The sequence below is a fragment of the Sturnira hondurensis genome, unplaced genomic scaffold (assembly GCF_014824575.4).
Source record: "Sturnira hondurensis isolate 20B ecotype Veracruz unplaced genomic scaffold, ASM1482457v3 Scaffold0004136, whole genome shotgun sequence".
NCBI classification, from domain to species: Eukaryota; Metazoa; Chordata; class Mammalia; order Chiroptera; family Phyllostomidae; genus Sturnira; species Sturnira hondurensis.
This window is the reverse complement of record NW_028076767.1, coordinates 37905865-38194222: the sequence shown is the minus strand read 5'-3', so window position 1 is coordinate 38194222 and position 288358 is coordinate 37905865. Positions and strand designations below refer to the sequence as shown.

Below are 288358 nucleotides of genomic sequence, written 5' to 3'. Positions count from 1 at the left end.
TTCATACTGGTAAGTATCCTTTGGAATTATTTGAATTTTCATATAATGTACATGGATTTTAAAATATTTTTAAAATTATTAACACATTTATGATTCAATGTGTTCTACTATCTCTTTTAACAGATTTCACATGGCAATGTAGAAAGGTAAAGATTGATCTCTAATAATAACTTACTTCAGTGGATATGCTAAGTCCATGATAGGATTTCTTTAAAGGCCCAAGAAGATCTGAGTCTGAATCCTACTTCTACTACTTCTTAGCACCGAACCCTGGGTAACTCATTAACTAAATCAAACAATTTTTTACTAAACTTTCAATTATCATTACCCCCCAAATGCACATGATATACAGGTATTCAATAATAAATATAAATATATGTATAAATATATTATTCTCAAAAGAAAACTTTATCCATGTACTGATGTTTTAATAATACAACATAAATATTCAACATTAATAATCATTAAGAATTCAAATCAAAACCATGATGAGATACCACTCCACACCTGTTAGGATGGCTACTATCAAAAGCAGAAACAGAGCCCTGACTGGTGTGGTTCAGTTGGTTGGGCATCATCCAGCGAAGTAAACGGTCGCCAGTGTGATTCCCAGTCAGGGCACATGCCTAGGCTGCAGGTTTGGTCACCCAGGTGGGACATGTGTGAGAGGCAACTGACCAATGTTTCACTCTCACATCAATGTTTCTCCCCCTCTCTCCCTCCCTTCCTATCTCTCTAAAAATAAATAAAATCTTTTAAAAAAATAAAAAATAACAAGTGTTGTCAAGGAGGTAGAGAAATTTAAACTTTTGTGTATTGCTGCTGGGAACATAAAATGGTGCAGCCAAAGTAGAAAATAGTATAGCTGTTTATCAAGATCTAACATATAATAATCACATGCAGCAATTCCACTTCTGGGTATGGGATGTCTACCCAAAGGAAATGAAAGCAGGGATATGAACAGACATTTGCATGCCCATGTTCATATAGTATTCACATTAGCCAAAAAAGTCCATTGACATGGAAATATATAAACAAAATGTGATGTACACACACAATGAATTTGTATGTATGCATGTACATGCTGTATACATACAAAGGACCTTAAAATCAACCCTTTGTGTGTACCTCAAATACCCAGCTTGGGTGATAGGGGAGGCTGTGCCACCAGAACCTACAGGACACCTACTACACTAGGCCACACTACTAAGATAGGGAATCATAGCAACTCTACCTAATACATAGAAACAAGCACAGGGAGGCTGCCAAAATGTGGAGACAAAGAAACATGGCCCAAACAAAAGAATAGAACATAACTCCAGAAAAAGAACTACACAAAATAGAGATAAGCAATCTATCAGATGCAGAGTTCAAAACACTGGTTATTAGGATGCTCAAGGAACTTGGTAAGGAACTTAGGACAGCAACAGCATTAAAAAGATCCAGTCAGAAACGAAGGACACACTAATTGAAACAAAGAACAATTTACAGGGAAACAACAGTAGAGTGGATGAAGTCAAGAATCAAATCAATGATTTGGAACATAAAGAAGCAAAATACAACCAATCAGAACAAGAAGAAAAAAGAATTAAAAAAATAAGGAAAGTATAAGCAGCCTTTGGGACAGCTTCAAGAGGTCCAACATTCACATCAGAGGGGTGCCAGAAGGAGAAGAAAAAGAGCAAGAAATTGGAAATCTCTTTGAAAATATAATGAAAGAAAACTTCCCTAATTTGGTGAAGGAAATAGACGGGCATGCAGGAAGCACAGAGAGTTCCAAACAAGATGAATGCAAAGAGGCCCATTCCAAGACACATCATAATTAAAATGGCAAAGGTTAAAGATAACAAAAGAATTTTAAATGTAGCAAGAGAAAAGAAGTTACTTACCTACAGGGGAGTTTCCATAGACTGTCCACTGATTTCTCCAAAGAAACTTTGCAGACTAGAAGGGAATGGCAAGAAATATTCAATCATGAAAAGCTGTTACCTACAGCCAAGATTGCTTTATTCAGCAAAGCTATCATTCAGAATCAAAGAGCAGATAAAGAGCTTCCCAGACAACAAAAAACTAAAGGAGTTCATCATCACCAAACCATTATTCTATGAAATTTTAAAGGGACTTATTTAAGAAAAAGGAGAAGATCAAAACTACAAAGAATACAATGGTAAAAATACATATCTAGCAGCAATTGAATCTAAAAAACAAACTAAGTAAACAAGAAGAACAAAGATAGAATCATGGATACAGAGAGCATTTTGATGGTTGCCAGGTGGGAGGAGGTGTGGAGGAATGGGTGAAGAGGTGAGGGGATTAAGAAGTACAAATAGGTAGTGACAGCATAGCCATGGGGGTGTAAAGTATAAGAAAGGCAGTAGCCAAGGAGCTTATACACATGACCGATGGACATGAACTGGGGGGAATCGCCTGAGGGAGAGGGGAGTGTTGGGGTTGAGGGAAACAAAGGGGGGAAGTCAGGACAACTGGAATAGCATAATCAATACACTTTTTAAAAAATATATAATTGGCATATAACATCATATAAGTTTAAGTTGTGCATGTTGATTTAATACACTTACTATATACAGGGTCTGGCAGAAGTAACACCTGCTTGAGTTTGGTTGTAGGGTAATAATATGGGTGTAATAGTTTATAGTTTTAATTTGAACATTTCACCTAAAATGTCATATGGCGTGCTTAAGTGTGATATTATTACGTTACAGAATTACAAGCTTATAATTTTGTAATCAAATAGGGACATTATTTGCATCAGATCCTGTATTAGAAAATTATTACTACCCCAGAATTAGCCAAAACCTCTACCCAATCACATAATTACAATTTTATTGTATTGATAACAGCTAAGATGTACTCTCTTAGCAACTTTTAAGTATATAATCCAGTATGACTAGTGATAGTCACCATGCTGCACATTCGATCCCCTGAATTTGTTACTCTGTTAACTGGAAATTTGTCTCCTTCGACCAGTAACTCCACATTACCCCACCCCTCTCCAGACACTGGTAACTTGCATTCGGCTTTTTTATATTCCCCTTATAAGTGATATTACATAATATTTGTCTTTCTCTGTCAGACATTTCACTCAGCACACTGTCCTCAAGATTCATCCAAGGTCTTGCAAACAGCAAGATTTCCTTCTTTCTCATGGTTGGATAATAGTTATATTTATATATGTGTGTATGTTAGATACAGATATAAATATAAATGTATATGTGTATAGACACACACACAGGTGTGAGGTGATATCTCACTGTAGTTTTGATTTGCATTTCCTTGATGATTAATGATGCAAACACCTTTTCATTTGTATATCTTTGGAAAAATGTCTACTCTTCTGTCTATTTTTTATAAGGTTGTTTGTTTTTTCACTAATCAATTGCAGGTCTTTATATATTTTGGATATTAGCCTCCTACAGATATATGATATGAAGATATTTTCTCCTATTCTATAGACTGCCTTTTCATTTTGTTGAGTGTTTGTTTTGCTGTACAGAAGCTTTTGAGTTTGATGTAGTCCCACTTATTCATTTTTGTTCTCATTGCTTGTGCTTCTGGTGTCATATCTAGAAAATCATTGCCAAGACCAATGTCAAGGAGTTTTTTTCCTATGTTCTCTTCTAAATGTTTTGGTTTCAGGTCTTATGTTTAAGTCTCTAATCCATTTCAAGTTAACTTTGGGGAATGGTGTAAGATAGGGGCTCGATTTTGTTCTGCTACATATTGTTCTTCTTTCATCAGAACTAACAAATAATAATATCATATTCCCAAATAAGTCATAAGTGTTACTTAAATGATCTGACTTAGGGAAATTTTATTTCTAATTCTTAAATACGTTAAAGCCAAGCCTTCTACACAGCTTTTAATCTTTGACAACAACCAGTAATATTTAGAGTATATATTTTTAATGTTTTAAATCATTGCTATTAAGCAATAAAATCCTCAAAATATTGGCTGCTAGGGAAACAGTACTAGGTTGTAACTAGTCTACAGATTAGGACTTCGGGAGTTGACTGCTCTTGTAATGAGGTAATAAAATAATAAAATGACACTTTAGAGGAAATACTACCTTAATAATTAAAGAGCCATATTAATACAAACAATAAATGCAAGGTTAAAACTGATTTATTCAGCATTTTATCGATTGAAAATCCAATTGCAATACTTGCATTTCAGTTAAGGCACTAAACAGCCTGCCTGGAACTAGCACAGATAGTCCCCAAAACATTGACCTCATTTCAGACACCAGTTCCAAGTCCAGAGTCCCCAGGTCACCTGAACATCTGACCTACTGGCTATAAATTTGAGGGTTCCCTGGACCCCCTCAAGTTCAATAATGTACTAAAACAATTCACAGAACTCAGGAAAGCATTTTTTATCATTACAGTTTTATTATAAAGAATAGAAATCAGGACTAGCTCAATGAAGATCTCTTCATAGACAATGATGATTGAATCATTAGCCCTGTGACAGAACTCAATCTCCAATTCCTACTTCCTGTTCCTGGAGGTCTGACTGATATTGCCTCACCCAAAGCCCTCATTCTCTAATCACATGGCTGGTCTTTCCAGTTTGGCCAGCCTCAATCCTGAAATTCTCTGGGAGCCTAACAAAAATCATTGTATTAGCATAATCTCAGGCCCCGATCCTAAGGGCAGCATTGAATAGCAAAGACAATCCTGAAACTCAGGAAGTCCCAAGGCTTTAGAGAACCTGGGAAAAAGAGGAGACAAATTCAGTGTTACAGAATACCTACTAACCAGCATTTTTGCACATACTAAATACAGTAATATTGTGTTAATAACAACTATGTTGACGTTTCAAAAGATGCTAAATAAAGTACCTTTGATTTGACAAAGATTAAACTTCACTCTATTTTGTTTTAACATAAGTATTTTTATAAATTATCTATGTATTTCTTTTGTATATATGTATGGTCCTTTATTATGAGTGTCCCTTGAATAAAGACATGTTAAGGTCCTAACCCCTAATACCTAAGAATGTGGCTTTGTTTGGAAATAGAATCACTGCAGATATGACTAGTTAAGTTGAAGTGAGGCCATGCTGGAGCTGAATGGTCCCCCAACCCAATACGACTGGTATCCTTAAGAGACACATATGTGAGAACAGACACACAGGAATTGTGTGACACCAGAGGAAGAGGTTAGAAACATGAAGCTGTAGGGCAAAAACACCAAGATCATTGGCAGACCACCAGAGGCTAAGAAGAAGCGAGGAAGGGCTGCCCTGCAGGTTTCAGAGTGAGTATGGTTCTGCCAGCACCTTGATTTTGCACTTCCAGACTCCAGAACTGTGAAAACAAACATTTCTGCTGTTTTAAGGCACCCAATTTACAGTGCATTGTTATAGCAAACCTAGGAAACTAACGTCGTCCTCAAATGCTAAGATCTATTAGTCGTGCTCTAATAGATCTTAGCAAATATGTGTATATTCCCTATACCCACCCCATCTGGTTTGCTTGGCAACGCAAAAGAAGTCTGGGGACCAAGAGCTTTGCCAGCTCTTCATCCTATTGAACTGTATCACTTTCAAGTCTTCAGGACAATGAAAAGCATCTTATTTTCACCAAAACAAAAAACAAAAAAATCTGACAACCTGTGCAGGTGGTAATTTTGTTTTAAGCAAACCCACAAACTCCCTTTCCCCAAAACACCAGATAACAAAGACGTCACTATATCTTACCTATCTGTAGTGTAAGTGCCTGACAATTAGCACTTTGGATTGTAGTGAAGTGCCTGACATCATGTTTGTGACTGGGAGGCTTCTATTTAACAACATCCATCTGGAAAAAACACACTGCCAGCTGCAGGACTAGATGAAGAGCCAGGCTGCTCCACCCATGAAGTTCCTTTTGTTTGTTTGCTTATGTTTTAAATTCACCAGTAGAAAGTGAACAAGGGAAATCCAAGGCACCCTACCCTGGACACCAATAAAAGCAGACCCTCAGGCCCGTGCTTGCTGAATTGGTAGACTTCTCTCGGTCTCTGCTTATGCCCACCCCTACAAGGGACCTAGCTCTGTGGCCCCAGGCAAGCAATTTGTGTGCCTTCCAGGACATGTGAATAATAAACCTTGTCTTTTGAAAGTTCCCTGGTGGCTGTTGCTGAGATGCAACTTTTGACCATAATAACCAGAAGGGCCAGTCCAGCCACAAACTCCAGCCACAACGTTGGCCTCTTCAGGGGAAAAGCCTGTGGGGCTCAGCACAGGTAGTACCAACCCAGTGAGTGCTCCGGCCATTTTGAGCTGATAGCATCCCTGTGGAGAGCCTAAGACCAACCTAAACCATTTGCCTTACTAGAAACTTGAATGCAGTTTAAAATAAGCAGGATCCTGCTTTTGATAAAGTGCAAGATGTTATACGTTCACTCAAAATAAAACAAGGTCCCAACTCCCCTCATTAAAGCCATTCTCCTAAAACATGGTCTGCAAAGATCAATCAAATAAGGCTCGTTACAACTGATACAAGCAACATAAAATCCATTACAAAATTTAAAAATAATAAATTGGAGTCATATATGAAAGGACTTAGAGCTGCCAATAATCTATATTTAAAACTTCTTCAAACACCAAAGCCAGACAAAGACATCACAAGAAAACTACAAACCAATATCTCATAACTATAGATGCAAAAATCTTCAACACAATACTAGCAAACTAAATTCAGCAACAGATTAAAAGATCTACACACCATGACCGAGTGGGATTTATTCTAGGAATTCAAGGACAGTTCAACTTAAGAAAATCAATCCATGTAATACACCACATTAACAGAACAAAAGAAAATAATACATGGTTATCTCAATAGATGCAGAAAAAGCATTGTCTTTTCCAGCCATTTTTAATTCCAACCCTAAAATGCTTTCTCACTTTAGCAGCCATCTACCCACTTTCCACCAACAAGGAAATCATTGGGGATGCTGTTACAATATACTACTACAAATTAAAAGCTACCATTGTAACATTAAAATGTGGTTTGATTTTTTAAATTTAGCTTATTCTTTTCCAAGATTAATATGCTACATAAAATGAAATATCGCATATATGCAAAAACCTATGCCACAAAGGATTACTAATTTCTCTGATCAAGGTGACCAGTTACCCAAACACAGACATACCTTATGATATAAATCAATATTTCAGTAATACAAACACAGGACTTCAGTTTTCGTGCTGCAAATTAGGAAATTATTATAAATCCAAATTTTAGTTTGTTCTTCACTAGGAAGTTTCCAGTTCTCTCCCACAACTGTCTAGTTTTTTACCTTTGTTTTTGTTTGCATAGAATAAGAAAATTCTGGTACTTGTTCTGTTTTTTAGCCAAAAGGCACCAGAGATTTGGATCAATCTCGTGTTTTCCCCCTTTTTCCACTGTAGGGCACTGAGCACATTTTAAAAATAAAGATCATTTCGCCTGCCTTGGCATCTCCCATGTAGTTCTACAATGAAACAGTAAACCACAGATTAAAGAAAATATCATATTTGCAAAACTGAAAACAAAGCAATTCTATTACTTTGGAGTGAATAGTAACAATATTAAACAAAAACATAATTTAAAGCACACTTGCTTTCATGTCTAAATGCTCAAAAACAAACATATTATCCAATTTTATAAAGATTTAATAATCTCAATTATTGTGCTTATTTTAAATTTCTAGCCACAGAGATTTCAGAAACTGCTGTTGGTATAAGCCTGGTTCTACTTCAACCTTCAAACAATCCTGGTCATTTATCTAGGCAAATCATGTTGCATTTTTTCTTTTCACTCCCCAAAAGCGCATCTGCAAAATATGATGTGAAGCACATAGGTCTAATTTGATATCCCCTTACTTAAAAATAAGGATAGGAAAAAATGAAAATGTGCTTAAATATATTTATTATGTGCACTTTATGCTTGCAATAATATACAGAACTGTAAAATTAAAAATCATACAGAAAAGAATCATATATTGAGGCTTTAGCAAGTGATATATAACACATAATTTTTCATTTATTCTCATTCTCAACTATAAATAAATCTACCAGATTAGATCCAGCATAATTTAAAAGCAATCAAATAACACTATTGTGCTCAGTCAGCATTAGCACCCATTTAATACTAGTGTAGTGGACAATATATGGTTCTAAATAGGAAAGATTTTGTTATATGGTGATAGTTATACACAATAACATTTGTACAAAGATATTTTGGCTAAGACTACCAAAAAATTCTGTCACATAACTAAGTAAATGCCTCTTCCATATAAACTCATATAAAAATTAAAATAATTTCATCTTATTAAAAAATGTCATTGGAAATGCTAATGAATGTAGCATCTGGGTGTTGTTTGTCTGCTCCTGTGTTCTTTGAGGAATGGGTGCCTGGGACGGGTGGGGATGGATTTAAATACAAGTGCTACTGTTATAGAAACCATGAAATACCCAATTCTTTGACAGTACAGTTCTGAGCACCTTTTTGCCTTTATAACCACTGAGAATAGAAAAACTTTATGCTATTCTGACAATACTGAAAAATACAATGTTGTTTGACTAAATTAGTTATTATGCAGATAGAGGCTAGTACTTTATGCACAGCAACCTGCAAAATTGGTGTCTTCCTAATTTCTTTAAATCTGTGTGGAGACCCACAACAGTGTTAACAATCCACCTAAAGGGAAGACAAGTTTCCTCTGGGCAGTATCCAAAATAACTGAAATGTTAATCAGTACTTTAGATCTAATGAAAAGCAGAGTTTAAAAAAACGCACTTTATCCAAAAGAGACGCTTACTCTAAAATTCCAAACTTGACTCAAAAGACTACATTCGATTTCTACCTACATGAGTTCTACCAATTCTCTGCCTACACACAGAAGTCACTGAGTCTTCGGACCAGAGCCATGGCAGGAAACCTAGTCACCAAAACAAAGTCAGGTCTTGGAGTCAAATACAGTCACTGCAACCATAAAATCTGTATCGTATAAAAACAAAATGTTATCTCAGTGCTAGCTAAAGAAACTTCATTTCAAATTTTCATATAAAAGAGTAAAATTGGATTGATTTTTTATACCCATGTAATGTTACTGGTAATTCAGGAAACTAGGCATCTTTTTAAAAAACCAAAGCTTCCTTCACTCACATAGAGTCTCCATGCAGGTTGCTCCTGAGAAAACTGCCACTACCACCATTCAGACCACCAGAGTGGATCACAATGAAAACACCTCCCGCTGCCACCTTCAGTCAGCACTGTGCGTGTGCCTGTGCCCTGGCGTCCAAGTGCAGCGAAGCCCATAGACGCAGCAGCAGCGATGAGGAAGGGGCGGGGAGATTAAGAAGGATACCAAGAAAATTAATTTTGTCCTATGATCGTTTGGCGCTCTACCAGTATCTAATACTTAAGAAGAAATATCTCACTGAGATAGGCAAAGGTGTGCCATCTGGTATGAGAATGTGAACTCATCCAGTAATGAGGAAATTCTCACACGCAATAGCCAGGATAAGAGTAGCAAACACTTGTGCACGCTTACAGGGTGCCTGGCACAGTCTAAGTTCTTGATACATGCATGACTAGTGCACTGAATCCTAACACCAGCTCTGTGAGATACATACTAATATCTCTAGTTTTACAGATAAAAAATGAGGCACACTTGTTTCAAGTTGCAAGTGGATGAAAAGTGAGATGGTGAAAGGTGAGAGGAAGAGCAATGTTAAAACTATAACCCTAGAATTTTAACGATTCCTTTGAAAGAGTGATTTAGGCAACCTTGTGTTGAACACCATGTCTGACGCACTGCAGATGCTAACTGGATGAGAGTGCTTAGAGAGGATACAAAATAGTACTTTTTAATATTGGCGCATACCCTTGTCATTTCTCATTTTCCCCATAAACAGAGGAATGTAGTGCGAACAACCAAGGCACCAGTAAAGTTTTCTAAATGTAAAAACCCCACAAAACTGAGGTGTTGAAAGAGGGTGGGGAAGCTCACCAGAATATTTTAAATGGGATTCTGTATATTGTAGTGGAATAAGTACTGAAGGGGGCGGGGCATCCCTACCATGTGATCCTGAGTGAATCACTTCATGTTTATGAACCCTCCCCTCTTCTAATAGGCTGCTATTGAACCGCTGAGCTGGAACAAGAATCCAGCTTTCCAAACTCCCAATCTGGACTTCCCCATACCATTACCTCCATGTCAAACTAACTTTCACCAATTTGTCCCATCCTGAAATCTGAAAGTTACACTAGAAAGTCTTCTTTTGCACTTACCAACACCTGGGTCCCACCAGGCTGGGGCTGGTGCTGGGGCTGGTGCTGGGATAAGCCCCTCATGAGCAGGACGGGTAAGACAGTTGGATATTCCTGTCTGGGTGGGCACAGGCCCAAACAGCATCTGCCCATCACCAGTGCTCAGATCTCCTAACTGGTTGGCCCACTCCCTCCCAGCCAGTCCCACACCTACCACAGGGCCAGCAGCTCTGTGCTCTGTCTTTCCAGGGAACCCTTGGCAGTCAACCTGGGCGGCTGCGCGCCCAAGTCCGAGTCCCAGTTTGGAGGTTAGTGGACCCACACCACAGGGTCTTAAAGGCCCGAGGCAGACCCTGCCAGGCATGAGCTGTCAGGACACCAGGCAATGGCAGGCTGGGTTCCATCCCCACTGCTGACTGGCCCAGATCCTGTGGGATCGCTACTCGTGAAAGCTTAAAGCTTTGCACTTGCTGTACAGTTAATGGCCGAGTCTATAGGTGACAAAGTAAATGTCCTTCAAGCATCACCATCCCAAGCCAGGTTTTTTTCCCTTTCCTTTCACGCTTATCTAACCAGAGTTAAATTATCTACATGTATTTATAGTATGTACCAGTTCTTGCTTCAAGAAGGAGCTCAACATTTTATAAATGGTCCCTTAGCCTTTGATCGCAGATCAAAACACACAGGGAAAAAAAAGGAGTAAAACAAGAGCTTGCTATGGGCAAGCACTGCAAAGCGACACTGAACACACAGTCCCAATTTTCTGAGTTACAGTCCTGGAGAGGTAATATTGAAATACAGTATAAATGAGCTACACAAAAATACAGTAATACAAGAACTGACAGCAAGTTGGCAACCTGCCTGCTAATTGCCAAAAGGGTGGAATGGAGCATGAATAGAAACAGAGAGAATGAGCTCTGAAGGAGCACGGGAAGAAGGGATGGAGGGAAGGACTGAGAAAGCCACAGGAAGATGAGTGAGCTGAAGGCAGATGGGTGAGAAGGTCAAGCTGCGGGTAGGGAAACATGACAAGGGAAATCGGCTCACCTACGGTCACGTAATCACTCAGTGAGCCGGGCGCAGTAAGGCTGCGGCCGAGAAATAGGAATATTAAAAATATTTTTAAGTGTTCAACCATCGAGAAATTTGAGAAAGTGACAGTGAAAATTTTGTGAATTAGGAAGTGGAAGGTTTGCCCAACATTTTTTTTTCCTCTAGAGCTCAGTCCAAAATAGGTCACTGCCATGATGAAATGTTCTTCATGTGCACCGTCTATGAAAATAACTTTTGAGCACTGAAAATGTGGCTAATGTGATTGCGTAACTGAATTTTTAATTATTTTAATTAGAGTTAACCTTAATTACTTTAAATTTAATTGAAATAACCACAATACTCAATGGTTGACTGAAACCGTTCTAAGTGGTACGTAGGTGTGAGTTTTGTCCTGAGATCTACACATTTAAAAGATGTCTTCCAACTGATTCAAAGGTCTACTAGAAAGAGAAACAAAAATCAAGAGTTAAATATTATTCTCAAACTCAAACAAAGATGCAAAATCGAGTAAGCAGAGACTATCGTTTTTTGAGTGCTTACCATAGGCCAGAGTAGGCACTTGTAGATGGGAAATGAAGCCCCTGGACCAGATTCATACAGAACAATATGGAAGTTTCTAATTGATCACCAATAAATATTAGTGATAAAATCTACTAATGATTGGCAAATAAGGCAAAACATTTTTACTTAATTAAATATAAGGTGTGAAAACTAATACTAATAACTAGTAGGCTTCATTGCAATTACATCATATTTCAACAAAATTTGAATAACAATGATAAGGATTTACTGTTTTCTTCTTGGATTTCAAAAATAAGTCACCTCTTATTTAAATATCACCTCTTTTTTAAGATAATGAAAATTTTGGGAGAAAAATTTCAAGGAAATCTGAATTTTGTGTAAAATATGTGTTTGTCATTCTACTAATTGTACTTTATATACTACAAGTTTTAAAGACTTGAAACAATTTAATCCACAAATACCCAGCACATTTTTTCTCTCATATAAGACCAATTAATAATCATTTTTTTAAAATATATTTTATTGATTATGCTATTACAGCATCCCATTTTTTTCTCCCCTTTACTCCCCCTGTCTTCTATTCCCTGTCCCACCAGCATTTCCCCACCTTACTTCACATCCATGGGTCATGCATATAAGTTCTTAGGCTTCTCCATTTCCCATACTATTCTTAACCTCCCCTGTCTATTTTGTAACTACCATTTATGCTTCTTATTCCCTGTACCTTCCCCCCCCCCGCCGCCAACCTCCCCGCACCCATACCCGCTGCTAACCCTCCATGTGATCTCCATTTCTGTGATTCTGTTTCTGTTCTAGTTTGCTTAGTTCATTTTTGTAGGTTCAGTTGTTGATAGTTGTGAGTTTGTTGTCATTTTACTGTTCATAGGTTTGATCTTCTTTTTCTTAGGTAAGTCCCTTTAACATTTCATATAATAAGAGCTTGCTGATGATGAACTCCTTTAACTAACCTTACCTGGGAATCACTTTATCTGCCCTTCCATTCTAAATTATAGCTTTGCTGGCTAGACTAATCTTAGATATAGATCCTTACCTTTCATGACTTGGAAGACCTCTTTCCAGCCCCTTCTTGCCTGTAGGGTCTCTTTTGAGAAATCAGCTGACAGTCTTATGGGAACTCTTCTTGGGTAACTGTCTCCTTTTCTCTCGTTTTTAAGATTCTCTCCTTATCTTTGATCTTGGGTGATGTAATTATGATGTGCCTTGGTGTATTCCTTCTTGGGTCCAAATTCTTTGGGACTCTCTCAGCTTCCTGGACTTCCTGGAAGTCTATTTCCTTCACCAAATTAGAGAAGTTCTCCTTCATTATGTTTTCAAATAAGTTTTCAATTTCTTGCTCTTCTTCTCCTCCTGGCACCCCTATGATTCAGATGATGGAAAGTTTAAAGTTGTCCTGGAGGTTCCTAAGCCTCTCCTCAATTTTCCTGAATTCTTGTTTCTTCATTCTGTTCTGGTTAAATGCTTATTTCTTCCTCTGGTCCAAGCCATAGATTTGAGTCCCAGTTTCCTTCCTGTCACTGTTGGTTCCCTATACATTTTCCTTTATTTCACTTTCCATAACCTTCACTTTTTCCTCTATTTTGCAGCCATACTTAATCATTTCTGTGAGCATCCTGATTACCAGTATTTTGAACTATGCATCTGATAGGTTAGCTATCTCTTAACCACTTATTTGTATTTTTCTCTGGAGCTTTTATCTGGAGTTTTTCATCTGGGCCATATTTTTTTGTCTCTGTGCACCTATTAGTAAGGGGCAGAGCCTCAGGTATTTTCTAGGGTGGGGCAACCCACATCACTGTGTTGTGGAACTGTATGTGGGGGAGGGGTCCAAAAGGGAACAATACTGCCTACTTAGTTCTCTGCCAGCTTTCGGTCACTTCCTCTGCTACCCACAAGCAAATTAGGACCTTCTGGTGCTGATTTCCAGGTGTGTGGGCTTGAGTACATTCTAGGACCCTGTGAGTCTTTCCAACAAACTGTCCTATGAGGCTGGGAGTTCCTCCTCCTGCTGCAACCCCCACAGGTTTTTTCAGTAAGAGATTTGAGGCTTTATTTCCCCTCGCTGGAACCCTGAGTTGCTCTGTCTGTCTTGCTCCCCAGTTGTTCCTCCCAGTTTATCTGCCTGCAATATGAGACCACCCACTCCACTAGCCACCACCTTGCCACGAGTCCTCTCACTCCAGCTTCTCATCTCCGTCCCTCCTACAGGTCTGGATGAATGTTTTTTCTTTAACTCCTTGGTTGTCAGACTTCCATACAGTTCGATTTTCTGGCAGTTCTGGTTGTTTTTGTTTCTAAATTTGTTGTCCTTTTGGTTGTGCAAGGAGGCACAGTGTGTCTACCTACACCTCCATCTTGGCCAGAAGTCTTAATAATCATTCTTTCAAGCCTCAGTATTTCATCTGTTTCAATTACATGTAATTCTTGTTCAAATATGATTTATATGATTTGAAACAAGATAGCTGTCATTACTGACTGATGAAAATGTTCTAAAATTGATTGTGGTCATGGTTGCACAAGTCTGAACATACTAAAAATATTTAATGGAACACTTTAAATGGGAAAATTGTATGATATATGAATTCTATATAAATAGGACTGTATTTACAACAAACTCATGCCAATGAAGAAAATATAGTAATTTATAAGTGCATTTCTTATTTTCCTTAAATATGTGCTATTTCGCATGTTTGGGTGGTAATGAAATTTTGCTATCTTAGCATTTCCCAATATTTCTATCCCTGGTTTTATTTTATGTAATCTTTAATTCTTTTTTTTATTCATTTAATTATTTTTTAAGTACAGTATTCTGTCTATTACTCCCATCCGATCCCACTCCCCGTGCTCCCCCCTCCCTCCCATTTCCACCCTTCTCAGTTGTTGTCCATGTATCCTTTATATATGTTCCTCTAAATCCCTCCCCTATTTCCCCTGAAATCCCCTCCCTTCTGGTCACTGTCAGCCTGTTCTCTATTTGTGTCTTTGGTTATATTTTGCTTGCTTGTTTGTTTTGTTGTTTAGCTTCCTGTTAAAGATGAGATCATATGGTATTTGTCCTTCAACACCTGGCTTATTTCACTCAGCATAATGCTTTCCAGGTCCATCCATGCTGTTGTAAAAGGTAGGAGCTCCTTCTTTCTTTCTGTGGCATAGAATTCCATTGTGTATATGTACCATAGTTTTTTGATCCATTCATTTGCTGATGGGCACCTAGTTTGCTTCCAACTCTTGGCTATTGTAAATTGTGCTGCTATGAACATTGGGGTACATATGTTCTTTGGGATTGGTGTTTTAGGGTTCTTAGGATACAATCCTAGCAGTGGAATTGCTGGGTCAAAGGGCAAGTCCAATTTTAGTTTTCTGAGAAAATTCCATACTGTTTTCCATAATGGTTGTACCAGTCTGCAATCCCACCAACATTGGACTAGAGTCCCCTTTTCCGCACACCGTCTCCAACATTTGTTGTTTATTGCTTTGTTTATGATAGCCATTCTCACCGGTGTAAAGTGGTATCTCATTGTGCTTTTAATTTGCATCTCTCTGATAGCAAGCGATACTGAGCATCTCTTCATGTGTCTCTGGATCCTCTGTATGTCCTCCTTGGAGAAGTGTCTGTTCAAGTCCTCTTTGCCCATTTTTTAATTGGGTTAGTTGTCTTCTTAGAGTGAAGTCGTGTGAGTTCTTTGTATATTTTGGAGATTAAACCTTTGTCTGAGGTATCATTGGCAAATATGTTTTCCCCTACAGTTGGTTGTCTTTTTATTTTAATGCTGTTTTCTTTTTAAATTATTTCTTTAAGGTAAAAAGGTAACTTCTCTGAATCAGCCCAATATTTTCAGGATACCAACAAGTAATCTTGTTTTGCAGAGCAGAAATTGTCCAGTAAGTGGTTAATTATATATATTTTCCACTAGATGGCACTCGGGTGCAAATAGTATTGCTAGAATCTTCACACTTCCTCACTTCAATAAACTTGTTACCACATTGTTTTCATTTTCCTTGATTGGTCTGGATAAGATGAAGACAAGTGGAAAGTTAAGATAAAATCTTTCCTTGACTTGCTAAGCTCCAGGGTAAACAAAGCCCTCCTTTTGTAAGTATGGAATGAAATGCAAAGAGAAACTCACAATCTTCTGCTAAATTCAGGGTGAGAACTCAGAATCCTTGTCTTATAGTTGCCATCACAAACCAATCAATATTTAGAGTTGGGGAGTGAACACTTTGGTCAAAGAGAGAAAATTAATCTCCATTGTGCCATTGTACATATAGTATTTCATTTGACCTCTAAACTATTAGTCCCCTATATATTACCTCATATAATCCTCACTATACACACTGCATGAGGGAAGCAGAGTAACCATTTTGTTTAATACTATGTCGCTTCAGGATAGCGTAGTGTCCAACACACAGTAGGCATTCAAAAACATTAGTTTTAGATGAGTGAATGAATTAATTAATTAAGCTCGACAACTACCCCATTTAATAGATAATATTATTTCTACTTCAGAGTGAGGAAATGAAGTTGGAAATAGGAAGTTGTCCAAGCTCACAGAATCCAGTGGTAAACCTGTTGAACACCATCTGACATTGCTTTTCATTATATATTTACATGTAAGATTTCTACAATAGAAGAAAAGCTCTTTGACGGCAGGAATCACATTGTCTTTCCTGTTCCACATTGTGTGTCTAGCTTCTTGCTCAGAGCCTGGCACACAGTTGATGCACATTAAATATTATTTCTCGGTTTGAGTTCATAGCAATCCAAGTTTTAGCAGCCAGGGCTTGAACATTCAAGGAGCTTGGCTCCTGGATCACTTTCTGTTTTACTCCTTTCACTTCATTCCAACACCAGTGCTATATCCAGGCCTTATTTCGGGATTTTTGCTAATTTTCTGATGACCTCTCCTCAAATTCCAATAATGAGAAGCCTTTAAAGTCAGTAAGCACTTCCTAATTTACTTGCACCTTATGGATTTCTCCTAGTTTCACAGCTGAGTAATCTACCTTTTCTGTCCTTAGACCTCCAGGGGTGCTTGTGGAGTTGAGCAGATCAGAAGGGGTTGGCTCTGGTTTTAGCTCTGTTACCATTGGCTATTCCACATGCTTCAATTTCCTCAACAAATGAAAGCTGGAATTCCGCCTTAATTCTATCTTACGGTGGTCCTCCGTTGAGCCTATGACCAAGATGGCAAGTTTTGGATAAAAATCCTTGGCCTCTGAGAGTGGGGTAACGCCAGAGCTGGAAAAGCCTGTGCACAGAAGAGGCTGTTCTGACCATAGGGTGTGAGGATTGCACACCTGATGTTTGGGCCTCAAGCTCCAGGGGAATGAAGGCCCGGCCTGGGTTAGGCTCCCCCGTGCCGTCAGGGGGCGCTGCAGGCTGCAGCCCAGAAGTCGGGATCCTGCATCGCCGGATCGCGCTAGACTCTTTCGTCTTCCGGAAGCGGAGCGTCGGACCTGCAACGGCTGTAGGTGTACGACCGCGGCGGAAGCGAGGAGGGCTGGAGGGGGCCGGGGCCTGGCTCCGCGTCTGGGTGCACCACCATGGATGAAGCAGGCAGCTGTACCAGCGGCGGAGGCTTTCGCCCGGGCGTGGACAGCCTGGACGAGCCGCCCAACAGCCGCATCTTCTTGGTGATCAGCAAGTACACTCCCGAGTCGGTACTGAGGGAGCGCTTCTCACCGTTCGGCGAGATCCAGGATATCTGGGTGGTGCGGGACAAGCACACGAAGGAATCCAAGGGCATCGCTTTCGTCAAGTTTGCGCGTAGCTCGCAGGCCTGTAGGGCTATGGAGGAGATGCATGGCCGGTGCCTCGGCCCCAACGACACCAAGCCTATCAAGGTGCGGGTGCCCGGGTCGGGTACCCGCAGGAGCAGTGTCTGGGGGTGGGGATGGGTGTCTCGGGCCTCCCTTCCTCCACAGCTCCGCCAGGGTCAGGCAGTGATAGTGTGCCTGGTGCCGGGAGCAGACTAGGCAGCCCCTGGCAGTCTGGGGGCGAGAGGAGGGGAGGGTGGCCTGGGAACGGGTTTTCAGAACCCGCCTGTGAGCCTGCACCTCCGTGCAAGGTTTGGAGGGGTGTGGAAGGAATATCCGCCCCGGGTCAGCCAGGCGGCAGCTGCAGCGACTGTTGGGAAGCACTGCTGTGGCCAGGCCAGCCCCACCCCGACTTCCACTATTCTAGACCTTTGCGTTCCTTGCCCAGCTCTGGCCCTGGCCTGCTGGAGCACTTCTTTGACCCGCCTCTCAGAATAAACCCCTCCCTGCCGCCCCGTTCTACTATCTGAAAAAGAGACCATGCTTCCCACAATGAGGTATGGGGTTTAACAACTTAATAAAGTACATTAAAGTACTGTGGCCCTCTTGCGTTGGGCATTTTCCCACTACCTGACAAGTGTATATGATACTTAAATGCAGGTGTTTAAATTGCTAGTGTTACATATTCATTACATCTTTACAATTTTGAAAAGTTTTAAATACTCCCTATTTATAAAGGTATTAATAGCGTATGTTTTGTTACTGCTACTTTTCTTCAAAAGCAGACCAAAGTAAACTTCTTTGAGAAGAACCAAGTAATTGTGATGGTAGTGTAGTTGTACTTAAATCCTTCTTTTGTATACTTACTTCACCCTGGTGGTATTTATTTATATTGTCTCTACTCTTACCTGTACAATTAAGATAATTGACACGTGGCAGAAAGGGTAATTTTGAGGGTTATATGAGTTAATCTATGCGCTTACTACAGTGCCTGGTACAAGGTAAGGCCTCAGTATATCCTGAGATGTCATTCATTCCTTACTTGCTGTGAACTCAACTCAGCCTAATCCCGAGAATCTAGGAGTTGCTTAAACTCTACCCTTCACCTTTGTTGCGGAGATAGTTGCTCTATAAGTAATTTTGTTGTAGCTTTCCATAAAATTCCCTTTCCCCGCAAATTTTTTTCACTTTTTCCCCATTTACTACAGAAAACTGAGAAGAATATTATAAATAAAGGCTTATATAAATGAAAGACTCAGAGACACTTCAGTCTCTGCAGGTCTTTCGTGTACATCCACATGCAAAGGAGAAGGAGCCTGGGACTGCACCAACAGGACAGTAGACAGTAGACATTCTTTCTCCTCCCACCTCTCCAACCCTTTGAAATGATGATAGCAGCTCATCAGCAAAACTCATTGTCAGGCCACAGCACATACTAGGTCAAGGGTTTGCCCACTTGTTTTCTACAGGGCCAGACGGTAAATAATTTAGGCGTTGTGAGCTGCATGCAGTTTCTGTGATATACTCTTTGTTTCAATGGCCCTTTAAAAATGTAAAAACAATTCTTAGGTCAGAGGCAGTAGAAAAACAGAAAGCTACAGGTTGCTGACTCCTGCACTATATGGATAATTTTCATCTCCTTCCAATTATGATTTTGGTGGAAGGGGTTTTTATACTTCTGAGAGTCACTTAATCACAGATTGGAACCAAAAATGTGCTGCACTTTTGAAACATGTAGCCCCCCCCCGCCCCCCCCGCCCCCCGTTCCTTCATTGTATTTATGCAAGAGAAGTAAACTTCCCAACATGGGAATATTTCTTCCCTTTTAGCCACAGAGAATCTAAATTATTTCCAAAGACAATTAAAGTTTAAAATCTGTCTTTTGCATTTTTGCCCGCTGATTTTCAGCCAGAGGGTGGTTTTTACTCTCCCTGTATCCAGCTAGACAGGGAAAGTTCGTTCTTCAGCAGCCGCGGCTTCAGCTGTCTTCCTCTGCGATGTCATCTGGTGTTTGTTTCTCAGCAGTCCCAGTTACATTAATTCAGCATTAATTTTTCTCATGTACTTTGCTTTTCCAAAGTCCAAAAAAATCTACCTACAAAACAAATAAAAAATTACAGCACCAGGCCTACAGCCAGAAAAGATTGTCCAAGTAAAAGTCGTTTTTGTGACCAGCTACATTATCTAGAGGAAAGGGGTAAAAGATTCCTAGAGAATAGAAGAGAAAAATCTTGGGTTTTAGCTTTGTAAGAATGTCAGTTAGAGCCCATAGTCTGTGAACATAAAATCTTAGGATAAATCATCCATTGGGTTATTAATTATATATGTGGTCTACTTAGATACTGTCTCCTTTGTCAGATATTTGAAACATTCTAGTCTAAAATTTAGAAATTTGTGATCTGACCGCAGCTTCAATCTCAAATCTTACCTGGGATTTCTTCCCCCGCCCCGTCTTCCCATATACTTAAAGGTTCCCCATTGACTATTCATTAGTGATCTATCCACTAGATTAACTTTACGGTGGGCCATTTCTGCCTTATTCAGTGTTACTAATATTTCATGTAGTGCTTGACATATAGTGAGCATAAAGTGTGGATTTATTGAAACTGGAAGTAGACTGTGCCTAGGGACATAGCTCTAGCTGTGTTGTGTAAGCAAGGTTCTGTACTTCTGTGACTGCCGTTTTTCCAAGCAAAGATAATTAATAACCTTTTTCAGTATTCCTAAAATCTCATGGCTTTATCAGTTCTGAGTTCTTTATTTGCTGGCTCTTAACCTACATTTCCATTTCCGTAAGTCCAGGCTTTGTCATTCTTGGATGGCATACAGCAAATAATATCCACCCTCTCCCTTTAAACAAGAGATCCTCAAAAGCCCTTGTGTGCTCATTTATATTAATTGTATTACTTTTATTCAAGTTATAAAAAATAAAACTAGAGCCCTGGCTGGTGTAGCTCAGTGGATTGAGTGCAGGCCTGCAACTCAGAAGATCTCGGTTTGATTCACAGTCAGGGCACATGACTGGGCTGCAGGCCAGTTCCCTGCAGTCCAACTCCCAGCAGGGGACACACGAAAGGCAACCATACATCGATGTTTCTCTCCCTCTCTCCTTCCCTTCCCCTCTAAAGATAAATAAATAAAATCTTTAAAAATAATAATAATAATAAAAAATAAAATAAATCTAGCCATTAAAATTATGCTTATAGCTCTATAAACAGATCCACAATCCTATTTAGAGATTTTAACATTCCAAAACCAAAACAACTTTACAAATTAAATAAAAGCAATGCACAATTTAATGTTATTAATGTCATAGATGATGATGTATCAATAAAACTAAATTGCCTATAGTAGAAAAAGAGCCTCAAGTCATTCTGTGCATTTTCTTGATAACCTATGTCATTTGCTTGGTCACTGAGATGATCCACAGTATAGTTATATTACCTCTTTTTAAAAAAGATTAATAATAGAAAGTTTTAAAATATATGACCATCAAGAATTAAACCCAACTATGTCAAATACCACATTAAACAAATGTACTAAACACTCCAAGTAAAAGGCAGAGATTATCAGGATTTGAAAAAGAATGAACTACAAAACAAACAAGCAAGCAAAATATAACCAAAGACACTGAAATAGAGAACAGGCTGACAGTGACCAGAGGGGAGAGGGAGGGAATTTCAGGGGAAATAGGGGAGGGATTTAAAGGAACATATATAAAGGATACATGGACAACAACTGAGAAGGGTGGAAATGGGAGGGAGGGGGAGCATGGGGGTAGAATGGGATGGGAGTAATAGAAAACTGTACTTGAAAAATAATTAAATAAAAAATTTGGGGAAAAAAAGAATGAACTAAGTGCTATTTACAAGAGACTATAGGAAAATACAAAGTAGTTGAAACTAAAAGGAACAGCGAGTGTGGTATCGGGTAAAATGGTCTTCAATAGGAGAGGAATGTTAACAGTTATAAAAAACACTAGTCAAAAAGTACGTAATGTGTTCAGTAGCTTCAAAATGCATGAAACATTATTGATAGAACTAAAAGAAGATAAATTCACAATCAGATTTTTATACATTCTTCGTAGTATCTGATAGAATACATGAGATTAGTAGATAGGTAACATTATAATAACTATCAATAGACTATAAATTGACATTTACTGAATACTACCCAACAACTTCAGAATATATATTCTTTTTCAGTGCACTCACTATTGCTTTTGGCAAACCACAGTCTGCAAGTAAAAATATATTTGGAAAAAAACAGTGTAGATATCAGCATTAGCTCATATAAAAAGTCATTGAAATAAAGATTGCTTAAAAACATATTTTATGTGACCTTTTTACATTTCATTTAACCTAACATGAACCTCATACTAGTAATGAATTAAGTATATTTACAGAATAGGAAAACAACTGATTTTTTCACAATATTTTATGGTTTTGTTTGTTTCTTAGGTTTTTATTGCTCAGTCCAGGTCATCTGGAAGTCACCGAGATGTTGAAGATGAAGAACTTACAAGAATCTTTGTTATGATACCAAAGTCCTACACAGAAGAAGATCTACGAGAAAAATTTAAGGTACTTAACATTTTCTAATCAGCTAGCATCTGTGATAACTCAGAATCCTAAATTGGTTGTACAGTTACCAAATCTGAAGTGTTGTGTGAGTTAGATCATTAGATTGGTGGTGGGGGATTAAATAACTTTTTAAGTTAGTCTCCTTCCATCTGGTGTTTAAGTATTAAGCCTATAATAAATTAATTTTAACCTAAAGAATATATATAAAAACTAGAAAATATTAATAGTAATGTTCCCCCACCCCTACCTGAGTTCACAGCAAATAAACTATAAAGCATATAATAAGCAAGATTGAGAAACAAGTAGTAGAAAGTAATTTTCAAACTTCCTCTGTCCTATTCCAATTGAGAGCTAAATAAAATACTTCAGACATGACAAATACTAGAAATATATATTCCATACTTCCTCTAATAGTAAGAATAGGTTTTTACCTTATATATTTATAAATTATCTTTTCTGAGTGAACAGGACATTTTTTATCTAAATAGTAATTAAGTTGCTAATTGGTTACACGAGACTTTTATGAAATAAATAATAAATATTAAGAATTTACATCCCATATTTCTTCCAACATTTAAAAAATAAACATCACATATTTCTCATATTGAGTACTAACTTTCTGAGCCAACCATGTGTTTTAGAGATATCCTTTGGGAGTCTCTCCTTCAAAAGAATATACAATCATTTATGCACCTGTTAGAAGGTAGACAAATAATTACAGCCAGGGTTTATGAGTGTTTAGTATGTCCCAGACCCTGTACAAATACCTTAGTGTATCAGTTTATTTGACCTTTTCCATCAACCCTGTGAGGTAGGCACAGCTTTGCCCCATTGAACAGTTAAAGAGACAAGCACAGAGAGGGTAACTAAAGCATCCAGTGAGTAAGTGGCAGAGCCAAGATTTGAATCTAGAAGGTTCAATTCCAGAGCCTCTGTGCTTAACCACTGATGAGCAAGGCTTTGGAGCTCTTCAGACCATGTACAAGTGATTTCTCTGAGGCCCAGCTTCCTTGTCTGTGAGTTAAACACTGCAATGTATATATGTGTATGTGTATGTGTATATATTTTTTCTTGACAGGTTGTTGTAACAATAAGATAGTATATGCAAAGCAAATGATCACTAAATATTTCCATTATTTTGATTATGTTATTATTTATTTATATCACTATTATGGTTATTTTTCTAGTTCCTCATTAGTTTGTGACAATGTGATTCTATTATTAAAAGTGGTTGTAAATTCTAATTTCCTTTTGGCAAATGGGAAGTAGAAATAATTTTTAAGTTAGTTCTGAAGTGATCTGTTCAGTTATTGATTTTGACTCCTGTAAGATCGTTTCTTCTAACCCTCCCAGGTGTACGGAGATATCGAGTACTGCAGCATTATTAAGAATAAGGTCACTGGAGAGAGTAAAGGTCTGGGCTATGTTCGCTACTTAAAGCCGTCACAAGCTGCCCAAGCAATAGAAAACTGTGATCGAAGTAAGTGTGCATTTGTTTAACATTGTTAAACACTTAAAAAAATTTTCTCATCATTTTCAGTAGCTGAATCTAATGGCTGGTTTTGGCTAACAACCTTACTGGCTAATTTAATCTTAGCAATGGGTGTTTAAATATATATAGCCCTCAAATGCAGATTATTTGGGTGGATAATTAAGCTTTTGTTGAGGCACCATCTTGGAAGAATTATGAGCAACTGTAATAACTTAGTGTTGTTGCCATATTTTGGTTATTATTTCTATAGATTTTTAAGTACATACTTTAGAATAGTAGGTATTTAGAAATTGACCTACCCTTTCAGATTTTTAAAAATGTATTCTTTATACTTCAAAATCTCTTAATAAGTTTTCTTTAATATCTGTTCATATTTCGCCGAAACCCTAAATGGAATTTAGTTTACTAACAAACATATAGGTTAAGGATAGGATTTATAAGGTTTGGTAACGTAGGTAAGTAAATATACATTGGATTAATTTCAAACTAGAGTGACATTAATTAGACATTGTGCTGATGCTGGTATAATCATGGAGAATAAGCCAAAGAGAATTTTCCTTATTGTCATACTTCTAGATATATCAACCTTTAGAAATGAGGTCTACAGTAATTAAATTAGTGGATTTCAGGATATTATGAAAATCTATATATACTAAGAAGAATTATTGTTAACTAGTGAATTCTTAGATAACGCTAAGGTACACACCAAAATTTTCTGTTAGAGCCTTCTAAATTTCTCTCAGCCAGCATTAATTACCTTTGGTATACCCACTAATAGGTTAAGGCATACAAAAGAATATAAAGCAGTCTTGCCATTTAAGAAATGTATAGCTGGGTCAGCTTTAGCTCAATCAAGCAGTTACTTAGTCATGGCAGACCCTAGAAACGTATAACTATATTGTATAGCCAAGATCTAATAAGCAGAAAATACTTAAAAGAGTAATGCAATTTTTAAAAGTTTCTTTGAAAGCAGAGTATGTCTTCCTTATATTTCTGTCAATCCATGTAGCTAGTACAGTAATTGAACCCTCAATAAAAATTTACTGGCCCTGGCTGGTGTGGCTCAGTGGCTTGAGTGGCGGCCTGCAGACTGAAAGGTTGCCAGCTCGATCCCCTGTTGGGGCACATACCTGGGTTGCACACCAGGTCACCAGCTGGGGATGTGTGAGAGGCAACTAACTGATGTTTCTCTCACACATGAGTGTCGCTCTCCCTTTCTCTCTCCCTTCCCCTCTCTCCAAATGTAAATAAATAAAATCTTTTTAAAAATTGATTGAGAACTTATTCCAAGATACTGCTATTGATAGTAACCTCAATAAAAATCTTCCAAATGAAAAAATAATTCAAAAGTGTATGGTATAGCCTATCAGTGGTGAAAAGGAAGTGCACTGAATGAGCATGGGAATGCATCAGAGGCAGGAGTTAATCTGGTGTAGAGTAGGCAGGACAGACGGTGAGAGCAGCATTAGCAAAGGCACGGAGCTAGATAGAAACGTGTCTTTGCTTAGTACGGTGACAGGCAGCTGTCTGAATAAAGCATAATATTCCTGCTGCAATATCACAGGACAGATAACTAGATACACTGGAACCGTGTATGAGAGGTTATAAAGAGTTCAGGTTTGGTTCACAATTAGATTCCCTTGTATATTGTTTTAAAAAGAGAAAAATGATAAAAAAAACTATTTTAGTATAGGTGAGCTAACCACCGTATCAAGGATGGATTTCCAGGAATGAGTTCAGATGGGCTACTTTTATCCCTCTTGGAGCCTTAGAATAAAACATGAACTTTTTTCCTTGAAACATACCCATATGCACAGATATGCATAAATATTTTGTTTAAAGTTTCAGAGGGTTTTCGGAACCTTCCCACCTTTTGAAACTAATTCTTGGACTCCCTATTTAAAATCCTCAGTCCACAGGCAGAGACTAGTTGAAGAGTTCTTGTAATTAATTGAAGAGAATCTAAATAAAAAACAGAAGCAGAGAAGTTAAAGTGAAACATAACATAGTCTAAGTGTATTTCAAAGAAAGAATCTTGATGGCTGTTGGAATGTGAAGAGGCCTTACAGAATTTTGAGGTTGAGGTGCCTGGGAGGATGAGGATGTCCTCTGCAGGAGGGGGAGATTAGAAATAATAGCATAGAATTGTTGCTTTTTTAGGTTGACATTGACCGTAATTTGAGATTCCTACTGTTTCTTATTTGACCTTTTTTTTTTTATCTTTCAAAAAGCAGAAAAGTAGACCTGGTGGCAATGGCCACTGTGTAGATTTTGTTTTAGACAATTGTGTTTCTAAAGCTCAGTCAAGCACTAGGAATCAGGTGTATGTGCAAGTATGTCAGATTTGCTGTGAAGCTTGAAATTCATGGATTCTCTTTTCAGGTTTTAGGGCAATCTTGGCTGAACCCAAAAATAAAGCATCTGAATCCTCAGAACAAGATTATTATAATAATATGAGGCAGGAGACTTTAGGACATGAACCTAGAGTAAATATGTTTCCGTTTGGTAAGTGGGCGACCTTTGCTTTATAGTGTAAGCAGTGTATACAATCTGAATGGAGTTTTTTAAAATACTCATTTATTAGCAGTCTATAACTATCTCTTAGTGAATAAAAGTCATACTGTAGAGTATTTTTTAAGTTTGTCATGACTTCTTATGTCCTTTATACTTAACACTTATTTTAATTACTTCCACGTATAGTTTTATACAGTTATGCTCTTTCTAAATATTAATCTATGTCACTGCCACTTCTTTGGGTGAGCTTCTGCCTCTACACAGCTGACCACAAAAATGTGAAAGACATACACAGGTAACTCCTCAATATCGAACCCTAAAGTTCTGTCCGTAAGCTACGGTTGCTTTAAAATTAGAGCCAGAGAAAGGAGAATGACAAAAGGAGAAGCTAGAAAAGGGGGAAATGAGTGATGAAAGTGGGGGCTCTGAGCGTTACTTGGCACAGACGTTCTTTAGGTGAAACACTTGCCAGATCTGGCAGTTTTGCATGTTAAACATTTTCCTCTGAAGTTAGACTATACATTTGTGCTAATATTTCTGTGCTGAAGCCTGGGCAGTAGGGAAGTTCTTTTCATTGGTGTCTTTCAAGAGTGCTGGTGACCAAGAGCATTCTACAGAATACAGTGCCTTTGTTCAGTGTAATGGACTCAATCAAAGTTCATTCTGTTTAGTGCCGAAAATGTTAAATGAATTCCTGGATGGATAGAAACTTAAAGATTTACTTTTTTCTCTGTTGTTCAAGAGCAACCATCTGAATTTTCGAATTTTGACAAGAATGACAACAGAGGCCAGGAAGCCATCTCCAAACGCCTGTCGGTGGTGTCCAGGGTGCCTTTCACCGAAGAGCAGCTTTTCAGCATTTTTGATATAGTACCGGGGTTGGAGTACTGTGAAGTTCAACGAGATCCTTATTCAAATTATGGTATAGTCATGTCCATGTTATTTTTAAGTATGTGTTTTGTTAAAATGGCTTTTCTCCAATGACACTTTATATGTTAGATACTGTTTGTACAACAATTTTCCTTTTTTATCCATGTTAAAGTTCTAAATACAGTGATACCTTAATAAGCCCTTCAGAATATGTCTTCTTTATACTGAGTTATTTATTTTTTTTAATATTTTAACTCCCACACAATAGAGCATTTTCTGTTTCCAGTTGTACAACAAAAATACCTCAGAATAGGGTCTCTCTCTCTCCCCCTCCCCCTCTCCCCCTCTCTCCCTCCTCTTGGTTAGTGGTAGGCAAAGTTATAACACCCATAAAATTGCATCCTCATCCCTAAGTATCTTTTTCTTAAACTTTATACCTTGAAATAAAAACTCCTTTTCTTCATTTCAAGTACCTATTTCCAACTTCTTAATAGAAGCAAGGCTCTAATATTAGCCATTTGAACTTTCAACTAGGTAATTGATTAAACCTATTATCTAGTGTCGCTTAATCTATCTTTGTATTTGTTAAACCTTTTGCTTTTTAAAGGCTTTTTTTTAAAAAAGGGAGGTATTAACCTTAAACTATCCTGTTCATATTTTTACCAAAATCCGACTTACACTTTGCTCAGTAGGTACACAGCTGTTACACACATAAGAGAACTTTGTTTCCTGACACATTTGATTCTGTATTTACTGGCTGTATGATATTTGGGTATTTCTACATTGTTTCATTTTTGTGGCAACAAAGGTTTTTCAGTATTCAGTCTACTTTAAGTTTAACTCCTGTATATTCTCTACCTTTGTTTTAGGTCATGGTGTGGTTCAGTATTTTAATGTAGCATCAGCTATTTATGCCAAATACAAGTTACATGGATTTCAGTACCCTCCTGGGAATCGGATAGGTGTTTCCTTCATTGATGATGGGAGTAATGCAACAGAGTAAGTAGCGTTCCAGAAGTGTCTGAGCCAGGCTTTAGGTGTACATGATTGTGACTTGAAGAATAAAAGTATAAAACGACCTCTCAGATGAGGAGGCCACACAAAACACGTTCCTGTTAAGAGACTGAGTATTTCTGGTTTTCTGTAAATTATCAGTTATTATCTCTAGTCTCCTTAGAAAAATGGCGACACAGATGGTAGCTGCCCAGCTTGCATCGATGGTGTGGAATAATCCAAGTCAGCAGCAGTTTCTGGTAAGTAGGTAAGAATTTAACCTTCATGATACATCCATAGGGTATAAGCTAATGTGGCCTTTATTACCTGTGTGAGAAACTTTTCTGAGCTGTAGTGAAAGACCGCATAGGTGCCATGAGACACATCTCTTCAGAAATTGGCTAAACATCCCTAAAGTGCAGTTTTTCTTTTTCTCATTTTGTTCCTAACTCTTCAACAGCAATTTGGAGGAAGTTCTGGATCACAGTTGCCTCAAATCCAGACAGATATTGTGCTTCCACCATGCAAAAAAAAGGCCCCTCCTGAAACTCCTGTGAAAGAAAGACTGTTTATCGTGTTTAATCCTCATCCTTTACCTTTAGATGTTCTAGAGGATATATTCTGGTAAGATTTCAAACCCACAAAGGTACATTTTATAATACAACTGCATTATATTATACCAGTAATTTAAGCACTCTCACCATCTGGAAACTTCTTAAATCCAGTACCTATCAGATAGGGATAATTTGTTCTGTGGATTAAAAAAACTCTTTATTCATATCACCTTTTAAACTATGTGCTCATTTTCATCCCTGTCATTCATACATCGTAAGTTTCCACACAGAATTGATTTCCTATTATTTTGTTTTGAAGGCACTGAATACCCTTAGTATTGTTTTGAAAAGTTGCATGCATAGAGTGGACAAGTGATTTGTTTCTTGATAGAAGATATATTTACATATACTTGTCTAAAGTCTTTTCACATATCTTTTTCATTGTAGTTGTAATACAGATCAATGAACAGGGGTCACTAAGCCTCTTCTATTTTGTCAGCACTCTGATAGATCCTTAAAGATTTTATAATTACTCATTGAGTGCACAATTACTTGATTGTGTGGAAAAATATGTAATTGTAAAAAGAGGGGAGGCTCCTGTTTCTTTTTTAAATTATATTTTATTGATTATGCTATTACAGTTGTCCCAATTTTTCTCCCTTTGCCTCCCTCTGCCAAGCATTCCCTACTGCCTCAGTTGGTCCCCACCCACACTGTTGTTCATGTCCATGGGTCATGCATGTAAGTTCTTTGGCTACTCTATCACCTATACCGTCCTGTTCATCTCCATGAATATTCTGTGACTACCTATTTGTGCTGCTTAATTCCCTCACCTCTTCACCCATTCCTCTACACACACCTCCCATCTGGCAACCATCAAAACCTCTCTGTGTCCATGATTCTGTCTCTGTCCTTCTTGTGTGCTTAGTTTGTTTTTAGATTCAGTTGTTGGTGAGTATGTATTTATTGCCATTTTATTGTTCACAGTTTTAACCTTTTAAAATTAGTTCCTTTAACATTTCATATAATAATGATTTGGTGATGATGAACTCCTTTAGTTTTTTTCTTGGCTGGAAAGTTCTTTATCTGTCCTTCTATCCTAAATTATAGCTTTGCTGGGTAGAGCAATCTTTTTTTTTGTAGATTTTATTTATTTATTTGTTTTTAGAGAAAGGGGAAGGGAAGGAGAAATACAGGGAGAGAAATATCAATGTGTGGGTTGCCTCTCAGGTGGCCCCCACTGGGGACCTGGCCCACAGCCCAGGCATGTGACCTGACTAGGAATCAAACTGACCCTTTGGTTCCCAGGCCTGCACTCAATCCACTGAGCTACACCAGCCAGGGTTCGGGTAGAGCAATCTTGGCTGTAGGTCCTCGCTTTTCATGACTTTGAATATTTCTTGCCAATCCCTTCTAGCCTACAAAGTTTCTTTTGAGAAATCAGCTGACAGTCTTATGGGAACTCACCTGTAGGGAACTAACTGCTTTTCTCTTACTGCTTTGAAGATTTTTTCTTTATCTTTAACCTTTGGCATTTTAATTATGATGTGTCTTGACGTGGACCTCTTTATATCATCTTGTTTTGGACTCTGTGTGTTTTCTGGATGCATGTCTATTCCCTTTACCAAATTAGGGCAGTTTTCTTCAATTATTTTTCCTATAGGTTTTCTATTTTTCTAGTAAGTTTCCTATTTCTCTTCTCCTTCCAGTATACCTATGATTTGAATATTGGTACATTAGAAGTTGTCCCAGAGGCTGCTTAGACTATGCTCATTTTTCTGGATTCTTTTTTCTTCACGTTGTTCTGATTGGTTGTTTTTCCTTCCTTATGTTCCAAATCATTGATTTGATTCTCGGCTTCATCTACTGTACTGTTATTTCCCTGTAAATTGTTCTCTATTTTAATTAGTGTATACTTTGTTTCTGGCTGGATCTTTTTTCATGCTGCTGAGGTCCTCACTAAGTTCCTTGAGCATCCTTATAACCAGTGTTTTCAACTCTGCATCTGATAGTTTGTTTATCTCCATTTTGTTTAGTGCTTTTTCTGGAGTTTTGTTCTGTTCTTTCATTTGGGCCATGTTTCTTCATCTCCACATTTTGGCAGCCTCACTGTGTCTATTTCTATGTATTAGAGTTGCTATGACCCTCTGTCTTGGTAGCATGACCTAAAGTAGTAGGTGTCCAATAGGGTCCAGGGCACAGCTTCTCCTAAGCTGGAATCGTGAGATGCTCCCTTCATGTAGGCTGAGTATACCATCCTCTTATAGTTAAACCTGATTTGCTGTTGGCAGGTCAATGGGAGGGATTTACCCAGGCCAGTCAGCTCTAAGGACTAGCTATGACAACTTCCCACCAGCCTCCATCCTCTGTGGAAGATCAGGGGTGCAGGGACAGGGTGGTGGTGCTCCAGGTTAGTCTGTAGCTGTCCACTGGGAGTGCTGGCCCTGGGCTTCCCAGGTGGTACAGGCCAAGGTGAGCCTTCACCTCTGTTCTGTCCCAGGGCCATCCTGCACGAGCTATAAAAGCAATCTTGAGATGTCTCCTACTTGTGCTGGGCTTAGAGATTCCCAGGGGAAGCCAAGCTGTGAATCTAGGCTGGCTGCTGCTAGTGCCAGGCCTGGGGCCACTTAGCAAGAGGTATAGCGGCTATGGGCTCACTGAGGCTGGCTCTTGCTTGTTTGGTTGGCTTTAGGAAGTTGTGAGGCATGAACCAAGACCAGCCATTCATATGGAAAAGCCCCTGTTAATTGCTTGGGTCAGTCCGCAAGTTGGGTGGAACAGAATCGCTTCAGGATATCTCTGTAGTAGGAAAACAGTGTTAGCCAAATTGATGGAATCTCAGATATGGCACCCACCTGCCTGCTCTGTGGCTCTGTGGGAGGAGGGCTAGAAGAGGGACAGTGGCCTCTGCTTGCCTTCCTGTCTGAGAGAAAGCTGTTATCAAGCTGCTGCCCCTGTGCTGGAGCTCAGGAGGACTGAGCCTGAGCAAATCTATGTGTGGCTTCTTTAAGGGGAACTGCAGTTTCCTGAAGTTTCTTCCACTGACTCAGTCCCCACTAGTTTTTTCAGCCAGAAGTTATGGAAACAATCTGCCTGGCACTAGGTCCCTGGGTTGGGGTCCGGGTGCAGGGCTGGGAGTCCATGCTGCTGAGATAGCCCTTCGGAATTTTTACTTACCACACATGGGTGTGGGACTAGCCCATTCCACATGTCTGCCCGCCCCCATCCATCCACAGTCTGGATGGATCTGTTTTTTTTTAATTCTGTACTTGTCAGTGTTCCATTCGACTCGATTTCTGTCGGTTCTGAGTGATGGTTCTATATTTCAGTTGTAATTTTGTGTGGTTGTTTAGAATGCAAGCTGTGCTTACCTATGTTACCATCTTGACCACAAGTACTGTTTGGTTTTTATTATAACTCCTTCCATAACTTTTTCTTTTTCCCATTTGCTTTTCAACATTGTTAGTGAATTGAAAAGATAGGTAGGATTCTTATTAAAGAGCTGCACAAGCTCTGGCTGGTGTGGCTTAGTGGATTGGGCATTGTCTCACAAACAGAAAGGTTGCTGGTTCAAGTCCCAGGCAGGGAACGTGCCTGGGTAGCCCAGTTGGGTGTGTGCAAGGGGCTACTGATCGGTGTTTCCTTCTCTCTCACTTTCTTCCCCTCTCTCTAAAAATAAAGAAATAAAGAAAATTAAAGAGCTACTCAAAATATCAGGTATGTGGTTCAAGTATTTTGACTTTTATTTAACTGATCGATGTAGCTTGTTTCTTGAACCTGTCCTCTGTTCAAGGTAGACACTGTGCTAAATGCTAGAGAGATCATATAAACAAAATATTCTATGATAAACAAGGCACAATAGTTGTTGTCTTCTTAGAGATAACCTATTTTAGGAGACAGAGGAGTCAATAGGAAATTACAGCCTTATGAGATCAGTGCCATGAAAGGAATGACAGGCCGTGAAGTACGTAAGAGGGGCAGCTACCTTGGAAGACTCCTTGAAAGAAGCAAGGTATCATGGAGACCTGTAGGATAAAGATAGTTTAATCTGGGAAGAAAGTTGAGGGTATGGGCGGTTATTCCTGCCAGAGAGAATGTGAAAGGAGGTCATTAGAATATGGAATTTGAGACTGTGAGGGAAGACAAAGCTGGAGAGAACAGGGCCCCGTCCAGAAAGGCTTGCAGGGTTTCTCAGAGAGTTTGTCGTAACCTGGAGGCAGTGAGGAGCTGCCGAAGGGATTTTTAAGGAGGAAATGATATTTAGAAAGATTACTCTAGACAGGGTGAGGAATGGGGTGAAGAGGGCCCAAGGGTCGGGAAGCTAGTGAAGAAGATATCCTCTAAGGAAGAGATAATGATGGTCTTTGAGAGGAAAGAAACTGAAAGAATGAGGAGAAACTGACTGAGAGGGAGATTGCATGGGAGGTAGGAAATGGGGAGACGGGTGAAAAGGGGGTTCAGAATGGACCCCGACTTTAAGGCCCGAGCAGCAATATTTATTAACATCAGTTGATTTTTTTTTTTTACTTTGTTTCAGTCGTTTTGGTAACCTGATTGAAGTTTACCTTGTATCAGGAAAAAATGTGGGGTATGCCAAGTATGCAGATAGAATAAGTGCTAATGATGCAATTAATACTTTACATGGAAAGATCCTGAATGGAGTCAGACTTAAAGTTATGCTGGCAGATTCCCCGAGAGAAGAATCTAACAAACGACAGAGAACTTACTGATTTTTGAGGTAAGTCCTCTTTAATTGGAATTATAAAACACATGGGTTAAATAGTATAGCAAGAGGAGTGTGTATAATAGGTACTTTAATTAGGAGTTACTTTTTTTTCTAGTGATTCAGAAGCTGTCAGTTAAAAGCACTGTGACTTATGACTTCATTGATAAAACCACAGTTCAGGTTAATTTTACAAAATATTTTTTAAACTTAAACTTTTTAAACTTAAAATGGTTTTGATGTTTACTAGAAGAATGTTTTTGCCCTTCTATAAAATAAAATCAGATCTCAATTTGGAAAATTAATTACTTTTTGGTTTGTGGATGTCTTAGACAAAAGAATTGGACTTTTTACTATATATTTTAATAAACTTAAAGTTGAAATACTTTTAAAAATGTTTAACTTGAAGACTTAATGCCTTGAGTTATGAATTGAGGTAATTTATAACAGTCTTTATAAAGAACGTTTTGACTTCTCACTCATAAGATGCCTTAGACTCAATATCAAATAATAGACATTTGAATTTAAAAGTTGCTGTTTTTCTGGACTTATATCTGTGAATTGTGCTTTAGAACTACACATTCAGAAAATACTCTCATGTGCATATATGTATTAAAGAAACTAACTCTGACAATTTTCCAGGAACTCTTGTTTATTATGAATAATGATATATGCAGCCATATAAATTCCTTTTCTTTTATTAGTTTTTAAAAATCAAACTTAGACTCTTTTTCTATGACAGTTCATATCTTCATAGTTTGGGGAGACATTCCTACAAATTTAGAAATCTTTGATTCTTTTACATTTTTATTCTGTAAAGAAATTCTGAGTTTCAGGAGAAGCTGAGTGTCTCCCTGTTCCCACACAGACCGGCTTCCTGAGTCCGCCGCTGGTCAGCTGGCAGCTGGCGAGCACTTTAGATTCAGTTTGAAGTTACTGGCTTGCATGCAGTAACTTCCCTTTTCTTTTCACTTCAGGTTTTCTTTCTGACCGATCATGAGAACTGGCATGTATCAGAATGAATGGTCTCAAGCCTTACTGCTGATAACCCTTCCTAGTTAGGCCTTCCTGAAAGGCAGTTGACAGTAGAAAGTGTCCATTGGGCCCACTGTTAGTAATCCTAATTTAGAAATGTTTTCAATTTTTTTTTAAATTACAAAACCACTCCCATTGTTCCATACAATGTAGAAATATTAAATTGCCAGTGAAAAAGAATCAGCAAGTCTTTCTCATAACAAAGTGTTTTTTTGTGTTTACAAATAAAATGTCAAGAACGGAATTATGTTTAGACAAGCTATCTTCTAAAATAGCACAAAAATATGGTTATTCATATCTGTGAATATTTTAACATATAGGTAACAATCCTTTTATTCAAAGGATATCGTCATCAGAAACTTCTGAGTATCAAATAATGTATAAATTAATCTTGTGGTTAAGCCCTTCCCAATGATTATTTATATAGCATGGAGAATATTGGACAAAATCAGGAGGTCTGGGTTCAGATTCCACTCTGACACTTAGCTGACTGTGATTGGGCCAATCTCCACTTTCCTGAGGCCGACGTTTTTTATGGAGTTATTGAGAGAAAATGAGTCAGCAAAATTCCTTATAAAATGTTTAAAAAATGTTTTTCAAGTGTGAGCCGAACCGTTGCACTGGTGACTGAAGTGAAACCTTTGAGATGTCATCTCTAAATGATCAGAAACTAAAGGTGTGGTGATGCAAAACTACCTTGTGGTCCACGGTGCTCTGAGAACAAAACTTTGTAGTGCCGCGTGCTCCCCTGTCAGAGGGGCCTGCGCCCACCCAGTCCCCGAACTAGAGGAAGTGGGTGTTCTTCAGGGTGACTAGTCACAGAGTATACATCTGTCACTGTTTTCCTCAGTGAGCTATTTATTTGTACACATCTAGGCAAGGAAGAGGAGGGTTAGATTAGTGAAATTCAGGAGGGCACAAACTGCTCAGGAAGGCTAGTTCCTTTTGTCTGGGTGGACTAAGCCGAGGTTCAAGTGAGCCACGCCGAGGAAATAGGAGAAGCAGCTGGTCTAAGAATATGACTTTTAAAGTAGTTGAATGCTATTTTGGGATGAGGCTGATGTACAAAATATGTTATTTCTATTTGAGGAAAATAAAAATTTTAGTATGTGAGAGCATTCTGATTCTATATTAATTTACAGCATCACCCCCCCCCCAACCCCACTCCCCCAGAAATTCAGTATGTGCTTGCATCGTCCTTCCAGGTAAGTTCGGTTTTGCTTATTTGGGGGCATCTGTGACTAAGTAAGCAGATGACATTGGTTATATTGAAATAAGGAGCAGTTCCTAACATTTTAGGAGTACTGTATACAACAGCTATTTCCTTTCAGGTGATGATTTTCATACTTGTGTTGTGCTCTTTCTGCAGAACAAAGACTAAATAATGACATAATCCTCAGCTGACTGACTGAAAATGTGACTGGACGCACTCCCTGTGGACAGTTGACAGCTTTTTTTTCATATATCTGATAGTCTGTGCACAACATTGTTTGTCTGGGGAGCAGGGATTGTTGACATGTATTTTTAATCCACACATTGATGCTAAAACTAATATAGTAGTTGTTTCTAAGAGCAATATGTTGTTATGTATAGCAGAAATAAAGTTTTCTTTGCTTAACTAAATCATGCCTTATTTATGTGAAAGGTGAGAATGAAAAATTTAACAGATAGTGTTTAGAATCTGACTAAATGACATATTTCATTGATTCTGAGATGCACATTTTTCCACTGCTGAAATTGGAAACATCTTGATTATCGATTGTGTACGAAGTGTAATTGACAGCCTTTTTCTTCTTTCATAGTGGAACATAAAGATGCTTCTTTCAGTCAGCTGCATCTTAGGTTCAATAAAGTATGGTAATTGTTACTCAGTCTGCACGTGAAGATTGGCTACTTACACTTACTCTAAGGCAAGAGTCAAGCACATATAATTAGAAATATTTTTTACTGTATTTTTATAGTTAAACCAAAATTTTTGGTAATTTTATAAAGATGTTTTAAGATTATAGAGCAACAGTGATAAAGAAAAAATTAAACTGTTGATGATGCGGGGTTTTTTGATGGTAAACTTAACTGTTACTGGCTTTCGAGAGACACTTTCCCTTTATAAATACAGAATGTAATAGCCACTAAAAAATACGACATATAAGCAATTTTTGGAACAGACTGCGATAGGAAGAATAGTCATTTCAGAAAATAAAAATTAGGAACCTCCTCTGCTTATATTTCGAAAATGCAAGAAAATTTTTTTAGCAGTTCCTACAGTGAATTCTGTGTATCAGAGAAGTTGTATCTAACTTCTGAACTCAGCCCCTTTAAAAAAAGACATTGTAAATGGTATGCAGTTTTTAAATCATCACTAAATTATCTCCTCATTATGCTTCTAACATCCTCAATTACACTAAAACTAGTGAGAGATTAAATTCACTGAACATAATAGTGTTTCATTATTGGGCCTCTCTACTAAAAAATTAAAATTCTCCTTTTGAATCAGTAATTTTAGTAAATTTAGATAAGAAAATTTTGTCTTATCTTCCCAGGCAAGACTTGCTGTATAAAAGTTGAACCCCGTATCTTTCTGTGAGCCAAAGGGCGTATTTTTTAAAAGAAACCAAATGCTCTCTTATAAATGAAAAACCTAAGTGAGAAGAGTTGAGGATTAATTACTGGTAGATAGATTTACTCACCTGAAACTCATTTGCTGCATACACAGTTCCATTCTTACATATTGGGATTAAATTGTGTTACAGGCTATCCGGCTCTACCACTCAAGTAATGCTTGAATTTCCACTCCCCGCCCCCCCCGCCACCCGCCCAGATATTCCTGCAGGTGGTTAATCTAAACGGGGCAAAACCAGGGCGCTCCCTGCCTCCTGCCTGAGACCATTACCTCTTTGATTCACGCTTAAAATTGACATAAAATATGATTCCCTCTAAGTTTCGCCTCTTAGTCTTTAAGTTTTTACTGAGCCATGTAGAGAGGCTGAATCTTTCTCTTAATAGCCATCAATCATATTCCCTTCCGCCCTCGAAATTTTCTGTTCATCTTAAATAATCCCAGTTTCCCCGTCCTGCATTTAAGGCCAGGTAACCAGTTCCAGCAGTTTGTCTCCGTCAGGTGCCTCATCTAGGTTTATTTCCTTAAGTCTTTCACATAAATTCTTAAAAGAGGTGTATGTCATCAGCTAAATGTTTTCTTCTCAAATGAATTTGGCTGTAAGGACATAATACATAAATATTTACTCTATATGTCAGTTACCAAAATGCTCACATAGGGGTTTTCATGTAAAGTGCTAACATAGCAGAGTTTTTATGAAGTACGTCTTCAATTTAGAAAGAAAGCTAAACAAGACAAGTTAATTTCTCTTTTAAATAGGTGGTTCAAATAATAACATTTTAAATAAATCGTGTTCAGAACTCTCCTCTGAGTTCATTAAGTTGGATCTTTTACAGTAGTTTACAGATGCTGAAAGCAGCCATCAAATTTGCTGCTCCTAACACATCATGTCCCGAACTGTGTTCTTATTTATTTATTTGAAATAAGTAAATAAATTTATTTATTTGAAATAAAAACTAGTGACAATGAGAGAAGTCAATAAGTCTTCTTTAGGAAAGAAATTTTCATAGTCAAGTATATTTAGAAAATGTTCAGTTATTTTTAGCTCCACAAGTTTTTGGCCATGAAACTTCTCAGAGCCTTTCATACGCTATTGAACACCATCGCTGTTATCTCCAAAAAAGAACTATTTGCACTTTCATAGTTTGCTTTATGCACTGTGAACTGTATTTTCAGAGGTACACTATTAATAAGGCACTGATATTCCAAAAAATACATTTTAAGAAAAATTCTTTAAAAATACATACTGCTTTCATTCATTTGGTATGTTGTGGTTTTATATACGTTTTTTTAAACTTTTATTTCACCCTAGATAAAATGTTAGTGCAAAATATTAAGGAAATTTTTACTCTGAAATTTTAGTTTTCTCTGATTTTTGTTCTTTTTTTTACTGGGAACCTACCAAATATTAAGGAACCAAAAGAAAATAGAGATTTTATCAGTTGTGTAATAACCATTGCCACTCAAGAACTGGAGAGCAGTGGTTCTTAAATCGTAGTGTCCACAAGGATCACCTCAGCTTAAAACACAGCTACATTGATGCAGGTGTGGGGTGGGTTCTTCAGCAAGCTCCCTGGCGATTCTGGTAAGGTAGTCAGTGGCATCGACTTTGCAGTATATGGCCTAACGGGATTCCACATTTGGACCTTAGCATAGACTGTTATAAGACATTGAGAAGTTTCCAAGTCTTTTAACCTTGGGCATGTCTACAACTAAACATCTGTTTCTCCTCAGTTTAAAATGGGTGCATATGAATTGCAATAAGAAATTGGAAAACACAAGCAGTCTCACAAGTAGCAAAATGTCAGGCCAACTTTTTCATGTTAGCAACTATTTTTTGATTGTTTGTAAAGAATGATAATTATTTGCTTTGTGCCATTCAAAGCTCTACTTAATTTTATTTTTTTATTTACACTTATTTTGAAGTGAATCATGTTAATAAATTATCAGATTTTGGCTCTAAACTACATAGGTGTATGTCATTCTTTTTAAATGACAAACATGAATGTAATGTCAATATCATCAGTGTCTAAAAAACTGAAATAGAATAATTACAAGGGTACAGAAATATATACATATATGTGAGTATTCTTGCAATTAAAGTGAATGCTCTTTTAAAATGAATGCTTTTTTGGTATACCCCCAAACTGGTTGATTATAGGTGCACATTAACTTTTAGTAACTTCTTTATCAATGTACAAAACTAAAAATCAGTGAGGGCAAGAATGAATAAAATATTTGTATAGCCTTTTCACACAGAATGTACACAAGTTTTATTTCTTCCATATGTGGATGGTAATCACTATTAAAAATGATAGCAATTATTTCGACACTTTTTCAGTGAAGAGAAAACATAAAGGTCATCTTACATAAGAGCTCCCATTTCAATATCTGATTCTAATGAATGGATTGCATTATTTCCTTTTCTAGAAACAGTAACTCAAGAACACATGGATCCTGGGAACTGAAGGTATGGTATTGCTAGGGGATCAGATAGAAATATTTAGTTAAAATATGAAGTTGGCAGTTCATTCGTTACAATGACTATGTTGAATTTATTTAAGATAAAAAGACTTTTCCTCAGGAGAATATGCAGGTCTCACTCTACTGTGAGAAAGTCACCAGGTACTATGAAAATCCATTTCAGTGATTATTACAGGAAAAGGAAGTCCTGTAACTGCCATATGTGAATTGCAGCCAATGTCTAGACATCAAGGTCCACATGAGCTCGCTGATGTGCAAGCTGACCAAGGCTGCAGCCACTGAGGCAGCTGAGAGACTGCCTTTCTGACCTTAATGCTGCAGAAGTGGTAAAAGGAAGCCTCACAAGATTATTTGGAAAATTATTTGTATTTGAGATACAAAAACCAAACTGAAAAGGCATGTACTGTTTTCCGCAGAAATTGGGAAAATTATTGAGCACAGTAGGATGACCAAAGGGCTGCTCAGAGATGCTTGTATGGATCTACACTGTGAATTTTCCTGCCTCTATTTCTAGTTCTGATTTTGGAGATAAATGATGTTACCACTGATTTTCTTACTCATTATTATCATTTTCCAACATTAATAATATGTATGTTACAGCATTCTTTAGCACAATTTTTAGGGGGTTTTGTTTGTTCAATCTGTTACTCTTTGTTTTTTTAATGCTAAAAGAAGAGAATTAAAGTCATCTACTTTAAAATAATGAAGGTCATCTAATTTATTGGAAAATGTGATATATAAAATTACATAACTTTTCATCAGCAAAGTTTGTTGTATTGGATTCTGAAGATAGTTTCTTTGTATCATTGATCCATTGGCACGACTTTCTTCCTATTCCATATTGGTACATTACTAACTCAAGAAATCTAAGTGCCAGTGTGTCATTTGGTGGAAGGTAGAGAAGGAGGTCACAGCTGGTTTGCTGACTGACTTTAGGAAGAATCTACAGTAGTTGCTGAGAAAACTGGGACTGGCTGACCTGCTTTGGCAGTGTCAAAACTGGACCAAGAATAGCAAAAAAAGAAAAAAAGAAGAAGAAGAAGAGAGAGAGAGTATATACTTAGATAGATAGCATCCATATTTACTCTGCTACCACAGACTCCTACCAAGGCACCATCTCTACTCAATCCTTTTACTACAAACTCTTAACAGAGTTTATTTGCTACCATTTTAACTCTAAATCTGGGATTTATAGGCACTGTAGTACACCCATGAAAACATACAACTAAATATCATTCATAGAAACTTGGGTAAGAATAGTGAAAACTATAAGGAATTTTTACTAAATACAACAGTAATGGCTAGATTTTCTTTTAAGTGGCTGACTCAAATTTCACGTTGAAGCAACTATTTGGTAAAGCTAGGTGCTGCCTTAGCTTCCCATCTTCTGACTCCTTGGACAGCCACTGAGAGTCCCACCAGAAGAGGCTTCATTCTCCGTCTGATTGGTGGCACTTATGCTGGACTATCTTTTCTTTAACAGTGAATACCACAGTTGGTATTCACCGAGGCAGAGGGTCATCAAAGGGGCCACCTCTGACCAGAAGAGTAGTGCTGAATGACAAAGGCAGAGTAAGTGACCAGAAAAGATCTTTTGGCTCCTTCCCGTTGGCAATTTAGAATGCTTAGAGCAGGAGTTAAAATGAAAACATTAGGTATTTTTTCCAACCTCTGTCCTAAGAACTTTGATCTTATTGCGAGGAAATTCTTCTACCCTAAGCCTAGATCTGAGGGACCTCCTTGGGTTTCCTGGAGGAACGAAATGAGTCTAACATTTCTAACCATCTGCTGGGTATTACATCAGCACTGGAGTGGACTGCTAAAGAGCTAAAAGCAGTCCTCAGTTACAGAGCCTGCCAATTTCGTAATTGTCCTAGCTAGATCTATTCTCACTGAGAGATGAGCAACTAAATGGATAAACAATTTGACAAGAGATTTGAATGAGCACTTCACAAAAAAAAGCCAAGAAGGGATCACAGGTCAGTTTTTTGCAGGTGGGGGATCAATTGTAGTAGGGCTCAGAGGAAGGGGGCATTGAGTTAAATTACTCATCCTTTGAAAAGAAATTAAGACTTCTGTTACTTTGACAGTTAATTAAGTTTGAGTCTTCTTAAAATTTGTTAAATGTTCAGTCTCATTATCAAGAAAATTCACATTACAACTAAAGTAAGTGTTGAGATACTCTTAACACTGGTAAGAACAGCAAAAATAAAAATATTGGCAATACCAAGAGCTAGTGTGTTGTGGGACAGCAGGCACTCTCACGAACTGGTGAAGGTCTCAACCACTTTGGAAATGTTTGACAAATACCTACTAACACTGAAACATGTCTCCCCAAAACTGAGTGATTTCACTTCTAAGCATATATCAACAGAGATAAGAACACAAGTACCCTCCAAAATACATACAAGGTTGTTCTTAGCATTATTTATAATTGCCTCAAAGTGGAAACAACCCATTAACAGAATACATATAAGATACAAGAAATATCTGTAAAATAAGGAAACTCTTCTTTGAGCTAACTCTTGCCACATGTAACAATTTGGATGAATCTTGTAAATGATGTTGACAAAGGAAACCAGCCAACAAAAGAAAATAGACATTTAGGCAGAAGGCAGTGGGCGGGGACCACAAAAAAGGCTTATGGTGTGTGCTGGTAATCATTCTTGACCAGCATAGTGACAACTGTTAACTTTTGGACCTGCACTTTTTATGGTTTGTGCATTTTTTGTATTTATCTTGTAGTGCTTCGGTTATGTTTTTGTTTCCTAATGAGTTAAGCAAAATCCACACAAGGCGGGACCAACAACTCTGCAGTGTGAGAAGAGCAATCTCCTGAGGCATTTAAAGGCCCTTCAGGAACCAGATCAGAGCTGCCTTCATCAGTGCCTTTGCCTTATTGCTCTGCATAAACTTTCCTTTCAGGGAGTCTGCAGCTTAAACCATAGTAAACCAAAACTGCCAGGGTAAAAGTTAAAAAGCACCCTTAGATGAATATAACTTAAGAGAAAAGGTACAGATTTAAAAGGCTGATTACAAAGATCTTTTGCATAAAAGGTGTTCCCAAACAAGATAACAAAGCAAAGAAAGGTTACTAGAAGAAACCTCAATCTGAAAAAAGGCTTGACTCTGAAGATCCTTTTCACATTAAATGCCTGCTGGATTGGAGCAGTACCTATCCCCAGTGTTTTGTAGTTCACGATTCCTCCACTCATCCGGATGTGAAGGTCACAAACGTTCTGTGACATGAAACATACTCATTTCCTCTTCATAGGAAAAATTACTTGAATGTAATCACTGTACTAGCAAATGAAATCAAAATTAAGAATAACCCTGGCTGGTGTGGCTCAGTGGATTGAGTGCCTGCCTGTGAAACAAAGGGTCAGTTTGATCAAAGGATTGAGTTGCTGGATTGATTCCCAGTCAGGGCACGTGCCTGGGTTGTGGGCCAGGTCCCCAGTAGGGAGCACTCAAGAGGCAACCACACCTTGATGTTTCTCTCCCTCTTCCCCTCTTTCTAAAAATAAAATCTTTTTTGAAAGAAAGAGGTCAGTTGGTAAGTATTGAATCCGTGAAGCTGCCAAGAAGGAATGGCAATTTTGGGGGGGCAGTCAGGTGAGGAATAAAATCCTTTTGTGAAGAAAAGCGAAAACTTTTTTTTGTTTTGAAAATTAAATGTGAGCTTAAGAATCTTCACATCTGTTAAGAACATTAGTAAAATTAATAGCAGTGTGTCTTGTCCAAATCCTTAAAAAAGACAAATGAAATACTTTGACTAAAAAAAAGCACTTAAGACCAAAACTGTTTAAATTCTAAAAACAAAATNGGGGGGGCAGTCAGGTGAGGAATAAAATCCTTTTGTGAAGAAAAGCGAAAACTTTTTTTTGTTTTGAAAATTAAATGTGAGCTTAAGAATCTTCACATCTGTTAAGAACAGTAGTAAAATTAATAGCAGTGTGTCTTGTCCAAATCCTTAAAAAAGACAAATGAAATACTTTGACTAAAAAAAAGCACTTAAGACCAAAACTGTTTAAATTCTAAAAACAAAATGGAATGATTCCTTCTTCCAAGAGATCTTTAAGTCAAATTCTATCATGAAATATAAAAGGTATCTCAGAACATGATTTGAGTGAGACAGTATGTGCACCTTCTCTAATAAAATTACCATCAGTTGGTTAGAGCATTGTCCCATGCACCAAGGTTGCAGTTCAGTCCCTGGTCAGGGGACACACAAATATCCACAAATGAGTGCATGAGTAAGTGGAACAATTCTGTTCTCACCCCCTTCCTCCTCCTCCTCCTCCTCTCTCTCTCCAATCAATCAATCGATAAAACACAGTAGTGAAGACAAGAAGCCCTAACAATTACATTTAGGATAATACAGGAGTACAAAAGTTTTTCATATAGTGTAGAGATTGTGGTGGGAGACAACACACGTTCTGTGGACTTACCACAGCACAAATCAAACGGAAGGGAGAAATTACCCTAAAAGTGGGAAAAACTGCATATAGAAAAAGAGGATATAACTTATCTAATGGAATAGTTTATAAGTCAGTCAGATGGCAATATTGAATGACAGGCCACATAGAGGACCCAGAACTGTTCTGTACATCAGATGATTTAGACTATTTACCTCTGTGTTAAAAGCAAAACAAAAACCCTCACACCTGCCCTTTCCAGACTCTGCCCTATCCTTACCCTCAGGCCGAAATCCCTTGGACCCCTTGCATTTCCCAGAGAGCAGTGGGTCCGCATTTGGTGCCCACATGTTGAGCAGCAGCATGTGGCGTGGCCAGGGGCTGGAAACAAGCCTTGCAACCTGACAGTCCCCTGGAGGGCATTTGAAAGGACAGAAGTACAGGTCTACTCTTTGGCCACAAGACACCAAATAGAGGAGGTAAAAGCATCAGTCCCCTGGAAAATAACTTTAAATCCCTCTTAAACATCTGTGTTGTCAACAGAAATGTAGGTGATGATATGTTTGAAGCTGCGCTGAAATGAAAGTTGATAGCCATTATTTCATAAAGAGGAAAAGTGAATTAAATATGCTGCAACACTAGAACCAAAATTAACAAAAATTAATTAGAAATAAATTAGAAACGTAAAAAAGACAACCTCTTGGTAAACGCATTTTTTAAAAAATCAAAATCAGAAATAATGCAGGTCATGAAAAAAACAGGATCTTTTAAAAATAAATGCTGCCCTGGCCAAGAGGCTCTGTTGAAGTGTCGTCCTCTACACCAGAAAGTGGTGGGTTCTATTCCAGGTCAGGGCACCTACCTAGGTTGTGGATTCAATCCTGTTTGGGGGTGCAAAAGGGAAGCAAATGATCAAACAATCGACATTTCTCTCCCTATCTGAAGTCAATCAATATATCCTCAGGTGTGGAGTACAAATAAAATAGATGTCCTCAATTATATTTTAAACATTTGTTAAATGTTCAGTACACGTATTTAGGGAATTCTCTGCACAAGAATTTAAAACCTGAGCAGGTCAGTAACCACAGAAAAATTCAGGTAGTTGTCAGTGAACTGTATCTCCTCAGAAGGTCCATTCTTGATACATTCTTTCAGACTGAGAAGTACATTATCCCTGTGGTATATAATTTTTGTGTGTGCAGACAGGAAAAGGTGAATAGGCTTCATTTTGGATACCTGACGTTAAAAATTAAAGGCAGAAATGAATGCTGTAGATTTTTAGTCACCCATGAATATGGGTGCAAACAAATCTAAATCAAATATTAGAAAGTACAAAGCATGTGTCCAAAAACAATTCGTTGCCTAGTAGGGCTTGTCCTTTGATGAAAGGGTAGTTCACACTAAGAGAAACTTACTATAATACGTATCTTAATAAGACCATAATGAGATCTGTTTGCCCAATTGGTACTAGTCCATTCTCATAATCATGCAAATGGTGTACACTGTTCAGATTATGCATGGTTTACTTGAATCAATAACTTTCTGGAGGGGTGGGATTGGTCCAATTTACAATGAATATATATGACATGAGAGAGGCATGGAATGGATATTGGCCTAGCAACAAAAATGTCTAAAACTGCTTCTTAGAAAAGAGCTAAATTTGTTGAGCCCTTATTATATGCCAGGTACTGGGCTTAATGGTTTATATGCATCTCAAACCTATGAAGTAAGTACTGCCATTCCTATTTTGTAGAAAGGAAGCTAAAGTTCATTCAGAGAGATGGAGTAACTTTCATCACATCCCACTGGCCAAAGCAAGCCCTATGGTTGAACCCCAAAGTCAAAGGGCAGAAACATTTAGTCTTTTGTGGAAATAGAATACAGGTACTGGGAGGAGAGAGAAATTTTATTATTTTTTAAATATATTTTATTTATTGCCCTGGCTGGTGTAGCTCAGTGGATTGAGCTTGGGCCCACGAACCACACTATTGTGGTTCGATTCCCAGTCAGGGCACATGCCTGGGTTGCAGGCCAGTTCCCAGCAGGGGACTCACGAGAGGCAACCATACATTGATATTTCTCTCCTCCCCCCCCCCTTCTAAAGATAAATAAAAAAAACATTTTAAAATAATAAAATAAAATATATTTTATTGATTATGCCATTACAGGTGTCCCATTTCCCCCCTGCACACCCCTCCACCTGGTAGCCCCCTTCCACCCACATTCCCCCCCTTTAGTTCATGTCCATGTGTCATAAGTTCTTTAGTACTACATTTTCCATACTATTGTTTCCCTCCCCCTGTCTATTTTCTACCTACTATCTATGCTATTTATTCTCTGTACCTTTTTCCCCTCTCTCCTCCTCCCACTCCCCTGTTGCTAACCCTCCATGTGATCTCCATTTCTGTGGTTCTGTCCTGTTCTAGTTGTTTGCTTAGTGTTTTTGTTTTTGTTTTAGGTGTGTTTGTTAATAATTGTGAGTTTGCTGTCAATTTACTGTACATGCTTTTTATCTTCTTTTTCTTAGATAAGTCCCTTTAACATTTCATATAATAAGGGCTTGCCGATGATGAACTCCTTTAACTTGACCTTAATCTGGAAAGCACTTTATCTGCCCTTCCATTCTAAATGAAAGCTTTGCCGTGTAGAGCAATCTTGGATGTAGGTCCTTGCCTTTCATGACTTGGAAGACTTCTTTCCAGCCCCTTCTTGCCTTCTTTTGAGAAATCAGCTGGCAGTCTTAGGGGCACTCCTTTGTAGGTAACTGTTTCCCTTTCTCTTGCTTTTAAGATTCTCTCCTTATCTTTCATCTTGGGTAATGTAATTATGATGTGCCTTGGTGTGTTCCTCCTTGGGTCCAACTTCTTTGGGACTCTCTGAGCTTCCTGGACTTCCTGGAAGTCTATTTCCTTTGCCAGATTGGGGGAGTTAGGAAAGAAGTTAGACCAGGAATTTATTATATCCTCCATGATTTTTTACTTTTTATTATATAAAATGTATTATGGAACTTTCAAATTCATAATATACATAGGACAGTGTAATGACCTCCTCCATGGCAACATGTGGGGTGTTGGTGTCAGGCTGAGCTTCTGTCCTGTCTCAGGAAGCCTGCCGCTCCTATACAGCTGCAGTGCCAAGCGGGAGTCAGCAGCAGCTTCTTAAAACTTTCCTGTGAAGCAGTGGGGGTACACAAGGATCAGCAGCCCAGCTCCTAGTTTTAGTGAAACTGTCTCTGATCTCCATCTGGATGGGAGGAGCTTTATTCCCCAAAAGGATATGGACTCTCAATTGCTTCTACCTACGTCTCCACCCAGGGTCCAGCGGGGGCATGGCTCCAGCTCCTCCTTTCTTCGTTGTATTTATTTTTTGTTCCTGCCTCACAGAATGCTTATGTTGCTGAACCAAGTTACTTTTTTAATCTGTGTATTTTTTTCTTTCATATATTATGTATCACAGCCATGGCTATGGAACGGGGGGGATACCTAGAACCTTGGACTTTCAATAACATTGCCACCCAAAGTCCTAGAATCTGAAATGAAGATTCTCTTCATTTTTCTGTGATGGTTTTTAAAAGTAAAATATCTTTAACACTTCTTGGCACTTATGCATGCCAAGTTTAGTATATTACAAAAAATAAGCAGTTTCTTAATGAACAGACATAAATATTCAAATTCGGTATTTGTTAAATGATCTAGCAAATTACTACATAAAAGGAAAATAAAAATATTCTTTATCCTTGCCAGTAAATCTGATCATCAAGATAAACTACTTTTAAATATGTATGTTAAATATTAGTGTATTTTATCACAGCCCAGTGATCCCATTCTCTTCTGTATGCCTTATCTAGATTTTTATGTTTTTGTTTGGTTTACTTTTTATTGTATAAATTTTACTATGGAAAATTTTAAATATAATATGCAGATTAGTGTAGTAACCTCAATGCACCCATGACTGTGCTCTGTAATTATTAATCATAGTAAATCTTGTTTCGTTTACACCAGGGGCTGGGAAAGTGTGGCCGTGGTCCGTGGGCCAGATCCAGCCCACTGCCTGTTTCTGTAAATGAATCTTCATGGGCGCACAGCCTTGCTCTTTGTCTGCATGATGCCCATGCCTGCTGCCGTGCTGCAGTAGTGGAGCTGAGTAGCAACAACTGAGACTGTGTGTCTTGCCAAGCCTAAAATACTATTTAGCAATGGACAAAAATAGTTTGCTGATCCCTGAGCTATATTCTCACCCACTTCCGTCGGCAAAAATATTTTTCATATTTAATTGTTACATACTTCAGTATGTGTTCTAAAAGATAAGGACTCTAAAATTAAAGGGTACCATTCTTACACACACACACACAAAGCAGAAATTTGTTACTTTTGTCTCCTACAAAACTCCCACCGAATGACACGTGGGAATTCCTTAATGCTGCTTTTTCTTCCTGACTCATCATTCAGGTCCATCCATAGTCTAACAAACCAGTTGCCTACCTTTGAAAGACCTGCAGGCTTTTCTTTATTTTCATTGGTATTTCCTTATCAGTCATTTTAACATCTCAACAGATTCTTTATCTCTGAATGACTCTAAAGAAGAAATATTCTGAATTGCACAAAGTATGTGAGAAAGTTAGTAAGCAATAATTGCGCAGATTTTAGCAAAATCACAATTTGAGATGTAGTAAAGGTCCTATAGAAAAATATGGAATATAAAAGCAGTCTTTCATTTTTAAAATATATTTTATTGATTATGCTGTTACAGTTGTCCCATTTTCCCTTTATTTATTCCCCTCTGTCCTGCACACCTCCTCCCACCTGAATTCCCCCACTTTAGTTCATGTCCATGGGTTATACATACAAGTTATTTGGCTTCTACATTTCCTATACTATTTTTAACTTCCCCCTGCCTATCTTCTACCTACCATTTATGCTACTTATTCTCTGTATCTTTTCCCCTTCCCTCCCCCTCCCACGCTGATAACCCTCCACGTGATTTCCATTTCTGTGGTTCTGTTCCTGTTCTGGTTGTTTGCTTAGTTTGTTTTTGTTTTTGTTTTAAGTGCAGGTGTTAATAACCATGAGTTTGTTGTCACTTTGCTATTCTTATTTTTAAACATCTTTTACTTAGATAAGTCCCTTTAACATTTCCTATAATAAAAGCTTGGTGATGATGAACTCCTTTAACTTGACTTTATCTGCCCTTCTATTCTAAGTGATAGCTTTGATGGATAGAGCAATCTTGGATATAGGTCCCTACCTTTCATGACGTGGAATACTTCCTTCCAGGCCCTTCTTGCCTGCAAGGTTTCTTTTGAGAAATCAGCTGACAGTCTTATGGGCACTTCTTTGTAGGAAAATGTCTCCTCTTCTCTTGCTGCTTTTAAGATTCTCTCCTTATCTTTTATCTTGGCTAATATAATTATGATGTGCCTTGATGCGTTCCTCCTTGGGCCCAACTTCTTTGGGACTCTCTGAGCTTCCTGGAGTTTCCTTTGATGGATTGGGATAGTTCTTCATTATTTGTTCAAATAAGTTTTCAATTTCTTGCTGTTCCTCTTCTCCTTTTGGCACCGATATGATTCGGATGTTGGAACGTTTAAAGATGTCCTGGAGGTTCACAAGCCTCTCCTCATTTCTTTGAATTCTTGTTTCTTTATTCTGTTCAGGTTGAATATTTCTTTCTTCTTTCTGGTCTAAACCATTAATTTGAGTCCCAGTTTCCTTCCTGTAACTGCTGTTTCCTTGTACATTTTCCTTTATTTCACTTAGCATAACCTTCATTTTTCATCTAATTTGTGATTGTATTCAACCAAATCTGTGAGCATCCTAATTACCAGCATTTTTAACTGTGCATCTGATAGGTTGGCTATTTCTTTGTTGCTTAGTTGTATTTTTTCTGGAGGTTTGAACTGTTCTTTCATTTGGGCCTTTTTTTTTTGTCTCAGTGCACCTGTTTCATAGTGAGGGGTGGAGTCTTAGGTGTTCACCTGGGCAGGACAACCTCTGTCATTGGGTCTTGGAGCTGTATGTAGGGGAGGGGTCTGAGAGGGAACAGCGCTGCTTGCTCAGCTCTCCACCAGCTTTTGGTCACTTCCTCTACTACCCACAAGCAAACTGGGCCCTTCTGGTGCTGATTCCCAGGTGGGTGGGCTTGTGTATGTTCTAGGACCCTGTGGGCCTCTCCAACGAACTCTCCCATGAGGCTAGGAGTTTCTCCCACTGCTGCCTCAACCCCCACAGGTATTTTCAGGTGGTTTTTTGAGGCTTTCTCTCCCAAGCTGTGACCCTGGGTTGTGCAGTCTGTCTCGCTCCCCAGTTGTTCCTCCCAGTTTATCTGTGTGCAAATGTGGGACCACCTGGTCCACCAGCCACCTCCTTGCCTTGTTCTTACTACCCTGGCTGCCTGTCTCTGCCTCTCCTATAGTTCTGGATGAATGTGTCTTTAACTCCTTGGTTGTCGGACTTCCATACAGTTGATTTTCTGGCAGTTCTGATTCTTTTTTGTTTTTTAATTTTTTGTTGTCCTTTCAGTTGTGCAAGGAGGCACAGTGTGTCTACCTATGCCTCCATCTTGGCCACACACAGTCTTGCATTTTTTAAAAGGCTAATAATGTTAAAGATTTTTTTTGCCATGCTAGTTTTTTTTTGTGAAAACCAAGGAGTTTATTTATAGAGGTTTTAAAAGTTAAGTGATTCTTAACATTTTTAAATAACATTCGATAGCTCTTTATAATTTACCTGACAACTTTATAGGAGCTGTCTCATTTAACATTTACGGCAATCTAATGAGGTAGACATTATTTTCATACTAAATGATTCCACTGATACACAAACCCATGTTATCTGCTTAAAGTCCAACCATGCTACTGAACTGGCGGTCACAAGTCTTGCCACAGGGCTGTTTTGAACAGGTTCTTTCACCTAACAGGCCTTGGTTACATAAATATAAACTGTTACACAAAGTTTTATCAACTACATTACTTCCAAGGTATCCTAAAGATACACATCAACACAGTGCAGATACTAGAATAAAGTCTTATGAAATCTGTACATTTGGAACCTAGGATTTCGAGCACAGAGTGTTCTACCCTAGGAATTCAAAGAGCAAGAAACAATCCATTATGTAACTTTCATGAACTCCTTTTTAGCACTTTTTCCTACATCCTTTAGAGGTAGCCATAAATAGAGGTTAGGAGAAATGTCTGATTCCAGAGTTCAGGCAGAGAAAGTACAAACTAAACCTGCAACATCTTCTTGTGCTAGGAAGTAGAAACAAAAGTTCTTTGTACTCTTTTTGCAAGTTGCCAGTGTGTTTGACACTGATTCAAAATGAAAAGATTTTTCACAAAAATGCAAAAGCAAATGCACATTAAGCTGTAGCAGACTCTCACAGACACATCACATGGTGCCATTTTCCTTGGTCGCAAATAGAGAGTACGAAAATTTCTTGCCCATCTTTCTACATGACAAAAACTAGTATCAAAGTCAGTTGCCTATAAAAGCTTTAATAATAGTAAGTTTTATTGTCCTTTTGGGAAGGGTGAGCAATTTGAAAGATAAAACAATAATCTTCATCTATTCAGCAAATGTTTGTTGAGTGACTGCACACACCAGGCTTTGTGGTGGGTGCTAGTTCCTTCTCGTGGTACACTATCCAAGGCCCCCTTTGGGACTAAGGCCTTGTCCCCCTCCTAGCAGTGCAGAGGACAGACAAGATCGTCCTCAGCCATCAGCCTCCTTCAGGAATTGCCTCAGCTGAAGCACAAATGCTCCCTTCCAAGGGAAAGCTGCAACCAATCACTGGTCAAGGAGAGGTAGAAAAGCCTGGCCCTCTTGCCCCAATTCAAGGCTTTCTAAAGGGTCACCCTGTCTTCTTCAGAGTACTCTACAGCTGAGGATGCAACACAGCTCAGCTTCTTCCTCTGCCAGTTCGTTTCCCTTCCCTTGCCTTCCTTTTCGTAAGTGATGATCCTTAGAACACTCTTCGTGAGCCTCCTGCCCACTAACCTGACTCTGACTCAGAGTCTGCTTCTCCAGGAAGCCAGACCGTGCCATCTTCTTTCAATGATTTCACCCTGGAGCCAAGAAGGATCATCACTTTTCAACTTTTTGGCTATTGAACAGGGCTATAATTTATAACATCAAAATTGTATGACCTTGCCTCTTGCCCGCTCCACTTGGTATTTATCAATTTGCATGAAATACGGAGACTAAGAGAATGGAACAGAAAGAACATAGGCAGAATCCAGAGTCTGTCTTGGGAAGGCAAGACTGAGACATAGGGCGGGCTTGTCTTTGCCTCCACCTCCTTTTTATTTCCTCTTCTCTCTTTCAACCCAAACCTCCCAGTGATCCCTTGGGTCCCGTGTATTCATATTGCATGCCTCCTTGTTTCTTAAAAGAGTAACATTCTCACTGAAGTGTTAGGACTCAATGTGTCATTCTCTTTAAAGAGTTCGCAGTAGGAAGAATCTGTTGTTTTTGGAGGCTTACAATAGCTCAGAGCACTCCTGCAGAATGATGGAAAGAAGGCGATGAATCTGTGGCATTAGTAAGATGGATGTTTTTGGTACCTTACTGGACCATCCATAAGGCAGTTCTCTTCCCATTTATACATTGACTGAAGTTCTCTTAAAATAAACCTTGGGAAATACCTTAGGAAAACTAATTTTTGGAACCCCCCCTATTTGAAAAATTGTTATAAATCATGCCAGGCATTAACAGATTAAGTAATTTTTGAGGAAACAGTGAGATTTAATTCTCAGTGACGTAAATTAGCTCTATTTCACTTGTTAACATCTATTTTTAGTACACATGGGCAATACAGTCAATATTTAGTTAAGAAAACAATAATCTATCACTAGGAGTGTGAAGTTTAAAATTCTGACAAATTAGGTAGTCTTGGATATCACTAAATATTTTTAAAGTGTTCCAGTTATGAACATGTGATACGCTATTTGTTCTACAAAACAAATACCCTTATTTTTATTACTTGTTAATGCAATAAAATATTTTAATGTTGCAACTTAATGTCTCAAGATCTTATCTGAACAGACACATTAAGTTTGTTAATTTGTGTCTGCCTAATTATCTCTTTTCTGTTTTAACGATGCCCATTATTGGTCATTTTTTCAATCATTCCATACATGTCCTTATTTGGGGGAATATGTAAAACTTGTAGCTAATGGCTCCCCCATGATAACCAGTGTCCTGCCTGGTTTTTTAGTTTGTTTAATTTTTACTGAATTTATTGGGGTGACATTTCTTAATAAAATTATGCAAGTTTCACATGTACACGCATATAATACGTCATCTGTATATTGTGCCATGTGTCCATCACCACAAATCAAGTCTCCTTCCATCTCCATTTATGCCCCCACTACCTCCTTTAACCCCACCCCCACCCCTTTCTCTCTGACAGTCACCGCCCTGTTGTCTGTGTCTGTGAGCTTGGTTTTTTCTTAATCTCTTCCGCTTTTTCACTCAGCCCCCTCAACCTTCCTCCCCTCTGACAGCTGTCAGTCTGTTCTATCTATCTTAGTCTGTTTCTATTTTGCTAGTTTATTTTGTTCATTGGATCCCACATATATGTGAAATCATATGGTACTTGTTATTCTTTGACTGGCTTATTTCTTTTAGCATAATACTCTCCAGGTCCATTCATGCTGTCTAAAGATGGGATTTCCTTGTTTTTAATGGCTGAATAGTATTCCATTGCATAAATGTACCACAACTTTTCTATTTACTCATCAATTGATGGGCACTTGGGCTGCTTCCAAATCTTGGCCATTGTAAATAACACTGCAATGAACATAGGGGTGCATATATTCTTTCAAACAAAATACATGGACAAACAAGATTGAAACAGACTCAACTGAAATAGATGCAGAGAACAGAGTGACAGTTGCCAGAGGGGAAGGGATTTGGGGGACTGGGTGGAAAAGGTGAAGGGATTAAGAAGTATGAATAGGTAGTTACAAAACAGTCACAAGATGTAAAGTACAGCATAGGGAACACAGTCAATGATATAGTTATAACTGTGTATGCTGCCAGGTGGGCCCTAGAAATATCAGGGGGAACACTTTGTAAAGTATATGATTATCTCCCCACTATGCTGTATACCTGAAACTAATACAAAATAATATCAAATGTAAACTGTAATTGAAAAATAAAATATGAAAAAAAGTGTGCCTCTTTGTTGTGGATCGCTCTGCCTGGTTTCAGGAATTGTAACTCTCTACCCCCCTGTGGCTAAGGATCAGTCAGTGACCTCTGGAATACGAGCTGTAGGAGATAAGGCTTGTCTCTGGTGGCAACTTCTGCCTCAGTTTCCTCCCTGCCCCCAAAGCATGGTCGGAAGTCCTTGACGGGTAAGACCCCTCAGAGGAGGGGCAACCTAGGCCAGACATGATCACTTGAGATGCCATCATGGAAAGACCTGGGGGGCTGCAACAAAGAACAATGAACTCTCGCCCCCCAGCTATGAGATAGTCTCCATGCCCTGTGGGAGAAGCGCTTCCTGGCTCTAATCCCCTTAAGCCTGAATACCTGATGGGGAGGGGTGCAGCTCCTTGCCTTGCTAGAGCGTGTCCTGGGGAAAAATCTGGCATCACAGAGACTTCCTGATAAACTTGTGAAATCTGCTCTGCTAAGAGTGCTTTCATTCATCTGTTAAGGGTTCAAGCAGGAAACTCTAAAACTCTCTTCCTGACAGACTACGACTCAGACTCAGACTCAGACTAAGCCCTCAGATTTCTTTGAAATGTTATCTACTGTTTGATCCTTGCCACCCTGCATTCCTATGTGTTACAACCCAATAAAAGCTCTGGAGGAGGGGCCTCAATGCCTTTTTCCCCTGAGAAACTGGCCACTGCTCAAGGCCTTTTTTCTCTGGGAGACTGGCCACCTCTCTTCCCAAAGTAGATCACATCATGTCTCAGTTGTGTTTACTCTCATCCGTGGCACATAGGGGGACTTGCAAGGAAAGTTGCCCCCACACCTGTTTCCATACTCTTATCAACATCAAATTTTGTATTTTTTCATGATCTTTGGTGAATGACAGAATGAAAGAAAGAAAACAGTATCTCATTTTTCCTAATTAAAAACTATTTACCATATTGTCTAATTATGCAAATCAATAATGTTCATTACAAAAAATAGTTTCTCAAAGATGATAAAGGTAACCTTAACACCAAGAGCAACAGATAACCAGTATTAACACATTCTTTGTATATACAAACATTTTCTGTTATGGCTTTTACTTTTGATGTTGTGTTTATATTAGATAGATTTTTACCTATATATTCTTCCAATGATTCTAAGAATGTGCTTAATTTTTAATTTTCTAATTGTGAAAAAATACACTTACATGAAATGTACATCTTACCCATTTTTAAATTCACAGTTAAGCATGTTTAGGTGTATTCACATCATCATGCTCGCAGTCTCCAGAACCTTTCTGTCTTGCAAACCTGAAACCATAGCCATTGGACAACTCCCCGTGCCCTCTCCCCCGGCCCCTGGCAGCTGCCTTCTACTTTGTGTTTCTCTGAACTTGACTACCATAAATTCTTCACATGTGTGGAATAACATGGTATTTGTTCTTTTGTTCCTGCTTTATTTCACTTAACACAACGTGTTCTAGTTCATCTGTATTTTATTGTGTGTCAGAATTTGTATCCATTTTATGGCTAAATAATATTCCACTGCATATATATATATATATGATATATATATATCATATTTTGTTTATTCATTCATCTCTCAGTGGATTCTCCAGAAGTGGAATTTCTTAATCACGTAGTAATTCTATTTTTAATTTTTTGAGGAACTCTATATACCACAATTTGTTTATTTATTCATCTATCAGTAGACGCTAGGCTTACTTCCACCACTTAGCTATTATGAACAGTGCCGCTATGAACATGGGTGTACAATGTCCCCGCTCATGTCCCTGCTTTTACTTCCTTATACCCATAAGTGGGATTGCTGATTGATATGGTAATTCTATATAATTTTTTTGAGGAACTGCAATACTTTTTTCCATAGTGGCCGTACCATTTCACATTCCCACAAACAGTGTACAAGAGCAAGAGTTCCAATTTTTACACGTCCTCACATACACTTGTTATTTTATGTTTTTTTTTAAATATAGTAGCCATTCTGAAGGCTGAGGTGACCATTTAAATATCTTCTCCCTTTCTCATTCTCTTCCTCTCTTTTTCTCTTTGTATATTAGATGTGCTTCTTTCTGGTTGTTAGCTTTATAATTTTGGGCTAGAAACATGTCCTCCGCTGGGTCCAAGCTCATCGTCATAACTTAGCAACCACACAGAAATAGAAATCCTTCCCTCTTAGCTCCAACTTGAAAAATCTCAGGGAAGGACACTGATTGGTATATATAAACCATAGACTCATTCTTTGGACGATTCACAATAGCCAAAAAGGTATAAAATGATGAACTCTTCTTGAGTCATATGAATATCTTTCTGGGAGGTGGGGGTTATTCCATAATAGAATGGTACCTCTCAGTCAGACCATGGAGAGCATGAACAATTCCCCTAAACCCGTGGAGGTCTGAGTAGGACAAGTATGGCCTTGTGAAGAATCATTGTGAGCTAGGTAGCTAACCCAATGTGTGTGTCTACCACACAAGTCTTACTATGTGTGTCTACTACACAGTTGAAACCTTGATGGCTAGAGTTTGAGTTCTTCAATCTCTACTGGCTTATTTTTCTCCTCTTTCCCACAAAGGATGTAAAGGAGAAGTGGACTACTCTGATGAATAGTTTCCTTCACGCCAACCAGCCAACTTCTTTTAGACCCATGGTTTAAAGACAAGGCCCATCACTATTTGGTGAGAAGTGTACTCTATTTTAAGAGAGTTTTTAACTAGAAATTGTGTATTCACTTGCAACATTTCAAAATTCACATATTTATACTCCTGTGCATGTACTTTTCAATTCTATCTTCTCTGAGAAGGTCAAATATTATATACCATCTGTTTCTGTGAACAGAAAGTACATTTGCTGATGAACAGAGCTTTTGTAACTAAGAAAATAAGACTCTTTTTTTTAAAGTATCATAATTTAAAAACCCCATGGTGGAAAACCAAATTATATAGTTTATTAATAAGTGAAGTAGTGATTCATCTATTGCTATTGCCATATAAAAGTTACATTTAAATGTAATACATACATATGTTTTACTTCCTTGAAAAAGAATAAAGCCAAAATTAATTTTATGACAAGGAAATTTCCATTATCTTATTCATCACTTAAATGATGTAGTATTCATCTAAGTATAAGAAACAAACTTCTTTAATATTTTTTAAAATATATTAAATTATTTAACCCCTGATTCTAAGACCCTAGACCTCCAAAGTCATGAAATAGTGATGGTGATTAATCTAAATTAATGGATGGAAAAAGAGGAACAGAAAACATCTGCTCCAATGTCTCACAAAGTGCTGATCATGGAAAAGAAGCTCAGATTGTCCTGATGTCCCCATTCGGTTCTGGCTCAATTTGGTTACAGTGTTATTAGGAATTGTACTACCTCTAAGTATTAGGCAAAATTAACATGAGATTTTTAGATGAACAATGTATTAAACTATAGAATAATATAGCAATATAACAATGATTTCCCAGATAAAAGACAAATAATCAATTTAGGGGCAGAAACAGTACAGTCATCAATATTTATTATTTATTTCATTATAAATACATTATAAATGGCCATTGAAATCATACATTTCATATGAATCCATATACGAATTCCATATAGATCATTTATAACTGTATATGCTTTGCTTAAGATGTCATGTTAGCCACTGATTGGACTTCTCTCTAGTGAAATTGCATTGAAATATCTGAAATAATGTGTAGTAAAAGAGTTGCTTAGTGATGGGGCGGCCAGCTTTGAGCATTTGTTTTGTTGTTGTTGAAAATATGTTCATTGTGTTATGATTTATACTTCTGTGTTTCAAATTATAAACTACTAAAACAAAATATGTCAGCAGCTACAACAAAACTAGAAACGAAAATGAAAGGAGGTGAGAAACGATTGATTTATACTTTTCCTTTGCAACTGTCTGTTCCTCAGAGAACTGGGACTTTTGCATCTTATTCATCTCAGTGTGATCAGGACCTGATACATCCCCTGATACATCCCCCCTTATAAAGGCCTTCAGGAAATGTGTGTCAAATAAAAGGAATAACAAAAAGACCAAGGGTCGGGGATGGAGCGAGGAAAAAAAGAAAAGAGGGAAAGGAAGGGAGAAAGGAAGTTTTAACTTTTTTAAAAAACTTTCATTGTGGGTCAAATGTCACTTGAATAGAGGAGAACATCAGAGTTTCTGAGGCCAGTGGCAGGAAAAGGGGAATTCTAGAAGACTAGAAATGCCGGAAGGCACCACGTGTCTGCTACTGGGACCGTCTGTGCTCTGAATCCCCACTGAAAACAACAGTCTAAGGAACTACTAACAGGACAGTATGAGGAATCTAAACTTGTCTGCAACTTGGTCTTTCTGTGAAATGACTCCTTTATAGGTTGGATTCTTACCAACCTTGAAGGTCAGAAAGGTGAGAGAATGGAGGCCATTCAATCTCTGTTCCTCCCCCAGTCATCTCCAAATTTAATTATTTACTTGCCAAATGCCTATCAAATCTGTCCCTTCCTTTAATTTTAATCTTGGGTCTTTGGTGTTAAAACAGGGCATATATCCTGATAACCTTGCTAAATATCCAGATTTATACATACTCCTCAAGTATAACTGAACAATTTAAGTGCTGCTATCAGACTCTTAATAAACGCAGGGTGAAGGTTATTGCTCACCTCTTGGCATTAATGCTACTATTGAAATAAATTTCATTCTACATTTCATTCCATCATTACTGTGATAACACTACCATGTACATCCTGAATCTGTGTACATGATGGGAAATGCCATCCTTGTTAAGATGCATAGAATCTCTTCTCATTAATTGCCTGACTAGTACTGCAACTAGCCAAATAGCAAAGGTCAGAAAGTTTTTTAATACACTGTGTTGGAAAGGATTAGGAAAATTGACACTCAACTTTTGTGAGTATGAATTAGTACAGACACTTTAGAAGATGATTTGGAAATATTTATCAAAATTTTAAAAGCATACACCCACGGATTTAGCAATTCCACTTCTGGGGATTTATTTTATAGACACACTTGCATATCTGTGAAATACTTATGTTTTAGGATATACATTATATTAGCCAAATATTATAAACAAACTAAGTAGCCATTGTAAGGGAATTATGGTAATTAATTTTATAATATGCCAATTTGGCTGGGCCATGGTGCCCAGATATTTGGTCAAACCTTCCTGATATTTTCCATGAGGGTTTTTCGATGAGATTCGCTTTAAATCAGTGGACTTTGGGTAAAGCAGATTTTCCTCGATACGTGGTGGGTCTCATCCAGTAATTGAAGACCTGAATAGAACCAAGATTAACATCCTTCAAACAAGAAGGAATTCTCATGACTTTTGGACTTGAAAAGCAACGTTGGCTTTTCCTTGGTCTCCAGCCTGGTAGCCTTTGACATGAACGAAAGCATCCGTTCTTTCCCAGGTCTCCTGCCTTCCAGCCTACACTGCAGTTGTTGGACTTTCCAGACTCCATAGTAATTAATCACACCAGCCAATTCCTTAAAATAAATCTCTTTCTCAATATATCTATCCACCTATTGTTTCTGTGTCTGTGGAGAACCTTACTGAGGCAGGAACCGGTTAAATAAAGTATGGTGCATCCATCCAATGGAATACTATGCAAGCATTAAAAAGGAATACAGTGTTTCTATAGGCCTTAATACAGAATATTGTTCAAGAGGTATTCTTCACTTTTAAAAAGCCTCAGTATGAAACATGTATATAGTGACATATAGTTTCTACCCATATATTAGCTTCCCTAAATATTGAAAAGCTCTTTAAAAACATAAGAAACTGGCACTGACTGGTGTGGCTCCGTTGATTGGGCATTTCCTCAGAGGCACGAGGTTGCCAGTGTGACCCCCAGTCAGGGCACAGGCCTGGCTTGAGGCCTGGTTCCTGGATTGGGCGTGTATGAGAAGCAAACAATCATCCCTTCCCTTTTCTTTAAAAGTATATTTTTTTAAATCTTTAAAGAAGAAAAAGCTACAAGAAACCAATACCAGTGTTTCCTCTGGGGAGGGGAACTAGGCTTATGGCAGCAGAAAAGAGAAAGAAATTTATTTTTTACTCCATATTTTTTACCTTTTGGACATTATAAAGTGCTTATATTAACTATTAAAAATAACTGATTATTTTAAAATGTTCTTACTTTAAGCCAAATGTATTTTTTACTGACTATTCTTTGCTACATAGTTTTTGAGAGGTTTGAGAGGAAGTAGTATTTTAGATCATTTAAAAATAAAAATTTCATTGGTCTGAGTCTGAGTTATTATGTGTTACGGTGTACAATAATTTCATATTCTGCATTTGAAAGAGCATTGCATTCACTTTAATTTCAATTTATTAAATTGGTATATGCACTCACAATCTTATAAACAAAGGCATATTTATATGTAACTTAAATATTTGTAGTTTAAAGTTTGGGTCATTTAAACTCGAGCAGCAGTTACAGTATATTTCACAAATCTTTTTTTTAACATGACATAAATTTACCATTTTAACCACTTTTCAGTGTGCAGTTCAGAGCTGGTAAGTAGATACACATCATGGTACAGGCATCGCCAGCATCCATCCCCAGAGCTGTTTTCACCTTGAAAAACTATTTCACAGCTCTTAATGTTTACTTCATTTTCCGTAATTATTACTATAAATGCAACATTTATTTTATTTCTTTTATCTTTAAAAATGCTTAGTAGAACTTTTAAATGGTAACAATAGCTAACAGACAGTATCAGATATTAAGAAGTTACTAAGAGAGTAGATTAAAAGTTCTTTCTTATAAAAACATACACACACACACAAATCATGTGGACTGATGGATGTATTAACTAAACTTATTGTGGCAATCATTTCACAACAGATACATATATCAAATTGTTACATTGTACTTCTGGCCAAAATAGAGGCACAGGAAGGTAAACTTTACTTCTTCATACAACCAAAAAAAGGACAACAACAAATTTAGAAGCAAAAAACAACCAGAACCACCAGAAAATCGAACTGTATGCAAGTCTGACAACCAAGAAGTTAAAGAAGAAATATTCATCCAGACCGGTAGGAGGGGCAGAGGCAGGCAGCTGGGGTGGAGAGAACACAGGAGGTGGCTGGTGGGCTGGGTGGTCCCAAATTCACATGGGGATAAACCGGGAGGAATAACTGAGGAACAAGACAAACCGCACAACCAGGGGTTCCAGTACGGAGAAGTGAAGCCTCAAAAACCTCTGGCTGTAAAAATCTGTGGGGTTTGCAGTGGTGGGAGAAACTTCCAGTCTCACAGGAGAGTCCATTGGAGAGACCCACAGCGTCCCAGAATGTACACAAAACCACCCACCCAGGAACGAGCACCTGAAAGGGCACAATCTGCTTGTGGGAAGCAGAGGAAGTGATAGAAGGCTGTGCTAGAGCCGAGCCAGCAGCATTGTTCCCTCTCAGACCCCTCTCGCACATACAGGACACAACACAGCACAGTGGGCTGCCCCACCCTGACAAATACTAGGACTCTGCCCCTTACAGCGTAACAGGTGCACCCAGACAAAGAAGTATGATCCAGATGAAAGAACAGATCAAACTCCAGAAAAAGAACATTGGAGTTCAAAACATTGGTAATCAATATGTTCACAGAAATGGTTGAGTACAGATACAAAATAGAAGAAGAAGTGAAGGCTATGCAAAATGAAATAAAAAATATACAGTGAAGGGAAGAAAATTGAGACTCAAATCAATGATTTGGAACAGAAGGAAGATATAAGCATTCAACTTGAATAGAATGTAGAAATAGGCATTCAAAAAAAAATGAGGAGAGGCTGAGGAACCTCCAGGACAACTTTAAACACTCCAACATCTGAATCATAAGGGTGCCAAAAGGAGAAGAGGAAGAGCAAGAAATTGAAAGCTTATTTGAAAACATAATGAAGAAGAACTATCCCAATCTGGCAAAGGAAATAGACTTCCAGGAAGTCCAGGAAGCTCAGAGAGTCCCAAAGAAATTGGACCCAAGGAGGAACACACCAAGACACATCATAATTAAATTACTCAAAATTAAAGATAAGGAATCTTAAAAGCAGTAAGAGAAAAAGAGAACGTTACCTACAAAGGAGTTCCCATAAGATTATCAGCTGATTTCTCAAAAGAAATCTTACAGACAAGAAGGGGCTAGAAAGAAGTATTCAAAGTCATGAATGGCCAGGACCTACATCTATAATTACTTTATCCAGCAAAGCTATCATTTAGAATAGAAGGGCAGATAAAGTCAAGTTAAAGGAGTTCGCCATCATCAAGCCCTTATTCTATGAAATGTTAAAGGGACTTATGTAAGAAAAAGAAGATTAAACCTATGAACAGTAAAATGACAACAAACTCACAACTATCAACAACTGAAACTAATAAAGAAAAAAACAAAAACAAATTAAGCAAACAACTAGAACTGGAAACAGAATCATAACAATGAAGATCACATGGAGTGTTAGCAGGGAAGGAGAGGGGGAATATGGGGGAAAAGGTACAGGGAATAAGAAGCATAAATTGGTAGGTACAAAATAGACAGGGGGGTGTGAAGAATAGTTTAGGAAAGGGAGAAGCCAAAGAACTTATATGCATGACCCATGGACATGAACTAAGTCAGGGGGCAATGCTGGTGGGAAGGTGGTGCTGGGCGGAGGGGGATAGGATAAAGTGGAGAAAAAAATGGGACAACTGTAATAGCATAATCAATAAAATATACTTTAAAAATGGTCACATTGTACACTGACAATGTGATATGTCAGTAATGTTATATGTAATGTAATATGACAATATCATGTTATATCTCAATAAAGCTGGTGAGGGGCAGAAAGAACTTTTAATATTCATCCCAACTCTAACAATACTTGCTAGAATCAGATACCTCAATGAAATCTATCAAAACATGCTACCATGTTCTTCCCACACACAAATGATACCTGTCATCTCTCCTCAGTGTATTACTATAATTCAGTCAAGTTGGTTTCGGATCATAAAGGTTCTATTTTTTACCTAACTTAAACAGTTATTGAGTTTTAATCTAGTGAAGAGTAATTCATTCTGAAGAAGCAAGTCCCAATATATCCCAGGCACTCAAAGCAACTTGTTAAAAAATGTTTCTCTAAAGTATATTTCTAAAAGCAGTCATGAAATCCTGTGTTTAAAAGTCATGAATCCATAGCCAATACAATCACCGTTATTGTAAAAGCCATCTGAGATAAAAGGAATAAGTGGTAGCTTAGTTAGGCTTTTAAAAAATATTTTAAAGCATTTGAGAAGAATGAGAGTATTTGAAACATATGAATATCCTGTTAATGAGTAAGGCAATTGGGATCCAATAATTTCCAATGAACCCAGTGAGGTATACAAAAAAGTTACTGATCTTGTACATAAATTTGAGCGTGTAGATATTTAGCATTCCATATGTAACAATATATATCAGAAAAATATACTTATGCCCAGATGAATTAATGTCCCCTTCTTAAAAAACTCATCTGGATAAATTTATGTGTCAAAATAAAGAGTAACAGAGGGAAGGCAAGAAAATGTAAGAGCCAACAGTGTTTTATGGTTTATCAGATTTTGAGGTATCATTACTTCACTTTAACTGTTACTAGAAAAAAAATAACTAGTACTATGTTACCCTTGCTAGTTTTTCTTTAAACATCTTTGTTTAGTGACCACTATTCTACTTATTATTATCTCATTGTGTGAGAGAATATTAACAGCATATACTAATGTCAGGAAGTAAAATATGCAATTCTTCTTTAGTTGAGTGGACATCTGATTATTGCCTACCCACTATCAATGCCTCCTCTCCCTTCTAATAGCATTTAGGTTTTCTTTGGGGGAAATTACCCCAGGATCTCACTCCTGACTGCAGGTACGGGTCCCGTTGGCTGATTACAACCATATAACTCTATTTCTTTGCCACTCTGAGTGGTTTAGGGAGAGTGATGTATGTTCAATGCAATCTACCAATTTGATAACCAATGCTTTTCTTGTATTCTCTAATTGCTTGTAAGATTTTCTTGGATTTTCCAAATATAGTCATATTATCTACAAATTATGATAACTTTACTCCATCTTATCTTTTTTCTAATTGCATTTGTTAGTTCCTCTAAAACCGTGTTAAGAAATTATCAGGTTTAACTTCTAGTCCATCCTGGTCTTGTTCCCGACTGTAATGAGATGCTTCTAGTTTTTATCCATCCAGCAGGATGCTACCTTTAGGGTTTAGGTAACTCTATCTTATGTCAAAGAAATTTTCTTCCATTTCTATTTTGTTAAAAGATTTATTTTTAAAAATATTTTATTTATTTATATTTAGAGGGGAAGGGAAGGAGACGGGGAGAGAAATATCAATGTATGGTTGCTTCTCATGTGTCCCCTGCCGGGAAATGGCCTGCAACCCAGGCATGTGCCCTGACTGGGAATTGAACTGCGATTGTGTGGTTCACAGGCCCATGCTCAATTCGCTGAGCTACACCAGCTAGGGCAAAAGATTTATTTTTTAAAACCGGTAATTGATATTTAACATTATGAAATGCCTTTGTGGTACATGTAAAAATTATGTTATAATTTTCTCCTTAGATCTATGAATATAATAAATTACTCTATTTTAGATTTCTTAATAGTAAATTATCTTTGCATTTTAAAAATACAAAGATTTTCGAATCTACTTGCAATTATTTAAAGGGAATTTTGCAGTTATAGTAATAACTGAGATTAGTTTGTGTAGCTTTTTTAAATGCAGTCATTGGGTTTCCTTAAAATAACTTAATGGGTTTTCTTCTTTTAATATGCTCTGAGACACCTTAAATACCATTGGAATTATCTGTCTCCCTATGATAACTCTAGGCCTGATGCTTTTTGTCAAGAGAAGGAGAAAGAGGATTAGGTTTTTCACTACCATTTTATTTTACTTTATTTTGGCAATTGGTATGCTGGAGATTCTGTCTCTTTTGGAGTCATTTTGGCAAATTATCAGTATATTTGCCTACTTATAGCACACCTAAATAATATCGTGAATTAGGTAGTCTATTGTTAAAACAGGGAACATAACTTTTTCTCAAGTGTCCATTTACCTATTTATCATCCCTATTTTCAACTTTATCTTTATACATAGTAAGTTATTGATGGTAGAATTAAGCACACCCATGATTCTTTTGATTTCTTCTGCGTAAGTGATTATTTCTCCTTTTTAGTTTCTTATTCTGTATATTAGTGTTTTCTCTGTTTTTGTTGTTAAAATTACTTAACAGTGTATAATATATTGTTATTGTTTTTCTTTTAGAAGTTTTTGCAGCCCTGGCTGGTGTGGCTTAGTGAATTGAGCACTAGCCTGTGTGAACCAAAGGGTCACGGGTTTGATTACCAGTCAGGACACATGGGGCCAGATTCCCCAGTAGGGGGTGCAGGAGAGGCAACCACATGTTGATGTTTCCCTCTCTTCCTCCCTTCCCTTCTCTAAAAAGAAAGAAATAAAATATTTAAAAAATTTTTTAAATGTTTTTACATATATTTATCAGTTTCACTACTTTTACATTTTCTAAATTATTAATTTCTGTTTTATCTTTTCTTATTTTTCCTTAAGATTAATTTGTAGTTTATTTTTAACATATTAATTTATGTATTTTTCTTTTTTATTAATGGAATAGCTTTATGTCTACGAAGTTACCAGGCATTGCTTTACCTGTGTCTCATTGGTCCTGACACGTATATATTTTTGGTATTTCCTATATAGTCTCTAATTTTAGTTTGAACTTTACCTTTTGCCCAGGGGTTAAGAGAGCTCCTGCTTTTCAAATTCCTAGGTAGTAGTGGTGGAAGCTTTGTGTAATCTGCTTATGCTACTAATTTCACTGCATTGTGATCAAAGAATGTTATTCGCCTGTTCCTTTCTGCAATTTGTTGAGGTTTTTAAAAATAGCTTAATACATGGTCAATTTTTATAAATTTTTATGATATATTATACTTTAAGATACTTTTATGATATACTTTTATGATATAATATACTTTAAGATATATTCTCTGTCTTAACAAGGACTAGCTCAGTCATGACGCTATTTAGGTGTGCTGTAATTTTACTTTTTTTTGTCTTCTTGATCTGCTGTGGACTAAAGTAATTAATCTCCCACCACTGATACATTTACATTTCTTTGTACATCACTTTCTATTTTTGCTTTGTCAATGTCAATGCTATTTTATTTGATAACAAACATAAATTATTCATACTTTCTTAGTGAGTTGTACCCTTAAATGTTATAAAGGGCCCATATTTTTTCATTTAATAGTTTTTGGCCTGAATCCAATCTTGACTGATGTAAGATCACAATCGCTGCTTATTTTTTAAAAATTTGCATTTGGTTAATTTACTTTGGCCCATCCTTTTTTTTCTTTAAACTCTTATTGGGTATGTTGTTTTATGTATATCTCTCCAATTCAGCACCGAATTTCCTTTGTGATACAATTGAAATACACTTTTCTTTGAATAAGTGACTTTGGTCTGTTTATATTCATTGACTTGACAGAGATATTTGGTGTCTGTTTTTCATACTTTTGTAATTGTTTTATATATTTTTAAATATGTGACTAGTAGTCAGTTTCCTTTGATTTTTTTCCTTGTGCATTTATGCAGCTAGAAAGACTTGTATTGTTCTAGTTGTGTTTACAATTGCAACTTTACCTACTGCTACAATCCTCTACTACTTTCCTACCATAGCCTTGATTAAATTAATGTATTTCTTTCCCACTTCCTACTTCTTCTCTACCACATTGTATTTATCCACTGACTTTCAGCTGTTAAAGATAAGGCAATCAGCATAGCTATGTGCCATTTACTTTCTCCAGCCCAATCCCATCACCCCTTGCAAGTCCTGTTAGCTTTTCATTTTTACATTGTCAGGCATGTAAGATTTACATTTCATTCTGTTACTCTAATCCCCATACTGTTTTGCTCTTAGGCAAATATATCCATGGCTCTCCGCCGGTCCTCCGTAGCAGTTTCTCAGTTGGCTCTAATATTTGCCATCTGATAAAATCATTAAGCAGGGCTCAGGGAACAATGTGCAGGCTCAGAACTTTGCTTTAAGCTTCTACACTTGAGCAACAAGTGTATATCTTCTGTGGATCACACCTTTTTTCCTTGAAGATTTTCTAGCATTGAATATTACCATGGAGAAGTCTGAAGATAGGTTAATTTTTTTCTTTATCTTTGAAATTCAACATGTTTAATAAGCTAAGTCTATTCTGAGTGAGTTTCTCCTTGAATATATTGGGTTCTTTCAAGTTATAGGCTTAAGTATTCCTTTATTTTAGGAAAGTTTTCTATAACTAGATCTTTAAATATTATTTCATTACTTTAGTTTGTTCTCCTCACACTTCAGTTATGTGGCTGGCTTTCCTTTGCTTGCTTTTTAAATCTGTCATTGCTTTCTAATTCTCTAACATTTTCCTTCATCTTCATTTCATTTTGCTCTCTTCCTCATGACCACCCCGTACATTTTTTCTGTTATTTTGGCAGGACCTGCTTGCCCATGTGTTCCTTCCCATTTTGCTTTCATTTCTGTGATGGTTACATTTTCTCTTCCACTCTTTCGTGCGCACTCTCAGCTCACATCTTGTTTCTTCCTGTTGTGCTAACATATGTTCCACGACCTCATATCTCTGCTTTATGGCTCTTCCCTCATGGGGCAGATTTGTTCATTCTGATTTTAAGATTCATGATGGAATGCTTGATCGTAATTTTCAGCTGCTCTCTGGAAATATTTTTCTGGTTAAGGTGCTTTATCAACCCTGTGTTTTTTCTTCTTTTTCTTTATGTAGCATCTTTGCATGGATATTGTGCACATTCTTTTTTGATTACTTTTATCTGAAGCAGCTGAACATTTCCTACCCACTACTTGCAAGAGTTTCATTTGGTGGAACAACCAGGGCCAGTTACTGGCTAACTGAATTTTTTTCTTCCTTTTCTTGATTGCAGTTTGCACTCAACACTATTTTGCATTAGTTTTATGTGTTGAATTTGTTTTTATAATCTTGATTTTATGTAATTTTGTTTAGCCTTTACTTCTCCTCAGCCATTGGAAACAGACAGGGAATCCTCCCAATGCATTTTTCTTTTCCTACTCTGCCGCAGAGACAGACTGGTTCCCGTAAATGGAGTGCGTCTACCTATTTCCTCACCTAGACCCTCCTCCCCTGCTTTTCAGAAGGAAAGGATTTTGGTCGCTGTTAACCATTTATCTCCTGTGTCCTTGATAACCTTGTTGCTGCCGGACTTTGGTCAGTCACAAAGGATTTTGGTTCTGGAAACAAAGAATTACCTTTCATCTTCAAGAAATGTTCTTTGCTGTCTCTAAGATTTACACCCGGGGGCCCTCGCTCGTTTTCACTGGGTGCGGTCCTGCGCGACCGTCCTGCCTTGGAGGAACCTTCCCACTTGTTCCACTTGGTGTCGTTTGGGGGTTTAGCCATTTCCTTAGTTTAATAAAGTAGATAACTTGTTAGTTTCCTTCCTTCCTTCCTCTCTTCTCTTCTTTCTTTTCTCTTTCATCCTTTATTTCTTTCATAGTTCTTGTTGTTTTTGAATGATTTCCAGTGAAAGAGCAGAGAAATGCCAACTTCACACTGACATCTTAGATGTATTTTAAAGGTAAAAATGACAGGACTTGATGATTGACACGTGAGAAGTGAGATTTATGACTTGAGCAATAGGTAGAATGTGGTATCAGTCACCAAAATAGGAAACCCTAGAGGTTTCATGAGATAAAAAGCATTGAGTTCAGTCTTACACGTGTTAAGTTTGAAATGGCCTATAAAATATTTAAATGGAGATGCGAGGTCGGAAGTTGGAAAACAATAGCTCAGAGAAGAGGTTTGCACTGGAGACTTACCTAGAGAAGTATCCAGGGCCTTGGATGAAACCCCCAAATTTAGAAGCTGGTAGATGTGGAACCACGAAGTGGTGAGTCAGTGAGATAGAAGAAACTCATGAGAGTGTGATCTCCCAAAAATCAAGAAAGAGAATTGACTGCTTTAAGGAAGAATTAGTGAACTCGTGAAATACAGATAAAAGGTAAAGTAAGATGTAGACAGAATGCTGTGCATTGAATTTGGCCATGTGAAAGTCACTAAAAACAATCTATGGTACCTGGTGAGAACAGTTTTGGTGAACCGTAAGACCGAAGCCAGACTGAAGAGTCCTGTGGCGGGAATAGGAAATGAGAAAGTAGAGATATTTTGCTGTGAAAGCAAACAGAAATGTATAGTAGTTGGAGATATGATAATAAGGAAGGCTTTTTAGAATGGACACCTCCAGAGCATGTTTGTATATTATTGGGAATGATCCCAGAGGAAGGACATGGTTGATAAGTCAGGAGAGAGAGGGGATAACTCAAGGAGCGAAGTCCTGGAGGTGGCTAGAGCAGCTGGGACCTAGGACATGTGCTGGACCTCTGGAAGGAGAGGGGATCCAGGTCTGTATAGGTAAAGGTGGAAAGCCAGAAGTTCCTGTCGGATGGCTTCTATATTTTCAACAAAGAATGAAGCAAAATTGTCAGCTGAGAGTTTTGAGGTGCTATGAGGTAGCAGATAGAGAATGGAGAAGAAAGCATGAAACGGTATTTTTGAGAGCCTAAAACAAAGCTACAGGAAAAGTAATATGATGGCTTGCACATAGGACACTTTTGAGGACTAAAATCCCAAAAGTAGAGAGAGGCCAAAGGGTAATTTTCTCCATCAACGTTCAGGCTCAGGGCAAGAAAAGGTGAGGTAGTTGGGTTCTTACTGTGTTGGGACTTGGCCAATCAGAGAAATCAGTACAGGAATCAACAATATATTCTTGGAGAATTTCAATGGTGGATCTGGAAATAGAAACTGGACACAAAGGGGCATGAAGAGCAAGGGGGCATTCAGGGGTGGTAAGAATATGCTGGGATGGATGTAACTGGTAGACTGTTAGTGTATTGGCTTTGTCGGCTAGGTGTTCTTTTGTCAGTAGGTGCACATTTATATTTTTCTCATCTTAATAAAACTCTGCTGATCTCAGTGGCACTGAATTTGTATTTTCACTTCCCCATAGGCCTAAAAAAGTTTTGCTGAATTCTACTTATAATTGAGGGTGGAGGACTGGAAGATGCATGAGCATTCAAGACATAAAACATGCAATGTCATGGGGGGGCTTCAAAATTGGTTGTGTGCTTGTGTGCCTGTGTATAATTCTTGATTTCATTATTTAAGAAAGGAAAAAATGTACCACCCTGCTCCTTACATTGAATCAAGTTCTGAGTCCTTCATCAAGAGCAATCTACTTCTGGAGGAGACTTGTGCCTGACCAAAGTCCTGCAGCAACAGGGTTATCAAGGGCACGGGAGATAAATGGTTAACGGCGACCAAAATACGACTGGTGATAGCCAGCCCGCAAAGAAACCAATTTCCAAAATGGAAACCTTTGGAAGGATGAATAAATTAACCAAATCTTATATATATGAACTATATGATATAGAGAATATATATTTAAAACTAACAGAAATTAAAATAAATAAAATAATTAGAGCCAAGTAGCATTAAATATAAGTCTATCTGCTTTCTAAGATTTCTTTATATTTTCATTTGCTTTACTTGTACCTTTAGTTTTGTTTTTACCATCCTAGAACACTCTCTCTGATGTCACAGGCAGTTGACCTTCTAATAACATGGGCTTAATGGTGCCAACCCCTGAGCAAAAAGTCTCTGTGTAATTTTTGACTCCCCCAAAGCTCAGCCGTCCCTTGGTGTTCATGGCGGGTTGGTTTCGGGACCCCTCGAAGACGCCAGAATCCACAGATGCTCAAGTCCCCCGTAGATTATGCATACAGTCGGCCCTCCACATCCTCCGACTTCCAACCATGGTGGAAACAGTAGAACTGTTCACTGACAACAGTTTGCGGTAAGTGTACCTGCACAGTCCAAGCCTGTGTCGTTCAAAGGTCAACTATACTATTTTTTCACTATCTGCAATTTTACTATGGAATTCAGAAAAATCATCTGGAGCCAAGTATAAAAGGCATGTACTGGATTCTGATATTAATTTATCATTTCTTCTCCCTAAAGAATTGGCAAAATCTCTTAGCTCATTGTGGCTACAGTGGTAATGTCTGTTTTGGTCTAGACCCTGTCTCTTTTTCCTGGTTCTGCCAATTCTCTCTTCTTTGTTCCACCTAAACTGGTCTGCACTGGGACCCTCCTTCATACATCAGATTGTTTATTCTTCCTCTCAATTTATGCGCCTTAGGATTAAACTTCACTACACACTTTTTTCCTACCCACTGATTGTTAAGTAGGTGGTGTTTCCTTCCAAAATATTGAAAATGTCCTAAAACTTATCATGCACTAGGTGAAAAAAAAAGCTTCCCTTTCTATCTGTGAGCCCTGTCACTTTTGTCTTGCTCCCGAGTATTTCACGTCGTACCCAGACTATGGTAATGTGAAAAACACTTTCACTCCTATTCTGCTTTAGGGGAGAGGCTGTCTTCTGGGTCAGCGTTGTCCCATAGAACCTGCGGGGGTGATGGAAATGTCTCCTCCATGCGGTCCAATAGTGTGCCCCCGAGCCCCATGTGGCTGCTGAGCGTTGGAATGTGGCTAGCAGAACTGCAGGACTCAGTTTTAAATTTTATTTAATATGAAGTGCTATCAATTATAATTTAAATAGTCACGCATGTAACTAGTGGCTATTGTATTGGTCAATGCTGTTCTAAATTGAATTCCACTTTAAAAGCAGATCCTGATGGGTCAAAACAGATCATTACACCCCCATCATCATAATACTAAACATTCTCCCTGGCTACCTTGATTCCCAGAATTTCTTTTCCAACTATTTTAAGCCAATGCTCACATGGGCTACACTAATGTGATGATGATTTCTGCACATGGTCCTGTGGTCCATACACCCACATGGGCAGCTGATAATGGATGAGTTCGTTGCCCTGCATTTGGGGAAGGGAGGAAGGTCTCTTCCGACTTTGCAGAGAGCCGATCACTGAAGTTTATCCACTTATCAATCAACAAAATCCTCACAATTAGTTTTATAAAAGAATTTTCTTCCCAGCTGAAAGACAGGGCTTCTGTGAGAGGTCAAAAGGATCTGTGACCATGGATCTGGGCACATAATGGCTGTCCACAGGATGGAAGGAGAGGGACGGTTATGGGGTTTCTGGGGAGTTGGGAAGATGGAATGGTGGGCAGAAGCCCCTGGCCAGGGCAGAGGCAGGAAGCTTTGGGGGAAAGAGATGGTGTGAGCTACCGGGGAAATTTTAACTTGTGGGTCTTGTCACGTAGTTAACTCAGAACCAGAAGCCTTATTCTAAAAGTGATTTGTATTTTTCTACAATTATGTTAATATACTTTGACCTTACTGTTCAGTAAAGGTAATTTGAAAATGGCAGTGTGGCAGTTCTGCTAAACAGAAGCAAAGAAGAGTACTTAATGTCTGGGCCTGGGAATCAGGCACAGACAGGTCGAGGGAATGGAAATGAGAAAACCTGAGGAAAGTGAGACAGATACAGAACGCTTTCTTATCTTCACACTTATTTCTGCACCTCACCTTCAGTAAAAGCTTGGAGGGTATGATGTATTGTTTTACTCATCTGCATTCATTTATTCTCCAAATGTCAAAAGCTCACATCTCTAGAGGAAAATTGGTCTCCATCTGTTTAGTTTGCGAATTAGGTTTTGAAAAAAACCCCTAAAATTTATATGTTATGAACTACTTTTGGCAATTTTCGCTCGGTATCTCATGTTAAAGAATTTGACTATCACTGTTTATTACTTTCTCCAAATCAATTTAAAGCAATAATTTTGTTGTTTTGGAGGTTGAGACTTGAATATTTTTATATATAAAGGGGCAAATATTTTTATACTTCTATAAAGACGGAATGGAGTCTAATAACAAAGTAGGAAGATTGTGAGACTTTATGCTTATGTCCCTTCCCAGGGAACGCTGACATGAAAATAGCAAAGGTAAGTGTGAACAGGAACCGTTCTCGTGTTGGATGAGAGAGCCGCTGGCTGCTCCGGGCCTTTGCTTTAGAGGCCCGTCTGGCCCTCCTCCACGGTGCACCTCCCCTTCAGGCAAGGAGTGTGTGGGACCCACGTGGCATGCCCCCCAGCACCTCTGCCCTCTTCCCTACCACAATCCGCAGCAGCAGGATGCTGGTGCCAAGCGGCAGCGTTTGAGGGGGGGAAGACAGAACATAAAGGGGGGACTGGATGTCTCCCTGAGTGAGCGCAAAGGCGCTGCTAGGGTGGGTGAGAGCTGGAAGTGGGAGGGAAGCAGGGCCACAACTTTCCGTGCAGCCAAGTCTCCTTAGCACTACGAGGGGGTTGGAAATTCCGAATACTTTCCAGGTTGTTACAAAGATACGGTTGTCAAATAGGACATATTTTAGTAAGCTTTTTGTTTGATTTACAACTTTTGAATATGGTATGTGGGCTTCCATTCACATTGCTGCCCAGGTCTCTAGGGCAGTGGACCTTGTCCAGGGAATGGAAGAGTGCTCGCGGCTGAGAACAGAGTTCTAGAACTTCCATTCATCAAGGTGACTATGAGCAGGTCACAACCTCTCAGTGCCTTGATTTCCTTCTAGGTCAAATGAAAATCTCTCCTGTGTATTTCACAAGGTGTCCACATGATAAAATGAGAAAACGAACTTGACATGTTACATCAAAAATAATGCCACATGTAATGTGTGTAGCAAGGCACACTGCTGCGGTGTTTGGTATTACCCATACATGTAACATTAGTGCATGACCTCTGTTTTCCATAGTGTATGTCAGGCAAGACACATTACATCACATGAACTGCTTTGTTATTATGGTGCAATGTTAAAAGTCTTATCAACTTAAACCTATCTTGACACCAGCTCTGAGAGTATAAGCCAAAGGTAGCATAATGCTTTTGAGTATCATTTAATCTAGCATTTGCCAACTTCCCACACAGGTCATGTTATGTGTGAGACAGAGATTCTGTTTAGGGGCAGGACTTCACGTGTGTGTAGGTTATCAGGCCTCACCCTGAGGAGTCCCAGGCCTCCCAGTGGTTGTCTGTGGACAGGTTCATTTAAGGTACATGTATTGGACCCAACTTTATCACTGAATAAATGATTAATTGAATCAAATATATATTAATTGTTATTCAAATATATATTAACCAGCCATGGTATACACGGCTTTGGACAAAGAGCTGCCCTCATGGAGCTTTTAATCAAGTGGAAGGAGCAAGGCAAATCTAAAACTACCGACGAGAACAGGAAAACACGGGAGAAACGAGAGAAGCAGCTCTGTGGGGATTAGTGGTCACGTCGAACCTGGCAGGGAAAAGCAAACGTTGCATAAAGGTCATGTGGTTCATGCTTCGTCTCCAAGGACAGGTGGGCCTTGGGGAGGCAGAGGTCACCCTCGAACACTTGTCCGGCGTTCTCTGCAGGAGGGACTGTGCATGTTACTGTGACAGGCCCGCAGAGCAGCCTCGCTGGGTTCAGGACATTTCTTCACCTCCCTTGTGATGGAAGAGCTTGGGCTTAGACAGGGGGCCAGAAACCCAGTCGGAGTCAAATGGATAGAAAAGTTTGGTCCTGGCTTATAATCTCAGCCATTCTAACCTCCCCAGGTTAGTGGTTGTTTTCTTGCTGCTTTAATTATTTTTGGGGGGGCCATTCAGCTACAGTATTGCTTATCTAAAGTTTTTGAATAAACCTTCTTTTTAAAATATTCATAAATTAATTGAATTTTAAAAATAAACTTTACATCGCAACTGTATCACAAGCTACAAACTGAAAATAACTCTAAAAATAAATGCAATCAAAACCAACAAACATGAAATGTCATAAACTTCTGAAAACATAACAATAAGGTTAAAGGCTCTGAACCTGGTTCTGCTTGCTCTTTGTTAAAATGGGAAATTTGCAAGTGGGGAGAGAGATATTAAAAACATATGGACACCAGACTGAGGCTTCTTGAGGTCCACCAAAAAGAGAGAGAGAGAGAGAGATGAAAAGGCTTTCTAACTCTGTGATTCAATGTCTTTAAAACACATGTCTGGAAACCACCTAAGCATCCAGACACATCTTTGCTACATTCCTCATTCCTTATCGTTGTAGAGGGTCTAGAAACAAACCCGGGGAAATGACCTCCCATGGAACTGAAAGGAAGGTATTGGCTGCCTCCGGTCAGCAGCACCCACCGCTATGCTGGTCATCCTCAGGAAACTTTCGATGCCCTTAGCATCCTTGTCTATCAGGAAGGTTGGGTTCTTGCTCCCTTAACTCCTCTGGAGGGGAAGGAGGCCTGAAGTAATAACAAAGGCCCCTTAAGGATCTAGTCCTACAAAAGTTTGGGCTGAGTAAGTATATTCTGGCTCTGAGGTTGCTTACATGATAGTCTTTTTTTTTTTAAATTAGACCCTGGGATATGAAGTAAAGGGGAATTCACTTTGGTAATTTTATTCAACAATATTGGGGGAAAACTTCATTTTAAATTTTTGGGCACCTGAGGGAAATGTCATGTATGTGCCCAAACATTTCACTTTTCCATGTGGACTAATCTTGTGTTGGAGTATATGTGTTTCTGTGTGTTTTATAAAGCCCAAAGAATGGGCACTGCTGTGTTGCTGGGCAGATTAAAGGCACTAACACTTGTAACGGTCACTCTCAGGTATTAGGATCTTTGGCAGTGATCAGCATTCCCCCTATCCCTAGAGGCGGTAACATTTCCTCGCTGCAATCTCGCTGAATGAGTAGTACAGTGAAAGTAAGTCTCAGTCATAACTCTTACCACTTCTTACCATCTCTCCCTACCTCCTGGCTGGATCCTCTATTGTGCATCAGAAGGATGGCGCAGCTTCCTCCCTGCTGTGCCCCTCAGGTGCCCCAAAATTTAAAATGAAGTTTGCCCCCAATGTTGTTGAATAAAATTGTTGATGTTCATCTTCTCCCTCTTACAGCCTATTCTTCACACACACACACACACACACACACACACACACACAGAGTAGCTTTTTAAAAGCATAAGTCAGCCCTGGCTGGTGTGGCTCAGTGGGTTGAACACCAACAACCTGTGAACTGAAAGGTCACCAGTTTGATTCCCAGTCGGGGCACATGCCTGGGTTGCAGGTCCCCAGTTGGAGGCATGTGAGAGGCAACTGATCAATGTATCTCTCGAACACTGATGTTTCTCTCTCTTTCTTCCTCCCTTCCCTCTCTCTAAAAATAAATAAATAAAATCTTAAAGTATGTATATAAAGTAAAAACATAAATCAAATTATTTCACTCTACTGCATGAACCTGTGATATATACCCATCTCACTCAGAACAAAATTCAAAGCTGTGCTCATTGTGTTCCGGATGCTCCAGACCCTGAGCCCTTTCTGCACCACACTGGACATCCTTCTTCCATGGGCTTTACAGTGCCTGGTCTCTGTGACGGGAGGGGAACCTCCCATTTCCATTTATCTGGTTGAATAACTTCCTCATCTCCTTCAAGCCTTTGCTCACATGTCTTCTTTTCAGTGAGGCCCAGATTGACCACCTTATTTAATATTGCAACCTAACAACCCACTTCCATCTCTCTTAATGTGCTCTTAAAAGTTCCCATATATGACTTCCTAATGCACTATGTAACTTATTTGTCCGTTACATCTATTTGCTCATTGTCTTTCTCTTCATGCTGGAATGTAAGCTCTATGAGGGCAGGCTCTACATTTTGCTCATTCGTATCTCAAGCACCCAGAATAATGCCTAACACACAGCAGAAACTCAATAAATATTTATTGAATTCAGTGAATGAAACCACCCCCGCCCTGCAACTTCTTACAACCTATATGCTAAACCACATTCCAGGTCTAGAACCTTTTAGACACTCTGAATGACAGCTTTACTCTGAAGTGAGCATAATAATATTCTCTGGACTGGATCATCTGGGCAGATCATGATAGCATGGGAATGAAGGACAAAGGACTAAATGAAGTTTGGGACATGGAGATTGGGCTTTTGAGTTTTGCCAGATGCCCACCCAGGTGTTCTTGGTGCAAATATTCTTGCTAAGAAAAGTTTTGACAATACATGTGATTATCAAGGTCCCTCACCCGAGAACACTAGCTAATATTGTGCCCTTCCTGAGAGAACTCATTGTTTCCAAGAGTTTGCCTTTTGGTTTTTCTCTTTGAGATTGTAAAAATGGTAAATTGGTTAAAAAAAACCCCATAAACTGACCAACAAACAAAACAGAAAAAATGAACTACTTTACAAAGAGTAAATTACAAAGGAATGCTCAATTTATGTTCAAGTTCAGATTTGCAACAAAATGGGAAACTCAGGATGCATTTCATAGCTAGGGGAAGATACTAGTTAAAACTGTCCAACTGAGATTTGATTTATTGTTTTCCATTTAAATGATATCTTAACAAAGATAAGAATAAGCCATTGTGATGATATGGTAGTGATTAACCAAAGTAGGTTCATTTAGTAATAATAAAAATAGTTTTAAGACTGAACACTCTCAATGAACAAATACAAAGCAGCACGAATATTTGTGTTGCTTGGTTATAACCTGGCTAGAGTACTTCCTCAGAGGCTCTTGGCCTCGCTTTTCTCCAGGTCTCTGAGCTACGGTGCCCTGCCTCAACTGCCCCCAAGTGACTGACTGAGGACAGGCCTCCTGAACAGATAAGCCGCAAGCTTAAGCCCCTGGCAGAGAGAATTCAATCATAGAAACAGAACCACTATGAGTTATGTCGAATAAGGAATTTATTATAGAAATTAGACCTCCCCAGTTGTGGGCAGTGAGGATCTGAAAAGAGGTTGTGGAAGGGTCGGAGAGCAGCCCTGACATAAAGGAGTTCAAGCTCACAGGGAAGTCTGGAAGCTAGGCATGCCCAGCCGGTGTGGGAAGGCTGGTGTGGGAGTCCTACACCTTCTGGGTGTGCAGTCTCTGTGACCACCACCTCCATGGGTCTGTGAGGTCTGTTAACCTGGCTGTGGTCACGGTTACTCGGCAGACAGAACGCAGAGCAAACAAGAACTCCCCTGCCTCTGGACATTTTTCTCTGGCCGCCTCTAACCAATGAAGATTTTAGAGTTTAATGACTGCTACTTTTGTTGAAATAAAACTAAAATTTCACATAACTTCAGTTCCTTCTATCTTAACAAACACACGCCTGTAATATTGGATAGGAGATTCTGGGAGACATAGTTTCCACTATAGCCAGGTTGCCTATAAAATGACCCAGCATGATTACCGTCCAAGGACTGCAGAGCACAGGGTTCGCTGCTCTAGTTACCAGAGGGGCCAGATCCCTCCACCTGGAGTTCATTTTGACCAGTGGGAGATAGGAGACGAAGGGAGCTGGCAACCAAATTTCTTCTTTGGTCCATGCTGTAATAGACTGTTCCTGAGCTCAGTTTTTTTTAATAAAGCCTGTCTATCAACACTTCACATGGCCAAGTAGATGACAGTCTTTTCAGGCTCATGAAGCGTAGACCAGGTTGGTAGTATTGCACCACATACAGCCATATCTCAGTACTTGTCAGCTTCAGAACTCATCAAACCCTGTATTCATTGCATTTCGATGAGACAAAAATGTTTCAGCACTCAGTGCTTGCTTGGGGCTTGGAATACTTGCTAGAATTTGTCTGACAGCTGTCAGTCTGTTCTCTGTATTTGTGAATGTTTCTATTTTGTTTGTTTACTTTGTTCATTAGATTCCACATAAAAGTAAAATCTTATGGCACGGTCCATTTACACAGTGAAATACTGCTTGGCCATAAAAATAAGGAAATCCTAACTTTTGCAGCAGCATGGATGGATGGAGAGTATTACGCTAAGTGAAATAAATCAGTCAGAGAATGACAAATACTACTTCATCTTTCAGTGAAGCATCAGCATTTCGGCCTTCCTGAGAAACTCCAGCTAATGTTGTATGCAATGAAATGCAACAAAAGTGAAGTGTGAGAGCTGTATGAAAAGCAATGATGGTGGGGATTATGATTCATGTGAGGCTCAGCTCATTTGCTTGTTATGAAATTGTAGCATTAATCGTATTTTGAGAATATCATTATCTTCCTTCACTGAAAAAGTCCATGAACAAGTATTTCTCTGAGACAAATAAAAGGAATGGATTGAGGAGCAGAGAAATTTTTAGCCAACATGTGAGTTATGACCTAAACTCTCAACAAAAATATACACTTAATGAGCCCTGGCCAGTGTGGCTCACTTGGTTAGGTGTCCAAACGAGCAAAGCAAAAGGTCACAGTTCAATTCCTGATGAGGGTACCAGGGTGTGTGCAAGAAGCAGCTGATCAGTGTTTCGCTTCTTCCCTTTCTCTCTCCCTTCCCCCTCTCTAAAAGTAAATAGATAAAATATTTATTTTAAAAAAACATCACTCTTTGGCAACTTCTGAGTAATAACACTGCCATAGCTCAAAAAGCAGTGAAAAGATCATCATTCATGTTTACATACGTATGCCAATCTCGGTTTTCAAAATTCTGTGATTCACAGAGTGGAGAAACTGCCTTGATATGCAATGTCTCCTGTCTTTAATCCATTTCCCCAAAGCCAATGTATCTTATTTGCTCATTAATCAATGAGACAAGTAGTAGACTTCTGCCGTGATATTTAAAACATTTTTTAAAAATAATAAAAGAGATAATATGGAATAGAGTGGAAAATGTGCAAGCATTCTTCCGATAACACATGAGATTTAGGTCTTGATCGTTTGTCTCCCCTCCCAAGAGTTCGCAGTTTTTGGTGTGTTTTTTTCCCCTATTGGAGGTTTTGTGAAAAATTTTGAGAAGTACTCTAGGTTAAAGATTCTGTGTGCTCTCTCTCTCATCTCTTTTCACACTACATGGGGTTTTGCTTTTCTTTTTAGAAAGAAATCAATCTCAGTAGAGTTCCATTCCTGGAACCCAGGCGGAAGGAGTAAAAGGTGGGGATGATCAAATGAAAGTCAGCACCCAGGTGGCGAGCTTGAGAAGGCTGTCAGTCACAGGGAAGGAGTTAAGGTAAAAACTGCGATGTGTCAAAGGGCCCAGCATCTATTATTTTATGCCAAGGCAATGTAAAAACATTGTTAGTTAAGGTGGAAGAAGCTAATTCAAAAGGTAGGATTGGAGTTTCAAGAGAAATTGTATGTGAGAAAAAGTGCATACAATTGACTATGTTTTACAGCAAACATTGAGATGATACCATCACAGTTGCCTCAGTGGGTAACACTATCCTCAGTTTTTGAAGGCATCCTTCCCCAACTCATCCAATTCGGACCCTTCGAGAGCCCACAAAGCACTCCAGTGCGTTTCTGAAACAGTTCCTGTCACAGTGTGTTCTCTGAATTTTCTTCCCCTGAAGGTGGAAGGTGTTGAGATATTTCTGAGATTTTTTCTCATCCTTTCATAGCAAAAACGTCTGTGCAAATATTTAACTTACCTCATTCTTTTCCAGCAAAATTGCCTTCAGCCTAATCTGCCCCCCTGCACAGGCTGGGGTCGGTTGAAGGCTGTGTGGGATGGGTTGTAGTGAGCTGGGTATTTAAGCAACCGAGTCGTTCTTCCCCAGGTGTGTCCCGGCCTGAGAAGTTTTTGCTCCCGAGTGTGAGGGACGGCGGGGAGCAGGTACACAGACCAGCGGGTTTACTGACCACCCCGAACGATGGCCTTAGTCAGGGGCTTGGCAGCGCCTCTGGGGAGGCCGCCGAGCTGCTGTTCCCCTCCGAATCCGCTTTCTCATGGTGCTCGCAGGGGCCATTCCAGGCCACCCGTTGCGAACGCCGGCCAGTCCACCTCCGCCCGACTGGGAGGGCGGGGACGCTTCCCGGGCGCTCAGGCCCCGGGAAGCGCGGTCTCCACGGCGGTGACCTCGAGTCAGAGGTTCCCAAGGGGGCCGGCCTCGGGGTAAGCCCAGGCACGGGGAACCAGCGCGTCGGAGGTCCGGAGCGCCTCTCCCGCGGCTCTCCCGGCGGCGTAGTAAGGGGTGCCGGGGGGCGCAGGAGCGCTGCGGGAGAGCCTGCCGCCTGCGGTTCCACTCCCGCCCGGCCAGCCAGCCGGGGGCGGAGAACCCGGAGCGCCGCCCCGCCAGCGCGCCCCGCCCGTGGGAGAGGAGGGGCTGCGGCGCGGCGGGCCACTGGAGGCGCAGCGCCGCCGCCGCCGCTGTCGGTGCTGGAGACCGCGGCTGTGCTCCCCATCCAGCCGGCGCGCCTGTCCGCCCGCCGGGCCGTCTCCCGCCGCCGCTGCCGCAGGATCGGCGGCGCCACCGCTCGCCTCCAGGTAGATGCTCTAGCTGCTTGGGTTACCCGGGGAGCGGATGTGACGGTGCCCGCGCCGGGGCTGGGGGCATTGTGCGTCCGGAGGGCCGAGGACTTAGAGGGGCGCGCGGGTGGGCAGCTCGGTTTTGGGCCCCAGAAGCATCGCAGTCCTCTGGGGGCTCGCCCGCCCGCACAAGCCCGGCGGCCGGGAGTCGGGGGCGGCGGTGCTGTCCAGCCTGGCGGCCGAGAAGGGAGGGGGCGTCTGGGTCACGGTCCCTACTCGCCGCCCTCCCCCCCAACCTCGTTGTCGGGGAATTCCGGCCGCGTGGCTCTGGAACCCGCAAATCCCCTCAAATCCCCGCGCCGGCTCCCCCAGGCTGCTGGGGGATGAAGCTGGGGCAGGTCTGATGTAATTGTCAGCGGAGAACGGAGCCCGCGCGGATGAGAGCGCCCGCACCGGCTCCAGCTAACGCCTACGCCGCACCTTTCAGGGAATCCGGGGAGCCGGGAGGAGCGGCCCGGGAAGTTGAGCCTTGGGTTTTATTGTGCGCGTGCACTGCGGACCGTCCTCACGGGGCACCCCTGCCCACCAGCTGCCGGCGCCCCTGCAGCCTTCTCTGCAGCCCTCTTCCACCCCTCGGGCAGGCCGAGTCTGCTTTCCCTGGTTCAGACCGGGACAGCGTTTGCATTGCAGTGGAGACGTGCTTCCCCTGCAACCAGCCGGGAACTGCCCGCAGATTGGGTCACCCGGGTATCTGGGGGAGGAAGGGATGGGAGACCTGGGGTGGGGGGGAAGCCGGGAAGAAGTAATGACAGCAGCAGATTTTGTTTTTTAAAGCCTCTACTGTCTATAGACACATCTGCATGATACCCTTTAAGCTTTTTTTTTTTTTGAAAGTTATGACCTATACTTATTTTGTGGCAATTCTGTTATATACGTGACGGTAGCTTAAACAGAGAGACCTAAAGCTGGGGAAAGCATTACATAATGGACATGAAGCAAATGACAGGAAACTCAGTGAACGTACTGGGTTGCAGGATTATTTCTTTCTCCCGGACGCAAAAGTCCTATAGGCTTTTTCTCTATTACAATTTCCATTTTTCAGTCGCTGGACTAGTTTTAAGAAATTGTATGTCGTATTCAGTTGTGACATTTTTCCAAATAAAATACTTTCTGGTGAACGTCTTTTCTTAAATTTAAAAATTGCAGGCTAATGGATGGTAATATCACACAGCTAATTAAATGTGGTCTTTCTTCAAAGGTAGAATTTTAGAGTATCTCATCTCAATATCCTTAACTTTGTTTTCCTCTTGGCTGTAACCTTCCCCCACTTTGTTTTTGGAAGCCTTTCTACAGTTTTGGGCACTGCAAGCTCCTAGTGTTGATATTCCTATTTAATGTTACAGCATTGCAGATACAAAGACTAATAATAAATGAAACAGAAGACCTAGCAGTAACTCAGAGCGAGCAGAGTTCCCAAGGTCGAAGGGAAGATGCAGCGCAATTTGACTAGAATCACCTACAGAGACTCTGCATAGCCCTCCTTGGATTATAAGGAAGGCCCTGATTGGTGGGATAGAATTCTTGTTGTTCTTTTACCCCAAGTTCTACATGTTTCTCCCTAAAAATGATTTTTGTCTCTCAAAGTAAAGAGAAAATGGCTTGAAATTAAAAGCTTTGCTTTTTGAAAGTCTAAAAACTGTTTTTGCACTTATTTTTAGTTTTGATGAGATAACTCAATGGTACATTCAGTGAATGCATTCCTTTTGGGGTATCTGTTTCAGATGTCACCTACTTGGAGTGTACGACTGTGTTGGGCTCCCACAGGATCACGTAGAATAAGTTTTCTTGTCCCTACATTGCTTTAACTGTCTGTTAACTTTACTCCAAGAAGGAAAGTGAAGTACTTCCAGGGTAAAATGTTTGCATTTGGAGATCTGTACTGCTACACTGCAGAAATAGAGTTAAGTTAATGTATAAGTAAATACAAGTTTTATGCAGCTTTATTGATGAAACTGTTAAATGAGGGAGAAGATTTAAATTTTGTTAGAAGTCCTAAATTAGGTAGGTTTCGGTGATCATTCAGTGGGTTAGTGCTTATGGAGCACCACTGTTCAAGACACTGGTCTAGGCGTGTGGCAGGTACAAATCAGAATAAAAATGCCCCTGCCCTCCAGAGTTTGTCATCTGGTTTGGGAGGATAAAACACGACTTCTCAAAATGATGGGTTTATTTTACTCCTTTTAAAGTTGGTTTTATATCTTGAAAAAGTGATCTTATCCTATCTGTTGACTGTGTGACTTGTCCCCCCTTCAACATGGTGTTATTAAAGAGTCATGCCTTATGTGTCTCTACCACATGTATTTCTCTGTTCTCCTACCGATAGCCTTTTTGTTGTTGTCGAAAACTATTGCAGAGTGCTGCTTTGATCAATCCTGTGTCCTGGGGCCCAAGTGCAAGTATTTCTCTTGGCTGAATACCTGGGTAGGGAATTTTTGATAGGTGAGGTGTATGAATATATTCAACTTACTAGATCTTACCAAATTATTCTTCAAAATTGTTAATTTACATGAGCCAGGGAAACAAGCAAACACAAATTATAAAAATACAACCAAGTATTTATATGTGTGTTGAAGTAAGAGATGTTTAAGTAAGAGAATAATGAACTTAAAACATAGAACACCAGTTATCTTTTAGGATGGCCAGAAGGATATCATGTGGAAGAACACATAGGTGAATGTAAGTTAGTGGTAATGATATAGTACTCAGGTTTGGTGGTAAGTTTGTAGCTAATCATCTTGTTAAAAAAAAAAGAGGGTCATGCGTGGATCAGTGATGACTTTAAAGTTCTTTGAAAAACGAAAATATGGACAGTACAGAGTCATCATAAGGCTAGCATGTACCTAAAGATCCACACAGTGACAGCTGAGGGCTGGGAAGCGGTTCCCATGTACAGGCCTGTGTTGCCAGAGTTCATGGTAGAGCCCTGCAGGAAGGATGAGCAGGCCTTGCTGACAAGAGGAAGGCCATCCCAGACCCAGGAAATGATAGGGACAGAAGTGGAGGAAGCCTTGTGAAACTGTCCAACAGTGAGGCCTGCAGGGGGTTCATGAAAACAGCCAGGAAACTGATGGATTTGAGGGGTCGGAGCTGGGGAGAGAGGTCCAAGGCAGGGTCCCTACTTAGGAGGCTGCTGATTGAGATGAGAGTTTTCCATTTTAAGAAAACTAGAAAGGGAATTTCTTCTGATAGAGCCAGTATCTCAGAAAATCTGTATAGTGTGATGACAAAAGGCAGAGCTGGAAAGGAGGCTAACCCAAGTAGCTTAATATCCAGGACTATCTGAAGGATAACTGAGTGAGAGTGTTAAGTATTTAGCTCTTAAACTGGAAATAAGTTTAAGTAACTTTAATAAGTAAAAACCACTTAAGTAAAATATTGGCAGATTGTCATGTCTGTTTGTTTCACCAGTGTTATGAGACTGAGCACAAAGAATTCATGATTAAGACACAAAATTATCTTTTTTAAAGATATGATGGGTTTTGTTTCTTTAAGAAAATCTATATGTCAATTTATGAAGTATATGAAGAAAATTCCCAAACACTGGAAATACTCATATTTGCTTGATGTGCTGATGCTTGAATGACTTTTTAATAGATTCGTAAGATGTTAGAGCTGAAAGGGGCTTAAAAAATCTATTCCAACCTCACCCATATTCCAGGTGGAAAAACTGAGGGCCAGAGTCTTCTTCAGTGAGGCGGTAGCCCCACGTGTGAATACTCATATAGCTGGGCGCTGATATGCCAAATAATTTACTTTTGTTGCTGGTAACCGAAAAGAAAGCTCTTCCCTACATTTCGTGTAGGTGAATGAGAAAAATGACCGCATAGCAACCTCTTCAGTGGGATTTTAACCCTCTTTTCTTCTTGAGTGAAGGTGTGAAAAGTGAAATCATATGTATACCTTTCAATTTTCATAGGTTTTTAGAAAAATACCTTTGTTTTTGAGGATGTGTTGAGAGCAATAAACACTGCAAATATCAGTGTTTAAAATTTTCTGGTGTTTGCTCCTTTGGTATCCAGAGCTTTCATTTTTAATCAATGAACAGGATAGAGAAAAATTAAATTATCTTGTGCTATATACTTTTCTCTTTCTTTGTTATTCTTTTTTCCAAATACTAATATGAGAGAAAATTAAAGTGTAGAGGGAATTGAGTCAGAAATAGAACATTAACTTTTGCTTTTTTATCTTGCGTCTTAGGAAAGCAGTTGTCATTGTAGCTCTTGAGACAGACCTATTCACCTTTTGAAAAGAGTGTGGAAACAGAAGGGAGAACAACAGCGCTATATTTTTAGAATCTCTTTTTCAAAAATCAAACCTAAAATAAGCCTGGCCTCAATTTCCAGCAGTGGCTTTATTTCCCATCTCCTAAACCAGTGCTTAAGTTTTGTCAAGAATTTGAAGATGTTACCTTGACATTTTTGTACATAATACAATGTTGTCACAAGTAACAAACTTATCAGCTACTAAAGTTTGAAGAATAAAATATCTAAAAGAACATTAAAATAAATAGTTGTTAAAAAGCCACTTCTGAAGATAAAGTTTAAAGTCTGATTTTATTTTTAATTAAGGTAACATTTTTGTTTTCTGTTTATCTGGAGCAGCTAGGCAAGTTTTTGCATATTCGCACATCATAGGCATCAATCTGAACACTTTTTGTTTTATCATTTCCTTGGAATAGAAAAAGTAGCACAGTTTGAATGGCATGTTGATTATGAAAAGACATTAAATTCCTTTTGATCTCAGTAAACTTCAAACTGAAGCAAGAACTATAAAAAGAGTGTGATCTCCAAGGTAGGCCAAGCAAATGCAGGGTTCATGTGAAACTCCATGAAGAAAAGCAAGGGAGAAATAGAGAAGAAATTCCATGAGAACTCAGGATAATGGAGTAGGGAGGTCAGGGTAGGAAGTAGGTTGTCTTCTAGCCTCATTTCAAAAAGTGCCAACAGAGGAAATAAAAGTATATATCTGAGGGCTTATGGAGATATTAGAGAAGAGGTCTGTCTCTACACTTGAAAATATTTGATAAATCTTAAAGAGTAAGGAAGGCATAAATACTGATACATAAAACTCCACTTAAGAAGAGGTAGTATGTGTAACAAGCAGAAGATAAACATCACCACACCAGCAAAAAGCATTTATAACATGACATACGCAAGGAATGACTAATATCCGAAGAACTCCTAAGTGTCAGTAAGAAAAAGGACTGCTGATCTCAGAGGAAAAGGGCAAAGGCAAGGAACAGACAGTTCACAGGAAAGAAATTACAAATGCTCAACTCAGGATAGGAGAAACATCATTTTGAACTATTTAGTCTACTCAGTTGGCAAAGATCTTGATGTTTGTTAATACCTTATGGTGGTGAGGTTTGGGGGGAAATTGGCAAGCTCATACATTGTTGGAAGGGGTACAAAGTGGTCTAGCATCTATGTAGCAGTTTTGAAAGATTGCCAGAAGTAAAAATTTACCTGCCTTCTCATCTCAGGAAATCTAAGGCATTTTTCTACAGTTAGACTTGTATGTTGCAAAATGAATCTTCACAGACATCCATTGCAGCACTATCTGTAATGACAGAAGTTTTACAGCTAAATATCCATCAATATGGGATTGCTTAAACAAATTACAAGCAGAAAAAAAAAAACTAGGTAGCTGTTGAAAAGAATGAGATCATTCTATATTTGCAGATAGGGAAAGATCTCTAAGATATGAGGAAACAGGTGGAGTTGCAGAGTAGTCTGTGGCCACTGAGGTTTGATATGAGTTTGTAAGTATGTGTTTATTCTTGTAACTTTTAAGATCATCTCTGGAAGGTGACCCAAGAAACCGATGATAATGATTGCTTTAGGGGAAGAGAGCTGGGTGGTTGGGCTGGAGAGGGAAGAATATTTACTTAGCATACTCTTTACCACTGTTTTGCTGGTTTAAATGTGTCAGCTTATCTGTCAAACCAAGATAAATTTTAATCTTCTTCAGGCTGGCTTGTACTGGTCAAGAATGCTGAGTAATTGTAACCAATAATATTCCTTTGCAACTTTAGGGCCATGGTAGTTGCCAAAAGACTCACCCTCACCACTACCCTGACCGGGTAAAGTTCAAGGAAGAGGGAAAGTGGAAGTGGTTGGTTGGCGGAGTTGGCACACCTTGCTTCTCTGCAGTTACTCTGCCCTTGTCACTGTGCCCCCAGTTGACTCATCTTACGGGGAGGGAGACCCAGGGGACGTTGATTAGCACCCACCTGGGTGGACACGAGAGTTCAGGGAGAACAGACTTTGAAGAAAGTGGTGTCAGAAGCCTGAGGCTGGGAGAGCACAGAAATGGAGATGGTGTTGATTGCTACTCCGACTCCGTCAGATGCAGCTTACAGTGATAAAATGGAGAAAACTGTTATTTTATGGTGACAGCCTTGAGATCCTTTGCTACCCCTGAGTTTTGGTATGGTATCTAGGACTCTGCATATTTAAAAAGTGGCCTTGGTTTTGGGAGTCCGTTCTGGGAATCACTGATGTTTCCGCTCTCCTTTTGGGGGTGATGTGATCATCCCCATTCATCCCTTGATATAGCCATTCCCTGGAATATTTTTATGATTACTTCTAAAACCTTTTATGGTCTGCTCTTAAACACATGCTTTTCATAAGCACGATTGTTTCATTGTGCCTCTGTCCTCCTAGAGCCCACAAAGGGGTACTGAATATTAAGGTACAGACTAGTAAGACAGCCCCAGCCTGGTAGCTCAGTTGGAGGGTTGTTCGGATAGGCCAAGGTTGCAGGTTTGACCTCCAGTCAGGGCACAGACAGAAAGCAACCAATGACTGCACAAGTAAGTGGAGCAACAAATGCTTCGTGTTCTCTCTCTCTCTCTCCTTTAGCACCACCTCACCTCTTGCCTCGTCAACCGCCCTGGCAGTCACCATCCCTAACTCCTCTGCCGCTTCTCCTTATTCCCTGCCCCACTGTGCGTCTTCCTCCAGCTGCCTCCTGTGTATTTTGCTCTTCCAAACAGAGGGGAGCTCCTTTTTTAAGGCCAAGCCATGTTACTACTCCTTTCTGTCTTTTTTTTTTTTTACCTTGTTGTTTTGTTTTTCTTGCTTTTGTTTTTCTAATTTTTTTCTGTCTCCTGTTTTATTTTTTGTTCTTTTTTTAATTTTAATTTTAATTTTCTTCCTTTTTTCCTTTCTGTCTTTAAAGCTCCTTAAGAGTCTGCTGTGTTGGATGTCAGGTTGCTTCTCTCAGAGCACACGTCCCTGCTGGGCAAGGCATCATTTTTCTGGCGTTTTCAAGGAAAGCAATATTGCCCAGAGGTGACACTTCCCCTCAGTAAACATGACCCTTGTCCCCCTTAATGTCAAAGCTTTTTTAAAAATGGAAATCTCTCTAGAATGTTGTATAGATTTCACTTTATTTTATTTTATTTTTTAAAAATGTATTGTAATGATTATGCTATTGCAGTCGTCCCAGTTTTCGTCTTTGTCCCCGCCCAACCTAGTGCCCCCCATCCCCCCCTGCAATTTCCCCCACTTTAGTATATGTCTGTGGGTCATGCATATAAGTTCTTTGGCTTCTCCATTTCCTGTACCGTTCTTAACCTCCCCCTGTCTATTCTGTACCTACCAATTTGTACTGTTAATCCCTGCACCTTTTCCTCCATTCCTCCCTCCCAGCTGTTAACCCTTCAAATGATCTTCATATCTATAAGTCTGTTTCTGTTCAGTTTGAGGTTTAGGTTTGTTGACAGTTGTGGATTTATTGCCATTTTAATGTTCATAGCTTTGATTTTTTTCTTAAATAAGTCTCTTTAACATTTCATGTAATAATGGCTTGGAAAAGAGGGACTCCTTTAGCTTTATCTTGTCTGGGAAGCACTTTATCTGCCCTTCCATTCTAAATGAAAACTTTGCTGGATAGAGTAATCTTGGATGTAGATCCTTGCTTTTCCTCACTTTGAATACTTATTGCCAATCTCTTCTAGCCTGCAAAGTTTCTTTTGAGAAATCAGTTGACAATCTTATGGGAACTCCTTTGTAGGACACTCTCTACTTTTCTCTTGCTGTTTTTAAGATTCTCTCTTTATCTTGCACCTTGGACATTTTCATTATGATGTGTCTTCGTGTGGTCCTCTTTGGGTCCAACTTGTTTAGGCTTCTCTGTGCTTCTGGATGGACTTGTATGTCTGTTTCCTTCACTAAATTAGGAAAATTTTCTTTCATTATTTTTTCAAATACGTTTACAATTTCTTGCTCTTTCTCTTCTCCTTTCAGCACACCTATGATCCAAATATTGGTACATTTGAAGTTGTCCTAGAGATTCCTTAGTAGCCTCATTTTTTTTGGATTTTTTTTCTTCTTGCTGTTCTGATTGAATATTTTTTCTTCCTTGTCTTCCAAATCATTGATTTGATTTTCAGCTTTATCTACTCCACTGTTGTTTACCTGTAATTTTTTTCTTTATTTTACTTAGTGTAACCTTTATCTGCCTGGGTCTTTTTTATGCTGTTGAAGTACCCACTGAGTTCCTGGAGCATCCTGATCACCCGTGTTTTGAACTCTGCATCTGGTAGTTTGCTTATCTCCATTATGTATAGTTCTTTTTCTGGAGTTTTGTTCAGTTTTTTCATTTGGGCCATATTTCTATGTCACCTCATTTTGGCAGCCTCCCTGTGTTTGTTTCTATGTACTAGGTACAGCTGATTTGACTCCCTGTCTTAATAGTGTGGTGTTTATGTAGGAAAGCACACCTAAAAGTTGGATGCCTTAGGTAAAGACCAGGACGGGGCAAGCCCTGTGAACCAGGTTCATGTGGTGTGATGTGGCCACTCTGGCTGTGTGTGGGGGAGGGCTCTGAAAAGGGACAGTGGCTGCTGCCTGGCCTCTGGAGTTTTTCCCAGGGGGAGCTGTCCCCTGGCACTGACCCGGATGCCGGACACTGCAGTTCCTCCCTGTATGCCACCGGTGCCCTTCCAGCTGCTGCCCAGGTGTTATAGCTGAGAGGGAGTGAATCTACGTAAGTCCTAAGACCATTGTGAGCCATTTAAGAGGAGATGCTTGAGAATCCAAAAGTTTGTTCCTCTGCCCCAACCCCTATTGGATTTTAGAGCCAAAGTTATGGGGACTTATCTTCTTGGCACTGGAACCCTGGGCTGGGTGATCTGGTGAGGGGCTGGGACCCCTCACTCCCTAGATGCCCCCCCCCCATACGTAGCCACCACACGTGGTCGCGCAACCCTATTCCACATCTCCCTGTCTCTGCATCTCTGTTCCTCCTACCTGTATGAATGAACGTGACTTCTAATTCCTTGGTTTCGGACTTCTGTATCGCTTGATTTTCTGCCTATTCTGGGTGATAGTAACTCTGTAGTTTAGTTGTAATCTTTGCTGTGATTGTGCAAGCAGGCGAGCCGTGTTTATGTACTCCTCCTTCAGAATAGACTTCAGTTTAAACAATTGCACAGAGACCCCAACACCAGAGAGCCCCTGGAGTGTTGCTTCTGACTCAGTCTAAGAATTTCTGCTAGTGTTTGTGCCTTCCAGAAAGATGGCTTGGCTAAGGGGCAGCACTCACTGCTTCTTTACCAAATAACCTCAGAATCCTTCTCTTTTAACTCTAACTGACTTGTTTTTCTTTCTTTCTTTCTTTCTTTTTTTAAAAGATATTATTTATCTTTAGAGGGGGAGGGAAGGAGAGAGGGAGAGAAATATCAATGTATGGTTGCCTCTGGTGTGTCCCCTGCCGGGAACTAGCCTGCAACTCAGGCATGTGCCCTGACTGGGAATTGAACTGCGATCGTCTGGTTCGCAGGCCCGCGCTTAATCCACTGAGCTACACCAGCCAGGACTGACTTGTTTTTCTTGAAGGTCTTTTGCTTTCTAGTTCCATTAGTTATCAGGCTTCTACTCCCCACAAGATAAGCCTTCTCTCCTGACACATAGAAAATGTTTGTTCAAAAAGTAATTTTATTTCAGCCGCATCTTTGAAGTAGTAAGGAATTCTTCCCCCTCTCATTTTGCTGAAGCTGTTTTTCTTTTGCTCAAAGGTTCATTTTCCAGACTGTGCCGGATAGTGAAGATGGTACAAAGTCTCACTCAAGTGCGAGATAAATCTGGTATTAGACTTTGCTATTCGATTATAGGAGGGTTTGTAGTTGCTCCGAGTATTGGAAGTGCGTTATTATTCTGATACTCTTTAATCCTGTTGTTGGTCTAAGGCTCATTCATTTATTGGACAAAATATTTCTTGGGCATCTACTACATACTCTGTGCTTTGAAGTCAGAACAGGACTTTGCTGTGCTAGAACTGACATTCGCATGAACAGAGACAATCAGTAACGCACACTGCTGTTTCAGATACTATGGAGAACTACGATAACAGTGAAAGTGCCTGATGGGGCAAGAGCAGTTGCTGGCCGGGGGCATATTAGTTTCCTAGCTGCTGTAATGAGTACCAAGAACTGGGTGGCATAAAATGGTAGAAATGTGTTCTCCACAGAGCTGGAGGCCAGAAATCCAAAATCGGGTGGGTCCTTCTTTGCCTCATTTATCTTCTGCAGCCCCAGGGATTGCTTGGCTTGTGGTAGCATAACTCTCTCTCCTTGCCTGCTTCCCATGGTTTTCTCCCTCGAGTCTCTGCGTCTGTGTGTCTCCTCTTCATGTGAAAACACCAGTTATAGTGGACTCAGGGCTGACCCTACTCCAGTGTGGCCTCATCATGACTAATTACCTTGCAACAACCCTATTTCCGAGTAAAGTCACATCCTGAAATTCTAGGGGTTAGGACTTTTACATATCTTTTGGGAGATACAATTCAACCCATAGCGGTGGGCTTCTTTGGGTAGACTGGCCAGGCAATGATGCCTTGGTAGGTGGAGACATTTGAGTTGAGCCTGATAGGTGGAAGGGGCAGGTTGTAAAAAAAAAATCTGGGTGCAGATCCTTTCCTGGCAGACGCAACAGCCAGACAATGACCTAGGAAATGAGCCTGTCAGTATTAATGTACCTTAAGTTGACTTAGAATTATCCATATTTAGATTTATAACCTAAATATTTAGATTTATTAACCTAAAAGTTTAAGTTTAACAACATTGGAGAATTAAGCAGACTTTGTAATAGTAGAGATTATTTTCTAATTGTAAGAAATTAAGGCCAAATATAGCCTTTAAAAACCTAACAACATATATTAAGTTGTCATTTTCAATGATATTATAACATTGTTATGGTTGTCATCTCTGACACCGAGAGTTCCGTAGCATTAGTACGATTTATGGCACAGATTTGTAAATATTTTCAGTTTTTCTGAATTTAAAAATCAATACAGAATACCAAAAAAACTATCCCAAGATAGTCAACAAGATTCCATGTTCAATTGGTAATATCTTTAACAATTCAGAAGTAAGGTAAAATAGCTTGAAATATTATAATATTTCATGCAAAATTGACATAATGAAATATTCATTAGTAAATTTTATATATGTACTTTAGGCAAACTTTGATGTAGTTAATACAGATATATTTGTTTATATTACAGAAAAATATATTATTTATAAAAAGTGAGTTTCCATTAAAAGTTCTAAATATGTTTAAAAATGTTTATATGTAATAGATTTTTATAGTGAATAGCTATTTAGGAAAGGTTTGGGATTACCAGCGCAGACTGAGGCCACCAGGGCTTCCTGGGTTCCCATCCTAGCTTCCCCTTGTCTAGCTGTGTGACCTTGAATAAGGGGTTTAACTCTTTGCCTTAGTAACCTCAGTCATGAAATGGAAAATACAAAAAGTAGAACCTACAACAAAGGATTACTGGGAGGGTAGAATGAATTAATGCATATATGCTTCTTAGAATGGCACATTCTAAGAATGTGCTGTGTAAGTGGTAGTTATTATTTTAGCATGTTAATTGAAAATCGATATATTAATATCCATAATAGAAAACTTATGGGAAATGTAAATATGGTTAGTGTCTATTACACCTTGTTAGAAATCAAAAGCTAATGTGAGAGAGAGAAGAGAATTTCCAACAGTATTTGCAAAACTCTGTTTTAATGATAATAATCTGTTAAAAGTATTTTATGTGCTTATCTACTCAGTAACTTAGAGCAGTGACTATGTTCAAGAGATTTTGTTAGGTCTTAAGGGAGAAGGAAAGATGATTAAGCTGTCAATCCTGCTCTCAAGAACTTATCCATCCAATGGGGGAAGTAAGCCATAATTTAGTGTAATACAAAGTGTAATGAGGTAAGTGTCACATCAAGAATATGACTTAGTGCTGTGAGGACCCCTGGGGGCAGGGAAGCATCAGAGGAGGTATTGTGGGTAAGAGGAGCATGGATAAAAATTAGGAACTGATGACATTTTTAGGAAATGGGAAGAACAGGAGATATCTGAGTTAGAGAAGGAACAGATAGATAAATAGACAAAAGACAGAGAATCATGTCCCCAAGTCAAGAGAGGGAAGAATTTCTAGGAGGGTAAGTGAGCTGTCATCCTTATATTATAGAGAAGTCAAAGAGAGACCATGGAAAGCATTCTCCTCTCATCTTCCTTGGGGTCAGAGAGATTGGGCTGGTGATTCATTGGATTTTCTTCAGAAAATAACATGGAATAGAATTTCTGGACATGACATATAACTGAAAAAACATCATGTCATAGGATATAGTCTATTTATATTGATGTGATTCAAACACAGTGAAATTTCTAGGAGGTTGGATTCCTTAAAGATCACTTTCAAGACTAGCTAGTATTCTCTTGCGTTTTTTGACTGCCAAGTGTTCTCCTAAATGTTTGAGATGATCATCCGGTCATTTAAAGCATTGCATCTGTTCTTGCAATAGATCCATTACTTCCAGGTTACAGATGAAGAGGCTATGGTCCAGAGAGGAGGCAACCAGCTCACGGTCCCATCTGTAGGAAGTGACCAAGCTGGATTTGAACTCAGTCTGTCTGGTCCCGAAGCCTGGACTCTAACCAATTATTTTCAACAAAGTTGTTGAGTAACAACTGAAGGCATTTTAGATGCAGAGTTGAACACCCAGCTTTCGCTGATGACCAGCCACATTGGCCTCCTTGCCCTTCTTTAAATAAACCTGGGTACTTCCCATTGCAGGGCCATAGCACTTGTTTTTTTTCTTTCTATAGATTACTCTTCCCGGGCTGTGCTCCTCCTCACCTTTCCTGTGTCATCTCAAATATCAGAGAGGCCTTCTCCAGGCCTCCCTGAAGTACGTTGTCTTCCACCTGCAGTGCATCCCGGTCTGAGAACGTCTCATGTATGTGTTTGTTTGCTTTTGTCCTGGCCCTGTTCTCAGTGTCTGCCTCAGGTACTGCTGTGTTCCCAGGACCTAGGATGGGCGGTCCGTAAATATCTGTGGAACAAATGCATAATATCTCAAAGATTCAGGATTTTCAGTAATTGGTGAGTGTTTTGGTAGGCTTATGGAGATGTTAGGAGTGTCATTCATGTCAGCCGTTGTTCCTTTCCTATGTACATATATGCCTTTGTTCAAAAACTAAATTGAAAACTGGGTGACATTTTATTTTTTATTATTCTTTATTTTTTAATTATATTTTATGATTATGCTATTATAGTTGTCCCAGTTTCTCACCCTTTGCTCTGGGCAACCCAGCACCCTCCACTCCCTCAGGCAATCCCCCCACCATTGTTCATGTCCATGGGTCACGCGTATAGGTTCTTTGGCTGCTCCATTTCCTATACCGTACTTTACATCCCTGTGGCTGTTCTGTACCTACCTATTTGTGCTTCTTAATGCCCTTGTCTATTCACCCATTCCCACACACTCCCATTTAGCAACCAAAAAAACCAAAATACTCTCTATATCCATGATACTGTCTCTGTTTTTCTTATTTGCTTAGTTTTTTAAATTCAATTGTTGGTAGATGTGTATTTTTGCCATTTTATGATTCATAGATTTGATCTTTTTCTTTTTCTTAGAAGTCCCTTTAACATTTAATAGAATAATGGTTTGGTGATGATGAACTTCTTTAGTTTTTTTTTTTGTTTGTTTTTTAATTTTTGTCTGGGAAGCTCTTTATCTGCCCTTCAATTCTAAATGATAGCTTCACTGGGTAGAGCAATCTTGACTGTAGGTTCCTGCTTTTCATGACTTTGAATATGTCTTTCCAACCCCTGCTAGCCTGCAAAGTCTCTTTTGAGAAGTCAGCTGATAGTCTATGGGAACTCCCCTGTAGGCAAATAACTGCTTTTCTTTTCCTGCTTTTAAGATTCTCTGTTTATCTCTAACCCTTGGCATTTTAATTATGATGTGTCTTGGAATGGGTCTCTTTGCATCCAATTTCTTTAGACCCTTGCTTCCTGGACTTGTAAGTCTATTTCCTTCACCCAATTAGGGACGTTTTCTTTCATTATTTTTCCAGGTAGATTTCCAGTTTCTTGCTCTTTCTCTTTTCCTTCTGGCACTCCTGTGATGTGAATGTTGGCATGCCTGGAGTGTCCCAGGAGCTGCTTACACTATCCTCGTTCAAATCATTGATTCGATTCTTGGCTTCATCCACTCTACTTTTGTTACCCTGTAATTGTTCTGTATTTTAATTAGCATATCCTTCGTTTCTGACTGGATCTTTTTTATGCCGTTGAAGTCCTCACTAAGTTCCTTGAGGATTCTTATAACCAGTGTTTTGAGCTCTGCATCTTATAGATTGTTTATTTCCATTATTTTTAGTTTTCTTTCCTAAAGTTTTGATCTGTCCTTTCATTTGGGTCATGTTTCTTGTCTCCACATTTTGGCAGCCTCCCTGTGACTGTTTCTGTGTATTAGGAACTGAGCTGCTATGACTCCCTGTCCTGGTACTGTGGCCTCATGCAGTAGGTGTCCTGTAGGGTCCAGTGGTACAGCCTCCCCTATTCCTCAAGCTGGGTACTTGCAGTGTGTCCTTCGTGTTGCCTGAGTACACCCTCCTCTTGTAGTTGAGCCTTGATTGCTGTTGGCAGATCAATGGGAAGGATTTACCCAGGCCAGTTAACTGTAAGACCTGGGTGTGACGACTGACATCAGTCGGCCCCCCATGAAGGATCAGCTGTGCAGGGGCAGGGTGGTGGTGCTCTGACATAGTCCGTAGTGGTCCACTGGATGCGCAGGCTCTGGGCTTTCTCAGGTGGTGCAGGTCAAGGTCAGCCCCCTTGTGTGTTCTGCCTGGGGCCCCCATGTCTGAGCTATAGATCAATCTATAGCCAGTAGAGATGGCTGCTACTTGTGCTGGGCTTGGAGATTCCCAGTCGAAGCCAAGCTGTGAACCTAGACTGGCTGCTGCTGGTGCCAGGCCTGGGGCCACTTAGCAATACGTGCTGGTGCTGAGGGCTCACTGAGGCTGGCTGTTGCTTGTTTGATAGGCTTTAGGAAGTTATGAAGTATGAGCCAAGACCAAGCATTTTTATGGAAAAGCCACTGTTTACAGTATGGATGGGCCCATAAGTTGGGGTGGACGGAGTCTCAGGGAATCTCAGGGCAGGGCTAACCGTGTTAGCCAGGTTGATAGAGTCTCAGATATGGCACCCACCTTCTAGCTCTGTGGCTCTGAGGGAGGGAGGTTCAGAAAAGGCCTCTGCCTGCCTTTCTGTCTGAAAAGAGCTATTCCCCATCCCTCAATGCCAGACACTTCCATTTTCTTCCTGCATGCGGATGGTGCCTTGCAAGACTGCTTGCCCCAGTGGTGGAGCTCAGAAAGAGTGAGTCTGAGTAAGTCCATCTGTGAGTTCTTTAAGAGAAACTGCTTTGGATTCTGACAGTTTTTTCCATTGACTCATTCCCACTGGTGTTTGCAGCCAGACTTTATGGGATTTATTTATCTGGCACTGGAGCTTTAGGCTAGGGGTCCTGATGTGGGGCTTGGACTCCTTGCTCCTAAGTTATATCCCTCCCAAATTTTTATCCACCACACATGGATGTGGGACCAATTTGTTCCATGTCCCTGCCCCTCCTAACAGTCTGGATGGATGTGGTTTCTTTAATTTTGTAGTTGTCAGAGTTCCATTCAACTCAATTTCTAACAGTTCTGAGTGATGGTTGTTCTATAGCTTAGTTATAGTTTTGATGTGGTTGTGTGAGGAGGTGAGCTGTATTTGTCTATGCCGCCATCTTGACCAGAAGTCCTGGGTGATATTTTAAAGGAAAGTCCTAAAAATTTTTCCTGTAGTGAAAGTGATACAAGTTTATTTTTGAAAAATGTAAAATACAGACAAATATTTAATATTGCTCCTAGAAACTAATTTTTAATGTTTGTATATATTTCTTCAATTGTTTACAAATTGGTTTCTTTTACTCAGCACTATCACAAATATTTCTTGTGTCATTGATTATTCTCCTAAACTTTATGTGTTAAATAGACCTATTTTTTAGAGCATTTTTAGTTTTGTAGCAAAATTGAGCAGAAATTACAGAGATTTCTCACATAACCTCTTCCCCCAAAAGAGCCCACCCTTCACCATGGACACTCCACACCAGAGGGGTACATTTGTTACAGCTGACAGATCTTCACTGACCTGTCATCTCATCCACAGTCCATGGTTTACACTGTGGTTCATCATTGGCGTACATTTCATGGGTTTGACAAATATATGACGACATGTATCCATCATTACAATATCATCCTGACTCTTTTCCCTGTCCTAAAAATCCTCTGTGCGCCACCTCTTCATCCCTCCTTCCCCCAGCCCATGGCCACCAGTTATCCTTTTACTGTCTCTGTAACTAAATTTTATTTTTAACACATGCAGACTACCCCATGTTATTCTTAATGCCGGGGTGTGCCATGCTTTACCTAACGCTGGTTGCATAGTTAGGTGGTGTTTTTGGCATTAGCAGAATAGCTCTGTGAGGAGGACTTTGTGGAGAGCTGTGATGACCCCCTAGAGTGGCTGGATTGAGGGCTAAGGGATTCGAACACTCCAGGTTTTCTCATGTATCCTGTAACAGCCTGACCCTTCATACATTTTTAAAATACCATTTTTTACTCCCACTAAGAATTCATGAGAAGTTTTAATGAAATGAATTGCCTATGAGTACTGAAAATAGACACAGTTGTAGCTGATGCATGTGCAGTTTATTGTGTCCAGCACTGTTTTACGCATTTTTATCTGAATTGATTCATTGAGTCCTCAACGATAATGCTGTTGGTTAGTACTATTATTAGCTCTATTTTATTTTATTTTTTTAAATCCTCACCTGATATATTGAAATCCCCTGAAATGTTTGTTGATTTTAAAGAGGGAGGAAGAGAGGGAGAGGGGGAGGGAGAAAAATATGGATGTGAGAGAAAAACATGGATCGGTTGCCTCCCATATATACTTCGACACCCCGAGCAGGATTGAACCTACAATATAGGTATGTGTCCTGACCTGGAATTGAACCCGCAACCTTTTGGTGTATGGAATGACATTGTACCCATCTGAGCCACCCAGCGAGTGCTGTTAGCTCCATTTTAGATGAGAAAACTGAGGCACACAGAAGTTGAGTAACTTGCGAAAGCAATTTCCTTAACTGTACTGTGGGGGGGGTGTCAGGACCTAACCTTCAGACTGTTGTGTGGAGTGTTCTGTGCTCTCCAGGCCCACAGTAAAAATGGCCCTATGTCAGCCGTAGTGTTAGGGACTCGTCACTGTCACAGAAGTAGTAGCAGCAAACCCATGACAACTAAAGTGGCCATTGAGAATAAAATTGCTTCTTAGTCTATACTTTAATGGATACGTATTTAAATAAAAAACTTTTTTTCAAATTTAACTTTAACTCACCTGACATTGAATACATTGCTGGTATTTAGTGACTATTACATAATGATAATTTACTATTTTTAAAAAATTTTCTGAGAGAAACTTGTAGCGTGTTTCCACTGGACACTTTGGGTTTTGAACCGAATGCTGTGATTTTCCTGTTTTCAGAGTATAAATACTATCTGCCAGATAGTAAATATGACCAAAGTATTAATCTCAGGTGGTGATTAAAAGAAACAAACATAAAACCCAGTTTTCTAAAATCAACGACAGTTTCCCTGTGTCAGTTTTTTAAGGCAGCCTTTAAAGTTTTGGCTTTGTATGAAAATTCTGCTTTAAACAAATACAAATTACTCTATTTTGCTGTATATATTGTGCACTTTTTTGCCCAAATTTTTGAGGGAAATAAAGGATGTGCATTATACATGGGTAGTTGTAATTCCATATCTATATATAAAATTCCTTGTACCTTGTATCTGTTATGTTTTGTAATTATCTGTTACACAAAATTTCTTGTGCCATAATATGTTAAAAAATAAATGCTAAAATTCATTTAAAATACAAAAACAAGTATCTAAATATAATAAATAACTGAATTAAAAAGTTTAAACCAAAGATTTTTTTGCCTGAAAGTTTGGGCCAAGAACTTTGGGCCAAGAATGCGAACTAGTGCGCATTCTACACAGCACAATAGGGTAACATTCTTTCCCCTCCTTTCTCCTGTCCTCCCCCAAACCCCAACCATTACCCCTTCCACACACTTTATATTTCTGTTGAGTTGCGCCTAAGGATGCTTATGTATTTGCTGCTCTGTGTTTTTCTGGGTCCTATTAGAAGAAAACAGACTGATTTCACTGCCTGTGCTTGGGGCTGCGTTCTTTGCCCCCCTGGCTTGCTGTGGTGTTGAGTCTTCAGCTGTTACCGCTTTGAGTGACTGCTCAGGCGGCCTGGGGAGCCTCGGTGGGACTGATAACCCACCAAGGTTATCAGTGGGTTAACCCTGATAACCCAACCCTTAACAACCATTAAGGGTTGTTTTTTATTTTCACCCGTTAAATCCCTAAAACTAATGCTATTAAAGAGCTTTTTGTAGCAATAGAAAGCCCTATGTATTCATCTTTTCAACTCCCACATCACAGGGCTTGTACACAGTGGCCATTCAGTAAGTGTTGTTGAATATATAATTTTTGTTCATTGATTTGTATAAAATTACACTGTACGTTGTTTGCTATTATAAATGGTAATTATATGTTTCCTTAGTTTGTATTTATACTCTAATCTTTGGGAGCAAAGAAAAAAAAACTTGTAGTAGAGTTTTTCCCTTAAGCCTTAAAGGAAAACATTTGGCAAAGCAGCGCTGTAATTCTGTTCTCACATGTCCATTAGAGGGTGGCTGTCTGACAATTATTTATTTCTCTATGTAATAAATATTTTTTTAAAACTCTGAGAAGAAGGCCTCATTATTCTTTGTGAGATGACCATGTAATGTGAAATGACGAGGTTTAAGGATTAGATTTTTCAAAGCCAGGAATAACATGAACAAAGATTAAAATGGATTTCTTTTAAGTTGGAGATGCTGAAGCTCTTTAGTTGGAAGTTTTTGGTTTAAAACGGGCCATTTGACATTTTTCTGCAAAGCAGTGACTTATGAGTTAAATGCAGACAAGGTTCTGTTTCTTTGGATACTTTAAAGGCTACCCAGAAATCATGCTAACTTTCTTCCTTTCCCCTCCCAGGCATGGGTGTGATGGCTTGTACTATAGCAGGAAATTAGTAATCTCTCTTTTAAAAAAAATTATTATTTATTTATCTTCAGAGGGGAAAGGAAGGAGAGAGGAAGGAAACATCAATGTATGGTTGCTTCTCGTGCATCCCCTGCAGGGAACTGGCCCCTGCTAGAAACTGGCCTGCAACCCAGGCATGTGCCCTGACTGGGAATCGAACCCCGATCCTCTGGTTCGCAGGCCCACGCTCAATCCACTGAGCTATACCAGCCAGGGCAGTAATCTCTTTTGGAGGGTGGTGGTAGAATGCTGCCCCTGATACATTCGCTCATAAACCCTCCCCCAAGTTCTGGTTTAAATATGAAACTCGGATGGTGATACTGCATTTAAAAGTGCTTTTTTACCAAAAAGTACTACTGTGTATTGTGGGGGGAGGGTGACATTTGATCATTTTATGCCATTTTCCATAATTTCTTGGAATTTCCTTTCTAAAATAGATGGATGTTCTTTAGGAATTCCAGAGAGCCATTAGAGAAATATTCCTAAAGTTATATGCTAAAATTGTATGTGATTTTATTGAGAATTGATTAAAATCATCTTTCTGATTTTAAGGTAATTATAGTTAGTACTCTATTTAAGAAGATATTGGGGGGAGGGAGGAAGGGGAAATGGGGAAAGGGGGACAGTTCCCTGGTGACAGATGACCTGTGTCGGCGAGCATGCCGCAATAATGCGTACAGATGTCGAATTACAGTGTTACATACCTGACATTTCGTTGTTACAAACCAGTGTTACCTCAGTTACGAATACATATTGGCAGTCCATGTCAAGAGTTTGCCGTTGGTAGTCAGCTGATTTTCATAAAATCGGAATGATAACAAGAGGGAAGGAATGGCCATTCTTCGTGATAATGGTTCAGATTACTTTGAGAATAGTTAGTGACAAACAGATGCCAGGAGTATCTGCCATTACATGTTCTTAGTGTCTCAATCCCTGAAGACTTAACTAGCACATTAGCCTTTTCAGCATTGCTGAGTCACAGGGAAAAAACCGTAAAAATCATCTGGTCTTCCTTATTTTGTAGATAAGGAAACTGAGGTTCTGAGCATTGAATAAGGGTTATAGCCAGTGACAGACTTGAAGGGACCAGTGGGTGTCTAGTGACTAAGTTGCCCTGACCTGGTTCTCGGAACACATTAGGGTTGATTTGCCAATGTTTGTACAAACCTTGAGAAAATGGTGATGGGACCAGTGGTATTCCTTTTTTTTTTTTTAGAATTTTTATGAATTTATTTGAGGCAGATTGACAATCGCCATGAAGCAAAATCTGAACAATTTGAGAGAATGCTCCAGAGAATGGCAGTTTTGCAGCTTATTTTATACATAATGATCAAAGGAGGAGATGCAAGGAGGGTTGATGCATGAAATCCATTGGTGGTAGATTACGAGGGTGGGAGGAAGCAAAGGGCAGAAATCCCTAGTGACTGGATAAAAGGCAAATGGGAGAAACAGACCATTTTTACCTTAGCGGGCCCAGGATAGTTCATAGTTAACATTTACAGCACGGAGAGATGCTCTGTGGGGAAGGAACACTGTGAGGGCTTCTGTGGTCTGTGCTCTGGTGCCTGCGGTGATGTCTTTGAGGGGCAGGAAAAGGAAACTACTTTGACATTGCAAAGGTATGCTATCCTAGATGCATGAGAACAATGGACAGAGCTCCCTGAAAGTAAAGGTTGGCCTTTGCTAAGGAAGCTATAGTCCTGGGGCATGGTTACCCTCGGTGATCTGCCCAGTTACGGGTTTGTACTCAGACCATCTCGTGTGGTTACTTTTGGTCACTGAGCTTCTTTCTCAGGCCTTCCTGTGGTGCTCTGAGGTTCATTGCATCGCCCCTTTTACATTCACAGCCCCTAGCTCTTCTCTGGCCCAGCAAGCCCCTGGGGCGTGCGAGGCACCCAGGCTCTGCTCCCAGTTCAGAGCCACTGTGCCGTGGGCTGTCTTGTCCTGGGGGCCAGTGTTTCCTGTGACTAGTGGAGATGGATTCTTTCAGCATTTGCCTGTCTGAAAATATCTTTGTTTTGCCTTCAGTGTTGAGAGCTATTTTCATTAGATGTAAAAATCTGAGTAGAGAGTAAGTATGGCTTTTTTTTTGTATATAAAGATCCGAGTAGACAGTATTGTCAGTATTGTTTTCTTTTAGTACATTAAAGATGTTGCTTCCCACTTAAATTGTTTCCAGTGAGAAATCAGCTGTCATCCTTATTCTGGTACATATCGTACCTGCCCCCCCGCCCCCCCCCTCCACTTGAAAGGTTTTTCTCTTAATGACTGGTTTGGAACAGTTTGATTAGGATGTATTATGATGTGGTTTTTCTTCATGTCTTTTGTGCTTGGGTTTTATTGAGCTTCTTGGACCTGTGAGGTTTTAGTTTTCAAAAAGTTTAAATTTTTTCTGCCATGAATTCAATAATATTTTTCCTATCTCTTCTCCACCTTCCTTTCCTTTGGGGAACTCTATTTACCAATGTTAGACTCCTCGAAGTTGTCTTATAGCTCACTGATAATCTGTTTAGTTTTTTAACTCTTTTTTCTTTCTGTTTTCAGCATGTATAGTTATTATTGCTGTCTTCACATTTAGTAATCTCTCCTTTGGCAATGTCTAAAATATTAATCTGATTTCATCTGTAGAAGTACTATTTGAGTCTTTTGAAATATCTTCCATTTCTCTATTTAACTTTTTGAACATGCAAAATACAATTTTAGCTTTTAATGCCCTCATCTGCTAATTCTAATATTTCTGTCAGGCTCTCGGTTTGGATTGATTGATTTATTTCCTTACTATGAGTCAAATTTTCTCTCTTTGTAAACCTGGCAATTTTTTATTGGATGCCAAATATTGTGAATTTTACCTGGTTGGGGGCTGGATATTTTTAAATTCCTGTAAATATTCTTGAGCTTTGTTTTGGATTGTACTTGGAAATACATTCTTTTAGATCTTGCTTTAACATATTGTAGGTGGGACTATTTAATTTAGGGCTAATTAGTCCTCAGGACGGGGCAGGATTCTTCTGTTTACTCTGCCCAGTGCCCCCTGAATGAGGAGGCCTTCCACCCAGGCATTGTTCTTGGTTCTGTGTGAGTGAGGGCACTGCACTGTAATCTCTAGTCCTTTCTGCTGGTTCTTTCTCCAGCTTCTAGTTTCCTTACTAGAGGAACAGGACCCTTACCACCTGTGAACAGGACCCTTACTACCTGTGAACAGGACCCTTACTACCTGTGAACAGGACCCTGATGAATTCTTGAGGAGAAATCTCTGTACAACTCCAGAATTCTCTCTGTGGAGCTTCCTTATTTCCTCCAAACTGCAGCTGCCCTGGCCTTCTTGGATTCTCGCCTCAGTAATCTGCTGGTGCCTGCCTGGCTTCCCCCTTCCTGTGCCTTGGATGGGAAGCTCAAGAAAGTGAGCTGGTGTAATTTTAGGACTCACCTCACTTTCCCGTCTTGGAGAGATCGCTGTTTTTATTGCCTCAGAGTGTCTTGAAAACCCTTTCTTCATATGTTTTGTCCACTCTTTGGTTGTGGGAGGTAGGAAGGTAGTTTGGTCCTTGTTACTTCATCTCAGCCAGAAGTGGCATTGCCCTGGGGATCTGTTGAGAGTGAGGATGCAGACAGCAGAGTGAAATAGAGGCCAGGAGGGGTTGTAGCGAAAGTTTACCTGGTTGTCTTGGTGGATGGGAAAGCCTACCTGGTGGTAAGTTTCTCCATTGATGATGTTCAGAGCAAGTGAGTGAGTTGACCAGTGGTTTAATTGATTGATGGCTCTTTTTTAAGCTCTTCCTTGTTTGTTTAGTGCCTGCTTTGTGCCTGGGTCTTGACATACATTACTTCTCCTCCCCCCCCCCCATAGGTCCAAAAGGTATTGTCATTGATAATCCTTCTCTAACCCTACCCCTTTCTCCCCTCCCCCTCAGCCCCAGCCCTTCTCAATATCACAGATGAGAAAATAGAAATGTCAAGTGACTGCCAGGGTCCTACAGTTTGTAAATTGTATCATCAGATTACAAGCCCAGTTCCCTGCAGCTTCAAAACCATATTACTTTCTCGTCCAGACTGAGATTGTGCTGAGTAAGGGCCTGGGGAAGGGAGGGTCCTAAAAAGGGAGAGATTGCTGTGAGAGCTCATGATTAACTAGATGGGGAAGGAAGTCGAGGAAGAGGAAAGCGGATGAATGGGTGAGTGAGACAGAAGATTTCAGAGGACTTAAGTTCTCTGTGGTGTTGACAGTGGCTGTAATGGCCTTGGAAGAAACAAGGGAGCGTGGGGTTAGCCCTGGATGCTGTCAGTGAAAGTGACGTGGGGGAAAGACGTCCTCAGACTTTGACCTGCTCCTCTGAGTGGTCCTAGACCTCTAATGACAGCTCCAGATTGACTGTAAACCTGAAAATGTAAAGGAAAGGAAGTCAGCAAAGATTTTCAAACAAGACATAAAGAGTTCTCATCACAAAGGAGACCATTGATAAAATACACAGTATCAAAGTTCTTATACTCAAAACCACTGGCAGAGAGCAAACAATCCAGGCAGCAGAGCAAGAAGTTTTTTCCAGTACTTAGATCCAAGTCATTTCTTAGGCAGTCACTGAACAACTGAGAAGTTCCATAGTCACTTTTTTTAAACACCAAAGTGTTTTATTCTTTCTATCTGAAATTCATTAACAAACACGATGGCTTTGTGTATTTCCAGAATTGTTTGTGTAATCCTCTTAAGGACATTATACCACTAAGAAGCACAGCTAAGTGTTTGATCAGTTTTAATTAGAACAATCGTTTGTCACACTTTAGAAGCATTCAGCTCTTGGCTATAGAAGAATCAAAAGCTGGACAGAGACGTATCAATGTTGCCATCTTTTAACTTGCATATCAAAGTGTTAAAACTAGTCACAATTGAGTCAGCATATAACCTTCAGCTATTCAAGCATGTTCAGCAAGCTGGTTAATCAGATTATGCATCCAGTTTTCCACAGTTCTTTCATTAATATAATATATGATAGCCGTGCTGTTAGGATTTATCTCATTTTGAGAAAGTCAGCATCTAATTTTGTCATGCATGATAGATTAAAGTGTTTTCTAATAGGTAGAAAGAAGGAAAAAAGGTCCTTCTTTGGTTCTTGGGTAAAAAGCTTCTGTGTATTATGTTGACACAAAGGAAAGGGAAAGCTTGGACTCTGTCACATTGTCTGGTCAGGGATTGTGAAGTGAAAAAGAGCAATGAGACTGAGCCCACAAGCAGCGTGTGAAAATCGGAGCCAACACTTGATAGTTTTCGTCTGTGTCTAGTAGACCAGTGGGACACGGTGTCAGAGCACAAAACCAGGGCAGGGCAGTGTCACCTGTGTACTTGGTGATACCGTGTATCTTCCTTTGGTTTTCAAGGTGGAGAGAGGAGTAGGAAGTCCAATTCAGGTTGAATCGCCAACAGGAGAAGTTAATTCAGTAACAAAAGTTTAGTAACCTCCCGGCTGGTGTAGCTCAGTGAATGGAGTGTGGGCCTGTGAAACAAAGGGTCGCTGGTTCGATTCTCAGTTGGGGCACATGCCTGGGTTGCAGGCCAGGTCCCTAGTGGTGGACACATGGGAGGCAACCACACATTGATGTTTCTTTCCCACTCTTTCTCCTTCCCTTCCCCCCTCTCTAAAAACAAATAAATAAAACATTTTAAAAAAAAGTTTAGAAACCTTTCTACCAACTCTCTCCTATGGAGGAGCTGAGTTTTTCTTTAAATGAGAAAGCCATATGACTGGGGCATCATAGACTGCGTAGTGGGCTGGCATTTCCTATGGCCGCTGTAACAAACCACCACAAACTTGGAGGCTGAAAACAACACAGATTTATTCTCTCATAGTTCTGTAGGTCAGAAGTCCAAAATCGGTTACATTAGGCTAAAATTGTGGGGTCGACAGACCACTGTCCTTCCAGAGGCCCTAGGGGGGAATCTGTTCCCTGCCCCTTCCAGCTTCCAGACTGCCAGCATTCCTTGGTCTTCCGTGGCTTGCACCCATGTTGCCCTTCCCTCTGTGTCTGTCTTCTCCTTGTCTGCCTGTGACAGAACTCTCTCTGCCTCTCTCTTATAAGGACACGTTGCATTTAAGACCCACCTGGATCATTCAGGATAAGCACTTTTTCTCAATTTCCTTAACTTACTTGTATATTTTTTGCCATAGAAGGTAACATTCTTTCTTTGGCTGTATAAGGGAACATTCACATGTTTGGGAGATTAGGAAGTGAACGTATCTGTAAGGGTCCATTTTTCAGTCTCTCACAATTGCTTTTTCCAGCTACAAGCACACCGCCATCATGAGATGTCTGTACAGGTGCATTAGAGAGCATCTCCATGCTGTGAGTGTGCAGGTGAAGTCGCGTGTAAGGACCCCAGGGGTGCTGGACTTCACCTCTCTGGATGGGCTCCCTTTGTGCTCAGGGCTCATCTGTCATCCTGGCTCCTCCTTTAGTGTCACCCGGGAGCTCCCCCCTGTCTGTCTGTCTGTCTCTCTCTCTCTCTCTGTCTCTGTCTCTCGGTCTCTCTCACGGCATTGCTCCCTCCCTTTTTTTTTCTCTACCAAAAGATTTAATAGGTACAATATGAGGAACTATTTCCAAAAATATGAAGACAGTCAGATCTGGCACTAAAAGGACACAAATTTCTTAATTATAATGGGAAGATCTATATTTTCAGTAAACTTACAGCTTGTTTTTCACCTCTGACAGAGTTATGTTAAAATCCACCCCTATAATTATGGATTAGTCATTTTCACCTTTTAATTATATCAATTTTTGCTTTGGAAATTTTAAAGTGAGGTTATTGGGTGCATACAGTTTATGATTGTGCTATCTCTCTGGTGAATTGACCCCTTTATTAGTATGAAATATTTTTTTAAAATCTCTATTAATGATTTTGCCTTTAAGTCCGTTTTGCATGACATTACTCTCACCAAGCCGTCTTTTCTTTATCCAGGCATTTATTTTCAACTTTTCTGTATTCAAGATTTGTCTCTTGAATAAAGAGACAAAATAAAGTAAAATAAAGTTTCTTTTTTAGTTTGAAAATCTTCATCTATTAGTTTGACTATTTCATCTATTTACATCTTATATGATTACTGATACATTTAGTATTAAATCAATTTCTACATCCTTTTTCCCTCCTCTCTAGCCTCCTTGGCATCAATTCAGTTTTTTAGTATTTTTTATTATTTTACTTCCCTCCCCTCTATTTTTATCTGTACACTGTATTGTCTACCATTCCAAGTTCCTCCATTTCTTTTTGGTGTATCACACTCTTCATTAGCTTCCCACAGCAGAGTTTTTGAGAACTTAAATGGCTATAAATATTTTCACACTATTCTTATCCTAGATTAATGGTTTGGCTGGGAATCAAATTCTAGGTTGGAAAGAACTTTTCTTCAGAATATATAAGGCATTAATCCATTGTCCCCTAGCCTCCAGTGTTTCTAGTAAGAGGACCAAAGCTATTACAAAGCTTGTTCTTTGAATCTAGTCCACATTTGCTTTCTGTTTGGTAGTTAGTAGTATGTTCTGGTTTAAACTCAAATCTGTCTGGGTATTTGGTAGCCCCGTTCAAGTCCTTGAAATCTGAAATGTCTTTATTTTTGTTAATGATTTTCTCCCTCCCTTTTTCTCTATTCTTTTTTAATGGAATTATTCTTATTTGAGTATCAGGCTTCCAAGATTGACTTTCTGCCTTTTCTAATCTTTTCTCACATTTCTTCAGTTTTAATCTTCTTGCCCTACTTTCTGGGAGATTTCTTCAGTCTTATTTTCCAACCCTTCTCTTGAGTTTTTCATATCTGAGTTTACTGTTTTTTTAAACATTCCTTTCTTGTTTTATGGGGACACTATTTTCTCTTACCCTTCTAAGCATATCAATGTTTTGCTGTTCCCTGTACAACCTGGTTTCTCCATGGCACTTCCCTATGTTTGCTTGTTTTCATCTGTCTTTCATGTTGGAGATTTTCCTCACATGTCTCCTTGATCCTTCTGTTTAAGAGCCCCAGGGAGCTGACTTGAAAGCTTCCAGCACTAAAGTGGGTTTCTGAAACCGAGGGCCTCACAAACAGAGCCAGTCCCACAAGGAGGCCTGCCCTCCGCACTGCCACAGCATCCGCTGTAGGTTTCTCCCGTCGGTCAGGGCACTTTCACAGCGAATAATCTAAGTTTCTGCTGGAAGGCTGTATGTAGACCCGGCTCCCATTTTTCTTACCTAGTAAGGCATTTTTAATGTCTTAAAAAGCCCTTTTCCTCTTTTCATATCATTGCTGTATATATTCTGAAAAACAAAACTGTATTAAAAATAAAAGCTTGAAGTAAATTTAAAAATAAAAAAGTCAACAAAAAATTTATACGGTCCTTCTTCTGCATTTAGTACAGACTAGTGTTTTACTATTAGGCGATTCAACCCAAGGGTGTTAGTTAATGGCCATCTTTTAAATATTACGGCTTGATGGCTTTTCAAGATTGGGTATCAATTTTGGAAAACTGATGTAGACACAGTGTGCCTCATGCACATTGGATGTGTGATGACCACTCTCTCTCTCCTGGGACGGAGCAGAGGCTAGGGCAAGAGCCGACATGGAGATGGGCATGCCAAGCTACCAAGTCTGAATGGGGCGTGACTACATGGATAGACCAAGATACAAAGTCAGGGAGGTCCTCACCCATGGTCCATCCTGGGAAGGTTGGGCAGAGGAACTGCCTGTGTCCATAGCGGGTGGCTGTACAGCGTCTGATGTAGTTTCAGACACTTTGGGTAACAGTGTGTCTTGAAGGCCAAGGGCCTTCTTCAGTCTTCCCTTCACATCTGACCTTGCCTAGGACTCACCTTTCAAGTTGTGCCTGGTCCCATCAGAACACAGTTGATTTCAACTCTGCTGCGTACTTGTTAACCGCAGTCTGATGTCGTTGCGCCAGGGAGTCCCTAATCTGGGTCTGTCTCTACAGGCTTGCCAGGCTTGAGTCTCTGCCTTCCCTTACTCTGAAGTAACCCCTGAGTCCTCATCTTTGGACTTGGGTCTGTCATGTGGCAGCCTCTGGCGCTGACTCACCATTACTCCTTTGCCCAGATCCCTGAGTTTGAGCCAGAGGAGTCCTTTTCCTACTGCTTGGAGGAGTGGCATCTTTGTCCATCCTGGACCTGCTGCCGAGGACACACACATCCTGGGAACACCAGACTGTGATCAGGGTGTTTTTTCACAGCAGCATTTTCTTAATCCTTTCCTGAGGATATGCTTAGTGATTTGAGAGAGAAAGAGAAAGTGAGAGAGTCAGACATACAGACAGACATTGATGTGAGAAAGAAACATTGATCAGTTAGTTGCCTCCTATACACACCCTGACCGGGGATCAAGCCAGCAACCTATGCGTGTGCCCTGACTGGCAATTGAACCTGCAGCCTTTTGCTATGTGGGATGACATTCTAAGCAACTGAACCACCCGGCCAAGGCACAAATACATCTTTATAAATGGTGGTTAGGAAGTCTACTTTAACTCTGTGATGGCTTAGCACATAGCTGGGCCCCACCATTCATAACAATTTTTTTAATACTCACCTGAGGACAGGCTTATTGATTTTAGAGAGGGAGAAAAAGAGAGATGGAGAGAGAGAAAGAGAGAGAGAGAAACATTGATCTGTTGCCCCTCATGCCTGCTCTGGGGACTGAACAGGGAACCTCACCCGAGACCTAGGCATGTGCCCTGACCAGGAATCAAACCTGCGACCTTTCCGTTTATGGGACGTGCTCCAACCAATTGAGCCACGCTGGCCAGCACTAAAACACAATTTTTAAGGAACATATGTTCCCAGTTTCAAGTAGTAGATTTGAAAAACCAACTTTTGGGCACAAGTCTCCTTGGTAAGCTGGGGGACTACTTTGTAACAACATGCAGAGGAGGAAAAATGTAATCATCAAATATTCATTAGGCTTCTACTTGTGCATCATGCTGTTGTGACCGCCGGGTCTGTGGGCCCCCGCTGGGCCTGTGTAATCGGCTGTAATGAGGCCACCTCACAAATCACACACGCAGAGCCTTCTCCGACATGCCCCTGTTGTACTAGTGGAGGGGATTAAGGCAGGAAGCATTCCTAGTCCGAGAAAGTGCAATTTTAATTTAAATATTCCCAGTTCCTGGAGCCTAAATTCTTTTAGTCACTGAGCTCGCACTCATTTGTGTGAGTCTTTTAGGGGCTGGGGCACTCTTCTCAGAGCTTTTAAATTTGTACTTCCTATTGGTTCAGTGTTTTCTTTCAAGTGAGAAACTCTTAGAATAATGTGACACCTAGTGATTTTCAGCAGATTAAAGCAATGTGTTCTAATGTGAGCCTTACATCTAATTGCCTGAACTAATTATACATAAAGGGCCAAGCCATTCGTGTTAATAAGACGTGACTTTGGAAAAGTACAGTTTGACCCAAAGACTGAATAACTATTGCAGACAGTAATCAGGGAAGTGGTATCCATTGTATAAAACACCCGAACTGGAAATTATTCATGTCTAAAAAACCCAAATTGGGTTTTTCCCTGACTTGTAACCCTTGCCTGTAGTTATTTCCTTTTTGGTGAAAATGTGCACCCCTTTGAGCTTGGGGGCTGAACTCGCTCATGGAAGAGTGTTTTGTAGAGATGAGTGTGTGCTCTGTGGCCGTGGGTCCTCCTGGTCGCTGCTCTTCAGTCTCACTCCCACCCACCTAAAACTCCAGTGCTGTGGGCCTCTGTCCCAGGTCTTCCCCTCACTCGGTCCTTTTTCCCCCTTTGACCCCACCCAGCTGGCCTGTGCTAGCAAAGCCCACATTTATGTACCTGGACCAGGTATCTTCTGAATTCCAGGTACACATTTCCACGTGGATATCTTACAGGAATTGTAAATCTGTCCTCCCCTCAAACAGAACCTTCACCTTCTCTCCTGAATCTGCCCTCTCTCACCTGCCCTGCCTCCTCACTTTGGCACATAATCCAGCACAACTCCATGTCCCGTTGATTCTTTTCCAACCATTTGTCCCCATCTCCGTCACATTGCCCTTGTCCCTGCCCCCAGTGTCTCCTTCCTGTACCATAGCAAAAGCCTCCTAACTGCCCTCGTCACATGCAGTTTCCCTCCTTCCACATTATGCACAGTTTCTAGGAGAGGGTTCAAGCACAAATCAGATCGTGTCACTATCTGCTTCAGAGCATGCAGTGGTAACCCACTGCTGAAGATCAATGTCTTTCATTAGTGTGGCCATTTGATCTCGCGGGCTCTTCATCTCTACTTCACAACAGCTCAGACTCGCTGGCCATCCTTCAGGTGTCTGGACTCATCTAGATCCGTTTCTGGATAGAGGCTGTGTTGGGCAGTGCTCTTCTCCTTAAGCTCTGCCTGGCCACTGCCTACTTACCCTTCCAGTCTTGGCTTTAGTGTCACTCCACAGTGACATTTCCAAACGCCTTCCCCAGCTGGTTAGAGTCCCCTATTAAATATGTCATTAGTATCCTGAACTTCCTAGAAGTCATCATAAATATCATTAAATCGGCATTTGTATGATTACTGATTCTCCTACTAGCCTGCACACTCCCTGAGAGCAGAGACTATTCCCGTCAGGCTCACTGTCTTTCTCCAGTGCCTTTCATAACAAGTATTCACCAAGTGAATGTATAATGAATGTGAGTGCACAGAAGCCGTGCCATATGTTATGTGTGTTTGTACTTATGTTTGAGTATGGGGTATCTGGTATTCTAGGGCTTGCATACTTCCCACTCCACAATGAAGCAATACTGTGAAAGCCCAATTTAGATCTTATTAACTGTTCAGTTGTTGCACCCTCTTCCCCGCTTTATTCTGGAAGTAGACTGTACTGGTCAGGGTTCTAGCAGGGAAACAGAACGAGTAGGAGAAAAAAGATTTATTGCCGGAGTCAGCTTACCTGATGGAGGTGGGTGGCGAGGCCAGCAGGAAAGCTGTAGGGCAGGTGGCCAGGCGGGGCAGGCAGGTCGGAACTGCTGGGCACAGGGCAGAGCTGCTCTTCACAGGCGGGACTCCTTGTTCAAGGAGGCCCCAGCCCCACTCCTCGGGCATTTCAGCTGATTGAACCATACCTGCCTGAATCATCTAGGATAATCTCAACTGATTATGGACTTCAATCACAGCTACAAAATACTTTCATAGCAACACCTAGATTAATGGTTGAAGAACTGGAGACTGTAGCCTGTTACCAGGTCAGCACATGCAGTTGACCGTCAGATGAACAGTTGATGCAAATCACCATTTGAAAAGCAAAGTTAACAATTAGATGCCCCCAAAACTTGGCATGTCCAGAATTGAGGGTGATAATTAAATATTTTATTCAGTGGGCTTGCTTGTTAGTTATGGAAATAATGTCTATGTTAAACAGATTTTTACCTATTCTGCTCAAGAATGCTAAATAACCTCATTCCTATCCAAAGCAAATGTGTGACTATAATCAGTAATAAAATTTCAGGAAAATTGGCTCTTTTATACATAGCGCGTCTACTAAGTGGATAGCTGTCTTCCAAAGGTGCCTTTTTATCTATGAGGATAGTAAACATTTGCTGAGCACAGAGCTAGGCAGTGGAGATACAAGAGAAGCAGTATATTCCCACCCTTATATTTTGAGGCCCTTCAGTGGGTTTAAGTAGACAAATAAGTAAGCCGGTCATTGTAGGTCTGGAGTTCAGTGGGCTGCAGTGTGAAATGCGAGGGAAACATTACTGGGTGCCAGAATGCGAAGTGCCCTGAGTGCCGAGCTTGGAGATCCAGTTTTATTCTGCAGGGAGAAGAGGTCCTCTCTGTTGAGGAGTGCCGTGTTTACGTTATTTAGGAAGAGGAATCTGGTGTGGAGGGTAAAGTGAGAGGAGGAGAGAGTGTTACTGGCAGGAGGCTGAACTAGAGGCTGGATTCTAGCACTAGCAGAGTGTACCCATGGAGTGAGGGAGAGGGAAGCCTTGACGATGACTTTGAGGGCTATTGCTTGAAGGACGGAACTATGACAAGGCTAGTAATGGTAGTGGGCGGCACCAGAGGAGGGAGCAGAGGGGTGTTTAGTGCTGGGGCGGGTGGAAGGACAAGGGCTAACAGTTGTCCCTTACTGAGCATCTATACAGGGTCTGGTGTTTTATACACATTATCTCACAGTTGAGATGCCGGTGTGACTTCTAGCCCATATGAGATCTACTGAGGAGTGTCTTGAACCAAAGAAGTCTGAAGTGCAGACTTGGTGTTGAAGATTCTTTTCTTGGTCTTCCATCTTTTCATAAAAGGTGATACAGATGTTTCATTTTGAAAAATACATGGCCGTCGATTCTAAGAGGAGGTCTATTTATAATTAAAGGTGGATGACAGCTAGTAGATGTTTGGAAAGAAAAGAAACGCAAACATTCATGATGATTTCTGTGTGTTATCTCACAAAGCAAATTTAAAAAAACAAGCAGTGTTTTGGCCTTGCACATTCGTCTTGGTACGTGATATTGTATGCAGTAAATCTGTTTTCTAGAAAGAGAGGTACAAGGGTGTCTCACCAATGAAATCTGGAAAAACCAGAGGATCAGAATAAATAATGATAGTTAGGTATTTGTAAGTCATCACGTGAAATAAGATTCAATGAACGCATACCCATAAGTTAATAGATGGGAATGGAGAGGAAAGGCTGTTTCTGACAGGAGAGTGCCAACCCACAAATGCTGAAGGAGGGTAGAAAATAGAAAAACCTCCATTTGGTGAACATCACCGCGATGGCTGAGGAAGGCAGGAGCTGTCGATGGGTGGGTGGAGGTTGGATGAAAAACAGAATATTGGCATAGTCTCATAGTATTTTTCCACAAAATATTAATTACAGAGAAGGAAATGGCGACTTGACAGTGAGGACAATCACAACTTCATACAGGCAACTCTGGTTCCCACCTCCGGATGCAATAGGACGGGATGGTCTCGCACCCCACCCTCCTGCTGTGAAGCCCTGAGCAGGGCACAGCACCTGATCTGGGGTCTTCTGGTCATGAGCAACGACCCAGGCTGGTCTTGACCAAACGTCAGATGGACCCAAATTGAGGGCAACCCGGGTCATCCTGGAGAATAAAGAGTTTTGACTATTTAAAACTGCCAAGGATGAGAGGAAGACAGAGGGACCATCTTGGACGGAAGGAGACCTCCGGTTGTCCGGAAGGGAGTGGCCTTGTTTGGGGAAATGCACAGTGGAGTGCGCGGGAAGAGGGGGTCTCGTCATGTCCACAGCTTACTCTCAAATGGTCCAGAAAAATACTAAAGACTAAACATAAACAATCAGGTATCTAGGTGAAGGGAAATAGGAGTTCTTTGTTCTATTCCTGCTCTTGTGAGCTTGGAATTATTTAAAAGTAGACTATTTTTTAAAGTTCTGAAACTCAAGGAAGGACCTCGAAACTGTTTTGGATCAAAGGAGACTGAGAGACGTGGCACATTCAGTGAGTGGTCTGGGTTGGACCTTTCTGCTGTGGAGGAAGTAATTGGGATATTTGGCAAAACTTCGAGAAGGTTTTTTGGGTGAAGAAGATACCAGTGTTCTTTGTGCTGTCCTGGCAGTTTATTTATACATTTGAAATTGTTTCAAAATAAAGTTTGTATTTTGTTGTAAGTATGAGTGCTTTCCTGAAATCGACACAGACTTTCGTTTCCCTTCCATTTGGACAAAGGGATCGACTTTGTTCCTGCGGTGGGGGCCAGCCAGCTGGTGCCATGGACAGAGAGGACTGAATGGTATTAAAGGTTTTGACAGGAGGAATCCGCTCAGTGATACATCTGTAGCCAAGTCAGCCTCTCGATTCTTTGCCCTCGAGCGTAAATTCAAGGGAAGAGTATCTGCCTGGCTTGCCCTTCAGGGTGCGTCCTTCTTAGGGCAAAATGAGAAATCCATAAACATTTTTTAGGAAGAGAGAATGCTAATGAAATGCAAGCTGTTACTGACCAAACGGTGCAAAGGGATGCATGATCTTATTTCCGGTATCTTACTAGACGGTTTCCGGTTTGGTAATGTAAACACCTTTCCCTCTTTTGTTTCTTCAGCATATCTACACCCAGGGGGTATGTCCTCCTTTTTTGTGCTTCTCTTTCAGCTCCTTCCTCTTTTACTGGCTTTCCTCTCCCCCCGCCCTTTTTATCAGACCTTACTTTCCTCGCCCCCTTCTGCAGTCTGGTTCTCTGCCCCTGACTTTCTTCCTTTATTGTTGGAGCCTCAAGGATTTTAGATACAGTGTTACATTTCCAATTTGCCTTTATTCAGGAGAAAGACCGATCTGAGTTAGAGTCTGACCAGTCTACTATTGGTAACAAATGAAGTTTTATTAATAGCTACTATTTATGGAATGCTTGCCATGGGTTGAGAATTGTATTGGGTGCCTTATCTATACTCACATTTAATCTTCACAACAGCATTTTAGAGAAGGTGTTTTTATCTCCATTTTACAGAATTGGAAAGTGGAGCACAGATGTTGAAAAACTTACACCAAATCAAAATTGGTAGGTGGCAAAGCTGATTTTCAAAATCCAAGGTGAATTTCAAAACCTGTGGTGTTTCAAACCTACTACACAGCACAGGGCATTAGGTCCATAGCAATTGGGTTCTACAGATAGTGCCTTAGGGGCCAATGGTGACATTTAGATGAGTATCAGCAATAAGAAGCCAGAGATAGCAAGTCTTTTATTGCTTATTACACCAGCAGTAGAGAGGGGACACCTGAATTATATGTCAGCACTTGAATAGCTGGTTCTTGGCAAGTAATTATTTATACTCAGCTCATGTTCCTGCTGAAAGCCATCCCCTCCGACAAGATTCCCCTTTGGAGTGTGACAGGAACTAATTACCTCCTCTTAAATCCAAGACCCATTTCTCATTCAGAGGTTCCAGTGGTAAACCTCTCTTGTCAGGAGCAATTAGTGACATGTCATCTTCAATATGCTGAACTGGGGACAGTGGATCCTAGCAGGATGGGTAGTTTTAAATGACCACCCGCACCATCACCCCAGGGTCATCTGAGCAGGGCCATTTGAAGGCAACAAATTTAGGGCATTCTTCTTACTGGTATTGTGGGGGTTTCAGAAATGTGAGGATATTGTTGATTTTGAAAGTTTTCAGAGTTTGAGTGTCTAGGAAAGGGGTTAGAGCTCTTGGGCAGAGGGTGAGATCGTCTGTGAGCTGATCACGAGGACTGCTCCCACACAGTCTGATGGAGTGACCGCTGCATGTCAGAGGCACCTGGACATGCACTGAACTGAAAGCCGTGATGTGGAAACGGGTTTGGCTGAGGCTTGAGAAACCATGTGCTTGTGTTCTACTTGGCTACCTTGGAATATCAGGAAGTTTATCTTCACTTTTTCAACACCATTTTTTTCAGGTGAAAAATTAGTAAACTTCTAAGTGGAATTTGAAATCTTTGTAAAATATATCTTACATGTATGTGTTTTTACCCTATTTTGTAGGGAAAGGTACAGAAACTAAGATGCATGTGTCTTCGGGAAATAGGCTACGTTGCAGAGGTGTCCTCAGTTGGGGTGCATGCGTGGCCTGCCCTTTCCTAGGTGCTCAGAATCTGAAAACCTTCAAAGCCAACAGTATGCTCACATTTCTGAAATCTCCAGCATGCCAGTGGGAAGAACATCCTGAATTTGTTGCCTTCAAATGGCCCTGCTCAGTTGGCACTGGGGTGATGGCGAAGGCAGTTGGTTAAAACTTGGGGTTCTGCTTCTGTGGCTGACATTAGGATTGTCTCCTGAAGTGGGATTTTCCTCTGCGTTTTGGATTTTCAGCACGTGGCTGGGACACTGCATGGGAAAATACAGTACCAGGCGGTTGCTAGAGTGTGGCTGAGCTGTGAAAGCATCTGGAAAAAATTGCCCTCGTGGGATAACTGGGCTGTGTCCATTAAGCCAGGCTCTGCCCCAAATGCTGGCTCTGCTATGGGCAGGCTCAGAGGTAATTGACCCTTCAGCCCACTGAGGCTGTTCAAGGGCTCTCCATGGTAAAGCACCTCTTTGTTTTCCCCTCCATTCTGGGGCCCGGCTATTTCGACTAGACTCTGCGTATCGACCATGAATTCTAGCCACCGCAAAACAGTCTCTGCAGTCCCGATTGTGCACAACTTAGAGATGGACACTTGAATATGGTGTAGAGAGAGGGAGATGAAAAAGAAAAGTAAAAATATGAATAAAAATAATTTGGGGGTATTGGTTAAATTTGGATGGGCACAAGTTGTCAGTGATTTTAGTGGAAGGTAGAAATATCTCTAGGAGACACCTCATGAGACTGCAGCACCGCTTGAAGGAATTCAGTGTAAAGTAAATACACAGCCTTGAATAAATGAGTGCCATGAGGTGAAACTGAAGGGAAGCCGCCTGCAAGTGTAGATGAAGCTCTGAGTATGACTTTGGGGAAATGTAAGTTAAGGCACAGATTATTTGGTCCTAAACCTCTTTGTTGGGTGTGTGCATGATTGTGTGTGTGTGTGTGTTAGAAATGTTTCACTCATCTTCCCCAAGTAATACACTTCTAAACATCCCCACAAGGACAGTGGCCGATCCTCAGTTTAAGGATTAAAGTTAGCACTGTTCATCCATCAGTACAGTGTATTTTCACAGAGATGTGAATTGAATTAGCAGAGGTGTAGCTTTCATTAGTAATACAGGATAATACAGTCAGTCAGATTTTATTTTCATGCTCACCTGAGGACACATTTATTGATGTCAGAGAGAGAGAGAAAAACATTGATGTGAGAAACATCGATGAGGTACCTTTAGCACATGCCCTGGCTGGGGATTGTACATGCAACCCAGGTATGTGCCTTGACTGGGGATTGCATCCACAACCTTTTGGTGTATAGGACAACACTCCAACCAACTGAGCCACCTGGCCAGGACCAACCAGCCACATATTTTAGTATGGGGAGGGGGGCTGGTTATAATATACAAGATAGGAAGCTTTAGATACTTTCACTAGGCAGAAAAGTTGTAATAAGTACATGGCTTTGCTTTCCTAAGCCCAGATCAGAACTAAATGGCCCCTCACAGGCACAGCGTTTAAATCATCCCCACTGGAGTACACCCTCATGGAGCTCTGTGCACACTCTCAGATACCATGTTGCTTTTCTCTCTCTTTTTCTATGGTGCACACTGGGAGTGGAGGGAAGAGAGGGAAGGCATCTGCTAAAGAAATCACCCTCGTGCAGACTGTAACTAGTGACTGTAGCATGTTCCTCCCAACTCCAGGAGGTTCTGGTTCTGTGGTTCTGTCAGAGAGCAACCGTAGGCTGCAGTTTCCGAGGTAACTGGCCTCACTTCCGGGAACTGATGTGGGTGATATCATTTTGATCTCTCGTCCGTTAGTCTACCTAAAAGCCATGGATGTGTAAGGACTTTTTATTTGTAGAGGTTCAGATTTTGCAAAGAGATTTAATAATTGTGGCTTAAAGCAAAAGTTTGCTGAAAAAACCCAAGACAATCTTGAAATGCATGAAAATTAATGAACTCCTTTTAACATTTTAGAACTAAATGTTGTTATGGGTAGTAGTATTTGTTCATGGCACACACACAAAAATTAAGGTAGAATCTCCCTAAAAAAAAAATCATCCATATCCCCCCTGTCCAGGAATAAATAACATTTGGTGTGAAATGCCCAGATTTTTCTTACCTAGGATTTATATTTCCATAAATCATTTGCTTGCTTTTTACAATAATGGACACATGCCACTTTATAAACCTGAACCTTTGCTCATGCCTTGCCTTCACCATTGAAAGGTTTTGAAGTCCCTTTCCCCCACATCAGTGGCTGTGTGTTTACATTGTCCTGTACAGCGGCTGCAGAGGTTTGTCGAACACATAGGTAGTGTCCTGAATCTTTGCTCTGATAAGCAATATTGTGACAAACATCTTTGCACGCGTGAGTGGGTGCTTGCTTGATTACACACTTAAGGTAAGCTCTTAAATGTAGAATTTATTAGAGCAAAGCATAACGTCTGTCAAAAGCTTGGGAGACTTGTTGTGAGATTACTTTCCCAGAAGTTCATTCGGATTCCTTATCAGTCTGTTACGTGGAAAGTGATTTCTCATTGGTTTACATGGCAGCTCTGTTTTTCAGGCTGAGCATTTCTCTATATTGTGTGGTTCATTTGCGTTCTGTGGTAAAGTGGCGTTTTGTGTTCTTTCCCCAATTCTCTGTAGACTTATTTGTCTTTGGGCTTATTGTTTGGTGGGGACACTTCATGCCTGAGGGACATGGATCTCTTCTCTGCCTTATAGGTATTTTTCCCACTAGATTGGAATTTTGATGGAGATTTAGTCAAATGTAACATTAATTTGTGGGTGTGGATGGCTGTGTTTTTCAATATTGGGTTTTGCTATTTGAGAATGATGTTTTGAACCGTTCTAAGGAAATTATAGAATGTAGAAGGGCATGGGGTGACTTTTTCCAGGCTCTTCAGTCTGTTGCCTTGCCTCCGGGTAGAACTTTTCTGAATCCTCTGAGAAAACTGAGTAGCTCAGTGTTTGTACCAGCTAAGTGATTGGATTTCATCTGGTTGGTTTTTACAGTGTTCCTTTGAATGATTTTAGCACACTCACCTATTGTTATTCCTTTTCAGAGCTAGTATCTTTGGCTCTCTGAAGTAGCGCATTCACATGGGTACTTATGGCTTTGGGAGTCTGACATTTTTATGATTATGCAAATGTTATTGAGCTCATCTCGATGGATGTTCTCCGAGCCTTGGCAGACTGTACTGAGACTGCGCCTTTAACTGTCACAGGGTTGGCTAGGATGACCTTCACATCAGGCTGCGCAAAACACACTTGTCAGGCATCCTAGGACAATTTGAAGCGGTTGCCTGGGCAACCTCCTTGCTTCTGATCAAATGCCCCAAGGATAACCCAGGTCCCTGTGGGAATGGCACAGCCGAAGGGAAGAGCTCTTGTTAGAATAGCATCTCAAGTACATTTGTTGGTGTAGGACACGGCTCGTGTTCTGACCGCAAAACTCAGGGAAGAGGGAGAATGAAGGAGAAAAGAGTCAAGAATGGGGGATAGGCGAGGTGGGAAGGAAGAGGTTGCATTGAAATCAATAGTAGAAATCAAAATAGTAAGTGCGAGCAAATGGTTCATGCATCAGAAAACGCTGTCGTACAGAGTGAGCAGAAAGGCACTGAGTATGAGAATGAAAAAGTTATATATTTTTTCATTTGGAATATTTTATTGTTTATGCTATTACAGCTGCCCCAATTTTCCCCCCTTTGCCCCCTTCCTCCCCCCCCCCCAGCCTACCCCCTGCGCCCACAGTCCATCCCCACACCATTGTCTAGGTCCATGGATCCTGAAAAGTTGTGTTTGGGGAAAAATCCATGACCAGTACATGAATATCTGGGGAGGCAGAAAGAATGGTGGAGAGTTCTGAGGAGAATGCACTAACGTGTATTTTTTCATTTAAACAGACTTGTCCACATAATGTGTTTGACTGGCTTTGCTTTAAGGAACTAACATTGTTTTTTTGTTTTGCTTTTTTTCCTGAACTCTCCGTTGTAGCCTGAGTAAATCACAAGTGGTTTTCTGGAATCAGAATGATGCCACTCAGAATTATAGGACATGCTTTTACTTGTCATTTCCATGAATCAGAACTGTTACAGATTTGAAACTAGTGTAAAGTCAGGGGTTTTTTTTGCTTTGTGTTGTTTCGTTTTGTTTTGATTCTTTAAACAACCCCCCCACCCCACCCCGTAGCAGGACAGTTGTTATGACAGGTTGCGATGATAGAGCTGCTCAAATAAGCAGAATGCAGACTCGGGCAGAAAGCCATCAGGTAGCCCTGGGATGAAAGCTGGGGATGTCCACAAGCTGACCATTCTCTGTCTGCAGAGCTCTCGGTCAGGTGCTTAACTCACTCTGTTACATCAAAAAAGAAGTATATGACTTACTCCTGAAATGACCAGGGCTCCTCTGATGACCCCTGTTTTTGCAGATCTCAAACCAGGCACAGGGGAGCTGCAGATTTTACCATACTCGGAGCTGGAACCTCTAGCATTGATAAGATGTGCTGTCCAAGGTGGTCACTTCATAAAGGCCGGGCAGTGATGATACTGCCCATATTTCAGGACCATTGAAAATGTAGGCTTTGCTCAGATATTTTTGAGACATTGGATTTTATAGTTCCGGAAAACCATGGTTCTAGTCAACCTGAAAATGAGGGATGGTATACCCTCAGAGGTGTAGCTGAGGAGCATTTAATAAGGGGATCATTTGAAGAGGTGAGAGCAGAATTCAGGGAACCCCCCAGGGGACAGGGAGAGTCCTCGGAGCTGGCAGCAGGGGAACCAGGGCGGCTCTGGGTCAGAAGGAGCAGCCCCAGTGGGTGCTCTGGCCCTGGCGCTGTAAGTGCAGATGCAGCTGGAGCCTGGACAGGGGCGGGCAGGGAGCAGGGTGAAGTAAGTACTTTGGCTCTCCTCTCTCCTTCACTCTCCAGTCTCCCGCTGGTGTCTTTGGGTAGCCAGATCCATCTGGAAGCTAGAGTGAGGGATCCGGAGTGATGCCGGATCCCTCAGTTCTGTAGAGGTCCACTTTCCAGAACCCAGAGAAGCTCACAGAAGGTGGGTTGATGGTGATGGGTCTGGGGTGGGAGGGGCAAATGGCTAATAACCAGCACAACGTGCAAATGTTCCTCTGTTCTCTAAGGATCTCCTGGCCCTTTGGAAGCCTTTGGCAGGAAGTTATTTGTAAAAGAATGCCTATTACAGGAGCCAGGCAGCAGAACAGGAAACCAGTCAGTCTCCCGGTTTTCCCGGTGGATTCCTTCTGTGCTCCACTGAGTCTAGTGCCTGTTCTGTGATTGCTGTTGTGTCTTTATAAGCGTATCTCCCCTCTAGATCTCAGATGCCTTCGGTGATGAACTTTCTTTTATATGTCTTGGTCTGCCCAGCATCTAGCCTGGTCCCTGGCACGTAGTAAAACTTCTGTGGAGTACATGGTGGAATGACCATTTCCTAGGCTCTTTCAGAATAAAATTTTACTTTCATAGCATATCTTTATAATGAAACAGTTAATCCCCTTTAGTTTCATCTTTATAATGAAACGGTTAATCCCCCTCTAGTGCTGGGTCCTCAGCACTGTCATTTTACTGAGTGGCCACAGTAGAGACACTTGTGCTCTCATTACTAGCCATGAAGTAAGTTTCATTGCGAATATCCTCTGTGACCAACATGTCTGTTTACCAGTCCTTACATCCAATATGAGACCAAGGCTCATGGAACATGTATGGGGAACAATGTAAAGCTGGAAAGCATGGTGGTGCCCACTGGGGGTGTGAGAGATGTTCTACTGTGGAATAAGTTAAGTCTGTTTTACCTTAAAATAATAATAAGGTTTGAGTAAGGAAGAGGGACTTGTGCTACTATATATCAAGACCGGTTAGATAGTTACAGAAATTTAGTGTGGTGCTGGCATTGAGACAGGCAAATGGACCAGTAGAACAGAATAAGAAGCCTGGAAACCTGCTATATTAGTTTGCTAGAGCTGCCATAACAGAATACCACAGACTGGATGGCTCAAACAACACATTTGTTTTCTCACAGTTCAGAAGGCTAGAAGTCCAAGGTCAACGAGATGTCAGGGTTGGCTGCTGGTGAGAACTCTGTCCTTGGCTTGCGGATGTTGTATGTGATACTCACCTTCTCTCTGAGTCTTCCTGTGGCCTTGTCTCCGTGCATGTTTTCCCTGGTGTTTCTTCCTCTTCTTTTGAGAACACCTATGGGGGTAAGGTCATACTTTCATGACCTCATTTAACCTTAGTTACCTCCTTAAAGGCCCTGGATCTAGGTGTAGTTGCATTGGGGGTTAGGACTTCAACATACGAATTTTGGGAGAACACAGTTCGGTTCATAACAAATTCCTACACACACAGAACTTTGGTATGTGTCAGATGAGTAGAAAGAGAAAGGGCTGCTTTCAGGGAATGGGAATGAGAATGAATAGTTATCAGTAGGATAGAGGATGAAAGCAGATCCTTCCTTCGTACCACAGTTTTAAAAAATCAGAATGCTAAAAGTCTTAAATGTCACAGAAAGAACTTCAAGACTCTTAGGGATAGGGGATAGGAAAGAATGTTCATTTATTTTATTTTATTTATTTATTTTTAGAGAGAGGGGAAAGTAAGGGAGAGAAACCAGCCAGGTCAGGAGAGGATTTTCTAGTGTTCCCTCCCTCCCTCCCTCACTCCCTCCTTCCCTCCCTTCCTTTTGACTTTTAGTCTTCAGAGGAGATGTAAGGTATAAAAAACACAATATAAAAGAAAGATTGACCAACTGGACCATGTTGAAAAAAGAATTTTGTTTATCTAAAGAAGCCTTATTGAAACCATATGATGCCTGGGATTTTCTTCAATATAATTTGTGAAAGTAGAGGAGAAACAGGACCACAGGTGAAACAAGATTGGTCATGAGTTGATCATTTTTGAAACTGGGTGATGGGTCCATGAGGTTCATTATCCAAGGCACACAAACTGTGAAGGGATTCATAGTCTATGTATAAAAGTACTGCAAATCATGAAGAAAAACATGAACTACCCACTAGAAAACTGGGCAAAGGATATGAATGGTATTTTATAGAGACTGACAAGGAACTACATATGGCCAAGAATTTTCTCAAAATCATCCAACATCATTTGTGGCATGGAGGGAATTGTGACTCGGTGCCACAGTGAGATGCTATTTTCCATCCATTCAGTTGGAAAAACCGCAAGGTCTGGTAATACCAAGCGCTAAGGCAGATGGAGATCCTGAGGGTCTCATCCCCTGCTAGTAAACTGGCATCACTACCTTCGAAAATAGTTTTGGCATTATTTCATAGAGTTAACGCCACATTCCCAGCTTTTTACTTCTGAGTATACGAATACAAGAAATTCTTGCACATATGTACTGGGAATATGTACATGAATGCTTGTGGTAGCATTGTACACAACATCGAAAACTAGGGAAATCCCATATGTCTGTGGGCAAGAGAGAGAGCGAGCATACACCCAGTGGGACACATACCATAGTCAAAATAAAGTGTAATGGAAGAAGTGCAACCTAGATGAGTTTTCTTAATATAAAATTTAAAATCTCTAAACATATTACATATGGTACCCTTTTCTGTGAGTTTAAAAGCAATTAAAATCAAAACTGTAGCTTTTAGCAATGCGTGTAGGTGAGGTGAGGTGCTAATATATAGAAAGGAAAGCAGTAGAATGTTTGTTTAGTGTGGGATTCCGGTGGGTTGTTGCCTCAGGCCGTGGGAACCAGGAGATGAGACTGGGAGGCCCTTTGGGTAGATAAGTTATTGTCAAAGTCTAATTTTCATGCTAGGTGGTGGGTTCATGGTCGCTTACTCCACTGTTAGAAATGAAGAGTGAGTGGATGCGGGCAGCATGCATGGCCCAGAGATGAATGTGCCTCACTTCAAAGATTGTGACTAATGCACTTCTGTGCAGTTGAGGTTGAACAAAACAAAAAAGGAGGATTAGAATGAGTGGAAAGGGAGCAGAGTAGAAGAATAAATGTACTACCAGGAATTTGGAAATTGTACATTTTGCTTAGGAGGATGGATGATCAGGGTATAAGGCTAGGCTCCTGTTACAAAGAGACTTCAAACAAAATTCAAAACAAGACAGATCTCTCCTCACTTTCTTTCTGTCACTCACATAATACTTTAGATCATTGCCATTTAATAAAATATAATGTAAGCCAAATATTAAATTTCCCAGTGGCCATATTGAAAAAGGAAATAGGACTTCCGCCAAGATGGAGGCGTAGGTGGAAACGCTGTGCCTTCTCCCACAACCAAGTTTGAATACAACAAAGGTTTAGTAAATAAAGATGCAGCCAAAGAACAGAAAACTGAACTATACAGAAGTCCGACAACAACAAACTGTTCAACCGGGCGGAGCCAGCAGCGGAGCAGGGTCAGGCAGAAAGGATCCTCTGGCCCAGGTGACCCAGGTGACCCAGGTGAACCAGGCATGTAGGCGGCCGGGGTAGCATCATGGACCCAGTGAGGGTGCGGGGCAGGCTGAGTACGGTTGCACATTTGCAAGCGCAGATAAGCCAGCAAAGGAGTGAGCAGTGAGATGGACCACGCGGCCCCGGCCACCGGAGGAGGCAGAGGGGACCACCATTGATTTCCTTTGACCCTGCCTATACATACAGCATCACAACCCAGCAACAAAGTTGCCCTGCCCTGGTGAACACCTAGGGCTCCCTTCCTCATATGTAACAGACACGAAAAGTCCAAAATATGGCTCAAGAAGAACTCAAAGCCCCAGAGCCAATAACTCTAAGCGACCAAGAGATTGCCAGCCTCTCAGATGCACAATTCAAAATACTGGTGCTCAGGATGCTCACAGAACTGGTTGATTATAGTCACAAATTAGAGGAACATATGAAGGCTAAACTAATTGAAATGAAGGGAAATGCACAGGAAACCAATAGTGATGGACAGGAAACTGGGACTCAAATTAATGGAATGGACCAGAAGGAAGAACGAAACATGCAACCAGAAAAGAATAAAGAAACAAGAATTCAAAAAAAATGAGGAGAAGCTTAGGAACCTCCAGGACATCTTTAAACGTCCCAACATCCGAATTATAGGGGTACCAGAAGGGGAAAAGAAACAGCCACAAGTGGAAAACATATTTGAACAAATAATAAAGGAGAACTTCCCCAATCTGGCAAAGGAAATAGACTTCCAGGGAATCCAGGAAGCTCAGAGAGTCCCAAAGAAGTTGGACCCAAGAAGGAACACACCAAGGCACATCATAATTACATTTGCCAAGATTAAAATGAAGGAGAGAATCCTAGAAGCAGCAAGAGATAAGGGGACAGTTACCTACAAAGGAGTTCCCATCAGACTGTCAGCTGATTTCTCAAAAGAGACCTTCCAGGCAAGAAGGGGCTGGAAAGAAGTATTCCAAGTCATGAAATTCAAAGACCTACATCCAAGATTGCTCTGTCTAGCAAAACTTTCATTTAGAATGGAAGGACAGATAAAGTGCTTCTCAGATAAGATCAAATTCAAGGAGTTGATCATCACCAAGCCCTTATTATATGAAATGTTAAAGGGACTTACCTAAGAAAAAGGAGTTAAAAATAGGAACAGTAAAAGGACAGCAAACACACAGTTATTAACAACCACACCTAAAACAAAAGCAAACCAAGAGGACAGCTAGATCAGGAGTGGAACCATAGAAATGGAGATCACATGGAGGGTTAGCAATAGGGAAGTGGGAGGAGGAGAAGCGGGGAGAAGGTGCAGAAAATAAGTAGCATAGATGGTAGGTAGAAAATAGACAGGGGGGAGGGCAAGAATAGTATGGGAAATATAGAATCTAAAGAACTTGAGACAGGTGGACATAAACTAAAGGGGGGAATGGTTGGGGAGGGGGTGTGCAGGGTGGAGGGGAATGAAGGAGGGAATAGAACAACAACCGTAATGGTATAATCAATAAAATGTATTTAAAAAAGAAACAGTGAAATTATTTTTAATAATATATTTTTATATAACTCAGTATAGTCAAAATGTTATCCTAACACAGGGGTGGGCAAAAGTAGGTTTACAGTTGTGAGTACATGAAACAGTTTTTTCTTGTATTATTATTTATTAATTATTTTATTATTTATTTGTATTGCAACTATAAAACTACTTTTGCCAACCCTTGTATAATCAATGTAAAATTACTGAGGAAATATTTTATATTCTATTTCTCTTACTACGTCTTCAAAGTCTGATATGTATTTTATACTTATAAGCACACCTCAACTTGAATACCAAATTTTCATCAGAAATATCTGTATTTAGATTTCTAAACTGTATAAAATTTACAGTTCAAAAAAATAGTTTCACATATCCATGAGGTTCCAAACATACTTAAGTTTTCCATTAACTGAATCAAGTATTGGTGTTTAAGTTAATTAAAATGAAATAATATTAAAATTCACTTCCTCAGTGTCACTAGCCACCTTTCAAGTGCTCACTAACCACATCTGGCTAGTGGTCACCTTAATGAAAGAGCAGGTCTGGTTCCTTAGTTATCAAGACAGGTTATCCTCCTACCTCCCCAGCAGGATCAACAGTAATGACATCACCTGGGAACTTCTTAGGAATGCAAATTGCCAATCAGAGACTCTGGAGGTGGGTCCAATGGCAGTCTTGTTTTAATAAGTCATCCAGGCAATTCTGATGCACACTAAAGTTTGAGAACCCCTGGAGTAGAAGTGTTTCAGAAACCAAGTCTCTATCTACCATGTTGCTGTAGCATCACTTATGGGATTTTCCTCACCTGCAGGGTGGAAGCTGTTTGTGAGGACCACTTCTGCATCCTACCTGTAAGAAGGCTGAGGGCTGAGGAGGAAGGATAGAGTGGGCAGGAATTTGATTTATTTTTTTTGAAGGGCTGTAACCTGAGAGTTCATGTGTCATTTGCTCAGATGCCATTGAGTAGAGCTAAGTGGCCATTACCTAGCTGCAAGAGAAGCTGGAAATGTGGACTAACTGGGTGTAGAATTGGGGTGGTAGAAGTTCTGTTCTTGGAAGGAAAAAGTGGAGAATGTACACCGAAGACAGTTCAGTCTCACAACAAGTGGCTACAGTTTGATTTATTTTGCAACCTAGATCTTATCCTTAGTTTTATTATTTCACATTTTCTGATCTTCATTCGTGTATGTAAGGTGGTGATGACATGGCGGGGCAGTGGCAGGGGTTCCAGTTGGAAGTTCAGGAGTTGTAACATGAGCTTTGTCATCAAGAGATCTGGCCATATAGGCTATTTAATGTCCCTATTTTTCTACCTTTCATGACAATATTTACCTCAGGGGTTCTTGTGAGTATTAAGTAAGATGATCTACTTATGATAAGCTTAACATAGTATCCAGTACATAGTAATTCCCTTATAAGTACTAGCAGTTAATTACTACTATTATTATTAGTAGTAGTATCAGCATTATTATTCATAGTGGGCACAATTCCTGAGACACTGAACACACTGGCACACTTTCTGTGTTGAGATAGTAATGGTTCTCTAGTGTCAGTTTTTCTCCTTTTCTCTATAACTTACTTAGCTTTTAAATAATGCTATACAAACTGTCTATTCAATATTACATTGATAGTAGAAAAATGGAAATATTTTCACAGCAGTTCCCAATGTTAATTGTAATGTGTCTGCAGCCATGTATGTGCTCACTCGGTGTCTACGGTGTACGTCATAACTGCTGGGTAAAGCAGCGGTAATGCCAACAGCGTCAGTGCTGACTCTCCGGCCCGCGTCTGCATTCACGTGGAATTGCTGAGAAGGCCCGCCCAATTCAGGTTAACATTGTGAAGAATTTCAGAAGTTATGAAATGTCAACTTTTGTTGGACTTTAGCCCTTTTAAACAAGTAATATTTCAGGCTTAGTATAATCCACTGGCTTATTACAAATGCACTAGGTAGCTAAACAGACAGGTAGTCATTTAAAAAAAAAAGTTTTCTTTTGAGATAATTCTGGATTCAGAGGAATTTGCCCAAAAATATACAGGGAGATCCCATGTACCCCTCACTTGGTTTCCCCCAAAGGTAACACTTTGCATAACTATGGCACAAAGCAAACTCAGGACATCAATGCAGGTGCAATCCACCAAGCGTGTTCAGATGTGCAAATATTTTCTTCCAATCTATAACTTATATTTGCCTCCTCTTCATGGGATCATTGGTAAAATAGTAGTGTTTAATTTTCATAAGGTTTAATTTATCGTTTTTTTCTTTTTATGATCTAGTGCTGTGTTTCTCAAAAGCTGATCCACATAGCCCCTGCTTTGCAGTCAACTGAAGTGTTTATTACAAAACCCATTTCCTTAGGCCCCACCCCAGACATTCTGAGTCAGACACTTGGGGATGGGGTCTGGTGGTCTGTTCAATTTAAGAAGTTCCCACTGGTTCATAGAGATTGGCCTTGGGTCTTTTTTCTCTCGCTCTACTTCGAGTCATCCCCATCGCTCCTACCACTTGTGTTATCAAGCATGTGTGCGTACCTTCTCTACATCCTCTGTGCTGAACTCCAGAACAGCTGCCTTGTGGGTACTCTCTGCTACTGTACATGGGAAGTCTTTAATAAATGGGCTGTTGGTTGGATGCCCCTTTTCTGGACCAATAGGATGTAGCAGAATAAGAACCATCCTAATTATTTATAGATTATCTGTCAAAAAGGCCAGACATTGGTACTGATGCTTGAAATTACTTAATTATATAATATTTGGGGGCAAGAGGTCTAGTTATATAAATAATCTCGGAGTTGTTTCTTTTTGGGGCTTGTTTTTACCTTTTCCCCCCTTTATTGCAGATAATTTCATACAATTTCTATTTGGAGAAAAATCTACAGCACTTGGTGCGCTTCAGTATTTCTGTGGCTTAACGACCTAACACTTGCACGTTTGGTTGCTCTTTTTCAGAATTTTAAGTATTTTTCCATTACCATGAAGAACTCTTCCTTGGGTGTCTTTAATAGCCCTCTGAAAAATGGTAGTCTCAAATCTGGGTATTTTATTTGATTTTTGAGATGTAATCAGAGCATTTATTAAAATATCAATTTCAGAATCATTTTTTGAACTAGTTAAGCTACTTTTACTTATTTTTTACAAGTTAAATTCTCATTTTGTATGTTCTTCTGAGTCACTTGCTCCTTTTAATTAATTTTCCTAGCTGCTGCAGTCCTTTAAAAATTAATGTGTCCCTTTAAGATGATGGGACAGGCTGGGACAGGCCTGTGCTAAAAGGTAGCAGCTAAAATGATGATGAAATAAAACTGTGTTTCTTACATGTTGATCTTGGAAGAGAATGATAAGTTTAGGTAATAGTGCTTAATGGTGTTTGTATCTTTAGAGTTCAAAAGGCAAGAAAGGAAAGCTCATTTTGTCTTGGTTGTCAAGTTGGATTCACTTGTTACCCCAGTAGAGAGTAGCGGTTGTGGGCATGATGTCCATCCTGTAATAATGAGGATTATGTGTTACTCTAGTGTGATATGATCTTTTACATGTATAACTCTCAGAAGAGTTTTACATCATGTGTGACTTCCATGTAGACCACCTAGTCCTGATGACACAGCCTCCACCAACTTTAAGTGGCCATGTCACCAACATGTGCTCTGGGATACAAGGTCGGTCTGAAAAAAGTACAGCCATTGTTAATATAACGACAATGGTTTATGCGACATTGATGTAACCTGGCAGCCAACGAGAATGGTCTGGAATACACATGTGTGAACAATGACAACTTCACTGTACTAGTCAGTGAGAGCAGTAGACGCCTTTGCCATTGAGTGAGCATATGTACTGTGTGGGTGTCACATTCAAAATAACTGAGCAAGTAGAGCAATGAATCTGCATCAGATTTTGCATTAAGCTTGAACATTCCTCCATGGAAACTATTCGGATGATTCAGAAGGCTGCCACTTAGGCAATGGTGATTGGCAGCTTCATCACGACATGTCTGCTAGTGCATCACGTCTAGCACAGAGTTTTTTGGTGAAACATCAAATCACCCAGGTGACTCAGCCCCACTACAGGCCACATTTGGTGCCCTTTGACTTCTGGCTTTTCCCAAGACTATAATCACCTTTGAAAGAGAAGAGATTTCAGACTGGCGATTCAGGAAAATACGATGGGGCAGACAATGGTGATTGGGAGAACTATGTGAAGTCCCAAGGTGCCTACTTTGAAGGGGACTGAGGCATCATTGTCCTATATACAGTGTTTCTTGTATCTTGTATCTTCCTCAATGAATGTCTCTCATTTTCCTAGTGCATGGCTGGATACTTTCTGGACAGGCCTCATATACAAGGGATGTAGTGACAGTGTGACTGGCATCCCTAAACAGAGACATGTTGATAAGTAAGTGGTCTCCAGAGACTGTTGCTGCTAGGAATGTATCAAGGATGGTGAAATCCAGGATGCCAGCTTCCTCCCTGCCCCATTGGATGTCAGAATTAGTCCCCAGCAGTGATTTTCAACCTTCATCTCATGGCACACATAACTACTAAATTTCCGTTAAATTTAATAACACCAAAAAATACATATTTTTGCCAATCTGATAAAAATAGGAATAATTTTGATCAGTTTACAAAATGATAATAATAGTAATTGCCTACCTTTTTTGCTCCAAAGTGACTTTAAAAAAATCAGGTACCAAGAATTAAGCAATGAGATACAACCTTATTATGTGATGTGACCAATAAGATGCAACTCTATTATATGACATATATGTATAGTTCAAGACAGGGCATTCACACCAGACAGCTATCATCATTTTTTGCCAATCTAGGGGAAAAGAGGTCAGTAGTACTCCTGACTAAATAGTTAGGTATTGCATGCTTTAAAATTTTTTTGCAGCGCACTGGTTGAAAATTGTTGGTCTGCCGCCACTTACAGGCATGGCTTTGTCTTGGCTCTCATCATAACTGCAAATAACATATCCTATGAGATATGAGACCCAAAATTCCTATCTTTGACCTCAGCTTTCTGTCACTCTTCCTGCCCTTCATTCTTCCTCCTGCCCAACCTGGTGTTTTTCCCTCCTGTGACACCCAGCCTCCTCAATGTCTTCGCACGTCATCTGGGTTTAGTTTCATTGCCTTTGCCTGGACCTCAGTGAGCTGATTCAGTGGGACTGTCTGGCTCTTCTTACCTCTTGCCCTCCTCTGCTCCATCTGGCCCCTCTTGACCTTAAGAAAACCCTAATGTCGTTTTTTTATCTTGTGCTCTGAGGATAAGTTACTTTACTGCTGTAATTATTCAGGGAACTGAATTGATTTTGACTTTTTTTCCCCAGCTGGGCCCTCATGGGTACTTGCTAAACCTTTCCTGTTCCTCTAATCGATTCCACCCCTCAGGGGCTGTTTTAAGGGTTGTTCCCTCTCAAGACCCCATTTCCATCCTTGCATCGCTACAGAATTTTTGCTGCTTGCTTTTCTGAAGAGATCAAGGCCATCAGATATGAGATCCTTCAGCTTTCTTCTTTTTAATCTCCAATTGTTTTCATTTTTTACTGTCTCCACTCTCATTTCCCCAGTTTTAAACAGCTTGAAAATGTCTCCTGTTTTCCAACACTCAAGTGCCTGCCTCTGCCCTTAATCTTAAAACGTCCTACTCTTATGAGACCCTGATTTGTCCTTACATCTTCCGCTTTGTAACTTAAATTTTGGTGATTCTCACCCTATGGAAATGCTCATATTTCTCAACTATTGACTGTTGATATTGGTGGCACTGCCATCATTATATTCTGGAAAATTCTTTGTTGCAGCGGCTGTCCTGTGTATCACAAGGTGTTTAGTGACAACCCTGGCCTTTACTCAGCAGATGCCAGAGGCTCTCTGGAGTTGTGACAACCATTTTTCATTCCCAGAATTGCCTTTCAAGGGCCAGAGTTGCCCCTAGTTGAGAACAAACTACCATAGAAATTCTTGCAACCAAGCTATTCCATCCATCACCTCCTACTTTTCTTTTCATTCCCATCACCACTCATTCCTTATCTCCACTTCTTCACCATTCAGTCTGTCCTGAATCAGGCTTCTGACACTACCCATTACCAAAAATGCATTCAGGAGACCAAAGTGATCTATTGACAGCCTAATCCAGCCAGTGGCCTTTTCTCAATTTTCTGCAACTTTTGACACTATGACCTCATTTCACAGTATGCATCTCATGTATTCTTTGGTGCTCCTCCTGTCTCCCTGTCAGTCTCTGTTAGCTGTCATTTTTTCTGTACTGTCTAAACATAGGAACTCCCCTCTGTGGGCCTCTACTATCTGCCTTTTCATAGTTCTCATCCCTTCTCATGTTTCTTCTGGTCACTGCTATGTACAGGACTTCTAAGGATAGAAGTTCTCAGCTGAACTCTAGGCTCACGCGTCCTTTTGCCTTTTGGATATCTTCACTCGATCTTCTGTGTTACACTCCTTCTATTTAAACGTACTGAAACACAATGCCTCAGCCTGCCCGCCTTCATTGATTCTCATTGATGGGACCGCAGTCCTTCCCCAAACATTTTACGTCATTTCAGTAAAAACCTGTTTACAAAGATTACATTAATATTTAAAAATTTAACAGTCAAAACTTTTTGTTTTCTCAAAAATATTAATAATTTAATATGCTTAACTTTTAAAAACCCAAAGTTAATACTTTGCTATACAGCAATGAAAGTACAGTTTATTTTGAGTCTTGATATTAGTGCTTTAGTTGTAAAAGATACTCTGTAAACAGGGGGGTTGAAATAGAGCTATATTGTTGGCTGTACTTATGAAATCATAGTTTTCAAGTAGAATCGTAGTTGTCTGGGGCTTGGGGTGGATGGAGAGGGAATGGGGGGTCATTAGTTAGTGGGTGCAAGGTTTTACTTTTGCACCATGGAGAGTTCTGGGGGCACATGGTTGCACGACAGTGTGAATGTACTTAATGCCACTGCATTGTATATTTAATAGCCGCTTACATAGTAAATTTTGTTATGTGGATTCCTACTACAATTTAGAATACTATTTAAAAAGTGCTTAGTTGAGAACCAGTCACATAATAATCACTTAATAAAAGTTGCTGTTTGTCATTGGCATTATTATTTATAAACCAGTGTCATTACTAATTGTCCCCACAGGCTCATTTACACTTCTGACAGTTTCCTAGTTTTGATGAAGTAATCAGTCACCTTGCCCACTGTGTCTCCCCGTTATTTATATGTCGTAGGTAGTCAAGAAATAGTAATTGAGTAAAAGAGGGGACAGCAGTGCAGTACCTTCATTCTTTGCTTTTCTTCGCTTTAGGGGTTGAGTTCTGTGAAATGGTATGGCGTATGATTAAATACTCAATTCCTTTCAATTTGATGCCATAACTGTACTAATGATACTCTGCCTGGACGCATATTTATGGTAGAAATTAATGCTTCCAGGCAGTTAGGCACATTCGGCATAGGTGCACTTTTCATTCTTGAAATAGTGTTGCCACATATTATGTATTAGCCATTTTAAAAGTTTTATTTTGTGATTTTTCGAAAGATGTCTTACGAAGTTATTCCAAGTTAACATGATTGCATTGGACATGAGTGGCTTGAAGATGATTTTAAACTGAGTTTAGTGTATCTTGTGAAAGCACGATTGAGAAACTGTGTTTTTAGGTGGGTTAGACCTGGGGAATGTACTTTGAGAAAAAGAAACCGGACACTTGGTCTCGGTCTCTCACAGCTAAAACTCCACCTTTTACTTGCTGGCTTAACCAATACCACATGGCTCTTCGGATCACATTCACAGAGTAGCTATCTTTCTTTCTTTACTGGTGGTGACAGTCGCCTTTCTGAGCAGTTGTCTAGCTCAGCATCCACTTTCCAGTAAAATGCAATCACAGTTCCCACATCTCTGTTGGCTGCACCATCTCCTCCTCCCATTTCCCTGGTCCTGGTGAATCAGCAGATGCCGGTGACGTCATCTCTTTATTTGGCAGTCTCGCTGGTGTTCAATGTCGCCCTGTCAGAAACCGAGCCTGGTGAGCCTGCGTCTGCAGTGTTTGCTCTTATTTATGGTGGTGGAAGTTTTGAATGAACTAAGGACTTTGAATCATGGCGTTTGGTTAGAAAAACAATCTTCAACCCAGGGATCAGATGCAGATCAGGAGTCCCTTCCAACCAGAATCCGTGAACCAATGGTTGATTCAGTCTGTGATTTTTTTACCATCCTGTGATGCTTTTCAAAATATTTACTGCCAGTTGGCCCTAACATGAATAGAGTTGATGCTCTAAGTTTTCATCAAAGAAATAAATGGTAGATGAGCCTGTTTAATCATCTATGCCCTATTTTGAACATTAAAAAGTTATCATTTTAAGACTTTTTACAAGACAGCTATGAAACAATATACATAATATATATATACATAAAACCTTCAAAAATGTACTTGTATTTTCTTATGTAAAATTTATTTATAAAACCATTAAAATTATATTCATATATAATACACTTTACTAATACTTTTATATATCATTTATAAAGATATACAATTTATAACATCTGTAATCCTGTGTAGTTGGTTTATTACAAAGACTTCTCTGCTTTCTCAGAATGTAAATCTCTGCACCTGAGAACGAGCACTGCCCCCCCCCCCCCCCCGCCCCCCCCCCCCCCCATTCTTAGGGCCTGAATTCCCATCCCATTGGTCTGCTCCTTAGCGTGGGAGTAGATTGTGGAGGCGAGTGAGGGGGAGGGGAACTCCTCCAGAGAAAACCGAGCAACCTTCTTTATTGGGTGGATCCTAAGAGTGACGGGGCACAGGTGCTACATTTGTTTTATCTTATCTTACCACTTACGTGACCTTTCCATCTGGAGGTCTCACAGGCAAGGCTTTTGATCCCCTACTTACCAGCTAAGCCTGTGCCTCCTACTGTGTTCCCATCAGTGTGAGACATCTGCCTCCACTCCGTTGGTTGCTGTAGTGAGAAACCCCAGTCACCCCCCTGGGATGCCTCTCTCCTGCACCACACGCCCCCACACACACTGAACAGTCATGTCCATTCCTCTCCAAAATATAGCCCAAACTCATTCTCTCCTCCCCTTCCCATTACCATAGCATTCCCATTTCTTATGCTGCCCCATCCATTCTCCCAAAACACAAATCTGATTCTGTCGCTGCTCTGTTGAAAGGCTTTTACCACTTCCCGTTGTACTTAGGAAATGAAAACCAAACCCAACCCAACCCAAGTCCTTTATCTGGCTCTGAATGATCTGGCTCCTGCCCACAACCGCCACCTCCTTTCATGTCTTCCTCTCCCTTGCACACTTCTGCTCAAAAGCCACCGGTCCAGGCTCAGGTCCTTGCTGTGCCCAGCTCTCAGCTCAGACCCTTTGCCCACGCCGCTCCCTCTGTCTAGAGAGTCCTCGCCCCTTGGGCCTCAGTCTCGGCCTCACCTGGTTCCTCTGAGAAGAAGCTTTCTCTTTCTCTCAAATTCAGTCTTGGTCGTCTTGTTTTCCTGATACTATGTTCTTTTCCTTCTAGCATTTCATACTTGTAGTCATATGCTTACATGTTTATTTACTTTTCATTAGACCATGTGTCCTTGAAAGCAAGGACAAGCCTGCTTGGTTTTGGCACCTTAACCCCAATTCCTAGCACTCTATCAGACACTTCATAGGGGCTCAATATATTGCATGAATGAACAAATGAGTATCTTTTTATAAAAGACAATATGAACAATACCACAGTTCTACCACTTTCCCCTTGAGTGTTACAGGTAGTGAATGTGAAGACATTCAGTAGTTGGTGCTACTATTGTATGTGCTTTGTAGTTCCAAGTGATGCTGAATATTCTGATGTCAGTGTTCAGAGAGAACCTACCACGTATGCTGATTTCACGGTTCCTGACACTTGGTTAACAATTTAATTTTAAATCACTACTGAGACTTGCCTCAGATGGAAAAAAGAACTTATCTGGGTTCTTTAAAATGTATGAGCTTTACTGTACCATGTAGAAGAGCAAAAATAATTTGCTATTTTGGTATTGAAAACATTTTTTTTTCTCCATGTGTTATTCCCCCACCCCCACCCCCACACAAAGTGCTGAGTTACAGATGCTGTATTATTGCTGTGATAGAAAGCTTTTGAGTGACTGGTGGGTGAGGCTGTAGCAGCCAGATTAAAGTGTGCTTTCCCAGACTGTGCTCTGTTGCAGAGGTGACAGGGGTGCACATGTGAAATGTGACTGCAGCAGCTTCGTTGTTGAGGATTCAACAGAACCCAAGTGTGTCTTCCCCGGCTAGTGGGTTTCCGGCGGGTGAGAGCTATGTGGGCAGAGCCTGCCTCCTTGCTCAGCTAGGATGCGGGATTGACTGGGATGCGGGATTGATAGTTTGTAGTTGCCTTTTCTAGAGCCAAAGGCTGAGTGCACTTGCAACATAGTTTCTTACTGTTTTCCTCTTAATTAGAAAAATATCATTGACTCTAACGTATGGCAACCTTCTCTGAATTGCAGTTGTGCTACTTTGAAAGTGCCATTACAAAGTGTTGAACTCTGTTGTTGGCCAAGGGTCTTAATAAAAGCAGACTGGGAACCCAGCGCAGGCTTAATTAAGAGTGATGGTTTCACTGGGGAGTGGTGTGGGACATAGAAACCAATTCAGCCACATGCCTTTCAGGAAGAGGAGGCTGGTGCTTGGTCCAAGCCCATGTGTGGCAGGCACCTGCACCAAACACTGTGTTAGACCTTCTCTGGAGAGCACACAGGCTGAACAGGTACCACCTCTTGTGAGAGACAAGTACATATGGAGCAGTTAGATCCAATATTTTACGGATAGGGCGGTTCTGTCTTCAAGGTGCATCTGTATACAAACAACCCTATGAAGTAAGTAGGTGGGAGTGTGTGTGACTGGTATTTGTTATACCTAATTTACTGATGACAAAACTGAGCTTCACATGAGTTATGACGTGTCCATGGGGCTTTAGGTGGTACCGGTAAGTGGCAGAACTGGCGCACGAAGCCAGGTTTTAGACTCTAACCCCCAGCCTAAGAGTATACATGCTGTGGGAATTCAAAGGAAGCACAGATGTTCATGTGCCACCGGATGCTGGCTTGTGGCACCCTGCACGCAGCCCCTACCTTCCCCACTGTCACTGTTTTAAAAGAGACCCTGAAAGCTGGCCTCGCAGCCTCCATCACACCCTGGCCACTTCCGCTCTCACTCCATCAGTTACATCCTCTTTGCCACATTTCTCCAGCTGTGACCTTCCCACTGGTCCTCACCTGTCTCCACTCCATTTGTCCCTTGATCCAGCATCCCTTCTATGTCACAAGTCACCTGTTTCCTTCCTCTGTCTCTATTCTTCCCTTCACCATGAGAGCATTCCCTGAATCTCCTCTGTGAATGCCATTCAGTCCTTGACCTTAAACCACTTATCAGTAAGATCTCCAGTGATGTCTGAGTCCTTTTTTTCCAGTCCTTACTCTCATCGTTCTCCTTGCAGTCTGCCTCTGCGGACCACCTGCCGTTTCCAGAATGTCTCCTCTTGTTGCTTCTGGGTGCCTTCTCCTGGCTGCATTCCTGCTGCTGCTTGGAATCTCCCATTGTTCTTCCTCCTCTCTACCCCTTAAATAGGGAACCCCCCCACAGTTGTTCATGGTGCTCTGAGGCGTGAGAACTGAATTGCCCACGGGCCTTTTCTTCATGTCCAGTAGCCAAAAAAAATGAACACCTCCAAGGTCTCCAGTTCCCACACTCTCCCGAGACTCCGATCTCTATATATCGTGTCACACCATGCCAAAAATGGAGCAGAAGTTCTTTCCATCTGTTACGAGTCCTTCTCCAGCTTCCCAAAATAGAAGCCGTGGTGTTGTCTTCCTGTGGGGTCATCAGGAAACCTTGATGCTTTTATCTCAGAATGATTTATTATGGCCTCCTCATTAGCCTCCCTCCTGAAAGTCTTTCATTTCACTTCTAGAGTTACCTTCCTCTCAATTTGATCTGATTATATCACTCCCCTGATTAAAGATCCCTGTCTCCCATTTGTCTTCCCTGCAGGGCAAAAGCGAGCAACAGCACCCTGCCTGCAATGGACACTGACAAATATTTGTGGGATGAAAAAATCTGGTTCCAATCTCGCTTGTTAGCTTTATCTTCCTGGGACTTGCCACCATGCTGTCTTGCACTTAACTTCTCACCAGTTCGCAAACACCTCCAGCTCTTTACTATTTCCTGCTTTTTGTTGTTTTTCTACTTTTCTTTTGTGCCCCTTATTAAATCTCAGCTTAAATCTCTTCTCCCTTGGGCACCTCCTAACTTGCTCTTCGGTTCACAAGGAGAAATACCTTTCTATTTTTCTTCGTTTTCTTTGTTGAATTCAGTCAACTTCATTGCATTTCTTCCTTTTTTGTTCCTGTCCATTTCTTTTGTCACTTTGTGGTCTTTGGGGGAAGGATGTATAGAGAGACTTGGATCCATTCAGCTACCACTGTCTTCCTGAAAGCTCCCACAAGGAAAGTTATATCCTCCCCACTTTTAGATGAGAAAACCAAGACTCAAGGACTTGGCCAAGATCTCACAGGTACTGAGTGGTGGGATCTAAGGAGACCCTGTCCTTTTACTTAGTTCAGAGAAACTGTAGCCCCTTATTATGAAGCTTGTGTATGGGTTAGCATAGGGATGTAACCCATAGCATCAGGATGTATGTTTTCCTGATACGTTTTTAAAGTACTACAGGGAAGTGAAGGTCCCCTGAAAACATTTAATGTTTCTTTGAAGGAAGTTTCAGGTCTAGTTGTATGACCGTACATAAATATTTCCAAACGAAAAGACCGTGTGGCTTTATGTTTTTACACTGAAATGAAAAGGTTTTGTGGTACGCTGTTGCTGCATAGTGTTGGAGATCAGCAGAGAATGTAGTCTGGTTTGAAACCCTGGTGTGAGCCCTCCCAAGGTGAGGACGAGAAAGGACAGCCCATGCCAGAGGATGGGTGGGGAAGTGCCACTCTGAGGCACAGCCATGTCGGGCTCCTTCCTCTGTGCGGACGGTGAGGGAGATCTTTGTGTAAAGTCCTGTCTCGGTCTTTCTCCTGAGCTTTCTCTTTGGAGATTTGAGCACCCCAAACTTGAAAAACAAGAAGTACAGAGAAAAAACATCACTGAAATCATATTATCCAGAGTTGACTTTTGCTAGTTTTCTGTTATTGTTTGCCCTGCTGTTCTTTTATTCTATTCTGTATTTTTTTAAACACAGTATTATATTGGGTGTGCTAGTTTGTAGCCTAGTTTTTGGACATACCAATAAAATGTGTACATTTTTCTTATAAATCATCTATGTTTAACAGCTATAAATGTATTCCTTTAGATAGAGGTACCATACTTGAGCCAGGATATCCTATTTTTGATAGGATAGCAATACAGTGAATATTCATGCAAATATAGCTTCGTATATAATTCTGATACATAAGGAGGACTGACTCTCCTTTCAAGATTGATTGCCAAGTTTTTCTGTTTTGAGAAATAAAATAAACTGTATAAAACCTTTCCTTGTTTGTTTTTTGTTTCCTTCCACTTTTCATCTTCGTTTTGTGTTCAGGTTTAAGGAGCTCTGCAGGCTCATTCCTTGACCTCTCGGTTTTCCTTCTTCGGGACTCATTTTTGCAACAACTTCTATTTTCTACAACTTCGGGTGCCCTCTATGTGCTGTGGACACCCAGACACTGAGTTTTTAGCCAAATGATAAGTTAATCTTCAGTTGCTATTATAAAATCTCTCAACTAGATATTTCATTTGTAATCTCATAGCAGCACACTCAAACCCCGAACGTTCTCACCCCTCCCACTCCCTCAGCAGGAGAGGGTGGCAGAGCTGAGTTATCGGCTGCCCACTGACATCTTTGCTGCAGTCACCAAGAGACACTTCAAACTTTGAGTGTAAAACCGTACCCACAGCTGTTAACGTTTATTGAGATGATTGTGTGCCAGGTATCATGCCAAGTGTTTCCACGCATTCGCTTATTTTATCATAATGGCCACATAGGTTCTCCCGTAATTCCCAGTTTGTGGATAATGAAAACAGGCGCAGAGGCTTACAGACCAGCTAGTTAATCTTACTCTGCTCTTTACAGATATGCTGTGTGGTGTATACAGTGGAATTCTTGATGCTGTGCCCTACAGTGTATCCCCAGAGTGCTTCTCCTCTTGGTGAATGGTCCGTGCCATCTACCCAGAAGCTCAGACCAGAAAACTGAGAGTCGTTTTTGGTGCCTCTTTCTCCCTCATTTGTCAGTATTTCTGGTGATGCTGACTTCCAAGTAGGTCTCGAATAATGCCACCTTTCTGTACTCCTACCACACCCCTTCCCCCAGACCTGGCCACCTTCGTTTCCTGCCTCACAACTCCTAACCCACACATGTGTCTGTCCTTGCCCCTCGGGAGGAGTCCTCTCACGGAGTGGTCTTTTAGGAATGAAGATGTAATCCTTCTCGCCCTGTGCACAGCCTCCCACTGTAGTCAGAAAGAATAAAAAGATCACTGTTCCAGCTCAGGAGGCGCTGCATCCACCCCCAGCCACACCCCACCTCCCTGGACTGGGCCGCCCTTTCTCTTCCTCAGAAGGAAGGTCACCTCTCTGCCTGCTCCTCCTCTGTTTGAACTACTCCTCAGCTCTGTTCTACACCTGAGTCACTCCTGCTCCTCTTTCTGGTTTCATTTTAGTTTTTATTTTTAAATTGCAGTTTATATTCAATATTATTCTGCATTAATTTCAGATATACAGCATAGTGGTTAGGCCGTCATGATCTCCCCAATATTTCAAGTACCCACCTGGCCCGTACACAGGCATTACGATATTACTGACTATGTTCCCTGTACATCTTGGTGAGTGTTCTGTGTGGTGGCAAATTGGTAGATACTTCTTAATCCCTTCTTCACCTTTTTCACTGCCCCTGCCCCTGCCCCATCCCGCCCCCTCGCCCCTCACCGCCCCCCCCCCCACCGCCAGCAGCCATCAGTCTGTTCTCTGTATCTATGAATCTATTTCAGTTTTGTTAATTTTGTTCTTTAAATTGCACATGCAGGTGAAGTCATGCAGTATTTTCCCCTCTCTGGCTGACCTCCTTCACTTAGCAGAATTCCCTCCAGGTCATCCTGCCCCTCACCGAGCAGCAGCCTGCTCAGATCTGTGATATGAGGGTCTGAAGGTTCCTCCTTACATCCTCCAACTCCTGTTCTTCACCTTCACCGTGCTGAACACAGTGTATAGACTTCTGCCCTTACTTACGTTCAGACTCATTCATAATGTAATCTTAGACTCTGTGGGATTATTTATCACGTATCTCCCCCCATCCCCAACAGCGGTGCCCCGAGAAGGCAGTGGCTATAGCAATTTTGTTCACCTTTGAACCTCAACCCTAACATAATCCCTGGCACATAGTAAATATTACTCAAATATTTAAAGAAAAAAGAAAATGTAAACATGTTGAGCTTTGGCGGCACCCAAAGGTCAGATAAACTGGGATGGTTTTTCTGTTATCAGGGGCGTGGATGTGTATTTGGTTCTCTGTGTTTGTCCACCGGGAGCCTGAGGACTTCAGGCATGGGACCCCGCTCAGTCACACAGGGGAGTGGAGCCTGGTGTGTCATGCAGGAGTAAGACTTGGTGGAGGGTAGAAAGGGCCACAGCTCTGCTTCTGTCCCAGTGGGAGAGCCCACTGTGATCCCTAATCGGGGTGGAAAGATTGAGTTAGACCTTGAAGTTTTTATTCAGTAAGCAAAGTCAAACGGAGCAGTAGTTACTATGGGTTTTTTTTTTCTTCCTGCGCCTCTCAGCTAGAGGAGTGTCTGTGTTCAATTTTGTGTGACCAAAGTGTCAGCAACGGTCTGTGTGCCATTTCTGCTTTCAGGGGCTTCCGTGGAGCAAGGAGGGGGTGGCCAGGGCCACCGGGCCTGATCATTACAGAGGAGGCCGAGTTCAGCCAGAGCCTCTCCAAAGCTGCCGTGTGTCATTCTGGCAATCTAATCGATCCTCCAGGCACTTGTGTCGGGATCTTTTAAGGCTCGCATTAGTCTGGATTTGAAGATAATTCTCCTTTCTGATCACGCACTCTTCCTGCCTGAAGCTGTGAAATCGCAGAAGAGCTATGTTTTAAAATCCGAATTTCTCTGCCAGTGACGGCGCCCTCACAGGCACGGGTGCCACATGCATGGAGACGGTCTCTGCCTTCTTGCTCTACTGTGTTTTCCTGGTCAGACTACAGATAAAGGTGGTGGCCACTGTGCTTGTCATTGTGTAATTTCGCCTTTTGCTAGGCTGGACTCTGAGCAGAAAGAAACAGGCTTTCTTCTCTGTCCATGCCTGTGGGTTTATCCTTTGGATGCTTAAGAGTAGCTGAGGCCAAAGAGTGGTGTTCCGTTAAAACTACGCTAGACGAATGAGCTGTTATACACTGGGTTGGAAGGCTGCCATCCCATTTTTAAAAATTATTACCAGAAATATGTAGAGCCTTGAATGTTATCAGTTCATTTCTCCTTTTTAAAAAATAGTGTTAATGTTAGTAAATTCCAGCCAGTATTGGCAACCTTTCTCTCTAAAGGGCCAGGCAGTAAGTATGAAGGGTTTACCAGCCGAGTGGTCTGTCACCAGCTGCTGAACCCTGCCGCTGTCTCCAGGAAGCAGACACAGACACCATGTAAATGAATAGGTTTGGCTGTCGTCCAATAAAACTTTTATTACAAAATAAACAGAGGGCAAGATTTGGCCTGTGGGCCATAGTATGCTGATGACATTAGCATAATTGCCCAAATTAAAACATTTAAAGCAGGGAGATTGATTTGGACAAAACGGAAAAATGGGAGACTTCCGCTCTCACATGGTCAGTGCCTAAGTTCAGATTTGAGAGAGAACGCAGTGGTCATTGTTCAACCAGTGTGACTAAGTTGAGTGCCATGCACATCAGATAGCAGATCGGTTGGTTGCAGGAGGCCATTTGACTGGAAGTACATTTAGATATGCAGAGAGACGTAAATCCTACCCCATTGCTTATAATTAATGGTAATACTTCTGGACTGTCTTCAGTCAGCATAGATGGGATGTCTGCTCTCCCTCCATTCCTGGCTGGGTGAGATCATGGCACAGCTCCGTCCCAGAGTAATGTTGCATCTTCTGCTAACATAATGTGAGCTTTCGTTGAACAGTGCATTGAGTATCCCCGTCACGTGATCATCAGCCCTGGTGGCATCTGTGTGAAACCCCTGTTTCTCCGCAGCCCTGGACGTTTCCGGGAGGGTGGGCCATGGACAGAATCTAGGGGGCGAGTGTTGAACGTTCAGCCCGCTGTGCCCAGTACAAGTTGTTACCGAGGATGAAACCATAGGTTTCAGGAATTGCTGCTGTAGAAGTAGAAAGGGATGAAAAGTTGCGTTAGTTGGTCATTTTCTTTTGTGAGAAAACTTCTTCCAGGAAGCACGAACATTTCAGACATTCAGGATTAAATTCGATGTGGGTACAGGTTTGTTAATAATTTAGTGGTTTGCTGGAGTTTTAGATCCTGCCCAACCTTTCCGTTTCCCAGCTAGGAAAACTGAGGCTGTCCCAGTGATGGCATCGTGACTCACCTTCGTGTTTTGCTGTGTTATCTACATACCGTGTATTCTAACGTGTTAAACTTGGAACTAGTGACTCAGAAGTGGGTGTAACAGTATATTCTTTATGTGCCTGTTGATTTTATCCATGATTATAGTGGAGTTGAGGCTGTGAGTTCCCATATTGAGGACAGGACACCAGGTTAAATTTGGATTTCAGATTTAAAAAGTCATTTTTCAAAAGAAAAGTGTAGTATTAAGTGCAATATTTGTACTGACCGCATCCTTGTTTATCTGACATTCGGATTTAACTAGACGCCCTGTATTTTATTTGGCAGCACGCCTAGGGGCACAAAGATGAAAATGGGGAGAGACGAGCTATGGTGGCAACGTGTGCTAGGTTACCGGTCCTTGCTCCCACGTGGCAGCTTATTAAAATGTTTGATTTCCAGGCCCACACCAGAGAGTCTGGACCAGTGGGACTGGGAAGGGGTTTGGGTGTTAGTGTTTCCCCACGGTGCCCACTGGTGACTATGGAAAGCATCCGGCCTGCTCTTCTGTGGTGTCCACTCGCTGGTGCTTTCTGGAGCTCAGGGAGGTGGCCCTCCGGTGTTGACACCATTGCCCTCCAGGGGCTCAGAGTCTGTGAAGGTTTTGCCCCATTCGTTTGGGGGTTGGATGCTACAGAGCCTGTTGTGAGGTGGACCTACCAATTACCCAGCCCCTCACTTTCATTTCCTTCATGTCCCGGTGTGACGTCAGGGCCCGGGGTTAGAGGGTAGAGGGAACAGACTTGATAAACAAACTGGCTGGTGGGGAGGATGATGACAGGGGAAAGGTTCCGTCTGAAATTCTGCGGAGCTTCCTTTCAAACCCCCTTTCTCACCAAGTCCCTGTGTTCTTCCCCTTTTGAGTGTTTCCTCCTGAGTGATGGAACTTTACAGTTAGAAATGACCTTGGCAGAAATCACCTGGTTCCAAATCCCGGGAATCCATTCAAGCCTTGGTGTTTGTTCCCAGCATCCTGTGGTTGGACTGTGGTGTCTGTCTGTGCTACAGCAGGGGCAGAGTCTGGGATGAGCCGCTGAGAGGCTCAGCCCCCTGGCTCAGTGGGCCACACGGGCAGCTTTGTGGTTTCGTGGGCAGAGAGTTTTTCCTCTTTGAAGGCAGAAAAGCCGTACAACTCTGTGATGTATTTATTGGAGGGGAAAAGCAGGGAGTTGGTGCTCAGAGAAAGCAGCATAGCTTCTTGGAGAAAAGACACTTCCATGAAGAGCAAATGTTAGACTGTAAGGGGAACAATAGACTTAGAATTTAATTCAATTAGATTGTGGAGGTGTTACTTACTACCAGACTAGCTAGAATGGGGATTTTAGCTCGAAGCCCTGATTTTTGTTGAAGTGAGCAGCCCTTTCCCTGAGGTGTTGAGTAATGGGCTGTACCGTAACAAAGGAATGAGAAGTGAGCAGTTTCTATCACTCTTGTTGAGTGACTTCATAGACAGCAGTTCAGATGGTCTTCCTCAGGCCGTCCTGCATCCCGGCAGTTGGCAGGGTTGGCTGGTGGTTTCAGGAAGTCATGCGGAAAAAAACGGAGAGGCATTTGGCGGCGCCTGAGCCAGAGCGTAGCAGGTCACTCCCTGCAGAGCTGACAGGCCAGGGCAGAGAGCCGAATGAAAGGAGCACGTGCTCCTGAACCAGGTGTTAGAAAACCTTGGAATGCTGCAAGTAGGCTCTTGGTGCATACACCTGTTCTTTGGAGAGAAGTAAGATTAATGCAAAAGAATTTATCCAAGTGATTTCCTTTTTTTTCTGCCCCCCTTTAATGTTAATTTATTTTTTTAATTTTGTTTTTCAATGATAGTTGACATTCAATATTATTTCACGTTAGTTTCAGGTATACAGCACAATGGTTAGACAATCTTACAAAGTGATCCCCCTGATCATTCAGGTACCCACCTGGCACTGTGCATAGTTATACAATATTTTTGGCCACATTCTCTGTCTGTGGTGCACTTTACATCCCTGTGACTGTTTTGTAACTACTAACTTGTACTTTTTAATCCTTTCATATTTTCCACTCAGCCCCCAAACCGTCCTCCCCTCTGGCAACCGTGAGTTTGTTCTCTGTACCAAAATATATTCTTACAGTATATTTTTGAACTAGAATGTGCTTATTTAAAGCATCACTCTGGCATGCTCATTTACTTTGAAACTTGGGCCAGCAAAAACAGGCTGGGCCAGCTCATTTGTCTTTACGGAGTATACCCCCGTTTGGGGGGTTCGACTGGGACATTAGAGAAGAATTACACCTACATCTCTCTCTCTCTTTCTCTTTCTCTTTCCCACTTTCCCTCCTTCCCTCCTCTTTTCTCTCTCTCTCTCAGTATGAGTTGTGGTTTGTGGTACGTGACTCACCTTCGTGTTTTGCTGTGTTATCTACATACCGTGTATTCTAACGTGTTAAACTTGGAACTAGTGACTCAGAAGTGGGTGTAACAGTATATTCTTTATGTGCCTGTTGATTTTATCCATGATTATAGTGGAGTTGAGGCTGTGAGTTCCCATATTGAGGACAGGACACCAGGTTAAATTTGGATTTCAGATTTAAAAAGTCATTTTTCAAAAGAAAAGTGTAGTATTAAGTGCAGTATTTGTACTGAACGCTTCCTTGTTTATCTGACATTTGGATTTAACTAGACGCCCTGTATTTTATTTGGCAGCACGCCTAGGGGCACAAAGATGAAAATGGGGAGAGACGAGCTATGGTGGCAACGTGTGCTAGGTTACCGGTCCTTGCTCCCACGTGGCAGCTTATTAAAATGTTTGATTTCCAGGCCCACACCAGAGAGTCTGGACCAGTGGGACTGGGAAGGGGTTTGGGTGTTAGTGTTTCCCCACGGTGCCCACTGGTGACTATGGAAAGCATCCGGCCTGCTCTTCTGTGGTGTCCACTCGCTGGTGCTTTCACTAGAATAACCCTAGTGACTAGGGTTATTCTAACAGACAAGTTTAAAAAATTCAAATAAAGGGCTTCCTTGAGTTGAGTATACATGTGCCATAACATTAAAGAGTCAAATATTTAGAAATCTAGCTTTCTCATTTCTAAGTATAATCAATTTACATAAGGAATTTTATATTTTTCTCCCTAATATTGTGATTATATACGAACTCATGAACATTATTTTGGATGGTCAGACCTCAGTGGATTTTACAGTTGTTGATTCTTAATTTGGGACGCATGGATTATCTACCTCATTTAAGATCCCAAACCAGCTTCCTTCTGGAGGGTGCTCTTTAATTAAGGCCTCCTTTCCCAGCCATCCTGTGGATGTGCACACAGGGCACTCCGACTTTCTCTGAAGGCCGAATTCTTTGCATTATTAGGAAGTCACGTGAAATAAATCATAGAGTATACTTTTTAACCAAATATAAATAACATTTCTGTTATCCATACCTTTGACCTGTCAGTTCTATTACTGTTTTTTTGCAGGCAAGAATTATTGAAAAAATGAATAGACGCACCTCATGTTTTTGTTGCAAGAACTATATTAATGATGTCTTCAAACATTCCTAGATGGAATGCGGTCCAATAGTAATTATAAATCTTCATTATTATTAACTTGCTATATTTATATATTACTTCGTAGCTCAGAATTTACATTTGTATCCATTTCCTTCGCTTGATACTTACCAACAACCTAGGGTCGTTTTGAGTGAGGGATGCAGGGATCATTACTTCCTGTTAATAGATGACGAAAGTGAAGTTCAGAGTGGTTGAGATTTGCCCAGAGACCTGTTAGCTGTTCGGTAGTATAGAGGAGAGGATTAAAGCTCTAGACTTTCAAAAGACCTTTAGCATGGAAAAGACCTACAAGCATGTGCGAAGTAAACAGAATAGAATGGTAACCCCCTGTCCCTACATGCCCATCACCCAACCTCAACAATGACCAGTATTCTGTCCTCTTATCGCATCGCTGCCTTCGTCAGCTTTACCCCCACGTGATGATGACGGTCGTTTTATTTAAAGTTTACATACTCTGGAAAGCACTAGTCTGAGCTATGAAGGTTTGACAAGTAGATATTCCTATGTAACTTACACCCCATCATGATCACTCCGTCTCCCAGAAAATCCCCCTCATTCACCCTCCCTGGGTAACTTCTGCTTCCCCCCCTCCCCCGCCCCCCTGAGATTAGTGTGCTCCTTGTACTCTTCACAGCAGTGGAATCTCTCAGTCTGGCTTCTTTTGTTCAGCATCATGGCCGTAGAGCTCTAGACTTTTGACCCGAACTCCAGTGCAGTTTGTTGAAATCGGAGCTCTATCAGCATTTCGTAGTTAGAGAAAGAGGATCCCCTAAATGATGCCCTCAGCAAATCCAGGCACAGGCCTCATCTCATTATTGCTTGAGCGCCCGTGGAGATGAGCAGTTTTTCTTTACGTGAGAAGGATCCACCATTCTCTTCAAAGGTGACAGCTGGTTCTGTGTGGAGGGTTGGGGATTGGAAGAGGTACAGCACCGTGAAATCGTTTGCCTGTAGCTACCTGAGTCATCTGGTTACGATGGGTGCATCCTCACCTCTCAGGTCCTCTACTGATTTCCCCTAATGTAGCTGCCTCTATGTTTTTGGAGGCCTCTTGATCAAACACCATTTGAGGTTGTGCTGATTTTTTAAGGTCAAGTATTGATCATTTCAAGGTTCAGAAAGCCATTTACCGGTCTCGCCCTTTTTTAATGAGATTACTTAATGGTTCAGTTTTGCTAATTAAGTAGAGGAGAAATTATCAAAATAGTGGTTAAATTACTGTACCCAGAGCTTGCATGTAATGTCATTTCATTTAATTTAAAAGAAGTCAGTGAGGACTCAACAGTAGAATTAGATCCAAATGTGTTTTTCTTCTGTAGGGAATTTTCCTTGAGTACTTTTAACTCAATTATCTCTAGGTTAGAGAAAGACAACACAGACCTCCCACCCCCTCCCTCCCAAGAAAGGCAGACTTACTCTTTTAGTTTCAGGGGAGATGTTCGAATTTGTGTCGGAAAATCAGAAAGGCTCAAAAGCAGAGCAGTGGACCTAAGGATGGGCTGATTGACAGGTGCCTCTGGCCCCTTCGACAGGTGGCAATTTCTCTCCTGAAGAAAGTTTGTGCACTGATGTTGCTGAATCACTCATAATTTCTTTAACTAATTGGAAAGAAGAGAGTCCAGAAGGTAAAATTAGCTTTGACTTCATTCCCTTTGCCTTTAGTGTTGAGTAAATACTGGGTGATGCATTTTCTCACATGAAACTTCTGAAGGATGTGACTGGCTTCTGGGAATCGCAGCCGCCACTGATGATCATTGCTGAATCGCACTCATTCATTAGGAGACACAGGATGGAGTCTTCCATTCTAACCTCCTTCGTTTATTAGCTGGAATGCTTCCACGAAGAGAAACTTTTCTGTATCAAGGGCTCAGGCACCCTGAGGTGTAGCTCGTCACAGAAAAGCTGGTTCAGTGCCAGCGCTTTCCCTTTGTTTACCAGTTTCAACATGACGTGGTTAGCTAGCCTCTTCCAGAGGTGGCCAGTTATTGTTATTTTTAAAAAGATAATCATGAACTTTTGGATTTAAACACATTTGCTCTGTTTTGGTTCATTTATAGTCCTTATTCTGTTTGATTTGGGGCTAGGGGAGCCTCTTCTAATTGGCTTCTGAATTGTACATATGGTATTATGTATGTATGCGTGTATGTATGCGTGCATGTATGCATCAGTCAGTCACCTCTTTGCCTTTCTATTTATTAATAACATGAGCCTCCTTATCTTTGGTAGATAAGATGTCCCTTGCCCATTGTACTCTTTTGTTTCCAGACCTGGAATCAGCCGTTTGTTCAAGGAGCTACAGTTCCTTTGAATGCAAATAGATTTCAAGACACGGTGTGATCACCAGGGTGGTGACTCCAACTTGACTGGTCATTATTCTAGGCCTTTTCAGAGGATGAGGTTAGGAAATTTTCCCTTTAGGTAAAATGCTTCCGGAGTGCATACTGATACTTCAATTCAAATTGTAAATTACCAAAAAGTGATAATTAGCTAAAGAAGAAAAAAGGGTGAATCACTATAAGAGGAGCCAAACAAATAATGATAAAATCATAGAAAATAGTCCTGACTGGTGTAGTTCGGTGGATTGAGCACCAGCCAGTGAACCAAAGGGTCACCAGTTCAGTTCCCAGTCTAGGGCACATGCCTGGGTTGCAGATCAGGTTTCCAATGGGGGGAGTGTGAGAGGCAACCACACACTGGTGTTTGTCTCCCTCTCTTTCTTCTTCTCTTCCTGCTCTCTCTATATAAATAAATAAATAGGTAATGAATTTCTTTTTAAAAATCATAGAAAATAGAACTGTACAGACATCTTGAAATATGTGGTGTGTGTGGTTTTTGCCTACTCTCTTTACCCTTTCACAAAAGCTACCGTTGAACATGTCTGCGTAGAGAAGAGATTCAGGAAGTTGAAGCTTAAATAGGAGTCACTGGCCTCGGCAGTCGGAGGTGGCGGAGGCCCTGATGAGAAGTGATTTGTATGAAGTGAGGGGATCAGAAAACAGATGACAGCAGTTCCGATGGAGAATTTTTGTATTTAGCAAATTTCGGCTTCTGTTGATCCACCTTCACCTGCTTTCTGACTTTGAAGTTGTTCTTGGAAAAGGGCTTTTATGTCTAGAAGTGAGGAATTTGGTGTGTGAAAAGAAGCCGAGTTTTCTGCCTGCAAACCCCTCTGTGCCATGGCAGTCCTGGGGTTCCTTTTTGGTCAGGAGAGCTCTTTGTCACCCTCTTGTCAGATTTCTACCACTGGTTTTAATTTTAATGTTATTATTTAATGAGAGGCAGCATGTAAAACGCTTTGACTGGTGTTTAGTTTTATACAGGGCAGAGGCGGAAGGTCTTGGCTTCCATGTGTGGGGTTCGTCTGGAAGACATGTGTGTTCATGCACATAGTTGATATCTAAGGCAAAGCAAACACATACTCATGTTACCTTAATTACAGATGCAGCGTTGAATTATTTTACTTACTCCATAGGGAGATTGTGACTTAATTGCAGAGGTAATTTCTTCTGCTTTGCAAGAAGAACTCTTCCCATACAGGTTTAAAATGCCAGTCTCAAAAGAATGTCCCTCTTCAAATCGATTATATACTACAAATGAAGTAAATATGTTAAACATTCCCAATTGTTCGAGTATTAAATTTTCTCTAATGCACATTGGGAAAGAGAATTGTTTTTGATGGGGAAAAATGCAAATTTCCTGGCTTTTAAGGTTAGTATTAACATGTTAGCGAAACTCCATTATTATTTAGAATCTGTTTCCAAGGGAAGTATTTATGATACATAAACAAAGTATCGTTGTGACAATTTAGCTGTGATGTTCATTTTCACAGAGGAAGTGTTAATATTCTGAAATAGACATCAGAGAAATGTTAGAAGAACAGGTTTCCTTTTGATATTTCAACAGAAAACAGCTTTCTGGCCCCTCTCTCTAGGACTGTAGGATCCGATACAGCAACAGGGGAAGAGACTAGCCTCAGTAAAGTCCAAGAGTTGTGCTCTGTGAAAGACAACATCCAAAGAGTGAGAAGACAAGCCGTAGACTGGGAGAAAATATTTGAAAAAGACACATCTGATAAAGGACTGTTACCCAAAATATACAAAGAATTCTTAAAATTCAACAATAAGAAAACAACCCAATTAAAAACAGGCCAAAGACCTTAACAGACACCTCATCACAGCAGGTGCACAGATGACAAGTGAGCAACTGTAAAGACGCTCCACGTCCTGCAGCATTAGGGAAATGCCAAGAACAGCAACAACGAACGAGCTGCCACCGCACTCCTGTTAGAACGGCCCAAGCCCAGAACACGCACCCGCCAGCTGCTGGTGCGGACATGGGGCAACAGGGGCGCTCTCTCATTGTGCGTGGGGATGTCAAATGATGCGGTTACTTTGGAAGGCAGATTGGCAGTTTCTTGCAAAACTAAACAAATTCTTACCACGCTGTCCAGCAGTCATGCTCCTTAGTATTCACACAAAGGAATCAAAAACTTATGTCCACACAAAAACCTGTTTTGGGTGTTTGTAGCAGCTTCACTTAATAATTGCTCAGACTTAGAAACAACTGAGATATCCTTCAGTAGGTGAAAGTATAAATAAACTGTGGTACATACAGGAAAAGTAAAAACTCTGGATTCAATAAAAAGGTCAGTGATTGCCAGAGGTTGGGAAAAGGTGTGGGGGTGGGGTGCAGATGGGGTGACTGGGCAGAGCACAGAAAATTTGCAGAGCAGTGAAAGTACTCTGTGTGGTACCACAGTGAGAGATCCATGTCATTACATGTTTGTCCAAACACAGAGAATATGCACCAAGAGTGAGCCCTAGTGTAAACTGTGGACTTTGGGTGACTGTGATGTGTCAGTGTAGGTACGTCAGTTGTAACAAATGAACCACTGTGGCAGGAGATGGTGATCATGGAGAAGGTGTGTGCGAGCACGTGCGCCTTCCCCTCAGTTTTGCTGTGAACCGAAACCTGCTCTGAGACTCAGTCCTGACTGTGAGAAGTTCTGGGAACAAGGTGGTAGTAGGAAATTGGAATTCTTGAGTTTCTGCATCTCACTATTTTTTAGAATCGGAAAATTGGGAAAATATGGGCTAGAGGTGAAGAACCAAACAACTGAAATTCACAGTTGGAGAAAGTATGTCCAAATTCTATATAACACTTTTTAACTAAAAACAAAACCAAACAAAACTTATTTTTTCTGAAGTGAGAATTACTTCCATCATGGGCTTCTTCAAAACCAAAGTGTAAGTGTGATCCTGAACAAAAGGGCTTGCAGGGTAGACTGTCAGGGCTGGAGCTGTGTGGTCATCCAGGAGCTGAACATCCTTAGTTTATAAAAGAGAGAGAGAGAGAGAACTAGCCCCAGAGGTGCTGCGGAGTGCTAAGTCATACACCTGGAAGCAGTGGAGCTGTGACTAGAAACCCAGACCTCTGGTTACTGGTCCTTGTAGTGTTGGCTGTGTCGGGGTGCTTGGTGATCACTCCTCTTTCCCTGCCTGTGTCTCTCGCACCTTGGTTAGGAAGCCTGAGGGCTTGCAGAGACACTCAACTATATACATATGTGTGTGTTTACACACACATATGACATGCAAAAAAATTCTCGGTGTCTTCTATGATGATGACAATAAATTTAAACATGGCTTCAGAGTATCCTTGTAATCTCTGACGTTGCTGGCTTTTGGCAAGTGCTTTCACTCCTTTGCTGGCCAGAGTCCCACTAAGTCCATATGTAGAATGGAGAATGGGTCCGTGGCAAGTTAACATGATGCCCAGGGACCTATGCCGTGGGGAGCATGGGGCTCCTTTCGTTATGACACACAAATGGGCTGTGCATGGGACACTGCTCTCACCCTGTTCCAACTGTTCTCATTGGTGAATGCCAGTCACTTTGTTCAGTAAGATCTTTCAGTTATCCTTGAGTTCTATAAATTATCTAAGTAGGCAAAAGTAAACTCCATAGATGAGAAGAAAAGTGTATTAAGTCCCTTGAAATCACTTGTTATGAAGCATTCTCTCATACAAGAGAGACCCCCCCCCCAAATGGAATTATCTTCTGGAGAGCAAGGCCCTTGTAGTACAGGCTTCCCCCACTAGGTAAGTGTTGTAGGAAGCCATCTGTATCAGTGCACCAGCTGGTGGTGTTGTGAGAGGCTATGTTTGGCTTCTCACAACTGCCCATTTTTTGAAAACTCTCTCAGTGCATTTGCCCATTTCATGATGGGTGATTTACAAGCGCACCTGCCCATACCTTGCTGAGTGTTCGGCAGTTTTTGACCAAAACAATGGCATGAACCCCATACCCCACCCTCCCTATTCAACCAATCTCACCGTGAGTGACTTTTTTTTTGTTTCTTTAGATGAAAAAAAGTCCTCAAAGGGAAACGTTTTGGCCAGTGTGGAAGAGGTGAGACAAAAAACAGCAGAGGCACTAAAAGGTGTCAACATCAACAAGTTCAAAAACTGTTTTGAGCAGTAGGAAAAATGTCTCGATAGGTGTATTGCATCCAATGGAGAGTACTTTGAAGGTGACTAAAGCTTAAACATGTAAGAATAAATGCACAGTTTTTTATATAAATAAATTCCAGGTTTTTCTTTGGGTACACTAACGTCCCTCCCCCCATAAATGTCCAAACTGATCATCACAACGACGATGGATTTATAAGGCATCATTTCCTCTAAAGACCTTACTGCAGGTCCCAAATGCTGGTGAGCAAATAGTGACCACATCTGGTCAAGCGCTGGATCAGGCCCTGTGGCACCTTGCAGTCCTGTGAGGTCCCCAGAGAGCTTGGAAAGAGTTTTGGCTTAGACAGAGGAGGGGGGGCCCATTTCACAGGCAGATCTTTTCTGTCAGTGCCATGGAAAGCAGGACTGATCAGAAGTGATTTCTAAGCTGTGTGACTGAGCGGAAGAAAACCTGAAGCACACAACACTGAACAAAACGCCGTCCCCTACCCTGACTTGCACCCACTGATTGCCATGACCTATGTCTTGGACAATGCGAGCGGGAGGGAAGTTACCAGGGACAGAGATGCCAGCTTGTTCTCCTCAGTGTCTGCCCTTTTTTGCTGTCTCCTGCCTCCTTTCACTTATACCCGCCTGGAATCCTGACTTTGTGCCTCGGCTAGGAGAACCCCCTTATAACCACAAGGGTCACAGCCACCAGAGGGAGAAAGGCCCAGCAGCTTGGACCTCAGTAGCAGAGTCGGCTGCCCCACTCCTGTGTGCTGCCTGTCAGCCTGTTTAGGCGGGGAAAAGGACCCTGTGCTAGTTTTGTTCAAGCCCTCGGAAATACGAGGACCTCTTTCAACACACAATTTCCTGGTTCTGATGTGTTCAGTCCGTAGGCAGTGCTTGCTCTGTAAATGCGTTTGTGAGCCCCTGGCAGTAGCTGTACAACCTCCAAAAGGGCCCAGGGCCTTAGGTTGAGCATCACTGCTGTAGACCTGAAGCGGAGTGAAAACGCAAAGAAGGTTGTCAGTGGGTCATAGTGAGGTTTTTTTTTTTTAGTATTTTACTTGTTTTAGATTTTCTTACTGATTGTTTCTATTACAAAGAGAGAGAGAGAGAGAGTGTATGTGTGTGTGTGTGTGTATAAAATGAGTACATACAGCCCCCAGATTTGCCAGGGCACTAATTTAGTTCATGCTGTTTTCAAGTCCTAGGGTTGCATAATTGTTGCACAGTGGCATTAGGGCGTCACTGAGCCTTTTCTGGTGGCTTTGGCTGGGACATTTTATGCCAGCTCTTGGAAGCATGGTGTTGTGGTGTTGAACCCAAGCTGCGTCAGCATGCTGCCCCGACCACCGGCCTGATCTGACAGGCCAAAGCACGTCTGCTGTAGACTGAATGTTTGTCACCGAAATTCATGTGTTGCAATCCTGACCCACAAGGTGATGGTAGTGGGAAGTGGGCCTTTGGGAGGTGATTAGAAGTCCTCATGAGTGGCATTCTGGTCCTTACAGAGGAGACTCAGAGAGCTCCCTTGTCCGTTCCGCCCCTGAAGGCACAGCTAGAAGATAGGCATCTATGTACCAGGGAGTGGACTGACACCAGAGACCCCATCTGCTTACACCCTGATCCCAGACTTAATAGGCTCCAGATCAGTGAGAGAGCACTGTTGTGGGAGCCCCCAATCTGTTGTATTTTGTTATAACTGTCCAAATGGACTGACACCATGTACTATATTCTTAAACTTTTCTCTTTCATTTTCTTTATCTCTTGCTCCCCTCCCTCCTCTCCCACTTTGTTCTGTCTCCCTTGCTTTCTTCCTTCCTTCCCTGGTTCGTTCTACAGATATTTGAGCACCAGGTAGCCTTGGGAAGTTTACAGACTAATAATAAAACATGTGGCTAAAAAGAAATTACAGAAACCTCTTAATTGCAAACTCTGATAAGTGCTGAAGCCAAAATGCAGGTGCTCTGAGGCTGTGTGACCGAGAGACACGGCCCCCTGTGGGAATCAGAGAACTCTCCCTGGGGAACTGACAGGTGGACTGAATTGGGATTACTTAGATGGTAAAGAAAGGGGAAGAAGTGCTTTCCAGGCTTCAAGACTTAAAGGAAAAGCAACTCTGAGTCCTACCTTACTTAAGTGCTTTATAGATTTGCAGACCTCACAGGTGGCCAGAAAAGTGAAAACCTGGAGAAGAGAACATTGGCCCAGAAACCTGAGGCTGAGAGAAGTCCTGTGGTGTGATAGACTAATAAACAAGAAATTATCAAGCACTTGTTGTCTGTAAGACACAGTGCTAGGCATTTAAATGCACAGAAAGATTTGGAACAACCAAGAGTTAAAATTTACATTTTAACTTAGATCTGCTATAAATTTAAGCAAAATATAAAATGTCAAGTAATTGAAGAGAAGTACCTATGAGATGTCAGATGGCGGTATATGACTTAGTGCCAGACGATTAGTGCTATCAGTGAAGTGGCTTTTCTCCACTAGCATCCAGACTCTTTAACAGTGAAGACCATGTTTGATGTGCTCGCAATGCTCAGCATAGTGGTAGGCATTCATGGCAATGAATGAATGAATGAGTGCGTGAATGAGTGAATGATTTAGGCTAGGAAACACTAATTTTTTTTAAAAAAATTTTATTGTTGTTCAAGTACAGCTGTCTCCATTTCTCCTCCTCCACTCCCCCCACCCCAGCCATCCCCACCTCCCACCGTCAATCCTACCCCACCTTGGCTCTGTCCATGTGTCCTTTACACATGTTCCTGAAAGCCCTCCCCACCTTCCCCCCCTTATCCCCTCCTACCTCCCCTCTGGTTACTGTCTGTTTGTTCCCAATTTTAGAAACACTAATTGTTTTCATGTAAAAATGGGCTTTTCTTTTTGCTTGTCTGTTAAAAAGGTGAAATGTACAGTAAAGTAACATGGTTCTTCTCTGTGTGCGGAACTATGCTCGAAGGAAGATATGGAGCATTTCCAGTGCACTGGAAGGTTCTCTCCTGCCTCTCCCAGCTTGTGCCGCCCAGCAGTAGCCCCCGTCCTGACTACTCTCACCATACTCTAATTCAGCCTGTCTTTGCACTTCGCACAACTACAGTTATACAGTGTCCCTGTGCTGGGAATCATCCGTGTTGCTTTTGCATGCATCAGTAGTTAATTCTTCTTCAGACGAGACTGGGTGCGTTCAGGGTGGTATGGCCGTAGACAGTAGTTAATTCTTTTTCATTTCCATGTATTGCTTTTGACGAGCATTTGTGTTATTTTAAGTTTGGGGCTATTGTGAATAAAACTACTATGAACAATCTCAGATTTGTCTTTTTTTAACAATTTTATTGATTATGCTATTATGGTTGTCCTAATTTCTCCCCCTCTGCCCTCCTCCATCCAGCCCCTACCCCCACTCCTTCAGGCAATCCCCACACTGTTGTCTGAGTCCATGGGTCATGCATGTATGTTCTTTGGCTACTCACTTTCTGTGCTGTACTTTATGTCACCATGACTGTTCTGTAAGTATAAATTTGTACCTTTTAAACCCTTCACTTTTTTTTTGCTCATCCCCAATCCCTGTCGCATCTGGCTACCATCAAAACATTCTCTGTGTCTGTGATTCTGTTTTGGTTCTGCTTTTTTGTTTATTTTGTTTTTTAGATTCAATTGTTGATAGATAGGTATTGATTGTCATTTTATTGTTCATGTTTTTTATCTTCTTAAAGAAGACCCTTTAACATTTCATGTGGTACTGATTTGGTGATGATGAACTCCTTTACTTTTTCTTGTCTGGGAAGCTTTTTATCTGTCCTTCCGCTCTAAATGATAGCTTTGCTGGGTAGAGTAATCTTGCTCGTAGGTCTTTGAATATTTGTTGCTAATCTCTTCTGACCTGCAAAGTTTCTTTTGAGAAGTCATCTGACAGTCTTATGGGGGCTCCCTTGTAAATAACTAACTTCCTTCCTCTTGCTGCTTTTAAGATTTTCTTTCTGTCTTTAACCGTTGACATTTTAATTATGATGTGTCTTGGTGTGGGCCTTTTTGGGTTTATCCTGTTTGGGACTCTCTGTGCTTCCCGGACGTGTTTGTCTATTTCTTTTACCAAATTAGGGAAGTTTTTTCTCATTATTTTTCAAATAGATTTACAATTTCTTGCTCTCTGTCTTTTCGGCACACCCATATATGAATATTGGTGTACTTGAAGTTGTCCCAGAGGCTCCTTTCACTATTTATATGTTTTTGGATTCTTTTTTCTTGTTATTCTAATTGTTTGTTTTTGCTTCCTTATATTCCAAATCACTGATTCGAATCTTGGCTTCATCCACTCTACTTTTGATTCCTTATAAATTGTTCTTTATTTCAATTAGTATATCCTTCATATCTGACTGGGTCTTCTTTATGCTGTTGAGGTTCTCATTATATTCCTTGAGCATCCTTATAACCAGTGTTTTGAACTCTGCATCTAGTAGATTGCTTGTCTCCATTTTGTTTAGTTCATTTTTTTGGAGTTCTGTTGTATTCTTTCATTTGAGCCATGTTTCTTTCCTCATTTTGGCAGCCTCCCTGTGTTTGTTCCTATGTATTAGTAGAGCTACTATATGTCCCAGGCTTGGTAGAGTGGTCTCATGTAGTAGTTGTGCTATGGGGTTCAGTGGCACAGCCTGCCTGACCACCCAAGCTGGGTACTCAAGCTGCACCAACTATGTGGGCTGTGTACAACCTCCAGTTGAAGTGGAGCCTTGGTTGCTATTGGCATGTCCAAGGTCAACCGTTGACTCTGTTCTGTCCAGGGTCACACAGTATAAACTACAAAGAAACCTGCAGAGGGCTGCTACTTGTCCTGGCGAGGCCAAGCTGTGAACCAAGGCCAGCTGCTACTAGTGCTGGGCCTGGGGAAAAATAGTGAGAGGTATGGGTCTCACTGAAGCTAGATGCTGCTTGTTTGAGAGAATTTACGAAAACCCGAAGCATGGGCCAAGACAATCCATTTGTATGTAAAAGCCACTGGAAACAGCTTGGGTGGGCCCAGAAGTAGGGTGCAGCAGGGCCTCAGGGAATCACCAGAGTGGGGCAAACAGTGTGGGCCAGGTTGATAGAGTCTCAGGTATGAAACCTTCCTGTCAGCTCTGTGGTTCTATAGGCTCTATAGGAGGACTCAGAAAAGGAACAGTGGCCTCTGCTAGCTCTAGTGTCTGGAAGAAAGTTGCCCAAAGCTCTTGCTCTTATGCTGGACAATTTATTTCCTCCCCATATGCCTCTGATGCCTTTTAATCTGCTGCCCTGTGTTGGAGTTCATAGGGAGTGAGTCTGCGTAAGTCGGTGTGTGGGTCCTTTAAGAGGAACTGCCAGTGGCTCCAGAAGTTTCGGTATTCCACAGCCTCAATTCCTGCTGGTTTTTACAGCTAGACTTCTCTTCCTGGCACTGGAACCCTAGGGTGGGATGCCTGGTGGGGGCTGAGACCCTTTGCTCCTTAGATTTCCCTCCCGATTTTTATCCACCACACACGGGTGTGGACCAGCCCGTTCAGCATCTCCACCCCTCCTACCAGTCTGCATGGATGTGGTTTCTTCTTTAATTCCATAGTTGTAGGACTTCCATTCAGCTCTATTTCCGATGGTTCTGAATGATGGTGGTTCTATAGTTTAGCCATAATTTTGATATGGTTATGCAAGGAGGCGAGCAGTGTTTACCTACACCTTCACCTTGACTGGAAGTCAGATTTGTCTTTTGGTGGACATAGCACTCACTTCTCTTGGGCATATATCCAAGAGTGGAATTCCTGGATCGCAACATATTACCACTTTTAGCAGATATTATCTCATTTAGCAGATTTTTTTCAAAGTGGTTATACCAATTTACTATCCCATCAGCAATAAAAGAAAATTTAAATATGGATTCTAAATTGTTTTATAGTTATCAGTAAAGTTCATTCCAAATGAACTTTATAAGATCCTGGTCATTAAAACCAAGGGAAGGAGGAAATGAGTTTTTCCCAATGTTAACATTGTACCTCCTTCTAGACTTTGAACCCACTGGGCCAGGCACGACATAGGCACTGAGGCAGCACTTGAGTGGATCCTGAGACAAGCCTGTAGTTCAGGAAGGGGGTCAACTCTGAGAGCAGAGCATAGTGGCGACCGATTTCTGAGTTCTGACCCTCACGGATACCAAGGCTCCCAGCTTTATCCCTTGCCAGTTCCATGATGTCATTCATTCCACAAACCTTGTTGGGAGCCCGCTCTGTGCCAAGAACTCTTATCCTGCTGTTGCTGCTGAATAAAATTCAGGGTGTTGGGCAAGTCCTGTAATAACGCAGTGGCTGGTCTGGGGATAGGCTAGTGCCCTGAGCTTCCTCCCACTCCCCGAGAGGAGGTGTGTGGACAGCACTGTGAGGGGGCTCTTGATAGGGCCCTGAAGCAGGATTGGGGGTGTGCTTAGGTCCACACCGAGTAGGACAGGAAGCAGGCAGTGAATGCTTCCCAAGAAATTCTTCAATCTGACTCCCTTCTTAAGGAAAACCTCTTGTTTTCTTTTTGTGGGGAAGGGGATGAAGAGGGAGAATCACAAAGCATGTCCATGAATAACTGAGTCTGGAAATATGGGCAAAGCCGCTTTAAGAGCAATAAAAGCACGGTTCGATTCCCAGTCAGGGCACATTCCGGGGTTGCAGGCCAGTTCCCAGCAGGGGCCAGTTCCCAGCCGGGGAAGCACAAGAAGCAACCATACATTGATGTTTCTCTTCCTCTCTCCTTCCCTTCCCCTCTAAAGATAAATGAATAAAATATTTTTAAAAAAGAGCAATAAAAGCGAACATTGAGATGCCTCCTGAGTACCAGGTGTTCTCATTCAGTTCTCATTGCCACCCTATGAAATGTACACTCAGTTGCCCCATTTCTCAGGTAAGGAAACCAAGGAGCAGAGAGAAGAGGTAACTCTCCCAAAGTCTCACAGCTGGGGCGTGATGGTGTAGGGGTTCACCGACTCTGGGCTCTCAGGCACTCACAGCACAACAGCTGCCTGTTAGTTTTGGTGCTTTTTTTGAAAAAAATTATTCTTCAATTATAGTTTACATTCAGCATTATTTTGTATTACTTTCAGGTGTATAGTTTTAATGTTTAAACTTTTGAATTCATGGTCTTTATATGAGCCTCACAAAACTTGGCTACTTGACATGAACATTTCAACGATTTTTGCATGTAATTTCTCCCTGGGATGGCAAATTTGTAGTTTGAAGAAAGTATGATGTATAGAGGTGTTAGAATAACCTATAAATCTCTGTTTTTAAAAAGAAAAAGTTTAACCTAATATTCATTAATCTGCATTAGAGAGCCTGTAGATTGACAGCCAATCATATTACTCAGTTATGCCTGTAAATTCGCATACACTATGAGTATGTGCTGCAAGAACTAAGGACTAACTCTGAAGTCCAAAAGCCTGTGAGTTAAAAAACTGTTACACATAATTGCCATCTGAGCACCTGTCATGTGCTGCATGTTGTACTAGGTAGTCTCCAAAGCATCTTGAACTGGTTTATTGGCACAGATCCTCGTTTTTTAAATGAGGGAATTGGGGGTCAGATAGGCTGCATGAAGTACCCAGAGTCTCCTAGCCAGAAAACCTCAGGGCTGGGGTTTGAACCAAGCCTGTTTAACTCCACAGCCTATGCTCTGTTCACGATACCATAGGCTTCCGCCTGTGCAAAGGAAGCACTCAAGTTCAAGGAAATTGTCCTTTTGTGGTAAATATAGTCTACCCTATTTTTCCCATCCAATCTTTAATCAAGTGTAGGGTATCAAATTAAATTTCCAGAAGAACAACTTTGAATTTTAATGGATGGCATTGTTCACTGTCTCAACATTTTAAAATTCATTTCAGTTTTGCTGCCAATCCCATGGAAACGCAGGAAGCTTTAGTCATAAGAGCGCTAATAGGCCTGATTTAGTTGTCAGAGTTCTTGGTGGTCTGATGAGCAAACAAGTACGTCACTGTGGAAACCACATAGAAATCTCGCTGAATCGACATAGCAGAGGCCCAAGAAATGGGGCAGTTTGAAATAATTCCATCCAAGGAGCATAGGAGGTCGAAGAGACCAACAAGAAAAGATTAGGTCAGAGTTATTCAGTTAAGCCACATGTGAAAAAAATACATATTTTACAAAGCACATACTTGTTTAGGGTCTATTTTATCATTTCATAACAATGTGTAATGTAGGGTGGTGCCACAGAAAGTGTTTACCTAATTTAATTTAATAAAATTTTAACATTATTTTGACCTTAATTTGCATGTGGCAGGCATGTTTGTACTTTAAGACAGCACAGATATTTTAAAGGTGGGTAAGTTAACACAGGGAGAGTGTCCTGCTCCCTGGGAAGGGATTCGGTTGCCATGCCGGTAATCCAAGAGACACCGCAGTGTGATATTGGAGACTGACTGTTCCAATTGTCATTGATATAAAAGCCTATCAGGTAGAGCACTCAAGAGAAAAGTTCCCATTAGCACAGCACTGAGTCGCAACATTCCTATAAGAGTGTCCTTCCGTCTGGGTTAGGACTTTGGTCATAAGGAAATTAGTTACGTTGAGTACATATTAGAATTCCCTTATGTAATAGTTTGTGAGCTGAGTAGGCAGAGAAATGCCATCTGTGGACGTAGGACTACAAACCGGGGGCAGCCGTCCAGTGGTCTGGGGAGGACACACTGATCAGCAGCACAGCCCTGGAGCTGCACCTGTGAGTGAAGGCAGTCTCTCCTTTGTGATCCAGGAAGCATTTCAGTTGGTACCATCTATGTGGCCTGTTAGGGGGTGAGCTTCTGCCTGAGCAGTATCAGAATGCTAGCATTTAGGGGTTCTTTGGTTAATCTTTCCCTCTCTTGGAATTTTTAAAAATATATTTTATTGATTATGCCATTATAGTTGTCCCATTCCCCGCCTTCATTCCCCTCCACCCTGCACACCCTCTCCTACCCACATTCCCCTCCTTTAGCTCATGTCCATGTGTCATAAGTTCTTTAGCTTCTACATTTCCCACACTACTCTTGCCCTCTCCCTATTTTCTCTCCACTGTCTATGCTACTTATTCTCTGTACCTTCTCTCCCCCCACCTCCCACTTCCCTGTTGCTAACCCTCCATGTGATCTCCATTTCTGTGGCTCCCCTCCTGATCTAGCTGTCTGCTTAGTTTGCTTTTGTTTTAGGTGTGGTTGTTAATAACTGTGAATTTGCTGTCCTTTCACTGTTCATATTTTTATCTTCTTATTCTTAGATGAATCCCTTTAACATTTCATATAGTAAGGGCTTGGTAATGATGATCTCCTTGAACTTGACTTTATCTGAGAAGTGCTTTATCTGCCCTTCCATTCTAAATGAAAGCTTTGCTGGATAGAGCAATCTTGGCTGTAGGTCTTTGGGTTTCATGACTTGGAATACTTCTTTCCAGCCCCTTCTTGCCTGTAAGCTCTCTTTTGAGAAATCAGCTGACAGTCTGATGGGAAGTCCTTTGTAGGTGACTGTCCCCTTATCTCTTGCTTCTTCTAGAATTCTCTCCTTCATTTTAATATTGGCTAGTGTAATTATGATGTGCCTTGGTGTGTTCCGTCTTGGGTCCAACTTCTTTGGGATGCTCTGAGCTTCCTGGATTTCCTAGAAGTCTGTTTCCTTTGCCAGGCTGGGGAAGTTCTCCTTTATTATTTGTTCAAATAAGTTTTCCACTTGTTGCTGTTCCTCTTCTCCTTCTGATACCCCTATAATTCGGATGTTGGAATCTTTAAAGATGTCCTGGAGGTTCCTAAGCCTCTTCTCATTTTTTGAATTCTTATTTCTTCATTCTTTTCTATTTGGTTGTTTGTTTCTTCCTTCTGGTCCACTCCATTGATTTGAGTCCCAGTTTCCTTTCCATCACTATTGGTTTCTTGTGCATTTCTCTTCATTTCACTTAGTGTAGCCTTCATTTTTTTCATCTAATTTGTGAATAAAATCAACCAGTTCTGTGAGCATCCTGATCACCAGTATTTTGAACTGTGCAACCGGTAGATTGGCTGTCTCTTTGTTGCTTAGAAGTATTGGCTCTGAAGCTTTGAGCTGTTCTTCTTTTTGAGCCATAATGTTTTGGTCTGTTCGCACCTGACCAAAAGGGGCAGAGCCTTAGGTGTTCACTACGGTGGGGCAACCCAGTCGCTGGGCTGTGACACTGTATGTGGGGGCAGGGTTGGAGAGGGAGCAATGGCATTTACTCTGCTGTCTCTTGGACTTCAGTCCCCTTTGCCACTTCTCACAAGCAAATTGAGCCCTTCTGGTGCTGGTTCCTAGGTGGGTGGGCGGGCTTGTGTATTTTCTAGAGACCCTGTGGGGTCTCTCCAACAAACTCTCCTATGAGGCTGGGAGTCTCTCCCAGCACCTTTTCAATCTGTGCTTTTAGGCTTTATTTCCCATCGTTGGGGCCCTGGGTTGCTCAGTCTGTCTCGCTGCCCATATTTGCCTAGTTTATCTTCAGGTGAATGTGTGACTGCGGTTAGCCCCACACCACCTGTGCTCCCGGGTCTGGCAGCCACCGCCTTTTCCTGCCGTGACCCCTCTCTGCTGGGCACCAACTCTGCCCTTCTAACTGGTCTGGTTGAATCGTTGTCAGACTTCCGTACATTTCAATTTTCTGTCTGTTCTGGTTGTGTTTTTGTTTCTAAATCTTTGTTGTCCTTAATTTTGGTTGTGTGAGGAGGCACAGTGTTTACACCTACGCTTCCATCTTGGCTGGGAGCCTAATCCCTACAACTTTTGAGGCAGGTATTTTTATCTCCACCTTGCCAATCCCTCTCTTGGAATTTGTGGGCTCTGATACAAATCACATTCTCTGGTTCTTGCTTTTTGGTCCTTGGATATTTAGAGTTTAAGGCATAGTAGACATGGTGATTAAGGTGATCACTATATGCACAGGTCTTGAGAGCTCTTTATCCAAAGCCCAGAGGTGAGCAATAGTTTGAGCCTGTAGTTGGGGAAACTGGACCAGCTATCTGAAGATTTCTCTAAGTTGGAAATGTATTATCAGTTACATGAATGGGAGAGAAGCTTTTAATGCACTGCTGTTAGCAGTTGTTGCCAAATCACTGGATGGTAAATCTAAGTGATGGTTTCCTTGCCCTGGGGTAGCATGAAATTCTCATCTTTCAACTTGCTCCCCAAGAAACCAAGTTTTGTTGCAAAGCTCATCTGAATACACATACCTGTGTATTTGGTTGCGACGATCAGTCAGCAGTGAGCTTCAGCACACTTTAGCATACATCTTACGTACTTTGGCAAAAAGTGTGCGACCTGCCATGTGCAGATATGTCCGTGGTGGTGCAGCTGGGCTCACAAAAATGGAGCTGGTGTGGCTAGTGCCTTCAAAGACAGTCCAGTCTTGGAAAGAAAAGATACGTGTGTCAAAAATCTCTGATCACAATGGACTGAGGAAAGTCTAAGAGGTGCTAAGCGAAGACGATGGAAGAACCTGGAGAATTAGTTCTAGCTGAGCCATGGGAAAGGTCTCCATGTCATCCCGACAGGGTCTTAAAGGAAGGGTGGGGTTTCGACTTTGGAGATGTAGTGGGAAGAATGTTCTCCCTGGAGAAGACACACAGGGTGGGAGAATGTTTGGGAGACCTGCAAGAAGTTGTTTGGTAGAAGATTTCAGGAAGCCTATTGTGAAATATAAAGTTGGAAAGTTAATTGGATTAGATTATGGAGGACCTTTAATACAGGATAAAGAATTTGGCCTTTATTCTCTCTTTTACCTTAAATATTAACTCAAGGGTTTTAACTTAAGATATGACTCTTAAGTATGTTTTTTAATGAAGAGTAAAGTGATTATTTTGGCAGTTTGCTGCAGAGCAAATAATACTATTAAACAACTGCAGTGTTTGTAGTCAGAATGGCCATTGTTTTGGCTGCACTTTTCACTGGGCTGTTGCCGAATCTAACGCATAACCTGTCACTCAGATGAAAGTCAGCTACATCATTACATCGTTATTCTGACTCCTCCTTAGGGTCAGTGATGTTAGGATTATATTTCACAGGTTTTCGGTGGTTTTTTTAAATAAGTGGGTGGTGCTAAAATGCCTATGACTCCATTTCTCTGGCAAACAGACTGGTTTGTTTGAAAGTTGAGTCATTAAGCCTCTTTATCTGCCTTCCCAATTTCCTATTTAGCATTTCCCTCCATATTGAGTACTTGGTAGGCAGAGAGGTGGCTTATTGATTTTTTTTCCTACCAGGCATCTCTCTGGGTTTTTTCTATTCAAAGGAACTTTTTTAAATGTTTTATTTATTTATTTTTAGAAAGAGGGGAAGGGAGGGAGAAAGAGAGGGAGAGAAACATTGATGTGAGGAGGTGACAACAATTGGTTGTCTCTCAGTATGCTCCCTGACCAGGGACCAAACCTACAACCCAGACATGAGCCCTGACTGGTAATCGAACCAGCAACTTCTTGACTTGTGGGACATTGCCCAACTGACTAGGGCAACTGAGCCACACCAGTCAGGGCAAAGGAATTTTTTGAAGTACCACGTGGTGTTCCTTGGAACTCATCTGAGCTGATATTTTTAGCTATTGGAGGCTAATAGGAAAAAAATCTGAATTATATTAGGTAGGCTTGACACACTTATAAATTTATAAAAACAGTGCAGAGGGCCATCTTTGTTAGCATTCTCTGGCTTGTTAACTAACGCTTGTGGCTTGTGTGGCAGGGTCAGATAGTTTTGCCTTGTGACTCTCTCTTAGAACCCCTAGTCCTGGCTTCAATAAATAATAATAATAATAGCAAGCACTTACATAGTTTTAAGTGCTATACTTATAAACTCATGTAATCTTCAAAATAATCCTAGAAGGTAGTGCTGTTACTCTCTCCATTTTACAGATCCTGAAACGGAGGCTTGGAGAAGCTGTGTAACTGGCCTAGAGCCCCATTGTTGATAACCAGCTGAGCCAGGGTTCCGACCTAGGCATTTAGGCTACAGGGCCTTTAATCTTGATCTCATTAAAATTCAGGGACACCAATTAGGATGACCCTAGACTTAAGTAAACACAGTATGTGTCTAGCTATTTAAGGCTATTTATTTTGAAGTATGAAGCTTTGAATTTAAGAAATTTCAAGGTATTATTAGGGCATGTGTACAGAAACCAGAAATCTATTCAGCATCTTTTGTTGTCCACACATGGTTGTACATTTGCGTGAGGCTTCATGGGGCCTGAGGCCTGAGCCAGGATTTAAAGGGCTCTCAGGTTGTCGACGGCAGAAAAGAGCGTTCCAGCTACAAGGAACAGCATGTGAAAAGGCTCAGAGAGGTGAAATGGCATTCAGTGCACGTGTTCAAAGGAACACGTGATGTGCACTATTTCCGAAATGGGGTGGAAGACAGGAGTGACCAAGACGCAAGGGAAGAGTGCAGATTGTACCCTGCTGCGCAGTTTTACAGTCGTCCTCTCTGTTCCTTGGCCGACTTTGATGAAGGACACGCACAATTTTTTTGTATTCAATTTCAGAGAGTTCCCAGGGGCTCTGAAACTTACCAATAGGTCCTAGTCCCTTTCCCTCCAAGCAGTAGGGAATAATTGAGAATAGAGAGTAACACAATCGAATATATGCTTTAGGAAAGATGACTCTGATGGTCATGAAAGATGGCCTGGACAAGAGAATGATTGGAAGCCGAGAAATCAGGGGGCATATATCAGCACTCTGAGCCAGAGATCTGGCAACACGGGAGTAATGTCTAGGAAAGATGGCTGGAAAATAGAAGTGAGAGGACTCAGAGTGAATTGAATAGGAAGGTTGCAAATAGAATGATTCAAAGAAATTGTGGTTTCTAGCTTGGCTTAAGGATAGGTAAGGATGTCATTAACTCAGACAGGAGACAAGGAGAGGAAAGAGGCATGGGTAGAAAGATAATGGGCTTAATTTTTAGATTCTCAGAGTTTCAGGTGCCCATGATATATTCCGGTAGTAATGTCCAGGAGGCAGTTGGAAATGTAGTCTGAAAAAGAAGTTAGAATTGGAGAGAGGGCTTTAGCAGTCTCCGGCAAATGGTAAGTTGAAACCCTCAGAGTGAGACGGGGCCACCCTGGGGAAACCTAGAGGAGAGAAGCTTAAAAGGGCAAAGGAAGAGTATTCAGTAAAGCTGGCAGGGAGAACAGACTGGGGAGCAGCAGCGACATGATGCATTTGAGTGCTCCCTGTGGGCTGGGACTGTTCTGCACACTTTTTGTGCATTAACTTGCTCAGTCTGCAGACGCCTCCATGAAAGAGCTGCCTTTTGCACGGGGAACCTGGGGCACAGAGAGGTGAAGTCACTCTCATGGGGCTGCAGAGCTAGGAAGTCGCTTGCGATGGTACATTAGTGGTAGCATCATTAAGTTGACATAATTGAGTTGAGATAGTTTTTGTCACAACTCTTGTGGATTTAAATGTAGATTGGTAAGCTTTGATGATAATGTTACTTACTTCCCCCCATGCTCTATCTGGTCAATACAGTGTGATCATCAGAATTCATGAAGAAAGTATGATCTGAGACTTTTATAAATTTGCAAATTCTCTGGCTTTTTCTCATGTGAATATTCTGCCAAGATGCATGCATTTCTTAAATATATTATTACTTAATAACTGAAGTTTTCTTTGAAGTCTTCTCCCAATTAGTGAGCACTTTGGGCATTAAAGTACTTCCTGAAAATGGTTTTATGAGTCACACTTTCATATTTCCACTTAGGATATATGTTGGACTCTCTTAGCAGTGACCTAACACATCACAAACTCTACATTCGCCTTTTAACTTACCCCAAACTCTTCTTGTTTCCTTGAATCCATCACCTCTGTAGAATTTCTTCATTCCATTTTGTTTTCTCCTGTATTGCTTTACTAGCAGGGGAGATTTTCATTGGAGCCCATTTTCTGAGAGCAGTTTCTTTTTCCTCACTTCATCTGAGTTATGCACAATGAGGAGTGAAGAGTAATGAAACCATACCAACTTGCCACAGCTGGGCTATCTGTTAGGGCCGGGCTCAGCAAACCAGAGTCCAAGGGCCACATGTGGCCACCAATCCTTTATAAATAGTTTTTTTAAGTCCTCACCCGAGAATATTTATTGATTTGAAAGCGAGAGAAAGTGGGAGGGAGTGAGAAAGAGAGAGAAAGAAAGAAACATTGATGTGAGAGAGAAACACTGATCAGTTGCCTCCCGTATGCACCTGACCAGGGATTGAACCCACAACCTAGCTATGTGCTCTGACTGGAAATTGAACCTGCAACCTTTTGGTGTACTGGATGATGCTTTAACTACCTGAGCCACCCCACCCGGCCAGAGCTGTAAATAAAGGGTTATTGCAACACAGCCATACTCATCCATTTGCTTATTGACTGTAGCTGCTTACCTGCTACAATAGCAGAGCTTAGTAGTTGCATCGCTTGGTAGACTGCATGGCCCACAAAACCCTAGATATTTACTCAACTGGACCTTCACAGGAAAAAGTTAGTGACTCTTGCTCTATAGCATACCACTTTCAGAAGATTAAGGTATGTCCTAAGCATGCCTCCCATCCTTTAGAGCTAATGGTGTTCTTTCAATAAAAATTGTAATAAAATTTTATTCAGCTGAGTAATAAACAAGTGGTTGCTGAAATATTTGTTCTTTGGATATAAAACACTTATTACTTCTTTAAGAGATATGTAATCAGAATTATTACCTGTATAATCAAATCAGTCATCTGAATTTTTGTCAGTATTAACAAAACTGTTTACTTTGGGGAAAAAACTTCTTTGGATGTTAAAAAGGTATCATCCCTTCTTTTTTGTGTTTGGCCTTTGGGATTTAGAGAAATAACACACGTTCCCTACCATCAGAGAAATATGTGTCAAATCAAACTAAGTCAGACACAAACCAAAAAATAAGGAAAAGTCGACCGAGATCATAGAAATATAACAGGTTGAGGAAAACATGTTTTGTGTTGAGTAAATTATTTTAGTTAATTAGCACGTTGACCATATTTTATATTATTTCAGTCTTGTTTCTGAAAAAACGGATGTGCTTTATTTCCCTTTATTTTGATAGATATGTGAGGCCGGGTAGCATCACATTCTGCCAAAGATAAGGTCGTCTCTTGTCCCTCCCGGATGTCCCAGTGTGGCAAGCTGGAATTAATATTCTCATGCCATAGCTATCCATGGCACATTTTCTGCTTTTGTATCTTAACAAGATTATTCATGGTTTTTTTTACTATTATCTATGGCTGATTGCTATCACAAGCAATCAACAACAAATGAAGGGAAGAGCTTTGTTTTTATTGGTTATTACATTTTGGTACAATGGAGCCTCCGTTTTCCAACTTCATTCACTCCAGAAGGCTGTTGAAGATGCGGTTTGTTCAAAAACTGAATCTTACAGGTGACTGGTCACACAGGTATCAGCGTGAAAGGGTTGTTGGGTCGAGAACTGAAGTTTTGTTCTACAACTGACACCTTTTCCCCCCCACGAGCAACTTAGTCGAGAACCAAATTGTTCAAGATTGGAGACATTCAAGAACTGAGGTTTGACTCTGTCTTCCTTGGTGTCTGACTTAAATGTTTCTGTGTAATAACTGACTTATTGTTGAGTGGACAAATCAAAACTTAATGGCAAATATGAAAATTCTGTTATTGTGAATTTTAACTTCTTTGATATATGGTAACGCTAATGAGATAAATTATGGTAGCACTAATCAGATAAATGTCCAGGTTAAAAGTCAGGGGTTGACAAGAATACCCCAGTGTTTGCTGGGTGAAAGTGGCAGGGGTAGGTGTTTCTCATCTTCAGGAAGTTACCCAGCACAGCCTGTTTCCATGAACTCTCTTGGGTTGTAGCACTAAAACTGAATTCTCCCAGGACTTAGACACACTGTAGAAACTCAGTGTGTTTGGGATGGTCACAGGTAGAAAGAGAAAAGCCAATTTCTTGTCTAAACATAGCTGCCAGTGGGGAAAAAAGGCAAAATAATCATTGTTTTCACTCAGTCGATACAGTAGGCAAAGTAAGTAAGATCATGTTGAAAAGTGTCTTGGACTAGTTTTCTGGGAAAGCAATTTAGAATGTTTAACCCTAAGTTAAGACCCAACCTTCGTGGAAATGAATCAACGTTGAATCAAAGGCAGGGGCCACATAACATAGAAAATAGTCAGAAGTGTCTTGTCTCTTATTTTTATTGTGAAAGGGACTTTGCTGTGTAGACTGCTAACTTTGTATACTGCTTGTTTGGTTATTCTGGTTGTCTTTACTGTCTTTACCACTTTAAGAATCTTTCCTTTAGTATTTTACAGAGTGGCGGGGTTTACTTTATCTTACATACATTTTGCATTCTGTGCATTAACTTAGTAACTACCCAGGACAGTTGAGCCTTCCGTGGATACGGCATGTGCTCTGAGAGGCTTGAATAAGAAACAAGTGGAATGTGTGGGGAGTGTGCTGGACAAGAACATGCTGTACAATGGGCAGAATTCGGGCTGTGGGAGGATGAGTCACGCAACTTACAGGAAGAATTCTGTTGGGAAGATAATGGATCATTTGCTTCCTGAATGAGCCATTCAGAAGGAGCTGTTGCCAAATCACTGAACGCCCCTGATGATATTTTGCAGATATTCCTCCTGGAGTTGTGGTTGATAAGGAGACTTTGTTCGACTCAACCTGTCCAACCTTTACAACTTTTAGTTTATTAGTAGCTAAGAAGGAGGGTGTCGGGAGCCTTTTTGGTCTGCAAAGGATGTTGTTAAATTAGAACATGATTCTTTTTGTGTGTGTTCAGAAAAACCAGGTATAACTTTGGTTCAGGCATCAATTTGGTTATAGTTTTAAGAGGAAACAACCTCTTTTGTTCCCCAAGTTTATTTGTTAACAAGAGCTTTGAGAAGTTATCTTTCAGTGTGTTGTCCCAAGGTGTAATCAGACCGGGATTTTATAAGCTTAGTACCTTTGGACTTCTGCCCTGCACACAGTTTACATGCAAGGTAAAGCAAGACCCTGTACTGTTTCCTAATAGAAATAAAGTTTATTTGCCACTTGGTTAACTTCTTGGTTTTTAAATAAAACAATATATTAGTCACCTGGAAATTTGGAATTTGGGTGTGATAACATAAATCTTTCTGCCCTAATCAGGTGTTTCAAGCTGAATTGAAATGAATATTCCTAGTATTTCTGGCTTCAGTAACTCTCAGGGATGTTTGATTATATCTGAGCCATGTATTGATGGTGTGGTAATTTTTTATGCAGAGTCGTCGGCCCCCTCAAAGGCTATAGAAGGGACTCCACTTTATCATGGTTGTCTTTTTGAAAGTTGCACAGAAGGTCCATGTGAATGTTAATTATAGTCTCAGAACAAACCCAAACCCTTATTCCTTGGCATTGTGTACATACTATGTAAAAATGCATACTTTTGGCCTTGACCAGTGTGGCTTAGTGGGTTGGGTGTCTTCCTGCAAAATGAAAGGTCACTGGTTCGATTCCCAGTCAGGACACATGCCTGGGTTGCAGTCCAGGTCCCCAGATGGGGGCATTCAAGAGGCAACTGATCAATGTTTCTCTCCTCCTTTCTCTAAAAATAAATAAATAAAATATTTTAAAAGCACATACTTTTGCACAAAATGGAATAGATTGATTTCTTATAAAGTAGGTATAACTAGAAGCCTTGTAAATCCATATTTTAACTCACACGTGCTGTGTGCAGGGAACTGAGCTCTGGTCCCTGGTGCCCAGGGCCCACCCAATCTGGGTAGGGGAGGTAAGAGGGATAAGAAACACGTGTGACCAGGACCACCTCACACCAGTAGAACTGACCAAAGTGCCAGGTGCCATGAGAAGCTGCCTCTTTCTAACAGGGAAGATGTAGGAAGGAACTGAGAGTTATGGTTTTGAGCTGGATTTTGAAGGATGCGTAGGCAAAGAGTATGGGGAAAGGGATGACTGAAGTGGAAAATTGCTTCTTGGGCCAATGTGTGGTTTACATAGGCTGAAGACAGGACACAGTGTGTGTGACGTGTGTGTGACGGGGAAAGGAGAGGGAGTTCATTAGGTGTGGGTAGTTGTTTGTATCCACCCTGCCTTCTCCCTCTCCTCTGCTGTGGGGCCGGAGGGAATGGAGACAGAAAGGAAGCCTTCGTCTTACTCCGTGCCCCTCTCTCCTTCACCTTCTCCCTTGCCATTATCAGATGGTAAGAAGTTACGGAGAATGAATGGGCGTAGATGTCGGCAAAAAGAACTGCATTGTAGCAAGGGGATTCTTTCTCACATTTTTCTTTTATTTGCTTTTGTTAGTATTCTCACCTTTTCTAAAACTTGGCAGCGTCTATTACAGGAAAGAAAAAGGAAAGAGGTAGGTAGGAGAGTTTCGGTAGCCGACCGCTCATATTTGTTCTGCGTATAAGTAGATGGGGTTAAAGAACATAGATTGAGTAGTTTGCTAAAATTAAACAGATCTAATGCTGAGCATACAAAACTGATTGCGATGGACCCTAACCTTAGTTCTTCTATATCATCATCATAGTCACCGGTCAGATTTTATTTAGGGACCTACAGGATGCACGGATTTGTCGTACTGTATAGTAGAGATTTAAAAAAATTGTAGAGGTGGAGGGGGGTCTAGAAAGAAATACTTTTTCTTTTTTGCAGAAAAATAGTGCTTAGAAGAGCGTTCACAGCATAGGATGTTGGGTAGACATAAATCTTTTGCACTTTTATTAAGTCATAATCTTTCAGGATATGTATATGTATTTACTTTTTTTCTTCATAAGTAAAAAGAGGAAAATTAAAACAGAATGAGAGAGTAAGTTAGAAAAGTAATCCAATCTAGGAAGTATTTTTTATTTTTTTATTGTTGTTCAAGTACAGTTGTCTCCCTTATGCACAACCCCGCCCCCCAATCTCCTGCCCCCGGAGTCATTTCTAAAGCTTCCCTGGGAAGAGACTGGCCTGATGGGGAGGCTTGAAGGAACAACGGCTGACCAGGGAGAAACAAATTTAGCTTCTACTCTGGTTTCTTGTCAGGATTTTCTCTTTCTTTTTTTTCCTTAAAGTGAGCCTATTTTATCTTCTCATAAAATATTGTTTCCTTGCCTTCTGAGAAACTGTCTTTGATAGTGTGATCAGCTTTCTGCGACAGGCCCATTCTAGGAGTTAGGGCTACTACTCCTAATTCTAGAGCTCGTTAGAGACTGGTAAGGGGTCTTTATCAAGGCATAGGTATTGTCCCTCTATATGTATGTGATGAAACCACTTTATACCTACTGTTTTTAAAAACTGAGGTTTATATTCAGTTGGCGGGTTGATGGAAAATATACTTGTCCCCTTTTAGAAAGTATTTGCTATGCAAATTGAGAGTTATCTTATTCCACACTCTGAGTGAGAGCAAATGATCAATGTTGCTCATTGCTGAGGAACACAATGGCTGTGTCTTGGAGCTGACATAAGAATGGACCAAGGAGGTGGGAAGCTGAAACATCCCTATGAACTTCCTCCTCAGAAGATAAATCGGAAGGAAGCTTCTGATTGGCCCTACGCAGTCTCCCCCCAGTCCCCACCCCATCCTCCAGGGGCTCCTGAATGGCCTGTGGAGATGTACTACATGACTGTAATCTCTCTTTTTCAGCTTCTGCCCCTTGCTGCAAAACAGCAAGAGAAGGAAGTCAAGGAGCCACTCCTGCAACTTACCAGATAAGCCCAGCAGGGTCAGTAGAGTTTCCAGGAAAAAGCTGCAGCCATCTGAGGATAAACCACGTCACACAGCTTTTACCTTAAAGCCAACTTGAAAGAAGGATTCCTGGTTACAAGGTGAGCCAGGAGGATGCCAGCTTAAAAGCAAAAGCGATGTTGAATGAGGGGTTACTTAATAACAGCAGAATGTTAGTGAGGCATTACCAAATCACGGGAAGATGTTTCTGTATACCTTTTGTGTGCGTATCAGATCTACAAAACATAGTAATCCTGGTTATGTTTAGCCATCTGAGTAAAAAGTTCTGCTGTAATTGTTTTAAGGATAGCAAGTATTGTAGAAGACATGCCAAAGTATTCATTCACCTCTGTCTACCTGCAGTGTAGCATCAGGTGGAAATAAGACACTCCCCTTTTCTTCTTGAGTAAAGAACCTAGGGACCTAAGACTGAGAATGCTTTCTTTGTGTGCATTTATGCACACAAGCCTGCCTGTGTATGCATGCAGACATTCTTAAAATGCATTTATTTTCTTATAATCTTTCTGAGTGAACAGGTAGACAGTTGCCTGTTTTCTTTTTGCCCACCAGACTGAAATAACTAACATGATACAAGCAGTACTTACTGTGTGTGGGTACTATAAGCTCCTTGTCATCTTTGATATTTGCAGTTATTATTTTCAGAGCCACAGCACATGTGCTGTTTGACATCTTAGGCTCAGTGACTTCTGTCTTCACAATTCGCACTTACCCCTCCTCGTTACACAAAGCTTTCTGGGAGCCTGCCCCACTAGAGCTCTTGGAGAGGGTTTGTAACCTGTGTATCCCTCTTACTTGCCCTGGGAGGGGGTTGCTGGTGGTGGTGGTGATAGTTCAGACATCTGTAATCTGGGAAACGCTCCCAGGTATTCCAGTACCACTCCCTCCCTCTCCTCGTGTGGACTGGTCCCTCTCAGTAGGGCAGAAAGCAAAGAGCAGTGTTTTGGTGTAGTCCTTGTTATTCGAGAAGCCTTTTGTTTATTTAAAATTACATTTCAGAGCAGAGCTTGCAAACTCTGGCCCCCAGGGCAAATTTGAGACTATAATTGTTTAAACTTGTGAACAATTTCTTTTTTAAAATTGAATTAATTGCCAGCATTGTTGGACAGTCTGGGAACTTCACATAGAAAATCAGATACCTGGCTTCTTTTGGAAGATTAACTATCTGGTCTCATTACTATTCCAAGGGCTGAAGTTTGCTAAACTGTATCATTCCCTAAATATTTAATCCCATTAACCTTAGAGATTTATGTTACCTCCCTGGCACCTGCGGGCTTTTGTGGTCAAAATTCCTGCTTTAAGTATCTATTTCTTATTACACAAAGTCACTCCCATGTACTTTACACATAACGCTGTTAGTCTTTTTCTCTTCTGGAATTTTGTTATTTTCTTTAAAATGTATATACTCTGGGAATGCTCGCTTTCTGAAGTTAAGCTGACACCTGCCAGGCTTGCCTAGGAAGAAGGAAGATTCTTCCAAAATTAAATGGTCCATCGTTCTTAATCTGGAAATCTGATTGGTAATGATGAAGTGTGAATCATTCTTTCTGGACCTTGAGTTGTCCTTTCAGAGTCTGAGCTGTCGTGACTAAGGTTTCCATTGCCTGATTTGACTATCTTGGTCCCAGGCAGGTAAGGCAGATTCACTGTGGTGGCTTTTTGTTTGAATGACACTTGTACGGATTTAGCGTCCCCTTTTAGCACTCATTCTGGACACCACAGAGATTCAGCCTGCAATGTGTATGCTGCCTATACACGCAGGTCTTGGACATTGAGGAGTCTCCATGGGATCAGATGCACCCTCAAGCACAGTGGGCCGTGGTTAATTATAACACTTCTCCTTCCCCATCTTGGGTAACTATATATTATTGGGAACTGAACTACTTACAGTAATGTTTCTGCCACTTTGATATTGAATCAAACTTTTATATAATAACAAAGTGCTTCAGTCATGAAAGCATTCCAGATCACAGGGTCCTTGTGGGCATAGCACTGCTCTGCCTGCATTAGCTAAATCATCGTTTACAAGTGGGAGGAAGCTGACTCTGTCTCAAAACAGTTCTTATCCCAGCAACCCATTTAAGTTCAAACAGGTAGTGCATGTTACTTAAGCAGATTTCAGGCCTCGGGATATCCATTTTTAGTGTTGAAGCAAACAGGAAGGAAGGCTGGCTGGGTTAGATGTTTATTTCAGGTAGTTTGCTCTCCTTCTGGCTGCATTGCTTGGCTCTATCTCGTGGAATCTCTCGTCAGTATTGCCTCGGATCTCCTGATACTTGACCCCATGCAAAGATGAAATGTACATGAGTCCTTTTGACGATCAGGTTTAAGTTCATGGAAATAAAGTAACTGGAAATTTGTTTCCATGCATTTGCTGGGTTGTAAGAAGGAAATTAAACTCTTCTTTAAAAGGAAAAAGCAGGTGATCGGTACCTCATTTCCTTAACAAAATGTGTCTATTTTTATTATTCTTTTGTCATAGGAATTAGTTTGTATGCCTGTATACTCAGAAATGCTTTCAGAAAGCCCTTTTATCTTTTTTTTGGAGTTCCTATTATCAGCCTCACATTCCATTTCACTTAAATCCCTGAGAAAGGTTAATTAGGACTGAAAAAAATGGAACCAAACTAGGAAGTGCTTGGGAGCCATTATTGACCTATAAAACAGGTAGAAATGTGGTAAGAAAGGTAAATTCAGAAAATCAGCTCACCAGTCAGCCAGTGGTAATAACATGGTTCTGCAAAAACTGAAGAGGATAAAGAGTACTGAACCCCCGTGTGAAAAGGCAGCCAGTGTTTATACTTCTTTTTATCTGTTTCAAGGATCATGAGACACATCCCTCGGGTAGTGGAGATGGAGAGAATAGCCAACGAGAGCTGGCAACGCAGATGCCATCTGACCTGCCCCATCCTCCTCCTTGGCTGTCCCTCCTTCTCCGTCTCTCGGGTTGAAGGGAGTCTCTTCTGTTCAAGAGGCACCGAACTCTGAACAGCTGCAGGGGCTGAGAGGGAGGTAGCAGGCCCATAGCCAGCCCTTCTCTCCCAGAAGGAGGAGTGAGAAGGCATTGACGTTTCCTTCTCAGTCTATTGAAGAGATTGAGAGCAAGGGACCAGGAAAGAATTTGTCAAGATGTAAACGTCGTGCACTGGACCAGCTCTCCCCTGGGCGTTGTCTGTCTCAGTCTGGTGGGTGGGGTTTTAGAAAAATGAGTCACCTAAACCTCAGAAAGATTTAGGCCAGATTTGAAAAATAAAGTATATGTTAAGTGCATATCCAGTAAAAATAGAAATGAAGGAGTAATTAAGGGAAAAAAGGATAATATTACTCATGTTGAAGGTTTCATATGTAAGTAGTAGGAAAAAGGGGAGATTTTTGTTTTGTTTTGCTTACGAACACTTTTGATTTTTTTATTAAATTTATTGAGGTGACATTGTTTAATGAAATTATATAGGTTGCAGGTGTACAGTTCAATAATACATCTTCTGTATGAATTGCATGTTCATCATCCAAAGTCAAGTCTCCCTCCATCACCATTTACCCCCCTTTACCCTCTTTTACCTCCCCAATACCCTTCCCCTCTGGTAATCACCACACTATTGTCTGTGTCTGTGAGGTTTGTCTTTTTTTCTTAATCCCTTCACCTTTTTTATCCAGCCCCTAACCTTCCTTCCCTCTGATAGCTGTCAGTCTGTTCTCTGTATCTGTGAATATGTTTCTATTTTTGTTTATTAGCTTTTTTGTTCATTGATTCCACATATGAGTGAAACCATACAGTATTTGGCTTTTCTCTAAAGGGCTTGTTTCGCTTAGCGTGATGCTCTCCAGGTCCACACACGATGTCACAAAAGATACGATTTTTTTCTTTTTAATGGCCAAGTAATGTTTCGTTGTGTAAATGTACCACAGTTGTTTTATCCACTCATCTACTGATGGACACTTGGGATGCTTCCAAATCTTGGCTATTGTAAATAATACTGCAGGAATTTTTGGTTTTTTAAACATTTTTCATTGTTTTTGGTTTTCTTCCTAGTTTTTTTAAAAGATTTTTTTATTTATTTTTAGAGAAAGGGAGGGAGAAAGAGAAGGAAATAAACATCAGTGTGTGGTTGCTTTTCACACACCCCCAGCTGGGGACGTGGCCCTGACCAGGGATTGAACTGGAGACCCTTGGGTTCGCAGGCCAGCATTCAATCCACTGAGCCACACTAGCCATGGCTTCTTCCTAGTTTTTAGAAAATACCTTTCATTTGGAAAAATTTCAAATTTATACAAAGTTAAAGAGAATAGTCTGGTGAACTCCCAGGTGTACCCGCCCAGATTCATTGACCCCTTTCTGGGTTTCCTCTGAGGTTGTAGAGGTAGACGTGTCGTAATAACACTCATGCTCCAGTAAGCATCTGTTACTGTGCACATTTTCTGCAAAACTGTAGTCCCATTGTCATACCTAACAACGTGAATAGTAACCTTTGATATCCTTTTCGCCTTATTCCATACTCAGATGTCTCTATCACATTTCCCAAAATTGTCTTTTATAGTTCATTTATTTACATCAGATCCAAAGTATATACATTTCATTTGGCTATTGAGTCTTTTCTGTTTCTTTTATCTAGAGTGTTCCTCCTTTTTCAAGGCATTTGCTTATTGAAGAAACCAAGCCACACGAGCAATAGAATGATCCGCGTGCTGAGTTTGGCTGATTGTTGTTTAACCTTTGTCTCTGTCACCCAGATTGTTAGAAACTGCAAATTATATTTAGAGGCCCGCTTGGATCTGGATTCTGCTTTTCGGTGAGAATTCTGCATCCATGGTACCTTACGTCACGTCACCTCAGGAGGCCTGTGCAGCCTTGTTCCCCTACTTCAGTGGTGCTCAGTTTCAACAATAGCTTCAGGAAATAATATTCAGGATTTGTTGTGAAGTTTCCCTCATCAGTTTTTTTCATTAGTAATCGTTGTCTGAATACATTATTTCATCAGCGGTTGGAAACGTGGAGGTTTCTCCCGCCACCCCAGCCTATCATTCCTTCTACATTAATTAGCTGGAATTCCTCTGTGAGGCCCATTGCTTCATCAGCTTTATGACATTTGACCCTGGTGTTCGGTGACAGTCACACAGGAAGGACAGAGTAAGTACTTGTTGCTTCCATCTGAGTGGACGGTTTCAGAGGCGGTACCTCAGTTTCTGCAGAAGGTGATCAAAGATGTCTCTTTGTTGTTTATGGGAAGAGTTCCTCTTTTTCTTGAGTGTTATTGTAAATTCATGGGTTTTTTTAAAAGAATATTTATATTTTAGTGAGTTGAGGTGATTTTTCTCCTATAAACAAAGCGTTTTTCCATGGGGAGCCCTTTCAAATGGCTCCTGTATCTACATGCAGAAAAGAGAACTTACCATAAGTGAATCACAGGGAATTGTCACGCACTGAACATTCCTAGAGAATCAGCATCTAGATCAAGATGCAGAGCCTTGTGGAGCTCCTCTGTCCCATTAGCGTCTTTGGCCCTGCCGCTTGGTCCAGCCGGCCGGCCCAAACTCCTTGTGCCATCGCACAGTTTGGGAGTCAGCCATCCAGGAGCTCTGACGCCTGGATGAGGAAAGTGGAGTTCAGAAACTGCAGTCTGGACATTGGGACTGCCTGGTCTTATCAGCTCTTTCTCAAGGGACATGGTAAGAATAAATATAAATAAATACACACACACACACACATTACATATTTCATATATAAAAATATACATATATATTTAAAAATAAAAATTTAGGAGTTCATACGGAGTTTTCCAAGTTAAATTTATGGAATGTTAATATTGATTTTATATTTGTATCTGTTTTTTCTTTCCCTGAAAATCTTGGTTTAAAATGACATTCACAGAACTTATTTATTAAGTACATCAAATACTTTCAAATGAATAACTCCACATTAATACTACTAATTGTTTTATTTTCATATAGAGAAAAAATGTAATTTTATTTACCTTTCATTATTATCATTATTTTTTCAAAATTTATGCATACGGTCAGAAGATGAGTTTTTCCCTCAACTCCATTTTTGTGTCAATGTGGATATGTTTCTTGGCAGTGAGATTCGGCCTGTTAAGTCCTTCGTTCACCAGACAATTTGAGTTATTTGCAACTCATTACATCATAAGCAGGAGACCTCCAGAGGTGACAGCGGGATCATTGTTCCCTCTGGGTGACGGGCTAATTTGTGCCTCGGTGAGTGCAGGTGTTAGGGCAGGTGCTAGCGTTCACCCCCCTCACAGTGCAGGGCCGGAAGGAAGCAGAGGTGCCCAGCACTGTTGTTTTCCTGCCTCGTTTCATTTGATAAATGGATATTCCGTGGCTGCTCACTTTGGGCTGACGTTTTTTCACCTTGGTTGAGTGATCCGGTACTTTGATTTTGGGATACATTTTATAGCATTTGACTCTCGGAGAAACGTCAGAAGAGTTCATAGAGAATATGGACGTTGGCCGCCTCTCCCTTTCTCCCCTCCCTCCCTTCCTGCCGTCTACCCTTCGTTCCTTTTCCCCATGATCAGGTCGTTTTTTGACAGAGAAGCAGACTGCTAGTGACGAGAGAGAGCAAGGAAGGCTGCTTCCTTCCTCCTTTACAATTTTCCACCTGTTTTCCTAAAATGTCTCATTCCCAAACCACAAGATTGGGATCCGGTATTTGTGAGGTTTTGTTAAAATGTGTTTCTACATATGCAAGAATGCTTAATACTTCATTAGGCTAACTTTGAGGGTGATTTAAGATGTTATTGACTTTTTATTTTATTGGTTTTTCACATTAAATGAATAATCCTGGGAAATACTGTGCATAGTGAACCAACAGTAGAGACCTACTTTGAAGAAACCTGGCTTTTGGATAACAAGCATGTTTCAGAAGCAGCACATCCAAGTGCTGCCCCGGTGAGAAGGTGGTTAGAGATGTCGGACTCCAGCTCACCTAGTCCAGCGTCTCCAACCACCTTGTCACCTTGTCATCTCTCCCCCAATGTCAGCTGTGTAGACTTCTAAAGGTTTGAAATTTCAGAAACAATGGCAATGTAAATAGATGTGTGTTTATCATGTGTCCGAGGTCTCCCCTGCTATGTCCAGAGTGTTCCTCACTCATGTAGGCGTTCTTTCACCCGCTCACTCACCCAGAGAAGTCTATTGAGAACCTCTCAGTCTGCGCCAGGCACTGCTCTGGCCCAGGGTTGGAACAGGGAGCGCATGAAATATCATAGGCGAAGTCTCTAGGGATAGGCAATAAACCAGTAAATTCAGCGTGCAACTACTGAGGATGAGCAGTGCCGTGAAGAAAATGAAAATCTTTGCTGGAAAGGGGACAGAGTGTGTGCCCATTCTGAGGTGACGCAAGCCGAAAACTGAAGGGTGCTTTGCTGACTAAATTCTCGTGTTTAGAATACTGAATTTGAAAGTACTGTGAAGTTTATTTATTTAAATAATGACTACAGAGTTAGCATTGGCATTTACTTCCCAATGTCTAGGTTTTTTTTCAACTGGCACTATAAATAGTTAAACCCCGAGATTCAAATTTCTTGTTTTGTCAACTTCTGAAAACTAGAGAAGCCCTGGGTAAAGGGAATCTGAGAACTCCTTAGAGTTTATTGTAACTTTGCTGTAGACCTAAAAAGTATTTCAAAATAACACATTTAAAGGAAACAAATTGGTGAAGAAATAGCAAAAAAAATAAATAAACCAACTTGCAAATAGAGGTAATCTACATTAAAAAATTTTTAAATGCATGCATTTTCTTAAAACACTCTTGGACTGGCTAGGAAATTATCCTTCAGGTGGAAAGTAGCAAATCTTTTCACCTGGGCTTTTAAGGCTTTGAGTGAAACTGGCACCACAGATAAAAGAACAGGGCCCAGCTGGTAACCCTTTGCACCTGCTACTGCTCCAGGTGGGCTTGTTTTAACAGAGTGCACCCCCCACCCCCGACCCCCATCCTTCCTCCAAGTTGTTGATTCACTGGTATGGATGAGCTCAAGAAATTTCATTTGGAATAAGTTCCCAGGTGACATATTGATCTGGGACCTGCAGCAGAACTTCTGTGGCAAACAATTAGTACTGGCTTTTTCTAAGTTTGGGATTTGGGGAGAAGTAGCTTTGTTCATCCCAGTTCAATACCAACTGATGTTTTAAACCGTCCTTTGAATCCCTTACACTTCCACATACTGTCTTTGTGATGGGACTCACCAAGGACCCAGTGGCTTTTTACCGCCCTTGTCTGCTTTCCAGTCCCAGATTCTGTTGCTGTTGTCTCTGGTTCTCACCACTCTGGGAGGGGTTTGCTTTTTATAACAAGTCCCTTTTCTCTTTTTTTTTTCAGTGGTGTTTTGAAGTGAAATAGATCCCACATTCACTCTTCCAGCTTTATCCCATTATGTGTGTATATTTTGAAGTAATTTTTTCTTTCTTGATCTCCACAAAATCCCATGAGGCAAGTTGAGCACAGAAGTATCTTCCCCTCATTGAAGAAGTGAAGACCCTGAGACACAAAATTGTGTAACCTGCTGAAAAAGGAACGCTTGGGTATTTTTTTTTAAATCCTTGCTTGAGGATATGTTCATTGATCTTAGAGTGAGACAGAGAGAGAGAGAAAGAGAAACATGGATTGGTTGCCTCCCATATATGCCCTGACCAGGGGTCGAAGTCACAACCTAGGTATATACTCTGACCCGGAATCGAACCTTCAACATTTTGATGTATGGGACCATGCTCCAACCAACTGAGCCACCTGGTCAAGGCTGAAGCTCAAACTCAAGCTTTCTGGTGTCCATTTCTTTGCTAATTATAGTGTACCATGAATATGATACTCTTTCTGGACCTCAGATACAGCTTGTTAAGCCATCAGGACCCCTATTCCTTCACTTTATATCATGTCTCAAGTGTTTTTTTAAAGATTTTACTTATTTATCTTTAGAGGGGAAGGGAAGGAGAGAGAGAGAGAAATATCGATGTATGGCTGCCTCTTATGCGTCCCGTGCTGGGAACTGACCTGCAACCCAGGCATGCGCCCCGATTGGGGATCAAACCTCCATCCTCTGGTTCGCAGGCCCGAGCTTAATCCACTGAGTTACACCAGCCAGGGCTCAAGTATTTTTGATATTTAAATAATCTTAGTAAGTGTATTATTTGATGAGTGTCCTCTGTTTATGTGTAGGCTATATTTTCAATGATAGGCCACAGAATCCATTTAAAGACATAAACCAGTACATTAGTTTCTATTTTGTATATTGTTGTTAAATTACACATTTTTTTCTCCAAATACTCTTGTCCCTGGATGGAAAATTTGCAAAACTTTTTTATAGGGGCTTTGAATAAAATAGTGTTATAGACCAAATCAGTCTCAAAATTGATATTCCTGAGACTTGAGTGTCCTGCCCCTGACAATAGGCGACACTCTGGGGAGTACATAAGGTGTCCCCAAGTCTGTTGTCCCTCAGAGAAGAGGCTCAGGAGAGAATGCTTAGTGACAGTTAGCATGTTACACGGATCATTGCATTGACTTCTCACAGCTCCATGAATGAGGTGTTATTATCCCTGTTTCATAGGTGGGGAAACGGAGGCAAAGAGAGATTAAGAAAATTGCCTGATGTTTCATCACGAGCGAACAACCAGCAGAGCTGGGATTGGCTCTAAACCCAAGCCGTTTTTGGTATTTTTTAGTAAAGGAAGATGAAAGGAAAAAACACCACATGTTATATGTAATGGTGTACTAGTAAATGTTTAAAAATAGGCTGTCTCTCAAAAAAAAAAGCATTAATTTGCATGGCTGATTTTCAGTTCCCAAGAGGATGTCTCTGAAGGCTGAGCTAGGGAGGGGCGCACACAGTTGTCCCCTGAGCTGGTGCACGCCAGCTCAGCTCAGCCCAGCTCAGCTCAGCTCACTGCTGGAGTGTGTGCAGATCGCCACACCTCAGTTCACTGAGTTCACAGGGCTGGAGACCTGGGCCTGGCAGTAGATCCGCAGTTCTTGTCAGCTGTTCCTTCCCTCATATAACAATGAATAAGCATAATTGAAACCAGTGCTTACACTGGATGCCAAAGCAAGTAGAGTTATGGGCACCCTGCTATGTAAAGGATTGCATAACCATTGCTATTCTGGAAAGATGACAGTTTTTTTTAAAAATTGCGATTAGGGTTCCTGACCATGAAATATCTGTGATTAGGGAGATAACGGCTAGTAAGTTAGGTAGGTGGCAGGTGCAGTGATTCTGTGCATCCAGGCTAACCCATTAGTGGTGTTTTGAAAGGATTACACTGCTGCCTGCTGCCTCTCTTTCTATTCCTAATGTACTTCTCAGCACCAGGGAGAACAGAACCTGGTAATGGTCCCGGCCTCTGGAGTACCATTAGCAGCCCGCGGAGAGGGGTCTTTATTTGAGAACAACCCAGAGGTTTTCTTTTGGGAGTATTGAACTCTGTGCAGACTTTCTCTCCAGCTGGCTACCAAACAGATAGAGAACTCTAATCTGCAAATTGTTTGGATTAGTTTGGGTTATCTTTGAGCAAATAGAGTGGAATCAAAAACTGACATGAGGGTGGTTCTCTACAGGCAGCTTGTGAGCACAGTCGTCTCTCCTTAGTGGGTCTGATGCAGGACTTTGGTCTTAACCTAAATGATAAGCCTGGTAAACAGTGGGCATGGTTTTTGTGGCCCATGACATTGGCGACAATAATGAAAGTATAGAGTCCCCACCCTCAAAAATTGTACAGAATCAGAGCAAATAAACAAGGGTATAGTGCTTGTTCAGTAATATATATGCATAAGTATAGAAGGACTACAAATTAAAGTCACAATTCTGTCTAATAGAATAGGGAAGATTTTATGAAGAAGATGAAACCTAAGCAAAATTAGTGTAGTATTAATGCCTGCATGTTATAAAAGTAATTACAGCTGATAATACAGGAACTTTTTATTGTAAAATATACATGAAATTTACCAGTTTAACTATTGTTAATTGTGTAGTTCAGCAACATTGAACATGTTCCCTTTGTTCTGTAACCATCACCACTATGGTCTGAATGTCTGTGTCCTCCCAAAATTCCTGTGTTGAAATCCTAATCCCCGAGGTGATGGTGTTAGGACGTGAGGCCACTGGGAGGTGATTAAGTTATGAGGGTGGAGCCCTCATGAATGGAATTAGTGCCCTTATAGAAGAGACTTAAGAGATATCCCTGTCCCCTTCCAGCCTAGAGGACACAACAACCAGCTGGCCATCCGTGAACCAGAGGCAGGCCATCACCAGACACTGAATCTGCTGGCGCCATGACCCTGTACTTCCCAGGCCCTAGCACTGTGAGAAATTAATGCTTGTTGTTTATAAACCAGAGGGTCTGTGGGGTTTCATTCCAGTGGCCAAATGGACTAAGACAGCTGCCTTCCATCTCCAGAACTTTTTCACCTTCCAAACTGCAACTCTGTGCCCATTACACATTAACTATGCATTCCCTCCCCCTCATGGCCCTGAAAACAACCCTTCCACTTCCTGCCTCTATCAGTGTGACTGTTCTGGGTACTTCAGATAAGTAGAATCATATAATACTTATCCTTCTGGCTTATTTCACCAAGCATAATGTATTCATGGTTCATCCATGTTGTACCCTGTGTGAGAATTTCCATGCTTTTTACGTAATATCTCATTGTATGAATATAACACGTTTTGTTTTTCCATTTGTCCATTCACAGACACTTGGGTTGTTTTCACCTTTTGGCCATTATAATAAATAATGCATCTATGACTATGGGTGTACAGATATCTTTCACATCTCTGCATTCAGTTCTTTTTCATAAATACCCAGAACTGGAATCATATGGTAATTCCATTTTTAATTTCTTGAGAAACTTCTATACCATTTTCAACAGCAGTTACCATTTTGTTTCCCCACCAGCAATCTAATGTGGTCATTCGGGAACATTTTTCACCTCAGCCGTTTCCTCTGTTGCAGCCAATTCTTCCACATGCCCCAACTCAGTAGGGAAGCTGTTGTTTTGACAGAAAATTGCTCTAGAGGGTGTGTGCTGTTGGTGCCCCAGTAAAGGTTCACACACTCACCATGTGAATTGTTATTGAAGGTCACGAAGCAGAGGCAAGATCTTTTGGTATGTCTCACTGCTGCTGACTCTTTGCACTCTGCCGGCAATCAGTACCTGTTAGCAGTCGTGGGAACCATATTTCCCAATGTTATTTTTCCTGTTAAAATGCGAATTAGGACATTGCCAAAGCCTCCTTTCAAAACATGTCAGCTAGGGTCAGACACAAAGTGATGGCTGAAAAGGGGCTGGCAAATCCTAGGAAATTAGCACTGGTACAATTATTCGATGATGGTATTAGAATGACCTTGTCAACAATCCGTGACAGAAACTTCTTTCGAAATCAAATATCCTGAGATCCCATTATATTAAATATGTTGTACAGCTTTTATGCCCAGGAATTTTTTTAAACCTGTACTGTTAATAATTGTTTTAGAAATATAAACTCACCAGGATATCTTTTGATAATGTGATGAAAGCCATTGAATATCTCCCTAAGAAAATATAATGCATGTATATCCAACACTTCCCATATTTCTGGGGTTTAAAGAATGTGCTGAACCTGTTCAGGTCCCCCAGATTAAGAAGCTCTGTAAATTAGTATTGTATGTCATCAGTAATATACCATACTCTAAAAATTTGATTTGTTGCTCAGTTTATTCATTAATTTATTAGTAAATCAAGGGTAAAGCATAGTGAAAGAATTTGCCACAGGGGCTTTGATGTCAAATAGACTTAATAAGCTTTCTCATCCCTACTTTTCTTATCTGTACACTGAATAACAGGAGAGTTACTGGGCGTGGATGGGAAGTGCCTGGTGCACAGAAGGAGCCTGCCATGTTTATCAGTATTTTCTCCCTGACAGGCTAGGGAATGCTGGGAAGGAGGTTATGGTAATCTCTTCTTGGGACTTTGACCTCAACTAATATTCTTGATGTGCTCTTTTATTACTCTATAATTTTTGAAAGGCCATTTATGCTTTGTTAATTAGAAAATTAATAGATGTCCAGAGAAGAAGGATTACATCGGGAAATAGTATAATTGGTAGTTTGGTTGTTCGGGATGAGAAGTATTCCCTAATCTATTTCCAAGAACAATTTTTTGAAGACTCAGTTCTGAACAACTCATTGTATAATGCCCACTAACCAACAAACCTGAAGCAGGAGGAGAGAGTTGGGCCATATTCCTGGAATTAAAGTACAAAACCATACCAAGTTCAAAATTAAAACTAGATTGGAAAGTATATATAGTCACTAAATCCAGGGCCCAATGTCTTCATTAGAAAATACATCCCCTCAAATTATAGTTTTTAAATACGGACATTATCACGTTATAACTCAACAGAGATTAGTGTGGCATTTGAGAATTCCTGATTTAAGCTGGTTTTCAGGACATTTCCATATGAAGTTACCAATAGGTAAGTAGAACAACTCTTAAGTTATTGAAGAAAACTAGAAGCAATGTGACCTAAGGGAAGTAAAAACCTTTGGTGTTACAAGACTGTTACTTATACCTATAAGTACAAATACCTATAGAAATACAAATGTCTAAAGTATAGTAAGGAGCTATTTTTTGCCCTCTTGAGCCAAGTCACGTCTTTGGCATAGTTTTAGGTAATCTGGACGGCAAGAAGTGATTTCCCCATATATCATTTGAATTGAAGAAATACATGCCAGTCACTCGGGAGCCTGGCTCCTGCTCCTCCTCTGGCGGCACAGCCCCACCTGCCTCTCATAGTAACACTACCCTAACTACAAGGGTATTGCTTTGGGGAAATGATGTGAACTTAGTACTGTACCCATATTTGAAAACTTTATAAAACCTTTAGAAATAAAAAATCAACCTTACAAAAAGAAATACATAATTAACATTGCCTTTTTATTGTCATTTTAAAGGTATGGCTGCTCCTTAATAGTTTATGAAACCCATGTCTCTCTTTTGTATGTTTTGTCCACGGCTTTGCTTTCCATGGTTTCAGTCGCCTGGGGTCAACGGCAGTCTGAAAATAGTAAATAGAAGTTCCAGAAACAAACAATCCAGAAGCTTATACTGCATGCTGTTTTACAAGTAGATGATGACACTTGAATTAAAAGTGTGAAGGTTAACTTTTTCTTGCTCTTTTTTCTGTTTGCAAGCTAATTTCCTCAATTTTATCTTTCTGATCTGTGTATGACTAGATTTTTCTGCAGAATCATTCTGTGCTTCACTAATATCGTTTTCATTCTTGCTCTTAAATTTGGCGTCATTATTTGTTCTCTCAGTTTCTTACCTATGCCAATTGCCATTGCATCTGAGTCTGTCTCACCTCTTGTATGAACACTCTACTTTTCATAAAAATGTTGTGCACATGTAAAGTACTTGTGTGCTCCAAAGCTACCTCTATCTTTTACTAGAATTAGCATGACAAATAAGCCCTTTGTCTATCTCTTGCACATAATAGTTTTCTCTCCTTTGGGGGGATAATCTTTCATTGTGTTTTATGGACATACTTGTTTAAACATTCTTCTTTATGGGAGATCTGCTCTTTGTTGAAGGATTATCTGTGCCAGTTACCCTTGGCGCCCTTCATGTTACTTGGTTAACATTCAAATCCTCCTCCTATACTTCACCTTGGAGGGCTGGGTGCTGCAGAATGTAGATTTGTCTATTTCATTTACTTAGTAAAGGGCCGTAGGAGACTGGGAGAGTTAGAATCTTGGTCAGTCACAGCCGGAGAACTTGTCTCTTTCTGTACTTTTTTTCTTCTTAGTTTTGTAAGTGTCTGCACCAGGAGGCAGCCTGGGGAGGTGAGACCTAACTGGGGGTGCACTGGGACCTGTCCGTGATGCTCTTCCAGAGCCAAGACTGAGGAAGGCAGCAAACGGCAAGGCAGGCTGTGTTCTTACTGTGCTTCGATGGCCTCAGACAGCTCTTCAAGTGTGGGGAGCCTTGCTCTGTGCCCCGTCCCTTTGGAGGAAGCTGGTGGAGTTTGCCAGATTCTCCTCCGATAACATCACTTCACTGTCTTGAAATGGGAAGTCCTGTGTTGGTTTCATACATCCTCTTTTGGGCCCTGAGTGAAATCATCTTTTCATTTTATGACATGTGGTAGTCACTGTTCCCTAGTGTAAGTACTAATGGTCCTTTTTTTTTTAAATCCTTTTAGGCATTTTGTGGGAAAATGCTTATCCAATCTTACACTGATTTCTAGTGCTTATGTACTTGAAATTAGTCCTTGATTTTTTTTTCTTACCCATGAGTTAATGACCTTAAAAATACAACAAACTGCCTACCCTTTCTCTTTTAGGAAAAAAAAAATTAACATGACAGATAAGCCCTCTTGCACATAATAGTTTTCTCTTCTTTGGGGGGATAATCTTTCTTTGTGTTTTATGGACATATTTGTTTAAACATTCTTTGTTTAATGTATGACAATGTAATGGCCACAATATATAATGACAATAAGCATTCATTGCTCTGATCATGATCTGGATGGAAAACTAATATATTCCACCCAGCAGGGTGGTGACATTTGCATTGATAAGATCAGTCAATAAGAATGCCCTGCCCCTGGTGGCTAGGTGTGGGGTCAGCTAATGTGGCTCCTCCTAATAACTCGGCAAATAGTCAAGCAAATATTGAAAAAGACCAGCCATTAATAACCCAAACACTTAACTCAAAATAGCATCTAATATCCAAAGTATAGAGAATTATACCCTAATTTTATGAAGGCTATATTCCAAATTGAGGAAAATCTTGATCGAGCCAGGTCTTATGATGAAGGTCAGCTGCACTTGCAGAAAAAGAGGCTCGTGAGAAAGGGCAGAAAAGGCTTTGCTTTTGTTACTCTATCTTCTCACACTCGGAGACCCTGGTTGGCCCCAACCAGGAAACGTGGTGTCAGCTCCTCGGCATTGCTCTGGAATCCTAAGAGTAATTCTCTACAACTCCAGATGGAATCACCAAGGTTGAAAAGAGGACAGGGAACAGAATATTTGGGGGAGGGGGGTGTGAGTGGTGTTAGGTGGGTGGAGGAGACTCAAAAGATACCATTTTACTCTTGTCTTAGTCATTTACACACTGATGGTTCCAGAATGACTTAGAGAAACTTAAAGGGAAACAGAAGTAGAACTTTGAAAGGGAAATTGTATCTTTCAAATTAATGGCAAATGTAGAGGTCAGTTAAAACCATATAAAAATCAGTATTGTAAGGAAAGGCAGATTATTTTTTTAAAAAGCCATCAAGCATTAAAGGAAACAGAGGAGAACCCAAAAGTAGAAAATGTCAAATGAGAGGCAGAGGTCAACTATTAGTTATAACATTAAATGGAAATGGGAGCAACTTCATTAAAATTACATTTTTTAAAAAGCAACCCAACATGATCATTACTATAGGAACACATAATACAAAATGCTACAGAAAGTTTAAATGTAAAATTATGGACAGATTTCATTTATCACTTGCAAACAGAAAAAGCAGATGATATCAAATAAAGCAAAAAGGTGTTGAAATCCACAAAGACAGTCATTTTTACAATAATAAAACATGAAATAGAATTATTATAAACTCTTCCAGGGTAAGTCTCAGTGTTAAAAAATACACTGAATACAGCCTAAATGTCCCAGCGCAAGGATGGTTAAATGTATTATGGTATATCGTGTGGTGGCCTTATATGTAGTGATTAAGAGTGGTGACGTCAAAGTGTCTTTGTTCACAAGGAAGACTTTCACCAATACATTGTTGACTGAAGAAACCATATTGCCGATAAGTACGGGCATTATTCTCCTCCTTTGGTTAAAGCAGAACCAAAATGTTAACCATTGCTGCTACTGGGTGATGAAACTAGAGACAGTTGAAATAGTTTCATCCATACCTTTAATCTCTTTATGGTACATATAGTAGGTTATATTATTATTTGCTACTATCCACTGCCTCGCCCTCTGGGAGGGCTATACTTGCATGCATCGTTGACCTCAGTTTGGCTATGTGACTCTTTGGCCAATAAAATGGGAGTGAGATGAGCTAAGACATGCCACCTCCAAGCAAAAGTGGTATGAACTATCTTGTGGTTCAGCCATAGCTCTGTTCCTCCTTCACATGGGGACTGCGTCTCCGGCCTGGATGAGTAGGACCTGGAGTAGGGCAGCAGCTGATTAACCTTCCTGTAGGAGCTTGAGATTTTGTGGTTGTGTTACCACAAGCATAACTTAGCTCAGGCTAAGTTAGTCCCCAGTTTCAAATGTTTTTTTCTGAACACGTACCAGTTATGATGCCTTCGAAGAGTAAGTTCTAGAAGTCTTCCCTGCTACCTTTTGCTTTAGTTAGGTCTCTGGTCATAAATCCGAATTTTATGTCACTTGGCATAAATGCAACTGTTACGGTACTTAATATTAATAAGAAGGAAGAATGAGATGGGAAAATTGGATGTTCGTCTTTCATATTGCTGTTATTTTCAGCCACAATACTTTTCTCATTGAACATAAAAATTGTGTTAGTGTTGACTTTAAATCGGTGGTCTTTTTATGGTGTAGAATTTTGTTTAACCAGTTTCTGAAAATGTGCTTTGATATAGATGAAATTAGTATATATATGTATATTTTAATGTCACAGCCATTCTTACACTCCAGGAATAAAAAATAAGTAGGTGCAGCCAACTAACAGAGTTCGTAGTTCCTTTTGTAGTGCATTTAGCAGTGGAGCAGTGCATTTAGCAGTGGAGCAGAGGACCAGACACTTGGCTTAGCACTGCAGACCTGCTCTAAAACAAGGAGAATGTGAGGGAAGAGTGTGACTTGAGCATACAGTTTGTTCCCACTTTTTTTGGTGACAGACTTTTGGTGTATATTCATGCTTTTAGCCTCCACCTAGCAGATCTAGAGGAAGAAATACCTCCGAATGTGTCAGAGTTCTTCCTCTCATTAACATTTTTCCCGACTATAATTTTTAATTTTTTAAAATTGTTTCCATGAGTTGTAGTTTTGTTTTGCTTTGAAATGTTTTGGACACCCTGACCATTTGCCTTCTCTTTTCTAGTCAAGCCTCATTTGTGAAATGGACTGAAGCTGAACATTTACCTACTTCTTTGTCTGAATTTGAGACCATTGGGATGCTCTTAAGTGCACGCAACTAGACTCTAACTGCAGCTATGAGTTCAGACGAGAAGGGCATATCCCCTGCTCATAAAACGTCCACTCCCACCCATAGAAGTGCCTCCTCTTCAACGTCCTCCCAGAGGGACGGTAGACAGGTAAGGAAAGAGGATAAAGTGCATTTTGTTATCTTATGAAATGCAGTACCATTAGAATGTGGTGGGATTGCTAATTAATTCTGAAATTTTGTTGTGAAGATATTTTATTCCACAGGAAAACTCACTCATTTCTGTAGATCTACCTGGCAATGTCATGGGGATCCAGTTTTTGCTTTCCTGTTATTTAGGATTTTTTTTTTTAGCGTGCAGAGCACAGAAGGTTGGCCAGAAGCCCTGGAGTGTGCTCCTGACTGTCTGCACCTGGCAGCGGGAGCCAGCCTCCGGGCCTTGAACAGTTTGCTCCCCTCTTCGTCCCTGGAGGTAGAAAGGGACCTCAGCCTACAAACGTCTTCTTCCAGTTAGTCTTTCACTGGTCTGCAAAGCACTGACTTCTCTTTGCTGTTTCATGGAATCTAGCAACACATTCAGGAATTAGATTATAAGTAATATTGTAGTATCAGGAGATTAAGGGCAGTAAGAACCCAGGCAATGTTTAAAGTCGGTAGAGGAAGTGAATTACTGTTGCTTCATTATTCCATTGAGCCAACTCTAAATTACTTTTGTTTGCAGAGTTAATTCCTTGCTACTGCAGTCTGAGTTGTGTGGGGATTGGTTGTAGGAATTGTCTAAATTGTCAAAACAGATGATTGTTTTGCCCAGTACTTGTCTCAGTATTACTGTGTATCATCATAATATTATCTGTGATAAGATTTTTGTTGTGTAACTGGAATTTCACAGTAAGCAAGTATAGTTAACTTTTTATAAAAACTTTTCTTTAGTGGGACATTCACTTAGCAAACATTTTTGCAAGGTCCTTCCCCCTGTATTTTGTGTATTCAAAGTGTATCGCCTGGTTTCTAGAATTACAACTATCCATTATTCGCTTGTCCATAGTATAGACCTGTGTCTTGAGGCGACCAGTTCCAGATATGAATTTATTCTTTAGGCGGCGAGACTGCAGGGAACATTCAGTCTGCAAACCCTCCCAGCTCTCCCTCTCTCGTTTCTAGCAAGAGATTCCAGAGAGTCTGTAAGAATCAGCAATTCCTGATGTGTGTATGTTTTGCAGATTGTAAGCAGACATTTCTGCTATGGGTCTTGGGGAATTTTTGATATTGCCCTTTGTTACAGAGTTCAACGAGGACATTTATGTTCTGTTCATTAAGAGCAGTCATACTGTTGACTGCATGTGTGATTACACGCAGTTATAGTGTTTATAGCATTGCATTTGTAGAGTAAAAGAAAGTAAGGGTACCATGAGTGAAAATGCATTATATTATAAGCAACTACTGCATGCTGAGGAGATGCCTTCTAAGTTTGTCATTTTAGTCTACTCTTCACCCACACCTTCCTCCTTTCTTGCGGCTTTTTCCTCTTCCCGTGCCCTGGGTGTGTGAATGCAGAGACACTTTAAGCAGCGCAGCCTTTCGTGCGGCTGAGGGAGGGAAGGGATGGACTCAGCTCACCCTGGAGAATTGTGACAAATGGAAAAGACTAATGATGGCCATCTAAACACCTGTTGTCACTGTTGATGTGCCTGTGGGCCTAGGAAACAAAGACACTGGGACCCTGGTCGGCTGGAGGGAGTTGGAAGGTGGAATGTGTGGCTCCTTGCTGGCTTGTGAGTGGAAAGGCGCATGGTGGGAATCGGATAACGTGTTTGTAAATTGATAATGAAGTCTAGAAAACTAGGGAGACAGTGTTCAATGTTTATTATTATTGGAGGAAAGAGTTTGCTTTCATTCCTGTTTATCTCAGCAAGTGGAAACTCTCCCAAGTACTTTCTCCCCTCGCTTCTTCTGCCTCCTGTTTTTTTGTCATTTCTTTTTTCTCAAGGGAAAGAATGAGAAAGAACCGTTACAGTTGTTTTCTCTTCCCCGTCTCTAGCACTTCCTAGAATCCAGTATCAGCTTCCGGAAACCAGAATTTTGAGTGATCTTGTGATGTGATAGGGTGCAGTGTGTTTTTCTGCATCTGTTTTTGTGTGATGACTGTTTTCAAAGGGAAGGGACATAGAGGAATTGGGGTAAATTGGTCTTCATTGAATGTCATTATTCTCCCCACCTGACTGACATCTGCCAATGGCACCAAACTGCAAAGTCCATCTCTGTTTCTCTCCTGGGTGGATCATGTACGTAAAGGATGTAGCGCATAGCCGAGAACACTGTGCTGCCTTAGTGTTCATTATTTGTCTTTCTTTCCCAAGTTCTAGTCCTTGATCTCTAATTAATTGATTGGACATTTTTCCTTGGATGTACCAGTGTCACCATAAATGAATATGTATAAACCAGTTTGCTGTTGGGATAGTCATTATGTTACTGACCCAGGGTCAAAGCCATTCCTTTCTCATTTGCCTCTCTCATCTTCAGTAGGCTAGCAAGTTCTATTCATTATTTCCTCCATAAATATCACGATTTCTTTCTATTCCCACTCTTCACAATCTAGCCCAGACTCTCCTCACCTCAACCCAGGATCCTGCAAAGTCCTCTTGCCTCACCTCCTCCCCATGACCTCATAAGATCAAATTTCCTTAATATGACAGATTTCTGCCCAGTGTCCTTCGGAGACCCACAAATCCTTCAACGACCTGCACGGTTAAGGCTGTATTTCCTTACGGGGTATTCAGCAACCACCATGATGTGATCCAGCCTCGGTGTGTCATTCTCCTCCCGACCTGTACAGTCTTGTCTGCTCAAGGCTCCTAGAACTGCCTCATCTCTCACTTTGCCCTGGGCTTTCCTGCCTGGAATCCCCACCGCCCTGCTCTCCATCTGCCTCCTTGCTGTGCTTCAGGGACCAGCACAGGTGACACTTCCACCGGCCGTTCATTGCTGCTTCCCTTCTGTGTACTTTCATAGAAGTTTTTGACAATATGTCAAAACACCATGACATATGACAATATGTGACGATTTTTTAAAAATGCGCTCACCTGATAGTATGTTTATTGACATTTGTTGATTGAGAAAGAGAGAAACATCGATGTGAGAGAGAAACATCAATCAGTCGCCTCCTGTACACCAGACCTGCGACCTTTCTGGCGTACAGGACAACGCTCCAACAAAATGAGCCACCCGGCCAGGACAATATGCGACATTTTTATATTGTTTGTTTTTTAAATGTGCTGCTCTACCCAACTGTACTGTGCGTTCTTTTATAGACTACGCACTCTACTGCTTCAGACAAGCCCTGTACTTCAAATATTTTAATATATCCTAGAGTATGTTTTTAAAGACCTGCAACAATATTAGTCTTGTCTTTTTATTACAGAATTTCCATCCCAGATTTATGTGTCTTTCTCCCTTCTTCCTTCCTCATAGATAAACAAAACAAAGAATGTCTGCTGAGTGCATAGTAATAACGGACTGTCCTTCCTGTCAGTAAAGTGTGTAGCCTGACAGGTGCAGGAGGGAGAGAAGTTGGGAAATGAAGTTGTTCAGTCAGTGTTCTGGGATTTCACTCAGTGCCTCTTCACCGATGAGAAGGTCAAGACCCCACTCAGCATTTAGCAGTTCGGAAGGCTTTAATAAATACTTCATTTACGTTTGGACCAAGTCTGATACTAGATGTTGGAACACCTAACAGATTTGGCTGTGTGTCTGTGTGTCTGTGTGGGTGTGATCAACTATGACTCACAAGCTGCAAGAAATATATGTACTAAGATATTCAAAAAGGAAATAAAGAAGTTGATCAGACATCTAGGACACATGCATAAACAAGGACTTCCCATGTACGCACCAAGGAAAGCTTGTCCCTTGAGGTATTGCATGAAGAGAGGACTTGGTTGTCAAGCAAGTTAGAAAAATGCTAAACCAACCTCTTTTTGCTGTGTATATTAATAAATTAAAGACGCCAATAACACCTGCAGTTAGAACGTTAACTGAGCACTTCTAGGATTTACCATACTGTGGAACTTATTTTATTTCCCTAAGATATGGTTGTTAAAAAGTCAGGTTCTTCTTCCTGCTAAGAAATGGGAAGGCCTCAAACACTAGGCCCAGATTCCAAATGGCAGCACTGGACTGGGTTCTGGAGCAGCTGCCCCTTCAGATGGGACATTTACCCTCTGACCAGCTGTAGTCCCTGCCTCTTCTTACTGTTTTTGGTAAATATCAATAGTTTTAAATTAATTTTATTATAGTTGACATGCAGTATTTTATTAGTTTCAGATATACAACATAGTGATCCAACAGTTATATACCTTACAAAGTGGTCGCCACAATAAGTCTGGTAACCATCTGTCATTGTGCGTAGTTATTCCAACATTGCCGACAATAGACAATATTATTGACTATAGCAACAGTCCCTACGTCTCCTTATTATATTTCAGTACTTATTTATGTTTCCTGCCTGGTCCCAAAAGCATTTGAATTTTCCAGCTGTGATCTTGGCCATCAAGTCAAGTGACCGAGGGTAATTTCCACTTGGGCGTTAAAAAGGCATTTCAACTTAGCGTGTTCAAAAGTGAACTCCTGGTTTTCCTCTCAAACCCACTTCTTCCCCGTACTCCTTATCTCAGTGAACAGAACTCTGTGCTTTCATTTGGTAAGCCCCAAAACCTTGCCCCGAGCTGTCCCTGACTCCTCTCCTCCTCTCACACCCCGCTGCCAAACCCTCGGTGAATCCTGTTGGTTCTGCCTTTGGGAAGTACCTGACATTTGACCACTGCTGACCCCCTTGACCCCGGCATGAGGCACCATCGTTTCTCACCCAGGCTGGTCTTCCTGCTTCCAATCCTACATGGAGGTCATTTTTTACAGAGTAGTCAGAGTGCTCCTGTCAAAACCTAAGTCAGATCAAGCTGCTTCTCTGCTCCAAGCCCTCCTGTGCTTTCCCATCCCTCTCCAAATGTTTGAATTGCCAATTGTCACTATAAGGTCATTAATAATGTGGATCTGCTTACATCTTTGGCACCATCTACTAGGTTTCACTTCACTTAATTCTCTCCAGCATTTCCCTCAGGTGTGCCAAGCATGCCCCTACCTCAGGGCCTCTGCATTTTTAGCTCCCTGAGTCTAGCTTTATTTCCACGTATCCCCTGGTTTGCTCACATACTTGACTAATTCTCCAAAAGTACCCTTTCTGGGTAGCCCTCTTCCCATCTATGCATATCCTCTTCACTCACTGTCCACTTGTTTTATTTGTTTACAGCGCCATTAAGCACCACCAGACATGTTATATATTTATCAGTTATATTTGTATCCTTACTTCTATTCCCTATCACTGAAATGTAACCTCCTTGAAAACAGGGGCTTTATTTTGTTCAATCATGTACCCTTGCAACCTCATAGTATGTGGCCCAGGAGATATTTGAGCTAAACGCAAGAGGTGTTGGCACGCAGAGGAAGATTGTGAACCAGGTTTCAGAGGCCTTGGTTAGCTGTGAAGGAACAGTCATGAGTTTGGGAGATGACAGCAAGGAAAGCAAGTAGTATAATCAGAAGTTTCGGGTCTCCCGAAAGGATTGAATTTTGAGAGAACAAGAAGGATGGTCCACTTTCTTTCAGCTGAAGAACATACATGCGGGACCCATAGGCACAGAAAACCATGTGGTGATGGCCTGAGGGATGGCGGGGAGAGATCTGGGTGGAGGTGGGCAAAGGGGGAAATGGGGACAGCTGTAATAGTGTGACTATAAACAATAAAAATAAGGTTAAAGAAAAGAGAAGAGAAAAGAAAAGAAAGAAAAGAAAAGAAAAAAGAAAAGAAAAGAAAAAAGAAAAGAAAAGAAGAAAGATGGTCCAGAGGTGCAGGGGGAAGTTAGGACAACACAGCCCTCTGACTTGCTGCCGCCAGCCCGCATGTGGTGAGATAAATGACTTGTGGCTTACGAAGGAAGGGATATCAGTCAGAAGTTAAAACATTGGAATGTTCAACCCAGATGTTAAAGATACGAGTGGAGTGGAAAGTAACTCTTTATTTAAAACAGGTCATTGTTTCCTGATCTCTCATAGAATTCATTTTGTGGGAACATTATATAACAGGCTAAGTATATGGTCAGCTGACTGGATTTTGTTTGTGCATTTTGATGCTTCCCCATTTATTTACATATTTTAGAGCCTTTTATAGTATGCAAGACCTAGACCGCCCTGTAGAGAAATAGTTTCAGTATTTCTGGAATCAGGCCCAAGGATCTGCACTTTTGAAAAGCAAGACACCTATTTGGAGTCATTGATTCCTTTTATTTGTATCATTAGCAAGTCATAAAAAAATCAGACACTATTGCCGTAAGAGCTTAGTATTTGAAATGAGTAATTACCGGGCAATGGTGTCTGTCACTAGAACAAGTTCTTATAGCTCTCCCGGGTTAGATGTCCTAAATGCTTAAATGGGTCATCTTTTTTATTCACTGAGAAATCAAAGAAAACAATTCCTTATAATGATTGAAAGTTTGCTGAAGCTCAGAGATCATAAAGTAAAGGACTTTTCAAGGAAAAATTATATTATGAATAAGTCATAAGAGTCTGCTAGTTAATCTTCTTGCTAGGTTTTATAAAATAAAATCCTGTGTCGTGGTCAGTCTGTAACAACTAGTAGAATATTCCCATTACATGGGCATCTACGAATGTTCCCTACATATTATCCATAGCAGCGCATTTCAAAACAGCCTCAGCTAATGTCCATGATGACATGTGAGGGCTGTCTGTCCCCAGCTGCGACCCAGTGGCGCTCATGGAATGATAGAAATGTATCCTAAGCACCAGTTCCGATGCTGGCAGCCTCTGCTCTACGTGCAGCTTTCATTATCCGTGAAGATTGTGCCTAGAAAACCGCAAAGTAAAAGTGTTCCTCATCAGCATCTGTGCTTTCTGTCCAGGGTTTTCACAAGTTTTCTTCTGGGACAAATAGGCTGGTAAAAATCCTCCCCAGCGTTCAGGGGTCCGTCTGCCTGGACCCCTGAAGCATGTTCTTCAAAGAGCTTTGTTAAATGAAATCATCAGTTTGAAGTATAATGTTTCTTTCTTTCGAATGTAAGAACTATTTCCATCTTTGAGTTACAAAAAATATAGTAGTGTAACCTCAAACAAAAATGTTCTACTCTCGGGGAAAAAAAATCCAAGCATTCTTAACTTAATAACTAACCTCGAATTTAATCATCTCCAATCTTATCAGTGAGGGGGAATATAATTTGAAATCTGCCAGTATCGGAGTAGAAAATTCTTAGCATTATGGAGAATTCAGTGGATCGGGGATTTGCAGGATGACCTGGAACCCAACGTTAAGGGCGGAGAGAAGTACTAACCTGATATGGAAATCTGCAGAGCATCCTCACTAGAGCGATGCAGGTGAATCAAGCCCTCAGTGCTGGGTGTATTTAAACTCTTGAGTTGCTGGCCCTGGCTAGGCAGCTTAGTTGGTTAGAGCATCGTCCTGATACGCTAGGATTGCAGGTTTGATCTCCAGTCAGAGCACACACAAGAATCAACCAATGACTGCATAAATAAGTGGAACAACAAATCGATGTTTCTCTCTCTCACTCCCTCTTTCTCTCTTTCTCTCAAATAAATAAATAAATAAAAATGTGTAAACTCTTGAGTCGCTTCCAATTTAGCCTTTTTGAGATTGCACCCACCCCATGGAAACCTTTAGGACTTGGGGCCAATGTCAATGGGAAAATTACATTTGCTTGCAAAAACTCACACAGTGACCAGCTGTTGTGATTTAAATGCATTTTAAAAATTGGGTGTTCTGAAAATTTTTAATATTAGGCAAAGTTCATGCATAAATTAATCGACCAGCAACAACTAATATTTCATGAGTTCTCGTTGTGGAAGGTTGGAACTATTGGTACCTTTTCCAGAGAACTGGACTCTGGCATGAACTGGTAAAATATCTTGGCCACAGCTAATGAGCAGTTAAGACAGGGTTGGCCAACTCACTATTTGTTCTGTTGTAAGTCTTGACAAGCTGAATGTCCAGGAGACCGGCCCTCTGTACCCTTGTAAGTGAACTCCGGAAGGCAGTGTTTGTCGGTTATTTTTGAGTTATGTATTGCCTTGTTTTCTTCCCTTGGCAATGATAGTGATTTTTCAATCCTCATTGGCCTGGGGAATAATGGACCAAATGGCACATAGACCAAAATGTTACTTTCATGAAGTACGTGAATCAAAGATGAATTCTACATTCCTTGTGTTTTTCTGAATTTTCTGTATTTTCACTACGTGTGTTGCCTTTGAAATCAAAGTTTTGATCATTTAATTGTTTATTGAAAATCCTGATTAGCCTTTTTAAAATTGATTTGAGAGAGAGAGAAACACCAGTTTGTTGTTCCATCTATTTATGCATTCATTGGTTGCTTTTTGTATGTGTCCTGACCAGGATCAAACCTGTAACCTTGGAGTATCAGGATAACACCCTAACCCACTGAGCTACCTGGCCAGGGCCTGATCCGCCTTTTGCATGAAACGAAATGAGCAGCACCACAGATTTCTTGCTGTCCCCACATGGCATTTGGAGATGGCTGTTGCTGCTGCTTGGTATTTACAGTGTTGCATTCAGCCCATGTCAAACATGCTGAAATTGAGACCACTGGAAAGAAACATGCCACTTGCCTCTCAGACACTCATTTTCCGTGAGTGATTTAGAGCTTGTGAGAGAGAAGCCGTGGCTGCTTTCCCTGGTACACTTGCCTGAACCTTTTCGTCCTCCAAACCTGCCTTAGTTTTTCCTCCCAGGAGATAGTTATTTACCCAGGTTTGGAAAGCATCCCTCTTACAAACACATTTTTAGGAGTGTCATCAGGACTATAAAAGCATCATCCTGAAGGACTGGCAGTCTACAAAACTGCTTTATTTGATTTTCAACTTGAACAAATAGAAAAGTTCACCCTTCCCCGTCCTGTGTCCACTGTAACTCTCCTAGGCTGCCAGTAAAATACTGTTCCAGACTTGAAGAGCAGCCCTGTGTGTATTGTGTACTTGCAAGTGCCAGACTTTCTGACCTCAAATCCTACTTAAGAACTGATTCATGATCATGATCATGGCCAGTGGTAGTGAGATTTCAGGAGCATGGACACTCTCATGCACTACAGCTGAGCGTGCCCTGGCTCCACCAAAATTCCTGCAGTGAATGTGCGCATATTGCCTCTACAGTATATTTTTTTAAAGGTCAGATTTTGTAATTTAATGTCTGTGTATGTAGCCTACAATAGTATTTGGAGTGTAGTAAATATGATTCAATATCAGCTATTTTAATAATAAAATTATAAACCCTAACTCTACAACTGTAAGCTTTGAAATTTAATGAATGTGAAGGATATCCTAGGAACAAGTCTTTAAAACCATCCTTGGGGCTCTGAGGCAGGAGCTGGACCACTGTTTGTCCTCTCTTTAGGCGACCTCTGTTTATCTCACGATAATGTAAACATGTTTGTGGGACAGTGGGAACTTAGACACTGTGTACATTACAACAAATATTTACTCTTTCATTCCACAAATGTTTGTGAGTACATTCATATGGGCAAATTGTAGACATAATCTGCTCGGAGTTTATACGGGTAATCTAAACAAACCAACTCTGCCTCAAATACACATACATAAATGTTTAATAGACATAAGAGGTCTGTCCAGAAGGTATCCAGCCATGTAAATATGAAAAATAGAGACATTTATAGAAGAGATACAAGATACGTTGTCTGTAGGAGAATGACACTTCAGTCCCCTTCAAAATAGGTACCTTGGAACCTCACACAGTTCTCCCAGTCACCATCAACTGCCCTGCCATATTTTCCTGAATCTCATTAACAGCCTGAAATCTCTTCCCGTTCAAAGGTGATTTTAGTTTGGGGAAAATCCAGGAGTTGCAGGGTACCAAATCTGAGCTGTAACGGGGCTGAGTCACCCCTGGGTGATTTGAGGTTTCCCCCAAAAACTCCTCATGAGACATGGTGGATGAGCAGGCATAATGTCGTGAAGAAGCTGCCAATCACCAGCTCTTCATAGCTCTGCAGCCTTCTGAATCATCAGACTAGTTTCCACAGAGGAAATGTTCAAGCTTAATGCAATATTTGATACAGATTTATTGCTCTACTTGCTCAGTCATTTTGAATGCAATGGCCATACAGTATACATGCTCACTCAATGATGTCTACCACCCCCCACTGACTAGTACAGTGAAGCCATCATTGCTCACACATGCACATTCCAGTCCACTCTCCTTCACTGCCAGCTTACACTGATGTTGTGTACACTATTCTCGTTATATTAACTATGATTGGACTTTTCCCGGACAGACCTTATATACTGTATAGGATTGTTTGAGAGTTTTTCTGCTAGTATTGTTAGCAAAATTATGTGAGTGGTTCTCACACTGAAACCTTTGTTCTGGGTCATTTTAATAGCCTTGTACAAAATCACAAATTAACTTGACTGCAGTAATCTTTTTCAGTCACACAGAAATGTTCTCTTTCCTTTTAAATCAATTCTGCATGTTCTAGAGGCTTCGCTCTTGAAATGGCTTAGTATTTGTTCCCAGTATTTGTCATCCATTGACAATTGCTGGAAAGGAGTATGATGACGATTGCTGTGGTTTCCTGTAATTCCCTTATGTGTGAGTGTTGAGAGCACAGGTGAGGAGCACGCCACTAGTAAAGTCTGGTTCTTGTTCTCAAAGGCAACCATGGGCTTTAAAAAGCAGTCTGTCCATCTGCCTTTTACCACATCATAGTCAAGATCACTGAACTACTCTCTGCCTCCAAATGGGCCACTTGATGGGTCTCAGTGGTATTTCTTACAATGCAAGGTTCCCCAAAACAGGCCAGCTCAATGTGGACCTTGGCTGTTGGTGCTCAATGAGCTGCATGTTTCAGTCCAGGAAAGTCAAGACTCTGATGACTTTCCCCGCCTTCAGGGATTTGCAGCTGTGCTTTGTGGAATTTTCCCAGCAACTATTTCTAAAAAATTCTACTTCTATTCATTTTAGTGGTACTTTATCTGTAGATTTATTATTAATACAATTCTGTCGTTTTCCAGTGAGGGCAAGATAATTGTTACTGTAGAGAAAGTAGTGGAATTACTATTTCAGTCATAGCCTTTTGACTTTGGTAATTTAAATATTTTATGCTATTTAAAAAGCTTAATTCCTTGAAGGAAAGTACTCCGAAGACAGCAGGTAAGTCTGTGCACGTCTTTGCTGTGGGAATTCAGAAGGATGCATTGCCATCCACAGCTGATGCTTCTCCCTGGCGAGGATCTAGGGCATCTGTCTCCACTCACTTCGTCAGCTTTCTCAGTGCATGCTGACGCTCCGGTCACGAGGCGGTGCCGACTGTGGATACTGGGTTATCCGGGAAACGTGACGGCCGTGTTGTCATGCATCCTTCACTTCCAAAAGGCACCGAGGTGTCACATGCCTGCAGAATGTTTGGACCTATCTTTCTATGGCAGTAAAAATGCACACGATTCCTGCACATTTATTTTGGTAGCAGTTACACCTAAGATGTTAGCTACCATTTATTGAGGGCCTGCTGTGTGCCAGCCCCTGGGCAGCACTGTGCATGCACTGGGCGCCAACTTCGTGACGTGCCATGTCATCTAAGGTGGACATCACCATTCCCACTCTGCACACAGAAATCCCTGAGGCTGAGGGACTTTCCTGATTAGCAAGTCAGGTGATAAGCAGCAGCCTGTGGGTTGGCATGCTCGTCTGTATGACTGCAGAACTCACATTCTTTTCCCTGCATGGGACACTGCTTCCCTGAAGTGAAAGCTCACTGGCTTGCCCTTAATTCTCAAAACTTGGAAAGGAACCTTGAAGCTGTACCATATTTAAGAGTGCTATAATCTTTTTTCTTTTGCTCATTTCTGCCTCTCTGTTTTCACAGAAGGTTGTGGTAGAGGATGCCTTTTGATGTGTTCAGCTAGCCTTAGGGAATACACTTGCTTGAGATTGCTGTAATTTTTATCACTTAACATTAGCTTCAACTTCAGTAGAAGGTAGTATTTAAAAGCATGGGCTCTACAGTAAATCTTGATTTACATTCCAGCTCCAACACTTACCAAATCTTTGCCATTAATTTAACCTCACTGTGTCTCTGCTGAGACAAAGTACATTTAAGTCATTCCTCAAAGGCTTTTGAGTGAAGAGGGAATGAAATAACCCACATAAAGCATAGAGACAAGGATGTAGAAAGCTACTGAATATTAACTGCTCTCACCCCCGTCATCATCAGTACTATCATCTGAAGGTTACCAGTCTCACTGAAAGAGGGTTGCTATGTTAACATTAGCAGTAACTAGAAGAGAGACAAGCCCATCAGCTAAAAGGCTTGGAGAACATAAAAATAAAACTACCACACCACCCACCAATCCCACTTCTGGGCATTTATTTGAAGTAAACAAAACACTAACTTGGAAAGTTAAAGCACCCCGTGTTCATTGCAATGTTATCTACAATCGCCAAAACATGAATGCAGCCCATCAGCAGGTGGGTGGCTAAGGACGATGTGTTACATACAGGGTGGGGCAAAAGTAGGTTTACAGTTGTTTGTAGGGAAAACAGTGCAGTGTTCATGAATAATAATACAAGAGTCAACTCTGTGTTGTGCATACTCACAACTGTGAACCTACTTTTGCCTTACCCTGTGTATACAAACAGAATAGTATTTAGCAAGTAAAAAAAAATGAAACCCTGCCACCAGTGACATGTATGATCTAGAGGGTATTATGCTAATGAATTAAATTAGACAGAGACGTACTGTATGATTTCACTTACATGTAGAATGTAAAACAACATAGTAAAGGAACAAACAAAACTAAACCCAAACAAACCCATGGAAACAAAACAGACAGCGAATTAGTTGCCAGAGGAGAGAGAGGTGGGGAATGTGTGAAAAAGGTGAAGGGGAGCAATAGGTACAAACTTTCCGTTATACATAAGTCATGGGGATATAATATACAGCATAAGAAATGTAGTCAATAATAGAATAGCTTTGTACAGAACCAGGTGGTTACTAGACATATTATAGTGACCATATCATCGGGTATATACATGTAGAATCACTATTTTGTATACCTGAAACTAAAGTAATATTTATGTCAACCATACTTTAAAAATTGCATTAGAAGTTTCCAGGTTATTTTGGATATTTTTAAAAAACATTTTGTGTAATTCATGAATATAAAAATAGCTTAGATGGAATAATCAGATGAAAAGTTTCAATGAAGTTAACTGAAGTAAAATGAAAGTAAGTGACAAGCGGAGCAAACTGAGAGACCTGTTCAGCAGATCACGTGGTCTCTGAGTTTGAGAGCCCTGTTCCTTTCCGCGGGAGGTGTGCAAAGCCATGCAGCTTTTATTAAATGTCTCATTGTCCGTCTGTTTACCCACATCTTTGGTGCGGAGCACACCAAACTGTGGTTGCATTGGCAGGTTTCCACTTGCTGCCCAGGAGATACTAAGATCAGTGAGTGCTAGCCAGGAACAAACTTGCACCAAATTGAAGAGCTGCGGTGAAATGTGTTCTAGACTCCTGGTTTTACGATAAACATGCATCAGGTCTGTCTGAGCAGGGGCAACAAGGGGCGGGTAAGTACTTCCACCTTCTGTGTGCTCTGGGTTTCTTAAAAAACCGAACCGGAATGAACCTAGGTTCAGCAGTTGTCACAAATGTACCACTCGGGGTGGGGGGGGACACAGAGACTGGGGGAGGCGATACACGTGTGGGGGTATGGGGTATGTGGGAAATCTCTGTACTTGCTGTGATGCTAAAGCTACTCTGAAAAACAAAGGGTTTTTTTTTTAAAAGTGGAAGACATTGGACTGGAAATTAAGTTGTAATTTTAGTATTGGGGAAGCAACTTGATTTTAAAAGAATAATTAACAGGTTTATGTAACTCTTTATTTAACCTGCTTATATAATGCATGTAACACCTTGAAGGTATATGGCATCTGTTTACAAGTTATTGTGAAAGAATATGAAGATAACCAGCTTGTGAAGAACAAGTACAAAAACTTTCGGTGCAAATTATCTTAAAGAAAACCTTATGAAAAGAATTTTTATTACTGAAGATGTTGCCAAATTAAGTTTGACAGGTTCCCCACTGACGAGTCATAGCTTCAATTTAATAAACAAGAGCTCTCTGATTAATCCATTTGATGTTTCTAGTTTAAAAGTCGAGTACTTTAATATTTTTAAAAGTTTTATCCTGCTGGAGTTGTGATTTTTTATCATTCAAAGTTGAAGCCCAAGGCAGTTAGTTTACTGCCTACCCCTGTGTGTGAATGATTGCCGAGTGACAGATTAATCAGAGAGAGCACAGAAAAAGTTTTTGTAGTATTTATTTATTTTTTTAGAGAGAGGGGAAGGAGGGGAGAAAGAGAGGGAGAGAAACATCAGTGTGAGAGAGAAACATCCATCCCGTTGCCTCTTCACACACACCCCAGACTGGGGACCGAACCTGCAACCCAGGCATGTGCCCTGACCAGAGTGGAACTGGCAACCTTTTGCTTTGTGGGACGCTGCCCAACCCAACTGAGCCACACAGGTCAGGGCTGCAGAAAAGTGTAACTGGCTACAATGTTCAGCACCTTGTGCTGGGATGGAGTGGGCTGAGGGTAGAAGGGGTGAAATACAGAGTGAAGGTGAGCTGGTCCCCACCTTCAAGGAGCACCCAATCTAACTGGACTCCAAGACTAGGTATGGGACTAGGTATGGTAAGTTTGAAAACAGTCTTCCTTATACCTGCCAATATTAAAAATATTGTATCGAAGGGCTTAGACATTTCATTAAAAATAATGAATGTTTACATGTGTGGTTCTGTAACGTCTGAAAATAATATAATAAATAATAATATAAGAATAAGCTGTTTCACGTACTCACAACTGTAAAGCTACCTTTGCCCCGGCCCGTATAAGACTGCTCAAGCTTGTAGAAAAGCATTTGACTTCTTCGTTATCATTCTGGAGGTTAAATGAAAATAGCTCATTTTTTGAAGCTAGTTACATTTATAGTAATGCGTATCAGTTGGTAGTTTAATAAATTATGCTAAGATTTGAAAAATAGGTACATTTGTGGTAATAAAAATATTCATTTACTCACTATTTCTCAGTAATTGTTTTTTTTCTCTTTTTTTTATTGTTGTTCAAGTACAATTGTCCCCATTTTCCCCCATCACCACTCCCCACCACCCCAGCCATCCCCACCTCCCCTTCCTGATCCCACCCCCCTTGCTTTTGTCCATGGGTCCTTTATACATGTTCCTGAAAACCCTTCCCCCTTCTCCCCCGATTATCCGCCCCCCCCACCTCCCCTCTGTCAGTTTGTTCTTAGTTTTAATATCTTTGGTTATATTTCTCAGTAACTGTTTTTATGACTCTCTCTGCTTTGGCAAGTCAACAGACTTTGGGGTTTGTCCTTTTTACTTAGCTTGAATGTGTACTATATTTGAAATGATTAAGCTTCTAACTTTGCTTCTGTAATATAAACTATATTGTAAAATCAGGCAGAGAAGAAACTGATAATTATGTTCTTTACGACAGGTACAGGGGTGTGTAATTTATAGATTTTGTCCTGGTTTGTTTGGTCTCTAACCCTTCTGATCCACAAAATCCTAGCAACATTTTAAGTATCCCCTGGTAACTACTGAAACAAAACTCTTCTTATCACACTTTAAATGGCCTAATTGATTTCCATGTCTGTGGCTTGGTTCAGAAATTAGGGGATTTAGTTTCCTTCCCCTGGCTAAGTTCCTGAATTAATCATTTATTTTCTGCTTACATAGTTGTTGATGTCAAATTCCTTTTCAAGTTCTGCTCTTCTTACCATATTTATTCTTTGGGGACAAGGGAGAGGGTGGGGTACAGAGGCAATGTATGTGTATTTCACTGCCTGGCAACCTAGGAGTATAAGGATAAAGTAAGGTCCTTAAAGAGGAACTCAGACCAAAGATATTTGACTGGGAAAATTAAAGTAAAAACAGTAGCCACATGGAACAATATTAATGCTTGTGTTTACAATTTTTGTTCAGCATTTGGTCTTTTGTATAATGGCCCCTCTCTAGAATGTAAACATCATAGGAGGAAATCTCTTGTCTATTTTGTTCTTTGACACCCTGTAATCAGCACCTGGCACAGTACAGATGCCCAGCAGTGATTTGTTGGTTAGTTGAACCAGCATGTGAATGAATGAATGAATGAATGAATGAAGACTCATTTCACTGGCAGTTTGTGGTCTCCTATATTTTATTTACTTCACTGAATTTTTTGGTTGATACTATGTTAAAAAGTGAGGGAAGAGTGGATACTAAAATGCGTAGTTTCTAAATGATTCTAATTCTTACCATTTAAAAATGCTATCATGGAAACTTTCTTTCCCTGTAGCAATGTGTCTCAAATTATGCAGTTATCTGTCTATTATGGGCGAGGTGAAAGCATTTCTATCTGTACAGTAGAGTGACACCCAGATATCTTGGCTGCTTGTGGTTCAACTTACGCATTTGAAAAATACTTTTATGGCTTTTTTTAGTTTCGTGGGATATACATTTAGAGAAGTTTTGCTCAGATGTATTTGAAGAGTATATGAGACAAGCTTTGTTTTCCTCTTATAGGTTTGTATTATGTATCAGGATAGTTTGGGGTCACTAATAGGTTTATATAACTTAGCTTAAGGTAGATTAAATAGTTTTAAAGAAATTTTAAAATGTTTTCGTTTTTTGCCCTGGCTGGCGTAGCTCAGTGAATTGAGGGAGGGCTGCAAACCAAAGAGTTGCTGGTTCAGTTCCCAGTCAGGGCACATGCCTGGGTTGCAGGCCAGTTCCCAGCAGGGGACTCACGAGAGGCAACCATACATTGATGTTTCTCTCCCTCTCTCCTTCCCCTCTGAAGATAAATAAATAAAATCTTTAAAAAAATGTTTTAGTTTTGTAAACAATGCTCTTCCTCAAAAGAAGCGTTATGAGAAAGAGAATAGCTTGCATGCAAGTCAGAATTTTCCGTTTTAATAATAAACACAAAATTTTGATAGTAATTCTACTGGAACAGTGGTTCTAAAATTTTTGGTTTCAGGGACCCTTCATACTCTCAAAAATTATTGAGCTTTGTTTACATAAGTTATGTGTATCCATATTTACTGGGTTAGAAATTAAAATGGATAGAATTTTCGAATATTTCTTAATTTCTTTAAAAGTAGAAATAGACTATCATATGTCAGCCTAAATAACATTTTTATTTTAAAGTGTATTTCCAAAACAAGTTTTAGTGAGAAAAACGGTATTGTTCTTTGCTAAGCCAGACATCTCTTTGATGTCTGGCTTAGTAGAAAACTGGATTCTTACATCTGCTTCTGCTTTGTATGTTTCAATACAGCATGTTAATGTGTTCTCTGGAAAACTCCACCCTATACTAGTGAGGGAACGTGAGCAAGAAAGGCAGACATTACCCTGGTGTTACACGGATGGAGCCTCCATCTCACAGGCCCTGAAAGGGCCTTGGGTCATCCTCGGGGAACCACTGCTCCAGAGTCTGTGGGCTCGGAGGGCAAATAGATAGCAGTGGGGAGGGGCCTTGCTTGTTCTTTTATATTATCTCTATGTTGTATTTGAATGTTTTATAATGAGCATAATCCTTTTGTCGTTTCTTAGATTTTTTATTGGTTTTTAGAAGGAAAGAAGGGAAGGGAGAGAGAGGAAGAAAAGGTCAATGTGAGAAATATCACTTAGCTGTCCTGGCTGAGCACTGAACCCGTGACCTTTGGGTTTACAGGACGACACCCCAACCAACTGAGCCACACCAGCCAGGGCCATATTGTTATTTTTAATTACTGTGTGGTATTTCCTTATAAGTTTGTACCATTCTTATTAGATATTAAAATATCTATATATTAGATATTTTTACTACAATAAATAATGGTTTGGTAAACATATCTGTTCTTACATATTTGCATAAGTATCTGACTATTTCCTTAGGGTGACAACTTAGCTGTGGAATTCCTGGGTTTATGAGGCATCTACTGGTTTCCCAAAATTTTTTTAATAAAATTGAAAATTCCTCTTCAGATAGACCATACCCAATTTATACTTCCTTTCCCCCAACCCTAATCCATTCTTGAATCTAATGGTTTAAAAAATAATTATTATTTTGCTTTTCATTACTTTGAATACATGAGGTTGAGGTGAACGTCTTTTCAGATGTTCTCTGCGAGTTCCCTGTCCGTGTGCTTTGCCTGTTTCCTGTTGGAGTGTCGTCTTACCGATCAGTGAATATCCAGATCAATGAAGACTCCGTATAGTCTTTGTGAAGGACATCTTCTGTTTATTGCACTTGATGAAATGTTTTCTTCTCTGTGCATTTAAGAATTTTTCTAAGATACTATAATTATAACGTTATAATAATTAATTGCCTCATAAGGATTATAAGAAACTCTTGAAGCTAAATGGTATTAAGGCTCTGGGCTTTTTGATTAGAATTTTCTTTCTGTATAGTGCCATTGGAGAGGTGAGCCAATATCCTTATGTAAGGCTGTGTCAACATAGTAGATGTACCATTCTCATGAAGTTATAATTTTTCTTTAATTTGTGCGATCTCTGACTCCTTCCCTAAGACGGAGACCAGCATTGCAGGAGCAGTTGGGCAGCCAGTCGGTAAGAGGGGACGGCAAACCCAGTTCCGGCTGAGATTTTCCAGACTGCTGCAGCTGCCCGTGTCCTCCTCAGGAGCCCACCGTCTCTAGCACAGCCCACCGTTTTTACTGTGATCTGTGTGCCCTCACCCCACGCCCATCCACGTGAGAAATGGCGGTCTAACTCAGCTTGTCTTTCCATCTATCCAGAGTATCCACATACTGGAGAGGACCGCTTCCTCTGGCACCGAGCCCTCTGTCAGTCGGCAGTTGCTAGAACCGGAGCCAGTGCCCCTCTCCAAGGTCAGTGATGGAACGTGGTGCTCTCTCAGATGGCATGAGGCCAGCCCTGGGCTGGTTGAGTTACAAATCACTCTTAACTCCTGCCTCCCCTAGGGTAGCTGAGGCGCCCCCTGTAGGGCTGCTCCTGTACTTCTTTCTGCCTGCAGCCTGCAGGGTCTCTCTGCCTCCTGTACAGAGGGAAGACATAAAAGTGTATTTGCTGGGATTTTCAGGGTTACATACAGAAGTCCAGCGTTTGCCTTATAGAGGAAAAGGGGCAAAAGAAACTATTGTCATTCCCTGTTGGAGAGATAAGGAAATATTTCTGTACCAAACTAATAGGAAAAATAACTGAGTCCAGGAATAATAAGAACAGCTACCATGCTTGCCTGCACACTGCATACCAGGCACGATCCTCAGTGCTGAAATATATGATCCCATTTAATGGAATCCTCTGGGCAGCCTTATGCAGTGTAGGTGTTTATTATGTTTTATAAATATGGAGGCTGAGAATTCATAACTTGCCCAAAGTCAAATACGGGCTGCTAAGGAGCAGAGCAGGGATGCAGACTGAGGCCTGTTGAGGCTGTACCCCAGCAGCAGTGGCCACCCAGCAGGGCTGCTGCACGTGCAGCCTTCCGGGCTCCTGACAGCTGGCCTTCCTTGCAGTGAGCTGATGAGAACACTGCAGATTATTAAGACTTAAGACTTTTTCCATCTCACGGAAGCCAGTGTTCCCTCCCCATCAGCCTTCTCTCCCTACGACTAGGCAAATATCTGAGTTCACTCTTGTCTAAGATGCAAAATCATAAAGAAAAGTCAAGGAGATGTCATCCTGTTCATTTCCACTTCTAGCCCGACTACCTGAGATTTTCAGTGGGCCGGCTCCCCTAGGGAGAAACTCAGAAAACAGAATGCCTGGGGATTTTGCCATCAAATATAAAAATAGCACTTTATTTGCAAAACAGTTTAACTTTCAAGGATGTATAACTGACCCGTCCACTTTACTTGTCCTTTATTAAACAAAATCCTTGAAGAAAAGAACTCTCTACTACCCTGGTAGTATGGAGTATGTGCACTGTACCTTTTTATATTTGAAGCTATTACAAGTTATTAGGTTTATTCTATCAGATAGGAATAGACTGCTCGACTAAGGAAAGGGGGAGTTATTAAATCATAAAAAATTTAAAAGTGATCTGCTTTCTATTTGAACAGCAAGTAAAGAATGTCTACTTGGTCAATATAGCTAGTGAAACATCAGTTTTTTCTTGTAGGCAGCTAGAGGAGAGAGAAGAGGAGAAATAAATACAGGGGCAACACAAAGGGCAGCTAACATTGGTTGAACACCCACCTCAATGAGCCAGGCACTGGGTTAGTTCATATATTCCCTCAGTTGGGCAGCTTTCAACTCGATGGAGTGAGTACTGATAACACCCTCATTTTATTGATAAGGAAACAGAGACTTGGAGTAGTTGTCCATCGTCAGATAGCTGGGACTTGTGTGACAGAGCCGGGGGGGCGGGGGGGGAAGAGACCGTGATAGCGAGAGGTATGCAGAGAAAGAAGGCTTGGAGAATGATACACAGAAACAGAAAGGAGAGGTGCTGGTAGTAAAACAAGAAATAGGGAGCAATACGCACACAAGGTTTGCTCTAGCTCCTTCCCTCCCACAAGCTGCCTCTCCAGCCCCTTTAGAATCTCACTTGGTAGCCCAGCTACATCCACCCGCACATGGTTCCCTTCAGTGGCCATGTGCCTTCCTCCACAGCTGGGTGTCTGTTCCCTGCTCCCCTCCCCCTCCCTTCCCTGACCCAGCGAAACCGCCAACTCTTCTTTCAAATTAGGCTCACAGGAACCCTTTTTCAAATGCTCATCCCCTCCCTACCCAACGCATCCTCAGCCCCAGAGCACCTCATGTAGCCTGTGCTGTAGTTAGCACATTAATTTATTTGTTTCACATTCTTTCTCATGTCAGGTTCTCTAGAAGGACATCCTGACATCATACTGAATGTGCTTTGCCCAGGGAAGGTCATTTGCCCAGGGAACGTGCTCAGGGGCACGGGGTGAGGGGCCTGGGCAGGTGTGGGGCTAAGCAAGGGCTTTCAGCGGGAGTCCAGGGGCAGCCTGATCCTGAGGAGCTTGGAGGCATGAATTGTACCACAGAGTTGGTCTCACCCTGAGGCAAGGAGGACTTCTTGTTCCCTCAGCCCTTTGTACCCTTGTGTTCTTCCGTCACTGAGAGCCATGGGGGGGAGACTGCAGCATAATTTCCCAGGCAGGGGGCCCCAGCTTGGCGAAAACACAGTTGCCCGTTAGCCTTAGCAGTTCCCAGTGCTCACAGCCGCTGGGGCCTGGGGCCTCTGGCCTGACCCAGGATCTGGGTAGGGCACCAATGCATCCACTTCCATTACTCCTTTGTGCTGTGGTCCGTGTGGATCTCGCTGTAGGACTAATACTCCTTGTGTTTTTGTGTTAATAGATATCACATTTTGGGAGGTCCCATGCAATCAGAGGGTCCCATCTAATCCAGATACCATAGCATCTCACCCACCTGTAGGCTCTTTGAGAGAAGTTGGGTGTCCTGCACACTGGTTGACGGTGGAAGATGGTTGACGGTTGATGATTGTTAGAAATGCACATTGTCCTGTCTCAGATTTTGTGCAGAAGCTTCGGTACTCTCACTGCCTAAAGCATTTTCCCACACGCCCACCCACCCGCACATGCACGCACAAAGACTATGACGTCGAGAAAGGAAAAGTCTCTGGGTTGTTTTTTTTTCATATGAACAGACTAGGGTTGTTATTAGGTTACTTCCTGTGTTTAGTTATTATTATTAGATCAAAAGGAGTACTGAGACCTCCATATAGCAAAAATATTTATATATCTGACTAGAGTCAAGTACAGACATGATCACATTAGGCTTTTGGCTCTGTTTCTATTATAAGTAAACTAATGGAAATTGAAGAGTTTTAAGCAGAAAATGAATATCAATTGAAATCATGAAAAAAATTCTTCAATCTTCAGAGAGTAATTTTAGCTTTCTTAAGATAGACCTGGTCTGTCAGAAATCATCTTACAGACCGTGTTTGTATCGTTACCATTGGCATTTATAGTTCAAACAGGGAGAATGTTGTTTGCTCTGGCTTTACCCTCGCCTCTTTGTCCGTGTGACAGCTGACTAAACTGCAGGAACTACACGAGGATTCTTCTCCGTTTCTTTCGCTGTGTTTAGTAATTCTGCATCAGAGCAAATGGAATTACTCGTTCAGAGCTACATTCCTTACAATTAAATACAATTTTACTTTTTGCCTCTTCTGCCTTATCCCTCGTTTCCTCTTCAGTTAAACTCTGAGAGCAGGAAAAAAAATGACAAGCTGTTATTTCAGTCTGAGCTTAATTAGAAAAGTATCAAAACACATTTGTACTTATTAAATGTTTCCAATTTCATAAGAAATTCAGAATATTCATCATATACACACACAGACAGAGAAAAATCAAAGATGAACACTAGCCTTAAAATAAAGTAAGATCCAGCCAATAATAAAAATGCTATTCTTTTAGAGGTGCTGTCCGTAGCTGGGACTACCAAAAACAGAACTGCCGTTAAGTACAGCTGATATCTAACAACAGTGGGGACTCTAATGAATATATTTACACATTTATGGAGAGTTAGTCTTCTGGTTTCTTGGTTATATCAGACTTTTAAAAAGAAGTCCATCATCTTTATGGAATCAAAAGTCATCATTTTTATTTACCTTTTTAGTGAGAGTAGAAAGCCAAAGATGCTGTACTTTGTATAAAACCTGTTTTTCTCTATTGTTTTAATATTATTCATCAGCTGTATTCACTTGTTGGATTGCAGCTCACTGTTAAAACATGAGACCCCTAAAGCATCCCCCTTTGTGTTCTGGACGATCATGAGACCTGAACCAGTATTGTCCAAAAACCTGGTCTACAGCCTGAAATTGTCTCATTAGAAACAATTTTTAATTATCTAATTAACAGCTTTGAACAGATCTCTTGCAGTTTCTGACAACATTATCAAGCAGGAAATCACTTTTGGTGGGTTGTTTTCCTGTATAAGGGGAAATTTACAGACCTTCTCTTTGTTTAAAAGAACAGTTTTAGTAATATATAACTTTACAGGTCTTTTAAGAGTTCTTAATGTTGCCAAATAGAAACTGGTAAGTGGGTTTCTGTGAGGTATGTAGTTCATTTGCTCATCTGAGCAAAAAGTGGTGATACACATGTGCGATGGACTGTTACTTGGCCATAAAAAAAGAATGAAATCTTACCATTTGTGACATTATGGATGGACCTAGAGGGTATTATGCTAGGTGAAATGAGTCAGGCAGAGAAGGACTAATACCGTATGATTTCACTCCTATATGGAATCTAAAGAACAAAATAAACGAATAAACAAAATTGAAACAGACTCACAGACAGAGAACAGACTGATGGTTGCCAGAGGGGAACGGATTTGGTGGACTGAGTGAGAAAGGTGAAGAGATTAAGAAGTACAGGTTGTTATGTACAGCCCATGAACACAGACAACAATGTGGGGATTGACTTTGGGCCAGGGAGCAGGTGGGTCTGGGTAGAGGTGGGGAGAGGGGAAAAAAGAGCAACTCTAACAGCCTAAACAATAATTTTTTTTTAAAAGTACAAATGGTAGTTTCAAAGTAGTCACAGGGATATAAAGTACAATGTAGAGAATACAGTCAAGAATTTGCAGTAACTATGTGTGGTGCCAGGTGGGCACTGGAAATACCAGGGGAACATTCTATAAGGTACATGATTGTCTAACCACTACACGGCACACCTGAAACTCATACGAAATAATGTTGAATGTAAAAAAATCATTTTGGAAATATGCTGCACATGATTACATTAATCCCACAATTTTTCCTCAAACTAAATTTTTATGAAGGTTATCAAATAAAAAGGACTGTCTTATTTACAAAAAATACACAAAGCTACAGCATGATCGCTGGGCAAAAATGACTCCACATGCCTGAGGTCTAGAGCATGAGTGCCAGCCCCCCGGGGACTTTGGAGCTGCGCCCCAGGAAATGACCCAGCCCAGAGGTGGGGAGACCCAGGGTGTTGCCGAGGGCCAGGCAGCTACCACGGGCATCCTTCTCTCAGGGCAGGTGCAGTGCCGCCAGAGCTCACGGGCTTTCCCAAAACACTGGAGACCTGGACTTGCAAAGTCTGAAAGCTTCCAATTTATAATGTTGACAACTCATTAAAAAATTGTAAACACCGCAAACAAAATACATCTTATAGAAGGGGAAACTGTGATTGCGTCCATTTTTTTAGCAGAGGAAGATGACAGTGTGAGCTCCAGCATCCCAGATACCTGGCCTTGCCGTCTGGTGCTTTTCCCACGGGCTGCCGTGGCAAAGGGAGGGGGTCTCAGGAGGAGTGTCTTGGAAAGCATGGACTTCTTGGTGTGTGTCTGGCCAGCAGGAGGTTTTATGTGCACTCTGAAATGCACACAGTCTCGCTGTGGAGAAGCAGGTACCCACAGAGCCGCTCTTCAGTTTAATAGGTTATGAAGCGCTCAGACCACTGCAGCCTCTCCATTTCTACACAGAAAGCGAGGTCCATGCACTAATTGAACAACTGCCGTCAAAACAGTCTTGTTTCAAACTTTAAAGTGCCTCCGTGCCCACAGGTTAAGTGTCTGGAAAAATGCATTTTAAACTTTCTGAGTACAGGCACTTGAAATTTCATCCTTCCCCCACTTCTCCCTCCATCTCGTGTCTGATGGCCTCACAGACTTCCAGGTCTACCTGGAAGCTCTGACTTCAGATATAAGTGCTTGGCTGAATCTGATGTTAGAATTTGCTTCAGAATGTTCTTCATACTTCATACTGCTGGGTTCAGTGCTACTTCAAGTGCAACTTCTACTTTAAGAATCTATTTTAAGTACATCGTCAGGCACCGAGAAAGTGATTTGTTTTTTGTCTTTTTTTGCAGGAAGCTGACAGTTGGGAAATTATAGAAGGGCTGAAAATAGGTCAAACCAATGTCCAGAGACCAGACAAACATGAAGGCTTTATGCTGAAGAAAAGAAAATGGCCTTTAAAAGGCTGGCACAAGGTAACATTTCCATCATACCCATCTTCAGATCACCCGTGTAAATGGAGGCTCTTATTTGGTGTCATTAGGTGGGAAGCCAAGGATGTGGTTGTATGTGGGAAGCTAATTTTCAAGGCCTTATTTTAATTATTTAGGCTGCATTCAACCTGTGATACCTGTTTAAGTCAGATCTACAATATCAGTATGGGGGGGGATTTATTGTTTAAATATTTTAAAGTAAATTGTTTTTATATTTAAAATCCAGTTTATATATATTATTGTCTACTCTGCTTTTTTACTTGAATTAATAATTAATGTGTTCTCATTAAATATTCTTCTAAATAGGAAATTTTTTAAATTCATGCATGTATTCCACTGGGTGGATTTTCTGAACGAATTCTCTGCCATTATGAACCCATTCCTATTGCTGGATATGTAGGATATGTCTGATTTATACTGTCATGATGCGATGGACATTTATATGCATGAATTTCTGTTTAATTCACTGGGATAAATTCCTAGAATTACTGTTACCAGTGCAAACAAAAGGCAGAAATTCACTGATCTTGGTTGTTACTCTATAAACTCTATGGTCTATTCTTCTCTTCCCTACCCCGCATGCTTTTTCCATCTTCCAGTGTCAGTTATGGAGAAAATATCTGGCACTTCCTTGTTGCAGTGACCCAAGTAGCAAGAGGTCTGTGATGCTGAGGACGAAGCTGTCCTCCATTTCCAGTGTCAGCCCTTTGACAGACCGCCAGCATCTGCTCTGAAATCACCCAGAGAACAGGCTCATCTACTTGCCACATCTGATGGATTCATCTGAGGGCAGATGGATGGATTGGCCCTAGTGGCTGAGTGGTGGCTGCCCATCGGCCCACAGTAGGCAGGATACGGATTGTAACATCCTTGAGGAAATGTATTTTTTGCACTTTAAGGGAAAGACTTAAAAATCAACTGATGGGAATGTTGCCCAGTCCTCTATCTCTGAAGGTGGAATAAAAGCATGTCAAAGGGGTTGCAACTCCTTTTCCTTCTCATTTGCCAGAACCCTTGGTGGTCCCCTCTGAACCCCTGTCATTACCCCCAACTCCAGGAGCCTCTCTCCACCCTCACTCTTCCTTGGGTTTTGGCCAGCTGGCCACTCCTTCCTAGCAGCACTTTTTGACTTTTGTTCTGGCCTTGCCACTGTGCAGTTCCTTGAGTCAATGGCCTTGCTAATTGCTCTTTCCTTGTGACCATCCTGTAGGTTATCCCTGCTAAAATTTTTTAATAGATAGAAACAGAAAAACGGGGGGAAAAAGTCGAAGACAAATTTGATTTAAATTACAAACTGGTTTATCACTCTCAGTACACGTGTCAGCAAAACTGACTGCGGCTCAGCAGCACCTCTCTCGGGACCTTGCCTTAGAATGTTTTGCTACATAAATACTAGGGGGTTCTCCCTTGCATTACCTTTCCTCCTGGTCTCTAGTGCCCTCAGATATTTATTCAAGTTTGATTGAAGAAATATCTGATTGACCAAGTTACAGGAACTGAGTCATCAAGCTGTTTCCAGCTGTACAAATTCTTTCTTCTGATGCTCACTTGTTGCCCCCCAGAACTTAAAACAGAGGGGGTCTCAGTGGCCTTCTGTGAGTTCTGTGCATAGTGTTCCTGGGCCCTACTCCTTGCTGCCTCAGCATTTACGAGTTTCCACAGCCCTTTGAAACTTCCTGCAGAGTCATTGTCCAGCAACAGAAAGACTCCCTGCATCTGTAGAGACCAGAGGAAGGCACTGGACCCATTGTTTGGTTGGGTCCTGGGAGCTGTTTATTCTTTTGTCAAGTGCCCACGGAAAGGAAATCAGCAGCTGAGCGTTCCTAAGTGTGTGTGGAGCTACAATGGCTCCATTCATTTGAACTGCACCAGGAGTACCCTGAAGAAGACAAAAGTTGCCCTCAATCTCTCTATTTCTCTCTCTCTCTCTCTCTCTCTCTCTCTCTCTCTCTCTCTCTCTCTCTCTCATTTTAAACCCTCAGTGTAGTTCAGAAACAATTTTCTATCTCTTTTGCTAATAGTAAAATGGAGCAATTTTGCTCATTGGAAATGCATGCATATTGCTACAGCTACTTTTTAAACTTCCCAGATCATTCATTACCCATCTGTCCAGGCCACGGGCTCCTTAACAGATGTGAGCATTTCAGGAACTACCTGTGGTACCCAGGGAAATACAGTTTACCTCCAAGGTGAAAACTTCCCAAGCTCCTCACAAAATCCCTGTGACCTAAGTCAGGTTACTCTTACTCCTCACTTTCCAAAAAATCCCAATGTGATTCATTCAGAAAGTCTTAGCTACAGGTCCTGAGATTGACCCCTGACCCCGAAACCACCCCCACCCCCCCCCCCATTGACAAAAACCATGGTTAAAAGATTGCATCTTCATTGGATTGTGTGTAAAAGAATCTGAGGGGGTTAATAGTACGGAACTGAAGCTCAGACCTCATGACCATTTAAGGTGCCCGACAGTGGCCAGGTGCACTGAGTCCACAAGCATCGAAGTGATATATGTATTGATTGCTGAATGCCAAGTGACATTAATGCACACTCATGAATGTTTTATAGAATTCAGAATACAGTAACTGGGGGTTGTTTGGTTCTTGCAGCGTTTTTTTGTCCTGGATAATGGAATGTTAAAGTATTCAAAGGCACCACTCGATGTAAGTAGCACACAAGGCATGTTTCAAAGATCGATGTAGATTTTGCTTGAAGTGAGTACACGGCACAGCTGCACAAGCCTTGTGCCACAGTTACCAGCTTTGCTCATTTCTGTGCCTGTCATATTTAACAAGCTACCCAACTTCCATGCTGCATGGAAGGTGTGTTTTATGCTTCAGCTCAAGCTAGCATAACATCTCAAACTAGTGCATGAAGATTTAACTATTGCAATGTCTGTTGTTTGAAACAAGCTTAAACCTAAAAGTGACATGCTAATTAATAAAGGTCACCATTTCTGTCTTGGACAGAAAACCCAAGTAGGTTTTTTCTGTGCCTTAACAAACTGTGCTTTATGTGCTTTTTTGAGATTTAAAGCAACCTTTGCTCTTGTTGATGTCCTTTTAATATCTACCTTAGGAACTTCATTTCATGTCATATTTCACATCTTATATTGTTTTATCTTGGGAATCCCAACTCACTAAAATTATTCCAATTTTTTCTTTAATGTAAAAAGGAGTTGTTTGCATGTAAAACTGGAAAATGCCCTCCTTGTCTCTGTGGTCTAGGGGGAATAGCAGATTTCAGCTTTGTTCCCATCTCTTCCGTTGAATCAACTGTGTGTCCTTGTCAGCTAGAAGGACGAGGGCGGCCGGAAGGACAAGCTGGCTGCGCAGTGCTCTCTGGTCCCAGCTGCCCGGTTCTGCCCCGGCAGCTGTCTTCTAGATGATTACTTGGGGGTGTTCTGGGTTGTAGGTCAAAGATTGACCATAGTTATTTTAGGAACCATTAAAGTTATCTTTGGGGGGATATAAACTATGCAATCTAGAACTATGACAAATTGATACTATATGATATGCCTAAAACAGAAGTAAGAGATGAATAGTCTTATTGAAATTGGTGGGAAGCCACGGCAACCTGAGTTGTCCTTAGAGTAAGGACTGTACCCTTAGAACCTTTGTTCTCAGTTACCCGTTCGTTGCCTTTATAAAGGAGGCGTGACATTCCCTTTCCCATAGATAAGTGAAATATCGAAATGAGCTCACTTCAGTACAGAAACACTTAAAATCCCATACCTCCCAGCCTATTTACTAGTCTCTTGATTTCAGATTCAGAAAGGGAAGGTCCACGGAAGCATCGATGTGGGGCTCTCGGTCATGTCCATTAAAAAGAAAGCTCGGAGAATAGACCTTGATACAGAAGAGCACATCTATCATTTGAAGGTAAAGTTGCGTTTCAGCAGCTCCTCTGCCATTATCAGGGAAATCACTTGGCCTTCCTCCGTGGGAAACAGAATATTGGTTTCACCCTTACCTCCTCTTGTGCTTGTTTCAGGTGAAATCCCAGGACTGGTTTGATGCGTGGGTCTCCAAACTGCGCCATCATCGACTGTATCGGCAGAATGAAATTGTGAGATCGCCAAGAGATGCCAGTTTTCACATATTTCCTTCAACCTCCACAGCTGAATCCTCACCTGCTGCTAATGTTTCTGTTGTGGATGGGAAGGTATGCCTTTGTTATATAAAAATCAGCCAAGAAATTGCTTGGAAACTTAAGCAGACACATAACTCATTTGCCCAACCAGAAATAGAAAGTTTTCTTGGTAAACCAGCCCTCAGGAGACACGAGTGACAGTTGGCATCAAAGTTAATCACAAGTATGGATTTGATGGGTATGTCAGTCACCAAGAGAATTAACAGATGCATTTCCTTTCTTTGAATGGACTGCACCCTATTTTACACTGCTTTTGAAGACTGTTAAGAAGTAGGGTAAACATTTGGTTAATTGGCACCTAGAAATCTATGTCTTCCTGGGCGGTAATAAGACTACAAAGTTTTGAAACTGAAATGTGCTTTTTTGCCTTGCCGTGTAATATATACATGATCCCTGGAGAGACGGGTGAATTTCCCTCAAAGTTAATGCAAGTGGGCTAGACATGTGCCAATAACAGAAGCAGTAGCCCATTTCAGTAGCCCACTGGTCACACACTGTGTTAAGCACTTGGCCTTTATTCATCTCTAATCTCTAGTAAATCTCAGAGACAGTAAAGAATTTTTCCAGAAGTTATGTAGCCATGAAACAGCTGAGCTATGATCTGAATCCTCATCTCTCTGTTTCCAAAAGCAGTACTCTTTCCATTATACGGTACTGGGTACCAGATTAAGGGAGGCTGAGGTTCTTAGGACTGTATTAAGAGTTCACTTTCTATGTTGCTGAAAAACTAGACATGCTGCCTATTAAAAATCAAGGTTAAGACCACAGGCAGGGAGACAGCTGTTTCTTTGATTCAGTAATTAAGTTTTCTGAACCATGGCCACGCTGCCCTGCCCAGGAGTGTTCCAGCTTTGCCCTCGGTGCCTGGTGTTGGGAGCAGAGGCATCTGTGAATCACTGGCTGCCACAGAAGTTGGGTTTGAGCGTGTTCCACTGGAAATTCTCCTTTTCTCTTTTTTCTTATATAAGGATGTAATATATGTTTTAGATATATAAAAGTTTTACTTGCAAAGCACTGAAAAACCTCATGGAGTAATTGCAAGACTAATCAAATCAGATTAAATGAAATACTACTGTATTCAGTTTTTGCTCTTGCAGTGGAAATTACTCCAGTAATTTTTGCTGAATCCCATGAGTTGTACTTCATAAGGCTCTCAAGCCCTTCTGGTGTAGCCCTGCCAAGGAGTGTTTAATTAGTCCTAGGAACATTGTGTTGTGTCAACCCTGAGCCGGGAGATTAGAGGGTCAGGGAATAATAAGGCACTTGCTGAATGACCCAACACCAGGCACTCAAGATAGTCCCCAGGTTTCTCTGGGCCTCCTGCCTTCCTCCTGCCTTCTCACCGCAGAATAGATGGAATCCCAGCATTAGTCCAAATTAAACAGGAAACGTATCCCAGGTAGATATTTTAAAAACACAAATTTTTAATCCTTTGATTGTTCCAGCTCCTGCCTGCATCTTTGACACAGAGAAGTGATCAAAGTTGTATTATTTTCATCCCTTTTGTTAGTTATTAAATAACTTGGGTATGGTATCTGGAATGGAGAGCTAAAAGCAGGTCCTCCCCACTGTTCGCCTTGGAATAAGAAAGCTCTTCAGCTCTGACATCCATGGAGGACCTATTGCCCTAGTTACAAGCAACATAATCTAAGACCCAACTCAGTGAAAAATCCCCAGTGCATTTATCAAAATGCAGTAAAGTCTGAGAAGAGCTTTTTATCACCTCACTTGCATTCTAAGTATCACATTATGAGACTCCTGAATGTTAATTGATTTGTAGCCCTGTGTGGATAATAAATAAATCTGTCTTTGCTAAGTATGTACTTCATTCATTTCATAATGATTTAGAAGTGGCACAACCAGTTGTAATTGGACATTAAAGTCAAAAACAGAGAGTTTTAAAGTTGTTTTAGCTTTTTGGGAAAATAAATTTCTGCTCTTTTTTTTAACTGAGCATTTACTGTATTCACTTTAATATCTGTATAGTTCATACAACCTTATTTCCCATAAAATGTCTTCAATGGAAAGTCTATCAGCTTTAAATAGTAATTTGCCAAGACTGCCTTTTTATAAACTATAATGTTCAGTATGCATTCAGAGCATTTGCAAGATTACCTGCTGGTGGATAATGTAGAGTATTTAGGAATCACAGGTGGCTACAGAGACCTTGAGCTGCTCATGTGGGTACAGAGTTGAGTCCACAGTGAGGACACTGTGTTCAACTACAACTTCCTGACTGATATGAAGTGTGGGGAATTAGAGTTGGCAGGTCCTGGTGCGTTTGAGAGATAACACACTTGAATGTAGTCCCCTTTGTTGTATAATGGCGATAGCAACTCAATGAAAGTGCTGTTAGTATCATGCATTTTGGTGTTGCTGAGCACATACATTTAGCCAAGAGACTTCTTCCATATTTTGATTATGCCCTTTCTTCCTTTCTTTTTTCATGGTGCTTTAAGAATACTTGTCATGTTGAGTGACGAGTATTTTTTAGTCACTTAAATATGCCATTTCTGCTTAACTGCATTTCTTTTTGTTTATTGTAGATGCAACCCAGCAGCTGTCCGTGGCAGTCCCCTTTACCAAGCAGCAGCAGCCTCCCGGCCACCTGCACGACTGGCCAGAGGAAAGTGGCCGCCTGGTTACAGGACTCAGAGGAAATGGACAGGTGTGCGGAAGGTTAGTTCCTGCATGTTGTGGGCTGTCAGAATAAGCCAAGGAACAGGAACAAAGGAGGTGAATCGTGGGTGCTGCACCTTTCACTCCCCAACCTCCTTGATTACCTCAACCTTTACTTTCTTATTTTTATACACCAGATCCTTCTTGCCATGAAACAGGTCAGTTCTGCACCCTCACAAATACTGAATCTGGTTTCATCCTTACCCTGAAATCCCCCCGCTTCAGCCTTCTCACCTCATCTCGTGACCTGCCCCCTCTGGCTTCGTGAGGCTCCCGTCTTCCTGGACCCTGGGAGGAGTGCTGCTTCAGGAGCACCCTCCACCCTCAGTCCTTGACTCTCTGCCGTGTTGCTGCACCTCACCTGTGCATTGCATTGCATTGCTTCCAATAAATGGCAGACTATGTTGTATCTTATATCCACAGTTACCTGTTAGACATGTTCCACTGTGGATCGGTTGCTAAATGTTCTGAACCAATACACTGTTCCCTCACTCTGCAATGTCTAAGCCTCTCAGTCTCCAGAAACGTTCTCCTTCCTCTAATTAGCCTGAGTATGTAGGTCCAGGCTGGATCCATAGACCATTTCCATTCTACAAGACCGTGTTCGTTTGACCTTCAAAAATGAGAAAAACAAGGATCACGTGGGAAATATGCAATAAGGCTAAATTGATTTAGTTTTCAAAATTATTTAGAGATAATGTTGGGCTAACTTCTTTGATATTAAGTTTTCCCTTTTATAAAATTGTGGTGAGAGTAGATAGAGTAGATCTTACAATTTTTTTTATGTCCTCAGAAAAATTGAAACTTGTCAATCTGTATTGGGCACCCCCCCCACCCCAAAAAGTTATGGTTTGGTTTGGTTTAGTTTTTGCTCTACATGTGTGAGCTCAAAGTCTGCAGCATTTTTATTAGCCCTCTAAATATCCCAAACTTCCTGTTTATGTGAGAATAAGGTTTTGAGAGAGATGTTATATTTGTAAAGCATGTCCAGCTGATGCTCCATTGAAAGGCTTTTACTTGAACCCGTTCACAGAGCACACAGGCATCACTCTGACTGTTCACTTCGGGTTGGGGAAGGAAGCCGAATCCCACTTTCCTGGGATCCTGCAGGGTCTCCTCAGTGGCAGTTCTAGACGTTTCTGCCTCTCCTCTAATTTCTGAGGCCTCACATAAGCTTGTGGCATTTAACCTGACCACCTACATTGCTGAAAAGATTGAGACCATACCCTGGGACGAAGTCAGTTCTTCTGTCCAAAACGCACAGACGTTTATTGGCCTTGATGTCAAGAAGGCCCTGGTTGGCGGGAGGATGCACTTGTCTCCCTGTGTGCCACTTCACGACACGCCGTGGCCCATCCCCTGTGCCCTCTCTCCAGTCTCCGGGTGAGCCTCCTTGGCCCCATCCTGACCGCTCTACCCGTGTCCTCCGTCCTGCATGTCTGTTCTCCTTCGGGATTTAGTGCAGTGACTACTACCTCCTCTCAGGAACAGCCTCGGTTTATCCCACCCCACTCCCTCCTGTTCTCTCCCCGTGGACTCTTTGTTCTCTCTCCTAACTTGACTTTTGTCTTTTTTTGCTCTGTGGGAGAAACATTCTTGGTAGCGGGAGGCCCTCTGATTTCTGCTGGGTTCTCAGGCTGCATCCTCCAACCTGCCCTGCAGGACCCTCTGTAATGAGGCTTCTGGTCTGGCCAGCCTTAGTTGGGGGGGAATCTCAGGGTTCAGCCATCTGCTTTTACTTCAGTCATTGTAACTACGTTCCACTGGGTGCTCGTCATGGGCCCAGCACCGAGCCCAGAACTTGGCGTACAGGGTGGGCAAAAGTTGGTTTACAGGTATGAGTACGCAAAACAGAGTGTATTCTTGTTATTATTTAGTTATTTATTTGTCTATTAGTTATTCCATTGTTGTTTATTATTATTAATAGCCTCCTTTGCCCAGCCCTGTATGTGGTTTCTGTAAATGTTCACAGCAGTAGCCAGCGGGGATTGTTATCCACAGGGAATCCAAAGCTCAGAGAGGCCAAGTGGCTGGTCTGGGTTACACTCCAAGGACTTGGAAGAGCTGGAGGGCTAACCCGGGCCAGGTGTGATAATTGTGGCAATTACGTTCTGTGCTTTGAAGATGACAGGTATGCTCATAATTTCACATGAAATCTCTATTTTGATGATGACAGGGGTGGCAGCTGCTGACAGTTATTGGGGACTTCCTCTGTGACAGACACTATTCTAGGTGTTTCAGATGCATTAACTCATTTAATCCTCTCAGCTCCAGGGTACCAATGAGCACACTTAGGCACAGAGAGGTTAGCTCACTATTCACACCAAGTTCGCTCAGCTAGTAACAGTGGAGGTGGGCGTCAGCCTCAGGCAGCCTGACTCCAGGGCATAAGCTCTTAATCACCGCATCATAGTCATCTCAAAAGGGCTGAAAATCTTTAACTCTCAGCCCTCTGTACCAGCCATTGCTGTATTCCCATTGTCTCCCTTGCTATTGGCCATTTCTGTGTACATGCTCTGTCCTGCCTCTTCTCACTCTTTCGGAAACCAAACTCTGTCTTTGTCCTGAAAATGGTCCCAATTCCTGATCTATCCCGTTTCTGTCAGTGCTGCTGTCATATCCCCCCCGAAACCTTAGTGTCATCTCTGACCCTCCCACCCATTCATTCAGCTGAGACCGAGTTCTGTTATTTCTTTGAAAGCATCCCCCCACTTCCTTTCCCTGTCATCTGCACTTCCTCTCAAATTCCATTTCTGCTTTCCTAGCTCAGGCCCACGTTCACCCGGTCTCTGGGCAGTCACACAGCCCCCTGACTGGAACTCTCGCCCTCAGTCGCTTACTCGGCTGCTCCATCTCTCTCAGGGGCTCGTGGGAAACGACTATTCTCAAACAAGTTTGCAGCTCTGTGCAACTTAGCAGGCATTATTCCGTCGCACTCAGCCATGAGATATGTAGATATTGCAGCCATCCTCATTTTGCAGATGAGGAAAGTGAAATGCATGGAGGTTAAGAAGTCTGCCCAAGATTCACAGCTGCCCTGGCCGGGAGGTTGAGACTCCAGCCAACCCATGTTTGACTAACCCCGAAGCCAGTTCTTCACCCGCTACATAATGTTCCCTCATGACTGATATTCCTTAAAATAGCTTTTATGCAAAACTCTCTTCAAGTGGTTCTCCATGGACGCTGGGGCTTTAGTCCAAACTACTGAGCCCAGCACTTAATATTCAGCTTTTAGCTTTCTTACCCTACTTACCGTTTCAGTGTTGGCCCAGCTTAATGTACTTGCTACTTGAACACACTTGCATATTCATGCATCTGCGCCTTTACGTGGGCTGTTCTTTCCACCCTGCAGTGCCCCCTCGGCCCTTCTCCACTTTTGTATTTTGTTGAATTCTTTTCATCGATCCTTCACACATTTCGTGAAATCTTGAAAGATTCCACTGTCTTTGAAGTCTGCTCTGATGACTTCAGACCACAGGAGCCCCCCCGCCCCAAACCACCCCAGCACTTTCTCTTTGGTCTGTATGGGTCATTTTATAGAATCCCCAACATTGAGGGGGGTTGCATTTCAGAAGTTTATCCTGTACCATCTTCCTGAACCCATAACACATTTTACCTGTAGTTGCAATACTAAAGTGACAAGCTGTTCAGAAATCTGGACTTGTAACCATTCAGATCTTCTCCAGTAGGGGAGGGAATCGCTTGGCTCTTAGAGAACATTGTTCCCCATAGAAGCAAAATGTCACATTAATATTCTATATGCCACCTTTATATACCAGTATATGCCTTTGTTAAAGATGGTACATAATAGTTCAACATAGAGATTGTTTATTGTGTACACTTTTTTCAGAATGAAAAACCATGAGTCTTTCTTGACTGCTTCTCCTGTGCTTAGGACTTTGTGGGGTACACAGTGTCTCCCCAATCAGTGGTACCAAAATGGAATAACAAATGGATAACCTTGGATATACCTTAATTTATTTAACCATTCCACAGTCTTATGACGTGTTTCTTTCCAGAGTAAGGTCGGGCACAGTGAGAAAATAAACGGCTTAGGGATTTAAGCTTTTAATTCTCACTATTGTAAATAATCTTAGTAGTCCTTTCTTGGCATAATTTTTATTTTTGTCCCAGGTTCTAAATTTAGATTTAATCTCAATTTAATGAAATTCTCAAGATTTTTGAAGGTATTTTTATTTTCTTGGACAAATCTTTATAATTTTAATACACAGCCAGACACTTAAGCAAGCAGTGAAATCCTGCCAAGGATTCCATCCCTCTGTATTTTAAATGATGGATGTGCTGAGGATGGTGCAGCTCATTCAAAGTTGAGGTCCCGGCAGTATGGTTAAACTTAATGTGATCTCCTTAAAGATCATTGCTGGTTTTCATAGAATTTTCTCTTCTGCCATCTCTGTTGCTACTCTAAGTCAGGAGAGTAGGAAAAGTAAATAGTACTATCACCACTTAACAGGTGAGGAAACCGAAACCAAAAATTGTAAAGTAAATCAGTGTCTCTTGAATCAACTGACTTTCAACTCCCAAAGTTTTAAGTCCTTTTTGCCTTGAACTGAGTTCATTACGAAGTTCTCTTTCTATTCTGTTAGGAAGGGTTTTAAGCCCAAATCTAGATTTCTGTGCTACTTACACCACCATTTGTGTAGAGTAATCACAATTATTAAGAAATATGAATGCAAAATTTACTGGATAGAAGGCTCAGTCTACGGGCAGTCTTGGATAGTCTCCCACCAGCACCTTGCTAATGATGTAATTTTTTTATATAAAAGGCAAGTTAAATGTAGGTCCCTTGTAGCCATCTTCTTTCTGCTTTCCCCTCTAACCCCTTCCTTCCTTCTTTGCGCTACTTTTCTCCTTCATTTTTTCCCTTTCATCTCTATTTCTTATCCTTCAGGGCCACTTCACCTTGTTTCCTACAAAGGGAAGGAGAAGGGGCAGACAGGGGACTGCCTCTCCTGAAACAGGGAGCAGGTGGGGGCAGTGGAAGGGCCCTGGCCTTCCCGCTGTTCTCTTTCTCCCGCCTCCACGGGGTGGTTCCTTCTCTGAAGGGATGTAGGCCTCTGCTGGCCACGGATTCCCTGGAGGAGCAGCAGCAGCTCTTGCTCAGCCCACCAGGCTCCGGGCTCCGTCCCGAGGCAGATGCTGCTGAGAGGAGGGACCGAGGTGTGGCCCGGCCTCCGATAAACTGCTCTGCATGTAGGGAATCCACAGTCCTCTGTGAAGAATAGTAACAAAAAGTCCACCAAACACAACTAACTATGTTATTTGACCCAGCTAATCTTTAGCCATGTTTAACAGCAATATTGTGCTGCCTATACCATCATTACATCAATTCAGATCTTTGAGATTGAATGAGGAACCAAGATAATTGAAGTGAAATTTTTACCCACTTCCACAAGAATAAGAACCATCACTTTATAATTTTTCAGATTTATAATTTTTCAGTTGCATCTCTTCATAAATAGTACACATGCAAAAGTCATTGTGTAACTGGGAGCCATGTTCTGAATGTTGACTGATTGGGTGAATACTGGTAACTCAATATTTCTGGGCTGTATTTAACCTCACATACTAAAGGTCAGTTTTCTGTGATATTGTAATATGCATCTCTTTAAAAAATTGTTTAAATGTAACAAAAAAATTAAAAATAAAATGAGAAGTCATTTTTTTCACCCTGAGCAGTACAAACAATGAGTTTCAGGCCCAAGTGATGCTGATCTTGTGGGGCCAGGGAATACACTTTGAGAACCTTTGGTTTTGTTTAGTATAACATCTCTTGTAGATTTTAAAGAAATCATGCACTGCCACACTGTTAGTGAGCTAAATGATAGATAAATATGTTCATCTGACTCTGCATTCCATCCTATTTTTCCGAACATGACTTTGACTCCCCCCAAATTCCAAGGAGCCACCTTGTAAACTACATTAGAAACAGGCAGACAGGCTCTTAGTGGTGAAACCGTGCAAGTGCTGAAGCTCCCGTGAGCATGCTTTTATGTGACAAGGGCCACCTGAGCAGGAAAGTGAGCACACACAATCTGACCGAGATTTTAATGGCTCTCTACACTAATAGCTGTTAATTTGCAAGAGTACACTTTGAAGTCATCATGTAATAATGTGTGGTTTAATGGTTCTAAACCAGAGAAGGGCCTGGGTTGGTTTTTTTTTTTTTTTTTAATTTGCCAGTGTCACCATTACCTGTAAACGCGGGTCTGCCTAATTACATTTGCCGTCATTTGGATTGGCTCACCTCTATTACTACCACCACCACTCCCTGCCCAGTTCTAATATCAGTTTGTTTCTGATTTTGCTAGACCTTGCACACTGCCAGTCAAACCTCGTGGAACTTAGCAAACTCCTGCAAAATTTGGAAATACTTCAGAGAACTCAGTCAGCACCTAACTTTACTGACATGCAGGTAAACACATTGCTGCTACTGGTGAAAGGACCTTAAGGTATTAACTCAGAATTTTTACTGGATTGTGCTATGAATATTTAAGGTAATATTTAAAGGGGAAAAACTACAATACAAATTAGTTTCCAGTATGTAGTTATTCTTAATATATTTGAATCTTGGTCCCATTGAATTAAGCTGTATAATTTGAAATGTTTTACTTTTAAATACAAACTAGAAGAAAAAATCGGAATCAATCTTCCATGTTTGTGTTGCATTAGAAATAATAACTTTGAAGACATAACTGAGATGCTCCCAGAATTGTTACCATCTTTTCATGTAGGAAAAAAATGCTAAACATCTCTAATCCTATAGATTTTGTATAGCAGAAAAATATATTTTATAATTAAATTCTTGTCTTTGCTTTTAATGCCCACTGTGCATCAGATAACACCTTTCTCTCCTGGCTGGTTTGCTTAGGTGTCTAACCATGAGTCTTGACTAACTTGCCTGTGTTGTCTGTGTGAACTTAATACTTTGTTGCTTTTAACTATTTGTGTAATGTAGGCTAACTGTGTAGATATTTCAAAGAAAGACAAGCGGGTCACAAGAAGATGGAGAACAAAAAGTGTCAGCAAAGATACAAAAATACAACTGCAGGTACAGACTTTTCTTTCATTCATATTTTTGCGTATTTTATAGTCTCTGTATCAGTTCATGGACGTGAAAAAGTTTATAGCAGCTGAACTGCTTGAAAGCCAATGCTTTTCAGACCGAGTTACATTATCTAAAATAGAGGGAAATCTGTTCTTTTTACTCTGATCTAAGTAAAAAGAAGTTTAAAATTATTTAATATGGCTGCAAAATGGCATTATTATTCTCAGTTATGGGCTTAGAACCAGTAAAATAGATTTTAACAAAAAGTCGCCTTAAAAATCTGAACTAGAGACCCAGTCGGTTGTATTGAACACTTATTGTTATATACTAGGCCTTGAAAGAGCCAGCTTTGTCCAGATTTTCACCTGTCAATAAGAAAGTGAGAGCTGTAATAGATTGGAAATTAGCAAACCCAGGATCTAGCCTAATCACTGTGATTTCTTGGAAGCATCATTTCATGTATTTCTCTGAAATTTGGGGGGCTTCTTTTTGCTTCTGGGTAAAGGAGTTAATGATCTTGAATTTCCTTTGAACTCTAAAATTTCATGATTCTACACAAATAGACATTATTTAGCCATCAACAATCACTTTTAAAATCTGAACTGAAGTCTTAATGGCTCATGATAAATTTACATGAAATTTATTTTCAATAAGTTATTTATTTGAAATGAGTAATTTGAAATTTTTAAATAAGATCCTATTTTGTTATTTTATTGCAATGATACTTAATGATAAATGCCTAAAACCTCTTATATCATAAAGCATGTTATTTTTAGATCTTTAAACTAGATTCTGTATTTCTCTAGTCCTAGCTATGTATTCTGAAGGGCGCTTGCCCTGCACAATCAAAATTAGACTATGATTTTGCCTTTCTTTTTACTGCACTGTAAATCAGTCTATATTCTAATACAAAGGTAAAGGGAACTGCTTTTCAGAATACTTCACTGTCTTCTGAACAAATAACAATAATAATTCTTTAGTTCTGACTGTATTGATAACATTTTTGTGTAGTAATTCTGAATGTGAATAACAAACTCTTTGTTGCTTTGCTTGCTAATCTGATGTATTTGAAAATAAGTTTTTATGAGCATTAAAAATCCATGGTCTATTTAGAATTTCCACATTTTATGAACACAGCTTTTGCGTTCCTTTGTTCAGTATGATTTTGCATGTTTTCCCCACTATTCAGAAAATTAATGCTATAGAAACACATGTCCAAATGGCTTCAGAAGAAAATTACCTAAAATTGCTTTCGGCAGTTTCATTTGTTCTGAGCACATGATTGTCTACTTTTGTGACTGTTTTATTTGTTTAAAGCATGGTGTCTATGGTTATTATAACCAGGAAAAAGAACCATTATGTTAAAAACATCTTTGGAAAAGGCTATCATTATATGAACACATATATACACTTGAGATTAGATATTATTTCAATATTGTTCTTAGAAGGTTTCCCATTGAACAGATTCCCCCTCATGGCTATTGTCCTGGATACACTAGTTCTCGGGGAGCCTGCATGCATGTCCCCGGCCAGCCGCTATGGCCGTGAGGCCACCATGGTCCCCACCTCACTCAGTTTTTCTGAAGGAAATAGAGTGCAATTCTGAAAAGCCTGCAGAGTCAAGCCTGTGCTTTTTCAATGTGCAGAAAGTTTATGTTTTAAGTCATCACAAGAAATTATGTAAAAAGCAGGAAAATATTCTTCATCCCCATACTTGTACATTTGGGGGTGGCTTATTAGGTTTTAAGTGCTTATTTATGTTGTTTTGCTGTGTTTTTCTTTTGCCAAAAGAGTAACACGATGGCCCTTGTGAGTCTGGTTTAATTATGTTTGAGGGAGATTGAAGTCAGGTCATACCCACACGCAGAGGACAGTTTAAACTTTCAAAAGTAAGAGATTTGGTTGTACCTCCAAGTGGAGATGACTAGACTTGGGGTGAGCAGTGAGCTATGAGTCATCCCCAGGGACCCCCCGCCCCACATGGACTGGCTGGTAAGACAGAAGGCTTGGTGGAGGAAGGCTGCAGAATTCGGGACTATCTCTGGGCCTTTTCTGCTCAGCCAAACCAGGATCCCTCAGGCTGGGGAACCACACCCTCAGCCAGGAATAACTATAACCCATATCCATGCCATTAGCCATCAGTATTTTACCTACAGGTACAATCCCTGTTTGAAGTGTTTCTTGATCATGGGAATTCCACCTGATGGTGCCATGTACTTGTTTCGAGCCCATGATCGTGCCGCTACTTGAACCACTTTCTGGGATGCTCATTGTTGCAGCCAGCTTGGGAGGCTTTGTAGTGAGTGGCTCATTTTTCATCCCCACTATTGTTTGTAACTTTCAGTATGCCAGCCATTTGTGAATGGACCTAGACTGTCCGGTGGTGGTGTTGGTGGTTACTCTTACTGCTATTGTTATTGGTGTTTTCACTGAATTTTGCATTCAGCCTTCTGTAGCAGTTTTCGTTTTGAAATAATTATAAAACATCATTTAAAAAGTTGACCCTAAGGAAGTAAAAATGAACGTGTTGCCCTGGGTGTTTGTTTTCTTATTCTTACATGGGTTAGATTGTGCCGTTGATTTGAATGGGAAGATTATGGCCGGGCAGCCACTAGAAGAAGCCAGTGGGAACCGAGCCTCAGGAATCCATTGTGTAACTCAGAAGGCAACATTTTTGACCCAGGGGGCTCTGTGGAGATTACCTCTTAAAAAAGGACTTCTTGTCTTCCAAAGTTCCAATTTTGTGGTTCTAATAAAAATCTCAATATGATCATTATACAGTAACAGTTGGGCTGTATTTTAAATGCAGTAGAGGAAGGCAAGAACAGAATGATTTTGGAAGGGTTGCTGTAGAGAGCTGCTGATTTTCTGTGTTGCTGATAGCATGAATTAAATACTAGATCCCTAGTTGTTGAAGAGAGTGAGGAATAGTAGAAAGTATGGAGTAACAATGACCTGATGTTGTTCATGTGTAGCTATCCTAGATCTCACAGATGCTCAGATTATGATGTAAGCTCAAAGTAAGTTCTCTTCTACTACATTAAATACGCAGGGATTGTGTATAGGAAAAGATTTTGGTGGGAAGCAGGTGATATATGTATGTGTATATATAATAAGCATATCCTACACATATACAGAAGATTTAAGAAGACGGAAGAGAAATGTGATTGCAATTTGGCAAATATAAAGAGAATTAGAGATATAAGAATTTGAAATATCTGTCTGTTGTTCCAAAAAGACTAAAGCACCCTTGCTACTTTTCTGGATCTGTGCTGTTTGGTGACTTACACATCTCAGTGCATTGGGATTAAAATTAGTGAAGAGTCAACCTTGAAGAGTCGGGATCTGTCAGACGGAGGCAGAGTTGCCTGGCTAGAAGGAAATGTCGCTATTCTTATTCTTGTCCACCAAGAAGAGAAAAGAAAGGAAGCAAGCTCAGGAATTCTTCCACTGGCTTACACATAGGTGCCCATCACTGAGTGAAGCCTGTGCTCTCAGGTTTCACAGCTGGTTTTTGTTGGACTTTTTTCTTCGGCTATGGGGATCCTCTGGGGAAGTTCTTTAGCCTGAAAATCCCAGCATTGTTCCTACTGTTGAATGCCAGAGAGCTTCACTGGAAGGGAATAAAAGGGGAGTTGAAGATGCCTGCTTTCCCGTTGCCTTACTTTTTCCTCTCACCAAGAAACAAAAAATTCTGCCTGGCCATCGGGAAGCCCCCATTACAACCTGTTCATTTTAACGTTTGCGTATTATTTATTTAATTACTTTTCCCTCAACTCATTTTTTTTATTTGCTTTCGTTTATTGAGGGCCTTTGGACTTCCTCTAACACGACACTGCATGAATAAAGCAGTATGCAAATGTCTTTTACCTTGACATGCCAAGCTATTCGTCAGTTCCTACCTTTCTATCTCTTTCTGGGTGGGGTGTTGTTTAGCAAATAGGCGGATGTGTTTGGGCGTTCCGCAGTGAGAGGGATGCGTTTTCCTCGCTGCCCGAATGCCCCTTCGCGCTCTTTTCAATGCCAAGATTTAGGAAAAGTCAACCCCAGTTAAAAACTCCCCCTCTCCCTTGTCTGATGACCTTTCGTCCTCCCGCATCCTGTCCTCTCTGCGCCTCATCCCGTGTTTTTTTCCTCCCTCCTCTTCTCTCATTCACTGTCAGGAAGGGCCATCTGTGAAGGGCCAGTTCAACACCACTCGGCGCCGGCAGAGGCTAGCGGCAGCAGTGGCTACAACAGTGAGTGGATTTCAATCTCAAGCGGACGTTTAATAACAATGAGAAACTGTGTACGAGTGTCGGCCCCCGTTTCCATGGTGCCACTTGCGCGTGACCATGTCAACGGTGGCCTGCTCCTGGGTTGGCATAGCTTTCGCATGTTTTCTGGCCGCCTTTGCATGGCAGGAGCGGACCCGGATATTGGCGTTTGCGACGGGAAACTGTTCCGTGATCCAGTTCTCTACCGCTGCTGTCAGTGTAAGAAATCATTTCGATTCAAGGTTGCGGAACAGCACAGCCCCTTGTGGTGTGGGATTTCCTTAAATAATGGTTTTCGTTCGTTTGTTTGTTTGTTTGTTTGTTTGCCATACTGGTATTGGAACCTTTGCTAACTGATTTCTGGTTTTCTAAGAAAAGTCATGTTACTACAGACATACATTGTGCTTTTTTTTGTAGCAATGTGACTATTTGAACGGGATGTGAGAATAAAGAAAGGAGAGGGTAGGAAAAGGTGAATTTCGATGCCATACCTAAATGGCTACACAAGTTACACTTAGCCAGAGAAAACTGTTTCCTGCAGTGAATACTGAGCTGGACATCAGAAACTAAGTGTGGCAAAGTAGAAAAACCACAGTTAAATGATGTTTAGTTCATATCTACAGGTCGGTTTGGGTTTTCTTTTAAAGAGAAAATAGAATGCGTATTAGGACAATAGAGGACGCATTGGGGTCGATAAGGCAAATGGCAAAGTTAAAATTGAGTCAGTGTTGAGAGTAGTGAGTTGTCCGTGTGGAACTTGAAGTAGAACATGTCAATACTAGGACCCTTTGCTACATCAAAGGAAACCTTAATATTTGTTTATTTATGACATCCGATCAGTTTTTTTAAAATAGAGTACTTTGTTCATAACAATCATAGGTGTTCGTTTTTTTATTATTAGATAATATCTCTTGGATTAATAATAGTTTTACTCTTGCTAGCGGTAGAGCATATTTAATATTAGAATTGCTGAAAAATATAAAAAGGTTTTGGTTGTGCTATAGGAGAATGGATACTGGCGCAGGGATTGGTTTTCTACTGATGACTGGCCACTGCTCTTGCATTTATCTAGGTGCTTACCTGGATGTTCGAGAAGCAAAATTGATTTTGATTATAAAATGAACCAGTGACTTGGAATTTATTAGGGGAGTGACTCTGAAACTCACGTTTTCTGACTCTTAGACCGAACAAATTATTGAAATAGATGTCATAGTTGATGTGTATCTTATGCCTACACTCAAATGCGGATGAACAAAGTATACAACACCTATATGGTAGCAGATTCTAACAATAGATACATGTATAATCTGCTAAAGAATTCTTCAGTGCAGTCTTTCATTTATAAAATTAAGAAATCAAGTGATGATTATGGAACACCATCTCAGTGTGGAAAGGCCAATGCTAATGTTTCCTTAGGTAACATACTTCTAAGATAGCACACAGGGAAGTGAATGTTTCTGCTGTGTTCATTCTTTAATTGCAGGTCCATATAGTGAACATAATAAAACTGGGGTGAGAACCTATTTGAATTGAATGAGTTCGTATTTCAAAAGTTGAAGAAAGAAAAGAAACACCTTTTAGAAGAGGAAAGTGTTAATACCTACTGTCCAGGGTAGCTGTGACCGTAGAAGTTGAGAGTAACTTAGATGCACCTAGTGAGAAGAGGTACTGGCAACACTTCGCAGTGAATTCAGGAAGAGCCGGGGGGTAGGGAAGGTTCCCTGCACCCTCTAGGTTTTATAACTTGAACCCCAGAGCATAGCAACCCTCAGTTGGCTCTCTGGGCCTCTCCATCCGTATCTCAGGGACCTGACGCCGGTGACTCAGCCCCCTATTTCTTTTACCGCAGTGGTTCTCCTTAATTCCCAGTCCTTCCTCTTCCCCACACCAAAGTTACCGCACGTATTTTGAGCCCATCCTATCCTGCCGATACCTTTTATCCAGAATTCTTCCATGCAACTCCTAGTCACTTGTTTTCCTTGCCCACTCAGATGTCTGGGACAGCTGAGACCGGCTCCCAAAGAAAAGTGCACCCAAGGAGATGTTTCAGGGGTTTATTACTGTCAATCCTGAGCACTTAACACCCAAGTGGTCCATTTGCAACATTAGCCAGCTCCAACAGAATAGGGGTGGAAAAACAGGAACACTGGCGCCTCAGCATGGATGGACTCTGAGAGTCCCGGTGCAACCTGCACTCTGCACAGGGGTCCCTGTACTCGTGATGCAGAATTACAGCCACAGACCTTTCACCCTGACTCCACGAGTCATCCTTAGCCCTGCTCTTGCGTCCTCTTTTTCTATCATGTGTATTACCATTGCTGAATTTCAGTGCCAGTACCTTCACTGTCAATCCATTTGTCTTTTAACTTCTTTCTAGACAGGTGTAAAGAGCATCTCTTGCCCAGGCAGTGTGGCTCAGTTGAGTGGAGCATCGTCCCATAAACCAAAAGGTTGTGGGTTCAATTCCCAGTCAGGGCACATTCCTGGGTTGCAGGTTCAGTCCCCTGTTAGGGCACATGTGGAAGGCAGCCAATCAATGTTTCTCTCTTACACTGATGTTTCTCTTCCTCTCTCTCTCTCCCTCCCTTCCCTTCTCTCTAAAATCAGTGAGCATGTGCTTGGGTGAAGATTTTAAAAAACAAAAACAAAAACCATTGCCTAACATGCCATTCCAAAGTGTAGTTACTAACACCAGAATGGTCCAGTTTCGGGCTTTCTCCCGGTCACCGGATTTCCACGAAGCCTTGGGTTTCTTTCCTGACCAGGGCATAAAGGCCACATCCAGGGCTGAGGGTCTGAGCACAGACACCAAGAGCTGTGGACAACTCCCATTCCAGCCGTCACCCACAGAGAACCTGTTACCCCTTACGTTGTTCAATCCCATGAAACTAAGTCCCCAGACTGAAGAGGTGCCCAGTTAGGGTGAGATTAATACATCTCACTTTGTATTCTCAATTTCATTTCATGAATTCTTCTATTCACACGGCCCATCCATACACTTCTTTTAAGAAACAAACGAAGAAAGTATCAATACAACACTTGCAGTAGGCAGAACACACCATTAGTTTTCAGGGTCGCAGTGGCCTGTGTGATTGCAGTTTGAGGGGAGCATTCCAAGTCTCTTTCCCTGTGGGTTATGTCCAAACCCACTTTTACTAGTCTAATTGCCCATTTAAACTTCCATTATGTTCAAAATATAAATTTGTAACTTAGGTTTTTGTTTTGAGCATCTCATTCCAAATTTTAGTAGAGAGGCCATGATCTCAGGGACAAGTCTGGGTCCTTCGTGGACCCTTGGGGCCCCCAGCACAGCATGGCCTCCCCCATCCCCGCAGCAGCCTCCCCCAGGTGTCACAGCCCCCTCCCTGCTGTGGGGAGGGGGGGCTGTGCCTCTCCAGCACCTTGTCTGTCCTTGGAGTGCTGAAGGCACCCGCCTGCAGATAGCCCCCCTTTCCTTGATCGTCAGCATTGCATTCCCCATCACCAAACACTTGCATTCCTTTTTCTTAATGCTCTTCTGGTTCTTTGTATTGGGAAACCATGTCCCTAAATCTGAAACTTCCTGACCTACGCCTTTCCACATGACAGTCTCCCCCGTAGCCTTCAAATCTCCACCACCCTCTCCACGCATTTTCTGCTTCCCTCCTAGAGAGCTAAGGGCTGGCTGCTCTTTCTGGATTTAGCATCACCACAGTTAAAGTCAGAAATTTTTTTTAAAGGTAATTTTTTAAAAAAGATTTTATTTATCTATAGAGAGGAAGGGAAGGAGAGAAGGAGAGAAATATCAATGTATGGTTGCCTGTCGTGAGTCCCCTGCTAGGAACTGGCCTGCAACCCAGGCATGTGCCCTGACTGGGAATCAAACTGTGATCGTGTGGTTTGCAGGCCCGCTGAGCTACACCAGCCAGGAGAAAATTTTTTTATCTACTTTCAATATTCTTCCATATAAATGCCACTCCTTTATAAGCATCCCCAGAAGACCTCAGTCGTTGTTCTCACAAGGTTGCCTGGACAGGATTCCAGCAAAGCCTTAAACCCAAGTACTCCATTTTCTCAAAGGGCTTACCTGCCTATGTGCATGTGTGCATGGGCCTTTTCTGTGGAAGCCAGAAACTCTGAACTTGATGAGATAAACAAGCTGTTGACATCTCCCAGCCCAGAATAGCAAGGTCTGCACAGAGGGTGAGATAGAGTTACATTGATAATTCCAGATACCAAATGATTCAGATCATATACATTAGCATGCTTAGAGTAGCTGAATTTAGGGCAAAGCTTCATGCTTACCTCCTTCCCCAGGGAGTCTTGGGTATCTTTTTAGATATATAACTTCCTGCCTTGGCAAAGTGACTTTCACAGGACTCTTTCCTGGGTGCACAAACCACAGCCTGGGTCAGATTTTTTTGGTTCTCTCCACCCGCTCTGGGCAGCGTCTGTGTCCTCCATGCATGAGCACTAGTTCATGTCCATTCCCCCCCGCCCCCTCTCTCTCTCTCTCTCTCTCTTTCTGCCTCCCTCTTTTTTTTTTTCCTGTCAGGAAGTTTGAAGCAAATCTTTAAAAAAATGGAAAAAAAAGGGCCCTGGCTGGTGTGGCTTAGTGGATTGAGCACCAGCCTGCAAAGCATAGGGTCACCGGTTCCAATCCCAGTCAGGGCACGTGCCTGAGTTGCAGGTCAGGTCCCCAGTAGGGGCCACATGAGAGGCAACCACACACTGATGTTTCTCTCCCTCTCTCCTTCCCACTCTGTCTAAAAATAAATAAACTCTTTTTTTTTAAATGAAAAAAACAATGTTGTTCTGACGTACATATACACCAGACAAGATACTGTTTGCCTCCGCCCACATCATATTTCCTATTCATTAGAAGATGTGAATTATGCTATAATTTATATAAAATTCAGCTTGCGAAGGAGTCTAAGAGTCTGATTCTTGAAGATAATTGAATGAACATCTGCAGTAAGAATTAGGGGAGGGCATTTGTAATCTGATTTACAAAAGGAATTGGCATTCTCATTTTCAAAGAATGTTTGGCTGACAGCATTTGTCATGGTCAGGTAGAATGTTCTAGAAGGAAAGGGCAAGGAGCTTTGCCTCCACTCATCACAAGCCTACCCCAGATCCAGCCTGGGCAGGAAAGTGCCTCTGACCATTTGGAAAAAATCTATAGTAATATGACTTTTTTTACTGAACGCTTTTCCGTATTGACCAGTTAATAAGCCGTGTTCATTTATGTAACAGAGTTGTATATAATATACAAGGGTAAATCACAGTAATTTATGGAATATGTATTTCATTTACAGATTTATTTTGATAAGTAAATTTCAAATTGAAGCCATTATATTTACTAGTAAATGTTTTTGTGTGTTATCTAATGGCTGTGGAGCAAGTGACTTTTCCTGTATAGGCACCTCTCGAGTTTTCACCTGTTTGGTGGTAAGCTCAGAGAGAAGTGAGCGTAAGAAGTCCTCTGACAGGAGTGCCCAGACTTTGTAAGAGAAGGGCAGCCATGTCACCGTTTAGTGCTTCTGCCAAGAATCTTTGTAGATAAAACAGTGGGGTCAGAGCTGAAGCTTCCCTAGGAGTCGCCTCTTGTCCCTGCCTTCCTGTCACCCTCTGACCCTGAACCAGTGAGAAGCCAGCAAGTCGGTAGTAGTCCCAAATACACCGTGGGAAGTGAGGCTTCTTCCCCCCCTGCCACCCTGTTGAGTGTCCCTGGGCGTGTCGGCAGAGGGGACGAGTTATTTTGAAGAAGGGAAGAGACCTTCTGTGTGGAAGAGGATGCGGCAGAGTGCACTGTTGCTCACTAATGATTTGTGTCTTTCCTTTCAGGTCCCTTTCAGTGCCACCATGTCACCCGTTCGCTTGCATTCCTCCAACCCCAACCTGTGTGCAGATATTGAATTTCAGACACCCCCTAGCCACCTCACTGACCCTCTGGAAAGTTCAACAGATTACACAAAACTTCAAGAAGAATTTTGTCTAATCGCACAGAAAGGTAACGACACATCGAGCACGCCCTTCCGAGGAGCGCTCTTCTTTGGTGAGGGTGCCGTTTACCCGTGTGTCCTCATCTCGGTGGCCGTGGACAAAGATGGAATGGCTCGTGTCCTGGTTGGGGTTCTGTGTATAGAATGCAGTAGGGCATGATGCCTGCTGCTTGGAACAGGGCATGTTGTGGGTTTACTGTTTTGACTGAATGAAGGAAGCGTCACTGTGGGGAGGGAAAGGAAGAAAGAAAACAAAGAGTTATCCCAGGCAGGCCAGCAAACACCACTATTCAACATTTTCTTAGCTATCATTTAATACATAATTGGAGGCTATCCTTAGCAAGGCAAAAAAAGAAATAGACTTTGTTTGAGTCTCTCTCTTTTTTTATTAAGCAACGCATTGATCGTACTTCACAGTCTGTGGGTCTAAAGCAGTTCTGTGGTCTGGACTGAGTTCACTCAGCGCTCTTCTGCTGGAGGCTGGGCGGCAACGTGCGTGCGGCTTCACCCACGTGCCCGGCACGTCGGTTGGACCGATGGAAGGCCGCCCACAGCTGGTCCCTGCCCCTCCTCATGGTAGCTCAGGGCTCCCCGAATGGAGGGGGCTGGAATGGAAGCCCCTGGTTCTGTTCAAGGCCAGGTACTACACTTGGTCAGAGCTTCACAAACCAGTGCTGACTGGAGGGGAGAAGAAACAGACCCCACCTTGGAGTCTCTTTTTTAACATTAAAATTCAAGAAGTCATGTTACATTAAGTTCAATTGTCATCAGCCACAGTGAATAGAAAATAATAAATAAAAAGTAGGGTGGTAAGTGCAGGTGGACGGGTTCTGTATGTGTTTACCAAGAAGAACCTCCTTCTCAAATTACCCCTCCCCTTACTGCTATGTTACTTAATTTTAGCCACTGGAAAAACAAATAAATAAATATAAATTTCAGCCACTGAATTCCCTTGTGCCTTAAGTTAGTGCCTTCAAAGACATTTTTTAAAATGCATAATCTCTTGGAGATAGGTATACATTATGTTGTTTTCAGTCATTATCACTAACACCTTACTGTGAATTAATCACATTTATTTCCCTGGAGCTGCTGGTAATGGGTTATAAAACATTATTGAAAATGTGAGTTAAATGAAACATCTCAGCCACCCCCAACTCTCCACACTCAATACTCAAGAAACCAGTGGCTCTCAGGAAAACAGGGAGCATGTTGAGGGCGCCCCTGGGAATGTGGAAGTCAACAAACATGTATGCGCTCCAACCATCAGCACACACATGCTGTCGTGTATTTCTTTAATTCCATAATCCTAAAGTGATTAAGCTAAATTATCTCCTCCCCCCTTCCAGTTGAGATTCTGGAAGTCTAACGTTCTTCTACGGGCTATTTTACTCCTAGTATATTTTTATTACATTTCTTAGCTGGATGCTAATTATGTCATTTGACTGGAGCAATGTATTTTGTTTCTATAATAACACAGGTTTACAGCCAGCACAGCCAGTGGCTTCTACTCATGGGGGTGGGGCCTAGGAGCAGATAGCCTGAGAAAGTACAGTGTAGCTGCGAAAGGAGATGGATACATTTGACGGTGCCCCAGGAAAGCTTTGTGCATTTCATTTGTAATCCTGAGGCTTTCGGGAAATCCAAGGTTCAACAGACTTTTAAAGCCTCTGTTGAAACAACATATTTTCTTTTCACCTATGCTGGGAGAAAAGGGCTTTTCTCTGACTGTTGAGTGAACTCTTTAGAAAGTATTATGTATGGATTTTGAGATGACTGAAAGTCTACTTTTAGAGCTGCCAGTGGGATTAATGCATTCCAGCTATCAAGTTATTATCTCTAAACTGATGGCAAAGAGAATGCAGCACATAAATCAGTAGATCAGGAGACCCTTGTGATCCCAACACTGTACCCCTTTAATTCAGGCCACTGTTTTATGCTAAAATTTTGCACTTCTTGTAAGAATAAGCTTTCTCAGATAAGGAAATTCCACTTTTTGGAAGACCTTGCATATAACCAAAATCCGGTTACTGTAAAGATAGGAGTTGGAAATTCAAGCTTTTGTCATTTAAACTTAAAGGCTGCCTCGGATTATCCCAGCAGCCTGTGGCGTTAACCTGCAGGAACCGGGAGGGAGCACTCCTGACGTCAGGATGTTCCTGGCCAAGAAAGTGATGCAAGTGCAGCTGCTCAGCCCGAATCAGCTCCTGACTCAAAGGGGACTAGTGAGAACTCGCTAGATCAGCTGCCTGTTGCATGCGGGCAGGACCCGTAAAATGCTCCTTTGATTGGGTGCTCACTTTTGACAAATAGTTTTGGGTAGTTCCACGTGATTTGCATGTGTCTTGATGGTGCCCAGAACTGCTCAGACGCTCTTGTTCGAGAGAGAGACTTATCCCCTTTCCCTTCCAGGACTTACGGATTGATTTATAAATACTGATATTTAGAATTGATCTGGGTGGCTTGTCTGGTTTGAAATGCTGAAACTTCCACCCTGATCAGTTACCATTGCCATGTGTGTTTCCTGTATAGATACTGTGACAGATTATGTGTAACCTTTCCAGAAAATGTCTGTGCATGAGTTCAAGTGTCAAAATGTTCGCAGTTTTCAATATTCTTCCTGGACTCATTCGATCTTTGTTTCTCACCTTTCTCCCCGCGCAGTGCATTCTCTGTTGAAGTCTGCATTTAATAGCATAGCTATAGAGAAGGAGAAGCTTAAGCAGATGGTTTCTGAGCAGGATCACAATAAAGGCCACAGCACGCAGATGGCACGGCTCCGACAGTCACTGTCTCAGGTAAACGACAACGTGTGTTTCTTGCTCGTAACACACCTCCACTCCTGTCTGGCGTCACATGGGGGTAGAGGCAGTCAGTCACGGGTGTGGCAAAATCGTCTGTAACTCTCCTAAGACCTTGGGTGTCAGTATTAAATTTTGTTACTTTTCTTCCATAGAAGGTCAAGGTGAAGGACAAAATCAACCAAGCTTACTTGCAAATATATACTTATTTTGGCTGATTGAATACTTTTAACCCCTCTCTGTGGTCATTTATAAGACAGTCCCTAGTTTTAAAATAAAAGAATCATGCACTTACACATGGTTTATACTTCTGAAATATGGGCAGGGATATATTCCATCCAGTGTTAGAACAAAATCTATTAGGCCTTCCATACTGAATGTTTTTCCCACATACAGTGCATGTCAATCTGTTGGAATACTGATTACTATTCTCCTTTTTTTCCTGATTTTCACTCTTAGGATTTTCTTCCTATTTAAGTATGTTCCCTAAAGCTGGACTGTCATTTTTCAATATGTATTATATGTAGTATATATTATTCAATATATATTCATTATATGTTTGGTATTCCATATATATCATATTTCTCTTATGGATATTAATGAAATTTCTGATAAAAATCCTTGAAAGCTATGCTTATGCTCTTCTACACTGAGTACTCGCTCTGACATAAATATTTTCTTTAGTCTATAAATGCACTTTAAAAAATTTCTTTGAGAATTCAGTGTTGTTGTGTGATTTTTGTGTGAGAACTCGGTGTTTATGTAAAATATTGTTCATTTCCTGGTGCCTTGGATCAGAGTGAAGGAACGAGCAAACCCTGGGTAAGTGGTTTCCGTGCGACCAGCTCCTGCTTGAACTCTCTCCCTCAGTCCCAAGAAAGTGGACCTCGGCTGCCCCGCCGTGTTCTGTGTACCTGAACTGTCAGCTTCTGTTCAGTGTGACATTCCACGTTCTTGAGCGCTGTTACCTGGGCCGCGCTTCCTGCATTCAGTGTGGACAAAACACTGTCCGTTAGGGGCCTGTGCCGCTTCCCCGGTGACACCAGGGACGCGGAGTGTGAGCGTTAAACAGCAGCTGTCGGCCAGTCTGCAGAGGGTTGCATTCGTAAACAGGTCCGTGGCTTTCCCTGGGCTAGTGTCGTGTCAGTATTTGTTAGTACAAATGGATGACACAAATCAACGTTAATTGCCCTTCTAGATCATTATTCTGAAGGCATCAGGAATCAGATCAAAATAATGGTGAGACAGACACGTAAATGCCATCTTATAAGCATAAAATGCATTCTTCCCTCCTATATGCTACAATGTTTCCTTCAGATGTATTTATTGGTGGAGGCTTAGTACTATAAGATGAAGCTGGTACTAAGAAAAAACAAGATAAGCTTACACTAAGAAAAAAATGAGTTTGTTTCTTTCTTGCTTCCTTGGTTTTATTTACTTTTTGGTAAGGCAGAGGATGGTAAATAGAGATCTGTGTTGGGGCATCAAGTGAGATTAGAAGTGATGCTGAAGAGAATTTTAGAAGTTACTCACTTGTTTATTCCTTTATTCATTGTATTACATTCAACTGACTGTATATGAGGTGTGCAAGGTGTGCGAGGTGTGGAACAGAGGTGTAGAAGTAGCCCAGGCCGTGTTCCCAGGAAGCTCATGGTCTGATTTGTGAGATAAGTCTATGGCCATACCACCCTGAACTCGCCCGATCTTGTCTGATTTGTGAGATAAGCCGTGTTTATCAGGAAACAGCTACATGGACCGCACTGTGGTCTGTTCGGATGGGCGCGTGGGTGGTGCAGATTTCCAGGGCTGTGGTCACTCCAGGGAACAGAAGAGTCCTGAGTGGTGCGCAGAGCCATGGTCAGGAGGCACCGCGCCTCGAAGCAGGCTTGTGTACGCAGCAGCAGCTCGCAAGGAAGGACCTGATGTGAACAGGTCAAAGTAAAATAAAACGAAATTTTGTCAGTTTTGCATTCTTTGGGTCAAATATTTCCTTCTCTTGTCAAAACATATTTATTTACATCTAGACCTAGAGCCTCAATAAACTTTTGTTGGTTTTTTTTGTTATATTTATTTTTTAACCAAAAAGCTCAACTTTATCCACAAGAGATAAAAAAATAATTTGGTACTATAAAAATGGTTCATTATATTCTGCCAGAGAATTCAGTGCTTCCAGGCATGGATTAGCACAGTGTTTGGCTGTGTCCTCACCCTTGGGTCTGTCTGTACCTCCCCTCGGGCCAGCCTTACTGTTCAGGGCTGTCTGCTCGCATCACCTCTGAGGCTGGCCTCTTTCTGCAGCTCAGCCTTTGCTCAAGCATTTCAGTTTCCTGTCAGCTCACTCTTTAAAGAATCACTACCTGGGGTTAGACCCCTGGAGAGGTATCTGCAGAATGGCAGTTAATTCAGTGGCTAAAACATGGGATAAACAGGAAGAATCAATCAGGCACCACAAGTAATGTAGCTACGAATCAGCTCACCAAGGACAACACGAAAGGGTTTAGATTGATGGTTGCTGGGAGGCCCTGATTGAACCGATGAGTGATAATTTCAGAAATGGGAAGTATTACTGCCTATTCTATATATTAGAAAGATTACTCTGGTATGGAGGATGGATGGACCAAAGGTGGAACTAAGATACTTGAGATAATGCAGACCTGAGCTGAGGGAGTGAGGGGTTGGTAGAGGAGGGGATGGGTCTCAAAGACACCGAGCCGGGGAGGCGGCATGGTTTGGAGAGTGACGGAATATTAGAAAGGGACCAGGAGACAGACTCGAGATTACTTTTTAGTTTGTTTACTGGGGTAACTGGGTAGATAGATGGCAGTTCTTTCCTCCACAGACGAGCCACCAGAGGAACCGGTTTGGCAAGGGTAAAGAGTGAGCAGCTTCTGTGGAGCACTGATGTGACTGTGGACATCTGATAGGCAATGCGACTCATGGATCGGGGCTCAGGAGGGAGGTCGGGCTGGAGAGAAGGATGTGGGTACGCAGGATGTCGCTGGAGTCACAGGTGTTGATAATTGTGTTTTCAGTCAGAATAAAGGGGGGGTCAATGGTGCTGCCATAGAAAACATTAATAGTTAGAGGACAGGCTGAACGAAAGTAGGCTCCTTTGATGGAGACCCAGGGGAGGCCACTGAAGAATCTAAATAGTGATGACCATTGAGATCAAGGGTAAAGAGTTTTGAGCGTGTTGAGAAGGAAATGATGAACAGAATCTGTTTAGCAGCAAATCATCTGTGGACTGAAAGCAAATACGGGACCGATGATGGTGGGAAACAATGAACTGGTGGAGCCGTCCATTGGCTGGCCAGCTCTCTTCTCATTGTCCCTCTTTTAATACAGCTATCAAATAGCTTGACAACACCGCGGCGTTTTTTCTGAACATGTTTTGATATTAGTATGCCTTCACACTGTAGTGTGATTTTTTATGGCCTAAAGATACCTTTGATCTCACCCGAGTGTCATCAGTGAAACCCCCAGATGTTCATTTCATGACCAGTTATCAGGCCCCATCTCCTCGTAGAGAGGGAAGGAGAGAGAGGCTGTGTAAGTAACTTCTTACACTAACCTAGCATGCTTAAAGCATATTTTTATTTGATGTAAGTCCTGTTTGATACATGTCTAATGGTTAAAATGATGCTTTTCAGTAACGCTGTTAAGTATACCCACTTGGCAAATTCTATCACCCCCTTTAGAAGGCACCTAGCACACAAAACACATGAAACATTGGCATTTGTCACTGCCTGTTCAGTGTAAATTGTTGCCTGCCGTGGGCATGTAACAAGTAACAAGGCTGAACAGTATATTCAAGGCCGAATCCCTCTTCCTAAGTGATTATTTCTTCTCTGATCTATAGGAACACAAAGACATGCATAATCCTGTTATTTTGCCTCCGTGAGACTTTAACAGTAACCTTCACACCTGAGAGCTGTATGGATGCTGGATTCGAGTCAATAGGACAGAGCACTTCATGTGACATCTGTCTCTTTATAAGTGACTTTTTTCACAATGATTACAGGCTCATGTTTCATTGAATGTAAAACCCTGAACACCAGAATTAAAGAGTATTAGACTAAGGTAACCTCAGCCCTCCAGATTACTAGAATAATATTCAACTGGAGTCTGTCTTCAGTGTGTTACACTCAGTCACTGTTACTGATTTCTGGCCCCAGAATTGGCACACAGCTCGTGCTGAGCGCATTGGGTGCTGGGTCCGTACGCACATGAGCAGAAGAATGTGATCCTGTACTCCGTCTACAAATGGTCTGTCTCACTAAGTCAGTGTGCCATCAGTTGTGAGATGCACCATCGCTTTGGCATTACTACGAAGGAATAAAAACTGCTGTCAGTTGAAGTGACTCAGCGCTTCAGAGATGACAAATGTGGGGGAAAATGTGCATCTTGGAATTAGTGAAATGTGGTGTGCATGGGAACGTAAGCAAAAATTTGGCATAATGTACAGAGTAGCGTAATTAAAGTCCCAATCATAGTACTTTCCATCCTTTCTACTACAGCTTTCAGTTAACCCAAATAAATATTCAGTGTTGGGATAAAAGCTCCATATATAGTTGTTCTTGAATTCAACAGTTCCCTGAAACTTGGCCAGATTTGTTCTGTACAAAGATATTCTTCATCGAATCTTCTACATCTTTTTTTAGCTATACAGTAAATTCAAATTAATATCATTTTGGACATAATTAGGCAATATTTATTAAAGTCTTAGAGAGATTTTATTCTTTGATCCTTTGATCCCTGGCTGATATGTGTAGTACAAGGAAGTAATACTGAATGTAGAAAACCATTATGCACTTATATATTCATGGCAGCTTCATTTATTCTAATAAAATTCAGTAGCAGCCTAAGTGCCCAACACTAGGAAATAACCACCGACTTATTGACTCTTACAATCACATCTGTGCCCTGACTCCAGTGGCTGAGTGTTGTCCTCCTGTACTTCTAAAGGTTGTACGTATGAGAGGCAACCAATCAACCTCTCTCTCTCTCTCTCTCTCTCTCTAAAAAAAAATAATAATAAATGTACACTCTGGTGAGGATTTTAAAAAAGAAAATCGTATTTTTGAAGAGTTTGTAACATAAGTGTTTATGTGCAAAGAATAAGTGTTAGGCATAGCATGTGAAGCACGCACCTGTTAAATAATGTAAAACATGCATAGCAAAAAAAGATTATCGAGCTATCTATCAATGGTTGGTTGATTGAGTAGTAAGGTATGAATTTTAAAAAACTGTTTTTCTACTTTCTGCCTTTTCCTAATATACTAGAATGGTATATATTTATTTTAATTGAAAAAAAAAAACTAGGTGAATTTAAAGAGACATCCAGGATTTGATTCTTGGTTGCTCTCATTTCGACAGTTTCCATATTCATTTCCTCACTCTCTTTGAACCAGTTTGGCTTTTACCTGAAGGGTTTAAGTCTCGGGTGACTCCATCTTGCCCTGGGTTTGATGTCCTTCTCCAGCCCTCAGGCTTCCCGCCATGTTGCCTTCCCAGAGCCCACAACTCCATTCAGTAAAGTGTAGATGCCAAAGTCTCGCCCAATCTAAGGCACATTCTCACCCTTTGTCTGCCTGAGTGGGTGAATGGTAGTTCATAGCCAGAGAGATGGGGATTGAGGCCGTGGATTCTGGCTCAGATCTTCAAGAGGGTACCTTCTTTTATAGATGCGGAATGAATTGTGTGTTTCTTGGGTATATTAGAATCGCATGTGTATGAGGGACATGAGACGTTGGGGAAATGGGCATACCATGTGGAGAGTCTTTAGTGCAGTCCAAGTTCACTAACAAAAGCAAGTAGTAAGTGTGAGCACAGAACCTGCCTGGCGAGGAAGCTAGGCAGAGTTCTCGAGCCTTTTCCTATGTGCCACTAATAAACCAATGTTATTGCTGACAAGTCGCCATAGCTTTTCTTGCTCATTGGCTGACACAGTAGCTGGTGATGTGCCTCCTTTTTCCTTGCTTCATCCCTGGTCAGGCTCCTTGGGTGCCTTCCATGCATTGTTTCTGCCACTGCCTGGGCTCTTCTATGTTATTTATCACTAATAACATCATTTCACTGAAACTGTCTGTGTCCTTCAATGTTCCGAAGGCTTCTGTGCTATCATTACAGAGAAAATAGTTGAGTTGCAGGAAGGGAAGTAATAAACGTGGTCCTGCACACTCCCCGAGAGCTCTCTGCCATAGAGCTCAATGGTTGTGGCAAACTTCGGAAACAGTGCGTGTGATCAAGGCAAAAGGAGGAGCCGCCAGGAAGGTGCACAGAAATGGGCTGTTGCATGCTCCGTTGTATGCTCAAACCTTCCGTCCTTGGGGTTGTCAGAGTTGGAGTCATTTCCACGCATTTTTGTGCTATGTAACAACTTCTTTCGGCCACGGCATATGTGTTACTAATAGAATATCCCTTTTAAAATTTTAGCTCACTCTCTGTGGCTTATGATGATTCCAAAAGTTACAGCTAAGAACATCGTAGTCTTTGTTGTCTAAAATGCACCTGTGTTCTTGTTCTGTTTTATGCTTGCTTATTAACTTGGAGTTACATGTGTGGTTTTTGTTATTTTAAGGCACTCAACCAGAATGCTGAACTAAGGAGTCGGTTGAGCAGAATACATTCAGAATCTATTATTTGTGATCAGGTTGTCAGTGTAAATATTATTCCTAGCCCTGATGAGGTAAGACTCATTTTTAATAGATGTAGACTACTTATTTTATAGCATCTAAATCTACTGCATATTTTTGTTTATTTTAATATTTTTGTTCCTTTGCTGTTAATAAGATTCCTGGTATAAATATCTGTGTTGCAGACCACTCAGTGTTCTTTGGGGTAAGGATATATATGAGCTTGATACCGTTTCTTCTTGGTGATCAGGGTCTATTTTTATCTTTCCTGTGTTCACCAGATGCCACTGAATATTTACTTTATGTATACACCAGCTTGTGAATTTTCTATGTCTGTCTCAGTCTTCATTTGAAATGTTCATATTATGAACATTTAGCTGAGAAAATGCTAAATGAAAATGTTCTTAAAGTTTATTTTACAAGTCCTGCCCGGCTGGTGTGCCTCAGTGGATTGGGCATGGGCCTGCAAACCAAACGGATGCCAGTTCAATTCCCAGTCAGCGCTCATGCCTGGGTTGCAGGCCAGATCAGATCCCCAGTAGGGGGCGCACCAGAGGAACACACTGATGTTTCTCTCCCTCTCTTTCTCCTGCCCTTCCCCTCTGTCTAAAATAAATAAATAAAAATCTAAAAAAAGAAAAGTCCTAGGTAAGGAGTCATCTGACCTTTCTAATTTAATAATAATGGTGGGGCTACAACTACCACTGATGATGATGATAATTAATAGCTAACGTGTGTCACGTGAATGCTTATTATGTGCTGGGTGTTGTGCTAACCTCCTTACATGCAGTTGTCTCATCTGACACTCCCAGCGACCCTCTGAGGTTGGCGGTATTGTTTTTCCATTTTGCGGAAGAATTTTTGAAGAAATGGTAAGAGGGTAGGAGAACAGTCCGTATTTGGGCTGAAGTTAAGTATATAGTTTGTTTTATAACCCTTTATAAAATTATTATTTTACCACCATGAGAATTAACACTTTTTAGCAATATATTAGGGCTTTAATTAGAGTGCTGCATATAGCAAGGTGAGGGTTTTTAGTAATGCTCAGGTCATATCTGCACCTAAAACGTGTTTTACTAGAAACCCACAGGTGCAGCTGTTCTGCCATCTAACTGCTTAGATCGACCGTCTAAGGCAGCTTTCCTGTGATTCGAGCTGCCGGTCATCTGTCCACTCCCCTGCCTGGGGCCCTTGACCTTTGATGATGGTAATGCTCGCTCAGCTGCCCAGGATCTAAAAGTATTTCTAAAACTTTGTCATTCAAATATTAGTTAACAGTCTTGGTCAGAGTCTTTTTTCAACCTGGAATGTGTACTAGAATGTTATATAGAATATATGCATTGCAATTCTCTTACGCATTTTTCACATTAAAACTGAAATAGCTTCCTGGAGACCTGTGTGTATCACTTACTGGACAGAAAATAGAGGTTTGAAACAAGGTTTAACTGCCTTTTAGATGCTTTAGACACATTGGAAGGAAATGTATGCAGTTGTCATTACTGAGTTGCAAGTGAATGTTGCTTGTGGTCACAACTCTGGCAACATATGGTGTGAAATTCACTAGAAATCTGGCTAGCACGTTGTGGTCTAATTTGAACAAATAGCTATTCTTTGCACCAATAATGACCACACCATATGCTCATGCTTCTCTCTGCTGTAGGATGGTGAGCAAATCCATGTCAGTCTTCCCCTGTCACAGCAAGTTGCGAATGAGAGCCGCCTCTCCATGTCAGAGTCTGTCTCTGAGTTCTTTGATGCCCAGGAGGTGCTCCTCTCTGCAAGCTCGTCCGAGAATGAGGTAAGCTTCTTCGATGTGTCAATCCCAGCTGCTTCTGACTGTGAGTTGGGTTTGGAGGAAGTAAGACTATGGAACTTTTTATAGCATCAGCGTCAGATAGCCAAATTGTCACAAAGCCAAAAGCATGCAAACTATGTTGGTTCCATTTACTGAGGACCTAGCACTTCTGAACATCGACTGATAATGCTTGAATTTGATGAAAAGTAGGAAAAAATCAAGCATTTATTATAATTCTCCTGTATGATCCATGTTTCAGGGTAACAAAATAGTGGATGCCAGAGGTTTTTGTGGAAGGAGACTAGCTAATAAATGTAGGAAGAATGAGAGAATTTGAAAATCATCATTCATGCTTGGTGGGGGGGTGCACACTCATCAGTGTGTGTGTATTACATAATGTGTGTGTGTGTATCTTTACCAGAGGCATGAATTTGAAGGATAATGTCTAGCATGTCTAGTTGAGTAATTGTAATTTTTAGGTTACCACTGCCTGTCATAAAAGTTTTATGGATACTTTTCATGATTATGAGTCTTGGCAAGGTCTTGGAAACAAGGAATCTCTTATTTGGTCAGGTTGCAGAAATGTATTTGTTTACTGAAATTTAGTCAAAAAAAAGTAGCCTTTTTTTTTCAAATGGAAGAAGCCACCAAAGCTCTTCCCACACAGTTGATTAGGAATTTTGTCATTTGAGATTGCAAATCTGTACTGCATTTTGACAAAAAGGAAACAAAATTGTCGCTAAATGTTATTTTTATATGCACAGAAAATAGGTTGGAAGGAAACATCCTGACAGTCGGTGTAGTTGTTTTTGGATGTTTAGAATTATAAGTGATTTTAGAAACATAAGCAGAGAAGAGAAGGAAATAATAAACACACATGTCACTTGTGTAATAGAGGAAAGGTAAAATAGAATTCCTGTATCAGGCACTAAAGTTGTTACCACAGTAGCCATGCACCTGACTCTCAAATCCCTGGTTGTGCATTAACAGAGTCACAGGCTCCCATTCACAAGCCAAAGTACTTGTTTAATTATTCATAATGATAATTGATGCTATCAGATAGACAAAATAATCATGCTTGGTAATTAGTGTCTCTTTTCCCTGAAGGCAAATCTCCAGCCTAATTGTAGTCTGGAGGTGGTTTGGCAAGCAACGAAAGAATGGGAGCAGGAGAAGTGAGTTGAGGAAACTCGAGGCCAGGATATAATAGCTTCAGCCTTTCGTTTCCACTATCGGACGCTCTGCCTCTTGGGTGGGGTGTTTATGTCAGAGAGCCAGTCTCTGCACCCCACGAGCACCATGCTGGAGATGTGCTCCCAGCATTTCCTTTTCTGACTCTTCCTTTTCTGAGCTCCCATTGCTGACCAGTCCTTCATCCTTCTTCAATCAGGTCACCATCAAACTTGACTCTGCATTATCTGGGCTCTGACCCACCATGTGGTGGCTATAGCTCATCTCTTAGAAAGCGACCTTATTTTCATTTCCAAGTTCTGGGGCATACCCACCCGGGAGTCCAGTTGCCACTTGCACCAGACACCGGCAATGCAGAAATGAAGAGGACGTGGAGCAGGTTATTGCACAAGTCCAAGCATTTTGGTGGTGCCACCCCCAGGGGAAGAGTAAGCCTGATGGCCAAGGGAGGGACAGAGAAGTAGAGGAGAGACAGGCATGGAGATGATGTGTTCACTTTGAGACATTGGGAGTTTACCAGATTTCTCAGTGGCGTTATCTGGCCAGCAGATGGCTATCCAAGCCTAAAGCTCAGAGAGCAGTTGTGAAGAGAGAGCAAGAGTGGGCCCAGGACCCACATAACCAAATGGTGGGGAGACATTGCCACCTGGGTGCTCTACAGAACCTCTCATTCAGCGTGTCGAAAAAGATGGATCAATAAACCCCTTACCATGTGCGTGCACACACCAAAGAGAAACATGAATGTACCCAAACTTCTCATATTTCTTATCTAAGTGCTCTTCTCCCCAAGTGTTCACATCACATACCTGGGTATTTTGCTTCACTCCTCTGCCTACATTGCGTCATCATCAGGTTCTGTGACTTGTCCGCTCCGTCCTCTGAGGCACACATTTTCCCGCAGCCGCACTGCCATTCCTGCGGTTCAGCCCTCCCTCATCTCCCTACTTAGGTTGCCCTGTCAGTCCCCTAACTGGTTTTCCTACCTCCCTTCTTGCCCCTCTAATCCATTTTTCACTGGGCAGCGTGGTTAATCTTTCTAAGATGCAAACCTGATCATGTTCCTAGTCCCCAGTGTCCTTAGAGTAACCATCTAAACCCCTTAGCTGTCATACAAAGTCCCATGCACACAGATCTCAGCCCTCGGCGGGAGCCTCCTGCAACCTCTGTGCCTACAGAGGCCTCCAGCGGCCAAAGCAGTGATTCCTGGTGTTGTTGATTATCCAGGTTCTCCAACTACACTAAAAAAACTGCACCCTCACCTCTCTCCTGTGACCATATCTTACAGGTTTTCGTAAAACAGCCTTTTACTTAAAACTTCTTCCTTTACCACACCACTCAGTCTCAAGTGTCTGAAGAGGCCAGACCAGGGGATAAAACCCAGTGACAGGCACTATGATGGTCTCATGATGATCCCTCCCTTGGGCTAAGGCTGTGACAGTCACCCCCACCTGCTGAGTCTCTGCGTGCCCTTGTGATGAGATCCCCCTACTAGGCTCCTCAAGTCTTCACACCAGCAGACTGGGCAAGCCCACCTGGCTGGCTAGCTTCCAGGTGGGACTCCTAGCAGCAGCTACAGGTTAGGACCAAGCTGCATGTTCTCAGTACAGCTGCCAAAGGAGGTCGGGCCTCTGCGCTTGCCTCCCACCCCAGCTGAAATGTCTCCCAGAGAGCCACGTGTTCAAATCCCTCACTCACCTCAGTAGTGTGCTCCAAAGTCGCTGTCAGAGGAGCCCATCCAGCCGCCCTCCCTGCAGTTCAGAGCCACCATTTCTTCCTCTCCCTGACCTTCCGTGTCCCTCTTGCCTTATTTTGTTTCCTTAATGCTTACTGCTGTTTAACAAAATGTACATTTCAGATATATCATATGGTTGCTGTGTGCGCCCACCTGCCCCCCCACCCCCACACTGAAATGTAACTTTCAGGAGCAGCAGGTTTCCCCACTGTGCCCCCAGCCCTAGAGCAGTCTGGTGAGCCCAGAGCAGGTAGTCCACAAGCATTTGCTGACTGAATGAAGGAACACTTCAAGCGCCCTAACACATGATTAACCTGGGAAGCATCTGACCATTAGCTGTATTACACTGACGTTTTCCATAGCTGAGAGAGAAATTTATGTGCTATCTCACCCGGGCAACTCACGTAATGAATGTTGGACTTCTTTTCTTAAAAAATGCTCTTGATTCCAGAAGGATTTACTCCTTGCCTCTGCTTTTACTGAGTTTTGCGATGCTACATGCCTGGTTGCATTTAGAAAGAAATATTTCCTGAACTCTTTTGAATCTCTAAGCCCTAAAGAGAAATATTTGGCCTCAGGAGTTTTTTGACCATGAGGAAAGAAATGAGTATATATTTACAGTTCTATTATAATACTTCAAAGTCTTGACTTGATAGATAGGTGGATAGATAGATAGATAGATAGATTACTGGAGACCCAGTAAGATCTATGTGGTAGAATTTCTTTATGGTCTACATGGACCGTTCTTCATGGATGTGGATATTAGACCATTTCCATCACTTATTAGTTTGAGGGAGATTAGAAATTGAAGAGGAATAGACTCGTTGTAGCTTTTTGTGAGAAAAATATGTTTTCTCAACAAGCACCCAACCAGTAAACGTGTGTGCAGCATGAATTTGGTTTGGGCAGTCATTTGTCTCCTCTCACATAATTGTGTGTCACTAGCTTTTTTTCAGAGAAGCCCTGGGGAAGAGTTTCATTTACTGTTTTTCTATCAGGTGTGAGAAGGCGGTTTTCATGGGCTGGGTGGTGGAAGCTTCATCTCTGTTGCCGTCAGTGGGAACGGAGCTGAAGCCAGCCGCGGTGGGAAACCGTGAATCAGACAAAGACTGCATTCTCAATAGGCTGTCTATAGACTTGCCCAGTGTGCAGAGGCAAAACCACAGTTACCCATCTATGCGTGCAGTTATTCTGTCCATCGCTCTGTTCTTCCTCAGTGGTGAGCTTTTCCCAACCCTAATTTATTTTAAAATATCGGCAGTAAACCCAGAAACCTTAAGGGCGAAGACTTACTGTTTTTATTACATATAAATTTAAAGCTTGTATGTGGCAAAACAAATTGGCACAAATAATGTTAAAAAGTAAATTGCCAACTAATAAAAAAAAGTACAAGCTATATGACAAACTGAAAAATGTGTGAAATGTAAGAAAAATTAACAAAAGATGAAATTCAGACTTTAAAAATAGATCTTTTATTTATGATAGGTACATGGATGCTAAAGAGGTTGCTAATGTTATACTGCCAACCTGGGTGTGGAGAGATGGACACTCTCATGCACTGCCGGTGGGGACAAATGCATTCAGTCTTTCAGGAGAGCAATTTGGGACGTAGGACTAAAGCCTAAAAGTGACCCATTTGACCCAGCACTTGCACCTCCAGAAATAATAACTGTTAAAGAAATTGCCAGGCAGACTCACAGAAACGCATTACCAGGCTGTTCAGCCAGGTGTTGTCTATAGTAATAAAAAGTTGGAAGCAACTTAAATGCCGCTTCAGCTCCTTGTGTCATAACTATCTAATGAGGTACGTTGTCATGCCAAGTAAAGATGCTGGGCTCTATTTATTAGAATATAGTCAGAGCATTATCAGATAGTATGTAAACTGACCCTTTTTTCATGTGTCATTATGTTTGTATTGGCATTTTGAAATTGGAGGTAATACTCGCCAAATGTTTAAAGTGGTTGCTTTTAGGTGCTTGGGAAATAGATAATTTTCATAAAATCCATTTACTCTCATGTAACTTCTAATTTTTTACAATGAGAGTGTTTTACCTGCCTCAGCACCCGCCTCTACCCAGTTCACCCCCTCACTTTCATAATCACTCCCTTCACCATTGTCCATGTCCATCTTTTTTTTTAAAGATTTTATTTGTTTATTTTTAGAGGGGAAGGGAAGGAGAGAGGGAGAGAAATATCAATGTATGGTTGCCTCTCGTGCGTCCCCTGCCGGGAACTGGGCTGCAACCCAGGCATGTGCCCTGACTGGGAATTGAACCGCGATACTCTGGTTTGCAGTCCCGCGCTCAATCCACTGAGCCATACCAGCCAGGGCGGCATGTCCATCTTAATTTAAAAGAACAAATACAGAAATGTACTATTTTGGATGAAACTCCAGCTCCTTGCTGAGTGGTCATTTTGGGTGATCCAGGACCTGTGTCTGCTTTTGTGCCTTCCGCAGCTCACTCTGAGTAGTGCACTGATTACCAGCTGATTAAAAATAAATAACCAGAAATCTTTGTCTCCACGGCAGAGTCTGGGCTGTGGTGCTGGTCCCCCCAGACACCACTTTCTCTCACAGGATCAGTTGCTCACACCCCAGCGGGGCCCTGGAGGAGCTGTGGTGTGTGATGTGTGTGTTGTGATTATGAAATGATTACATGTAAGATTAGAAGATGTCCAGGGGTGCAAGAAATAAATCTTCTCAAAAACAGGCCTGTAAACCAACAAAAAGAAAATCAGTACTTTATTTAATATTTATAATTTTTAAAAATCAAGCATGACTATAATGCATAAAAATTCTAAATATTACTTTTGTATTGTTTATTCTATTTCAGTTGTCCCAATTTTTCCCTTTGTCCCCCTCCACCCAGCCCACCTCTCTTGCCCACTGTCAGTCTCCTCTCCGTTGTCCGTGTCCATGGGTCATTCATACATGTTTTTAGACTAATCCTTTCCCCTTCCTCCTATCTTTCTCCCTCCTCTCCTCCTACAGATATCAGTCTGTTCCATCTTTCTACGTCTCTGGTTATATTTCTCTCATTAGTTTATTTTGTTCATTAGTTTCCAGTTATAAATGAAGTCATGTGGTATTTGTCTTTCACTGACTGGCTTATTTCACTTAGCATAATGCTCTCCAGATCCATCCATGCTGTTGTGAAAGTTAGGGCTTCCTTCTTTCTTTCTGCTGTGTAGTATTCCATTGTGTAAATGTACCACAGTGTTTTGATCCACTCATCTACTGATGGGCACTTAGCTATTTCCAACACTTGGCTATTATAAATAGCACTGCTATGAACATTGGGGTGCATAGGATCTTTCATATTGGTGTTTCGGGATTCTGAGGGTTTTTTCCCAGAATTGGAAGCACTGGGTCATAAGGCAGTTCCATTTTTAATTTTTTGAGGAAATTCCATACTGTTTTCCACAGTGGCTGCACCAGTCTGCATTCCCACCAACAGTGCACTAGGGTTCCCTGTTCTCCACATCCTCTCCAACACTTGTTTATTTCGGGTTGTTGTGTTTATTTTCATTTGTATCCAGATACATTTTATTTCTTTCTTGACCTTATTGTTAACCCATTTATTATTTAATAATGCTATTCAGTCTCCATGTATCTGAATGTTTTTGAGTTTTTTCCTTCAGATTGGTTTCTAGTTTCTAGCCATTGTAATCTGAGGAGATGCTTGATATGATTTCAGTTTTCTTGAATTTGCTAAGGCTTATGTGGTATCCTACCATGTGGCCTGTCTTTGAAAATAATCCATGTGCATTTGAAAAGAATATATACTTTTCTTCTTGGAGTGCAATTTTCTGTAAATATCAATTAAAGCCATATGATGTATAGTGTTGTTCAATGCCACCTTATCCTTATTGTATCTTGGTTTGGAAGATCTATCTATTGTTGACAGTGGGGTGTTAAAATCCCCTACAATGACCGTATTGCTGTCAACCTCCTTCTTAAGGTCCTTCAAGATTTTCCTCGAGTGCATATATGTTGACAATGGTTTTATACTCTTGTTAGACCACTCCTTTGAGTATTAGGTAGTGACCTCTTTTGTCTCTTGTCATGGCCTTTTTTTTTAACGCTATTTTGTCTGATACAGGTATTGCTACCCCCTTTTTTCATGTCCATTTGCTTGGAATCGATTTTCCATCCCTGCACTTTCAGCCTATGTAGATCTTTTTTGCTGAGGGGGGATCTCTAGTAGACAGCATGTATGCAGATCATGTTTTCTCATCCACCCAGCTACCCTGTGCCTTTTGATTGGAACTTTAAATTCATTACATTCAAGGCTATTATTGATACATATTTGTTCTTTGCCATTTTTCACTTTGTACCTGTCCCTCCCCCCGTCCTCACTCTCCCTTTCTCCCCTTTTTAAAGCAGTCCCTGTAGCAACTCTTGCAGTGCTGGCTTGGTGGAGATGTACTGTTCTAGCCTTCTTTTGTCTGGGAAGTTATTTATTTCGCCTTCCATTTTAAATGAGAGCCTTGATGGATACAGTCGTCTTGGTTGCAGGTCCTTGCTTTTCATTATTTGGAATATGTCATGCCGGTCCCTTCTGGCTTGTACTGTTTCTGTTGAGAAATCAGCTGATAGTATTATCAGATCTCCCTTGTATGTTACTAGCTATTTCTCCCTTGCTGCCTTTAAGATTCTCTCTTTGTATTTAAATTTTGTCATTTCAATTATGGTGTGTCTTAGAGTGGGCCTCTTTGGGTTCATCTTGATTGGGACCCTCTGTGCTTCCTGAACTCGTACAACTTTTCCCCCTCACCAAGTCAGGGAATTTTTCTGTCATTATATTTTCAAACAACTTTTCTACCCCTTTCTCCTTTTCATCTCCTTCTGGAATCCCTATGATATGAATGTTGTTATGTTTCATGTTGTTCTGAAGCTCCCTTGAACTGTCCTCATTCTTTTAGAGTCTTATTTTTTTTCTTGTTTTGTTGCTGTGAGTGGGTGTTTTTTCTACTTTGTCTTTCATCTCACTTATTCAGTCCTCTGCTTCCTCTGGCCTGCTTTTAATTCCTTGTAGTATATTCTTCGCTTCCCCCGGTTCTTATTCATAGTTTCTATATCCTTTTTCATGCTACTGTGGTTCTCACTGAGTTCTTTGAGCATCCGTGTAACCATTATTTGAACTCTGTCTCTGATAGATTGCTTGCCTCAGTTTCATTTAGCTCTTTATCTGGGGATGCCTCCTTTCCTTTTGATTGGAGGTTGTTTCATTGTTTCCCCATTTTAGGTTACCCTTTTGTTTGTTTTTGCATCTCAGTTCGCTGTGCTCTGACTGCCAGTCTTTGTGGGGTGGCCTTCTGTGGTAGGAGTTCTATGGGACTCAGGGGTGCAGTCTCTTTGATCTCCTGATCTGGATGCTCTAGGGGTAATCTCTATTCAGTTTATGTGGGCTTTCTTATTGTTCTTGCGCTTTGATTATTGATGGCCCATTCATTGGTGGGGTCTCCCCTCTGGCCGGCTGACTGAGAGTCACGACCCCCACCATGTCTTGTATGCTGCTGTGCAGGTGCTGGCAGAACAGGGCAAAACTAACCAGAAAACCAAACCCACACCAGCAAAAATACCCCCTCATCACATCAGCAATGGCAATGGCAAATGAGCAAAAATTAATAAAGGTGGGAGGAGATTAAGAAGAGTATAAAATAGGGATTTAGAAGAACATATATAAAGGATACATGGACAACAACTGAGAAAGGTGGAAATGGGAGGTAGGGGGGAGCACAGAGGGGGTGGGATGGCATGGGAGTAATAGAAAACTGTACTTGAAAAATAATTAAATAAAAAAACAAACAAAAAGAGAATAGTAGAAAATAGGAAAAAAGAATATGAGATGACTAAAGGAGAGAAAAATGACTTTGAGATGGATACGGGAGGAGAAATAGTAAGAGTAGGGAATAGAATCAAGGTGAAAAAAGGGAGAAAATAAAACTTAAAATGTAAGTAAAAACAGGAAGGGCGATGGCAAAATGGAGTAAAAAAAGGGAAGAGTATAACATAAGGCATGTAATAAAATTTTAAAAAATAGTGAACCAATAGGAACACAATCGAAGAAAAACAACAGGATCAATAACAACAGATGAGCAAAGATTAATAAAGGTGGAAAGAAAATAAGAATATTAACAGAGAAAAGAGATTATGAGATGTCTACAGTAAAGAAAATGATTTTGAGAAGATAGAGGAGGAGAAATAATAAGAGTAAGGAATAAAATCCAGGCTAAGAAAGAGGAAAAAAAATAAAATTCCAAACTGAAATAAGCAAGGACCAGGAGGAAGGCAAAATGGAGTAAGACAGGGGGAGAGTAATATATGAGATTTAAATTTAAAAAATAGTGAACAAATAGGAATAAAATTGAAGAAAAACAGCAATAACTGCAGTATCCACGCCAAACAAGCAGTGATTAATAAAGGTAGAAAGAAAATAAGGATATTATAAGACAGGAAAAAAGAATGTGAGCTGATATAAAAGGAAACAATGATTTTGAGAGAATAGAGGGAGGAGAAATAGTAAGGGTAAGGAATAGGAACAAGGTGTTAAAAGGAGGAAAACAAAATTTGAAGTGAAAATAAAGGGCAGGAAGAAGGAAAAATGAAGTAAGACAAGAGAAGGAGGCCATGTGAGATATAAAATAAAAATACAATTAGAAATATAAATAAAAGACAAAATTGTGAATTAGTTGGAATACAATTGAAGAAAAAGAAAAATGTTAGAAGGCTATGCAAGAGAAAAAATAACACAAACTCTGAAGAAGAAAGAGATGGAATTCCTCTCAGACGAGTTTGGTGTTTGCCCTCTGTCTTGTGGAGCTGCCTCTGGCTTTTTATTGGCTCAGGCTCCAGGGGTGGGCCATCCAACTCCTGGCAGCACCTACCTCCACCTGCCTCTAGAGGGGGCTTCTATTGTGATCAGGAGGGTGGGATGCCTGCATCGCCCCTGGGAGGCAGTGTTCAGTCTTCTGGGAAAATTGTGTGTGTGTTCCCCTGCCCTTGCACCACCCATTTTGGTCTGTCCCAGCTTGTTTCCAATAGTGTGTAGTTTCTCCTGAACCTGCTGTCCGTTTCAAGGGAAGGGACAGTCTGTGTAAGAGGGAAAGCTCTTTCCTGCTTGAGGCTGATGGCAGCTCTGTGTGTGAGCTGAAGCTGGACCCTCATTCCCCCTCGCTGCACTGATTTCTGATCTCCCTGCCTTGTTGCCTCTGTGGGATGGGGCCCTAGGAACCAGTGTATTTTGTCTCCCTGAGAGAAGGACTGAGAATGTTTTAGTTTTTATGCAGAAAAAATACAGCACTGTTTCCATTTTGAAGAAAGTAAATAAGTAGCATCAGCTTTCCTGCCTGCAGTGCTTTCCCCATTCCTCTGAATTCCTCCGTTTCCTTATCTGCATTTCTGATTCCCCTGAACACATATATTGCCCCTTAATTTTTTTCTCATGCAAAATTTTGTTTAATTTCAGTGTCATTTTTCTCATGTAGAGTGGCTTAATTCTTGACTTCTTGTCTCTGAATCTTCCTCCCCCACCCCTAAATATCTGACAAATTTTATTCATTACACCTCACACGTGGCTCCCAGAGCAGTCTTATCTCCAGGCCCTCATGGTGGCCACGTTCGTCTAAGCTGTCCGTATCTTTCCCGAATCTGTGCAGCGTCCTGCTCTCTGGCCTCCTTAGGGAAAGCTGGCAAGTTTCTTCCTGAAACTAAATATGACTCTCTTACTCCCTTGCATTGAGTAACTCATAAGACTATATGTGAACCTTTGTGTTGACATGAAAAGCCCTTCCCAGTTGGACCCTCTTCTTGTTTTCCCCCCTGTCGCAGCCACTCAGCTTCTTTGGGTGCCTACAGTAAATGTTTCTCCCGTGGTCCTTGCCTTGCCACACTCTCTCTTCTTCCTGTGCTTTGCCCCAGGAAGGAGCAAACACCCACTTCAAGTACTACTTCCTCTGGGCAACCTCTTCTGATTCCTCTAGGGAGAGCCACAGGGCCTGCCCTTTTGTACATTCTTTCTGCATTGTACGGAAATGGTTCCAGCCTGTCACCCCACCTACGACAGGGAGCTACTTATGTTGAGCAATGCTGTTTTCTGGGTCAAGGAAGAAACTCAGGTGTTCATGGCACAGGTGTCAGGTGCATTTCCCACTATGACCTCTGCTGTTCATCGGAGCAACATCTTGTGTTTAATCAATTTTCTGAACTTTAAATGTGGAATAAGAATCGTGATCCTTTCTATGTTCTTTCCTTCCTTAGGCCTCAGACGATGAGTCTTACATCAGTGATGTGAGTGATAATATCTCTGAAGACAACACCAGTGTTGCAGACAACATTTCTCGGCAAAGTATGCATCCTCTGAGCTTCCAGGCTGTTCTCTCTCCATGCCAAATTACAAAGCTGGTGTTTCAACGAACAATCACTTTCCCCCTTCACTGGTCATTCCTTTTGCAGCTGATTGTTCAGTAGACTTTGTGTTTATATAATCTGTTGAAGTAAATGCTTGTGAAAGGTTTTATTTCTTGCGTAAACCAAGTTTGTGTCCTTATTGAAATATTTAATTCTTAAAATATGACTTGTATTTTCTTTTCTTTTTTTTTTTTTGGCTTCCTCCCCAAACTCATTTTGTTTTTTCTTGGATGCTTTAGTATATTTAACACCCTGTTTGAAAAACTATATACTAGTATTGTGTGCATCTAATAGCAACCTTGTAAGGAAATAATTCCACTCATTCTATAACAAAGGTTGAAGAAATGCATCACAATGAGAATTATTTGAAAGGGTCATTTTTCTCCTGGATTTTATGAGTTTGGAGAAGCAAAGTATCTTTCATTGTGATCCTCGTCTTTCTGCTGCTTTCAGTCTTGAATGGGGAGCTTACAGGAGGGGCCTTCCGAAATGGACGCCGGACATGCCTGCCAGCTCCCTGTCCTGACACCAGTAACATTAACCTGTGGAATATCTTGAGGAACAACATTGGTAAAGACCTATCTAAAGTCTCTATGCCTGTGGAGCTGAACGAGCCACTCAACACTCTGCAGCATCTCTGCGAGGAGATGGAGTACAGTGAGCTGCTGGACAAGGCTTCGGAGACCGATGACCCCTACGAGCGCATGGTAATACATGACAGAGCAGTGCTCTGCGGGAATTTGTCACCCCTAGGCCCGAGCTAAGGCAAAATTCATTATGATGGCACAGTTGGTTTTTGCATAACATTTTCCCTACATAGGTAAGGAAGAAATTGGTCCTTTTGCATAAAGTCCACTAGAAAATACCCACTTTAGGACTTAGGCTTGGTTCAGAGTGTTTCTGCAGTTAGGATGCAAAGGTATCCCTCTTCTTAGAGGTTGAAGACATGCCTAGCCTTGCTTTATTAACTTTTCCTGACGGCCAAGAGAGCCCCTTTGCTCAGGAACTTAGGTCTGAACTTAGGTCTGGCCTCTGGGTTGTGCTCTGCCCTGGCCTCTATGCCACATGACTGTCGAAAACTTGACTTTCCCTCAGGAAAGAACCAGCGGCCAGAACCCTTCTGCACACTAAGGCACTAAGATTGTGCAAATGACATAACCCGTAACTGGGTTTCAGAAACTTTAAACTTGTGATACTCAGGAAATTGAGTGGGTAAATGAAAGCAAAACACTTGGCCTCAATCGCCTGCTGGTTTCTGTGCGAGGAGTTTAACCTCATTTTCACTTACCTTTATCCCCCATGAGTTTATGAAGAGTCTCTGCAAATAACAGAAAATGCAAATGCCGTTCAGTCAGCACCCCTTGCCAGGGACATGTAAAATCTAGGAGAACAAGGGACGGACAGGTCTGGAAGTAGTCTCTCCTATATTATTTTCCTTTCTTAAATGTTTTAACAGGTTCTTATTGCTGCATTTGCAGTTTCAGGATATTGCTCCACCTATTTCAGAGCAGGAAGTAAGCCATTCAACCCTGTCCTTGGGGAGACTTATGAATGCATTAGAGAGGACAAGGGATTCCGCTTTTTCTCAGAGCAGGTAAGTCCCGCTGCGCTGGGTGAGGCTTCTGTGCAGGCACCTGGGCCATCTTCATGATGAAAATAGATTTGTGAAAACTCTGTAAAACTCTGTTTGGGGCAGGTCATGATACCAGTTAACAAACAACCCAGTGTATCTATATAATTGCCCCCTACAAATATACCTAAGTTCTCTGTGTTTAAACATGAAGTCTTACAAGTTAAAGATTCATTAACGTCCTTGTACATGTTGAGAATAATTCACTAATAGAGACGAATGTGCTAAATGCTTTTTATTTGGTGGTAGCCAGTATAAGTTGTTTTATTGTGTATTAAAATTTCAACACTGATGTCATTGCTTTCTATTTTGTCTTTAATTGCCAGGTTAGCCATCATCCACCCATTTCTGCCTGTCACTGTGAATCCAAGAATTTTGTGTTTTGGCAAGGTTTGTGTTTCAATTACAACCTAAAAATCCAATGGATTGTCTTATGAAACAGTTTCTAGTTTCCAAAAGTGCATTGTACTCAGTTTACATTTCCGCCTTTGGAACTTAGAGAATGTTTGTAATCGGTGCCAAGTTCAGTTTGAGAAATTAGGTTTCCCGGTTTAAATATTAAACCATGTTATCTTAGAGGGAAGAGATGGTTTAGGAAGCAGGCCCCATGGAACAGCAGGGCTCCCTGCTGACTGTGCCCACTCGGGGCTATCACTCCACCTCATTGTGCCCCCTTGTCCGTGTCTATAACATGGAGATTTTATCTGCTGCCCTCCTGCTTCCTGAGGTTGTGCAAATACCTCTTACTCCCAAAGGACGGCTCCACAGCACATCACCCGTGGTCACATCTATTAAATGTGTAAATATTTCAGTGGTTTCTGGTCTTTAACTCATTGAGGGGTTCGGATTGAAGTCTATTTTATCAATGCCCATTGTTCGGTCAGAATGTTACAAACTTGCCTAAAATAAAATGTTTCTAAATTCCTTTAGAAAGCATATGTGACATTAAGTATGAATAGTTTGTCTATGTCTGGAAGGTTGCTTCACTCCCATATATACTTCCTCAACCTGAAAACAGAGTGATGGAACACTGTAACTGCACTTTATTACAAAGTGGGGAAATAAATCATGTCTTGGTCAGACACTTTGTGGAGGCAACAACACTAAGCTCCCTTAGTGCATTAAAATGGGTCCAGGTGTTTTTCACGAATGCACGGGTAACCCAGGTTTCCACAAGGAAAGCACAGGTGAGGTGGAGCGCTGGGCCTGGCCGCCTCTGCACCAATGTGACAACCTGTTCATTAAGTCCGTCTCACCTCCTCATAGTCTTGCCTATTTGTATCTAGAGAGTTTATTTTTGTATTGTTCTCCCAAATTATACAGCTATTTAAATAAATGTAAATATAAATCCATAGTGCAATTATTTTTGCTATACAACTCATTTATATATAAAAGCCATTTTCACCATCTAGCTAAAATTTGTAACATTACCTAGACATTAAAGCATAGTACAGTATACAGGGGTTGGCAAACGTAGGTTAAATTACCAACCATCATTACCTAAAAGGTAAATCATAAGCAAGGCTATGAAATAGTAACAAGAAGAAGAAGACAAATAATATAAATCAATAATGCAAGAATAAACTGTGTTTTGCGTACTCACAGCCATAAGCCTACTTTTGCCCACCCTGGTGTGTGTGTGCCACGTGCACACATGTTATTCCCAGCTCCTTTCCAGTCTTATTAGTTGACAACAACCTGTGCTATGCGGACATACAGGTAGTAGCTTTTTTTGGTTCATGGTTTATCTTATCACTTTTGGCCATGCTCAGGAACCTGCCGTGTTAAATCAACAATGTAGAATCAGTTGTACTGACAAAGTTCTTTGTCAAATGTGAAGTGTAATGTAAATGTTAGTTTTTACAGAACAAATCACTAGCTATGGTGTGCATGTTTCTTATCCACTGTCTGTACCATTTAGATATCAGATGGAAAAACAAGTTCTGGGGGAAGTCGATGGAAATCCTGCCTGTGGGAACACTGAATGTCATGCTTCCGAAGTAGGTTTCTCTCTTCATCCTTTTGGTCTCTTAACTGCTTTTCAAAGTCAGAAATGGGCCTTGGCTGGTGTAGCTCAGTGGATTGAGTGCAGGCCTGAGAACCAAAGGATTGCAGTTTGATTCCCAACATATGCCTGGGTTGCAGGCCAGTTCCCAGCAGGGGATGCACAAGAGGCAACCATACGTTGATATTTCTCTCCTTCTCTCCTTCCCTTCCCCTCTAAAGATAAATAAATAAAATCTTTATAAATAAATAAATAAATAAATAAATAAATAAATAAATAAAATCAGAAATGGGCATTTGAAACCCTAACAGGGGTGTCCAACCTTTTTCCAACCTGGTGTCTGTGGGCCACACTAGAAGAAGGAGAATTGTCTTGGGCCACACATTAAATGCACAAACACTAATGAAAACTGATGAGCAAAAATAGGGTTTTAAGTATATTTACAATGCTGTGTTGGGCCTCATTCATGGCCATCCTGGGCTGCCTGCGGCCTGCAGGCCATGGGTTGGACACCCCTGGTAGGAGATACTGAGGGCCTGTTTCCCAGTCAACTTTACGAAGGTGATGAGAATGTTCCCCCACAAAAGCAAATGAGAACTTTAGCATATGTATTAGCACTTACTATTTATCTGTTCACATCCTCCATTCATCAGTCAACACCAGCTGCCTACCTGTCCCAGTCACCGTGTCAGTTTGCATTTTATATGAAAGATTTTTTTAACCTATTTTTTCTATATAATTTGTAATTTTACTTTGAGTTAATCTTAGATCCATGGACTATTTTCAATTTCGAAGTTATGGCTGTTTTCAAATTAATTGAGGCCAAAGGCTTGATTGGTTTCGTTTCTGTCTTCCTTTGGTTGGTTTGGTCTGGTTTGGTTTTTGTCTATTTGAATGACAGGATTTGCTGGTGGATTGGATATGGAAGAAGGTGGGGAGGGAGAGGAATTCCCAGAACCACAAAATAAACTTTCGATATTTGCAGACTCAGCCCTGGCTGGTGTAGCTCAGTGGATTGAGCGCAGGCCTGCGAACCACACGATCGCGGTTCGATTCCCAGTCAGGGCACATGCCTGGGTCGCAGGCCAGTTCCCAGCAGGGGACTCATGAGAAGCAACCATACATTGATATTTCTCTCCTTCCCTTCCCCTCTAAAGATAAATAAATAAAATCTTTTTAAAAAATAAATAAATATTTGCAGACTCATAAGGAAGAAAGAATTTTCCCCGTGGTATCTATTGTGCCTACATCATACAAATTCATAATCATTTTAGAAATTTAGAAGCATTTTTTTATTTTGAAGTAACATTTTATTTGAAAGTAGACATAACATGTAAATGTGATTTAAAGGTGTGCCATCTTATTGCTTGGCAGAAATTCTGTAACCTCACTCCCCGGAGTTTGCATTGAATATGTACTGCCTTAGTTACACATGTCAGTCTTTTCCCAAAGAATTATTCATGACCTAGTGAAACTCAGTTGGAGCATTGTCCTGTAACGGAAAGGCTGTGGGCTCGATTCCCAGTCAGGGCACACCCCTAGGTTGCAGGTTTGATCCTTGGTCCAGGTGCATACAGGGAGGCAACCAATGGATGCTTCTCACTCTTTCTTCCTCTTTCTCTAAAAGCAATTAAAAAAAAAAGTCCTTGGATGAGGGTTTTTTAAAAGGAGAAGAAAATGAAACAATGTCCTCAGAATAATTTTTCTTAAACACATGCGGCATCTGCCTCTCTGTTCCCTGGAATCCTTCCACAAAGGCCCCCCGCCTGCAGGGTGAACCCAGATGCACTGGTGTGTCTCCAGGGCTTCCCTGCTCTGCCCCCTCACACCTTTCCGCCTTGCGTCCTGCCACACCCACACACCTGGAGCACACCACTCCCAGGTCCCCAGGTGCTCCCTTCTCTCTTGGCTTCTGGTGCTTCTCCTGGCCCTCCTCTAGCAGGTCTTTCATGGCACTCAACCCGCACTGCAGGCAGGACCCCCTTCCGCTTCCGTGTTCCCATGGTGCTCCCTCATTCTATCTTAGTGTAAGTATTTGTTGCCAAGTCCGTCAACCCCTATCATACTATTAGCTCCAAGAGAGCAAGAAATAAGCCCTGTTCAACTTCGTAGCTTTAGCACCTAGCCCATAAAAAGCACTGACTTCTCCCTTAAATTACTGAATGATGTCATAAATGTCCTTGAGCCCGTAGAAACTTTCAACAAAGAAATGAGAGGGGAATGAAGGAAAAGGAAGCTTTGGCCAAAGAACACTTTCTTTAGTGGAAATAGCAATATATGTGTGTGACTTTCACTGTTTCTAACCGGCGTTGTGTTTTCCCCAGGCATGGAGATTGCTACGTGTGGAATAAAGTCACCACGTGCATACACAACATTCTCAGTGGAAGGAGGTGGATAGAGCATTATGGAGAAGTAACCATTAGAAATACCAAAAGCAGTGTTTGCATTTGCAAACTCACATTTGTCAAGGTAAGTAATATCTACAATAGTAAAGAAAAAGTAACATAATATGCTTCCTCTGAGGAGGAAATAAAACAGTTACCTTAAACAGCCTCAAGTAAGTCTATCCCGAATTCCTGACACATAGGAGCATGTTAGACAGGAAGGCAGACCAACGTGATGACGTTACTCAAGACCTACAGACTTCTGAATATGTGGAAGTCAAGAAAGGCACCATCTCAAAACAGAAAAAAAAAAGAATTCTTCTCAAAAAAATTTTTAAGCAACCCATCAGTAGTTCATTAAGTGAAATTCCAGAAAACACTTCTTGCCTGTGGCAGGTCTTGTTCACATTTCTCTGTCTATTCCTGCTTGATTAGAACATAATTTGAGTGATCTATTTTAGGGACCTCATGATGCAATTGTCTCTTTCTGAGGATGCATGTAAATGATGGCGTCCAGTCACTACTAGCCTACCCAACTCTGCCACTATTACAATCCAAATTAGTTCAAGAAAAAAACATTACCTTTACCCACAAGAAGAGATGTCTGGGAGAGACGTGCCTACAGAGCCCTGTTTTCCCGTGTGTGTGTGTGTGTGTAGGGTGTCGCAGAGTTCGTGGCCCAGGAACCCTACCCGCCCTCTCCACCTCCTCTACTGCTGGTCTCATTCTAATGTGCTAGGAACAGGTACCATAATACTCAAATATTAGAATCTTAATACTCAAAATTTCCTCTCTTGGTCGTGTTCATTTTAATTGAACGGATCTATTTTAGCTGAAAATGTTTTTCTTTTTTCCCTTCTTTAAAAAAATAGATTCATTAGGTGGCTCAGAACTGAAGAGCCAGGATCATTACTTGCTCTGAGTGATGATGGCGAATGTATGCGTTTAGTTTTGTAGGCTGTGAGAAACTTGGACTCAGGTCTGCCCCTGATAGATGCAGAACTTGGAGCAAGAATCCAAAGTTCCTATTTTTTTTTTACCTTGACAAATACATACCTTTTGTATCAAACCCTGTGAGGCCAGATCGGACACTCCAGAACTTGGGCTGGAACCCGGGCAGTACAGGAGAGCCCGCCCTGGCCCTGCATCTTCCCCGCTGGCTGCCCACCTACAGCTCTGTCCTGCCCTGCAAGGGGCCTCACGTACCCGGACCAAGTCCAGCCCCACTGTCAAGCTCTGCCCCCACCCCCTCAAAAAGCCACGTCAGGCCTAAAGGTTCCCACACTGGTGGGTGGCCTGCCTGTCTATGAATGAATCCAAAGAAATGGCTTGTGCAGGCCATGGAATAAGCTTAGAGCCACCTGGACAAAACACTGTGGGCCCTGCATACTTGGGGCCTGGTCTAGGATGGGGGCCCTGGGATCCAGTTGGGCAGATTCCCACAGGCTTCTCACATTTGGGTGAAGAGTGTGACTGGAAGAAGGCAGGGCAGGGTCCTCGTGATAAAATGTAGCCATTTACAGAGACTGTAAAACGTTTTTCACAAACTACTTCCGTAGCACTGCCTGCTGAAAATTATTAAAAATCCATGAGCAAAAGGAAAATTCAAGATAGAAGGATCTAAGGAAGAAATTACTGACCTATAAACTAATTTTCGGTTGGGATAGAAAGGAAGACTTTCTGTGTCATGCCACCTTGCGATCCCATGGGATAGAGCTCATTTCTTAAAAGTTAAGAAAGCCGCCCTTCCACGCAAAGCATTATGAGATAGAGTTTGGGAAATGGTTCAAATAAGAAACTTCGTAAGAAAGTTTTCCATGTGGAGATTCTAGGGTTTGGTGTTCTTTAAGAGACCGGGTGATTTAACTGGGGTTCGGTTTTTCCAGGTGAATTACTGGAATTCTAATGTGAATGAAGTCCAGGGCGTTGTGATGGATCAGGAGGGGAAGGCAGTGCACCGGCTGTTCGGGAAGTGGCACGAAGGACTCTACTGCGGCGTGGCCCCCTCCGCAAAGTGCATCTGGAGACCAGGTGAGACCCGCCTCAGCGTCTTGCCTCAGGAGGCCCCCATGCGTGGACCGACGGGGAGGGAGTGTCAGGTCATCCCGGGTGGTCCGCCTTGTGGTGTCTTCCGTGGTGAGATGGACAACCCAGATGCTAAGGCAGTTGTCATTGTGTGTATACTTGACATGTAAATTATTGCCCCAATATTTCATAATAAGTTATAAAGTTCAAGTCCAATCTAACCACTGGGATTCATGTAAAAATCACTCCAAATGCCTGCATTTCAGTGCCTACATTTCCAAAGCTAAGTATAATTACCAAAGAGTGTAGTTAATTGAAATACGCAAACTCAGAACCTTACTCGTGTTATTTATTGTGTGTTAACAAAACAAAGGGAAGCCTGTAAACATCTATAATCCACAAATTCAACAACTTATCATAGTTAACTGATCTCTTCACTTGAACACCAAAAAGGTGTAATATGTCGACATTTTCTAAAACGCATCAAGGAAATTCTGGAGATACACTAGCATGTAATTGAATGTCAAGTATAAAGAAAACAAGTCTCCATATGCCATTTATTTTCATTGGAATTTTGTCAGTTAAGCCCTAACTTTAAAATTAGTTGTTAGTTTCTTAAGGGACCTCAGTGTGCATTTGAGTTTCCAACTAGTCCAGTGGTTAGTTCATTCTGCAGGTATTTATTGAGGACTAGCTGTGCGTCGGGCTTTGCTGTGGGAGCTTGAAATATATTAAAGAGCAAAGTATGCAAAGTTTCTGCCTTTGAGTTTAGTTTAAAAGGGTCAATAAATATTAATTTAGATCTGTATCTTTTTCTATTCCAAAAGGAAGTGAAGTGCTTCTGGTGAAATCTTAATGTTCATAGCTAATCACCCTGGCATTTGCCTACCTAACTGAATATTTAAGAGAAAGATGATAGTGTAGTTTAGCCAGCGAAGACCGCTCTATATACAAAACTTTGTTTTAAAGGCTAGATTGTGTTAAATACATGAGTCTCTCAGTTCTGATCATCAGCCTAAAGCCTCCCACCTAGCAAAATAAAAACAATTTAAATCAATTGAAAAAAAATATCATCTAATGTTTACGACTACAAATTTGCTGATAGTCTGGGCATTCATTAAACACCAGGGTTAAGTCAGTTTCTGCAAATGTTTGAAACCTCTTTGCCTCTCACGGTAGCTTGCTGGCCTCATTCCAGGTTCCTTGCCAACCAACTATGAGCTCTACTATGGCTTCACAAGGTTTGCCATTGAGCTCAACGAGTTGGATCCTGTACTGAAAGATCTCCTCCCACTGACAGACGCCCGGTTCCGGCCAGATCAGAGGTGAGCATAGCGGTGGGTGGCATGTGAAGTGGACACTGGGTCGTGGACACTACACATGTCATCGAGACTCATTTTCACTACATTTATTTATTTGTTTATTTATTTATTTATTTATGGGTTTATGTATATGTATTTATTTATGTTTATTGAATCACACATCCATTCTTTTATTTACTCAGAAACATTTGTTTTCTACCCTGGGTAAAACAGTTTTGTCATAGGGTGGTTAGAACAGGGGATTAGCTCAACAAAAAATTTTCCAACAGAAGATGACACAGATTTTTTTTTAAATTTCCCCTGACCCCTAAACTTACCAAAGGTCTGCAAATTCATGAATGCTATCTCGACTAATTACAGAATCACTCCTCACCCAGTGTTTGTGTTTGCTTAATTCTATCACTCTGAAGCATGGAATACCGTTTGAACTGGAGAATAAGATATAATAAGTCACAGGGACAGTGACTTATTATAGGAATGCTTTTAGTTAAAGACTGGGGTTTGCCCCATGGTGTGGGTCCCACAGGCTGTGGGGTGTGCTCAGAATACAGTGCCCTTAATACCTTCGGGTTCTTACTTTTTATTATTTTAATGGAGCTCTGTACTTGTCTCCCATTCAAGTATTAACCAGGCCCGACCCTGCTTAGCTTCTGAGATCAGACGAGATCAGGCACGTTCAGGGTGGTATGGCTGTAGACTGTACTTGTGTTGCTCATTCCTACAGAATTAATTTTACTTTTTCCAAAACCTTTATATGTCATACAAATTCCGTGCAAGATCTTTTCCTGTTTCCAGTGTGTTCGTGGCTTTTCCCGTCCCCTGCCAGAATGTTCCAGGGTTGAGCATTCTGCTGTCCAGCTCCTTTAGATCCCTTCTCTCTCTAGAACACGCTGCCTCACTTTCTGAACAGTCATGTGTATCAATAGGCTTCCTGTACCGTGTGCATCAGGTTGTACCCCTGTGCTCTGCCCTCATTTTGAAATTGAAATATTTGCAAGACACCATTGGGTCTGCTTTTTCTTTCTCAATCCTACTTCCATATTTTCTTTCTGAATTTCATTTACCCTTCATTTCCCTTCTGTGGCCTTTGTAGTTTTCTCCAACTGTTAACTCTTTTAAAATCAATTTTTCTCTCTCCAATAAAACAAGAAAACGCCTTCCCTCTCAATCTGTTCTAAAAGAAAACGGAGAACAGCCGGTTACCATCCTCCGTTCTGTGGCCCTTAGCAGGTGCTTTTTGATCAGATGGACAAGGAGCACAGCCTGGGACTTCACGTTCTACTAATCCCGGACTCCGGTCATCCTCAGGATGTCCATTTGTAGAGCCCTAGACAGTACACAGCGGGGGGAGGGTGTGGGTGCGGGTGGAAGAGGATATGGGGGAATAAATGGTGATAGAAATAAATTATTGCAGGAAGGAAAGAGGTCATCCAGGCCAAAGCACTCACCTTGCACTTCTACCATTGTGTTTCCATGTGTTACCATTGATTCAGTTCACATACACAAAAGTGTTCCTGATGGCATGCAGGGGTGGTGTGTCCTGGTGTGGAGTTTTCTCCGCGTGTTACTGTTTACTACACTATTCACAGCAACCAGAATGGAATCTTATATAAATAAAATCATTTTTAATCAGAAAAGAGGATGGTATGTCAAAAGATTGACTGCTTTCTGCCTAGATTTCTGGAAGAAGGAAATCTGGAAGCTGCAGCGGCAGAGAAGCAGAGAGTGGAGGAACTCCAGAGGTCTCGAAGACGGTACATGGAAGAGAACAACCTTGAACATATACCAAGATTTTTTAAGTGAGTCAGTTCATTCCCATAGCAAGTTCCTGTTTTGCAAATGATTGCCACAAGCAATGAGCAACTCCAGCTAGAAAGAAAATGAGGGACAGTTTAGCATCCAGGGAATGAAAAGGTGGGAAAATTAAATGGATTTCAGTGAATGGTTTTGGCGTTGAAAATATTGAATCAGATTCTGCACTTGTGAAAAGTTCTTGTAGGCATAAAAATCAATTTTTCTTACCAGCTCTTTTCTTTTCCTGAGCAGCAGAAAGGAGTAAGGGTCTTAAACCCAGAACACTCTGTGTCCTTCCTCCCCAGCCTTCCAAATGAGGGAGTCTTGTTCCCACTCCCCGACCAAAGATGGGATGGGAGCCCTCTGCCCACCGGGTCATCCTGGCTTCGTTAGTCTTTAATTTTATCTCTGGCACCTGGAGCTTGTGTCCATGCACATTTGGTCCCTGTGGGGTGAGGCAGTGGGGGCCTATTCTAGGACTGTGTGCGGGGTTGTGTGTACATCACACGGGTTAAACCACAGCTTCCAGAGCCAGGACAGATCAGCTCAGAATAACCTTGCCTCCAGCACAGCTGCTGTTGCATGGCTGCCCTGGGTAGGAATGCAGCGCCACCCTTTCAATATCAAAAGTGTGCCCTTGGCCACAGCCCTGCAGAGACCCTTAGAGCCCCTCAGTGCATACTTCCCCCAAAGTGAGGCAGAGACCATGAGTGTGGGCCTGGAGCTCCTTGTTACAGTGCAGAAGCTCCTCGTACACACTTTGAGGCACTGCACTTTCCAGCTGTACCTGAAGGTGGTTTTTTTTCTTGTCCTTGGCCCCTCTCCTCATGACCCTGTACCCTCTTCCATATCAAATGTTTAACGACAAAAATGATTTCATTTCTGGTCAAAAATAGTCAAGTCACCAATAAACAGAGAGGGCACCACATGGCTTACAAAGGGCTGCTTCCATGTCTTGTCTCCCAGAGAGGGTCCAGCAATCAGGTCACCTCGGCGCAACTTGTGTCTAATGTTGATTTTTCTATTTTCACAGAAAAGTGATTGATGCCAATCAAAGAGAAGCCTGGGTTTCTAATGACACCTACTGGGAGCTACGAAAGGACCCTGGGTTTAGCAAAGTAGACAGCCCCGTTCTTTGGTAACCTGGGAGTGTAGAGCTAGCCAACATATCCCGCTCTGAATGAATAAGTAACTATGCACAATTATGTTTCTTAGAGCTCCGCGTGGTTTCTGGGTCGACTGAACACCGACCGTTTGCTTTTCTATTCATCTTTATAATGACGTTCAGAAGTGCATTAGACAAAGCCCCTGGCCACTTTTGGATCCTTTCTGTTTTGCTGCAACCATATTCCTTAAAAAAAAAAAATCACCCTCCTCGAAAAGTGGAATTAAAGGAGCAGAATATAAAATCCAAAATCTGACAAGTTTATGAAGAAAAACAAGCCGTAACTGGTGCTCGAAGTTGATCCAGAGAGTTGAAAGCAATGTGACACAAACCATGCGTCGGGTCCTTTTGCCGGAGGCGCCATCCCCTCATCATCGGAGCCCCTGGGTCACGGCATCCGGTCAGCTCGGATCCGAGTGTGCCCATTGGATGTGGAGTGCTCGTGCTGGCCTTGTCCGTGAAGACGTGATGCTTCTCAGAGCCTGTTCCGCCCGCCCGCCATTGTTCATGCCTTAAAAAATGCAAAGATGTACAATAAATTGTTTTTTAAATGTGTGCTCATAGGTTTATGTGAAGGACAGATCTTTTGAATCATGGCATGGTTCACTTAGTGGGATCAGATCAGTTAGGAGTCTAACTTAAATGGATGGAAAAAGCAGAGTGTGCTTTCCTTTGACACTTCGGTCACTGTATCATATGTCTGAAGGGCAAGGAAGAAACAGTGTGCTGGGTAGATTTCTGTATCCACATTGCTTGTCCAGTTCCTGTCCTTCGTCCAGACAATAAACCATCCCTCTTCCTCCTAACCTCACCGTGTGCCCTAGTGTTTGTCAGTATCTGTATTTGATATGAACACTTGGCGTCAGTGTTAAAACCTTGGAAGGAAATAACGGAGAGCTGATGGGCTTTCTGGGTGGGCTCAGGAGCACTGTAAACGTAACTGTTCTTGAGTGAAGCACAATGTAATACTCGTTACTGTCCTCTGCCCAACCCACTGGCACCAGAAGCAAGAATGCTAGTAGCTAGCAGCTTATTTGCATTGCTTAAGTGAGTTCTATGCAAAATCATATTTTACATTTTCATCAAGTGATTCTGTCACGATACATGATCATATATTAGGTATATACCTTGCTGTTGGCAAAGATGTGAAACTTAAATAAGAAGTCTGTGCATTCCAACAGAAAGTCGGGGAGGGGGGCAGAAATGCGTTTCATGTACTTCAGGTTTGTTTTTCCCTCCAATACACACAGAGACCTCTGTAGGTGCTGCGTTGGTATTCCTGAATATCTGCACCTAGGCAACTACCCAAGTAATTGTATGTTAAAGAAATCTCTCCAGAGGTGAATTATAAAATTACATACATTTTATTCTTAGTTAGGTTTTTATTCTAGATCCTTGCCATGAGGTTTGAAGTGTCATTTTAAACTCTGATAATGAGGTTACTAACATTTAACATTTTGTTAGGAGGTGTTGACTTCAGTGTTATTTCTCAGCAAAGCTTTCCTAATAATGGCTAATCTATCAAATCTACACCACTCCTGAGAGCATAAGGCAAACTGAAGTCTCTACTGGGTGGAGCCAAAATCTTAGCTATCCTAAAACTCGTCCCTCCTTTGATCCAGGGTGCCGCGTTCTGCATGCAGTGTGCATCAGTTCAGGATGAAATGTCATTCTCAAGTACTTCATTGCCAGAGCTGCATGTTCCATCGAAGCAACGCCCTGTCTAGGTTTCTTGATGCCTTTTTTTTTTAAAGATTTTTTTATTATCTTTAGAGGGGAAGGGAAGGAGAGAGGGAGAGAGATATCAATGTATGGTTGCCTCTCATGCATCCCCTGCTGGGAACTGGCCTGCAACCCAGGCATGTGCCCTGACTGGGAATCGAACCACGATACTCTGGTTTGCGGGCCTGCGCTCAATCCACTGAGCTACACCAGCCAGGGCTTCTTGATGCCTCTTAATTCCCATTTTAAATCTATAGGTGGCTCGCCCTGTGGTAGTAAAATTTTTCCCTTTACTTTTCTGCTCATTCATCTTGACTCTCTTTTCTTTGCATTGGAATTCTGTTAACTCCCTCATAAAATTCTCTTCTCCCCCAACTGATAAACCATTTAAAGTGGTGCTGGTTTCTACTTACTAACACGTCCCTGAACAGTCTCAAAATATTTCACCAAAAGATAAGAAAAACATTTTGCAAAGTAGAGGTATTCTGGGTAGATAAATAGGAAAGCGAGGCGTTGGTAACCAATGAACCTATCAATCAGGCAGCTGGGAGAGGACCCAGGAACCCTCAGGAAACACCTACTGTTTGGACTGTAATTGAGAAAAAGAATGACTAGTGGAGCAGACTTTTACTAGATAATGACTTCAAGCAGTGAAGTAGGTAAGTGAATATTGGTCAGCGCTCACCTGAAACTCTGCTTAGGATTTTAAGATGAGAATGAGGAGATCAAAATGAATTAAAATGACACTTTATAATATCCCAGACTTAAGATCTCTTTTAAGATTCAGACTTCTTGACTAGACTTCCAATTCAAGTGGCCAGTTAAACTTTAGATAGTGCATGCGCTCCAATGATACCAGATTCACAGGTCTCCACATCACAGACTCAATGTTGTGGCTTCATTCCTCCATTTCACTTATGTTTTTCTCTTTTTTAAATTTTTTATTTAATTGTTGTTCAAGTACAGTTTTCTATCTTTTACTCCCATCCAAGCTCACCCACCCATCCCTCCTCACCTCCCTTCCATTTCCACCTCCTCTAGTTTTTTGTCCATGTGTCCTTTATACTTGTTCCTGTAAACCCTTCCCCTCCTCCCCTGAAATTCCCTCCCCTCTCCCCTCTGGTCCCTGTCAGCCTGTTCTCTATATCAGTGTCTTTGGTTATATTTTGCTTGCTTGTTTGTTTTGTTGTTTAGGTTCCTGTTAAAGGTGAGATCATATGGTATTTGTCTTTCACCGCCTCGCTTATTTCACTCAGCATAATGCTTTCCAGTTCCATCCATGCTGCTGCAAAGGGTAGAAGCTCCTTTCTCTCTGCTGCTTTTTTTTTGATTGACATGGTGGTTATAGAATTATGAGACTTACTCTGTTTGGAATTTTCATCTGTAGAAATTTGGAGCTTTTGAGACTGATTTGAACAGTAAAAGGATAGAATAAGTATTAGATCACTCTTGAGAAAACCTGATTTATTTTTTAGAATTTTACATAAGTCTCATTGCAAGGGCACTTTCCTTGGTTGTTTTCCCCTAAAACAATCTAGAGTAGAAGAGGACTTAGTAAATCTTTATACCTCCCCCATGATTTATTCATAAACTCCTTAAGCAGTAAGTGACAATTGTCCTGTGGGTGTGGCTGGCCTGGACAGATCGATGGCTCATACCACATGCATAGTAGACACTAATTATTTTGCTTCCATGTGCTGCCACCCAGGGTACAATTTACCCTCAAATTTTGCTGTTATTTTATTGTTTTTTAAAATTAAGTTGTTATTTTTCATCAATTACTTCAAAATACCTCCTCATTTCCAGGCAATTGTAAAAGTAAACCTCATTTGAGATACCTTTTAATATTACATACCTATTACACATGGCATAAAAACTACCAAATGTATTTTCTAAATAAGAGAAACCAAGAGATTTTTCAATACAAGAGATGCCAAGTTGTCAGTTTTCGAAGCCTTTGTTCTTCATCATTCTGGCCCCTGACTTTCCACGACTCCGGGAGTGCTGGGGAGGTGGGTTAGAGAGGAACCTGGTAAAACTGGTTTGGCTTAGTTCTGGTTACTCCACCTGCGGCTGGAGAAGTTTTGAATTAATCTAGTGTACATTTTGGGCATCACCTTGTGGACTTTAATTGCACATCTTGTCCCCCTTGTTCTCTGTCATCCTAAATAATGACGTGCTCACGGGAGCAGAGCTCCTCACACACCAGGGGCGTGAAAATGTTTGCACTTGGCTGAAGTTGGTCTATCACGAATGTGGCACAGTAAATAAAAAGTTTGTGTACAAAATATTTCTATGGGAGTCATTATGTTCAGGATATGTAAAATGTATCTAATTAAACAATTATGAATCTATTTTGTGCCCTGGAAATGTTCTTTTTGGGGAAATATGGAAAAAGGTGTCATTGGAGCTAAGCTTAAAGTGTTTCGTTTTAGGGTTCTTTTTTTGTTTGTTTTTGGTATTTGTTTCAAAAAGCTTTCCAGTCATTTAGAATACTGCTTATCAGACTTAAATCCTCTATATTTTAATTTAAGTTTTTGGTAAAATTGATATATTTGAACTGTATACTGTATGAATTACTCTCTTAAACCTGACTTTAATACCTTATTGTAAGAACATACATTTGGACTGAATTTTAAGACCTTGTTGCAATTTTTTCTGTTGTTTAAGCAAGGGTTAATTTTAATTCTTCCAAAATAAGATGTAAAGAAGAATGAATTTCTTAAAAATTGCTATAATGAACTAGAACGCCTAATATCTTAAACAAGTGATGAAAAAGCTCCCTTCGTTAAGGCAGCTTACAGGTGGCAGCTGCCTGTCCGTCAAATGCATCCTTCCGTTTTCCAAACAACTTCCTGAACTGGTTGATTTTCTCCTTTCCCCTGGTCCTGACTCCAGGAGCGGCAGGGACACATGTGTCTATCGTTTTGCACCGTGCCATGCAGCATCTGTAATACGTGCAGTAACTATGCACAGTTTTACGGCGATATATCAGTATCGGAACCACTGCATTCAGCCACCTGTGGAACATTGTTAGATGTTCACAGGTTACAAATTGTCCATAACTGCAGATTAATTTACTGGTAACTCCAGATTTGGGGGGGGGGGGAACAAGAAAGTATATATTTTGCAAATTTTGTAATCATGCTTTCCTTCTACGTACATATAAATGAGGGCAATTGAGGAGAGAGGAATATGGAGTATTCAGAAAACGGATCTAATCCTCTTTTGAGTTACCTCTTCTTATTTTTAGTTAATGAGATAAGTAACAACTTAATACAGTTAAGGAGAGAATAATACCAAAACAATTATTTTTTTAAAAAGATTTTATTTATTTATCTTTAGAGGGGAAGGCAAGGAGAGAGGGAGAGAAATATCAATGTATGGTTGCCTCTCGTGCGTCCTCTGCTGGGAACTGGCCCACAACCCAGGCCTGTGCCCAGACTGGGAATCAAACCGCGATCATGTGGTTCGCAGGCCTGCACTCAGTCCACTGAGCTACACCAGCTGGGGCCCTAATTCTTTTATCTTAGGCACCAACTCCCTTTCCTTATCCTCATCTGCTCATCCAGTTATTTATTTAGGAAATAATGTGGTGGCTAGAAACCTTTTTAGTCATTTCAAGCTTATTTTAAAAGCTCTATTGAGGTGTAACTGATTACAAAAGCTTGACATCCCTGAATTTGAGCATGAGAGCCTGACATGTACACACCCTGGACACGGTCAGCACAGTCGCAGTAGCAAACTGTCCATTCCCTCCAGGTAGCCTGTGCCCATGCAGTTCCCCTCTGCCCTGCACCCCTCCCACCTCCACCGGAGGCAATCACGCACTTAAACTTTTTTCCTATTTGTTGGAGTGACATTGGTTAATAAGATCACATAGGTTTCAGGTGTACTTTTTCACTTTTTAAAAATCTACGTATCTTGCCCTGGCTGGTGTAGCTCAGTGGATTGAGTGCAGGCCTGAGAACCACACAATCACGGTTCGATTCCCAGTCAGGGCACATGCCTGGGTTGCGGGCCAGTTCCCAGCGGGGGGACACATGAGGGGCAACCATACATTGATATTACTCTCCCTTTCCCCTTCCCCTCTAAAGATAAATAAATAATTTTTTTTAAAAATCTACGTATCCTGTATTTACTGCATATGGGGTTTTTCTAGGAGGTTGTGTGCAAACGGGGGGATGTATGCCTCCAAACTCCTCCCTGGCTGCCACCCCAATTCCCACCATCAAGTAGTAACATGTTACAAGGGAAAGAGGATGTTAGGTTTTAGTTCTGATAGCCCAGTAAGTTTTCAGTTTGAAATACTTAGAAAACAGTAAATCTTTTCATATCAAAATGGCCATGTAAGAACAAATTCATTCCTATCTTTTGGGGGTCCAAAATAGTGGTAAAACAACTAGCTGGCAGCACTGGGGGAGCCCTAGGAAATGTTCTCTTGTTTGTGATGAAAGAATCACTGACAAAAGCGTGGGGATCCAGAATGGCTGCCCTGGAAAGGACGTCATGCCGATGAGGATGGAGCCGATGAGGATCTAGCCGATGAGGATGGACGGTCGGAACCTACACTGAGTTGTTTACTCCTAGCCTCCCAAGCCCCACTTCTCCGTCACATTCGAAACACAGCGCTTGAGAAGGCTGCTTTCCCATCTCCTCTACGCCCTCATGTCCTATCTGGAAACAAAGTTACTAAACCTAGTTTTGAAAAAGAAATGGAAACAAGTGCCCAGAGTCCATGAGCTTCCAGCCCATGGCAGCGGTACAGGTTGAAAACTTACTCCTTGTATCCTGCACCCTGTTCCTCCAAAATAGAAAACTTTCCAGAGACTGCCAGATACATCGTGATTGACATTAAATGCTAATGAAGAGAAGAGGCCAGAAGGAACAAAGGAGAATGAAATGTGAGAAACAGAAAGAGGATCTCTAAGCAGGGCAAGCATCATGCCCCTTGGCTGCCTGTGGATGGGTCCCAGGGGCCAAGTTACTGGCTTTGAAGTTTGTTTACAGGCAGATGGATTCCTCAACTTCGCTCCAAAAACTGAGTCCTTAGATCTAGGGTGTAGGCCAAGAATCTGCATTTTAAGAAGCACCCTGGGCCCCAGGGAATTTTGAGGCAGGAGTGTGCCCTGGGCAAACCACACACTTAACCAGAGTCCCTGCTCCAACCTCAGCCTTTTGTCTGTTTTTTCTCATAGTGATGTTCAGTCGTCAGTAAGAAAGTCTAGTAACAAGAAGGCTGATTAGATCCCAAGGACTTGTGACTCCCTTGGCCATGTATGGCTTCTTCTCACTTTGCAACTTCTGTCTCCATGCCAGCTCTAATATGGAGGTGAAGAGTAAGGAGCACAGAACTCTAAAACCTAAATGTGAGATTGTGTTAAGCCAAAGACCATAACAGTGTGTTCCTGGAGGCAAGCTAACCAGCCCAGACAACTGAAGTCTACTCTTCAAGGCCATGGTCAGCATCTCCTGCCCCATTTCTCCTTAGAACTGGTCCATGTCTCTGAGAAGGGCTTCCAAATGAGCTGATGGGGTCCCAGCTGGTGGGTGCCTGCAAGGAAATTCCATGGCGAAGCCCATTCTTCATCACTTGACTGATGATTTCCTAACAAGGTGGAGAAGCAATTCTTTATCCAGGTCACTTTCTTCCCTGAAAATAATGCATTTTTAAAATTTTTGTTTGAAAAACTTTCTCTGTGAAATTGCTCTGCTGAAGTTGAAGGTGTAAAGGCAAAGGCAGTAGTTGGGTGCTGTTAGTTTGCATATGGTCGTTTGAGAGAGAAAAATTAACTTTTACATTAGGGATAGAATTTCAATCAACTTTCTACTGAAAAGCAGTTATAGTTAAATTTCCTTCTAATAAAAGAAGAATTATACACAGAAAGAAATTGTGTACCTGTGTCACCTCAAAGTAAGAATTATGCCTCTTCAGTGAATGCTGTATGCAAGAGTATCCCATTTGTAAGCACAGGACACTCAATAAATCTTAAATAAACTGAATAAAGAGGTTTGTTTATTGTGTACAGTTTGTTCTGATGGGCTGTCCCCAAAATTAACGTTTTTATCTCCAGCAAGAGACTTCAAGCAGGCTGTAAAGGAGGCTGACTTCATTCTGACTTCATTTCTAGCTCTTTTTTTTTTTTTGTAGTAACTACGTAGAAACTGTTTTCGAATCACATACTAGAACACAGGACCTTTTCCTGAATTTTGAACTTTACATTAAAAGAGTTAGAAAGTGGGCTTCGGGTTTACATTTGTTTAAACCGTGAGAGTGAAGCTTAAGGAGTTCATGAAGACTACAGGAAACTCGGGGTTTTCTGAGAGATGTGTGCTCTCTTGTCCCCGGTGAAAGCAGCCCCGACAAAATAAGGAAGTATGTCCTGTGTTCGGTCTTCACTGAAGACATGCGTTGTAAGTAGCCAATTTATCAGCCTTGGCCTCTAAGTCTCTAATTTTTTATTAAAAGGTTGTGGAAAACATGTTTTGAGAGGCAGGTTCAAAGAAAGCAATACACCAAACTTTGAGATACTAGAACCTCAAAATGCTTTTAAAAGCAAACAAACAAAAACCTGACAATCGCCCTATTTTAATCCTGCTGGAATGTATTGAACCACAGGCCAGTGGACCATTTAATGGCCTGGTGCACTGTGGTGTGTTTATGGGGTGGTCATGGAGGTGTGAGGATCTCGTAATTTCACCTCTGGGGGATGTGTTCCTAGGGCTGTACTGAGAAGCTTCGAACTGGGTGGGAGGGAGCCATGAAGAGTCTTTCTTCCTGTGCCCTTTTCTGTGTCCAGGGCAGGGGTTCTTAGCCTAGAAGGAGGAAGAGGGGTGGGGGGAAGAGAGGAAGAGCAAGACTGAGAAAATAACTTGAGACGCCAAAGGAATACTCTCCCCTTGCTGTATGTAAGAGAGTAACTGGAATGCAGATTGAAAATGAGTAACAATGAAACTTGTATTTGCACAGTTTGTGATTATATAATCACCACCACCATCAGTCAGTTTCTATTTATAATTATATAAAATCATGCCAGAGAATTAACCTCTTACATGTGCACATAGCCCAAGCTACATGATACTATGGCTGGTTTGCAGGTAGTGATGTCTTGGTTTAGTTTTACCTTCCTGGGTACAAAATGTGGATGGCACACTGGGACAACCACAATCGAGTTGTGACAATTCTTCTCACCTGCTCGGAGAAAGCCATCCGGTGGCGAGGGCTGAGTACTGACCAGGCACTGTGGGGGCCTGCCTGGCAGCCGCGAGGCCCGTGGGAACCGCTGCTTGCCTGGGCGAGCCTGCCTTCTCCACACAGGCCCTGCTGGCGGGGCTGTTCTCTCCTGACACGATAGCTCTGGTGGGTTTTCTCAATTTGCAGGGGAAAAAGTGAAAATTAGTACTCTAAGAAAAACAACAATGGTGATGTTCAGAGTTCTCCAATTACTCCCGAAATGGTCCACCATTTTTAGAGTCTACCCAAATAAACCAAGTGTTGACTACTTGGTATTTTAAACCCCCCTTCAAACTCAGGTCATTACCTATTGAATTTTAGGCAGAGAAATATGAGAATAAGAATACTTTTCTTTCAAGGAAAATCAAACCACTTCACGTTAAACTTTTCTTCTGAAAGACTCCCCCAGCCGAATGCTTAATTCTTCACTGCACCTCTCAAAATTTTCTATATGCTCTCACAATAATTTTTGGTTGTTACTTTTTTAAGCTTCCCATCTTCTTTAAAATTGTATTTTAAATCCTCTCTGACTAAGCCTTCCTCTGTTCTGTCTTATTTTAACCTTTGTAAAGTACATTTATATTTATGTAATAATATGCTCTCTTCAAAATGTACCAGTCATTTGGCGAGGTCTCTGCAGGTGAATGCTCTAAGGTCATTGTGTACTTACATCCAGAGTAAAGGAGTATAACAGAGGAAGCCTTTTCATTAATCTCACCACAATGCTGAGCAAATTAAAATGATGTGTGTTCAACAGTGGCCCTCAGTGGCCCCTTTCAATATCAATGCTGTGTCACCAACATAGTCTGCACCAGCCTTTGGATTTTGTACACTTACTCTAAAGTGGTGCCTGGGTGTGCAGACAGCTAACCAGGTGCAGCATCTACGCAGACTTGATTACCTGGGAATGTGGCCGGAGGCGGGGGGGGGCGGATGCAGGGGTGCCCCAGCAGGGCTCTTTCAGTCAGCGATGCTCAGATTTATGGTACCAGCTCCGAGAGTTCAAAGTCACTTTCTGAACACAATTTGGCCAAGCATAACTAGTGATATTTAAGGGAATATACTCAACTTTTTAAAGCTTTGTTCCATGAGAAGAATGTTTCTCCACAGTTTAGCTGAACTGGTGAGAATGCCCAAGGTTCATATTATTATAGAATCAAAAAATTAAAAATTAAATTGCCATGTGATCTGGCCATTTTGTTTCTGGGTATATGCCCGTATAAGTTTGCTAGGGCTGCCATAACAAAACACCAGAGTCTGGGTGTCTCAAACGACAGAAATGTATTTTCTCGTAGTTCCTGGCCGAAGTCTGACATCAAGGCCTTGGTGGGTTTGGTTTCTTCTGAGGCCTCTTGCCATGGCTTTCAGACGGCCACCCTCTTGCTGGCTCTTCCCATGGCCATCCCTCTGTGGTGC

The 288358-nt window shown here is 41.2% G+C and overlaps 2 protein-coding genes across 9 annotated transcripts; both read left to right on the top strand.

Moving 5' to 3' along the window:
• The first annotated feature begins 17294 nt into the window (after positions 1–17294).
• RBM45 (RNA binding motif protein 45) lies at positions 17295–35988 on the top strand. Of its 2 annotated transcripts, XM_037044378.1 has the most exons (10): positions 17295–17698; positions 22072–22194; positions 23548–23674; positions 26069–26191; positions 26943–27122; positions 27940–28069; positions 28239–28323; positions 28524–28687; positions 33155–33355; positions 35745–35988. In XM_037044378.1, the coding sequence occupies exons 1-9, from the start codon at positions 17399–17401 to the stop codon at positions 33345–33347; spliced, it is 1425 nt and encodes a 474-aa protein (XP_036900273.1). In that variant the 5' UTR covers positions 17295–17398; the 3' UTR covers positions 33348–33355; positions 35745–35988. The 2 variants fall into 2 exon arrangements, with proteins under 2 accessions (XP_036900273.1, XP_036900274.1); XM_037044379.1 differs by lacking the exon at positions 26069–26191.
• A 44922-nt stretch (positions 35989–80910) lies between these two features.
• On the top strand, positions 80911–278187 carry OSBPL6 (oxysterol binding protein like 6). Of its 7 annotated transcripts, none has more exons than XM_037044372.1 (26): positions 80911–81362; positions 175631–175812; positions 193794–194002; positions 212763–212855; positions 218820–218942; positions 221567–221620; positions 222725–222838; positions 222951–223121; positions 225656–225788; positions 232121–232224; positions 232768–232860; positions 237021–237095; positions 242940–243105; positions 245759–245892; positions 252476–252583; positions 254191–254328; positions 265512–265599; positions 266115–266368; positions 267118–267255; positions 267618–267681; positions 269213–269291; positions 271621–271765; positions 273567–273711; positions 274904–275030; positions 276704–276826; positions 277855–278187. In XM_037044372.1, the coding sequence occupies exons 3-26, from the start codon at positions 193901–193903 to the stop codon at positions 277961–277963; spliced, it is 2880 nt and encodes a 959-aa protein (XP_036900267.1). In that variant the 5' UTR covers positions 80911–81362; positions 175631–175812; positions 193794–193900; the 3' UTR covers positions 277964–278187. The 7 variants fall into 7 exon arrangements, with proteins under 7 accessions (XP_036900267.1, XP_036900268.1, XP_036900266.1 ...); XM_037044373.1 differs by having other exon boundaries at positions 193789–194002; positions 225662–225788; XM_037044371.1 differs by having other exon boundaries at positions 193789–194002.
• The last annotated feature ends 10171 nt before the right edge of the window (positions 278188–288358 follow it).

What these genes read in the sequence shown, in the direction of transcription:
- RBM45 (XM_037044378.1), top strand. Translation starts at nt 17,399, where the DNA reads ATGGATGAAGCAGGCAGCTGTACCAGCGGCGGAGGCTTTCGCCCGGGC. An exon ending in ACGACACCAAGCCTATCAAG is followed by an intron (nt 17,699 to 22,071) that starts GTGCGGGTGCCC and finishes TTTGTTTCTTAG; the next exon opens with GTTTTTATTGCTCAGTCCAG. An exon ending in ATCTACGAGAAAAATTTAAG is followed by an intron (nt 22,195 to 23,547) that starts GTACTTAACATT and finishes TAACCCTCCCAG; the next exon opens with GTGTACGGAGATATCGAGTA.
- OSBPL6 (XM_037044372.1), top strand. Translation starts at nt 193,901, where the DNA reads ATGAGTTCAGACGAGAAGGGCATATCCCCTGCTCATAAAACGTCCACT. An exon ending in AGCACATCTATCATTTGAAG is followed by an intron (nt 222,839 to 222,950) that starts GTAAAGTTGCGT and finishes TGCTTGTTTCAG; the next exon opens with GTGAAATCCCAGGACTGGTT. An exon ending in AATGGACAGGTGTGCGGAAG is followed by an intron (nt 225,789 to 232,120) that starts GTTAGTTCCTGC and finishes TGATTTTGCTAG; the next exon opens with ACCTTGCACACTGCCAGTCA.